Source organism: Falco punctatus (genome assembly GCF_963210335.1).
Source record: "Falco punctatus genome assembly, chromosome: 5".
Lineage (NCBI taxonomy): Eukaryota > Metazoa > Chordata > Aves > Falconiformes > Falconidae > Falco > Falco punctatus.
This window is the reverse complement of record NC_137584.1, coordinates 66,863,098-67,097,758: the sequence shown is the minus strand read 5'-3', so window position 1 is coordinate 67,097,758 and position 234,661 is coordinate 66,863,098. Positions and strand designations below refer to the sequence as shown.

The following is a 234,661-nucleotide window of genomic DNA, read 5'->3' as shown; positions in this document are numbered from 1 at the left end:
CTGTTACAGTTTACCTGTCCAATTAAATGACAGAGACTGGCTAAATTAAAAAAAATAATTTATTAAAGCATGCGACAAGTAAGCAAAACAGCGCTGGGCGGCCAGGGAGCCTCCTGCTCCACCAATGGCGTGCACTCATTTCCCGGAAGACACTGGATTTATACCCTTCGTCTTCCAGTATATGTGTCTTCTTTAGTGGTGCATTCTGCGTCTGTGCGGCTTGTTGCTAAGGGGGTCGTTCGCTGCCTTCCTCCTGGTAGTCGTGGGGATGAAGGCTCCTTGTCTTCATGAGTCCCCCACCCCTCTCTTTCTCAAGTTTCAGCCCCAACTCCCTCTCTTTCTCAAGTTTCAGACCCCAGCTACCTCTCTTTCTCAAGTCTCTTTAGCATTCCTGCATATCGTGTTTACATAGCTGGATGCTTGTGACTGACCTTGCATACTTCACGTAAATTTCCATTATTCTGCCAAAGTTTGATGAACAAACAGTTCACAATTTATCACAATGACAGTTGCAGAAATCATCTGCTGTCAGATGAAAAGATGTTACTATTAGGACACAGAGAGGTAGAACGTTTGTATCCATCACAAGCCTGTGTTAGATAGTGAGAAAACCAGGATGTGCCCTACGACCATGGCTTTCATCTGGTGGTTGGTGAGGTACTGGGGGACTGGCAGCTAGTTTTCAGGAGTTTGCCAGAAGTAGCTAAGAAAAGTGAGCCTACTGTCACTGCCAGGAGGCATTAGTTCACATCTCCATTCAAAAGCATTTTGAAAAAATACTGGGGAAAAAATCCTAACTGAAAGCCACTATTTTTGGTGATCAAGAACTGAAGATCAGCATTCAGAATTGGTAGCAAGAGGGGTGGGAAGTGCTTCAATTCGCAACCAAACCAACCATCGTTAGGCAGGAAAACTGGAGTGACAGATTTTATCCTGAAGGCATTCATTTTGGTGTACTCACTGTCACCTGCTGAAGACAGTTCACAACATTTGGGCTTGCAAATACACTCTCCAAAGCCTCTTTCCAATATTAAAGGAAGTTCTGTTTATGCTGGGAGTTCAGGATTATTTTTTTTGTCAGATTATCATCTCAATCTGTTAAATTTATGTAGCAAACCAGTGCTTTATTGCAATATATATGGTAAGTATTGGGAAGCAGTCTTCGGATGTTTCACTGAACGAGAACCATTTGAGGCAATACTCTCTTTAGTAGAAATTCTAAGGTTTTCATTAAAACTCTGCCATCAGCCCTACAGGGAGACTAGAGTTATGTCCCTAACACAAGAATTAATTTTGCCTTTTTCTTTACAACGACTTCAAGTGTCAGCAAGGTGGTGGCGGTTCAAAGCAGAATAGTTGTCTGAGGTCGGCTTGCTTTTTCCAGCTAAAGGTTTCAGAGCTCTGAGGCTACATGAGACTGTGTTTATAAACAGCTTCCCTCCCCTTGCACTATCTGTCTTGCCCCTACTGCGCGAGAGAACACATTGAGATTCTGGGAATATCTCCTGTACTTGATAAGAGCTCCACCGTACCGCTTTATTTATGCTAGAATACAGGGAACAAAACATAAAGAGGAGGTTGCTGGAGGTGGTGGGGCACAGGAGGAGGGAGGCTTCCCTGTTAAGCACCACCCTTTGGAGGTTACCTGTAGAGCCGCAAGTTAGTTTCCCCAAGTTTCAGAACTCACTGTACTTTAAAATATTACAGGCAAGAAAAAAATAAATCTTGGTTGCTTCTGATGCTCGCTGCTGGTGAGTCTGAGGCCAGACCTTGTGTTCCTGGGGTGCCGGAACAGACCGAGCCCACAGCACGACCCCCGCCATGGCTGGCTCCTGTGGCCCCTCGCCGCCGGCACAGCTTTCTTAAGTGTTTGTGTGAGGTCCTGCTGCTCTGAAAAACAACGGTCGGGATCTGTTTCCCCCCAATATCTGCTCGATTCTTTCAGGCAGCAGCAAGGGGAGTGGCAGCACCTTCGCATCACACCGGCCGTGACCTTACCGTGCTGTAGGATTTTACAGGCTGAGGTCTGGTTGCTGTCTCACCCCTGGATGCTTGCTGCCCTAACAGCTAAGGCTATGCAAAATCCCAGTTTCTCCCTATGCTTTCGATGCCACGGGGGAAAACGTGCTCCGTGTCTCTGATTGCTCTGCCACCTGAAGCAGCCAAGCAAGGCTCATTTTAGTCATGAAGTGAGCAGAGGAGTAGCGCTCAACTTTTCGTACTGAAAAATGTCAGTGATTTAGGCTTCAGAAACAGAGAATGCAAATTAGACATTGTTGCACGCGAAACGAACTTATCTTTGACAGGCTAAACAGAGATTTATATGGGGAGCCTACTCATACCCACGTGGAACGCAGTTTATCTTTTGACTGCGGGGTGGGTTTTTCTTTTCTTTTTTTTTCTTTTTTTTTTTTTTTTCTTCCCCCAATGTGTAATTTTAAGGTGTACCGCAGTCATAATGAGAACCCCCGTACAATTACCATTTTGACTAACGGAACAATGGACACCCCCGTAGCGTGCTGTATTGTCTCGGGTAATTGGGGACTGCCGGGGAGCGGGAAAGCACAACCAGGAATAATCAATGCGCATCCCCACGGCGCGCTGTAACCCGGCACCGCGCCGCCGTCCCACAGCCCGTCCGTCCGCGCCTGAGGGAACAACGGGAGTCAGGAAACCCCGGCGCGGCGGGGAGCCCCGTCTGACAGCGGCGGGGCCGGGCCGCGGCCGGGGGTCCGGGGGCAGGCCGGGCGGACCCCCCGCGTGTGCGTGGGGGCTCACGGCCCCCCTCCCCCATCCCGGCTGGGGGCGGGGGCGCGCCGCCCCCTCCCCTCCGCTCCGCTCCGCCCGGTGCTCGGCGCGGCCGCCCCCGCCCCCCCCACCCCCGGCTCCCATGGCGGCCAGCGGCGGCCGATTCGGTGCCGGCAAGCCCCGCCCGCCGGCGGGCCGAGGCCGGCCTCCCCCTTCCCTCCGCCGCCCCCTCCGCGGCAGCCCGCCAGCAGCGCCACAGCAGGCGCGGGGCCGGCTCGCTCCGCGCTGCCTCTCGCCCGCTCGCCCCGCCGCCCCGCCGCGCCGCGCCGCGCCGCTCCCATGCAGGCCGGCGGCGAGGCAGAAGATGGCTGACTCGCCGGGGCACCCGCGCCCCTGCCCGCCCGCGCCCCCCGCCCGCCCGCCGCCGCCGCCGCGCTCCCCCCGGGCCCTCCGCGGCGCCGCCTGCCACCACTGAGAGCCGCCGCCGCCGCCCCCCCGCGCCCCTCCCGGCCCCCCCAGAGCACCAGCAGCCATTTCATCTCCACCACCAAGTAGGCGCAAAAAATGGCAGAAATGGAGAAAGAAGGGAGACCTCCCGAAAATAAAAGGAGCAGGAAGCCGGCTCACCCGGTGAAACGGGAGATCAACGAGGAGATGAAGGTAGGTGCCTGTGATGGGGAAGGGAGCGGGGGTCCCCCCCGCCCCCCTGCGTGGAAATGAAATAAGAAAGGATCTCTTGTCATTTTTTTTTTTTTTGTAGGATGCACTGAATGTGTCTCAACTCCGCCTCCTGGGCTGAAAACAGAGACGAATTCACACAGGCTGCAAATCCTGTTCATTGACCAGCTTTATTTATTTTTTAAAAATAACTCTCCCTCGTTGGGCTTTTAAGCTCCTTGGGTGCCAGTGATGAGCCTCCCTGCCCCCCCCCCCCCGCCCCCCCCCCCCCCCCCCCCAGCCATCCCCTCAGGTGGCAGGGAAGCCCTTAAAGTTAGGAAAGAAGGGGACCCCTTTTAAACTATGTATTTCTCTCCTTTTCCAGTAGCCAGCTGCAACTGTGTAATTAAATTGTCAAAGTGAAATGTTACAGTCTGAGCCGCGCATCGCTCCCGCACTTGGGAGCACCGCGCATCCGCTCCGCTCCGCTCCGCCACCGGCGCCGCGAGCCGCCGCGAGCCGCCTTTGCTGGAAGCGCGTTTATCGCGCGGGCGGCTGTCCTGCATGACAAGAACCGGGGCCGGTCCAGCTGTGCGTAGCGCTTGAGGCAGCCGCTCCAGATGTTAGGATTGCTGTGACCGCACAAAAATTGTTATTTGGGGACTTTCTTTATCATTTGAGTCGCTGCTCCGGGCTCGACCGCTCCAATTTTTTTTTTTTTTTGCGCCTGTTTTCCACGTCTGTTCCATTATCCGTTTGTTTTACATCTCTGATTCCCCGAAGTTGGGAACAGCGTATTGTGAGACTTCAGCTGAACTTGTTGTTGTTTAATGCGCAGATAAAGTGACTAAAACGGCGTAGTCTGGTTATGAGATAAAGCTGCGGATGTTTCTTTTGAATATGTCATTTATTAAAAGGCTGATTGTAAGTGGAGGACTGCCTGGAAAATGTCACACATTCACATAGTATGTATACTACTACATAGGCGAATATAGGAGTATGTGTGATGCCTAGTGAAAACATCTTTGCTTTCCAGAGCATTGATCTCCCCGTGTAAAATTAAACAGGAATGCACAATCCCCTCCCCTCGCCCCTCTTTTGCACACCACTAATTTTGGTTAGGTGCCCTTTCCTGCCTAAGGCAGGCATTCTTGCTCCTGCTGCCTGCGTAATGAGTGTGTACACAGTTCTGCGTGCACATCGACTGGAAACGTGGACAAGAGTAGTATTAGGGAAACGGGCACAATAACGTGTTGGTGCATCTCTTTGGAAACAAACCATACTAGTTCAAAGTCCCGAGGAGCGGTATGGTTATTTGCGAGATATATATGGCACATCCTACCTTCAGAGAGGGCTCCGTGCAGGCACCAAAGGACAAGAGTCATGGCTCATTGAAATCCCACATAGTTTTGAGGACTGCAGGGGTCTGTGCTATAGGACATTGGCCCCGTAGAGCATCGCCTAATGCAATCTATATGGATTGCAGCTTTTAAGTTTCATAGGTTCTAGAATTACAAATTAGCTAATTTTAATCAAAACATGTGAAATGTTATCCTGGCTGGATATAAAGGCTGACTGTGCTGCATCCTCTGGGTTTGTTTTGTTTACTTTGGCTGCAGGCACACTCAGCGGTTTGGGAGATAGTTGTTCTTCTACAGTATAACAGATGTTTGTCTGAAAGGGTGAGGAAGAAACAAAAACAACATTGTGTGAAGGAGAAAAATTACACAATTTTAAACTAATGCTTTGGTACTGAGCATTGGTGTTAACCTTCATGTAGAGAGTTTCCCTTTTTTGATTATGAGTAGCTGCTGCTTAAGGTCAGAATCCTCAAGATTTCAGCTGACTTAAAAATTAAAGGGGGTTAGAAACGGCATTTTGAACCAATGTGATTTCTGGTCAAGAATGAGGTAGCTGATGGCAGAACCTTTCACAAAAGACAGGCCACCTTTCGGTGTAAACTATGCTATATATGCCATGTATTTTTAGTAGGACAGTTGGCTGCTATCACCCAAGAAGGGGAAGGAGAAGGGGGGGGGGGGGGGGAGTAAAAAACTGGCTTGAATTTTTGACCGTTGAGGAAAGTTTAAATCCTGTGGCAATCATTTACTCTTTTTTTCTTTACCGATGAATTAAGACCTCTGGTTGCTCTTCATAAACCCGAGGAATACAATAATGTAACAAATTGGTTACACTGTGCAAAATGTTTGCAGTGAAATGACAGAGGGAGCACAATGTGCCCTTGTGTAGGTTCATATCTGTAATGTTCAAACAGGCTGACTGTTTCCCTTCATCTGAACTGCTTTCATCTGGACCAGTGTAAAATAAGCTCTGGTAAGTAATCACGGCAGAGCAGAAAGAAAGGAATGTATACAGCAATAGACAGCCTAAGCTGTAAAAACTGTAACCCGAGTATCAGCAGAAGATCAGATATCAAGGCTTTAAGGTAGGGGAAATGAAAGAGATGAAGGGGAGGAAAAGACGAGAGAGGGAATGGAAAAGTCAGCTTGGAAAGTGAAGGAGAAGTAGGAGGGCCCCCTCAGGGAAATTTGGCTCAGGGATTAGGGAATTTTATCATGGTGTACAGTGACCTACTCAGGTTTCAGCCCACGTTGCATCGAATTGCCTCCCTTTGCTAGCAGAAAAGACTGGTGTATATGTGTTGGTTTTTTTGGTGGTTTTTTTTTTCCCTTTGGATAATAAAAAGGCCATTGGTACAAGTGTCTATTTTATGTACAGCAAATGCAGGGCACTATGAATGAGCAATAAAATTACCTCATCACAGAGACTTTCCTTCAAGACTTGCTGTTTGATACAGCCAGATATTTACTCAAGAAGAATCACAACACCTAAATACTTGGTTTGGTGTCTTCCAACAGTACTGTCACAGCTCAGTTTTAACATGACTGGATGGGTATTCAGGTAGCTTGCTCTTTCCCTATGCCAGATATTAAGTTACATTTTTGTTATCGCTAACCTAATGTACATGATGGTTATAACAAATTTTAATTTGATACAATGTTGTGTGCAAAAAGAACACGACTCTGCACAGTTTTCTGATATTACATTTCAATGAAAAATATATATGCAGGAGGAACTGTTTTGTTTCACCGTGACCTTTGCAGCCTCTCTTTCTTTTTCCTAGTTTTGTTTTTTTTTCTTCAGATGATACTTTCCATTTTTTTTCTTCCAGAGGTAGCATTGTTCACCTCACACTTTGGAAGAAGAGCGGTAGTTATTCCGAAATTCAGTTCAGTGCCATTTCTCACTCGCTGATGAATGACAGGACACCTGATAGATCCAAAGCTATCATAATCAGAGAACCCAGTACTATTTTAGGACCAAAATACTGTTTACAGTTTAATTGATGAAAGCACTCATCAAGGCGCGGTGGTGGCTTCCCCATCCCTCCCTCCTCAGCTTATTTCGCTTTGCCATCCTGCTGCCAGGCAGCAGTGCTGCTCAGGAGGAACAGTGAGCTGCTCCACACGGTTGTGAAATGGAGTTGCATCCAGTACTGGATTGCACTGGAAGTTCTCCTGAACAAACAAGACAATGTATCCGCATGTCTCTGTCAGTTGAAAGGCGAGCAATTAATTTGTGCTGTAATTTCACAGGGTTGCTCCATGTGCCCAGGGAGTTTACCATCTATAAATATTCTCAATAACTAATTTGTATCTAAAATTGGGCTTCGTTCCTGATGCCTAGAGCTTAAGACAGCCCCATCTGTTATAGTTTAATAGTAAACTCATCAGAAGATCTTTCAGTTTAGTGTTTTAATACTCCCTGTTTGGCATTGAAAAGTACTACTGTCAGAAGGAGGAAAGCAGTGAAGCAGGCGTAGCAGCCCCGTGCCTGGAGCGAGCCAGATTGCTCTGAGCATTCAGAAGATTCCAAGGAAACTCCTCCCTTCTCTCCTGAAAGGCAAAAAATGTCTTTGGGAAAGTGGAAAAGCAGACAGACTTTATCAGTTGTACTATTTCAGGAGCCTGAGGTGGAGGAGGTTTTCTTGCGGAGGCTGCGTGGACGGAGTTCTGTGGGATGGCTGCAAAGGGAGCTGTGTTGCCTGCACAGGGAGCCTACCTGCCTGTGCAGGGCAGAAGTAGTGCTTCCCCAAACACAGCGGGTGTTGCAGAACCAAACGCGTACATGAGAGGACAAAGGAAATTAAAGCATCAAGAAATGTTGCTTTCCGATGTCATAAAGGTCTAACTGTAAAATTCAATATGGCGACGATGTAAATAAGCAAAGAAAGCGAGGACCGGAAAAAAAAATAAATCTGAGTTTGCGTTGTGACTGTAGAAACATTTTTATTTCCTCGGTGCAGTGAAAGTGAAAAGTGAATTTGTGGGGCTGTGACCGAGTGGGTTGTGCAGGCAAGGAAATGGAATGGAGCCACTGTGCTTCCTCCCAGATCTGAAATAAACATTCAGCAGTAAAACCTAGAAGAAAATGAGTCTGACAGACTTATTCTCCCCTGCGTTTCCTGCCTCCGTGTTTGCCAGGCCTCGTTCAGTGAAGCCAGGCTTTGCCCCCTGTGAATAAGGTTCATAGAGAAGGAAAGGTAAGAGGTCTAAGATGGAAAGAGAAGCACGGCTTAGCTTCAGAATATATTAATTAGCAAAGATTTGGGAAAATGATGCATTGCATTGTAAAAAAATCAAGCTGTAGGTGTACCATTAGGATGAAATGAATCCTAAAGCGGGAGTAAATGTGATTATGTTTTTACTGCCTAGCATATAAGTCAGTCACAAAGGAGAGGAACCACAGTCTGGCGAGTCAACACACTCTTCTTCATCTTTCCCCTGAATAGGAAGCAAATTCAAGTCAAAATACCAATGAGCATAATAGTTAGTTAGTTTTCCTGGCCCTTCCAGGCAGGAGGATATTTCTGTATAGTACAAGAATAGAGAAATCATACAGTTAAAACATGCAAATTGCCCTGCAGTGGTGATAAGTGGTTTGGGACTTAGCAGGGGGCAAAAAAAGAATTGCTGTCGATTAGGAAGGGAGGGCTTTGGCAGTGTTGTGTGACTGGGGCCACTGGAGCATTTTTGGGCCAGTTTCTTTGGCAGGGATGTGGTGGTTGTGCTGCAGCCGTGGCAAATACCCTGGCAGTTGGGCAGCTGTGGTGGTGCGCTGGCAGCTAGAGGGGTGCGGGAGTTTTGGCTCCAGTGGGGTGTTAACTGGCTGCCTGAGTGTGCTGGCAGCTGAAGAGGTCATCAGTCTTTCCACCACAGCCTCGGGAGCCTGGCTGCTTTGTGCACGCACGGAGGGGAAGCGTGGCGTGGCAGTGTGATCACGGAAGTGTGCGGCTCAGGGTGTCTGTGCTGGTCTTCACAGCTCTGATGCTGGCTCACGCTGGGAGCTGCACCAGGGATCAGTCTCTTGGTTTCCCCCCAGGGGACTGAGTGTTGCCTCTCTGGTAGGGTGATGTTAGCTTCTGTCCTGTAATCCAGTGGGATTTGCTCTGGGCTCAAGGATCCCTGCTTAACAGTGTGATTGCTGACTTGGGATTTTACTGATAATGGACAAGGTTTTCCCTGATGTGCTGTTTTTTCACATCATCCCAGGCCTTCGGCAGGGCTGTGGGGTTAGGGTGGCAGCCTCCATCTTGAAGACCCTTCATAACCCTTTGGGGAATGAGTCTGAAAGTAGGCATGGACTAGCTCAGTGCCTCTGCTGTCCTGTTCCGGCAAAAGCATGGAATCACAGCTCCTTGCACATCCTCCATCTGGTCATCCACACTTGCCTTCACATCTCCCTGGGCTTTGGCAGGCCCATCATCTCTCAGTTCAGCTGGTTCCTCTCTAGCCTGCTTCATCACTGCTTCTTCTGCTCTCCTGCTCCAGCCTCGGGTCCCACATTCTTTCTTTTCTCAAGCACTGTTGTTAGAATTGTCACCCTTCCTTTCACTAAGCCTTTGGAGCTTGTACATCTTTCAGTGAGGTTCTGCTCTGCATATACAGGTTAGTATTGATTGACTTGCTTCCTTTCCTTAAGTTCATTGAGCACTGGGCTTTATTGCCTCTTCCCCCCCTCCCTCCTCCCCTTTTTATCCTCCCCTCTGCATTCAGACAGAGAAAAAATGTCTTGTCTCATCTCATCGTTTGTGTTTTGACTATTGCCACCATGCTTGGTCTTTATAAAGCCCGTTTTGTTACCGTATCTAGGACATAAGCTGTGTGACCATCATCTTGACTGAGAGTGTGTTGGATATCGCTGCAAATGGGTATTGTAGTCAGGAGTCTGAGGGAAGGTGACGCTGTAGTTCTGTGGATGCATGTCTATACAAGAGAGTTAGTGTGCAAGAAAACATTTCTCAGCTTTGACCTCAGCTTGCTAGGGATGTCCTCTTGGTTTGCTGTGTATATAAAGTGCTGTGTAATGAAGCCCCAGCTGTTAGCCTCAGAGAGAATAGTATTAAGAGTGATCAACGTCATTGTAATAGGTGAGACAAATTATGAAGGAGAATGGCTTAATTGTTTTGTTTTTTTTTTATCCAGGCATCCTTGTTGAGAAATCACAGTGTTAAAAAGGTGCTTGTTACTGATAATATGCAACCTCATCATACTCCCACTGAAGTTAGTTAGGAAAGACCTGGGTGATTATTTTTTTTTTAAGAGTCAAGTCTCTACGATGGGTAATTTAAAAATCAAATGTGTTCTTTGTCCTTATGAGTGTTCATTTTTGTGTGTCACTCATCATGGATAGTAAAAATGAGACTTGAAAGAAAGGCACTTAAAACTTTGTGCCATTACAAACCCAAGCATCACTTTGACTAGATTCTGGAGAGACACACACATATGAATTTTCAGGAAGAAAGAAACATATATACAGCCTTGCTTACTTATTCCTTGACAAGTAATTAGAAATTACTCATTGCCTGAGTTGATCAACAGTGCAAATAAAACACAAAGCATCCGCAGGAGGCAAATTTAGAGCTACTCAATTAATTTGGTTACATGGGGTTTAAGTCAGGAAGACTTTGTCAATTTGTCTCTACCTTGCTAGATTAGTCTCTAGGGCCACATCTCCATAGCTGAAATCTAGCAAAGCAAGGGAAGGTAGCAGAGCTTGCTTTTGGGCCTCCATGGACCCCTTTGGGTCATTCTGGGTGAGCTGCAGTGGCAAGGTTTCACTCCCCATTCCCACATAATTTCATTGTTGGATTCCCATGGGTTAGAGACAGGGTTAGTGCATTGGGAGTTTCAGTGCCAAAAACATGTTTTCTAAAAAGCTAAAAAAACCCTCACCCAACAACCAACTTCAGAAAGATTTCCCTTTTTTGCTACTATTTGAAACACTTGCAACACTGCATCATTCAAATGAGAGTTTAAATGTATATTGTAGAAATGAATGTAGGTGTTAGCCACACTACACTGTATTGTACTTGTTGCAAACTGTAGTAGTGGCATACCTCAGATGTAACAGGCTGTTGTGCTTTTAATGCTGACACTAGAGGTAAAGGTGGAACAATGTAGTGTTTTCTGGCAATTTGGGGCTGCACGGGACAGCCACGGCATCAAGAATTCCAGCAGGAGGCCAAGTGAAAATGAAAGAGGGGAAAAGACCAAGGGAAATTAATGCTCCAGGGTCCAGGGTCTGCTGTGGGTTTTTGTTTTGGTTTTTCTTTTCCTGAAATGTGTGTTCGTAGCACAGTTGCACAGATGATACTCCTGGAAGAGTATAAACTGCTTGCGTTTATTGCTTATAGCTGCTTTACAGTGCTCCTTGAGTGACAGGAACACCTATACAATCTGGTGTGATGAATGAGCCAGGAGCAGTGCAGTGCTGTGATGTTCTGGGGCAGAGTGCCTGCTGTAGCTTCGAATTCGGAAGCAATTATCATCTGATTAATTTTATTTATTTATTTAAATGACTGGAGAATTGCTGTGTTCCATCATTAGATTTGCTCCCACTCAAAAATTAAGCTAGAGCAGTTACTAGACAAAATCTAGCAACCTGCAAATTTGACACGTACCATTTGTTTTGAATTGGTGTGCTCTCTTCATTCCTTTACTGGTAGCCAGAGTCCCAGGAGACAGTCCTTATCAGGAGTGTTATTTTAGATGTCAGGATCTTACAGGAAAATGAAGTTTGGAATTTGTTTTAAAAGAGTGATAAAAAAAAATTATGCAGAGACCAAATAGAAAAGCTTTGTGTGTGGCTTTTTTTTTTCGTTTTATAGTTGTCATGCTACTTTAAATTGATCTTTGCCATCGCAGTAATTCATTAGCTGGTTTCATTTGGTGGTTTCTTAAACCCATAGCCTGTAGACCTCCATGGTACTGTTTGGTTTCAGAAAGCTTTGTTGCCTGGCTGTAGATTTCTTAACTTACTCCACTAAATCTCCTGGCCCAGTAATGAGAATTTTCTGCAGATTTTTTTTTTGCCACCTGACCTAGAGGACGTGTTTTTAATAGAATTTGAGAGTTATGACAGTCATGTTCCATATTTTGCATTTCCATACAAACATAACATGTAACCACATGGCTGCTTGGAAATTGGTTTGAAAATAAATATGGCAAAACTGAGAAAGGTTTTCTTAAACAAATATAGGGGATGTTTGTATGAAATGTTATGGTAAAAGGCTTTCACGGGGCAGAGTTTTTAAGTGGTTTGACTACGCAAGGGCTTATAACTGAGGAAGAACGTCTTCACTGTGATTTTATTTGATTTGGTTCATGGGCACCTCAAGGAACTGTAATTGTGTCAGTGACCTGCTCCAGCTGGAAAGACTGTAGCACAGTAAGATTGATTAACTGCTCGTTGAAAAAAGTCCTGATTTTCTGTTATTCTCTCGCTGCAGTCTTAAATATTTTATGGCAACACAGACAAGTTTGTGTGACGAATGTATGTTAAAATATTTCTGACATTGAATGCCAGAGCAAAAGTCATAAATAACTCTCCTTTTCATTTTCTTTAAATTACAGATGTATGAGTCTCTGTCATAATTACATGTGCCAGTCGAAGATTTAAATGCATTACACTTTATGCACTTGACTTATGAAACGAGCATTAGTCTTTGAGGAGGTGGGCTAAACCTGACACTTCCTCGTGTAGCACAGATATGGTTCGATTTATGCAGTCCTCCCTTCTTTCCAAATGGTTATTGATTACATAAATAAGTAGGTAATTTTTCTCTTTCAGAACTTTGCAGAAAACACTATGAATGAGCTCCTTGGCTGGTATGGTTATGATAAGGTTGAATTGAAAGATGGAGAAGATATTGAATTCAGGAACTACTCGGCAGATGGGGAAAGCCGCCAGCACATTTCTGTTCTCAAAGGTAATGAGACTTCATGTTTCTGTGTTCATGCAAAGAAGGATTAATATCTCAACCTGTCTGAATTGGCGTGGATTGGGAAGCGTGTTCTGCTGCTTGCTTCGTGGTTGCTTTACATAAGAACATCAGAGAGTGCCTTCTGGTACAAGGAAGCCAATACAGTATGAGGAAAATCACTTAACAGAATTGTTGTTAGTAGGCACTTACTAATATTTCTTCGCAAGTAATACCTTTTGTGAGTCAGTTGAAAGTCCTGTACCTGTGGTACCGATAAACTGCTCACAACTGGAAAAAAGAGGGAGCGTTTTCTTGGCAGTGTGGCCTTAAGGAACCCTTTTGCTTTCAAAGCTAAGGCATTCTGGCCTATGGCTTTTTTAAATGCTGAAAGATTTTGAGCTGGAATATTCACAATACCTGTAGGAATGAGCGTGAATGTTCTGTTCACAAAAAGCTCCTCATCCATGCTTGTACTATACTGCCTTCTGCAAGTGCTGTAGAAGTTCTCCGGGGATGGAATTTGTTTGGGACAGTGTTGCATCTTAGTGATTCCAAACGTGAAGGGTGGGAGCCCTTCTCTTTGTTCGGCTGTTCAGCCACTGCCTTCTGACTCCTCGGTCACAGGGGATGGGTAAGGACTTGTCATCAGAGCGAGGGGAAGAGCAGGAAACTGCTGCACCTTGACTTATCCAAAACAAGTTCGTCAAAGGTGAGGTAGAGAGAGGAAATTGCAGCAGCTTTTATGCTCTCGGCCTGCCACTTTTCACTGCATTTGTGGCCAGCAGCATTTGGGTTTTCTTTCTGATGGCCAGCAGCAGCACTGTATTCAGTGAGCACTGATAGCAGAGAGAGACCAGTTCTGAAGGAGAAATGGCTAGGAAAAAGGTGGAAAAATTAGAGGTAAGATGAAACAACCTGGTCATGTTAAAATTGGATGTTTGCAGCTGGTTAGTTCTATAGTGACATTGGTGATCAATATTTCTTTGTCATTGAAAATGCAATATCATTAAGCCACCTTTGAAGAAACTGTACCTGTGTTGCAATGCAATTAATTTATTTATGTTTTAGTAAATAGATCTGCTATTGAATGATTTGTGGCTCCAGTCTATGCCTGATGAAATTGTGATGTGCTTTTTTTTTGTAGAGACACGGTACAGGTCATACGTTTCATGTAGCAAACAAAGATGTCGAATACCTGTGACAGGAGTTTTTGGTGTGTGCAGTCTATGGGAGGGAAAAAAGTGTGTTTCTTTTTCTGAGAGATGGGAGGAGAGGGAATTATAAGAATTAAGTCCTGCCCCATAGCTAACTGAGATGCATTAGAGAAATTCCTACAAATAAGAATCCTGAGGTGATTTGGGATTAAAGAATTAGAATAATAACTATCATCATTTCATGTACACTTTGTTGTCATTTCAATATTTTGTCCCTTTCTTTAAATCCTTTCCATTACTACTACTCATATTATTGATAGAGAATTGGAAATTCTTTTATTTTTAAGTTTATGCTTCTTGCATTGGTGAAGTCACAGTACGCTGAGTGTAATCACCATGCAAACAGTAGAAGTAAAGGATGAGAACAGGGCATCATTGATTAAATCGGGTGTACTAAGGATGTGCATGACACAATAATCCCACCTTTTGAAAAAGAGGAAGTGTGAATTTGATTTAAAAAAATGGAGCAGTTCTGAAGAATACTGGAAACTATCCATTTTTTAAAAGGGAAAATATCTGGGGTTTTTTGTGCGCTCTTCTTGTATCAGGGTAAGTAATTTAATGAACAGATTGGTGAAAATATGTCAGGGAATTTAAGAAATATATTTGTCATACTGTACAATATGTTCGTTGTGTTTTACAGAAAATTCTTTGCCAAAACCAAAATTACCTGAGGACAGTGTTATTTCACCGTACAATATAAACCCAGGCTACCCAGGGCTTGCCACAGGAAATGGACTATCAGACTCACCAGCAGGGTCGAAGGATCACGGGAATGTACCTATTATTGTCCCATTAATTCCACCACCTTTCATAAAGCCACCAGCAGGTAAATCCTAATGAACATTTAAAAATGGTTACTGTCATTGACAGGTCCTGAAATTGCTAGATTGTGACATCTTAGTAAGAGGTCTGATTTCAAAATGTTTGAAAACCAGTTGCAGGGAACTTTAAAACGGAGTGGGAGAGCGACTTTATTTGTTAGTATTCTTGTAAAACTTCTACAAATGCAATGACAACAGACTGGTGCTGCTTGTGACACTCTGCATGCTGGATTATACTCTCAGCACTTCAAAAACATCTGCTTTTAGAAAGAAAAAAAAGGATTTTGTTCTGATGAATAAAGCCTTTAAAAAAATTAATGGAAGACAATTAAATTAAAAATAGGCTCCATGAAGGAAACAGCAAAAGAGACAAAGCCATCAAATCAATATCTTGTCTTTATATTGGGTTAACAAGCTCATCCTGGGAAAACTGTCTCTTGATTCTCATTGAAATCCCTGACCGTTGTCTCTTGAGGATTTAATATGATCTTGACTCTTCCCAGGAGACTGCACTGAGATGTTTTACATTTTCATTAGATTTTTATCAGGCGTGATTTTATAACATGCCATTCCTCAGAGTTTGCATGAAAAATGATTTATTCTACACTGCATGCTGCTTACCATAATCTGTGAAAGTAACTCTCACGGCTGCGCCGGGGTGATTAATTGCTCTGTTATTGTTTACTGCTGTACATGGTGCGATAATGGTGAATTTAGATAGGAGTAGGCTCAGTCCTGCTTCCGTGGACTTCCCTGGGTGTCGTTCTGGGTGCTCTTGGGTGACCGAGGCACTGAGTACAGGGTGACCTGCAATAACCTACCCAGGAACAGTAGCTCCCCGCACACAGGGAGGCAGCTTGGCTGAAGAGTCCCCACCAGGTGCGAGGAGGCTTCTGCAGAGTCAGAACAGCTTGTAGGATCAGGTCCCAGGTGTTAGATGGTCACCTCTGCCCTTTGTTGCATTGATTAAAGGTAGCTGTAAAATACTGATGGGTCCAAGAAAGTGTTTGCGGGTTGACAGGCATGTGATGGGCTACAGTTGCCCCTCGCAAATTATCTTTATGCCATTGAGTTTTATCTCTAAAGAGGTATAGTAATATGCCATGAATAGTTTTCAAATGTTACTCAATATGCATTCCCTGCCAAAGACTTTTCATCTATTTTATACGATATTTGCTAATTACCAAGGCTATTTGGGCCCATTCCTGCAGCCTTTACACAGCTAAAGATCTCGGGCCATATGGGCTGGATCCTCAGCTGTTGTTGATTTGGCCCTAAAGCTTTAATCAAGGGCTTGTGCCATCCCAAGCTATTTTCTCCTCCAATCTGAGTCATGAATGAATCTAGAATGCTGAATTTGTGGTACGTGAACACAAGGCTATAACATGCATTGTGCAAACTGCCACAGTTGCTGGATTTTTATGACATCAAACAAGCAGGAGGAGATGGAACTATGAAGTAGAAAAACAAATTACTGCAACAGTAGTTAAGTGGACACAGGGGAGCCTTGGCCAAGTCAACTGCCTTCTGTTCTTTGCCCATCCACCTACCACGTGTGATCCTGAGTTCAAATGTACCGCTAAGGACAACGTGCAGAGAAGGCTTTTCATAAGTATTTTCCAACTTCAGGTTTTTAATTCATTAATTCATAATGAATATTGTTGTTTTACTTGCATAATCTCTGCCTCCTCTGACTTTATCCCATTGTCAGTAATGGGTGCTAGATTAGCATGACTTCTGAGCAGATGAGCGTATTTATCTCACCTTTGTTTTAGAGAGCAAGGTTTGGGAGGACCGGAGGGGGAGGAGAACCACAGCCTTTGTGGGATTTGCAGTAAGCATTGGTAGTAATTGTTCTGTTTTATCTTAGGGCGTAGGTGCCCTAGTCATTATCACCCCAAAGAGCCTGGCAAGAAGCAACTGGTGAATGCAAGTAGAAAAGGGAGTACAAAGGAGCCAGGAGAGCCAGCATGTGAGGCAGTGGACTTGGCACTGCACTTTGACACCGTTTTGTGGGCACTACATCAAAGCAACAAACTTCAGAGTGATACGAAGCCAGACAAGAGTAACTCTGGGGATGTTTTCTTGTTGCCCCTCACAAGCACAGGGAAAGACTTCGGAAGCAGCACAAAGGTGCTTCTTTGAGTTGAGCAGGCAAATGGAAAAGACTCACATTATTAACTGCTAAAGCCGAAATTCACCATTTTCAGCATGGAAGAGGGACAGGCTATGGCTGACCTGCCGCAAGAACAGAAGCAGCTTACGTTTGCCCGAGTTAATAAATGAAGACGGGAGAAAGGAGGGAGCGGCAGAAAGAGTCTAGGAGAAAGCTTCAAGGTTAAAATGCTGGGCAGAGAAAGGAACCTTTGCAGCACATTTTGAGTGGGTGCACATAGGATGAGGTTACATTACAGGCCAGAGAAAACCAAGTAGTGATGCACTGTAGTGACTGAAAAGCTGAGAATCGGGATGAGTCCAGACTTTATGGATGGATGGGCAAAGCTTTTAGGTATTGCACAGAAGAAGAATCTACAAGATTTAAATATAGCTGAAAAGAGAGTGCCTGCAGATGGAAATGATATCTAAATCATGAACCTGAAGGACAGGAAAGATGATGGTGCGGTCCACTATTACTGAGCAAATAATATGGAGTGAGCACTCAGGGAGAAATTATTAAGACTTTAATTCTTGCCGTATTGATCTTGAACTGAAGGGTCAGCACCAGTAAAGAACTGTCAGGGAGACAGGCTGAAATATTCATTTGGACAGGAGAGCAATGGTCTGGAGAGGATAAGCAGATCCAAGAAACAGTCACAATGAATTATTAGTTGAATAATTTTTGCAGGTAAGATTCTATACAGATAGGAGGGAGAAGAAAAAGAGCAGAGCACAGGGGATGCTCACAGAAGCCTGAAGGGAGAAATAGGAAGGATGCTCTGCAATGTGCACTGATGTAGCAATGGCAGGGGTAGAAGAAGCACTGGGGGAAGGCAGTCAGGAAGCCAAGGGAAACAAGATTTCCAGGGAGGCAGATATAATTCTTGGTATCAGAAACAACTACCAGCTTGAAAAGGAGGAGAAGGAATACTAGTACTGAATTATGTCTAGGAAGCAGTCATTGAAGATTTCAGCAGGCTAAGGTCTTCCTTGAGCATGCTGGAAAACCTTGAACAGTGTCCTATCTGCATTCATATTTTGTATGAACAGGCTAAAACCTTGAACAGTTAACGAAGCTACCTTTTTGCCCTCATATTTATTTTATGGTAAAGTGGGTTTTTTTCTTTTGAAAACCAAGTAATTTTGAGCATTCAGACTAAAACTTTATCTCCAAGTGGTTCAGCTTTTCTGTTTTAGTCAAATGAAATATTAGGTAAGAATTTGCTTATAGAGTCTTGGAAAACATCAGGCTGCTACCTGACCAATTATAAACAGCTCCAATAATGGCACTCTGTCTTCACTGTACCCCAGAATTACACCCAAAAAAGGCCAGGTGGGCCCTATCTGGTGCACTGACCATCTACAGACTCAGGTTGCAGCATGTTAATGGAGGATACTAAATCTAGTCACGGGAAGCCTCCACAAGAAGTATGCCAGTTGCTCAGATCTGGAGACTGTCTGCAAGAGCACTCCACTGATCTGCACCACCAGGCAGATAAACCGCACTCCGTCAGTGCCCAAATCAAACAGGACTTTATCAGTCAACATCAGCCATCTGACCTGCATCTGGAAGCAAGTAAGAAGTCAGTGCAGCCTCCAAAGAGTTGATGTAATAGTCTCCTTTCGGCTGATAACCATCCTTCTTGCCCAGCAACAGATTCTGAGTGATCTTCAGGGTTAGTCTTGGGTACAACCCATTGCAACAAACCGATACTAAGATTAGTTCTACTTGGTATGAGAAGTTTCTTATTTTCTACACAGCAACGTAAAGAAAGTATTTTTTTCAATTAAAAAATTACATAGAAATAGCAGGGAACAAAGTGCAGTAGCCAGGAGTGATCTAAAAATAAAAATCCCACCACAGTTGTGCAGGGTAGACGTCCATAGTATGCAGCGTGCAGACGTCCTAACTGTTACTGTGCAGCCCTTAGCGATAGAGTAAATCTGAGAGGGCACTTCGGGTGACTCTGCCCTTTCACTTAGACAAGTTTGGACGGCTGCTGTTACATGGGATGAAGGAAGGCTAAAATCAAGACTAGTCAAAGAAGAATGCAAAAAATTCTTTCAATGCAGGTAAGAACATGCTGCCTCCTTCCCCTGGCACCTGCTGGAGGCTATGCTATCTCAGTTTCCCCATTTTTTTTAAGAGTGCTCTTTGGTTTACTTTCTCTTGTGAACCCCCATGGCAGTGCCTCGGTAGGGGAGGTACAACTGCTGGTTGGTCTAGCCTTTGAGCATGGGTGTCGGCAAAACCTTCCCTTTCCTGCCTCCTGTGTATAAGCGATGCACCCAGTGTGTCTACTGTTCTAAGTGTCCCAAAGAAGAACCGGCGCCCTGCCATGCTGTGCTGTGAGGGGAGGTCACTGTCAAGGGATGCGGTGGAAGGGGACGCAGAGGGTGATGCCGTGCAGTTGACTGAGCTTTCCACAGGGGAAAGAAGTACAAGGGAAAAATAATGCTCCTTCCCAGGGTTTCCACAAGATAATGAGTACATTTGGGAAAGGAAATTGAATTTAAATTCTGCAATCTGCAGATCAGTGTTTCTACATAACATTTGGTTCAGTGATTTCCAAGTGACAATGACTAGGATCGTACCAAAAGTTACTAGAAACTCGTGGAAGTGAAGGAAGAATGGGCTGGAGGAGCTGTTTCTGGTGAGGCAAAATGTCTTAAAGGAGGAGCAGAAGCATTTCCAGTGCTGACTACCTTGTAAAATAGGCTTGTGACCTAAGCTGGCAAGGAAATGTCACATGCAAATACTAAATAAAATAATTAGGTATTTTATAGATAAAGGATTGAAAGGAATGAGTGATTTTCTGTGTTACAGCTTAGCCTAACTTTATAATTAAAGTTTACAGGATTATTTTTTGTAAATACAAGTGCACACCAGTAATTTGGTGAAACACGTGAGGTTAAGCAAAGTCCCTGCCCTGTGAACACTTGGAACTGCACGTTGTAACCTCTCTCAACATTTAAATTGCATTGGAGGAATCTGGAAGCATAAAAGATGTTTTAAATGGTAGTTAGCAGGGCAGTAAAAATGAATTCTGAGATCATCTGTCTAAATTCACCAAGGAATTGGTTCTATGACTGCATTACCAAGAAGTCTGATTCCAAGCAAAACCCAGCGGCAGTTTTCCTTAAATAAAGACCATATTATCAGATCTAATTAAGTCTCTATATTGAGGAGACTTTCTTTTTACTACGCTTTCGATCCTTCTTCAGTATTTCCCAAATCTTATTCTAGCTGCTGAACCCCATTACAGCTTCTCTTAACTGCAGGTTTAGCTCTCTCATAAAGACCACTGCGACAAATCCTGTAGTCACTACTCTTCAAATTCTTTCTCTTGTTTTCAGTTTGAAACATCATCTAATTTACACTGATCGTAGGGTTATTAGTGCCTGGGTTTTAAAATGCCAATGGTTGCCAGGATGCCTGCCCCATCTAGCCCACTGTTGATGCCTTTTGCTCTCTGTGGAGGGCCAAGTGTTTCCTTTGTGCTAAAAAGAAAATCATAAAGTCTATGTATGCACTTTAATAGCATATATTCAAAATACACAGGGAGTTCCCCCCCTATTAGCTGAAATAGGTGCTTTTTTGTTTGCATGTTTAAAACCTGCCTAAATGCCAGCTTTTATTTGTGTTGTGCATTCAGTCCTTACTGAACTATGCATGAGAATGTGCCTCAACTCATGCATAGAAAACAGAGGCAAGCCGTGGTTCCCCAAAATGATTTTTAAAAAGGAGCTGGGACACTTTGCTTTATTGGCAGAGTAGTGAACTTCAAGAGGCTGGTCCTTAAAAGGAAATGCATTGTAGAGCCCCTGAGGTATTTCCATAGCAATGGTTGCAGCAAGCTTTCTATTGCCAGCCCTATTTTTTAATCTTCCTCTTGTAATTACTTTTTCTAAGGTACTTTTTGTACCTTAAGTTTGTACACACTCCGTCTGTTTAGAGGATCAGCACTTAAGTGCTATCACAAGGGTATCTGCAGCAATGTCTCAGGCATTTTGTTTGTTCATTTTGTAGTTCAAGATGAATCAGATAAAGCATCTCAGATTTAAGAAAAATGACTGTAATGGTCCTTCTGCCTTGCTTGGGATCATCAGCCTCAGGAACTGCTTTGGGATGAAAACTCTGAGTACGTGCTACTTGGTTTTCCTCAGAAACAGCAAGCTGGGGTTTCAGAAGTGGCAGGCGGGTAACTCAGAATGAACCATTCTGAAATCCTGGCATGTCCCAGTGGAAACAGTGAGCCCTTATTGTTCATGCTGCGAATGCTAGAATCAAGTTCAGATCTAATGCCTTTAAAAAGGAATTTTTGCAGCTTTTCATTAGAAAGTAGTAGTGAAAGCAGCTAAAATAGTTCAAGATGTATGCTAGTGTATTCAGTGCAGTTCCCAGGATGGGGTAAAAGGGCTATTCTAGCTCCCCTCAAAATAACCTGGGATTAAAAAACTGCCCACGTGAGGGGGTGGGATGCAGCAAAGAGAAAGGGAGGAAAACAGAAGCAAGCAGTACTGGGGAGACATGGCTTCTGATAGCTGTGGTGGAAGGAAACTCATGCCTGGAAGAGATGGGCTGTGAGGAGACACCAAGGAGGGATGGGGTGCCAAAATACTTTCTGTATCAGATCACAGATACAACCACAGCCAAGGTACAGGTTTCACACAGGCTTACTCAGTCCAAGGGACATACTCTTTGAGATTTCCATCCCAGACCCTCTGGTCTCCTGGTCTTCCTTCTGCACAACAGGACTTATTCGCTACTGCAGCTGGGCACTTTCAGGAGTGATATTTTCTTCTTGCCAGAAGAGTTGAGTATCTCCTACTGAATTTCTTGCAAGGAAATGTGGAAAGCAAGGTCTTGGAGTACTTGCCCATGAATCATTATAATCTGCAGGATTAGAGCTGTATTTAGTTTCACCCAAGTTCTTGAAACTGGAGTTAAAATTGAAAATACATATCAGTAAGTACTAAACGGAATTAGTAGAAAGTTACAGCCCAGAAGTTAGTAAACTGATCAGGATTTAACTCCAGAATTGTAGGGATTTTAAGATCATCCTGCTAAACACTGTAGGCCGTGCTGGTTTGCTTAGATAAAGGGACAGAGCTGTACGTGATGGATTTACTCTGCTGTACTCATTGCCTTTCTTCTCTTCCCCCCACCTCTCCAAATTATGGTTCCACATAAGATCGATTAGTGTAAACTGCTGCTCATTGGGTTTAAGCGGAACAATTTTCTGCAGCTCCTTCACACCGGTTTGAAAGGAAAAAAAAAGCCAAACATTCTGCTTAATTAAGACCTAAAGAGGCGGTGAAAACTTTTGATGATTAATTGAAGCATGCTTTAGACTGATGCATATTTAGTTATTATAATGTGATAATTTTATCTTGTTATACAAACTACTCCCTTTGGGAACATGATTTAACACTGCAAACGCTTCGCGTTTATTGCATTGTTCATTATGAAAAATACACAGGCTAAAAACCACAAGGAGATGTATCTGAACAGTATCTGTGCGGTGGGTGCAGGGAGTGCTTCTTCTACCTGTAATGACACAACCCAGGGGCAGAAAAACACAGTATTGGAACTCCCACAATAGCTTTCCCTGTGAAGAGTTGAGAACTCAAAAAAGCAGAGGCTGAAAATTCAGATCTTGTTCTGCATGTGGAAGGAATATGTCTTTCTATTACCCAGTGTAATTGTAGAAGACAGTGGTACAGATGTTCTGCTGAAATCTCTCCTGTTACTGTTCAGTTGTCTCTGTGCCAGCTACTCTCTGTCTCACCTGTATGAGTACCCGCGCTACCTGGCATAAGCGTGACAGATCTGAGAGCATGCTAAGCACATTGCAAGAGCAGGTCATAAAGTTACAAACCCAGATGGAGGAAAAAAAAATACAGCTGTTAAAAAATAACTTTCTTTCACTTCAAAATGAGCTGTACCAGGATTGCAAATGTTATTTTTGTACTTCACAAATGTGTCAGCCTAGCTGTGTGAGTCCTAAAAGTTATGGTGAATGATCTTCATCAGAAGAGCTGCTCCAGCGAGAGCTCACATGATGGACATAGGCATGCTGTCAGGATGAGCTCATGTTACTCAAGCGGATATGCTAAGCTAGACTACCAGTGAAAATTTGTCTGTGAGCAAAGGAGAACATTGCTGATGTACTATACTGATGTGATTGTTGTGGAGAAGCTTTCTTAGTGCAGACCTGATCAGGAAAAGATTAGAATAAAGATTCAAGACAAATAAGCAATCTCAGGTGACTGGATTTGAAATTCCCTGCTTCCCTGTGTTCTCATCGCATCAGGTTCCTCTGGCTGAGTGCTCTAGGGATGGGGATTTGATACGTTTTCCTGAAAGAGGGGCAAGAGTCTAGTAAAGTGATTTTTAAATGATTTGGTCTTATGAAACAAAGGTCTGTGAAGAAGTGAGAGGAATTTTATCTTGAATGGAAGAGACAAATTTCTGGTTTCTGATTATTCCAGTTTGTGTTTAGGAAAAGACAGCAATTAAATCATGTGACTTTGGCTTTTCTTATTTCACACAGTCTTAATGTTTTGTGTTTAAGCTATTGCTTCCCACATGGACTGTAATGTTAGAAATGCATGGACTATTACCTTTTCGTTAATACTGCAGTCCTCTTTTTTGGTCACTAAGCTTAATACACTGCAACAAAACGTCCCTGTTAGTTATTTTCACAGCATCTACTCAGACCTTTACTGCAACCAGTGTCAAGAAGGAAAGCACAGGATCAGGTTTGGACCTTTATCATTGTCCCCAGCTGTCATCCGCACCCATAGGCCATAGGGCATGGCTCCGTACCTATCCCCCAGGTACCAAGAACAGGTCCTTTTCTCTGCCGTTCTTAGCTTCACTTGAAGCTGAAAGAAAGGATTTTATTTTAGAGCAAGTCTTCCTGCCACAAGGCTGCGCAGGGCTCTTGTTGATGGTCCATAAGGAATTAGTCATGTGATACTGGATGTTTTCTTTCTTCACCTGATGACTGCATTGCAAGAAGTTAGAGTTGCATCAAAAATTGAGTTGGGCAAACCTACACCTGAGGGAGCAAAAATGACTTAAAAAGTGACATATTAGTGTACTGTTCCAGGAAGCACATGGTCCAAACTCCCTTCTGGATTACTGCTTTTTTCTGGCTGCTTTATGTGGCCATACTCAGCTAACCCTTTTGTAGCAGTGTTCCTGAGCCTATTCAATGGAAGAGGCATCTAGTTTTATTATTACTATTACTATTAAAAGGATTATATTGTATGCGACCATTCTTTGATGACTGGCTTGAGAAGGGAGTAGGCGAGAGAAATAATTGAAGTTCTTTGTATTTAGGCAGACTCTTTCCCTCCCTTTCTCCCTTCCTTCTTTCAAAATGATGAACATTTTGATTAATATTGATGGTGCCTCCTGCATATCAGCTGTCTCTTCCTGGAAGTGCAGACAGTGGCTGGAAGTAGTAGTTCGTAGACATTTTCTGCCGTTCTATTGATTGTCAGATCTGTGGACCACAAATGAAGCAATGCTGCTTCAAAGGATTCCCCATGAGGTGGTGGTGAAGTTCTGCTGCTCAGGGCAGGGGAAGACAACTTGACAGAGTAGGACCCTCTCCTCTCCTCAATCTATCTTAGAGGGTCTTTGGCAGAAAGAGGGAAATTGAGCCTTACTGTCCTGTATAACCTCCTGCAGAGAAGTGTGTAATGCAGCTTTTCCATGTAACAGCTTCTGCTGCTGCTGGGGTGTCGTGTAATTGTGAATGGACAATTGTGTGGTCACCCGTGGAAGGCAGTTCATGTCCGTCGGTGAACAGGAGCTGAATGATAGCTGAGGTGTTTCCCTTATCAAGTCATGCGTGAAAGACCCTGCGAATCCTGGTGGTGCAGCTTTGTGGTTCTCCTTAAAAACCGTGCCCCAGATGAGCCCACCTGCTTCAAAGAGCTTCTCCAGCACCTACTTTGCCAGTGAACTCTCTTTCAGCTCTGTAATTTTTTTTTTCCGTTTATGACAGTTGGTCTCACCAGAAGTGAAGGTTATTGGAAAGTATCACTGGTAGATGTCCTATTTTCAAGAGATAAAATATGTCTTATCAGTAGTAGAATATATGTTGCTGTTATCTGAAACAAGAGCTTGCTGTCTGTTTCGTTTGGTTCACAGGATCTTCTGTTGTCCTGATACATTCAAAGGGGCAAGTTCAGCCCGTAAGGGATTGGTTTATTATGGTGCAGAAGTAGCTGAATAAGGCACCTTTGTAAAAGCTCAGTACTTCAGATGGCTCAGGATAAAAACAGGGAAGAGCTCCTGAGCTGTGCTGGAGTAGTTAGCACCCTGACCCAGACTGCTCTGCAAGGAAAGCTGTGATGACGCCATGCAACGCCACTGTGATGGCACCCTGTGCTCCTAGCTGAGATTACAGCCAGCTCAGAGGCAGGCATCTTGACCCTATAGATGGGTAGAGATAATTTTGGGCAAATTGTTTTGATTTCCCTTGATGTTCAGTATGTGAAAGCATTTATAGTATTGGCAAATCCCACTCTAAAGGGTAAGTGATAAAATACGTTAAACACAAATCTGTGTTATAACTTAGCCTTAAATATAGGTTTAAAGGTAGACAGTCTGATTAAAACTAAAAGGTCATTATTTTACATTGTACAATTTTATTTGTAGCTATAAATCATAACACAATTTGTGGAAGGAAAAAAGTTATTAAACTGGCAATATTTATTCCGTTAAGGTGAATAAAATGTAGCACGTAGTTCTGAGTTATGATAGCTGGGGAAAGGAGCCAAATCACTCTGCTAAAAATTAGTTTGCCAATAATTTTACAGAATGATGACAGCGTAGCTTCAAAAACAAATCCTTTATAGGGAAATGGGATGGCTGCATGACAGACTCTCTGAGCTATGAATTCTCCACAGCTCATGGACCAGGAACTGCTTTAACAATTAGTCTTCAGGGATTTTTTTTTTTTTTTCCCAGAAGTTAGACAATGGCTGCTGCCTATAACTGAAAGGTCAAGCTGTATCACAGGCTGGACATAAGAACTGAAAGAATTCTCAGTTTTAGGTCAGAAAGATTCCTGCTAACGTATTGTCTTGATCTGTTCATGAGGCTTAACTATTTGCTGCCATCGTCTGTGAAGCTGAAGGGCGTGATGACTACACAAGGATATTGCTAGCACTTTAGTAATAAGCCCTGGGTTTTGTTACATGACAGAAGGCATACATGCCACATTTGTAACACGCATTAGATAAGAGCTCGAAAGGGCTCAGGAACTCTTCCTGAATTAAAATTTGACCAATGAACATAATGACTGGAAAGTAACCCGGCAGACTTTACCACAGTGCTGCATCTTCCTTCTTGCTCGAGTCTGTTTCTGTGATTGCTACATTCACATGAAAGCTCCCCATTTTGTACATGTCATTATTTCGAAACAACATGGAAAAGGGGTATCTTGTGTTCCTAGTTATTTAGAAGAGGGCTCTTGTTAGATACCTGCCTTGGTGCGGTACCTTCCCAGTGTGTTTTATCCCCAGCTTGCTGAGCAGAACATCTCAGGGGGTGACTACAACAGACTGTAAGCAGCAAGAACAAAGCATCAATACTCATTAAGCCTCTAGTCTTGGTTAGTTGTTCAATAAGGAGTTGTACACTCTTAAACATGCTAAAAAGCTCTCGAGATTTCCAGAGCTTTTCAGCAATGCATCATTTTTTAAGCTAATAATCTTTTCCAGCCATCTTAGAAGCTCTGCCAGTCTCCCCAGCCTGGCTGGCACAGGTCACTGGCTGCCTGAGGATGAAGCTGGTAATCACAGACATGCACAGTTCTGCTCTCAGACAGTGAGGAAGGCAGAAATAAGATAAGCTGGTGGTGGTTGTATCTAAGAGTAAGTGTGCAGATGTCTGAGGAAGGTGTTTGCATCTCATGTAAACATTGTTCTTATATTTTTGTTGTAGAAGATGATGTGTCAAATGTACAAATAATGTGTGCCTGGTGCCAGAAAGTTGGAATCAAGCGCTATTCCCTGAGTATGGGAAGTGAAGTGAAATGCTTCTGCAGCGAGAAGTGCTTTGCAGCCTGCCGAAGAGCATATTTCAAGAGAAACAAGGTAAGAGAAATAAGGAAAGATGTAACCTACATAGACATAGCTTTAATCAGGCCCAACATGGGTCTCATTTAGCATCTAACAGAAGCTCTTTTCTTTTGTTTTCTCTGTTTCATCTAGTCCCTCCACTTCCCATCTGTATTGTCTGTTGGACTGTCAGTCTTTTACTAACCCTGTTTCTTTCAGTTTCCTTCAGTTCAATGTTTGGGTTTTGTGAGAATCAGGGAATTCAAATACTAATAAGCATTAACATAAGAGTCCCAATTTGGCTTTAGAGTCTCAGGATACTTGCTACATACACACAACTAGGAGAGATATCATGGAAACAGTAGAGGAGGGTTGCATATGACAGTGTCACTAAGTCCTATGGTGCTGGGATCTTGGCCAGTGGGTAAATGCTTTTAGGGCCTGTGTCTGGATCCCATCACAGTAGCGGACGTCTTCCTACTGCTGCTAGTGAGCTCTATTTTCATCCTTTTAAAATGTATCATTACTAAATAAATTATCATTGCTGCAAAATTCAAACACTATACAGTTTTGGGGTTGGGGTATGCAATGTTAGAACATTTAGAGTAGCATGAAAACCCCTCCTACGCAATTTAAATTTAACTGTCTAAAATTAGAATGCAATCCTAATATTGAATGTCTGCAAAAATTGCTGTAATCACTGGAGTACAGTGCCTGAAAATGCCCTCTAGGTTACTTCAGCAGCTGTTTTTCTGTAGCAGAATGTGCGATATGTCATTTAAAGAAAAATAACGAAGGAATGCCCCAGCATTTTTAGTTGTTGAAAAAGTAGCTGTGTCCTTTTGGTGCTTAGTAGTGTGAATCTTTGGGTAGCTGCTATTGTCTTAGAAATGTTTATTATTCATAAAACCCTTTAAATTTTTGTTTTCTAAATAATGCCATTTTCACTCATGCTACAGAACATTCAAAGCTTCTCAAGATCAAACTGAATTCAGGTCTCTAAGTGGTCTTTTACATTTGTGGTAATAACAAATCAGTACATACAGATCCTAGATTCAAGATGCAATGTTATAGCAAATTACCCTCCTTTATAAATTTGGGTCACATCATCCTGGGAAAAAAAAAAAAAAGGAAAAAGAAAAAAAAAAAGGGAGGGAAAAAAAATGCCTGAAGAATTAGGTTGCAAAAATCAGTAGAGTGGAATTTTAGTGGCAGTCTTGGAGAATCAAGCTCATAATGTCTACTGGAGCAGACAGGCTGGTTAAAGTCATGTGAGTCTTCTGCGAGGAGTGGTGTTTACATCCTTTTTATCTAGAAAAACCATAGAGGAGGGAGATACATGCTCCTTAGATGTTCCTCATTTGAAAATAAGTTCATGTATGTGTATGTGCACTGTGCACACATGCATGTTTATGCCCTTGCAGTTCAATGGGCCTTACAATGTGTCAGACACTCTGGGGTGACGGGATCCAGATCACCATCAGCTGATGCTCCCATGGCTTTTCAGTCACAAATTTACATGGGTAAGATGGTTCATAGTACTGGAGGCTTTGTCAGTGATCCTAGTTAGGTGGTCCTGTGTGTCCAGTAGTGATGAGTACCAGATAATTCAGGAAACCCTGGGGATGTAGATGAAGGAACAACCAGTTCATGGTGGATTCTCAATTTCATCTGCATCTTAGATCCTGAAATAGGAGGTTTAGATCCCTACTAAATGAAAATAGATACATGTTAACATAATGCATAGGTGTACTTCAGCCTTCTACTAACCCATGAGTAGTAGGATTCATTAATGGTTTATGGCCATGAATTCAGTGAGTCAGGCAATATATGAAAAAGTTCCCTTTACCTGACTTAAAATTTATTACCTGTGTGCTTTGTTGGAGGCCTCCTTGTCCTTGTATTATGCAAAAGGATAAAATAGAACATCTCATTCCCCCTGCTACTCTTTCCTACACCTCTGTTAACTTCTGGAAGCTAAAAGATGCTGACTATTTCCTTCCAAAAGCTCTCTGTATTCATTATTTTGTATATATCTAAATAACAATAGATGTTCCTAATCTTTTCATATACCATCATACCCTAGTGAAATGTCCTATTCTTCTCTAAAGAGACTGCAAATTAACAAAATGTCGTATGGGAGGACTTGGCAAAATATGGCGAGATAACGTATAATTGATATCATGTTGGTTGCTGCATTGGCTCTGCTGCAAAGCTAAGCCAGTGAGTCAAATTTTCTTCCTCTTTGCACCTGTGGAATCTGCAATTGCAGAGGATCTGACCCAGCAGGGGAAATCTGGAACTGCTCCTTGCATGTGTATTTACAGCATTAGATGATCAGGGGACAGAACACTTAGGAAATGCTGCTGTTAAATTAAGACATGTACAGTAGAACTCAGCAGTCCCTCATGCTTCTTGTTTTGCACTTTACCTATTAGTAATAGAGCAGAGTCTTGAGGAACAAGATCAAAGGAACAAGGCTGCAATAGTTTCACATGTAACTGCTGACCTTTAGTCTGTTATTACTAGTCCAACAGCATACCTGTCTTCTCCATGAGTCTAATGCTTATTTATTTGAGAAGTTATGCCACTCTACACTTTCTCATTTTTCAAACAGAGGAGTAAAATAGTCATGTTTCACCTGCCTTATGTATGTTTTAAACAGCAGATCACCACCACAATATAGTGTTGTATTACATTAAATATGTACAGCTGCTACATTTCTAGGAGCTGATAGGACTTTGTGGTCACTTCATTTAAGGCTTGAATTTCCTAATGGATCGTGTTAAGCCGTCTTCCCTCCCTCCCCTAGAAAGAAGTGCTGTAATAAGCACTTGCTTAAAATGATAGAACTGTTTAAACAGTAAAGAATAAGTCGTCACTAATGTCTCAAAAGTGGCACTAAGTAATGCCGCAAATTATCCATCCCTGAACGCCAATTGCTGTGTTCAGAATTAGACTTCTGTCATCATCCTAATAACAAAATCTTCTCCCATACACAGGGCAAATGCACACTGAAGCAATGCATGCCCACAGATTTCCAGCTGGGAGAAGGCTTGGCATGAGACCACCTTGAAGGGCCCCTGGAGAGCAATGAAAGTGCTCCAAAGAGACCCAGGGTAGCTGGGCACTGACTGCTCCCTCTAACTCCTTCCCAGCCTGCTCTTGTAGTGGGTTTAGCAAGAGTAGCAACGCACCAGAATAAACTGGTACCTTGCTGGCCTCAGGAGTGTTTGAACCCAAGCAGTGTAGTCAGAAGCACACATCAGTCCTTCCTGCCTTTTGTCCCAGTGGAGCTGTGTGCATTTGTGCTCCATAAGCTGTGCCCCTGCACTCTGCATCTGTAAGCCAGGGCTTACAGCAAGCTTCATGGCTGGGGCGGGGAGTTTGTAAGGAAAAAGGCTCATGTACTTGTAAGTTGCTCTTCTCATAAGAAAGGCAAAGTTTGCCCCATGTATCCTTCAGTCATGACCATTAAAATTATCTATATTAGCAACCATGCCTTGCAAGAATAGAAATATGTATGTTTTGAATTATAATGGGTCTCCCCACAGAGTGTAATATTATCTCAATTACCAGAAATAAATGAAGAAAAATTTTGGGGTTTTACCCCATTAGGCAAAAAGCAAAGTATTTAGATTAGATCCAATTTAGAAAACACCTACAAATGCCACCACCACCAAAGAAAAATAATCCAGATCTGCATTCCCACTCCTGTTTGGTCTAGTGTGCATAGTTAAACACACATAACAAACTACTATATAGTAATAACCTGTTGTGGGTAACAAAACCAATTAAAAGGAAGTATTGCAGGGAAAGGGAGCATTTCATACTAATGTTTGTAATTGAAGATTTAAGATTTGGAGCTGTTCTGATGCTCCCTTCCTCAGAGATTTAATTTTGTAGGCCAACTGATATGAAGTTAAGTACCAAGGAGGCACATAAGGGCAAAAAGCATTGGAGCACCAAGTTTCAGAATATGAAATTTAAAGGGAACGATAGGATTCATAATTGGATCCAGTGAGTTTGAAGCCTGAAAAGATTAATTTTGAAATTAAGTTTATTGACTCAGTGGGTCAGAAAACAAATTTATTGTGACCAAATAGCCAAACGTAGAATGAGGACTGAACTCACAGAGGTTATAGACTCTGTTCACAGGTATATTAAAGGATAATTTATTTGATTTGACTAAGACATCAGAGGCAAAGTGATTGCAAGGTTGTCAAGCCAGCATTTTGTACTTGACCTTGTTCCTGTTTCACACTGCCTCCCAATCAGGAAAAATGATGATAGATGCTTTTGTTTACAGTGCAGTCAAATTTCATTTACACTAATAAACAAAAAGGCATAAGTAAAAAAGTAAAAGTAACCTGCTGTTTAGCAGCATGAAGATGTAAATGATAATGGCTCTTTTCTCCCCATACAGGATAGTGGTGGGCAGCACCATGTATGAGTCAGTATCACAGACAGGCATTGTGGTTTATGCTGTATATGCAGCATATATATATATATATGCATATGTATATGCAGTATGTTTTATCTCATCTGTATAGCAAGAATGAATGTGAACAATCAAATGGGGCTGTAAGAAGTAATATGCATTTATTTAGTCCTGGGTTCTGTTGCATTAGACAATTCCTTACATTTTCAAATTATGTTTAAAGATGATAAAATGCACACAACATCATAAAACCTCAGTATTCCTGAGTAGTTTTTTGGTTAATTAATGTATATTACTATATGATTAATATGGGCATGTATATACAAACACATACTAAAAACTAGGAGTAAACATAAGCTATTATTCCCCAAAATTATTACTGAGGGTTGTCAGAGAAACTTCTCTTGATTTCAAGCTTAATTGTGCAGCCTAACAGTGCGTAAGAAACATTTAACAATCTCCCTGTTAAGTCAATGAGTAACAGTAAAAAAAAAAAGTTACTTTCTTTTCTTTCTTATGCACCTGCAAAATTTAATTTGTAAAATGATCATAATTCATGGCAATTTGGAAAATTGCTTAAAGCAACTTATGCATCTAATGCCCCTGACAAAAAAAAAAAAAAAAAAAAAAGCCAATGAAAAAAAAGCTTAGGTGTTACATCTTCCTTTAGACTCCCTTTCCATAATAAGTTTTGGAACGTATGGGCCTCTGAATAGAAAACCTATTTCTCCTAGAGATTTAATGTGTATTAATTAGGTGTTCAGAAAGGTTGTGTAGAGCAGGTGTCCTACCTGGTTGGTGTGAAATTGCCCGTATTTGGTTCTGCAGAGGTGTAGAGAAGTGGGGTTTCATAAGTGGTTCACGAAGTTGCTTCTTCTGCTGTGGTTTTGTGTAGAATATGTGCATGTGTGTTTATGTGTGCTTGTGTGTGTGTATGTGCACATCAGCATACGTGTGGTTGTGTGTATTTGCCACAGCAGCCAATTTGATAAGGTTTCTTGCAAACGTTTGAAAGTAGGAAGGGAAAAGATGACACACATCTCTGTAGCTGTGACTGCTATGGTGGGATATAAATGAGTGCTGATGAGTGAATGCAGATGAAACGCTGAGTCTGCAGAGGAAATAGTTCAAACATGGGGGACAACGGCAAGCTCCTTGAGGAACCTATGGGAAGGAAAATATCCTTCCTCAAAGGATGTTTTTAAAGTTTGTGGAGGGTAGAATGACACAGACAGTGGCCAAGAATCTGAACAGACAGTGAAATAGCAAGGAAATCCTGAGCTGTGAGAGAAATGGGTGGCATCAGTCAGAAAGGAGAAGAGTTGGCATCATTGTGTAGCTGTCATCAGCTGGCCTTTCTACTTACTGGATACTAAACCCAGAAATCTCATAAAACTCCTTCCCTGAACCAGAGCTAGGATTTTTCATGATTAGAAGAGGCAAATGAAATTCCAAATTAACCTACTGAGACCATCAGTCAATATCTCACCACTCACCCACAGCAAAGCAAAACGTATTAGCATTGCTAACGATGAAATGCATCAGCACCTGACTGATGCCACCAGTGACTTAATGAAAGGATCTGGCAAACCCAGCATGCTTGTCAGTTTGCAAACTCAATGGACATTTTACTGTCCATCTGCTGCCATTTAATACTATAAATTTGAATCAAATTCCCATTGTCTGAATTACTAGCAGGTATCCAATTCAATTAAAAGGCGTGTTCACTTTTAATTCTAACCACCATGTCACATTACATCAGTTGTGTTGCATTCTGGCTACTTTGGTTATATCAAAATGAATATGCTAATTACAGCTTGAGAATCGGCTGCCTCTTGGACAGCAGCGTTTGATCCAAATGAAGCGACCAGTTTCTGCAAGGTGTCCTTGCATCAGTTCTGGACAGCTTCAGCGACTGCACAGCTCCTTCTTGCCAGCAGTAGGTTTTGTTTACATACAGATATCACAACACAACATCACTAATTAGATTAGGACATGACTAGAAATGCATTTAGGGTTTTCAGACACTAGGTGTATGCAGTTTAGAGCAATGATTTGGATTTAAATAGATGTTATGACACCTTGATGTTGGAGATGTGAGAGAAGTTGCTGCCTACCAGGGTGGCTGAGGAAGAAAGATGGCTGGTAGCGGTATTTCTGGAGATTACTAAGGTGCTTTACTGAAGTCTTAAATCACATAGGATGAATTTTTGGAAGGAAGAGGGAGACACGAAGGGAAAAACAGACCCTTTGCTCCGTTAAGAAGTTTGGCCAGATGGAGTTCATACTCTGCAGTATCCAGGACATTTTTGCATCACCAAGGGATTTTTGATTAAAGAGTTTAGGTGCATAACAATGATGGCTTCAGAAAATGAGGAGGTATATCACACACGGGTGCTTACTTTACCTCTGAACCCCTTTAGCTCCAACCTACGTGCGCTAGGCAATCACTCAAAAAAATCCTGCTCTCCCCTACATTCCATGTCTTGATTCTTGTTACCTTAGATCAGCCCACATTGCCTTGGCCTTGTATGAAATTAGGCACCTTCCAGCTTTGTTTCTATGTGATCAACACAGAATGAGCATCGAGGAGAGTCTTTATTCTGACAAAAACATAGGATAGATCTCCAAAGTGAATTTCATTTGCACAGATTATATTTGGTGCCACTTTGCCTAATGAACACATCAATCATTAATACGAGCTGGGCAAATAATGAAATGCATATTAAATAATATGTTTGTTCAAAAATACCATGACATTTGAATAAATTATTGCCTTAATGCATCTGTTCACTTATCAGTCAGCTCATTAACTTAGGGAAATATTGAAAAAGGAGCATGAGTATTTTTTTCACTCTATATATTTTTATTTTAAAACCAAAATTAAGCAAATATGGTTTTCAAAAATATGTTTGCATTAGGAGCAATGTTGTGAACAACACCCTCCGTATACTCTCCTGAAAGGACGTATGGAATGCTACAATTAACTGTGTAGTTTAACAGGGTGAAGTTCTGCCCGGGCAGGAGACCACGGTGGGCAGCAGTAGGAAACCTGAGGGGCCAGCTGAGGTTGGAAGGTCATTTCTAGTCCTGAAGGTTTTTGGGAGCACGCATTTCTTTAGTGGTGAAGGGATTTATGCAGGTGAGGCAGCAGTTCAGTGGAGTTGCGATTTCTTGTCAGCGGAGGGCCTGTGTTTAATTACTGTCTCATTTTCCTGAAATGGTGACTTCCCTCTCCATTACGCATAGAAATCTTGGGACAAATTCAAGGATGAAACTGAGTCCAACCAAGGGAGTAAATCCCATCATGTATCTTTTGGCCCCTCCTAGGTAGGAAAGTTTCATCCCTTTTAGATTTGTTTGCAAACATTTGCTGGTTGATGGGAAGACTGAAGAAACCCCTACACACGTTAGCCTTGAGTCTGGCCTCGTGAGTCTAAATGAAGCTAGGAGAGGCCAGATGGATATAACTTACAAGCTGCTGGATGAACAGGAAAATCTACTACTGGGAATTGTTAGTTAAAGTCAGCTTTACGCCGTATATCAAGCCATGCACGATGCACAAGTGTTAAACTTGCTGGAAGAACGAGGTGGGTTTTATTGGGCAAAAATCTGAAAATGTGAAATATCTTTCCTGTAGAAAGTCGTTTCGGCCAGCTGTTTGCTGGCCAGCGAGGTTCGGTGAGGGGCTGCATACTGTCAGAAACCCAAGCATTTACAACTCCGCCATTTGAATTTAAATTGGACTGAAAGTAAACGTATGTTGCAAGTTTAGCCTGGATACAATTTTGTATCTGAAGTAAATGTACTCATCTGTTTAAAAATTAGTCATAAAGTATCTGATGCTTTTGAGGGGGGTGGGTGTGGGGGTGTGTGGGGGTGTGTGGGGTGTGTGTCTGTGTTTGTCTGTGTGTGTGTGTGTGTGTGTGTGTCTGTGTCTCTCTGTGTGTGTCTGTGTCTGTGTCTGTGTGTCTGTCTGTCTTCAGGTGTTTTTTGTTTATTTAATCTCCTGCCTAAGGAGTAGGAGGCCAGGCTCTGCCTCCATTGCATGGAAGGGCTGGTGGATGCTCAGGCAGGAGCAGCTCTTCTGGCTGGCACACACGGGGCGGGCAGGGGCAGATGTGGCTGCCTTGCTGCCCATTTACTTTCAAAGCAGAGCAGAGCATCTCTCTGGCTCATATCTGGGCTTTGCAAGGGGAGGATCTTCAGTGGGGTATGGTAGCCTGGTGCGGCTTTACCGGACAGTGTGCGAGACCGTCGAGGACTTGGCTTCCCCCACTAGCACTGGCTGGATGCAGTAATTTCCCCTGTATCACATCGATGGACAGAGCTGCAGTGTCCCATGCATGCAGCACAGTGTCGCTTCCTTCCCCTGAGATTCGGACTGTTGAATGAAAAGGGGAAACCGAGTGAGTTAGAAATCAAGTAACAGCTCAGTCTCAATTACTCTTACTATTTTTAATTTAGTCCCCAGGCTTTCACAGTCGTGGTGCACAGTGCTACTAAATCAGGTGGAAGAGAGCTCCTAGAACTAAATATAAGTCTTCAAAGCCTGATCTAAAGATTTAAACAGAACACTGACATTTAGATATTTATGAGGAGGTAGGTTTGAATAATTTCATGATGTAGTAGTAATAATGGTCACTTTGGCCGTTGTGGAATGGTTCAGTCTCATGCCTTCATTTGCAGAAGTAATTGATCATTATCGATGCCTCGGTAAGGCAACTCCCCACTGCGTTTTGTCTAATGCACAGGTATGAAAAGAACAGGTAGCCATAGTCCTAACTCCCGTGTTGGAAGATGGTAACTTCATCCTAAAGAAAGGAAGGACGAGGAGCTCTGAAAGAGAAGGCTCTAAAATACTGAGGAAAAGGGTTAACAAAGATAAGGTTTAAAAAAAGGGGGAAAAAGAAGCATTGAATCACTCTGGAGGCTATTTAAGAACACCATATTAGATGCACAGATGGTATGTATACCTCTGAGCAAGGAAAAAGTAGAAAGGGGAGAGTAAATCTGGCATAGTTAAGTGAAGAAGTGCATAAGCTTAAAGGGACACTGTCAACTTAAAAATCACACGTTTATTGGAAAATTTGTTACCTACTACTGTTACAAATGACACCTATGATTACTGTAACTGAAAGACAAAACAAAAAACTCTCTCTGCTTTTAGGTGTGCTTCCATTTGGGCCTGATCCAGATCCCATCAGTGTCAGTGGGTGACGTCCCATTGCTTGCAGTAAGCTCTGGATCAGGCCCCCGTACATTGTGTACGAGGAGTTCTGTTATTTTGCATGCAGTCTGTTTTCTTATTGTTTCTGTGGTTTTTCACACAGCAAGAGAGGAAAAAACATTTTTTTCCAAATTGGACGTGCAGTTGTTAAGCTATGGCAATGCCAACGGGGTTCCAGGCACACTTGTACCAGAAATATGAAATGGTTTGCTTCTTTAAGACAAAACTCATCCATCAAAGAATTTGAAAACGCGACTAAGTCATTTATAACTGAAGGTCTCTGAGATAAAGTGTGGGAACAAAAGGACAAGGAAATTCTCTGAAAGGTGTATGTACAAGGCGCTGTAGAAAGTGTAGAAAAAGCGGCTCTGTAGAAATAAAAAGCCACCTGTGTACCTCCCCCCTGCCCCATGCCTGTAGGCCGCCCAGCAGTGACTCTGGCCCCTTCTGAAAAAGTGGAACAGCAGAAAAATCAAATTAAATTTTCTGCGTCCATCTTCACCGCAGAGGATAATGAGGAAATTCTTGTCCCAAGGACACTTTTCACAGGAAATCAGAGTGTGGCCTTATAACAGAAATTGAAGTCTCTTAGGAGGAAGTTATGGAGCAACTTCAGCAACTCGAGAGCAGTAAATCACCAGGAGCAGATGGTACTCAGCCGAGTGTTCCTGAGGAAATAAAAGTGTGAAGCAGCAGATATATTGACAAGGATCTGCAATATATCATTAAAACCAGCAACTGTTCCTGAAAATTTGGAAGCCATTTGTATGGTGCTTAAAAAAAAAAAAAAAAAAAAAAGACATAAGAAAGTTGGTTTCTTTTTCAGTATAGGAAATGAAGCTGAGAATTCCTAAATACTTTTTATTTAATTTGCTTAATGGCAGAATACAGTAACTTTAAGTTAGACCTGGCAGGCTGTAACATTGTAAAGAACAAATGCGATATAATTTTTTACGTAACAGCTTTTAGACAAAGATATTTAGGTGAGCATAGTTTATTTGGACTCAGGAGTATGTTTGCTGAATAAAGTTTGTTGGTTTTGGTGTGTTATTTGATGTCTGTGAGTAGTCTGATGCCCTCTATGGAAACAATGAACACATTTTGGTGCAGCAGTATATATCGGTCCATGTTTTTATATGAAGTTGAACATTTGAATAAGAAACTGATTGCATTCCACAGGACCTGAATTTACTGCCAAAACAAAAAATAGCTTTATAATGCTGAGGAATGTTTTTATATGTGCTACGAAGTTTTTAATTCAATTTGCTACAGGAAAAATAATTATTTTAAGAAAAAAGTTTAATTTTTCAACAAAAAGCAGATACTTCGGTGCACAAATCCACTCAACCAAATCCCTGTTTTCTGCAGTTATACCATATGGGCAAGGAGTAACAGAGGAGTACAGAGGTTTTGACAAGCAAACACAGCTAGTATGTATACACACACACGGAAATCAGCTGAGAGAGGCAAATTAGAAGTTCTAATGGATTTGGAATTTAGTAAAGCACTCGAAATAGCATCTCATGAAATCTTACCCTCAGATTAATTCAAATTGCTTTGGTTATGAACACTGTCAAGTGGCCTGAAAACAGGCTCAAGGAATAAAGTAAAGGGCGGTGATAAAAAGCAGCATATCAGGTTGTGGATAGAGAAGTGCCAGAGGGACTTTCGTGAGGTTGGTCTTGTTTCATATTTCATTAATGATGTCCTGGAGAGAACAGAGAGCAAGTTCACGAGCTCTGCAGAGGATACTAAGCCAGGAGGAGTTGAAGATACCAGACAGGACAGAAAATAGTTCTCTGGAGGAATTAGAAATAGTAAAAAATAACAACTAAATTACTTGTACTTTGACAAAATTGAGTTACTATGTCTAGGGAGAAAAAAAACAACCCCAGACAACCTGAAAAAAAATCTTAGTGCAATGAGTGAAGCTGGACAAGAGGCTGAAACTGAGGATAAGTATGGGCAATAAGCTGGGCTGTGTGGATGTAATGGTAGTTAAGTGGCGACAGCTAGGGTCTGGAGTGTGGGGGTGTTGAGGAGAATAGTTGTGTGGTTGCTGAAACACGGACAGAGCAAGGAGCCGCAAGATTTGGAGGGAGTTTGCACAGGCAGGTTAAAGGATGAGCAGAAGCAGAGGATGATTTAGGGAATATGAAAGCATTAAGCCCGTGGAGAAGGAGAAGGTGGCTGGGAAGATGTTTGTCTTTTGCAATTTTGATGTGTAATACATCAATGTAACTGTTAGCCCTTGGAACTGTGGCCTGAAATGAGCTGCTTTGCTTGGGACAGACTAAGCTGGGGTGAGCGAACGCTAGTAAATACCGAAGCTGGCACTGGCAGAGGGAATGCATACACTGTCTTCTGTGTATTTTCTGTCTCAGACTTCTGCAGAAATGAAAGGGTAGCACACTTGGATTCAGCAGGCAGTATTACTTCCCAAAATTACACTGCCCATTTTTAGACTGAACTATCACAAATAGTAGTTAAATGCCTGAGCCACAAGCCACTGAAATAAACAGGAGTGCTCTGACTGGAGTAGCAGTTGAACTGGGACTGAAATTAAATAGTATAGTTTTATACTTTTGATAAAACTGATGATTATTAGCAAAATATACAGCTAAGCCAAGTAAAAGAGCAATGGAAACCAAACCTTGTTTATCAGAGATATTACCTGCCAGTGTAAGCCCCAGATGCATCCTATAACTGCATAGATTATGGGATATTTTTCACTCCTTCCTTCAGGTATTGGCTGTTGTCAGCTGCAATTTGCCAGACAAGAGGAACAAATGGGCTGATCACTATGGCAAGACCCATCTTCCCAATCAAAGCGGTTGCACTGATGGCATAGCAAGCATGAAGGGTTCCGTGACATACAAATCTTAACTGACATGTCCCATTTGGGCAGCCAAATACATAGCTGGTATAAGCCAGTGTGGCTTTATTAAAATCAATGGGGCTACTTAAATCAAGTGTAATTTTGGCCCAGTATAGGAATTGTAATAGCTCCATTTAGTTCCTACTAGGTCTGAAGGAGCAATAGGTTCACTGTAGTGTCACTGCGAAGTTTTTTTTTATTATTATTATTGTTACTATCATTAAATTGAAAATATTTTGCCTCACTTTCAATCATCCTCAAATGTCTTGTAAAAATTTTCAACATTCATAATGCAGTTGTCAGTGTCACCACACTGTTCATTTGAAGTATTTCGAAAACGTTAGTGTTTTCTAGTATCTACTGTTGATGAAAATATGGGAAGTGTAGAGGACTTTTTATAAAAGGATTAAAGTGATATGTGAGGTTGCGTTCAATCTCATGTAGTAAGGGCTGTTTTTAAAGAAATGTCTTGTAGAACTCAAATTTACTATATCTGGACATTTCAGTATAAAATGTAATCTGTAGCACCTTCACTACGCCTAACTTTTCCAAAAACACAACTAGAGGTATTAGAGCATGTTGCATAGTTTGTAAGATATTTCCTAAAGACACCTAATTGCAAATGTTATTTTGAGCTTTTTGTTTCTTCAGCCTTTAACTTAGGTTTGAATAACTCCATATAAATTGCAGAACAGAATATGCAATAAGGTACTGACCGCCAGTTTTGAAACAAAGGAGGTATTTTTGACTTGCGGATGTCAAGGGCAGTATTTCCAGTGATGTCAGTAGGATGAGAACTGAATCCCAAGGTACAAGCTAGTGGTGGCATTTCAGCAGGAAAAATAAGGAAATAGATATTTACATGTGTACTTCATGACCCACAACTATCACTTTTTGCTGATAAAGCTGTATAAGATTTTTAAATGTAACCTAATTTATATTAAATAAAATAAAGCCCAGGTCTGCCATACTTAGGCTGGGTAGCTCTTTATTCTCCTTCCCAGGGCAGGGAGGTAATGCACATTTTTCTTCCTTCACTATTCTGCTTTAGCCTTTCCCTTGCTTTATTAAGTGGAACCTTTCTAGCCTTCGCAATGCAGCCACCAAACTTTTAACCTCTCTCTGGCTATGTCTTCCTACATTTCCTAACCCGTTTCTGCATTTTCCCTGGCAAGGTTAGGATAAGGTATGGCATTTAATGATCCGTGTTGTGTTATGTATTTGCAGCATGTCTTGTGTTGTCTTATGGATTTTTTTTTCTTAGGGTTTTGGTGTTTTTTTTTTAATTGAAAGGTACCAAGGAGATTCTCAGTTGTTTTTTCTCTGTGCCCTTAACGGGGTTTCACTTACCACCCCATTAAACAGTCATTTCTTATGTGCAATTGTGATTACTGGAATGTAGGTTGCTATTATTAATCATCTTTCCATTTGTACTGTTACATTAATCATGTGAGGAGACACGGGTGTAAGTTTGAATCCAGCAGAATGACAACTTCGTGTTCACAGTGATCTGAAATTCAACCCGTGAAGCAGAGAATGACTTTTACAAGTCATTTTCATGTTTGCCAATTTTGAAGGCAGCTCTGTGCCATTTTGCAGTACTCCATGCTAATTGCGACCCGTGTGGATTTAGGGATTTCATGAATAATACAAGAGATGCAGGAGCAGTTGGAAAAAAATGGTTTTGCACGTTGTTTGTGTCAGGGCTCAGTAATGGATTTACCCTCGAACGCAGCCACCGCTAAGAAGACATTCTGGTTTCCAGGGCCTCACACTGCGCATGCAGGAGTCATTTCAGTTTTGCACGCACAGCTCTCTAGCTGCTCTCCCTTTGTTTCCAAATAGCGTGTGCTCTGCTGCGTACATGTGCCTTCACATATTCCTACAGGAAATCTACTTTCACGCCCAAGAGGAAGAAAGTCTAGCACATTTTCTGCAAATAAGCGTGCTCCTTCAGGAAGCGTGCTTGCAGAGGAGCAAAGAGGACAGTACAGCTGTAAACATTCTGCTCAGAGATAATCAGTGCCCCAGCAGGAGCACCTTCCCCGCACAGCTGTACAATTCCCTTTGCTCTCTAGAAGGCACTGCACCCTACGTGCAGTTTCCAAGCTACATTTAACACAATTGCCCATCAGCACTTAGGAAGCAGTTACCACAGAAACCCAGCAGAGACCAATTAGTCACATGATTAAATTAATTAAAATAACCCAGGGTATCTGCCATCTTGCTTCTTTCTGTTACACATAGCGCGTGACCCAGGTGGAGCTGTAATTGGGCAGCATTATTGTGCCTTTTAACCCTAGAATCATCTTCATACTGTACTGGAGTGGTCTTTGATCTTTTCTTTTCCACCAGTCTTGTGTAAATCCCTTTCCAGAGATCTGTGTTATTCCCTTGCCACAGAGGTGCATTATTCCTTTTCTGGAGATCTGTGTTATTGCACAAAAAACATTCTCCAGCCCCCTCAATAAGCCAAGCAGTATCAAATTTACAAAACATCAGATTTAACAACAGTGAGATTTGTTATGTTTGGGATAAGAGGATTTGGAAACATTTTCAATTGCACAGCTAAGACTTTTGGAGGTCTTTAATGACAGCTCTAACAATACTTGCCAGAGAGAGCTCTGTAATATGTATTAGCACTTGACCTGAGAATTGTAAAGCACTAAGAAAAGACTGTATGTTGTGTCTTCATTTCCCAAGTAATACTGTTATTGCAGTGGGGCACGTTTAAGTGGAACAAGGTGTCTGCCTTGTAATACTGCTTCCTGGGAAAGGCAGGCAGTTTGGTTTCCTCGCTCATTTTTAAAACCTAGAAATGCACAGTCATATTCTAACTTAGTAATTCAGTTCTTTGTCCTTGGTCCTTTGGCTGCCCTGATAATTGGTATCCCCCAAATATCCATGTCAACTAGAGTTTTCTTCTATTACATTGGTGTCATACTTCTGCACGCACACAAATCATCTCTACCTGAAATGGCATAAAACATGGAACATTGCAATTTCCATCTCATCAAAGATTTGCTGGTGACTGCTCTGAAGTTACCTTGATCCATGGCACTAAAAGAGAAAAAATAAATTAATACTATTTCTGGCCCCAGAGTAGAGAGCAGCTTGCCTCTCCAAAGCAGATTCCATACAAACAGACTTGACAAAATAGCATGCATAAATTACACGGCTCTGATGCATTAATTCGTGCCTAACAGAGCAAGTGGCAACAACACTACATCTACAATGGATGGGTATAAGACGGAAGGAATGAAGTCTGTGGGTTAATGTATAAATAATCAACTGTTACGGAATTTGCAAATATTGTGGAAGAAAACTAGCAGGTTTTGCGCGTGCTGTATTGCTAAAGTGCTGTGCACAAACACATTTGCTAGGCTTAACTGGCTCTGACTAGCCCGTCAGGAAGGATGTACATGTTTGGCAGTGCTGAGGCACAGATGCTCCAATATGAGACAGGGTCTGGTTGTGAAATGAGGTCTCTGTCCACCAGAGTAATGTCAGTGACAAAAGTGAGCCTCCACGCTAAGTCATAGCACGTTTCCCAGGGTGAAGCAAGCCTTGTGCCAGGTATAATGTGAGTCTGTGATTTTATAGAAATTATCCCCAACTGGCCAACATCACCTGCATCCAGGACATACATGCACACACGATTTACCAGGCTTAAATGAAACCCGTGCTCTGAGTGTTTTCATTTTGCTTGTGTTTTACTTGTAAATTGTCATGGGCTGCTGTGGCCTGTATAATACCCACTGAAAAATTGCCTCTCATGTAATGTTTGATCTTGCTATTTTTGCAATAAGTGACAATAAGAACAAAGAAATTCTCCATGGGATCACCCAGTTTTATAATGTAGTCATCCCATAGAAATTGGCTGAATTATGTTTCTATAAAACTGAAGTAAACTAGTGGAAAATCTGGTCTGAAGATTGTAGATGCAGCGACCACATGCTGTTGTTCCCAGAATTAAAAAATGTCCCATAAATATACTCATGAAAAGGATCACGAGAAGGATGCTTTCTGTTTCGTATTTAAAGTACTTCATCAACAAACCTGCCTACTAAGTTCTCAAAGCTTTTCTTCCTTTACAATGCAGAACAAAAAGCATTTTTTTCAGACTAGAGCAATGAACAGTTTTGACTGTGTTTTCTTGTCACGCTACATAAAGTAGATGTGTCTGAAAGCAAAAGACAGGCTCTTCTGTACCAGCTAAAGTGACAGCAAAGGCTGAGGTGGCTGTTTTGAAGTTTTCAATGTGAATAGGAAGGGAGGGATTTTGCTGTGATGTACAGGGGCTCTATGTTCTTGGTACAAGTTTCTTGGTATGGGTTTCTGGCTTTTCCAGGGAACACAGAGTCACCCTTAGCCGAGTGTTACGAAGGAGTGAATGGCAATGGAAATATGGGTCCCTCTCCCAGCTGTCCTTGGAGTGGGATTCATAAATGGGAAAGCAGGGCCTGAAGTGGGTCAGTAGATATCTCTGTGCCATATCTGCATTTGAGAGAGAGATGTGCTGACCTCTTCCCAGAGCGGGAGATGGAGCAGTCCTGCAGGTGCTGTTCTCCTTGCCGAGTAGCCGGGGGGTTCATAGGGGCACTTCTGAAGTACGGTCTCTGAGCTGCTGCTGGGATGGTCACTCCAGGAGCACACAGATTAGAGGGTGGGATTGCAGAAAAAGAGAAGGTACTGGGGAGTAAAGAACATAATGTTTCAATTGTGGAGGTATTGGACAGGATCAGCGGGATTCCAGGCTTCCTTTATAAAAAGGTGAATAATTTATATTTGCCCTCCTTGGAATAAGAAAAAGGGAGAATATAAAAAGAAACGTGATGAAGTGCAAGCAATTTTGAAATAACTATTGTGAATGAATGTTATAAATGTGCAGTGTATTGCATGCCAGAATAAATGAAAGCAAATCAAGATAGCAGAAGAATTTTGGTGGAATATTTTCTGCTTACCGCCATAGCTGAAGCAAAGAGTAAAGAGTCATATCATAACGATTTGATTTTCCTAGGTGTTGTGAACACCTCATTTCTCAGGAACTGTGATGGGGCTTAGCTAGACATCCACATCTGGGAAAGTCAGGTCATCTTTAGCCCATTCATAGGCAGGCTGAAGTCAGTAGGAAGCCTGAGTTGAGCGGCAGTAAAGTGATTAGCATTTGGCTTACATGATTTTAAACAGGAGGAATGGATAAAACATGTACTTCTGAATCATTTATGTATGATGTTTTTGTGTGCTAGAGGACACGTAAGATAGTCTTCAGGCCTAAGTAAATACTCTGATACATCGTATGAGAAGGGGTGCCAATGAAAGAGAAATTCAGTGCCCTCTAAGTCAGGGAGATGGTAATATAGGTGAGAGGAGGATAATTTTGGGGGTTCCTTTTTGTAAGAAGTCACTACTGCTAGTTCAGAAAGAGCTGGTGAACCTACAGCAATCCAATATCCAGGATTCATCCATCCCTGATGTCTCCACTTATTTGTATTCCTAAAATGGCTCTGACATAGAAGTAGTTAGGGCAGAAATAACCTCCTGGAGGCCATCCAGGCATTTCCCTACATTGCAAGAGGGTTTGTTTAATTTAATCCTAGTCTATCCTCATGGCATTACTAGACAAAAGCATTTAATAAATAGTCTGAGAGACTGTAAAGGAGTACTCTCTCTTTGGTTGCATTTCAATAGCTCTCCTCAACTCCTTGAAGTTCAGAAAGTTTAGCAGAATAAGTAAAAGTTCACAACTAACTTTTCCAGCTTGTATGTAGTATTGACTGTAGGCTGTGGGGTTGAATTCTGGTCATTCTCAACAGTTGGTCTCAACTGATTTTAATAGATTAACTGTTTATTTTGGAACAGCTGTATTCACAAGTGGGCCATTGCTTTAGGCACGGACCTGTTAGTATGAAGGATGTTGCTGGTATTCTTGATTAGGAACAGTGTACAATTCTGGATAAACATCAGGTGAGAATTATCTGACTCAAAGGGGTGGGCATGTTTCCTTGTCAGCTGGGATAAAGGAAGGTCCAGGTGATTCCAGTTTAGACAGATACAGCTTGTTCTGAGGCCATTTGGATAGGACCCAGTTTCCAGAGCCATATCCGCTATGGCTTGTGTTATCATTCAGGCTTTATGTAAACTGGACAGGACTCATTTTGCTGTTGCCTTTTTCTCCAAAATTCCTTTGTCTGGAGGCTCAACACGTTCTACTTTTCCAGCAGCATTTTCATTAGTCTTGATTTCCTTTGCCCATCCTTCTCTCTCTCCCTCCTGCCATCAGCTGCTGCTTACTCCCTCGACTCTTGCCGTCTGTTGTACCTGCTCTCTGTAGCTGCCCTCATGGATCCTGGCACTTCCTATATGCCACTGACACTGTGAACTCCACAAGAAAGCAGACAAGAACTGTTTCTAAATTCCGTATAACTAAGGCTTTTCCCCAGAAGCACTATGTTGTCTTTTAACATACATTTATATATAAACCTTGTACTAGGGAAGTGATAGTAACCGTGTCCCTGTTATTCCACTGGCATTGCCAGCAGATTCTTAATGCGATGGCAAAATAATACAGCTCTGCCTCAGGAGCTCACTGCCACTGCAGGCGGCAAGGGGCAAACGCCAAATAGGTAATGCTTTTATTTATGTGCTTTCAACAGATTCTTAGTAGTTTTCCTCCACATTTCTGCAGCAAAAACTAGTCCCAATGAGGAACAAAGACTGACTCCAGGGAAAATTTTAATTTATAGATGTGGTCTGTGGCTTTCCATGCCACTCTGCTCTCCAGCTGTCCCCTCTGCTTCCCTCTAGGCACATGCTCTGGTTTTTCCCTTTCCACAGCTCTCTGGGGTCTAAAACCTGGCCCCTTTGAAAGCCAAAGGTAAAACTCAGCTGGTTTCAGAAGGGCAGGATTTTAGCCCAGCCGCTCTCACTGAGCAGATGCCTGTCCCATGTTGCAGGTGGCTGTGCGTGGCGCTGCTGGGACGAGGCAGCGGTGTAGCAGGCTTGGTCACGGGAGAGCATGACAGTGAGTGCCAGAGGAGAGGCTGAGGACACTAAACCAAGATATGTCAATGTTATTATCTCTGCCTTTCCAAGCTACTTACAGCACTGCATGCTCCTCTGTCAATTCCACTCAGATTAAAAACCACAGTGAAATGTTCCTTTTTTCTGCTTCTGAATGGGAAATCAGAGAGAACTTAGATACCTAATATGTATTTGAAAAGATAAGTGTGAGTTGTGTGGGTTTTTTCCCATCCGTTGAAGAATGTTGCAGAAAGAAATAGTTGTCCTGAACTATCTATAAGATGGTTCCCTTCTCTAGAGAGTTTATTACCCTTCATCTTTCATGACCCTAGGATATTTACAGGTAGCATATTCATTGCCTTAAACATTCCCGCATGCTTGTACGAGCACACAGTGTACAGATGCTAGGAGACAGGCTTCTTAGCGCCCAAAGACAGGGTATTCTCATTTAACGTTTTCATTTCACTGCACCAAACTGTGGAGCTGCAGCATAAGCAACTTCAGACTTATTTACTCAAGTGTGCGAGACTCAGAGACACGGAGTTTTTGACTGGTCACATTACGTGTCATGGTAAAGAGCCTTTTGTCTCCATTCAAGCTTTCTGAAACAAGACAAATTATGATATTTTCCTGTTAATTTCTGTTAATTTCTTTCCTTAATGAGTTTCATTAAAATCAAAGCTTCTGGAAGACTGAGCCATGACAGCTGTCTAAAGACTGTTTCGCTTGCTATGGGCTGTTTGGGCTGAATAATTATTTCGGCTTTGTGAGGATTATTTCTTTAAATAAGAACAATGATGCTCTGTTTGGGAAGAGAAACAAATGCTTGGAGTGGTGCAGCATAATTTCGTAGCGCTGACTTGTAGTACTCAATGGCTTTCAGGAATACCTGGGAAAAACACATCTCTCTCAGTCTGGCACATTTTTTAATGATTTCACTTAAGGATACAAAGGCAGCTATTTCAGCTGGCAAGAGAAAGAGGGCTTGGCTTTTAATGAAGCAAATCAATTCTTCGAAAGAGAGAGGAGCTTATTCTTTACTGTTGCAGTGCTGTGACTGTGACCCAAGAATGAAAAAGCAAGTCTTTCTGATTTACCATTCATAAAATATTCCTGTAAACTGCAGGCCTGATACTTTGGTAAGGTAATGGCAAATATTTCAGTTCTTTTACATTACCAGCATTGTAAAATCTTAAAGACGTATTGTGTCTTTTGCAGCTATTGTAGTTAAAAGGACAAGGCTTTTACAACATAGTTCAGTCTGTTTGCTGAGCTGACCATTTTCTTTTGACACAGAAATTCTTAAATCAAGGGGTGGGAAGATGGGAATTTTACAGTAGTACACTGCTTCCAAGTATGAACTGGACACTCACCACCTGTTTTCACGAGCTGTTGCACCGAATTCCTTGTCGGAGTTGCAGAAAACCACACTGGTTTGACGGAGTTTGTGTTCCTATTGTGAGTCTCAGTTTTCAAGACCCAAATGGTGGATTTTTATTTGGTGAAAGTGAGCATTTTCTGAGCCTTAGGGACACCCTCTCAACTTCCTAAATCCTTGCTCCCTGCCCCCTGTTTCTAATCCTGTGTCTTTTCTGGTGGTGATTTTATCACAGTACTCATTCCTTGGAGGACAGAGGCCGGTGACCTCTGCTTGAAACGAGATTGTAGTTAAGAAAGTGGTTATTTAGAAATGGCACCTACTTGTTTAACAAGACTCTGTGTGCTCTGTACACTTCCTGTGTTGACCCAGATGTATCTTGTCCCTGTCAGTGTGCCTGGAGCATGACTAGGTGACTTCCCACCTCAGTTAGCATCTTCAGGGTAATGGTCAAGGAAGCCTGACCAGATTTTTTACTACCAGGAGTGACAAAACACTGAAAGAGCACAGCTTAATTTTTAAACCACAGGTTGATTCTATAAGACAGAAAAGCACAACCCTATCCACGCTCAGAAAGCTACCACTATAATGAAAAACGAAGCCAAGCGTATCTGATGTAGTAACTGTCAAAAGGGAAGTCAGGCTCATGTCGGTACTGCAGGACTGGTCTCAGATGGCAGCCACTGCTTGATGGATACACGGGACATGGCATAGGTCAAGTGTTTAAGGTAATTGTTTGTGAACTGGCCAGCTGACAGCTGAAGATCTGCAGTGAATTTGCGGTTTGGCCAGAGTTTCGCAGGGAGCGGCCTCTCCCCCACCAAACGGCTACAGATCAGGAAAAGATGGGCTGCTGCTGTCTTATTTTCCTACCTGCTCAGTAGCTGTAGCAGTTGGAGAGGTGTATGCTCCCAGCAGGAGAGGAAAGGCGCCCACAAAGGCACAGGGAAAGCCAGATGGGTGCTTCTGCACCACATAAGCCCCTTCCTTCACAGAGCACCCATGATGGGAGCAGAAGAGTGTCCCACCACCCCATGGGGAGCACCACACCTGAGCAACCCTGATGCAGCTGGGCTTTTTTGGCCAGGCCTGTCATCGTTGCGGCTCTGGAATGGCGGAAAACATTTCCTTTGCTCCTTTCCCCAAGGCTGGGATTTCCAAAAGTATGGGACAAAATTAAGCAACTGATTTCCTTGCAGAAAAGCAAACAATGGGCTTTGTTTTCTTAAACTGCACTGGGTCTGCTGAGAATCCAAGCCCAAGTGGCCTTGTGAGAGAGAATTGCATGGGCTCTCAGCTCCACCACTGTTGTATAAATCTAGAACCCACCTTGTAAACTTCTGTCACGTCTTAATTACTGTTGTGACATACTTTTAATGGAAAGTTTCTGCAAGAAATCAGTCCCTCTTAAAACCTTCCTCAGATGAAAAATGAGAATGATAGATGCAGTTTTGGACTGGTTTGAGGAAGGCTGCTTATTCGTTGCTAGAAAGGACAGAAAAGCTGTTGAGATTTTCTCCTCACACTCATCTTTACATGATCTTCCTTTTACTTCTGGTTTGTTGTTTTTTTAAACAAAACAAAACAAAACAAACAAACAAAACCCTAGGAGGGCCACTTTTCAGTCGGTCACTTTATAGGCATCCAGTGTCGAAAAAGCAGGTGTATGTAAGCCTGTTTACAAAATACCCCACAATTGCTTTTTTTCTAGTTCTAGTTTGAAGAATCCTAGGTTTAGGTGTTGCTTAATCTCAAATATTAGCACCATAAGATCAGTTGCATTTAAACACTTTTCCTAAGAGACATGCTGTCTTTCCAGTCGGTTGTCGGCTTGTTTTGCTCCAGCAGTTCAGGACTTGCCTCTCCGCCTTTGCTGTTCCATGAAGTTTCACTGCAGAGACTTAATCTCCAACCATGAAAGCTATTTCAGATTTGCTAAGAGCCCCGCAGCTTCTGCACCCTGGGAGCCTGTGGAATGAAAGCCTCTGTGTGCATGGTGGGCTCGGCTCTGCTGCTTTCTGCTCCATGGCTAAAAGTAGCCAGCATAAAAATTTGCTGCCTTTCTTGTAGAGTGGTGGCTTTTAGAAATCAGCCCATGTCCTGCATGTCAGACATAACAAGTATAAAGGAGCCACATGCTTCATTATCATGGAATCACAGAATCATATAATTTGGGTTGGAAGGGACCTTAGTGATCACCTAATTCCAACACCCCTGCCACAGGCAGGGACATCTTTCACTAGACCAGGTTGCTCAAAGCTCCATCCAACCTGGCCTTGAACACGTCCAGGGGTGGGGCATCCACAACCTTTCTGGGCAACCAGAAAGTTCCAGTTCCTCACCACCCTCACAGTAAAGAAATTTTTTCCTTACATTAAATCTGCTCTCTTTCAGCTTAAAGCTATTCCCCCTTGTGTCCTATCATTACATGCCCTTGTAAGAAGTCCCTCTCCAGCTTTCTTGTAGGACCCCTTTAGGTACTTGCAGGCTGCTATGAGGTCTGCCTGAGCTGCCTTTTCTCCAGGCCAAACAAACCCAACTCTGTTAGCCTGTCTTCACAGAGGAGGTGCTCCAGCCCTCTGATCATCTTTATAGCCCTCCTCTGGATCCAGTCCATGTCCGTCCTTCTTATGTTGGTGGCCCCAGGGCTGGATGCAGTACCCCAGGTAGGGTCTCACAAGTGTGGGGTAGAGGGATGGAATCACCTCCTTTGACCTGCTGGTCATGCCTCTTGATGCAGCCCAGGATAATGGTCGGTTTTCTCGTTTACAAGTGCACACTGCTGGGTCATGTTGAGCTTTTCATCCACCAGCACCCCCAAGTCCTTCTCCTTAGGGCTGTTCTCAATCCATTCTCCACCCAGCCTGTATCTGTGCTTGGGATTGCCTCAACCTATGTGCAGGACCTTGCACTTGGCTTTGTTGAATTTCATGAGGTTTACACAGACCCACCTGTCAAGGTCTTTTTGGATGGCATCCCTTCCCTCCAGCATGTCAACCATACCACACATCTTGGTGTCATCAGCAAACTTGGTGAGGCTGTACTTGATCGCACTGTCCATGTCGCTGACAAAGATGTTAAACAGAGCCAGTCCCAACACTGACCCCTGAGGAACGCCCCTCGTTACTGGTTTCCACTTTGACATTGAGCAGTTGACGGCGACTCTTGAGTGTGACCATCCAGCCAATTCCCTATGCACTGAGTGGTCCATCCATCAAATCCATGTCTCTCCACTTTAGAGACAAGGCTGTCATGTGGGACAGCATCAAATGCTTTGCATATCAAGAGAGGATGCCTTTGGAGAGATGTTTAGATGTTACTCTCCTTCCGAAAGTGTTGGTTATTTTTTCATGTTAATCACCACCAGCCGATACCCAGTTTGGCAGACAAACTCTAGAAGTCTGCTTTGGGCCTTGGTGGGTAAACCTGGAACCAGTTATTTTTAGCATATATTGTGCATGTATGTCTAGCTGCCTCTCAATGATGTGAAAGCCCTTAACTGAATGTAATCTATGAAAGATTTATTTTCCCAATCAGCTTTCTCTCAGGAAGTGATTTTAAACTCATCAGATTCCAGCTGTTGCTTAAATCCATTCAGTCATCAAGACTATCAATTTTATTGTGAGTATTCCAGGTCAGTTCCCGGCTGAGGCCTAGATGTAGGCCTCCTGTTCTTCTGTTTTTCATTTAAGTCCATCTATAGAATAACACAGGTCTTCCCTGGTGTGTGGAGAGACGAGAAAGGATATGGAAAAAATGGGGAGTTGATCTGATCTAGCTGATCCCACAAGGGTGGTGTAAAAACCCCTTTTAAGCTTTGTTCTTAAGATCTTCTGCTTCCCACAGTGATCTTTCTACAGCAGCCAGTGCTTGATGCCCAGGAAAGATGAAAGATGATTCAAAAAGAAAATAAAAAACACAGACTTTTGTGTGCTGTCAGAACATTCAACCAGCCTCAGCTACATGAGACAGCTCCACCCTCTTGTGAAGCAGCTCAGTTGTAGTTTCAGGATATTAAGGGTTGACTTTAAAGTTTCCAATTGCTTCTCATGAGTGAAACTGAACATAGAGATTTGTGCTCATGCCAAGGCTGCTGTATCATTTCCTCTGGACCATCTAAAGAGAAATGGCGTATCTTGGCACAGCCAGTAGGTTTTACTTCTTTTCCATCACTACGTTCTCCTTTCCATGTCTCAGAGTTGCATAAATGTTCCTCATCCCACCTGTTATCACAGCGTGTGACTGAGAGTAGCAAGAGACTCTGGTTTTGGGGGTCTCTTAGAAACCAATGGAGCTATTGAAGGTGTTCTTGAAGGACCTGGGTAATATAGCTAGTAAAGCTGTAGTATCAAAGTTTGTTAGAAATGTGCCCAAGGCTAACATTTTCTTTTTTTTTTTTAATCCCAGTTTTAGTAAAGAAAATATTAAAGGTCCTGCTGAGGATCTAGACAAAATCATTTCCTGGCATGTATAATCACCCTTTCCCTTCCTGCTCATGTGTTACAGGAAAAGTGTCTCTGCAGCCAGTAATACTTTAGCAAGCTGTAGTGGTGTTTTCTAGGATGCTGGTCTGTAATTGTCAGAAATCCTTTGAGCAGCTCTGCATTCTTTAGATCAGGAGACAAAGATTTAAACTCCTGCTGAAAGGCATCACGAGAGTGATGACATTTCTGGTTACTTTGTGTATCTGTAGGAGTATAATCTAAGTTGGCTTCCTGGATAACCATGTAATTGAACTCAGAAATGCAGGAAAAATAGAAGAAAGAAAAACTAGGCATCAGAGTGAAATTTAGCTGTTGTACTCCTCATTATATTTGCATGTTTCCATGTGGATATTTACGTGTTTCAAGTCCAGTTGTCTCATTTTGGCCCAAGTCAGGATATTCAAAGTTTTGGGGTTTCAAGAGCGCTGTGCTTTCTTACAACAGGAGTAGACACCTGGAAATCTTTCTGTGGTGTGAGCAGACACCTGGAAGGCCAGAGAAGCTGTGACCTCCTGGCTTTCAAAAGCCCTTCAATGACAAACCTTTCCTAGAGCATGTATAAGAAGTAAAGCTAGTCCATGTCCAGTACTATCAGGAGATACACATACAAGTTTTGCCCTTCCATCTCTTAGCCAATGTGTAGTATAACCAGGTGTGCCTGCTGTGCATGTTAAATTCAACCCCTGTGCCTGAAGTCTCTTACCAGTTTCAGGAACAATTTATTTACCTTTTTCTGGAGGGAGAAATGATTGCCCAAACTAACTTCCATGGGTGACTTTCAAGATTTTAAAACAGATCCAGAGTTGTCACATCCAAAATCAGTTCCTATGACTTGGCTGCAGAGGCACGAATGTCCCAAAACTCCGCCTGCAGTCAGCACGCACGCTGCAGGCCAGGCTCATGGCTCATCACATCGAAGCCATCACTGTACTGGTTCTTTGAAACAACTCCAGTGTTGGAGCGCTTGTACCGTTGCTGTTAATAGCTGATGAATGTGTCCTTCCAGAATGCATTACACTCCTGGATGCATGTGTAGTTTTGACCTGCACACCACCCAGCCTGATGACTTTTTCTGCAAAGAGTTGCTTTCTTTCATTTGTTTTTGCGAATTTATTGAACTTCTAGCTTCTTGCAGTGTGAGAAACAATGGCTGGTGAATGGATAGTTAGCCACTTTTTGTAGGTAACATAAAAATATAGCAGCCTACATAGACTACTATCATACTTGTTCTCATCTTTTTTTTTTTTTTTTTTTTTTTAAGCGGATACGTCCTTGTTATTTAATATCTTATGTAAGAGCTGTTCCAAACCTCTGATTACCCTTCACTGCTACTATTTCCTTTAGTGCAGATCATGGCCAGATTTTAAGGAGGAACATTCCATGTATTTAAAATAATGTTTGGAAAAGAAGGTTTATCCAGTGTGGAGATGCAATTAAAGTTGGTTGTTGAAAATAAACTAGCATCAGCAGCAATTAGTGCTCAAGGCCAGAACTTGTTATTTTCCCCTTTCCTTGCTTCTCTCTTATTTTCATATCTTTGATAGGTCGGGTGACAAAATGTCTGGCTGAGCCTTAAATTGCTGTTTCTTGTCTATCTCCCCCCAAAAGTATACAGCCAGGTCCCCCTTCCCCTTTGCCATGGAGCAGGCAAGGAGGAGGCGGACATGGGGCAATGGCAGAGCCATGCGACTGTGCTCCCACGAGACTAGGCAGAAAGCTAAACTTAGCTGGGGGTTGTATTTCATCCTCCACGGTGACATGCTGTGCAACGCAGAGTCATCCTCCCAGGGGAGCCCTGGGGGCACAGGGCAGTGGGAGTGGGCTGGGAGCCAGTGCCCTGCTGCAGGACTCCTCTGATGCCTTTTGGGCAGCCCTTGGGAGCAGCTGGGTTTGGAGGTGCCATCGTCATGACTGTGTCAGAGGAGGGAAGCCCTCTCTCAGCAGAGGGATGTGTTGGAGGCTAGAAAAAAGCTTCCTCCTGGGATGCCTTTCTCCCTCAGCTTCTGTTGGCAGGACAATTAGGCTCTCCCTTCCCCTTGGGATCAAGTGGGCTCTTGCATGAGAGAAATACATTTGGGTAAGGAGCCGAAAAGAGTGCGATTCCTCTGGCTGAGTGCCTGTGGGATGATGTGATCTCTTCTACCATGCGGCTGTGCTCTCCACAACCTGTAGCCGTCAAGGAAGCTGCTGGAGCCAGAGGTTACCATCTCAGGCAGCACTGGGCCAGACAGGAGGGATTTTTAACCAGACAGTAGCTGAGGCTTCATCTGGCTGGGGAGCCCTCACAGCATGCGGGGGAAGCACACAGATCAGCCCTGACAGCTCCACTGCTCAGCTGCATGGGGTGTTCATTCCTCTGGGATAAGGGAGGAAATGTGATGTCTCCAGTCATGACTTTCTTATCGGGGAAGTTCCTCTGCATCCTAAGAAGTGCCATCCCACCTTGAGTTTCCCTTCCCTGTTTTGCTTACTCACCACACTTCTCTACCTACACATGCATGCATAGATGGAGTCCATCAGTAGGTAAGAAAGGAGATGTACTACAATCTCACACAGTTCAGTGCTGCACAGTGAGATATACGTAAAAAAATCCAGGAACAGTGAATATACAGGCCAAACTCACTTATCAGACCTCTCAGACACCCTCTCCCACTGCCCTTGTGGCAGGTCTGTACCCCTGGAAGGACAGGGTGGCCCGTTGATCCTCAGATTGTGCTCAAGAGCGTGACACTGGTCACTACTGGAGAGAAGTCTGGGCTAGGGTACCTTAGATCTGACCCAGTGTGGCCATTCTTGCTCAGATTAAAATAAAAGAGTCCCTGTTTCAACACTGTGGTGGAAAAAAAATTACCAGACATCTGGTCCAACCAGCACAGGAGAGTTGCCTACCATATGTTTCCCACTACCTTCAGCCCAAAGAGCTGGGGGAGTAGGAGACACAGGACCGATCACAGCTTGAAGGCTACAGTGCTGGGCGAGGAGGAGAGCCACGAGAGCTTTTTGGCTCTTGTCCACCCCTCCTTGAATCCCTTCCTAGCACAGGCTGCCTGCAAGTGCAGCGGGGCACTGGGGGGATGGTTTGCCTCTTTGTTTGCTGGTTGCTAGCTGGAAGCCACACGCTGGGGTTGGGAGTCATTGTCCTAGAACAAACCATCGCTATTTGTGACCCACAGCAGCAAAAGCCCAAAACGTGAAGTTAGGGCTGACACTCCCTCTTTACACTTGAGCCACTGTACTTTTCCTCACGATGCCAGGAGTTGTCAGCTTTAGTGCTGGCTTTTTTTGGCTTGTGTCACAACCTAATAAGTTATAGGCCAGCTTCTCCTGTCGATGTTTTTGCTGCACAGAAGGCTTCACATTTTGTAAGCTTTTACAGCACAGCTGTGCTCAGAGATAAAACAGAATGTGTATACAGTACAGTATGCATTAAACTGATGCACTAGATTCTTCCCACCATATGTATGGAGTGGTGTGCATTTCACTCTGATACCTCACTGCCAAAACTGCCAGAAGCAAATAAACAAATGGCAGAAGAGAGACACCATATGATGCAGTGCCAGGCACATGACCTAGACTTTCAGAAAGAGACCCTGGCTGCTTTTAAAGAATTACAGTGGTCCAATTTTTTAAACCTCACCTCCTACCATGTGAAGTGTTGTGCCAGTGTATGCTGTGAAGTGTGCCGGTTGTTGAAGAACACGCATAGATTTCCCCTTTCTGCTCAGCAGCTGATGTTGCAGCTCCTCGTGCTCGATAATCATGTCCCCTTTCTTTGATGCCAGTGATTCCCCATCAGATTTCTAAACCGACAGAGAGGAACAATGGAGATGTGTGAAGTAGTCTGATTCTGGAAGGAAAGCTACTGTAAAAAGATAGAACACATGTAATTAGGATAATGAGATTAATAATATTAGTAACAATTTAGCAATTAATATATAAACAATGCAAGTGAGACAAATGGTTGTTCCATCTCGTTCCCCACAAAAAAAAAGTCACTAAGTTGCATTTCACAGCACCGATGGTGAAGATGCCTGTAATAAACTGACACGAGTGTTAATTACATGGTTAGATGTAATTAATTTAAATTGTAATTCTATTCCTGGAACTCACACTCTGACTACAAAAAGGGGATTCCTTAGCTTCTTTTGTCTCTGACCAGCCTGTTGCTAAAGAGATGATGATGACGGCCACCACCACGGTGCTCCTCCTGCTAGTAGTACTGGGAAACACGGGTGGATTTTCCAGTCTGTTGGCCTTACTCTCATGTTAGGCTGAACATCTGGCACTAGCCCGGTGGTTATCTTGCTACCTCTGGCCTTTGCCTAGGCTTAGTTTTACTGGTGATTGTGTGAAAGGCAAGCAGGTGCTTTCTCCACTTTAGAGAAGCTTTAGGCCCAGAATGAAAAGTGCACTAAGAACAACAGAGTCAAGACCATTGCTGCACTTCACAAAGCTGATACCCAATGCAAAATGGTCAGGATACAGGTGGGAGAATTGGGTCTTGGATTTTGATGGAATTAGATATGGAACAGAAAGTTATGCCAAGTTTTTCAGATAGCAGCACTATTCAGTAGAATAAGAATGTGCTTAAAGTGTTTATATAGGGCTGGTTATTTGCTTGATGCTTTTGTACTTCTGTGTAGTGGAAGTAGTAAGAGCGTCAGATTCCTCCAAGCCTTGCTGCCTCCTACAGTAATGCACACTGTGACCAAGGTAAAGGCCTCTACATATTGGTCAAACAACAGGGAATCTGCAGAGCTGCGCATGGTGACTGAAAGGCTGAAGGCCTCATTTCTGCAGGTTTCTGCACACTCTGCTTAGACAGAGACATTGTTTTGACTGCACCCTAAAATGAGATAGGTAGGTGTCTGCACTGGCAACAGAAGAGGCAAGGACTTGATTCACAGCCTGGGAGTGGAGAAACACCAGGAGTTCTTCACTCTCTGAATATTGCAAAGCCCACCTGGCTGCTTCAAGCCCAGCCCTTGAATGGAGGAGCCAGGGGCACTCACCGTGCAGGGGATGTGATTTTGGCAGCTCCCAGCTCTGTAGGTGTAGTACTTGCTTTGCAGAGGAATGTCCTAGCTCCATCTCTTTTCTTCCCTCTGGAAGCACTGGCTCCACCTTTGAGGAAAATGGGACAGACTTATGGCAGCAGATTATTGCATAGGCCACCAGTGGGACTTCAGCGGGCTCAGCAGCACAGTGAGTGTACATTTGAGGTGATGCCAAATAGTCGATTGGACAGTGAGAAAACACTGAAGAAGGTGTCCTGGTTTCAGCTGGGACAGAGTTAATTTTCTTCTTACAAGCTGGGGCAGTGCTGTGCTTTGGATTTGGCGTGAGAACAATGGTGACAGCACACCGATGGGTTTGGTTGTTGCTGGGTGATGTTTATACCAAGCCAAGGGCTTTTCGGTTTCTCAGGCCCTGCCAGCGAGAGGGCTGGAGGGGCACGGGGAATTGGGAGGGGACACAGCCAGGACAGCTGACCTGAACTAACCAAAGGGATATTCCACACCATAGAATGTCATGCTCTGTGTACAAACAGGGGGGAGCTGGCCAGTGCCTACCCATCGCTGCTCAGGGACTGTCTGGGCATCGTGCAGCAGGTGGTGAGCAATTGTATTGTGCATCACTTGGGGGTTTTCCCTACCTTTTGGATTCTATTCCTCTCCCCTTCTCTCTCCTTTTCCTCTTCTTTTTCTTCTTCATCGTCATCATTATTTTTCTTCAATTATTACATTTTTCTTACCTCAATTTTTACCTTTTTTTCCCAATTCTCCTCCTTATCCTGTTGCAGGGCGGGGAGTGAGCGAGTGGCTGCATGGTACTTAGTTGCCTGCTGGGGTTAAACCACAACAGAAGGCTGAACTGTAAACAAGTTTATTGGCTAAGTATTTGTTGGAGGTGTTGGGCAAGTAGGAGTTATTTAAGAGGCCAGCACATGAGAGGCTGGAATAAACCCATGGAAGCTTTAAAAGTGCCACCCTGGAATGTTAGGGATGCCATGGACATACGCACACCCATGAGGAGACAGCAGTGCTAGCAGGGAGCGTGAATGAGTCTGGTGCAGCCTCAAGGGATGCTTTTCAAGACAGGAGCTGTCAGTGAGAAGTAGGAGAGAACAAATTAGCGTTACAGGAAAGGTGGCAAAACTCGCCAGCCTCTGCCGTGTGGTGAGGGGCCAGGCTGGGTTGGGTATAGAGATGGGGATGGCGAATGAGCCATTTGAGTCAATGCAAAAGACAAAAAGATGGTGAATGTGTTTGTGCCTGCTCCTTTTTCTAGTGGAGGCATCCCCGTTTTTATGCCTGTCTTTAAGAATTAGAGAAATATAATTTTCTTTTTTTCTTCTGTAATAACAGTGCACAGAGTGGAAAACAAAGGTGTGGTCTGATAAAGCCTGGGGCCTGAAGTAAACTGCTAGATATAGTTAGAAGTGGCTTCCTTTAGGCTCAGAAACCTGGCCAAGGATCTACTTGCACCTGCTCCCTGTGGTAAAGTACCACTGGGAAAGTGGTAGTGAAGAGAGCTGGGAAGACAGAGGTGTTTTTCAGTACATTTCATCTTACCGTGACAGAGAGGAGAAAACTCTGTATGGGACTTCTCAAACCCCAAGGCAAGTTGGGAAGATAAATTATCGTTTGTTGCCTCCCATTGCCTGAAAAGATCTGTGTGCTATGAAATTTCTTACGAGTTTAAACAGACAGTTTCCTGGTTTTAGACATGATATATGTTACTGGAATCCCTCCAGGTGACAGAGGGTTGCAATGGGCAGTGGAAAACACAGGCATGACACTGTGATTTAGAAGTAACTTTCTGCCAGTGTCGGGAGCAAGCTCAGAGGTGTTTCAGTTATGTCCCATTTGTCAGTGAGACTGTGGCATCTCCCCATGGTCATGACTTCTTTAAAGAAGAGTGGAAATCCTGGAAAAGGAGGGCTACTTTATTTGGACTATATCAGCCTATTACTCTGTGAAATGTCTCTGAAAGTAGAACTTTGAATAAAAGCCTCAAAAAAAGCTGGCGGGAGAGGAGGGAGAAGTGCAGTACCTGGTATTATACCCAAAGGCAGTGGCAATATCGTGACCTCAGTCCCTGACCTCCAGCTGGGCTATCGGGAATTACAACGAATGCTCCTCACCACCAGCCAGGTTTTGCTTTTGTCCTGCTTATAACTGCCACTATCCCACCTTTTATTGCAGCCATTCATCATCAGCAGAAAGACTGGGAGATGATATTAAGGTTGTAGAAGATGTTGTTTGTATCAAAGCTTCCCCTTCTTTCTTTTCACCCTCTCCTTGCCCGTTCTCCTGCATATGCTCTGTTCCTACCGGGTTTTGCCCCCCTCTCCAGACCAGTCATCCCTTCACCCAGCTCATAAATGATTGCTTTAATAATAGTACAGCCCCTCCATGTGTGAATGGCCCAAGTGGCATGTCACTCGTAACCAAAGCAGGGAGAGACTTCTATTTTCATCCTTTAAAAGGCCACAGGAAATATAGAGAACAGGATCCTGCCTGTCTTGCACTGCTCCCAAACAAGCATTTATTGCTGCGGAGTAGGTTGCAGACACAGCTCATTTGAGGGAACCAGACCTGGCCATTGTTTTTCCTTCTCTGCATTTATTTAAAGTGCAGAACTGTTTATATACCACAAAGAAGGGAATTAAAGAAAAACAGTAAGTGTAGAATTTACCAGCTGTTTAAGTCTTATTGTTACCTTCTGTATTGATCAAATCCGTTGCCTCTTAATTGGATATTGACTGTTGTGAGGCAAATAAGGCAAGCTGTCAGAGAGGGGAGGGATGGGGTGCGAGGTTTATCTTAATGGTATGTTGATCATGACTAGTCTATAAAAGCCAGTGGGAGAGGAGTTCATTAAACCAGCTGCAATTGCTTTAAAAAAATATGCTCTGAGTCAAGATGATTAATCATATATGTGACACTGCAATCAGAGAAAATCCGCATTGTTGCTCTGGTATTTACAATGCCAAAGCTTGGAATAAGCAGATGCATTGAAACAAATTCATTAGGGACAGTGATTTGTTTGGTCTGTGAGCCTTAGCTAACTGTAACCAACATTTGAGGATCTTTTTTTTCTATTATTTTTTTAAACTTGGTGGTGTGTTTTGTTTTTCTGCCTCTCTGCTTCTCTGGCAGGCTAATTGGAAATGTGTGCTTGCCCTGCACGGGAGTCTCTCATCTCTGCTTGGGAACCCTTGTAGAAATGGCAGCAGTGAGAACCTTGCGCCACTTGGTAGTGAACCACACAGAATACTTTGAAAAACACTTTTATCTCATAAATGATAATAAGCAGGGAGTACAAAGAGAGAGGGAAAGCTTATCAGCTACACTGGTGTGAGCTACCCATTACAAAAATGGAATCTGCTGGGAAGTCTACAGTATATTTTCATTTCTTTCCTAGCTGTATTTTAGGCTGTGTATTGAATACGTTGCAATAACTGTCAAGCACGGTCCATTAGTGTCTCTGGATCAGGCCTGTCATGAATCAGAAGGGAGATCAGTAGTGTAGGTACGCTTTTATGAAGGTCCCACGCAGCTGTGACTTGTCGAAGAAACGTTCAAAGGGACAATAAACAAAGTTTATTTCAAATTATCTCAATGTTACGTGTTTGTTATCGTATTTATTCTTCGACAATTCAGAACTGGCTATTAACAATTCATGATATGGGTAAAGGTTTGTGCAGTTTGAAAAATTAGCTTTTGAGGCAGCCACCTGAACACTTCTCATGTATCACCATGCCATGAACTGTCAGGGAAAGGGTAGTGCAGTCCCGTGGAAGCTGGTAAAGGTGCAGGAGCTGCCCGGTTATCGGCCAATAGAGGAAAGAAGAATGTGCCTAAGTCTGGAATGCAATGGGAAAATGAGGTTTAATGGGGAGCTTTCATTTGAAAGCATAAGGCAGTTCCCTGCCCGAGCAACTGGATGGAGGCTGGACCAACCTCGCTTACTTGTGGGCCTGAGTCATTTCATGTCTCAGTCCTTATGCTCCTCTTCCTATAAAAATTAGAAGAGTGGTCCAGGGCAGTAGACACCACTATTTTTGCTTCAGTTGCTCTTTCTGGATGTATTGTGCAGCTGAAGGCGATCATCAGTTTTTCCCAAGTATTTTATGACTGTGGTAGAAGGGTCTATAAACGTACAGCATTGCAAGCTGTATAAAAAGGAAATCCTGATTTTGCCTGGAAGGATGAGAAGTCCAGAAGGAAATCAGGGTTCTTCTATAAAGTATATGAAACAAAACTGGGGGAAGGAGAGAAAAAGGTGTATAGAATCCGGAAAGCTGAATCCCTTTTGTTTTTTGGTGTAAGTTTTGAGTGACTTTTAAATGCAGTAGGATGAAAGTTATGACTTTAGCAGGCACTAGGGTAGTAGTGTTACTAGTATTTCCTTTTGATTCACTTACAGTATTACTTACATTATAATAGAGTTTGCAGGATGCATTTTGTGAGATTCTGAGTGAAAAAATTAATACATAAAGCTGGACCATTCAGATCCATAGCCTGTGAAAGAGAAGCATTATTCAAAAAAAAGAAAAGATCCATAAATAACCTTTATCAGATTTTCAGGCACATTTGTTTGGATTTTTTAGTGTGCTTCAGTTATGCAAGAAAATGAACATGACATTCCACAGTTGCTTTGACAAGGATAATTTCAGAAACACTGCCCTGTCGTTCCACAGATTGGCACCTTCTCCTTTGTTGTAATGCATTTTTTCTGGGGTGACTTTTCTCAGCGAAACTGCCTGTTTCCCAGGAGTTCTAACACCTCTTCAGAAAGGGACAATAAGGAGGTGTGAGTTTGGTTTGGTTTGAATAGCAGATTTGACCTGGTGATCATTTATTTTTGAAATCAGGGAGTATTTCTTCTGTCAGCACAATGGAGAAGATCACAGGATGTTCTGAATTATGTATTTCCTCTGGCTTTAATCATGCTAGCCAGATCACTGGCTCCCGAAGGCATTTCCACACCAAACCTTCTCCTAAACACGTGGACTCGAGATGCTGATGGTTTTCTAATTCAGTCTGCCATTAGTGGTATTGCATTCAGATTTTGTATTTGCTTTTGAAATAGCAACTAAAATTTGAACGAAGGTTAGAGTCTGGGTCTAGATTCATCACTGTATATTATGGAAATATCACAGTAAAGCGTAAGCAGCTCTTGCCACGAGATACACCAGTGGTAGGGTCCCTTGTCTTGCTGAGGATGCCTGCAGGGAATGGAACCGCAGTCTCTACAGGGACTGCATCTTTGCAGGGATATCTGTGCTTCTTCTTGGTGACCATGTAACACAATCTGCAACTGTGGAGTCTGTATTATAATATATAGGAGCCAGGAGCAGCTGAGTGCCAGTGAGAGGTTTCAAGGAAGGCTGTGGATAGATCCCAGGCAACAAGATGGCACAAACCTGTCTCCAGCAGTACACTCTCTGCTGAAGACCTGGGAAGAGCTGCGTGCACAGTCCCCAGATTTTGCTTGTCGCGCTGATACTGTTCTGCTGGTTTCTGTCCACTGGTGACTTCTTCCAGTGTAGATCTCAATTCCTAGCTTAATTAATGGGTGGAGATGTGCGTGTGTGTGTTGGTATATGTGTTTGTATGCGCATTGGTGTGGGGAGAGGAGAGGAGGCAGCAAAAGAAGTCAGCAAAAGCCCTTCTGGTTTTCCTCTGCATGCTTAATAAAGAAGTTATAAGAGGGCATATTCCCAAATTTTTTTTCACTTTATAGATCACCTCCAGTAGACAGATTGTCTCGTGGACCACTTCCCCTCCCCTTGGCGATCAAATAACATTCCTGTGGTGACTGCAGCAGTTGCTTACATGGAAAAATAACATTAGGAAAGTATTTAATGTATTTTTAGCTGTCTTTAAATGCATTTTAGCAGCTGGAAATGAGGGGAGTTAGTAGCACATGACCTGCAAGCTCTCCATAGACCACCACCAAATCCATAGACCAAGTGTGCAGAGAGTCACTGCTGGCAGAGAGACCCTAAACTGGGAAACGTTGGATAGGGTGGTCACCTCTAACCTGGGGTGGTCACAGGAGGTCAGGCAGAAAGAATAACCTCGATTTTAGTGGGATGTAAATGATAATGGCGTGATAAACAACTAGTGTGATTTCAGGTCCTTGTTTTCACTGATCTGAGTTTTGGGAGATTTTATGAAACATTGTTTTGATGTGTTTCAAAATACCTGGGACTTTTTTGAAAAGCTGGAGAAGATTTTAGTATCTTGGAGTGGCAAAATATTACAACTGTAGAGATTAGTGAATAGAGTGCAGCTGAGAGAGACAATAAGCTAATAAATACCACTTATTCCATCACTCCGCGCATCAGGAAAATCCTGAAATCCTTGTGAAGTGCAAACATCTTGTCAAACATTAGTGGTGGCTTTCCCTGAGGGAAGACTTTCCCAGAGCCAAGGGCTCACTCACTCCTGTAACTGGCCGGTTGGTGAACCAGTGACATCCTCCCTGGACTGTCATCCTTGGCCCTGCCCTGCTCCCAGTGTGGGGTCACCCTGACATCGCCACCCCCCTGCTCCCCCGCCCCAGCCTACAGCAAGTACATTTGTATTTCTGGGAAGAATATACTCAGCAGATGGAAGTTTAGCGCTATTTTTACCATTGTTGGTACAGTGAATGTAGAGAGCATGATAATTGATTATCTGGGACAACAGAAATGCACAGGAACTAGAATTTCAAGGATTAGGGTTTCCCTGAGGATTTCCTTCAAGTTTCAGTGAAAGCAGAGATAACCTTTGTGGTGGAAACGGAAACACGGCTTTCAGTTCCCATCTGCGGCCAGCCTCCGGAGACAATAGCATTAAGGGTGATGTGAACTGCCTCTGTTCATCGCCACGGGATGGGAGCCTCGACACAGTTAACTGTGCTTCTATAGCAATGCTATTCAACTTCTCGCAGCTTTTTTTTGTCTTACCAGAGAGGTTCAACTAATGCCTGCAATTAATGTGTCTGGGGGTAACGGTCCCGTGTTTCATCCGCTTTAAAGGAAATTTATGGAAATTAGGTGGCAATTTTATCCCAAGTAAGCAGGCTAATTCTGTCACTCTGCATTACTGAAGTGGCCGTTGCTCACAGAAAATAGACGTTAGCTGTTTTCAGTTAAGTGGCATTAAACTTTTGTGGACTGAGCAGTAGGATTTCATTGCAAGTGCATTGTCTCATTTTAGTGGAAGCTGTGCAGTAACAAGTTCCATCTTAATAAATTATTCTGTTCAACCTGCCTTGTGACTTACACTATCATAAGATCCTGCCCTTAATATTAAAAAGTAAGCACAGATTTCCTCTCCCGAGGCCAAGGCTGCATGAAAAGACTTACACTGAAGCTATGTCTGGATCAAGATAATTTTTCTCTGAGAATAAGGAGAAAGAAGTGTTCATGCACTTCAGAGAGGAGGAAATTCTGCTGTAGATTGTTCTTCCTTCGTCTTGTTAAAAAAAGGAATCTTGACTTAATATATAGCCTGTTTTCAAACTGTTGGCATCTTTCACAAATATAGGCTGGCTGGCTTAAGAACAAATAGCACAGTTTGTGTAGCCAAAGATAGTTGTCATCATGCACTTATTAATGAGTACACATATCTCTGAACATCAAATGCTGTGCTATTTTAAGAGAGGTCCTTTCAGATCCTGTTTTCTGTTCTTTTTAAATTTTTTTTCCTTACCCTCCTGCCATTTTCCTTCAAAGCTCAGTGGTAGAAAGCAGAGAGGAAGGGGACCTGGGAAGGAAATGGTCTCATCTGTCCAGCTTCCCCATGTCAGGAGCTACTCTGTGCATGTCATTCCTGACAGATGTTTGTCTAATCTGCTCTTAAAAAACTCTGGTGACAGGGCTTTGACAGTCTCCTTAGGCAATATGCTCCAACTCTTTGCTGTACCTATCATTAAGAAGGGTTTCCTGATATCTAACCTGCAATTAAAGGCCACAATTTCCCGTGCAACCCGTCATCAGGCTGACCTTACAGCCAAGCCAGCTCCACCAAGTCGACTGCAGTTTCTTCACTAGATCTTCCTTACCAGCACTTCTCCTTGGTTAACACACTCTCTTCTGCCAGGAGTAGCCGGGGCAGTGTGTGTCCAGCCCGGCATCCCGCGGGCCAGCGACGGGCAGGTTTCCCTCTCGGATCCCATGCAGCTGACGGGAAGGCGGCTGCCTGCCAGTAGAGGCTATTGAATTAGGACATTCAGTAAATCCCAGGAGAGGCACTGCCACAGTGAAGTTGCAGCAGTTTTGCACTGATAAAACTAGCAGCACTCACCATGGTCCCAGGGCTCAGAACAGGAGCTGGAGCCTTTTTTGTCTTGGAACAAAATGAGCTGTGAGAGCAGTTGTACCATATACCGCATATATACAATCAATTGCATCTAGCATTTTGGACATACAGTTTTTGATGCAAGCATTTCTATAATGATTTTAGCAGTTTAAAAAGATTTTAAAAAGGTCAGAGAGATCACAGGTTTGGCTTGGGTTTTTTTCAGTTGCTTCCTTTTGAACAATAGCAGGCGAAATACATCCCACGGCAGCCAGGGATGGAGAAGCTGTAGGTGCCAGCCTCCTGTGAGTGAGGTCGAGGTGCTGGGGAGCTGAGGCAATCACTTACTGGTGTGCAGCAGCGACTGAGAGCGAGTCAGTGTAGATACAGGCATATCACAATATTACCATGGCAAGATAAACCCTGAGCCACTTTGTAATAGGCTTAGAACTGTGCTCAACATTGTGTTTCCCTCTGCAAGTTATTTAAAACTGTAAGATGGTGGTAATGAATTAGTGTAAAGCAACTGGAGAATTAACCCTGGCTGCTGAGAACAGGTATTTTTTACAACGGAAACCAGCTAGCTATACTAGGTATACTCTTGCTGCCAGAATGAATTATATCAGTATGTCGCTGAACTGGTTTTGAGACTAGGAAATTTTGGTGATAACCAAGGTTAAATAAAATGAGGTTTGGATCAGTAGGAGAGGGGACATGTTGCCATCAAGCAGGGGTGAATAACTGTTGTGTAACTGGCAATTTTGGTAAGCAGATCAAGGTCAGTGGAGTTTGTCTCTATATTTTGATACATGCACTACAAACACTCTGATATCCATTTCATTTTACAAGGTGTGTGCGTGCACCAAGATAAAGCTCCAAAGGGTCACTGGCAGGTTACAATGTGCCAGCCGTCATGTGCACAATGTCTAGAATAGTGCCAAGATAGAATTTCAGGAGTCTGGGGGCACCGATAGCATTCCAAGCCCTACATAACACCTGTGCCCAATGCAACATCTCACTAGGTCTCTGTCACTGAGCATCCCGTTGGCACTTGTGATCCTGAGCTGACAGGTCCATTCCCATTGTGCTAGGCATTTTTAAGACATTTGTCCCCTGGTTGTCTTCTAGATGACCTGGAAGAGCTTCAGTGGGTTGCCCATATTCTTCCATGGAGAAGAGGAAAGGACAAAGTTTGTTTTCAAAATGAAAATTGGTTTTGTTTTGTTTTTTTACAAAACACGGTCACATTTGGACTTTGTATTCCACTCAGCATGGGAGGTAGATTTATTGTGTGAGAGAGGTTTCAGTTTCAAACTAATAATTAGAAGAATACATTTAAACCTATGTCAATATAAAAGTGATTTCAGGTGCTCAGGAATGCTCTGCCTCTTCCTTGTGGTTTGAAGGAAAAATTCTAAACATTTTCCACCCTGCAGCTATTGAGGGCAGTGAAAGAAAATACCTATAAGCTGCTAGGAAACGTACAGAATAAACTCATTTCCCACTTCCCGCTTTGTGTAATAATCAATTGTAGGTATGACTCAAAACATACTTTTGGACAAACTTTGCACTTTTAAAAATGGTATTTTCTGTCGGGCAGGGTTTGTTCATTCCCCAGGGCCAGCATGCAGACACCCAGGCTGAAGCCCACTGGAGTCAACAGGCTTTCCATGAGGTGCAGCACCCTCCTGTTCTCCTGAAAATCCCTGCTGCTGTTAACCCACAGCTCCCCTTTCCCACCCCGTCTCCCTGGGGAGAGGCAGAAGCCTATTTGAAGGCAAACAAGCCGTAGAGCCTACAAGGTGTAAATATCTTTCATAAATGCCAACGCTGAAAAAGCCTGGGCGCCAGGAGTGTGACACACGACGACAGGCAGTTCACGCCGCGCGAGGGGAGAGCGATACGCCAGCGCTGATGCCGCCGGGATGTGTGTGCATTGCACACGGGCACCCCTGGGCCCCCCTGCCCGGGGAGGGGGGGGGGGCAGGGCGGCTGAAGGGATGGGGAGCTGGGCTACCTGCTCCTCGCCCAGCCGCCCCTGCCCGCTCCCCTCACCCAGCTCTGGTCGCCCCCCCACCCGCCCGCCCCTCCTCCTCTCCCCGGCTTCTTTGGGCAGGGGCTGATTTAAATAGGTTGGCAGGGAGCCAGGAGCTCATCATTTTAATGCAGTGTAAAATGGAATGTGCATAATTATATGCAAGCCATATGTGAGGGAGACAGCTCAGCTGTGAATTTCAGGAGGCTGCAAGAGGGAGAGAGCGAACAGTCAGGGATCAGATGAGATGGAGCGGAACGGAGTGCAAGTGTCACTCAAATGAACAGTGTAATGAGTGTATTGCTGACACTCCTCCTTTCACCTGCTTCTCCCTTTTGCTTTAGCTCAAAAGCAGAAAATGCTATAGATGAGAAGGGAAAAATACTATATGCAAGCAGGACTGCTAATGGGCTCTGGTAATGTCTCCATTTAAACTTCAGCTTTCTTAATTAACAGCGTAGTTCCAAGTAACCGGTAACTTCTAATGCATTTTTGTCATTAAATATTTTGACCGCATTTGACTGAAGGATCATTGTTCTGGCTAGATGATTGCTCCTTTCAAAGCTTCACTTAAACATGGAGGGGGAATCCATTTATCTGTAATAGTATTACATGTAAATTATGAGTATGAAAACTTATTTATTTTTTTTGGCCTTGCTGTTAAACTGAAAATACAAATACATTATCTAGGCATTGCTTAAGCATGTCAAAAAGTTTAAACAAGTACGTATGTGATGTAATCCTGAAAAATGCAATGGAGTAAATTGAAACCCTGAGTTACTCACAGTTTCCAGCTCAAATATTTCATTTTGGGTTTGTCTTTTGTTGTTCTAATTATTACACCACAATGAATTTGCATGTTCAACCTAAGCTATGTAAGAAAACAGCATCCCAAGTTCTCATATCTAAAGGTGTACTGCGTATTTAAAGAAACTTTTTAATAATGTTGTATTTTGGGATTCCCGTCTGTTTTAATGATCTGAGCTGTTATGCTTTTAGCTATTTTTTTTTCCTTCCATTATTTGTAAGTCCCTAAATAGGCCATTATATTTCCCTTCAGGCTAGAGATGAAGATGGACATGCTGAAAATTTTCCCCAGCAGCACTATGCTAAGGAAACTCCAAGACTTGCCTTCAAGAATAACTGCGAACTACTTGTAAGAATAACATACTTACAACAAGTCTAGATTGTTACTTTAGCACAGTGAAAACCGTTTTTTTTTTGAAAGGCTTTTGTTCATTATGACATACATTATGAAATATGATAGGTTTTTTTTTTCCTGTTTAGCGTTCTAATGCTAGTTCTGCTATCCGTGAACGATTTAAGATCTCAAATTGCTTGAAAAATCTCTTATATTTGATGACAGCACGTGAATGGCCTTGTCGTACTACCTTGTCTCGCACGGTAAATCAGGGAGAGCCATGCAAGCAGCAGCTGGTGATGCACGAAAAGCCCCCCCAGTCCCCAGCCCCCCGCCCTGAGGCTCCCCAAAACTCACTCTCCCATCCACCTTTTAGCTCTGCCTTGTTTTCGGGCAGCAGTGCCGTGTTTTGTTCTGCTGCCACACAGTGCTCCCTTTAGAGCTTGCTTGTTCCTCCCCTTCCTAGCTGCATGCAGGCGGGAGAATCCTCTCCTCTCCTCTCCACTCCTCTCCTCTGCTGCGGGGAAAGAGCAAAAGCCAGGAAAGCACGTCTAGGGAGCCTGGAGTGTTTACAGGCCGTAAGAGAGATGATATCAGCTGTGAAAGGATCTCTGTTCCAAGGCAGGGTTAATTTGCTGTTCATTTTAGCATTTGCAGCTAGGCAAGATTAAAAGCAAGCAGGAATGCCTATTATATTTCTATTAAATGAATCTGTTGGGACCTAATGTTCTTGATTAGCTTGCGAAAATGAGTGCTCCATGATGAGTTTTTCTGTTTGCCTAAAGTAAACAGAGAATGAATTGTAATACATTTAAGAGAGATTCATGCATGGCTTTCAAAAAAGGGAGTTTTAGATGAATTGGCAGATCTCTCCCTTGCATTCGCCTTTCTTCTCAGCCGTACTTAAGTAAAATGTATCATTTGGCTAAATGGAAATATTTGTGCAGAGTCAGAACACGGGGTTATGTTTTGAAACAGCAGCACTTTTTTTTCTCATAACGATAGAAGAGGCGGACAGTGGTGGAGGAGCAAGCTGTTTCCTCTGCATTAAAACCTGTGTCTGCCTCCCCTGCAGAGGATGCTAATCTTGGTGTCCCAGGTGCAACGTCCAGCAAAGTCGAGCCGATGAGCTGACGTAACCCAGTGCTGAAGCCGGCCCCCACACTCAGGCAGTTAATCAGAGAAGCCCAGACTGGAGGGCAGCAGCCCAAGGGTGCTGGCTATTCCCTGCTCCCAGCACTGGCCAGAGCATAGAGCATCTTGGCCACACCTGCACTAATGGGCCCACAGGCTTTCCTACTCCCCAGGCATCCCCTGTGCCGAGCCAACCCTTGGTTAGGCAATAACAATGCTTTTTAGAGCCACAGGTGTCACTCAGAAAGGTCAGTTTGTTCCCAATATAATTGTCCCCAGCCAAAAGCAACATGACCCATAAGACCTGATCTTGCTTCCTCTTAAACACCTTGCAAAGCTCCTGTTGGTTTTGGGGGCAGCAGGGTTATGTCCTAAGGGGAGGAAACTAGACAAACACAAAAAGCGATTCCCCTGTGCAGTCACAATTCTTGTGCCAAATAAGTGAAACCGTTTCTTCAAGGCCATGCTTAATTACTGTGCCGCTGGTCACATCAGGCCTGGCGAGCTACCACAGCACACCAAGATGCCCCCGAAGTCGTTAGGGCTTCTTGGTGTTGGAAGAGTTCAGGACTAGAGTTGGAAGAGAACACAATATAAAATAAGTTATATATTACTTTAATTGAAAATCTGCTTTATTTTTAGTGCAAGCAATCAGCAAACCAATTAACCCCCTTTGTGCTATTACCATAAAACATTCTTTTAATGCCCACTTAATTATTCCTCTATTAATATGCATTATAAGTTTTTGCTTTATTATATCATTCCTGTACCTGGCAAAAGCTCAAGTCATCCAAGTTAGTCTTTCATGTGCTTTTTTGGACAAGTTTCAGTTCTTGTTTAAGGAAGTAATAAAAGCAATTTGTCATAGTTTTATTTTTCCTATGCTGTTGGAAACAAAATTGGCAGGGCTGTAATCTGTACTCAATTTGTATGTGGAAAAAAAAAGTACACAAATAATTAATATGTACCTCTGCTATCTTTAAAGATGTATTTTAGGAACTTTCAGTGAAAATATGATGTTGAGCCTAGGCTTTGGTGGTAGTGGTGGAACTAGTGTTATTTGTCGAAGATGCCGTGTGTTTCACAGAGAGGTAGTGGTTTTCCTTCTATATTTCTGCTTTTTGGGAAACGATGCTATATTAAAGTGTACTTGAAAGTAGAGTGAATTTCACAGAAACTGGCCATAAAGACAGCATCTTTCTTCTAAAGGCTAGTCAGTATTCCTACAGTTGTGCTAGGAATTGTCTCCTTGGGAGGAGGGCAGAATATGAAAGAAAGGACTGGGGACAGCTGCTTCCTCTAAAAAAATCTTATCCCAATGGTAAAAACTTACCCAGAGTGTAAGAGTGCAAGTCAGATGCTGTCTGAGTGAAAAGCTTAGATTTTTAAATGAAAGAGAAACTGAAACTTGTTTATGCTTTCGAGAATCGGGAAGTCCTTGGAGTTTTCTCAGTGCAGTTGAGAGTCAGTACTGTAATAGCCTGTCAGGTGAAATTGGAAGCTTCGGCTCAGAAGTGCTTTCTTTGCTTTAGGGTTCAGCTGCCATTTTTCAGCGAGGTTTGTTCCGACAAGTGCAGGCTCCTCTGTTTGGGAAATGCTGGTGCTGGGAGAGTGCTGCCAGGCAGGACCCAGGGGCTGGGGCACTGCTGCTGGCGCTGTGTGCCAGGGCTCTCCCGCAAGAGCCAGCTACACCAGCTGAATCTTAACATCCCAGGTCACAGGCACACACAGCAAGCTTTAACTCCTCAGTACTTGGAGAGACTTGAAGGTGTAGTGACAGAGCATTACAAATGGTGTGCTGTCTTCATTGCGTAGTCCTCAGAAGAGGAGATAATTTGGGTGGTGAGGTACCACTCAGCTGTTGGGGGGGAGGGGGGCAAGGGCGAGCTTGACAGGAATTAGGAGGAAGAAAGAGGTATAATTTAGGCAAAAGAAACGCCTGAAGTGCTTTCAGTAGTTCTACACATTAAGGAAAGCAGTGCCAATTAAACATTTTGATTGGTATAGAAAGCTGTTGTGCAGTTACAGGATTAGGTTAGGGTATTCGTTTCCCACACTAAATCCTGATACGTTTTATCGTGCCGTTTGTTGTTGAGCACAGAAAGTGAAGTGGTTAAGATGCTCTAGTCGATGAGGACATCAAAATTTCCTTGTGAACTTTTCAGTAATTTTGAGAATCATGTTTTCTTAAGTTTAGCTACCCATGATAGATACTGGGAACTACATAAAAGAAATTTATTTTTAAAGAGCCCCGCCAGCATGCTGTCTTGGCCAACTATCCACTCTTCTCCCATAGGCACTGCCTCAGGATTTTAATTTCTTATTCCATAAGTGGCTGGAAGCTTTTCTTTCAGGCACATCTGTTTCCAGAAGGAAAAGGCAGAATTTAGTCCTCTGGAAGCTGATTGTCAAGGAGAGGTACAGGCCAGCTAATAGTGGATATGGCGAGAGGGATGGGATTAACTGTGGAGAAAGGGTAGGCTGGAGTGAAAAGGCCAGTGAGAAGCCCTCAGCCCCGGCTCTAGCTGACTGAAATTCCTGAGCCATTGCCTAGAGAAAAAAAAAATCCATCTGGCATGTACCCAGGTTAGTCAGGGTAGGAAGAGCCATGCTTGCATGCCTTTTAACAAAAGTGGGAAAGAAAAACCAACAGTTCATCCTTCCCCCTTCCCAGTTACCCAGAATATTGAGTCAAGGTTTCAGATTGGCATGCTGCTGTACGAGCAAAGGATGGTTTGACGGGTTAAAGAAATTAAACGCCAGGTTGCTTTCCAGACCATTTGTTTATGGAGATGATCTGGGTGCCACCCACCGCTATGGGATTATATGTAAAGCAAACAAATAACCAAACAAAACATAAATACCCTGGGAAAAAGAAAATAATTTCCAGCCCCACACCCAGCTGTGATCCATGGTTTTCCTGCAGTAAAATCATGATCTTTTTCTCTTTGAAATCAAAAGGTCTGCTCCTAGTAGTTCTGCTCTGGGAGGATAAATTTGTGAGTCCAGTATGTGATGATTTATATAAGATAGTCCTGGTGCTTGGAAGCTGTTATGTAAAAGACACAAAATAAAACATGTTTGTTATTTGATTTAATGCAAACTCACCTGTGGCCAGTTATCTTTAATTACTAACAAAAGGAGGCAGAGGAAGCTCTGAAAACACATCTACAACTGAAATGCAAATGTTCTACAGGCAAAAGGCATTTGGGGAGGCTATGGCAAGGCTGAGAGGAGCCAGAAATACAGCTAATGTTTGCTTGAAGTCATCTTGCTTTGCTCTGCTGTTCCAGCACTAGAGGCAGGGTCATGAAGGATGGCGCATGGCGGGCATCTGGACAGGACCGCAAGGATGCAGGCAGGTTAACCTCAGTGTTACGGTACTGGAATGCAGAAAAGATTTCATAGGTACAAGACTGATTTTAAAAAGCACTGAGAGTATTTGTGATCAGATGAGGCCTGTAGGTTTTGTAGTCATAGTCAGGTTAAATGTAAATGTGCATGTTGGTATCCTTTGGAGGCCATAAGATTTTTGGTTTCAGAAAGTGAGGTCTGAATTCTTTTTTTTAAGGTACCTGATCTGTTTCCTGTGCCTCAGTGTCAAGCAAAACCGCTCCCTGATAGTGTTTCAGCATTAAAAGAAAATACCTCTCAGTCCATTTTTAATCACAGTGCCTTCAAAGGAGGACTGAATTAGGGGGAGACAGCCTTGCTCATCCCCTCTCTTGCCTTTCCACCCTTTTTGTCTCCCATGCTGCCTCCTTATTTTTAGCAGAGAGGGGAGAGAGAAAGCAAAGGCTCTTCCCCTTGTAGCTCTCCCTGGTTCTTCCTTCACCCTGTTGGGTACAAACTGGCAGAGGGAGAGGGAGAGTGCTTCCTTCATCCTGGCCCAGGCTTTGGGATGCACAGAGCTTTTGGCCAGAAAGCTGGAGCGGCACAGCCACCCAGCAACTCCGAGGGATGCCGGGCCACATCTTGCCTTTAAGGTACAACCTTGCAGTCAGGAGGCGATTTTGCCACCCTGGAGAGGCAGAAAGGGAGAGGACGATAAGACCTACGACACCCTGTGGAGCTCCAGGTTGTAGAGCTACGGCTACCAAGCCTGCTGAGAGTTAAATCCTCCACAGCGGTGCCTACCAGTGTTTCAGCATCACGACATTTGCTGCATCTCACCACTGGTGCTATTTCTTGGTGGCTTACCAATGGATTTCATCAGTTTCTTGCTCAGTTCGCCACCGCAGTCTGAGAGCAACTGGTACTGCTTCATCAGCTGCATCGTGGTGTACGCAGTGATTCGAGCAAAGGGCTGTGGCAAAACCCGTAACAGCTAACAGAGAGCCCGCTGTTGGTTTCAGGGACTTTGGATCAGGCACAGAGAGTTGTCAGAATGGCAGTTACGGCTCTGGAACAAAAATACTGAGAAAAGCAGTTGTAGCAGTGAATTGATACTGATATTCTTAAAACCTCAGTAATTTTGGCCACATGAAATTCAAACTTTCTTGTGACTGAAGTAACAGTGAGGCTTAGGTGATATTGTAGACGAATTGCCTGTAACGTTTCATTTTCAAAAACTAAATTGTTCACGAGTTACAGCAGAATATTTTTAAAAGAACCTCCTCAAAACCCCACCAAAAAACTTGCATTCTGTTTCTTTTCAAGCAAGGGCAACAAACCAGGCAAAATTACTGTAGAGTTTTTCTGGTCCTTAATTGCTGCCAGGCTGAGTGACGGGCTGTATGGCGTTCACCTTACGCATGCTCCTAAAGACTGTTGAAGTCCACGGGCACTGGGTAAACATGCTGAAAAAAGGCAGCGCTGAGCCTACGGGTAGATTTGCAGCCCCAGGGAGAGAGGGGAGCCCTGACACCTGGCTGCAGCTGACCCTCCCTGCCCGCTGCCTGCCTGCGCAGGTAGGCACCGCGGGGCACTGGCTGCCTCGGCCGCTGCACCCTGATAGGCATCTCGTTGGGATAATGCAGGACCAAATACAGAGCTGCAGCCTGCCAGCCGCCCCGCGATATGCTGTCCCCAGGAAATGATAGGCTCTATGCCTGTCTACACGGATCTGTTTACTGTTTTAGAACAAATGCGGCCACTGTCTTGCCCGGCACACGGGCTGTGTCCTTGTCCTGCTTTTTAATTCATACGTTTTTCTACCCTGTAATGGAAGCGAATGCTGTTGCTCGCATTTATGTCAGCTTGAGCTGGACCTGGGAGGTTTGGGTCCTGCTCCTGGGGCTGCAGCAGACCTTCTCAGGGGTCCTGAGAGATTTCCTCAGTCTTTCAAGCCTTTTGTTCCCCTTCCTCCGTTCTGCACCACCAACCTTCTAAAGAAATATGCTTTTGAGTATATGAGTCTTGACTCATACCATGCTCAGGACTCCACAATCTTTGATCCAAAGCCCAGTGAAATCAATAGGATCCTTCCCATTAATTGTAAAGTGGGCTCTGAATGACACACTGTATTCTGTAGACAGGAAGAGATGAACAACTGCTTTGGGACGTCTTGCCCCTCTCTGACCAAGAAGTGCTGTAGGCCATTTAACAGCTGATGTGAAGTGTAGAAAGCATGATCTTTATTAATAATATTTAAGTTGAAGGCTGTAATCAGAGACCAGCTGTAGGAACTTACAGAAAATACAACCCTGTCATAGCAAGTTTGAGACAGCAGCCCTACTGGAAATAAGACCCAACCCTCACTCCTTTTATACTTGGGGTGAATGAGTGACCATGACCTACAGCATTAAGGAGGGCGAGGGGTTCCCCATGCCTCCTGCAGAGGTGGGCAGGGGAATGCCATAAACCCTTGAGAGCAAGCAAGGAGTGTAAGTCTCTGCGAGTTCCCAGTGACATGTAAAATACAAGGTATAAAATCCCCAGGAGCATGGGAAGCAGGGAGAAAGAAGGGAAGGAGATGGGAATAAAAGAAGCAAAGCTCTCCCATGGCCAGGGATGTAGCTTCCTGCACAAGCAGGCTGGTACCCTCAGTAGCTCTACACAATCCCCACCCTTTCAGTTCAGTGGAACGAATTGAGGAATATGATTCAGGGAGCTCAAGAGATGGAGTAAAAGGTGTGAGAGTGAGAAGGGTGGCCAGCATGGGAAGGTGGGCAATGGGGACAGGGCAGATGTGGGAAGGACCACAGCTACCGATGTGGGTGTTTGGCCTCTGAGAGCCAAGAGCAAGTCATATCCCCTTTCCCACAGCACTTGCCTTGGGCATGCTAGAAATAGCAAGCAACTTCACCCCAGTGTCTCTAGTTTAGCGTTTTCCTTCATACCAATACAGGAGCATTATTTTAGGATGTGACACTTGACACTTTGTGAGCAGAAGCCTGCCTTTCCTCAGAAGGAGGCATGTTTTCTAATTTTTAACATCACTGTTGTTATTATTGTTATTATTTCAAATGAGAGGCAAAATGCATTTTTAAAAAAGGAAAATAATTAAAATTCCATTACAGCTCCAATCCTGTCATCTTCCTTCCCAGAACAAGCATTAAAATTTTTATTAATAAATGTGCAATTACTGGTGACCTCTGAATAATTTCTGCAACCTTAATTTCTCCTCACTGCAATACTGTGCTGTATTACTCTATTTTTACTCTTTGCTTTCCTCATTTGTTGTGTTTACTGAAGTTATTATTTTCAAATTAAACATGTTCTCATTGAAAAATTGCTTTTTCAAAAATGATTTGAAAAAAATACCAATCTTTTTACTGAGTGAAAATTTAAACAAGTAAAAAGTTAAGAAACTGTTAGCTGAAAATGCATTTTTAGCAGGCTACTTCTTAATAATGGTTCAATAAATTTTAAAGAAGCCTGAAAAAAATTGTCAGCCATCCCCCCTGCCCCCCAAACCTCTGTAAAACTGGGGGGAAATAAAAGCAACTTTGTATCCCTTGGAAAGAAAACCAGTTGTGAATTGTGGTTTGCTTTATGAAACTGGCATTCATAACCAATTTAAATAAAATTCAGACAGTTTTTATAGAACATTAAAGAATAAAGATATGCCTTGTTCCAAAGGAAGTGAAGTGCGGTGAAATAAAATTCATCCGATTTCCTTCCACATAAATTGGAAATAAAATTTCCAGAGTCATCACCCAGAGCTATAAATATTTTCTCCTTGGGGTCTGTGCAGGAGATGCAGATGACTCAGTAGGGCCCGTGGGGCACGCTGGCAGCTACCTGGGAGGAGCATCCCTCGCACTGCACCGCGCCACAGCTGCACCTGCGGCACGGGGCCAGGCCATAAAGCTGGCATTTGTCCCTCGGTGCTCGAGTCCTTGTGCAGCCCAGACCCTGGCGCTCGCTCGTGCAGGCTGTTCAGGAGAACGGGTTTTGTCAGGTCTGGAAAGATGCCTACGTAGACCAATGTGACTTTCTATAACGGTGCTGTCGGCTTATGCCTCATCTTGCTGCATGCCTTGTACTCCTCCCCGTTAAAAAGGAAAGGAGTTTGAAGGCTTTGCCCACCTTAAGAGCCAATATAGGGCAGTAAGAGAGTTGGATTTTGAAAATCAGGAGCCCACGCTCTTTTTATTTCTCAGAGTTAAGATCGAGCCCGTGGGAAGGAGGGTTGGGAAGAGCCTGGCCCACCATTCAGCTGGCCTGAAGGGAGGCTTGGGGGTGCGCTGGAATGCTAAGCGTGTGGCCCCCTCTCTTTGGGAATCCCTAGGATTGTGCAGGGCTTCCAGGAATGATGTTCCAAGAGGGCAGATTAATACCACAGTTATCTGAAGGCACACTGAAGATCTGTCCGCAAGGACCATGTATCTCACTGCTCACTGCTGTCTGCAGCAGACACCTTTTTTACATTTCATCAGTGACGTGTATTACATTGCTTTCAGAATGGGAAAAAAAACCCCAAAATATAAATCCTGCATTTTATTATAGAAGTTAATACCAATAATTACTTAAAATCTAATGAATTTCAGTTCTCACTTAATTGCTTTTGAGTAGTTCACTTAACTTATTAAAAAGAAGCAAGGACATATTCATTTAATGAGCAGCAGCAGCCTTGGCCTAGCATCTGCCTACATTCTCTTTTCAATTAATCAATTATAGTCCAATGGTGTGTAATTACACATTAAGAAAGTTATTGGATATCGCAGCATGGCTGTCCCAGGGGGCTCATGAATACACTAATATAACACACCTGTAATGACCTGTTCTCAGATCTGCAAATTGCTCCCATTTCTCTCTCTCTTTCATTGCTAAATGAAGATGAGAGCAATTACCATTAACTTTTTGAGTCACATCTAGTCAATGAGAGAGAAAAAAGATCCCTACCAGCATTCATAATAAATCTGCCTGTTGGTGCTGAGTATTTTAACTGCACCAGGCATCAAGCTGGAAGGCTGTAAACGCACATCGGGATCACACAGGGTTGTGGGGATCCTGGGGCTGGTCTGGCCCGAGCACACACTTCACCTGCAGGTGAGAGAAGCAGACAAGCAGGAAGACCTCACAAGATCACATCCAGGCGTGAATTGCTTGGCTTGGTTCGAATCAAACCAAAGTCTGGAACTGATCCCTATGCAGTGGCTCTAAGGCTTCGCATAGCAACTAAGCCGTGTCGCTGTTATGTTGAGGGGGTTTTTTTGAACACTAGAAAGAACAAAATTTACTATGTAATGGCAGAAAGGCTTTGGTTGTGCGAGAGGCTGCAGTCACCAATGCTTTCTTATTAATGCATAGCAAATGAAACCAAGGAGAGACTCTTGATCTGCATAATGAAGTCTGACAGATTCTAAATTGGTGATTTAGTCAACTAAAGGGTCCAAAAATGCTCCATGGAAGTGAGCTTTTGATGGCTCCATAAGTTAAACAGGGGATGATAACTGTCAACATCTTTATAAATGTTGTCTTGCAGAGTCTGATATCGATGTGCTGTTGTTTCTCTCTCTGGGAAGAAGTGTCTGTTTCCTTACCCGAGTTTTCTTGTTCATGCTTTCATTTGCAGACAGGAGTCTTTCAGGTGGGTGTACGTGCAGATCAACATGCAGCAACATCTTGAGCGCAGCTATTCTTTACAAGCAGGGTCCGTTTTGCTCGTAGTAATATGAATTATTTCCATGTTGTACGCCTTGCACCACACTAGCATCAATTTCAGTGAAGCCTTCATTATGCTGGAGGTCACTTCACTTTTTAAGGACCACGCATGTCTCCTTGTGCTTGATATGCCACAGGATAACACTCCAGTGACATTCAGGTGGTCAAATGTTGCACTCACAGTGAGGCAATGGATGTTTCAGTCCGAGCTTCAGCTGGATCCACATTTCACTCTAGTTTTCACCTGTGCCATGTTTCTTCCCATTTCCACAGTACCCTTTGGTTTAGGACACAGTTCCGTTCATATACCCAGCTGTAGCATCTTGGTATTTGACATCTGGGCTGGACATCTCTAGGTCCCATAGTTAATGGAGGAAGGCAAGCACCTCTAGAGTGTGATTTACTCAAAATAATTTGGTGCTTATTTAGGATTGGTTAAACCACCTTTAGATGTGCCTGTATCTATTCATTAGCTAGATAAATAACTTTCCATATGACACCTACATTTTTGATAGCTACAGCCATCAGTTGAACTGCGTATTTCTCCATGTGTCTAACTTCAAGCTTGCATGTAGAGCCATTCAATTCAAGCAGAGGGACTGCTTGTATGCTTGAATTTAGGTATCTCCTAATTTTGTGTTTAGATGTCAGGTCTCCAGCTTTGAAATGGGGATGCTGTTACTTAATTGCCTTTGCATGTAATTGGAGATTGAGATTAAAATGTTAGAAATGCAAAGTGGTGTCTATTATTTAATGTTGTGTTATACTCCAAATAGCAAACAACAGCATCCTTGATATTTGCACAGAAGTTCATTTACTACGAATTAGAATCTAAGACAGAAAACAGGTTCCAGGGTTTAATTTCAGGTATTCAAAAACAATTTGACTGCCCAGGCAATGCATAATAACTGAAGCAAGCAGAGCAGTGAGTGTGGATCTCACAAAGTGATCAAGCTGTGCTTGTATACAGTGTTCTCAAATTCTGCTCAATGCACAGATTTGTTTATGCTCGGGACCAAAAATCAATTCTGTGCTTTTTTTTTTTTCTTTTTTAGAAATCAGTGCCTGAACAATCAATTAAAAATGTTTTAAGCAGAGAAAGGAACACAATAATAGTCTAGAGTTTTAATATACAATACAATACTCAGTTTTACAGGCTCGTTAAATATCGGGCCTAAAATACCTGTCAGCTAGCTCTTAAGTTGTGTTGGTTTTGTGTATCTGATGGGGGGGAGGGTGGTATTTCATTCATGCAAAAATTTGTTTCTTGCTGCAAAAATTCATTTCTAGCTGTATTCTCTGCAAGAGGCTGTAACTCTGCATGTCACTTTCCTAATTGAGCAATAAACTCTGTATTGTACTAATACTTTTTATTATGAGGAATAAACATGCTTCTTCTAGACAGGCAGAGGAATAATTGACCACCAGTGGCCAGTCCTGAATGAATATTACTGCACATGCCACTGAAATTAATATCTCCTTAGCCAAGATGGGAAACAGTCATTTTGTGAGAGATTTTTTTGTGGTTAGGAAGCTAACACACCTGATACATTTCCACTTTCTGACAGCGTGGATTCCTGACTGCCCAGGGAAGAAGCACTTGGTGCTCATGTGGTTACTGACCCTCTCTGTGCCTTTGGGATTCAAACAGTAGCTTGATTTGTTAAACACATTAAGTGAAGAGCCAGATTCTGGCTTGAGCCAGGGGTGTCTTTATGTCACTCTGACAACAGAAGTCTCAAAAGGTGATGTGCACATAATGTAGTCCCGTGGCCCCTTTCTGCTGCTGGAGTGGTGTGAAGGATAAGAATCTGTCCCAAACACCAGTTTCTGTAATGCCAGGAGGCAGCACTGGGACATTGTGCTGGTGTATTGTGTTACAGCTGGCCCAGCACCGAGTCATAAGGGCTGAAGGATGCTGGAAACTAAAATAACAAAGAGCTAAGAGATTAGCTCAGTAGAGAGAAATGGTAAATGCTTCTCTTATTAGTTATTTTACTTTGATTTAATAAAACTCCGGGACCATATCTCATGTAAATCACCAAATCCTTCACAATCCAGTCTCTTCTTTAAATCGGAAGCACAGAGTGCCCTGGGAAAAGCACGCAGGTTAGACTGCCAGGTGTGCACACACCCGCAGCGCATGGTGCCCATGCCAGAGCACGTGCCCAGGGAGGAACAGCATCCTTGGCAGGAGCACGCAGTCCCTTACAGGCACAGGGGTTGCGCAGAGCCTGGAAAATGTATTCGGTCTTATCTTGTGCATACCCTGTGCCTCCCTTTCTGAGAGATTGCACAGGGCTGTGTTGAGCAAGTGCTTTTCTCCACAGCGAGTGTGCTCGGTGTACGGCCACAGGGCTCTGTGCTGTCGTCCTTACCATGCCATGTTCATTTAGTGAGGGGTTATAGTTGATGCCCTTGCACAGTCCAGCAGCCTGGTTTTAGGTCCCTCTTTCTTCCGGCACAAACTAGGGCTGAAAGCCTCCCCGGCAGTGAGGCCTGGATGAGCTCAGGCTGTCCGAAGTTCAAATGAGATTAGCTTGAGGTCACTGCAGTCGGTGAAGGGAAATAGCCAGAGGGCCTGGCTGCTGACATACTCCCTGCAGAAATGGAGATATTTGTCTGTATTGGTTATCAAACTCCTTCTGTGGGGACCTCACTGAAATCTCAACAGCCCTAAGTCACCACACAGCTGCAATGACAGAAGTGGTGGTTTTTCTCTCCAAAGCTGCCCTGGTGAGATGTGTCCCTTTGGGTGTCCCTGAGCTGCTGTCCCTCTGTGGCCACATCTGCGCTCAGCCAGGAGGTGGGGGCTGAGCAGACCGCAGCGGCTGCGTGGGTGAGCTGCAGTCTTTTGCTCCCGTACTTGGAAAGCAGTCCGTGCTTGCCTCCGTCGAATTTACTATAATCCCACCGCTGTTTGCCTCCAGCTCAGCTGAGTCAGTGTGAGTGCTGGGAGGAGCCATGATGTAGAGGAGTTTGGCCCAGTTTCCGCCCCCCGCCCCCCACCCCCCCCAGGGCTTTTAGAAAAACCTGCTGAAAGCAAGTCTGATTAACACAGCGGGGCAAATAGCTCTGCTGTAAAATGCTGAGGATTGCCACTAGCGCAGGTGCACCGTGTGCAGGAGACAAAATGCCTTTTTGAACGTTTGTGGGCTGATGGGCGCTGCAGTTCGTGGTCTCTGTTGGCCGGCTGCAGGTTCCTAGGTGCTGAGCTTGCAAAATCTTGCATGGCATGGAGAATCTGCCTTTTATTTTCAGAGCACCTTTTTAAGTGGCGGAGTGGCAGCACATCGGTACCACGGTGCACTGCCACAGCAGGAGTGTCGTGGAGGTGCCGCATCCTTGGTATGCAAACCCCTGGTCCTGCACCAAAATCCATCCGGATGAATGCGGGTACTCATGCTGGAGGTACGAGCTGCTGTGGGCTGGGGACCTCTCAGTGCTTGCAGGGTTAGAAAGCTGCAAAGAGGGCAAATCCAAAATAGCTTGGACCGTGTTGATCCCCCAGGAACTCTACGTAGCTGTGTCGTAGAAGAGGCATTTGGAGAGTGCCTGGATTGCAGTACTTGGAGGGAACCAGAAGTGTTTAGATTTCATGATGTGTGTTTTCTCACTGCTGCTTGTTTCCTGGGTGGGATTTGCTCCTTCTCATAGCTGTAAACACAGTGCCTGGGTGAGCTCTGGGAGGAGCCTGACTCAAGGCAGGTCACCCTGAATTTGAGACAGATGCTTCATCTGAATATATATATATATATATATATATATATACAGTGAAAACCTGGAGATGGAAAAGATCTATTAGTTCCTCCAACCAATGCTTTGATTCTAAAGCGTATCTGTAACATGCTGTAGGCTGGGGTGTGGGAAGAGAAAATAGCTCACTTTTCTGTAAATGGAAAAGCAGTGAGTATCATGATCTGGCCTGAGAGAAACCACTCTGCAGTCTCAACAGTATATGCTCCCTTTTAGCCAACCTCACTCTTGAGTGAAGGCACTGGGGGCATTTCAAAGCTGTGCCTGGCACCCCTGCCTGTCAGTGTGATAGAGAGCAAGTGAGAGGAGAAGAGGGAGAAAAGGGCACACACAGACTTTTGGTGTGGACAGGGAAGTGGTTCCAGGTGTTTGTTACATCACATGAACCTTGCGTGGGGAGCATCTTCCTGAGCATGATATACCCTGGAGGGTGGAGGAAATGGTAATGGGTAGAGATGAGGTCAAGGGAGCAAGACTACCTGCAGATGTGGCATCTGAAAAAATCCAGAGACAATGCAACTATTTTTAGCAAAAGTACAAACAGTGATAGATGCCACAGGGCTGCTGTCACTAAAATTTGGCTATAAGCAACATATTCATATTTAAACAAGTCAGCTTTGCACATTGAAATGAGCAAACACTGTCTCTGTGCTTGTTTGTTTGTTGTGCAGAAGCCATCAGCTTTCGCTCCTTATCCCTTCACTGTGGTGGTGATGCGGAGTCATGATGATGGATAGGCTGTCTATCTAGCTTATCTGCAAGGCCACAAAACATTTATATCTTAGATGGCATGATAGGCTGTTCTTGTGCAACAGTGGGAAATAGGAACTTGGGACCGCCTTTGCAAAAGCGTACCATCTCCTGCACAACATTGCCATTCCGGTAAGCTCACTTGGCACAGTTTGTACAGCTAAGCACATCCACTGTGAAACCTAACACTGGGATGTACATGAATAAAATCACACAAAATCAGGAGAGGAGCGAGCTTCAGAGAGGCTTTTGAATGCAGGGGGCAAACCAGCAAGGATGGAGTTCCTGCAGTTTCTCTCCTGCTTAGAGGGGGCCTATGTCACCACTGGTAAAAAGCCTCCAGCTTACACCACCAGCATTATACTTGGCCAATTATCTTATTTAGGTATCTCATATATACTTAGGTCTTGAAAAGGTCAACAGCAGAGCATGGCTGGGCAGGGTTTTTTGAAGCTGCAGGACTGGAAGCTTTGCTTCTAGCATCATTAGAAAATAATTGCTTGTGAATGTCCAGGGATTTGAATCTACATGTTGGAGCTCTGAAAAGGAGGGCAGGAAGGTTTAAAACATTATTGAAACAGCTGCTGCTAACATTACACTTGCTGCAGACGCTGAGCAGGCAGCAAGTGGAGTGCACAGTGGGGGCACGGCTGCTGCACCTTACCTGCCTCAGTACCCTTGCACTGGGACCTGTCTCCTCGGGCTGCTCCTCTTGTGACTGTCCCCAGCACAAACACGGTCCTCCATCCAAGATTCATGCAAGCTGGTGCACGTTTATCAAAAGCTGCAGTAAGGCAGGGATCGTCCCTGTGGCGCTCCAGCTGAGCTGTTTTCACCTAAGTATATCTGCTATTCCTGCATTTTATTTTTGTCATTTGTTTTTGATTTTCTGCTCCTTGCAACTTTTTCCTTAGGTCTTTCTTCCCCTTCTGAATATCTCTTCCTCCACTACTATCTTTTCTTTCTTTCAGTTTAACTATCTTCTTCCCCAGGTCCATGGTAAATCACTTATTTTTTATACCCCCACTTGTTTTCAAAGTTCCTGTAGTCTTTGGCTCCTCGGTGCTGTTAGCTGTAGAAAGTCCCCTTCCCTGAATGTTGTAAGTCCCAGATGTTACTAAATATGATTTTTGCCACCTACAAACCTGCCAGTTACCTGCCGCTGCTCACAGTTTGATTTCTCAGTATGACCAAACTGGGTGTCTTGTGACTCTGAACGCAAGCCCTGAGTTTCTTGCAAGGAAGAATGCCTTGATGCCTGGTATTAGACTAGTCCTTAATGAGGCATCTGTTCGTTCCTCTGCCCTGTTACAGATATTCCCCCTGACCCTGGCCAAGTCACTTTATCTCTCTTTGTCTCTGCTCCCCATTCATAAAATGGGCATAATTGCACTTCTGAAGCTCATGTGGAATTGTGACGATGAATTCTTCCTGCTTGCATTGCCTTTACCTCATCCTTTTTGTCTGCACGATTGTCAGCTGGGATAAAACGCCACCAAATCAGAGTTAGCCGTGGTCAGCACAAAGCTTGTGCTCCAAGCGGCTGGCCCAGCCACTCGCCATATCCTATAACATTGACAGCGGAGAGTCAGCTTTATTGCCGTTTGCATAGCAGTCTTGTGTGCTTTGAGGAGCTTCCTATGCTATCTGTGAATAGCGAACAGAGACGTTTCCAAGGCAGGGTGCTCAGGAGTACACTGTGGTGACTGCAGGACAAAGGGATAAAATGGCTTCCTTTGAGGGCTTGCTTCACAGGGTTGTTCGCAGGAGATGTGGGGCCTTGGAAGTACCAGAAGGAGAGGGAGGGAGGCAAGGCAATTGCTCCATTTGTAAAACCCAGCTCTGGTTTTCATCCCCGTGGTCCATGCTCTTTTCCTCACCCTTCCCACTTTAGTTCTGTGACAATAAAGAAATAAAGAAATGCAAGGTAAAGGCATCCTTAAGGCTGTCATTGTTGCCAAGTAATGTTAATAGCACTTTCTCACATACCTGCTTCTGAACACTAATGTCACTTAATTATTGTGATGTTGCAAATGAAGGTGCCCACACACAAATTCAATATGGATGTAATTATTAGAGGTGGAATGCCAATTAAGCACACACCAAAAGCAAGTGGTGTATTTTTGATTTGTCGCCTGATTTATTATCATTTACCTCACATGCCTTAGACAGCACTGCCTGAGTCAGGAGCAGAGAAATAGCTCTTTGTACATAAAGCTTGCTCTTAAATCTACACTTCACAAGAAAGCGGTAACTGACATAAAACATTTGTTTTTAAAATACAGCTGGGAATGTTGTTTTGAAGCATTCTCTCCATCTTGGGTAAGGAACACAAGGGAGGTATGACTTTTGGTAGCGGGGTACACATCTCCAAAAGAAAGCAGTGCAGGCAATACCATTCACATACATAACATATGTCAAAAGGCCTTCAGTGAAAATCCACATTATGCAGGGAAGAAAACTCAGCCTGCAGACAGTTTAAATGTGTTGGCCAAGTCAGCTAAGAAGATCTGCAGGCTTGGGCTTCAGTAACTAGGGGCATATTGCCTACCAGATAATTACTGGGGCTTTCAATTTTTAGGTATCTCCTAGCGTTGCATTTTTCAATTCTAGTCAGTCAGCCTTACATTTCGGGGTGAGGAACAGAGTGCTGGTGGAGCATCCTGCCTGGACACATTTATAATGCTCTCCTACTCTACCAACCTCTAAAGAGTCTTCTTTGAATAGTGCACTGCTCACCATGCAAGCAGCTCATTATCCAAGGCATTTCGAGACTAATTTATAGGACATTTGGTTAATTTGCATAAGCCATCCAGTACACAGAACATGTCTCCACAATAAAGTAATATGCCAAAATCAGGATTTATGTGAAAACATGAATACTGGAAGGTGGGGGGGTGGGGGGATGGGGGGTAGACATGACATTTTTAAGGATCTGTCATTAGCATCAATCTCTAAACGAGTATCTCTGATAAAAAGTCACGGAATCCTGCCTCTCCACCTACTATATGCGAAGCTCCCATATAATTCTTTGCTTAGAATTTTGCTCGTCTTTTTATTAAGATGGGTTTTGATCCTTAAAACAGCCTGGAAATATGAATACTTGGCACTGTTGGCTTTGTCTAAAAAGGAAACAAAATCCCCCAAACTGAATCCAAATCGAGGGCTGCACGTTCGGCTATCGCTGCGAGAAGCCTCGTGTGTCCGCAGCTCTGATTATTACCTTGACACCAGGAACAGGAGGACCTGTAATCCTTGAAACAGCTGACATCTGAAGCGCTGATTCTTCCTGTGCTTTGAGTTAGTCGGTCCTTGATCTCCGTGCCTGGCATGCAAGCCTGGCTTTCACTGAAACCTGACCTCGTGGTCCCTTCTTCTGCAGCCCTGTTTGTCTTCTGCTGTTCAGAAATGCACAGCTTCTGTCCTCAGGACTCTAAATTAGAGCTGCATGGGTCAAAGGAGCAAACAGGAGAATTGTCATTATTGGATCCAATACCTGCCCTTGATTTGGTGGTGGTGGGTTTTTTTTAATAACAACTGCATAATAAAAATGTTGCAATATGTTTTTTAAGCGAACCTATTCCCTGCAAAGTGACACTGGCTTTCCATGATCTCTAACACATGACTGCTTCACCTACAGGTACAGATGGTTTTGCTCCCTTCCCTTGCAAAGCCAGCCTGGGATTTAAAAGTCAAGTTGGTTTCTTTCTTCTCTCCCTAATGCATCTTCTGCCATTACGAGGCCTCTGAAGAGCACATTAAGTCCATATTTACCCCTGTGCAATCTAATTAACTTTCAGAATAACTGTGCAGGTGTAACTGAGATCTCAGTTTGAAGGCAGCTTTGCTCCACTTATTATAATTGAAGGAACTGTTCAGCCAGCAGCATTTCTATTAGTAGTAATGCTGTTTGAAAAGGAAATAACTTAGTTGGACTCTTGGACTGAATTTGTAGAGATGCCAGCTAGAATTGCATAAGTGAATGCATATTTATTTGCTTACTTGTAAATAGAAGCTAACTTGAGCTGGAAATCACATGTACAATAAATATGTAATCCTGATGCCATTGCTACAAATTCATTTCCCAGGGCAGAGCTGTGGTTTCAAGAGCCCGTTTCAGGGCTTTATTGTTTTGAAGATTTGAACAGTGTTGGCTGTTTGCTTTGGTGCATCATGTGTAGTTCCAGTTAGGTAAAACCTGCTGGGTGTTTCACAGCTTGTTCAGCTTGAACCAGAAGCAAATTGAGGGAAATAACGTATAGTAGGAAGATAAGTACTCTAGATAAAGATTATTTTTTCTGCTGTTCTAGATTCTGTTACTCCATTACATCTGTTATTCTAGGCTTTGAGATTAGTATTTTCAACTGCAGAAATGCAGGAATTTGTGGGTTCTTTTAATCAAACCGTACTATGGATTAGATGGAACCGACAGCATTAGCTTGAACATAATGAATATGTTCAACAGGAACGAAACATGCAGTTTTTTGGTTTACTCTTTTCCAATTTGAATTACTTTTTACTATTCTAAGATGTTAGAAGCACATTTTTTTCCTCTGGGGATTTACAGTTTCTCTTAGTGTTTTGATTACTTGTGAATAATTTGATAGAAAACCCCTTACACATGTGCCTGTGATGTACAGCATCTAGCTTGGATTTGGTTTTTGACTGATCCCTAATGGCTGAAGTTACTGTATACAACAAAAAACATTTGTAATGCTGTCAGACGGGAAAAATCTCTCTTTTGCGACTCGACTCAAATTTGTTATGTGTATAGCTCCATGAAGTTCAATAGATGTAAATACAGATTAATTATTTAAAAAGTAATAGGAAGGAATGAGCTTCCAAACATGTAGTGTTTAATTATTTAAAACCTGTAATGGAATTTCAACCCTTGCGCATACTTCACATCTCTCGTTGTGCTTGGACAAGTGCCTGAGGTCAACTGGCATGTCCCCACCTCCCAGTCATCTCCCCTCGATATCACAGGGTGATAAATGTGCCTGATAGATGTGAAGAACAGTCAATATTGTCAGTCATGTCTACTAGTAAATATGCTATACTTCATCTTCCTTTCCTGCATTACTATATTGCATCCTGCAATAAGCCATTCCATGTAACATTTCATGCAACAAGATGTGTACAAGCGCGCAAGTGTGTGCATGTCTGTATCTCGCCACAGAGGACCAAATCCTAAGGTCAGGGCTTGGGCAAAGCCCCTTGTGATTCCTGATCCCACAGAGTGGAAAGAACCCCGTAGTAATGGTGCACTTTGGTCATTTGATGGTGGTGGTTCAAGGCACCCGCTGTATGTGGCTGATTGTACTGGATGTTGTGCACACATGTAGGACAACCTGATTCCCGTTTCAAAAAACTTCTGCTCCGAGTAGGCTACTCAGGTAGGGGGAAGCCTCCTCCCCGTTTTAAAAGGAGGATCAAAGATACAGACTGAAAATAAAGAACATGCAAGCCTCCCAGTTTTAGAGACCTGCCTGAGCTTTACCCTCCCTTTGCTCCCTCTGCAATGGATGCAGAGAGTTTGGCTGGGACTAGTTCAGAGCTTTAGTTAGGTTCCTGCTGTGATCCACCCTCCTGAGATGTCTGACTCTGTCCGCAGACCTGAGCTGGGCAATTAAAGTACATAGCTAATACTGAGCTGACTGGATTGTTTCACTGACTACTCTTCCCCTTCTCCGAAGTTACTCAGGAATTTTGTGTTTGCAGGGAATGACTCATGCCAATCCGGCAAGTCCCGTCTCAGCATCCAAGCTACATAACCTTCCTTCTTTTACTGCTGAAAGTCACTGGTTGAGGAGCACTTGACCCGGGATGGGTGTTAAAATAAATCTAAAGAAAAGCTCTTAAAAGAAAATCAAACACTTCAGTTGCATTGAACAAATACAGATAGGAGTCTTTGTACGCAATGGCTACTTGTCTTCATTGCCAGCCAGATCTCAGCTGGTTCAATGAGGAATATTTCCAGTGGCGCTCTAGCCTGTAGTCAGAAGGAGTTTTGTGAAAAGACCTAGGGAAGCAAAAAGGCTGGAGAAAGCAAGACAAGCTTAGTCCTCTTTGAGGAGGACTCTAAAGAGCATAGCACTCGAGAACGTTGCTTGCAATATGCTTGCAGGGTGAGGGTTTAAATATGTCGGTTTCTTTTGTCCTGGTGTGCAGCTTCCACATAGCTGCTTTGTTATGCATGTCATGCAATGAGAAAATCATCTGCATGATCTTATAAGTATGAAAGGGTTTACCGTGATGCATTTACATAATAAAATCTATGCAGTCACGGTGTGCATCATATGCACAGGCAAGGAATGAGTGCCATCTACAGTAACACAATGCATTACTAAAAGGTCCTCTGTAATTGTGTTCTTTACCAAATAGCGCATCTGATGCCTTCTGCTGTAATGTACCCTCCTTGGTGAGAAATTAATACTTTGTGCCAAATTCAGCTCTCACTTACGTGGTTCAAATTGAAAAAACAACACTGGCTTCGGTGGAGCTATCCCACATTCATCCCAGGGTTACTAAGAATAGATTTGATTTATGTAAATAGCTGGGTGTCAGGTATGCCCCAGTGCTAAATACTGTCTAAACAGAGGGATAAGTAAGACCTTTTCATTTGAATAGGAAAGACCTGCTCGCACTTATTTTTTCCACATCCATACTTCCTACTTAGAAAGAAGATGTAAACACCAAAAAGAACATGCATTTTCCATTCCTTGAGAATCAGCAGATGTTTTGGGCCTGACAAAAGCATCATAGTGGACAGTGGGATATGTGAGGGGCAGGTCCTCCCTCCCTTGGGTACCAGTCACAAGTAAAGTTATTGCTGCCTGCCACCCTCACAGACTGTCGGAGGATGCCCAGCTGCATAGCAGGAATTTCTTAGTAACAGAAGAGGGACATTAGCAGAAGAAGACAAGGAAGTTTTCACACACATTAGTTCACCATATGTTTGGCTCTAGGCTGCAGTTTTAGACCTTTATAGCTCCTCATTTATTATTTTTAAGGCTAAAAACCTAGAAAACAGTGGTTTAAGATAGCTAGGGACCATAGTAGTCGTGGTAAAGCCTACCTACCAGAGACAGAGTAATTTTTTTCTTTTTTCTTTTTTTTGGTTTTGCTTTTTCTTTTCTTTTTTTCTCTTCTGTTTTTCCCTTTCTTCTCTTCTGCTTTTCCTTTTCTGCTTTCTCCTCTCCTCTCCTCTCCCCTCCTCCCCTCCCCTCCCCTCCCCTCCCCTCCCCTCCCCTCCCCTCCCCTCCCCTCCCCTCCCCTCCCCTCCCCTCCCCTCCCCTCCCCTCCCCTCCCCTCCCCTCCCCTCCCCTTCCCTCACTATTTGGAGGATGTGCAGACTGTTGGGTTCCCCATCTTTCCTTTTCTCTGGCCCTTGTTTCAGTCTTACCTGCTCCATATGGGCATGTCCAAGAGCGAGCCTAACAGTTGCTCATAATAAGCCTCTCTCCACTGGTGTTTTTGTGCTAATAGAAGGGGGAAGGGGAGCTGGGTCTGTACCAACAGGGCCTGGGTTTCAGCCAGGATCAGTGCCTCACAGCAAGAGAAAGTAGAGGACACAGAATGCTTCCTCTGTGTGTGGCAGAGCTATTTCTCTCTCTTGGCTTCATCTTCTCCAGCCCCCAACTCCAGAGGAAATGGGAAAATGAATTCCACTCTCCATGCCCAATCTGCAAGAGATGTGACACGTCTCGGTCCTGGGCTGAAACTGATGTGACACAGTTTTCCTTGATCCAAGCAGATTTTGGGTCTGGCCCAGGGTTGTTCTAATCAAATGTGGTTTCCAGAGAGAGGGCTGCTCTTTAAACTGAATGTATTCTGGGACACAGCATGGTGCGTACCATTACCAGCAGCAAAACCAGCAATTCTCAAAGTGTGAATCACACGCATTCAAATCTGGAACAGTTTTGACTCCCTTCAAAGCTCTATAGACTAAAAACCAGCAACACTCCTCTTGGAAAACTTTAGGGGGGGTTTTCATCCATTTTTACTAACGGTCAACTCAATCTTTCCCTAATCAAGTCAATCTTTCCCCAACATTATTTTTCCAAGTAAGCAGCTGATGTAGTCCCTCAAGGTGTTTACATGTTTGGGAAAGGTGGGAAAATGTGTGCGGGGGGTCTGCCTCAGGTAGACTGAGAGACTCAGCCAGTTCTGCTGCAGCCCACACTATGGCCATGCGTAGGTTTGAGCACATAGCATGATGGGTCCTGTCCTCTAAATATTGTCGCATGATAGACATTTAATAATAAAGGCTGAAGATCCCTAACCTATATAGTTAGGTGGAAGAAACCTGTGTGTGTGTGTATATATTCCAAAGCACCTAGAGACTTCTATTCTGTAGCCTTCTTGCTTGTACAAGCATAAATCAGAAGAAACAACACACAAATCTGTGAGGGTTACACCACTGTAATAGTGGCATAGTTGATAGGAAGAATTGGACTTAGAACCCTTCCTTACAGGTAAATAAAGATTTCTCAAGGTTTCAGATTGCATTCCTATTCTACAGACTAATGATATTTCAAATCTGGATTACAGTAATATTCTCTAAACCCAGTAATATTACATTTAAGTCTGAGTAATTTAATGGCTGTTCAATGGTGATTTTGGTCCAGGTGAAGTGGTATTGGCCTCCAGCAATGCCTTAGGCTAAAAGCATCATGTGTTAGCAAAAAACATTAACCTGCCCCTCAAACCTCCTCATTATTACATTTACAGTCCTGTCAAACAACCTATGAGCCACTGGAATCATAATGGAGGGGGTTTTATTGGTATTTTTATATTCTCTTGAATATTAAAAAGAAAATATATTGGAGAAAAAAAACATATAAGATATTACTAGATATAAATTCTAGTCAGATGAGCCACATGGGTTATTTTCCATCTCACAATGTTACTTTGCTATATGACCAGAATAAAGTTTTGTTCAGAAAAAAAAAGGGTGAATATGTTTATTCAGATACTGAATAAAAAAGTGAATTAATTAGAGAATATAAATCTTCATCTGGCTTCTGAAGTCATCTGCAGACTTGGTAGCATGCGATTGTTAAGGGTGACGATTTCTCATTTGGAGACATTTTGGTCACTCCGTAAGCGAGATACTCTTTGAGGCATGCCCCTTTCTTCTTTCACCTTTAAGTTTGCGTGTGCTCGACAGCATCCATAATTCTCAAAAGAATTTGGCAGAAACATTAACAGTGTTGATTGCTCTCAGTTTCCCTTTCTTCTCCTGATCACTGGGGCTGGATGCAGGGAGCGCTGCAAAGCCCGGCACATACAGGCTCTCTTCCCTCAGTGCTCTGGTTGGCAGCTGCTCTGCAGAAGAATCCTTCTGTCTCATGTTCGGTCCCTGTTCTCGCAAGGAACAGGGTCTCTGCAGCCCCTGTGTAAGAGCGAAGAGCTCCTGGCATGGTAGCAATGCTGACCCTGGTGTCTGTCCCCTGAAGAGGGGCCAGCAGCAGTTCCCAGCCTGAGCAGTGTGGGGACCCCACAGCTTGGGCACCCCAGGGATGGGGTAGCTGATCTGCTGCCTCCCGTAGCTGAGCATGTGGGAGTGTAAACTGTGCAGAAGGTTCTCCAAGGACATGGAGGTAAACATCCTCCTGAGGAAAGAAATGCATTTCCACTCTCTGGAGGAGGGGAAGGAGGGGGATTTCCTAGTGTGACATTCACTTGCTGCCCCAAAAAGGCGGCAGGCCCTGGGTGCTGTGAGGAGGTATTTCTAAGCTCCACAAATGTTTTTCCAGCTGCTAGCGTTGATTTATTTCTTTTGCCTTCCTGAATATTCAAAGCCGACAGTTCCTGTCCTGTTCTCAAGGCGTTTACGACGCTTCTCACTGCTGGTACTTTGCACAGCTTTAGTGGCAGCAGTTTGAGGAAGTACGTTCATGTCATCTTTAGGAGGAAGCGAAGCTCTCACTGTGGCACTAACAGCTGAAGGATCTTAAAGCAAAACCGAGACTGCCAGCTTCACCTACTCAACGTAGTTCTTCCTTCTGGCTGCTCAGTTTTCCCCTAGATCATTTCAGGACCAGGGGAATTTGGGAATGCATGCTATGGGAAGTCTTGGCCCACAAATCAAGTGTCAGACATCAAGGTGACCAGTGCCCACACAACCCGAATCAAACTACTTGCCTGACCAGCAAGTATGTCTATGCCACTGGTCTGCCAAGCTGGCTTCTCCCACTGCCACCCACAAGTTAAGGGACTTGAGCATGCTGGAGACACTCAGCTGACTCCACAGATCCCTACCCTCTAATTAGGCTCACCAAGAAGGAGGCTACAGACACACTTGAATGATCTCCTGTCAGACCAGGTTAAGTCTGGAAGAGTAACTGCCTGTTGGCCTTGTGTGGGCACACCACCATGCAGGTGTTGGGCTACTGCTTGCAGATCTGAGGCAGCTGTCTGATGACCTTGAAGCTTGATGGGAGCTTAGGGGTTGAGCTTGGGACTCGATGGCTTGAGCTGGGGTTTGCTCTGCCCCGCAGTCTCTTGCATGACATAGTTATGGTCAAAGGCCAACGGACTCGCAGTGCAACAAGGTTTCTCAGGGCTTGTGTTATCCTTGGAAAGGCCATTCAGGCTTAGGTGTTCTTTAGGTATTTCTGAAATGTGCGTCTTGATGAGACAGGTTGTCAGACCTGATGAGGATGTTTAACCCTCCACCTCTCTCTCCTGCTCTTTCCCTCATATCTTCTGGATCATGATAATTTTATTTATGACTTCTGTCACTGCTGGACTGGTGGCCTTAGCCAGTACTGAAACAACAGCACAGATGTGCTCTGTAATCAGCTCTTGTATGGTACAAGTGTAAAACCCCCACATGAAGGATTTTAAGGTTTAAATGCTATTATTGTCCCACTCTGTGTTATTTCAGCTAGGAAGGTTTCTGGGGAGGACAACTTCCCTCTTAGCAAGCCCACCTCACACTACATTCATTTTCCCTGAAGTTTCGCCCACCATACTGTGGGCTTCACCAGTGGTTTCAGATCCAGAGTTCCTCCTGTGGTTTCAAAGCCTCAGACTGAAGTTGAAAACACGGAGCTCAGCTGTTTATATACAAAATCAAATATGTAGCGACTCTGATGAAACAAGACCCAACCAGGTCCACCGGGCATTAGCATAACTTATGTTCATTGCTTTTGGCTGGGAAAATTAGAAAGCCCCCCCAACACAAAGGAATGCAAGAGCTTTGAAAAGACTATGTTTTAAATACCACAGGTGAAAACTGCAGTGCTTCAAAAAAAGAAATAAAATTTATCATTAGCCATTGATTACCAAATAATTCTGTTTTCTCCTTATGCTTCATGTAGCTTAGACTTTTATGTAATTAGGGTGAAAAATGTAGGCAGAGTGGGTCTTGCATTTAAATGACATAAAGTCAGTATTCACTCCTTAGAAAACTATGGAAGGGCAGACAAGAAGTTTAGGAGGGTTACATCAGGGTAAGGAAAAGCAAGTGAGCAGGCCAGCTTTGGTCTCTTTTAAACAGAGAGAAACTTGTCACAGGACAGTTTTAAGTTACAGGCAACTGCAGTGTTCTGTTTTGTCAACTGTTTTTGCACAAAGCTCCAAACATTGTAAAAATCTGTTTTCCTTCACACCTAGCATCGCTACGAGCTATATTGTAACCACATTCACAGTGTGTTAGAGCCTGCCTCAGGGTTCCTTCGCAGCAGGTTTCAGCTGGAATGATTTTTCTTTTTTACTTTTTATAATAATCACTCCATTCAAATGGAACAATCATTATAAAAAATTATCATGAGCCATCTTGGACAGGAAAATCCTGCAACAATAAACAAGCTGAATGTCTTGCAATAAGCACATCAAAAAGCGATCGAGGCTGGATAACTGCTTCAGGCCACACTTTGGATTATGCTGTTATTAGTATTGTTTGACATTTGGTAGTGAAAGAGCATTAATTCCCAGTCACAACCGCTGAGGCAGGGACTTGGTTACAGTTGTCTTGCAGGTAGATGCTGTGAACTGCCCTCCCTCTTTGGGGACAGTCTAAATCCCTGCCAGGGACCCCGGGACCAAAGCCCCATGCCCCATGGGCTAGCATGCAGTGGCTACAGTGCTGGACACACAGGCCCCTGCGTACCCTGCTCATGTACCAGCTGTGCCCCTGGCTACCCAGTCCCGCTTGGGAGGAATCATAGAATTATTTAGGTTGGACAAGACCTTTGAAATTAAGACTAACCATTACCCAGGATGGCCAAGTCTATCACTAAACCACATCCCTAAGCACAACATCTACATGTTTTTTAAACACATCAGGGATGGTGACTCCACCACCTCCCTGGGCAGCCAGTTCCAATGCCTGGCCACCCTTTCAGTGAAGAAATTTTCCCTATTAGCCAATCTCAACTTCCCCTGGTTGAGGCCATTTTGTCTTGTTGCTTGTTACTTCAGAGAAGAGACAAACACCTACCTGCCTGCTACCTCCTTTCAGGTAGCTGTAGAGAGTGATAAAGTGTCCCCTGAGTGTCTTCTTCTCTGGGCTAAACAACCCCAGTTCCCTCAGCTGCTCCTCATAAGACTTTCTCTCTAGACCCTTCCCCAGCCCCGTTGCCCGTCTCTGGACACGCTCCAGCACCTCCACATCCCTCTTGCAGCGAGGGGCCCAAAACCGAACACGGGATTCGAGGTGCAGCCTCACCAGTGCCCAGTACAGGGGACGGTCACTGCCCCAGTCCTGCTGGCCACGCTGTCTCAGATACAAGCCGGGATGATGGTGGCCTCCTTGGCCACCTGGGCACACTGCTGGCTCACGTTCAGCTGGCTGCTGACCAGCACCCCCAGGTCCTTTCCCCCGGGCACTTCCCAGCCACCCTTCCCCCAGCCTGTAGCGCTGCGTGGGGCTGGTGTGACCCAAGGGCAGGACCCGGCACTGAGCCTGGTTGAACCTCATGCAACTGGCCTGGGCCCATCGGTCCAGCTTGCCCAGCTCCCTCTGCAGAGCCTGCCTGCCCTCAGCAGATCAACATCCCGCTCAACTCAGTGCTCTCTGCAAACCTACTGAGGGTGAACTTGGTCCCCTTGTCCAGATTGTCAATAAAGTTATTAAACAGGACTGGCCCTGATCCTGAGCCCTGGGGAACATCACTTGTGACCGGCTGCCAGCTGGATGCAACTCCATTTACCACCACTCTTTGGGTTCTGCCATCAAGGAAGCCTGAGCAGGTCCAGGGTGGGTTTTTTGGAGGACGATCAGGTAGGAAAACGTAGGATACCTTGGTGAGCAATGGGGGCTTGTGCAGCTTCTGGTGAGGCTGCACCCACTCCATTGTTTGCACAGGGTGCTGGCGCTGAATACCTCTTGTGATAACTCAGCTGGGAAAAAAGCACAGCAGCATTAGGATTAGCAATAAGCCTTGAAATTATGAATTTCAATTCCATTATCTGATTATCACTAACCTCTCAAAGGAGTCTATTATTTGCCATCATGTCTGCGTGGAACATATTCCCTTCCTCTTCCTCACTCTGAGCCCGGCACCTGAGTGGAGCATGGCTGTGCCCTGCAGATCTTCACCTGATCACCTTCCCAACTGGCACGACAGGGTGCCTACCTTGCAGTTGTTAATATTCATCCTTCTTCTGGGTCAGTAAATGCTAAAAGGGAACGCCAGTTCCTTGGAACGATTTTTACGTCAAACGTATCACCGTATGTTTGTGTGCTAACAGCTGGGCAGATCCTTCCCAGCCTGGCAGGAGCTTTTCTTCCCCAGGGGCAGTTCTGCAGGGGGACCCTCAGGAGGTGAGTGGGGCAGGGGATGAAGAGTCGGTACAGACCTCTGAGCTGATGTTTGCAGGGGTGGTCAGTCTGACCCAGAGCCCCACAGGGGCTGCAGCTTCTTTGTGCTCACAAGCATTGAATACATTAACACTCAAGGTACAGTTCTTGCCCCGAAGTTTCTCTGTGCTTCATCATGACACAGACCATAGAGATGGGGTCGTGTGCAGGATTTAGCACCACAGATGGGATCTACAAGGGGATTTGTTTAGAAATTACCATTGCTTTTTAGGTGACCTGCTCTAAAGAGAAACCTTGGTGGTAGATAAATGGTGGAAAGAAGGAAGGGAGCAGGTAGCCACATTGCCCGACAAGCTGGGGGAGCTAGTGAAGACAGCTGAGAGATTTCATGCTCCTTTGCATAGTTAGGCACATAGTCCTTCAGGACACAGGATCTAGGTTTCTTTCCTTCTGATGGACTGAATTTTTCCCTGGTGTCCTGCTGGGAGTGCTTCACAGCCTTGTTAGGGGGCTGGGGCGGCAAGGTGCCTTGGTGTCCATGCTGTGGCAGCTGCTGGGTGATCTGCAAAGGATCTGACTGAGCTGCGTGTAAGAGCACTAGTCATGACTCATTTGGCTGTTTACTAGAAACCTCCATATGTGCGTTTCAAGCCACTTCCTAATTTCTAGATTGCTGCTGTGTCCAATGTTTGGCAGGCTTCAAAAAACTTGAGCCTTTGCTGAAAAACATATGGCTGGCGTGTCGGGTTTTTGCTTGGCGGCAAGGCAGGAGTGTGTGCCGTGGGAGGGGGGTTGTCCTCTCATCTTGTGACTTTTGGGATGGGATGGGAGCCTCTGACTCCATGCCTCACACATCCTGGGTGGCTGGCAGGGTTGAAAACTGCAGGGAATGGCCGGGCACCCAGTCTGGGCTAAAAGGAAAGGGCCATAATGAGACACAGGAAATGTGCAGTGGTGTCCATGAAGCCAGAACATATGCCTGAGCGTATATGAAGAGATAGCAGTTGGATACCACGGTGGGAAAAGACAGTAGAAACTACTCAGCAAAGTTGAATACAAGGTTTTTATGCCAGGAAGTGAGGTTTTGATAATCTTCATTCCCATGTTTCAGCACCTTTGATAACAGCCCGATCCGCAGGATGCAATACAGCCCTCCCTTGTGCAAGATGTCCCTCAATGGCATTCTCCTGAGCAAGGAGAGAAGCTTTGTTAATCACTCCTTGGTTCTGGAGAAGCTGAAAATGGAATTTTTGCCCTTTCTGTCCTCTCACAAACTTTACCAGGGAGATGATACTAGTTCAAAGCACTGTGTACAAGGCACAGGCTCTCTTTCATCACAGTGGTGGTGTCTGCGTACTACTCATTCCTGGTTTCTCTTGGGCTGATGTAAACACCTCTGCAAACAGATTTTAGGAAATGTGTTTCTTAACGAAGTGGTGCCTGATACTAGATTATTGTTCAGAGGTTAGTGGTGACTGCACTAATGGATGAATTTTGTGCCGATTGAATAAAGTATGAATTACCCTATGCCTAAAGCCCAAGTGTGGCCCTTTCAAGTGCAGCAGGATGCCTGTGTTGTGCCCATGTGACAGCCTCATGGCCATGTCTGGACCCCACTTTGGACATTTCTATCAAAATAAAGACACAGATGCCAACAGGAATGGCTTTTTTCCCCTTGTTGTATTAGAGAAATCCGAGTGTTACAGGATCCCTTGGTCCTGGCTTCCTTGATGTTCCTGTATTGGGCACGAGTCATGTTTCTGCTGATGCAGTGTCTTCTGACTCGTCTCCTGGTGTAGACTGTTGCATGTTTCACAGGAAAGCGGATAAATGATATCAGGTCATTGAGCTTATAAGTAGCACACTGGCAACCCGCCACTAAAATATAAATACATTAAATGTACTGAAGGAAATGTTCATTCTGTTGTTTTGCGTTGGACATGCCCCAGCTAGGTAAATTGGATCTTCTTGAGGGTTGTTGCATTACGGCTGAATGAGATAGGCAGTTATCTTATTACTGATCTCTCTGTCATTCAGGGTTTGTGTTCTGGCATTTGTGGTGCGAAGTGTGCTTGCCCAAGAGCGTCCCTAGGAGTATTTTCTGAGGGAGATGGAGGCGTATAGGGGATCTGTTAGCACCTTGCAAGGTCTGACCCTTTATTTCAGACGTGTTCGTGCTCCTTTTCAGTCACACTGCTACTGGTCCCAGCTCCTTTTGAGTAGAAAAGTACAAAATGGTTACTTTGCCTACGTTTGTTAGGAAATGTCTGAAACTCAGCCTCATGGCATTTATTTTCTTTCTCTGTATTTCTGCCACAATTCTTTCCAAGATCCCCAGCTGTGCCTCTGCTCTTGGTGAGGTCCAGGGGCAAAGCTCCTACCAACTCCAGGGTGAGCAGGGGCTGGCATTAAGCATCAGACCCCAAGCCAACTGACTGCATTAAAGAGGAGTCTCTTCATTGTTTTCCATGGGTGCTGGGTCAGGACCTCCGAACGTGATCCTGCAGCATTAATTCTTACGACTAATCCTGCTGAAACCCAGGGAGCTACTCCCATGTGTAAGCACTACCAAATCCAATGCACAGCATTAAGAAGCGCTCTGCAATGGTTTAGCTCTCCTCTTGGTTGTATGGTGAAGGGAAAGGATGAGGCAGGAAAAGGGAAGCAAAAGGAATAAATGAACAGAGAGCTTTTGAGCTGGCTGTGAAGAACGACGATGTTCTGTATGGAATGGAAGTACTTGAAAAAATAAGACATTGGCTGTGTGTTTTACAGATAAGAAAATGTTATTTTATTGAACAGGAAGATATATATGTTTCACCTATCACATCTGAACTAATCAGTGTAGGCTTTTAGAAGAAGTCTGTAATTACTCTGAGCACATCATTAGTTAGATGTAAAATGAATGATATTGCTCCATTTTATTACCTCTAGTGATATAGCCATTTGTATCATAAATTCATTGACCTCATCTTAAATGATCAATCCTGTAAGACAGACTTGATTCATTAGTTCTTAAGTGATGTTTTTTCCTCTCCAGTAATTTCCTCCTCATTGTAGGGACTGTTTTTCTGCCTTTTAGTATGGTATTGTAAGGTGTTGTATTACTTGCATATGACATGCACACTTTATACTTGTTTCTTAAATAATCAGCATAGACTGATTGCTTATATAAGTAGGTAGGTAGGAAGAGAGAAAGACAGAAAGAAAGACAGAAAGAAAGAAAAGAAAAAGAAAGAAAGAAAGAAAGAAAGAAAGAAAAAGAAAAAGAAAGGAAATAATGAAATACATGGATGTAGTAGATTGACATTTCTCACTGATGTTAACTTCAACACTTTGAGATGTTGCCTACAATCAATGAGATATTTATTAGATATTTGGTCCATCTAGGAATTTCAGAGGAACAGAATCACTAGCTTTAATTAATTTTATCTAGTGATAAAATATACAGAATGGTGTGTGATCAATATGTGAGTGAGGCAGGCAGAATTCTGAGTTTCTTGTACCTCAGTGAATTATTGAAAACAGGAGAAATCAGTAGAGGATTTCTAGGCAGGATTTCTAAATATTTTACCAAGGAAGAGAAAATATTTGTTTAGCTAGGAGTGACATAGGAGCCCACCTGAGATAAACTAATCAATAGAGCAATAAAACAGTAAAGTATTTCGTAGAATTTTTCAACTGATAACTAATAAAATTAAATTATTAGAAAAGTTGCTACAAGTTTTTGGGGGGGCTATATTTTTCTTCAGTCTGTTAAATTAAAGTCACTGAGGGGGCTCTTCGTAGAGAGATAAAGGAGACTGGGCTTGCTCTCTCGTATTTCTTTGGCGCTTCTTTGGCGGCAGGCTTACAGTTGGTTTGCCTCCTTTTCTCTGAAGGAAGGGCAAGTCTCAGCTGCACCATCCAGGACTAAATCAGGGAAGCAGCTGCATCTGAAGTCCTGCCCCATCCCTTACAGCAGCCGCCTCTGGGGCTGGTCTCCTCCTCATCTTTCCCCTGCAAACAGACACTGGTGTTGTGGGTGATGGGCCAGGGTGGGCTTTATCCTGCCCCAGTCTGCCTCGGGAGCGAGCTGGCAGCTCCTGGTACCTCTTTGTGCAGCTCTTGCACTGGTAAACAAATCTTACTTGCAAAGCATAGTGTACAAACAAGCAAGTTTTAAAAATAATTTATTTTTTTATATGGTACCTGGGGAGACCTCGGGCCTCTCTGCACAGCCCTTGGGGCAAGAGCATGCCCTACAAGCAGCAGCAGGAGCACGGTGGTTCATATCCTGATTCCATGCATGCAAAATACATAGCATTTTGTGGCTAAGCAGTGAGCTGTCGATGAGAAATTACTTTAAGGTAAATTCAGCAGCTTTACTGAGTTGAATAGTATCTTATTAACTTGTGGCGTAGACTCACAAATTCCCCTTTTGTCTGCTTGGAAAACAGTGGCAAGCCAGAAAATTTCAGGAGGTCAACTATAAGATGTTTCCATCAGATGATCCTGTGCTGACTTGCCAGGTGGGTGGCAAAACCCATACCCGTGCCAAATACCCGGGATGGTTCAGTGCCCACTGCTGCATGTTTGCACTATTTGTGGTGAGGGGTTGCCCAGCTCTGGTGCTGTCTGCAATGGTCGCTGAGCCTTCCTGCAGCGAGCAGAGGGAGAGCCGATGGTAAAACCCGGGAGCCCTTGGAAATGGGGGTGCCCCTGCTTTGCCCTGCTCAGTGCACTCCCGCTACCCATCCGCTCTTTGCCTGGGGAGGGGGGGGATGCATGCGCAGTGGCAGCAGAGGCATTTACCTCAGCCCTTTTGTGCATTTGACAGCCTTTTCGTCCATGTTTTTTAGGGTGTTACATCATCAGCATGTGTTCAATGCAGGGCTGAACTTATTTGAAATGCACCAGGAAATTTTCTTCCTTGCATGGGGCATCGTGCTGGAAATACACCTGCCCTAATGCTGCACACGTTGAGCAGCACCAGCACTCACTCTGCTTTATCTCACATGACACTGTTTCTGTGTGCCCAAGCTAAAAATCTGGGCCCTCCATTCCCAAATTTCAGGGGTGACTACCTCTCAAATAATTATTTATGTTGATTTAAATGCTGGGATACAAACTTTGTGGTAGCGAAAGGGAGTGTGTGTGCATGAGTGTGTGAATGGGGCGGGGAGGCAAGAAAGGGAATCAAATAGCAACCTGACTGGATAACCAAAAGGTTGCAGAGTTAAAAAAAATGGGCTAATAGCCACAGCATATAATGTGTATGTGTGAATATATATATATATATAAAAGATACATTACTGAAAACTCAAAAATGTCACCACTGTTTACATTAAATGAAAGCTGAGAGTTAAATGAGATGGGTAATCAGATGCCCGACATATGTTGTTTTGAATTGTTTATATGGCCAATAGTTATTAAAATTAATTATCCTTTTAATGCAGTCATTTCACAATCATATTCTTCTTTTCTTTTTTTCTTTTTTTCTTTTTTTCTTTTTTCTTTTTGGTACAAAGGCTATAGCCATTTCAAAACAAGCTAATACAGGCTATTTGGAAAAGGCAGAACAAACAATACTAGGATGTATTCTGACATGGTCATAGGCTCAACATGCTGATAGAAAGCACCAAAAATCTCTGTCAGTGGAGTATTTTGAGAGCTAATGTAAATGACAAAAATGGGGTTTTTGTGTGTGTAAAATTCTGTCAGAAAAGTAAGGCACTGAAAAATCTGACATCTGTTTATCTGTTTATAGCTATGGCAAGATTACTCATATTAATTCTTGTTTAAAATGCCATATGAAGGAAAGGCATTTGTGCAAACAAGAGTCATATTTGAATTGTAGATCATGTCTTCACCATCTGTGAGAGCTGTTGGTGTTGCAAAATTAATGTGTTAATGAAATCACAATAATTTCTCTGAAGTAATGGATTCTGAAGCCTAGAATGACTATTTTTTAAACTTTGGTGTCTAGTGGTTTGCAACTGGGAAAACCTTTCACAGCTTAATTAGTTCTGCAGCCTTACTTTAAAAAAAAATTGGCTATGCCTTCACCACACCAATAGTAACACAGAAAAGGATTAAATGGAAAGCAGAGAAACAAAACAAAAATGAGCCTGCAATGCAAACTTTTTGCTGTAGTATTTGAAAAGTTGCTAAATAGGCCCTTGCTTGCCAGGAAGTTTTACTCAAAGTGACTTGTACACAAGAGTGGGCAAACAGCTCAGAAAATAATTCCAGCTTGCTGAAACATCACAAATTGGGACTATTCAAACCTTGCAGAAATGTCCTATTTCCAAGTTTCTCCTTGGAATGAAGGGCAAAGGATGATGGTATCTCAGATGGTAACCGGTGTGCTTAGATTACCACTGAGGAGTAATCACAGCCATACTCATATGGATTTTGTATACTTACACATGAGTGTTAAAACAGTTTATGCCAGCTGAGGATTCTTCCCTGTGGTATGGGTATAAGATATATAATGCACTGTATAAGGCAGAATTGAGATCATGGGAGTCAGAGAAGGGAGTGGCATTCAATTCACCAGTATTGTGGATCAAAAAAAGCATAGTTTTCACAAACGTATCTTTTCTTTTTTTTCTGCTAGAAAAGTAATGTACTTAGAAAGCAACTGAAATATGACTTTTTAAAATAACACTATGAAGAGAAGATTGCTTTTCTTACCTGATTTGATTTTATTACTGTGTTGTAGGTATGTGACTGGTGTAAGCACATAAGACACACAAAAGAGTATCTGGATTTTGGGGACGGGGAAAGAAGGCTTCAGTTCTGCAGTGCAAAATGTCTCAATCAGTACAAAATGGACATTTTCTACAAAGAGACACAGGCCAATCTTCCAGCTGGACTGTGCAGTACATTACATCCTCCAGTCGAAAATAAAGCAGAAGGCACTGGGGTGCAGCTGCTGACTCCAGATTCTTGGAATATACCGCTAGCAGATGCTCGGAGAAAAGCCCCATCCCCAGCGTCTGCAGCTGGCCAAATTCAAGGTCCTGGACCATCAGCGTCTACCACTGCCTCTCCGTCTGACACTGCCAACTGCTCTGTCACTAAAATCCCCACGCCAGTTCCCAAACCTATTCCCATCAGTGAGAATCCAAATATTCCACCAGTTTCTGTCCAGCCACCTGCTAGCATTGTGCCTCCCATTGGTGTCCCACCACGCAGTCCTCCCATGGTGATGACAAACCGTGGGCCAGTTCCTTTGCCCATATTCATGGAACAGCAAATCATGCAGCAAATCCGTCCACCATTTATCCGTGGGCCACCTCACCATGCCTCAAATCCTAACAGCCCTCTGTCAAATCCAATGATTCCTGGAATCGGTCCCCCACCAGGTGGTCCCAGAAATATGGGTCCCACCTCCAGCCCCATGCACAGGCCAATGCTTTCCCCTCATATCCATCCCCCCACAACACCTACCATGCCTGGGAATCCACCTGGCTTGTTGCCGCCTCCCCCTCCTGGAGCTCCTTTGCCCAGTCTTCCCTTTCCCCCTGTCAGCATGATGCCAAATGGTCCTATGCCTATGCCACAGATGATGAACTTTGGATTGCCATCCCTTGCCCCACTGGTGCCACCCCCGACTCTACTAGTGCCATATCCTGTCATTGTCCCTTTGCCTGTCCCCATCCCCATTCCTATCCCCATCCCTCACATCAATGACTCCAAACCCCCCAACGGCTTCTCCAGCAATGGTGAAAGCTTCATTCCGAGTACCTCCAGCGAGACACCTGGGGCAAAGCCAACCAATAGCTCTTCATCCCCTCGAGAGTCAAAGCAAGGATCATCTAAATCCTCTGACTCATCACCGAGCTGCTCAGGCCAGTCCCTAAATCAAGCTCAAGTGCTTCAGGAGCACAGTAAAAATGAAGTTGTTGACTTGACTATCAGACCTAGTAGTCCAGTGAACAGTAAATTTGGTTTCCCCAGTGTGCTACAGGGTCCACAGGATGGTGTGATAGACCTAACAGTAGGCCACCGGTCTAGGCTGCACAATGTTATCCACAGGGCTTTACATGCCCAAGTGAAAGTTGAACGTGAACCTAACAGTGTTGTAAATTTGGCTTTTAGTAGCTCAGACAAAAGGAACTGCAGTGACTGCAGGGACAACTGCAGCCCAGTTGATTCAAAAACATTATCGTGCAGTGATGGAGCTCACTGCTGTCCTGTGTCCTTGGCCTCTGGCACACCGGGCCTGGAAGCTGGTGCAGCGGTGTGCAATGTCATTGTGAATGGCACGAAGAGCACGGAGGGTTCCAAGAACCCGGAGCCGCCCCAGGAGCCAAAAAAGCCCCAACCCCCAGAGGAGCTGGTGGTGAGCGAGCTGGAGTCCGTTAAGGAGAACAACTGCGCATCAAACTGCCACCTCGAGGGAGATGCTGGCAAGAAGACCGGGGAAGAGCCCCTTGCTGGGGGAGACAAACAGGACCCAAACCTTAACAATCCAGCAGATGAGGACCATGCATATGCTTTGCGGATGCTGCCCAAGACAGGTTGCGTGATCCAGCCTGTGCCAAAACCAGCAGAAAAGACTGCTATCGCGCCATGCATTATCTCAACGCCAATACTCAGCGCAGGGCCAGAGGATCTGGAGCCACCATTGAAAAGGAGGTGTCTCCGAATTCGAAATCAGAATAAGTAAAGGTTTGTGTAATCACTACTGCCTTCTGTGTGAATAGAATGAGTATTTTCAGGTATGAGGTCAAACTCCTCCTGTGGATGTGGCCTTTGTGAAACAGAAAGATACCGATTCAAATTTATCAGCACTTTCAGAAAACTGTTGGTATTTGTGTTTTAATATTGTTCTTTGTGTTGTATTGCATCTGTACTTGTCAGTACTCCATCCATCAGCAGCCTCATTACCCTTTTGCTCACAGAACATTTTGTGATGATGCTGGCTGTGAAGTTATTGTGCTGTGTATGTCAGTCAGTGGTTTTCTGCCTAGGATATGGTTTAGGTCTGGGCCATTAATCTGGTTACTTACTCCAGCTGAGTTATGCAGCAACACAAGACTTCATGATGATTGAAATTGCCCTACAGCATAGCATAGAGCAGGATGACCGAGCTGCTTCCCACTAGCTCAGATCCAATTGACTTAATAAATGGTCATCTCCAACCATTTGTTGGTTGATCTCCAGTCTAATGGTCACCTCCAACTTACTTTGGTCTGCCTCCAGTCCACACCCTGGCTTTCAGTTGGACTGTCCTCTGGGAATTGAACCCCCTCTCCCCGAGCCTTCCTTCCTCAGGTATCAATGCTTAGGGACTGCCTGCTGTTTGGGACCTGCCTGCTGTAGTTTATCTCAGACCTGTGCTGTAGAGCTTTACTGTCTTACGTGAGGTATCTGCCTTTGGTGCAGGTCTCCCACCTTAGCAAAGCAGCTGAGGTTTCCCTCAGCCCTGTGGTTGGTATATGCGTGTGGTTCCTGGTAGGGCTGCAAAGGAAGGCAGAGATATGGATAAGTCCACCAACAACTGTGACTTGTCCAAGAACAATGCTCCAGAGGGAGACATGCACACACCTTCCCCCCAGCCCTTCATTCCCAGCCTACTGAGTCGCTCCGATAAAACAGTTTCTTTGTAAAACCATTAGTTTAATATATGTCTGTGCTTCAAACCCAAGAAACAAGCAAGAAACAAATGTAATTGCATTTGTTTAGATTCACAAGCATGAAGAGCTTCTTTCAGGAAAAGGGAAAATGGTGGGTGTTGCAAGAAATCTGTTCAGCAGTAAAATACTGACGGTTTGCCGGATGTGGCTTGGTGACATGCCAGATTTCATTACAATCCATGGAATATTCTGTAGTCTCCAGTAAATCCTTGTCCCTGGTAGCACTAATAGTGACTGCAGCGGTGCTTGGCACCTACAGCCATAGATAGCAGCTCACACCATGGAATCTGGGCCATTGCAATATCTCCCTGCTCCATCGGTGCAGGCTAATTGCACCATCAAAGATACAGCAGTATAGTCAAGATTCCCTTTTTCTTTGTTAATGCTGCATTCCCTGTGCTGGCTGCAGTGCCAGAAGCATTACTTCCCTTGATCACAAACAGTATTTATTTACTTTCTTTGGTGGAACAGAACCATTATTCTTTGCTCTCAGCATGTGCTGACACATTTAAAAGACACATTTCCAAGAACAGAGGACAACTGTAACATTCTTGGACTAATAACCAACATGCACAATAACTCAGAAGTCAAATGAATATTTAAAATCTTTATAGGTTGCTAGGTCCTGCTAGTGGGGATCCCCCAACCAACCCCTGAGGTATGGATGTACTGTACATCCATCCCTCTCAGCAGCAAGTTCTTTATTGCAAACGCCAGTGTGCCACCTTTGAAGCCTGCAAGATTGTCTTTTCATAAAGGCACCCATGCTTTCACCTAGAGGTAGTGATTTGATCTAGTGAGAAGGCCACTATTTGACTGCATACCTTTTATTTAATTTTAGGAGAGCCATGGTTACCCTTGTTTTCCCACCTTGTTCAAGCTCCCCGTAGCTGTGGTTTGTTTCAAGACAGTGCTAAAGACACTTGTACATTTGTGCGCCGACACTGTAGTCAAAAGACAGGCTGCTTCTTAGCATCTGTTTATGCTTGCTTGGACCATCCAGGCTGCAGTAATGCCACCTCTCCGAGGTCACAATCCCAAGAGGGGGTTAGCATCATTCAGAGCTAGTGCCTTAAAACCTCAGAGAGAGTTCTGGCTCCACCAAGTTGTGTATTTTGGCCTGTTGACATTATACATGACATCACTTTATGTATAGTATTTGACAAAGAAAGCAGACAAACTGAACAAGCTATGTTGAAATGACAAGAAGGATGCTTTATCACTCAGTTACTGTCCTCAACTCTTTGTATTCTCTAAATATCAGTAACTGCCACTGTGATTATCCTCAGGAATAACCGTTTTCTGATTCACCAAGAGTTTTATATTCCTTTGTCTCAGTGTAATGGTTGTCTTAGAGGAAAGTTTTCAGGTTGCCAGGCAAGATTAATCTGATCCAATATAGACATCTGGAATGAGGGCACAGCTGAGCTAATTGTCTAAACTCCCTTTAAAATCAACCTAGAGAAGCAGGCACTTCAAAGAGCCAGCTGAGCTCATCCTGAAGTCGAAAACTAAGACAGATCAGACAAATTGTGCCCTAGGAGTGCCTGTTTCTCCCTGCTGTGAAGTAAACTTAGGCTGATTGGCACAGACATAGATTTCCCTTAGACACTGAAGGTTAAGAAGCCCAGCCTAGGTGTCTGCTGTGCCGCTGGGGGTTGTGCAATAGCATAGTATGGCATGGTGTTGGTTATTAGTCAGTCTGTGTTCATCCCCTCCTTTCTCCACAAAAAGAAAAGAAGTAGCCTCTATACAGAAGGGATGTGAGACCAGGGTCCTTGTGTGCTTCAGGGGAAAGAGGATACCCAAAATACTCTGCAGAAATAAACAGCTTGATAACCATCTCATTCCAGTGGGTATCTCAGTGAAATGTGGGTGGGTTTTGAGCCTCTCAAGGCACGCACAAGTGATTTGCGCAGCTCTGATGATTGATTTGAGGTGAGGACTCTCTGGTTTCTTGCAGAGCCCTCCTTTCACTAGTGCTGGTCATAGGCAGTCCAGAGGAGCTAGGGGGGCTGCTTAAATTTCTGGCCTCCCAGCAGTCTATCTGTGAAGACTGTGTAGGGCTCAGAGCCTGCCCATGTCTGTACAGAGGTGATGATCACAGGGAGCAGAGCAACAGTGCAGCCTCTTGCTCCGCAGCCCTGACCTCCGCCATGCCCGTGTTTCCTCCTGCCTGGGGCTGGGGAAGGGCAGAGGTAAACCCCTGCTCCTTCAGCAGTCTGATTGTGGGGAGGATCCCTCATGAAAGACTCCCAACCTCGTAGAAATTCTAATAAAATGCAAAGAGGGTAAGAGCTGCACTAATAATTGTGTTGACTTGTGCCCTCAGAGGTTTGCATCGATTGCATTGGCCACGCTAACCCAGGAGAAGAAAAAGCCCAGAGAACTGTCTTTTTCTCTCTTGCTCCCTGCCTACCCTAATTGGAAAATCTGAACATATTGCCCTGATGTGCAACTTTTCCTGGATTTTATTCCTCATCAAATTGTATGAAAAGAAGGAAATCAGCTAAATGATTTTACGCTAGAATTCTGGACAGACAGATTGAATTCGTGTAATAACAACATGGACTCTCTTAAAAGGAGTCAATGCAAGCGTGACCTTTTCAGGCAAGTTGCCAAACTCTGGATTATTTAATGTACCAGTTACTTGATTATTGAAAGTGCTAATCAGCAACATAATCCTTGATGTTAAAGTTTAGTCTCTCCATCAGGGTGCAGACTGTCAAGCTGTTCAAGCTTGATGCAATTTGAAGAACCAGCAAAAGATGTCTCAGTGCCAAAGTCCTACCATGATAAAGGAATGAAGCTAAGAAGAATATTCTGTTGAGTCTTATTTTTTCAAGTTTGAGCAACGGGAGTTTCTAAAATTAGCAGTGTTAGCATTGTCTGCCTCCATGCTTTATGTCCAGGCGGGATCGGTTTTAACCCACCAGTTTTTGTGTCAAGGTTTCCTAAAGCAAATAAATGAAAACACTAAGGTCTGCTTGGATTTAACATGACAGTTATGGTAAATTAAATGAGAAAATTAAGTGGCACATGCTACCCTCACAACCAGCTTCTCTGTGTGTGTGTGTTGCCTAATCCTATTTGGGGGCAGAGAGGTAAGAAAAGGAAGGAGTTTTTCTGGTTGTGTCAGCAGAGTTTCTCCCAGAAATAATCGAAATAGTAGGAGTATGGCCACCTACAGAGCCAACCCGTATGTCCTGGGGTCAGCATCCACTGAGTTATAGGCCCAGACCTCCAGCTATCTAGTCCATACATTGTAGTCGTAAAAGTATACAACATGCAGAACGCTCCAGTTCAGAGCAGAAGTAATATATATCCCACTGTGAGCTCCCCTGCCCATTATGGTCCAGCACAAGTTTTCCTGCTCTGGTCAGGATTCCTGAGGCAAGGGGCATAGCTATTAACCTCCCTTTTTGCCTTAAGAGTTTTTATCACTCACCTGTCACTGTAGCATCTATCTACCAGCATTTTACCCTGCCCTGCATGCTATGATCAGGACAGATTTTGACCTTAAAAGTATACTTGAAAACAGATTTCTGTATTTAAACACATTTTTATGCTAGTCGTCTTCATTGACACAGTACTATGGGCCAGAGCCTTAGCTAATTTTAACTGGATTTAGTTCCATTGGTGCTAAACTAATTTAAATCAGCAGAGTAATGGGACTCATACACTTAACACCTACTCTTCTGGTTCAGAAGTTTTCCTTCACCTGGCTTCTTATGAGTCTACAGAAATTTTCCATTTATCCAAAGAGGGAGAGGACAGACTGTTAACAGAACAAAGCCTTAAACACATTTCCTTGGAACTGAAACTTCGCCCTTGAGAGCTGCCTGGCTCCAGCAGTGTGATCTTACGTTTCAAAATTGCCTGTGTAGCTTCTCAGATATATTAAATCAGAAAAAGGATTTCCCAGGGAAAAAGAAGGAAAAAAAGAAAGAAAAAAATAGGTCCTCAAAGTGGTGAAGTATGAAATGACATACTTCCAGGGTAGCTTTCAGCTCCCACATGTTGCTGCCGGGGTGTGGGAGCGCTAACTTCCGTCTCGGTGGCAGTAAATAGCAGGCTGGTGGTACGCTGCCGTAGATGACTGCACTCTCTTCGAATCAAAGAAACAAGTGTTGATTTCTGATGGGTTTCTCTTGCTTTCCTATAAAACCTCCTAGGGCATATGTTTCAAATATGAAGTCTGATTCTTGAGCCCAATTTAGAAAATAACTACACCTGGTCTGATTTGCAAAGGTAGTGAGCGTCTAGGGCTCTTGGCGAATGAAACAACAGCCAGACCTTCGGCCAGCAAAAACCACCGTAACTCAATTGACAGACCAACAGAAATCTGCAGAGCCTGCAGCTTCTGGAGACTGTAGCCTACCAGAAGCTGGGACCACTGACTTCAGAGATCATTTCAATGCTTATGTGCCCTTATTAGTTTTAATTGTCTTGTGAAATGAAAATTATTTGATCTGAAATAAGCATCTAATCCATGCCATTCTCTAAGGTGGTACAACCCACACTCATATTGAAATGACGAGTTACTTAAAATTCTTTGCCAGGCTTTAAAGACTGACCAGGCACTTTCATACATATAAGGGCTAACACTCCTCTTATATAAGGTGATGCAAAGCAGATTATGCTGCATTCGAAAGTTAAGCGTGAAATGGGCGTAGGGGGAGATTGTAGCTCTCCATCAGCCTGTTCTTGCACTGTCAAGTTACCAAAGTCAGTGGGCAGGGGAAGTTTATGGGGGAAAAAAGCACAACTCATGATTAAATACAGAGTCCCTAACAACGAAGACCATAGTAAAACAGACCGGCACGCTTGTAAAAACATCATCTGAGACAACAATTGCCTTTACATTCAGAGGCTGAGATGCTGGACAGTAAGTGTCTGATTGCCCCTGAAATCTGATAAGGAGCTAAGCACCTAATAGCCTTTGTGAAGCTTGACCCTGAAACAATCACGGCCAACTTCACTGCAGAGTGGTGAGCTCTGAACAACTGTGAGGAGCTTCTAAACTATTGCTCAGTATTATGAGCAGCACCTGAGAGTGGGTCAGAAAGAAGCAAAACACTTTTGAGGACTGTAGTTGTGAAAATGTTGGACATAATCAGCAGTGACCAATAGTTTTTAAGGTAAAATTAAATTCTTGTTAAAAAAGCAGTGGGAGATTCAGGCAAAACAGAAGCAAAGCTGTTTGAGCAAGAAATCACAAGGAAATTGGACTGTGGCAAACAAGCCTTTCTAAAACCCGTTTTGTTTCCAGATTACCGGCTGAGTCTCTCCTGACTATTTTTAGGTCCCATAGAGCAAAACAGGCAAGTTAAGCGCATTCCTGGGTGCTTCCATTAGTCAAGGCCTCACAGCTGAGACCTACTAATTGTTACCTCATTTACACTATTTTGATAATGAGCTGCATTTCACTCCTGGGACCAGAGGTTGTGTTTGGAAGCATGTGTGATTATCTCGTGAGAGCCGTGAATCGAAGTGACCTCTGACATTTTGCAGAACCCTCAACTATTCAACGTTTGCTTCTACCATGAAAATTACAGCTAATTAAATATCTGGGCTTGATCCTGTGCAGTACTGTGTGCACTCAGTGCTCAGTGCCTCTAATGCCAGTTGAATGCCCTCCGCACGTTACAGACCAAGGTCCTGCCTCTGACTCATTTGCATGGCTTTACTTCCCCAGACACGATTTTGGTATTTGAAAAGAATGGTATTTCTGTGCAACATGTGTCTCAATTTGTAATGATATCCTCCTTGCAGCTGGCTTGCTTTTCCAAGTGTTTCTGAAACATTACTGTCTTACATTTGAGCCAACCTACAATAACAAATTATCTACAGGCAAAGAGGCTGAACTGCGTTTGTCGAGAGGACACCCCACTCCCTGCTGCACTCCATCTTCCAGTCCCAGTTTCAGACTTTCAGGCTGTGTACTGTAATCATCTTCTGTGGAAGCACACATTTCCAAAAATGAAAAAAATAAAAAAAATAAAAAGAATAAGAGTTTTAGGGATTGGGTAGTGCAGAGTGAAATAAGTATTGAGTTCCGACCTCTCTGGAAAGATCTGCATCCCATCATTGGCCAATTGATATTGAAACCTATGGTTAGAGCAATTTTCAGCTATTTATTTGGAGCCCACGTGGTTAAATGTAAAACTTTGAGTTGCCTGCTTATGCTTCAAATATTTATAACCTTTCATAAACCACTTGTGCTGCCATTTCTAAGTTGCTTATCCAAAAAGAGGGGAAAAAAACCCTTTCCCACAGGAATTCCCTGATTGAGAGATGCTTGAACACAAGCAGCAAAATAAGATACATGATGAAACCACTGAAAATTTGAATTCTGACCATAAATTTCAAAGATCAATTAAAATGCCAATTCAGTTTTATTTGAAGCCATTTACCAATTATTGCTGAACTGGTTGTCTTGGTGGTAAAAATATTATTCCTGTTTTCTTGAAGTGGGAGGGGAGGCGGGAAATAGGGAAAATCTAAAACGAGGATTGGGTCCAATGCATGTTGCTGTGTCCAGCAGTGCTGGGGATAAGGGAGATCCCCAAGGTGCCTGGCACTGCACTGAGGTCTGTGCCAGGTCTCATCTGCTTGCTCCCTATGTGTTCTAGGTGGATTTTTCCTCTTCCTTCCCCCACAGTATAATCTACCTGACATTTTGGCCACCTGAGCACGCCTCCTTGCTTTTGCATGAGTCTACATCTGCTCTCGCTTAGGCTGAAACGAACCAGGATGGAGGCTGTGAAAACCAGGGAGAAACTCCGTGGGGACAGTGCCAGGCATGCAGCCCTGGATGGTCACAGACAGAGGGGTTGTTTGTGGGAAAATGGGAAAATGTTGATTGCTTCCTGATATGGGATGTTGAAACTTTTCACTAAAAAGATTCAGTGCTGCTTCTGCAAAAGAATATTATTGTTGTTGTTGTTATTGTTGCAGATTGTTGTTATTGTTATTTTGTGGTCCACAGTAGCATTTCAGATTAAAAAGCCAGGCCCGAGTGTAACCCAGGTGAGGATGAGGACTGTCACAGGGAGATATGGGCTGTTGCTCAGCAAGACCCCCATCCCCACCATTGGTCCTCCTCCACGCTGCTACCCACAGTTACCTGCCTTTTTCTGGCTATTTAGCTGGGTTTACTGGAGAGATCGGCTTGGGAAAGAAAATTGAGAAGCACCTCAGAATAGCCAAAAGACTCGTGGTTTGGGCCCACAGGAGGCTGCTGAAATTCAAGTTGAAGTTTCTATTCTATTCAGACAAAATCAGAGGCTTAAAGAAGGGTTATCACATCGCAGTGGTTGCCTGTTTTCAGGAAAGGAGAGCAGAAACTGTCTGGATTTGGGTTTCCTTCTGTTTGAGTTTTTATGTTTTGATTTTTTGTTTGTTATTTTTTTGCAAAAAGATCCTTGCAAAGTTTCAGCTTTATCCGAGTGCAGAATGGGAGAATTAGTTGACAATTTGGCAGGGGTTTTTTTCAAAAGGAAGATCATATCTGCTGTCACATCTGCACATGAAGCATCAGTGGGGCAAGGCAAATTATTTACAGGCCTGCCAAATACACTGGTGCTGCACTAACTGGAGGGCAATGCTGCCTTGTTGTGGAGATACACCCAGTTACCCCAGTATAAAGCAGGCTCTGCTTCAGGCAGGCTCTGTGGGCTGCTTCAGGGGACGTGGCCAGAGGCAGCGGGTGCTGCAGCTGAGAGTAGAAGTGCAGAACTGTGGCGGCATTTTCCTCTTTGCATGATTTGTGTACATACCTCAAAATGCCCCAAAATGAAAACTAGAGATCTCCCTGACAGTGGAAGCCTGAAGAGAGACGGTGCCATGGGGCTGGGCTGGAGGGCTGGCTGACATTGGGTTTGTCTTTAGTTCAGATTGAAAGTGAAGGGGATTTTTCATGAACTCACTGAGCAATTGCTCTGTAAAAGGTTAAACCACAAGAAACTTCTTTGAAATGGTGAAGAATTGTATAAAGAAAATATTTAGAGAGGTTCTGGGGAGACTGCTACATTGAAAAGTAGAAAGTGGTATAGGTGGGGAAGGAAGGATGACAGCAGTCGAGAAACTTGACAGCAGCACAGATGCTGGAGTCTAGGAAACAGCCCAAATGTTCAACATAGCCTACAAGACTGGTCTCCTCTGCCTATCTCCAAAGTTGGTGGATAGAGAGGCTCTTCCCAGGTGCATTTCAGAGCACCAAACACGGTGCCTGCTGTGGAGTACCCCTGGGTGTGGGAAGGAGAATGAGGGCACTGGTCCCCCTAGGTAAAAGTTGGTGACCCCCTGCCTCTCCTGTACAAGGAGAGGAAAGGAGAAAGCAGTGTGATTCGGTGGGGAGCTGCTTTCTCAAAAAGCTTGACGGTGGTGGACCATGAGGAAATGGAAATTTAAAATGCTGCAGCTTGGGTTCCTGGTGGCAGCTGTTTTGCCCAGGGGAAGCCAAACCTGAAGGGGAGAGAAGGTGCCGTGTCCCCTGGGTTTGTGCAGAGCAAAGTTGAGCGGTAAAGTTGCGTTGCTGCTTTGTGGTACCGGGGAGGGTCTGCAGCAGCCCAGGCCATTTCCCCAAGTATGTGGCTGCTGTCTGCTAAATTTAGGGAATGCTGTTCCCACTGGCTATGAAGATGAGCTGCATGCTTACCCAGACCAAGACTGTATTCTATTTTAGGGGGGGGGGGAGGGGGCACTGTCTTTATGGAAGTGTATAATGGAGGGAAGAGACTCCTTTTCCCTGTGCTTTATGCTGTATTCCTGCCATGGAGCCTGGGACTGGAACAAAACAGTCAAGAACAGACTATGCTGTTAGATAGCTGGGGTTTGAACAATTGTCAGCATTTTTGAAAGAGGTAGGAAGGGCTTCGTTTCTCTTCAGCAAATTGGCTGCCTGATAAATCCAGGAGTGCAGACCCCACATCTTCTTGCTGATTATGAGGATCTCTTCCACAGTGATGATTCCTTTTCTCCCTCTTTGTAGAGGTGCTTTTCCCTTGAGCCGTGCAGGACCACAAAGGAGAGTCTGGAACTGTATTTCCACCGTTTCCTTCCTACATGACAAGGGCATGGTGACATACATGCCTGTTCCTAAGTTCACTAGCTAGTTTCAGGGTTCAGTTTAACATACATGGAATTATTTTAGCGAGAGATGGTACTAAATGTACCAGCAAGGGGTTGAACATAGATGTAAACTGATGAAACTTCCCTAAAGGCTTTTCTAGCAATAGATGCAGAGAAGCAGGAGTCAGTCCACAACAGACCTCCTGCTTTCCAGTTCATGTTTCTTTGCCAAGGTCCTTCCCTCAGTACAAGGTGACTGGATGTGATTGCAAGCATGATCTCTGGTGCATCCTTGAAACAAGTCAGTCGCAGAGTTTGGGGTGACTAAGCTGTCCCTACCACTTCTTCTGCCTAGGCATAAAAGGAGAGCAAATCCCAAGCCTCTTCCCCAGTGCACTCCTTAAAGTCACAATGTCTGCTCACATAACAGCTCACGTTTCACTAGTTGGGAGAACCTGAGTTGCATATCTGACCCAAAGCTGAGAAGGATCCATAGCTTAGAAGATCAGAGCAGAAGGTAAACACCACCTTTGAAATCAAAGGTTAGTGCTTAAGGACCCTGCTTGTTATCCCATTCGTGCTAAAGGCCACCTCTGACTCTTGCAATGTGGCATCCTTTCAGTTAGCTCATGGAAAGATAAATCATCAAATATTCAAAGGGGAAGGTTTTAATGAAGAAGCCTGAACTGCTTTAAGAATTGCTAAAAAAAAAAAAATAATAATTTACAGAACTATTACAAGTAACAGATGATTCCAGAGAGTGTTTCCAGGGCTGAGCTTGCTCCCATGCTGACTTTAGCTGCACTCTTGTGGTTTAGCTTCAGAGCAGTTTCCCTGAGAAAATAATTGCAGTGCCTTTACTCTAGGGCCATGCATGTCCCAGATGAACTAGGCCTCTTTTAGCACATCAGCATTCATTGTCTGGGTGAATTAAGTGCTGTGCTAAATGATGGAAACTCTGCCATGCCAGCCCACATGAACGGTTCCTTCAGCCTTCCCCACCCAGTCTCCACTTTTTTCTGAACAATAAGATGTGAATCTGGAGACAAATGTTCAGTGGAGAGCAGAACTGGGGGGAAGCAACCATGGAAAAAACTAGGGGGGGTGGGGGTGTGTCCGTGTGCACGCATGTGTCCAAAAGCATGTCAATGCCATGGCCCCTCTGAGGAGGTGGGACATGACTGGGGAGGGCACTGGGTAGAAGCAGCTCTTTCTGGCGGCTGTCACTGCCAGCAGGAGCGTGCTGCCAGTGTGGCAACGCTTGGCCCGTGGGGCAGTGTGGGAGCGGGCACGCAGGTCTGGGTGCTTGGGTGTGCTGTAGGTCTGCAGCAGCGCTGGGGAAGGGTGGGCTAGCTGTAGGAGAGGAGGAGGGAAGCTCACTGGGGAGGCTTTGCCCCAGCTGCCAAACTGTCCTGCCAGGCTCTAACTGTGTTGTTCCAAGCAAGGATTTAAATCCTCACGTGTCAGGGCATAAACCAAAGAGGAAGCCCAGTGTCGGTGCAGGCTGTTTCATTGCTGCCCGTTGCTCAGGTTATGACTAACAGCCACAGAGGTGCAGCTCTCGCCTGCTGTCCAGGGGAGTGCTGCATCACTGTCTGAGCCCACGCAGACGAGCCTCCAAGTTACCTGCTTGAGCTGGGTCATCATCCAGTTACTCACATTTTCCTTCCCCACCCCTTGCACTGACAGTAGGGCAGAAATGAGCCTTCCTACTTGTCTTTCTGTCATCTTTTCCATGCTGCCTCCTGGGGTTGGAACTACAGCCTGCCTTTGACTTCTAGGTGGTCTTCCAACCCAGGATCAGCCCAGCCCTGCTTAGCTTTGGGAAGCAGGCAAAACACAGTGTGCTTACCTCAGTGCAAAAAAGCTCAACTCCATGGCTTTATGCTTACAAAAATTCTTCTTATGTGGCTCATTTATTTTTTTTTGCAATTTTTTAATCTGATAAGCAATATTTGATGTGTGTTGAAGGCAAGATCATCTGGGGTGAACAGCATATGTTGCTCTCCTAAAAGTGTTTTGTTTTGAGGGGGAGATATAAATAGATGACTTTATTGTACTGGCCATGCACGCTAGTGTTGGCATGAGGTGTATAACATCTAACTGTGAAGTGGTGATGACTAGTGTGCTCTCATTTCTTTATAAAACTTTGCATGCTATGCCTGATATGGATTTTTGTTCTGTCACTTGATCACTACAGAGATGCATTTATCAAACACAATTCCTGGCATATGAGCAAATCAACAAGGAAGGCCCTTCTCTCCCATCTGCACACCCTGTTGCACTGGGTCGGTCTGCAGTAGGGGAAAATAGGCAGGACTTAGAAAGCTAGCTGACTGCTTCATGCAGAAAACATCAAGAGCTAGTGAACTTCTTTATGTCCTCCCTCCCAAATCACTTATCACTCTATGCTATGCCATGCCATTTGAGACTGATTAGTGAGGGATGGAAATTCGTTTCCGTTGATGTATGGAAAGAGAGGAACAGGCAAAATACCTAAAGTGCGGAGTGAGGTTTCATGCAGACATTACAGGTTTTATTTTCTCTGCTTCCCTTTTTAGTTAAACTCAGAGCAAGATTTCAAGCCAAAAAGTGACAGAAAGCAGTTGTGTACTTTATGGGGAGTACTTTGTAGGTGGATACGTCCCAGTTCTCAGTCTAGTTCTTGTCCACAGCTCTCTGTACACACAAAGCTGCTCATCCTGCTGGGCACACTGCCTGAAAGCCCAAATGTTACTCCTTATTCTAGATACAGTGGTCTCTGTGCTCGGGGAGTTTATGCTGGTCAACATACTCAATGTGCCTTCCAGTCTCTGCCTTGGGAAGGGTGGAGCTTTGGCAGGAGGATACAAGCACAGTGATGAGAGGGATCACAGAGGAGCTGGCGTGAAGGGAAGACCATGGAGCAGACTGAGAAGGAACATGTGCCCCAGCACCAAAATTAAGGCTGATAAGTACTTCAGAGTTTCAGTCTGAATCTTTAGGGGACAGCAGATCCCATCCAAGGAGACGGAGTCCAAAGCACACCATGGAGAGGGAGAGGACAGTCCCTGCTGGACAGTCTACATGGTCAACTGATAAGGGAAGCAGAAGCCTGCGAGGCAAAGTAGCCCCTAGATTAACTCAAGCATCAGAAGCTTATCGCCACTGGGGTGGTGTTAGTTGCATTAGATAGATGAGAAAGTGATTTGGGGTTTCAAAAATGTAATTCCAAAGATTTTCATGAACTTGGCCTTCACCACTGGAAAAGCTCACCTTATTTTATGGGAGCTATCATGCAGCTTTCCGAAGGCCTCACATTAATAGAACTATGTTTGCTCCAGTATTGTTCACCAGTCAAGGCACCGGTGGACTTCAGAAGGGGCTTGCCTAAATAAGTCCTGTGGGATGCATCCCTTTTGTGTCCTAAAAAATGAGAAAAGAAAGAAAAGCAGTCAGAATGTCTGATCAGGTAACAGGACCTGGAAATGAGGACCAGGATAGAAAAAGGGAACAACTGGGAAGTTAAATTATTTGCCTGATTCTATGATTTGCTGTAGCAGGATCTGGAGGGGTTTGTTCTCATGTCACACATGGTCCAGGGAAAAGTATGTGTTCAACACTGAAGATATCAGCTCTTGGTAGCAGTTTCCCTCAGGGAGAGTAATGCCTAGTTCTGCTTTGGGTCCTAAAATGCCTTTATTTGAATTCTGTTTGTTGTGCTAGGCAGTGTCAGTCCCCATGCTCTGCTGGTTGTGACCGCCTGGCTCTGTAGCTGCTATGGTGCTGGTACAAGACTATTTGCAGGCCATCCCAAGAGAGTATCAAGGAGGTTGTGAGGGACTCCAGCCTGACCTCCCTCACTGCAGTTCAGTTTTGTTGTGTTGAGCATACATCTCTCTTTTGTATGACTACAAATCTGAGGAAAGACCAAGAGGGGCATCTTCATTTTGCATGTGTAGTACAGATAGTACCTACAGGCTTAGGTCTGTTAGTGGGAGAGGCGTATTTTCATGGGATTGGAGCTGTCTCTGGATACTGTCCCAGTTTTTCCGTGAGACCGATAAGCCCTGCGGAGCTGCACACCAGCCCATGCAGTGAGATGTCTCTGGGGAGCCCTGGCACATGCGCTACTCCCTGTCCTATCTCCATCCCACATGCTGGAGAATCTTGGCCCAAATGCTTCTCCTTCTCTGACTCCACTTTCCCACCTGTGCCATGCGGAGAGCAATACACCCCAGCTCTGTGAAGCACACTGAGATCAAGGGGTGAAGGGTGCTGTGTAATTGCAAGGTATTGTTATTCACCCGTGCTCTTGTAGGATGAAAGGCGCTCTATGGAACCCAGAGAATGAACTATTATTGTATTGATTTCCAGCTTTTTATCACAGGAATTCCTCCGTCTTCCTCCCCAGAAACCTCGGAGGGTGCATGTACCAACGGCCCTTGCGGCAGGAGGCCAAAGCGGTGTGCTCGTGTCTCATGCCCGCTGCCCACCCAGCATGAGGCTGTGCGTGATGCAAGCTCAGGCAGTGCCCAGCCCACCTGTGACGAGCCTCCCACCACTCGCCCTGACCACCTCTGCTTGTCTGCTTTGCAGGAACACGCGCCAACAGGGTACCTTGCATGGAGAAAGGGAGCAGAGCAAATCACGTCACTCCACCGAATGACACCAGCTGGTCCGCTCACCACACACTCTGGCTAAAAGTCCAGCAAAGAAAGCAGCTTCCCATCATGAAGCCCCTCCAAGGAAGCCTCGGTTCCATGGGTGCCTTTGACCCAGAAGACAGCACATCACGGACCCACACAGTGTGCTCAGCATTCCTGCGACCACCCCTCTTCTCCTCCAAGGAACACTTTTTCCTCTTGGTTTCTTGCTGGGGGGGATTTTTCGCCCTGGTTTCAAAAACCACACGGACCAACATAGGTACTTTTCCCTCTCTGACTTCAAAGTTCAGATATTTGAGACTGGACAATGATACGTTTTTGGGTTTTTTTTATTATTATTATTTTTTTCCTTTGAAAAACTGCTGTGGTTTTGCTGCTACACTAAGAATCGTGATTTGCATTGTATGGTTTTGGACCTATTCAAGTTTTGATGGGGGAAAGGGGTAATACTGGAGTAGCAACGCTTCAGAGTCATCTCTGTCCTACCCATGATGCACTTTTAAATGAAGAGTTAGAATATTTTATTGGCTAATATACTTTCCTTGTTATTTTTACAAAGGCCACCTTTATCCTTTCTAATGCCATATTTTCAGTGTTACACTTTTATGGCTTTTAATTTTTGATTTGACAGATGTAAGAAGCAGCATGAATAGTTTATACTGTGGTTTTTCAGAGACTGAATGCCAAGAGAACTCAGTAAATGTTTATTCTTCTCAGCTTTCTCTTTAAATTCCCCTAAATAGCGCCCCATTTGGGAACAGAGCAAGAGTGTTGAACTAAAGACCAAAATTCCCTCAAGGTGTAAAATAATCTGAGGGGAATATTTGCTGGGCGTCACAAAAGACTTGGATGAAATTTCAACCCTGATGGTTTTCAGTGATCCAGGAAGGCAGTGAGACAATCTCTCCATATGCATAGCCCTTTCATGATAATTAGAATGGTATGGACAAACCAATGAAAACAAGGGTAAAGTGAGAAAGATCCCCCATGATTCTGTTTCACTGTTTGCTTTCTCCTGTCATGGTTAAGAGAAATGTGCAATTCGATCCTCAATCAGTGGGTGGAGGATAACAGGGTAGAATTTACTTGTGTGCACTTGTACAGTTGTAGCCAAGAGTCCAAAAGTACACTAGAGCATGTTATACTGGCACTGAATTGGTAAGAGAGTCGTGGAGTATCCCATTCTGACAAATACACACAAAAAAAAAAAAAAAAAAAAAAAAAAAAAAAAAAAAAAAAAAAGAAAAGGAAAAACCCACAAAAACCCCACAAAAAAATAAAAAACTAAAAAAAAGTAAAAAAAAATTCAGATCACCTTGTGATTCAGTGTAACTGTTTACTAACTCGAATAAAGCAATTGTTCACTCTTGAGTGTTCAGAGTACACCTTTTCTATAAGGCTGCTGCGGGGAAGTGAGGAACAGTTTGCAGGAGCAGTGTCTCTGACTGTGTCAGCGGTGTTGGGAGCAGGGTAGCAGAGTCAGTTGAACCAGAGCCTTGTAGTGATGGTGCACTATGAGCACTATGTATATACTGTATTTCTATATTTTCCTTTGTACAGATTCACTTAAGTCAAGCTACTGTTTTACAGGTGCTCCTTATTTATTAGAGCTGTGAAAGCTTGGAAAACACACCGGGCGAGTAAGCTCGCTTTTTAAAAAAAAAACAAAAAAAAACCAAAAAAAAACCAACAAAAAAAAAAGGGGGGTGGGGTGGGGAATCCAACAACTCCTGAGTTTAGGGAGAGAGCTCAAAGAGATACTGATGAAACATCTTCAAGAGAGCAAGAATCTGAAGCACCCTCAGTGTGCTATGCTTTCCTTTTGGGCTTGCAACACTTTTCTCTCTCCCTGACTGGTGTCAGATTTATTAAAATAAATCTCCAAGAAAAAAAAATGCACTTAAATGTGCTGTTGTTTTATTATTATTTTTTCCTTTTTGTGCATGCGGTTATTCATTCCTCTACATGCCTGGTCACAGACCAAACAAAACTCAGTCTGAAGTCTCGGAAAAATATGTATAAGTGTTCTTGAAGGCTGTATCTATGTCCCTTCCATTTTCATGTCTCCCTTGCCACTTCTCACTTTCTGCAGTGTTTAAGGCATGGAAGGGGGGGGAACCCCACAGTTAGAACAGTGCAGAGTTAGGTCTTGGTCTTAGAGAAGAGCCCTGGATGGATGCACTGACTGCAGCAGCTTCATTCATTTCAAGGGGATCTGTGCAAGCTGTTTGCTCCCGCTGCATTTGGGGCTGTGTATGGAGCGTGCTCCGCCTGCTTTTTGTAAGGATGGGGTTTTTCTATGCATTAATTCTCCCCTTGAAATCAAGCCTAGGTTCTTCAAAGTACCAAACTCTTCCCAAATGCCCCCAAACTCTGCAACAGCAACAGATTTGCAGGCCCCGAGCTATCTCGCAAAATAGCATTTGCTTCCCAGCTCTTGGCCAGCACAGCCAGCACTGCTGATGGAGGGGTTTGAATGTCCGGTGAGCTCTGTAACTATTTGACTGATTTCATTAACCAGCCATGTAAGGCAAACAACAACAGGATAAGCATGCCTGCTTGGAAGGGCACATAGAGCAAAGCTTGTCTCCCTAGTAAACAGCTTGCTGCATCTCTATTTATTCATCTGAACTTGGCTGTAAAATGAAGGCCGTGTGTATTGATTTTTCTTTTGTCAGTGGTCCAGAATTGTTAGCACACATTTTCACTCTTCTGAAAAACAACAGACTCTTTAGAGAAATCTTTCTCTCTTGTGAACTGCTTTTTCCAGAAATGGAATCAGCTTGTCAAAAATCATCAGGACAGCAGAGGTAGAGAAAGCGATCTAGGCTGGAGCTGGCTTCACACATTTCCAATGATCAGAAACTTACCTTAGCTTTCCTGAAAATTTGCCCGCCTTACACTTTCTTAACAACTTACCCTAAAACTCAGAATCTGAACAACTGCTTTGGACAGTTGAATCAGTTCATTGTTTGCTATTTTAAAAATATCTCCAGCTGCATATCTGGGAAGAAATATCCAAGTACACATAAACCTTCAGTAAAATGTAGACCAAATGGTACGATACATTATGCAAAAGAAACCTGCTTTAATTTTGAAGCCAAATCTATCCCTTGTACGATGCCAACAAAATGAACGGAATTACACAAAGGATGTAAGAAGGTCCTTTGCAATTAATCGGAACCCAGCAAAGGCTTGCAGAATGGTGCTTGCTCACTGCTGACATTATTTATTATGCACTAAGACCTAATAGTCAAGCCAAGCTCTTTCCTGGATAACTCACCGTCAAGGAGACAGACAAAGAAAATCCTGATGCACTGGGAGATACAGGAGAAGGTTCTTGTATGCAACAGCAATTGCTTCAGCTCTTGCACACATACGGTTTTGAGATGCTGAGGCTGTCTTCACGAGCAGAGAGAGGCAGCTTTGCTTCAGGTCTCTAAGCAGCCATCCCTGCGTGCTCCCCTTCGCACTGCCAGGGCAAAGGGGGAGTTTGCTGTGATCAAGATGCATGGGTCCTTCTGCTGGCACTGAATTTTTGCTGTCAGCAAGAATTTTACCCCTGCAATAAGAGGGGGTCTGCCTGCTGCAAACGCTCTGCATTAATTTCCTCCTCTGTTGTCTTAGATGATTTTGAGGACTTCATTTTTTTCAGAACTACCACACACATCAGTATTTGAGTGGCCCAATTCTGTGAATAAGAAGGTCCCTCAAAATGAAAACATTTCGTGCTTTTTCTGTGCTAAATGATAGAAATAAATTTGCTTTGTTCAAATAAGCGCTGTGCGCCAAATTTGCAAGGATGCTTATCCAAGTGAGATATCCCATTCTGAGGTCCATATTTGGACACCCAAATCAACACTCAGCCAAACACATGCATGAGGCATTTCAGTGCCATTTGGAGTGTCCATATATAGAACTGGATGCCCTAACTTCATTGCCTTTGTTTTAAAAATAGGCCTGGAATATGTAAAGGCATCATTTAATAACAACTATGACAAACATTCTGTGCTCAAACTAAGAACAAATTTGCTGGTGCTGGTACAGGTTGATTCCCCTGGAATCGCTCTGGATTTGCAGAGGTATAACTCAGAAAAGAAATGGTCCCTTACGTTGCTTTGCCTTCCACTCCCACCCAAAGCTGACTTGTTGTTTGGGATGTGTGAGTTAGGGAAGGTGGTACTCGGGCGGTATCCACACGCATACAGCAGCCAGGAACTGAGCTGAACCTGTTTCGTATTGAACATAATTGCTCACATGTCTTGAAATGGGTAGAACAGCTTTACATAGGCTTGCACACATTTTACTTGTCGTTTATGTGGTACTGGGCAAAGAAATGCAATGTTACCCTGAGGAACACTAGGGTATTTTCCACAAAGCATAGGATGCACCAGCAAAGGACATAGGGCTGTGAAAAACACAGCTGAACAGCAGCTCCTGGCTGTTTTCTTCCATCAATGGCATGAGCACAGCCCCTCGGAGGCGCACGGGATACCGGCTGCAGGGCACTGCAGCACCTCCAAGGGAAATGGGCTCTCTGGCGCAGGGGTGCTCCTCAGCCCGTCACGTTGGCAGTCAAGAACTGTTGGGACCTGAACTTCTGTGACACAGTGAGGAACTGACCCAGCCCCAAGGCAAAAAAAAAAAAAAAAAAGAGTAATTTCGGCTGCTGACAGTCTCTTTTCTCAAAGATGTTCCCTGGTATCTAAAGCATCACCTGTCTTCTGCAGCAGGAGAGTGTCCCAGCCACCTCACCCGCTGCCCTGCTGAAACAGTTTTCCAAGGACATGTAAGGCACAGAGAGGCAGCCAGGTGCACTGACCAGGGCCTTTCCTTACAAATGATGCAAGCATCTAAAAGTTGCGTGTCCCTACACCAAATGCCCAGGCACCTGGCTGTCATGGGAGAAGGGTCAGCCTCGCCTGCACCTCCTGCGCGGGGTCGTTGGCATCCGGGCAGCCCACGCTGCAGGTGGGATGCTGCCCAGGCAGGGAAGGCAAGTTTGGTTATTATTAGCCGGTAAGATAGCTGAGGACAGAGATGTGTGGCGATTCCCACCTCTTGGCAGGCCTATTTTTCTCTGAAGGACTTTGCTGGACATATTTAGTAAAAGGAAAAGCTTTGAGGAAGAAGTAACACTGACGCCTTTTCCAGGAAAGCATTGTGGTCAGGGGGCTTGCTGGAGGGACTGGAGACTTGGCTTCGCTCCCCTTCTTCAGCTGAAGGCATCAAGTCCACACAGGCCCACACAAAACAAGTTGTAGAGAGAGTCTGTCATCCCTTCCCGTGTCCCAGGCCAGGATCAGTGAGGCATAGTCTCTCCTGGCCCGCCCACTGGGACACAAGCTACGCCAAGAAAGGCAGGAGAGGTGCTCTTCACTCCTCGTGGAAGAGACGTGAATGCAACATCGGCAGGGCTGGGAAGAGGGAGCACAGCCTTCCCATTCGTGCCTGAGGCTCTCTCCTGGAACCAGGAAGCCTGCTTCTGCTCCCAGAACTGCTTCAGTTGCTAGCGTGGTCTTTGGCGTGACAGGCGCTATGTGAAACGCAATGTTCGGGGGGGGGACATGATCGGGAGCAGCCTGCTACTCAGCTCGCAGGTATCTTTCTAAGCGTAAGTCCAAGCAGGCGCCCAGGCACTGAAGCACAGCTGGATGCTGGGGAAAGCTGGCTGCCTCCCGCGAGAGAGGTCGGGCAAGATGATTTACAGGCAGGGTCAGGTAGAGGAGCTGACACAAACGGGTCAGAGAGGACGGGTGCCAGCCCACAGGCTTATTGTCGGTTGACATCCAGGGAATGGGGCGGGAAGGGGCGGGGGGGAGCGTGAGTCGAATTCCTTAATAATGTGAATTATAAAATCATTTCCTGTGTTAGGGGTTAGGAAAGAGAGCGAAGGACCCGGAGATCTTCCAAACAGAAAACAGCTTTTGTTAAGGCTTTTGGCCTAAGGAGTTTGGGGGGGGGGGGGTGGGTGAGGGGGTGAGGGGGGAGGGAAAGTGCTGGCACATTTTTGGCTGGAAGCCTCAGACAACATATTTTTTATTCTAATCTTTATTTTTCAAAATAAAATCATGGCAAGGCAGCAACAAAGAGGGGGGAAGAGGGTCAAATTAGGGGGAACAGTACCCAAGTATTTCCCCCTTCTTTCTGTCCTTGCCATTAAACACACAGGGTCTCCTTTATTATATACAGTAGCGGGATTAAGCCAGCAGCCCAAAGGCTAGGAATGCAACGAGATACTTTTCATACTTATTGATCCCTTTTTTTTAGGGAGATTGTTTTCATGAAAGTTTAATTCACCTTTTTTAGCTTTTGAGTCTAACTGCCACACATTTTATCCCGTTTCTTTGTGAAATGCTAAATCCATCGGTAGGTTTTAGTTTTCCTGGTGTAACTTTTCAGAAACTGTATATCTACATAGCAACCCCACTGCAGGCAGCTTATGTCACGGTATCACATGTCAGAAAGATGAAAAGAACTCCAAATCTGAGCTGCTCCGCAAACTTATGTCCCCCGTTCTCGGACATATATCTTCTGTACTTAATATAAGTGTCAGGAAGGCAATTTCAAGGCCAGAGAAGTGCAAAGTTTTATCTGGGAGATGACTAAAAAAAAAAAAAAAAAAAAAAAAAAAGACATATGACCTCAGTTCAGCCTTGTGCGGACAATCAAATGAGAAACAAAGATTGTCTTTTTCCTCCTCTCCCAACTCCCCCCGCCCCCCGGCCCCCAGCTCCCCATGTCCCTGTTGTCTGCTTCCAACTGCAACTTGAGCCTGGATCCCCAGCCCGGTGTCCAGATTAGAGATTGTTGACTCAGATTTAGTGGTGAAACTTGAGCCAGGCCCTGTTGATGGCATAGCCTTGAAGGAGCAGGTTTACTTCAAGCCAAAAGAGAGATTACATGTCAGACGAGAGCCTGCCTTTTCTTTATCACAAACTTCCTGATCTCCCTGTGTTTTAATAGTGAGTGTGTGTGTGTCCCACCGTGTGCCCACTTGCAATTCCTTCTATAGGGTGTCATAAATCAGGAAATTAGCAAGTGTGTAGCTGCCCTTTGCCACAGGCAGAGACAATGAGCTTGCTGTGTTTTTTAACCAGTGGGTAGCACTTAACATAATCAATGGAGAGCTACGTGCAGAAAGGATGAAAAATTGGGTCTCGGTCTGACCACTTACAGGGTATTTCTCATCACCCAGGCAAGCTGCTTTTATGAGAATATGACATGCCCTGGAAGCTTGCTCTCCATTTTGCAGGAGAGTCATTAAAAGAAATCATTACATGTTTTTTTTTGTTCCTTGGCACACACACTGCTTTTCCTTGGCTTCTGATTTCATCCATCTTTCAGGCGCTTCGTGCCTTTAGTAATTTATGTGCAAGATTTTTCCAAACCTCCAAATGTTTTTCCATTTGGCAAACTGTGGAAGCCTCCACAGAATGTAACTGTAGAGTTTTCTTGTACTGCAAAACATGAGCCCTGTTAGCACAAAGATGCATCTAATGCTTGTAATCCTGTACATAAAAGCTATAAATTCATATAAGACAATCAAAGACATCGTTCCTTCTTGTAAGTCTTTACCAGTCTCATTGCTGTAACCCCTTACTTGATACACAAAAAGAGAATTTCTCCACAAGCATTGTTGTTTTCTTTAACTATAGTTTTTGGAAGCTTTACGGTACCATATGGAGAACTATTTTATTCTGCTGCTGGTAGCTTTCTCAATACTGGCTATAAATTAGATAATTTTCCTTGTGTCTGATAGCCACATGCTATCAGTCAGACACATTTGCTCTCACAGGAAAATCCAGGAGAATTTGATAGAAAGTGAAACCTTCCACTATATAGAATTTAATGGAAAAATTTATTCCCTACTCTAACACTTACAATGGCTGATTAAAAAAAAAAAAAAAAATCGTATCTTTCACTCTCTGTTAAGTTCACGGGTTTGTAGACTGTTTTTTACAGAAGTCTCCTCACCTTGCTCCTGTCCAGCCCCGGTTCTTCTGAGAGGGACACGTGCCAGCGGATACTCTGACTGGGTTTTCCAAGGGCTCCCAAAGGGTATCATCGGATGCTCATATGCATTTTGGGGAGACTTAAGGAGGTTGCCCAGCAGGATGAGCATGGGCTCAAGAAGCAGTTAGGTTGCTGTGAGTTGCAATCTGGGCTGCTGGGGCTTTTTTCATGAATGCAAACCCAAGAGGAGATTCATTAAATGCTTTTTATAATGCAGTCCAGTGAGTGACATCCCCGAAATGGCAGGGTACGTAACCATGAGAAAAGAGCTCTCTCTCTGGCCATCCGTGCTCATGGGAAATTACCAGGCATTGAGGAACAGCAACAGTATCTTTGCTTGTATTTGTTTATTTTCAAAACCCCTAAGTAGTTTACAAGGTTGTACTATAAAATACTTCCATTTGTTGGAAGTCCCAACTGGACTAAGTTCCTGAACAAAGAGTCTGTTTTGCAGCAGAAATGGGTCCAGATCAAGCCTAACGTATTATTTACACAGAGCTGTGCTCCATCGCTCCTTCTCAGCGTGTACTGCCCTGCTTGCCCTGGAAATAAATGCTCAGTGAGGCTATAGAATAACTGGTGGGCTAAGTCGCTTCGACAGTTCTTCACCCAAACTGCTGCATCTAAAGCAAGTTTACATGGAAAGAACTATGCATGTTTCACATAAGAAAGGCCAGATCTGTTGTCAGCTAGTGCAAATCCAATGATGCCTTCAGAACCAGACCCGATCTACCCTGACACAGGAGAGAGGTGAATCGGAGCAGTGGCAGGGACTTCATTTATAAATAAATGAGGACTAACACTGAGAGCTTTGACAGTCCGGTCCTGCCTTCATTTCCATCTGTGTCAATCCAAAGTAACTAGAGGGAAGGGTCGATGAAATTCTTCCAGCTGACACCGATGTGATGGAGAACAGAGTTAGTCTTTCATACTTTGCTCCTCAGCCTGCCGAACTATGGTGACATTTCTCTGAGACGCACATGACATCCGCATTAATAGCAGAGGACATCATTGTGATCTGGGCTATTATGGTGAATTTATTGCTATTGTATCACTTTAAAATAAACTATTTCCTGACTAAATCAAATTAAGGGTACTTCATCAGTGTAGGCGTGAGGCACATTTTCTTCTCATAATTTACTTCCTCTTAAGAGACTCTACATTTTTGTTTATCTTATTGGGTTGATACAGTAACACGCTCAATTGTCAACACGCATTAAAAAATAATATCTAGCCATCGAGGGAGAGAATGTGCGGGAAACGCCAAGGACACCGAGGCACAAGCGTGCGCTTTGCCTAAGCTATTAAGCTGCAGCAATTTGCCATTTCCACAGCTCTTTTTCTTTTTTTTACCTAGTTTTTATTTTTGACTGGCTGAGTGCTTTTCCTGCTCTCTCAAACTCCTCCGCATTGCATCCAGTTTGCTCTTCCAGAACTGATCGACTAGTACAGCAGGTCACCACCCCTGCTGAAATCAGCCAACAAGCCGACCATAACCCCAGCAGATGTTTGCCATTTATAGGCCAAATGAGAGCCCGCAGACCAGCGAAATACCAGCACCACAGATGTGGAACCTGGCCACCCGACGCAAGCAACACAAAGCCCTGTCCTGCCCAGCCGGGCTGGGACTTCCAGAGGAGCAGAAGGTCTGAGAGACTAATTAGCCTGCAGAGCCAACACGCTGGCCTATGCTCCATCATTTTGATGGGCGCAAAGTCCTGTAATGAAACGCTGCATGAGTGCAGTCAGATGAGGCCCCTCTAACTTCACCTCTGAGTCTGGCAATCACCTGAGTTCATAACGTCCCCGAGACGTGCCAGCCGGCTGCGCCAGCTCACCCCAGCTGGGCCAGGGGGCGGCCAGGCAGCCTCATCACCACCGCCCGCACCGCTCCTGCCTCCGAATGCAAAACCAGGAGCTATAAACATGACACCACGGAGAAAATTTTTTTATATATATATATATATATATATTTTTTTTTTTTTTGGTAATTACAGATGCTGCTCATAAATAACAAGGGAAAGAAAGACCAGCAGCTCTCAGCAGGACATCGGGGACACTGAGGACGGCGCAGACAGTCCTCAGCCGGGCCCTTTTGTTCAAAGCATGCGTTATTTCTCCATTGAAAATGCCACTCTGCGCTTTCTGACCCTGACACGATGGACACAAACGTTCTTTGTGGTTAACATCAGCTCTTGAAATCTCCACACCTTCCAGGAGGCCGTGCAGCATGGGTTGCCACCGGACCGTCAGGAAGGTGTGGTGCAGAGAGAAGCCGGGGGAAAACCAGCGTTTTGAAGGCACCAGCAGGCAGAGAGGCCTCAGGCCCGTGTCCGTGCCGCTGCGGACACGACGAGCGTTTTCTTACGTGCCACTTCTGATGCTGAATAATTTAAGCCAAAGCTGAGCCCCTTAGTGTGACAGCGTTGGGAACGAGGAGGGGGAGCTGCAGGGACGCCTGTTCAGGAATTCCTGCCGAGCGTGCTCCCCTCTGGCAGGGCTGAGCCCCTTCCCCGGCCGCCGCTGGGCTCGGCCCGGCCCGCCCGCTGCCCGCCCCGCCCGGCTCCGGGCGCCCCCGCCCGCGGCCCGCCCCGGCGGCAGGCGCCTGCCGCACTGCGGCGCCACCTGGCGGCGCCTCGCGGGAGGCCCGCGCCGGGGAGCGCGGCGGGGCGGGCAGGCGGCGGCGGGCCGGGCACAGCCCCGCGCCCAGCCCGCTGCCGCCCTCGCCCCACCCAGCCGAAAGCGAGGCGCCGCCGCCGCCTTTCGGTGCCCGCCGCCCGGGGCGGACGTGCGGTCTGGCAGCCACAAGGTGTCAGCCGCGGGCCAGGCAGGTGGCCGCCGCGGCGGCTGCGCGGGGTGCGCAGGCGGACGCCTGACGGCCGCGCTGGACCGGGCTTCCCGCGGCGGGGCGCGGGCAGTGCCGGCCGCCGCGGGGGGACGGGCCCCGGGCGCCTCTTCCTGCTGCCGAGGCCGCGGGGCGGGCGGGCAGGTCGCGGCCTCGGGGCCCGGGCGAGGAGAAAATGGCCGCCCCGGGGCTGCGGCATGGCTGCGGTCGGGGCTGCAGCCCACCGCCCCCGGGCCGCGGCTCCCGGCGGAGCAGCACCCCTCCGGCCCGCTGCCGGGGGTACTGTAAGCCCTGCCAGGCGCTGGCTGTGGGTGGTGCCCCGGGCCCTGCAGGGGCCTGCGGGTGTTGCGAGCTCTGGGCTCAGGTAGGTCCGTCCAGAGTTGCCCAGGAACCTGCTGGCTTCAAAGGCATTGAGGCTCTCGCCTTGCGCAGAGACCTTTCGTCCAGGTTTCAAGGGAGCTAAAGCACTTCAGCAGGGATTGGGGACCCGGGCACTGGCTGAGTGTGTGTGACTTAGGGGCAGAAACGCCACTGCAAACCTCTGGGGCCAGCGCTGCTATGTTTTGAAAATTGCAGCACAGGATCGCTGGCTCGGGTGGGCCGGTTCAGCGTAGTTACACCAGCGTCTGTGGGGCTGCAGGGTTTTGCAGCTGCTGTGAGCAGGTGTTTTCGCAGGGCTGCTCTGACGGCACACCTGATCTCCACATGAATGATTTCACCGAGGTCTCTGCCGTGTGCTGCCTTTCATTCCCGTGGGCAACCCTGCCGGCTTCTGTTCTCCAGGCCGTGATTCCCTGCTGGGAAGCCAGCACACAGGATCTGGCAGCTCCAACAAACCCGGAATCGGTGTGCTGGTGGACTTTGCTAACATGATCCGTTGGTTCTTTGTAAAAACTGAGTGACTGTGTTGTAGACCAGCATGCATCGTGCTTAAGTAAGTCCCCTTTTATTGGCAGGAGACAGGAAACAACAGAGTGATTAACTTATTCCTAAAGTATGTGCTTAACTCATGGAAATAAATTAAGAAGCTTTTTTTTCCTTCTGCTGTGTGTGTAGTTATTTATGATGTCTAGTGAGGAGCCAGGTCCCAAAGCAGTGTTCCTTTTTCCCCTAGGTAAAGAGCAGGAAACTGATTTCTCAACTGTTTTTCATTATGAACTTCAGAGTTTATTGTAGATTGACGTTCACCTCTACTGTGAGTAAACCTGTGGCTGTCCCTTTGCAGGACTGTGAACAGTTAAATGATGCCTCAAAAAATGCTTTGTCTGCACCTAGAAATGCAGACCATGGAAAGGGAAGTAAAACACGTTTTAATGAAAATGGTCCCAGTCGAGAATTTGTCTGATCCAAAGAAACCTTTGCATGTGATGATTTCTTAGATTAGCTCTGTTAATCCCACATAATGTCAAGATGATCTCTCTGCAGTTCCTCTTTCGCGTTATGCTTGTAGAGCAGAGGGTGAAGGCTGCTTCCCCTGTGTACGGTCTGTTACAGCTAGAGAGCAGAGATGGTATTTTTGGCAGAGGCGGCCCCATTGCTGTTAACAGTAAGATTTCCAGGAGTTTCAATTGACTCTGGATCACACTTCTTTGTAACTGCTTTTATAATCTGTTCTCTAAAGTATTTATGGGTAAAGAATGCCTAACTGAAGAAGTTTCCTTTTCTCAAATAAAAAGGCATATGCAGATTTCCTACAGATTATGTTCCATAGAAACAAAAACAAAACCAAAGAAGATGTACAAATACTCCTTCTTGTAGCGTGGTCCGAGTCAGGTAGGGTGTGCAAGGCACCACAACCTTAAAGAGAGAAATTAATAGAAGAAATTTCACTTTAGGATCTAAATTGGATGTAGGCAGCAACTTGAAAGATAAAAATAAACTCCAAACGAGTATTTCTTCATGTCCAAACAGTTATTATTTCAAATGTGAACAGAGAAAACCAGTTACTTCCACAGCTCCAGTAAAGTCACAAAAGGAGTGTAGATCTTTAAACAGTAGATCCTACATGCTTCTTTGGGACTTTAAGAACTGCTGGAAAGTTTCTGTATCTTTAGGTGTATTCCTGCTTTAAATATCTGTGACATGAAATTGACTTATATTGCAACTAATTAACTTTACTGTTAATTCACTTCATTAAAATTAATTAACCAAATACCAACAACCATTATCTTTGAGAGAAAATAAAAGTTAATTCATTAAATTGGATTCCCAGTAGGTCAAAGGGAACACTTTTCTGTGCCTTTTTTCTCCAGGAATCCTTTCCAGAAAAGTACAAGAAATATCTGGGGTGAGGAGCAGTTTCTTCAAAACAGTGTTGTCTTCCAGATCACACATGATCTCCTGTCCTGCTTGTGTCCTTGACTATCCTGTTAGCTTCATGGCTTTCCCCACCTTTTTCTGATTAAGGGGAGTAATGCATCTGATCTTACCCTCGGGGGAGACTGGGGAAAATAATGCTATGACCCATAAGCCACATACATAAAGGTGCATGCATCTTTATGGACATTTCTAGGGCAAGCTCTGTCCCATATAGAAGAAACCCTTCCTCAGCAGTTGTGAATAGCTTCAGAGTGCCGGAACAGAGCAGAGCTAATGAATTGCCTGTTAATGCCCCATCCATGCTTATGACAGTAAAGGCACCGGTGACAAGGTAATTTTTAATAGGATGGATGGTATGTCAGAATACTAATAGGGCACTTAAAAGAGTGGTTTCCAGGGGAGTCACCTCATTGCTTAAGTCAGAGGGGAGACTGTTCCCTCTGGCCCTTTCCTCAGAGCTCCCAAGGACTGTCACCCATAATGATCCAAATCTCACAGCCTCTTCTGAACTACAGCTTAATTGGGAAAGTACTTCAGAGAAAGAAAGAGTCAATCCTGCAAGCCACCGAGCTTCCCAAACCTCACTAAGCTGAACTTAAGCCTTGCTGAGTTCCGTTAGACCTGGAGGATTCAGCTGGTTAGTGGTTAATTATTAGTGTTGCCTAAATAGCCCTTATGAGTGACTAAGCCCCTCAGGGTCACAGACTGTCTAAAGAGTAGGAAAAAGCAATCCTAGTGCCAAAAAGCTCATTGGCGCGGTGGTAGGATGAATGACATCCCCTACATAGTAGGAGTAGACTCGCAAGGGAATACCAGGAAATGGTAGGTCCATGCTGTTGTTGAGCTAGACCTGCTTACCTGAACATAACTCTGGGGAAAATAAGTGGGCAACAAGGATGGGTAACAAAAATGGTTGGAAGTGTGAACAGGCTTCCGTGCAAAGGGAGAGGTAGAAGGATGTGACTATTCTTCACAAAGAAAGAAGCAGAGAATAATGGCACAGGAGGAGGTATGTGGGATATTGCTACTTATCCTTCACAATGCAGAAAAAAATTGAAAAATCACTATGAGGATTTTTTAGCATTACATATTAACCTGAGGATACCATTGCCACAGGACTTTGGAGGCAGAGGATTTTTTTAAAAGGATGATACATTTACAGAGGGGTGAACATTCAGAGTTATGTTTTCTAGAGCTGTTACAAGCCAGCTGTTAGCTGATAATAACTGGCAAAACATCTGGATGTATTTGTGGTCTGCACCTTCTTCTGATGTGCCCACTGAATGCCAGTCAGAGAGATGTTACAGTCTGAAATGGACTTGGAGCTTCTAGGTAATTCTGCCATGAGTAAGGCAACCACTTGCACAAGTGAAAAACAGATCAGTTCAGTCCTTTGCCTATACAGCGGTAAGCCCTGAAGGTGCTCAGGTTTTGGCATTTTGTGAGCCTTGTGCACTTATTTTTAGCCCATCAGTGTGGTAAATGCAGGACATGAAAAGGGTGGTACTGGTACAGTTGTTCCCTTGTGTGATAGTAAAACCATCGTATCTTACCTGCTGGCAGTAAATGTATCAAGTATTACTCCACAGAAAAATTCTGTCTGCTATAGATCACTGGTTTAATAATGAAAAAGAAACACACTGAACCTTCAGTTTGGAAAAGCTAGTAAGTTTTGCTGCAAATGTGCCTGAAATACATTGAAAAAAATTGTATCCCTGTCAGATTTCTTCCAAAGAAACCTTACAATCTCCACTTTTGCAAAGAACCTCACCAGAATCAATTGAACTATTCACTATTAAAGCTTACTAATGTAAGAGCGTGTTTACTTTATCGGAACCAGCTGCAAAAGTCCTCTCTTACCAACCAAAGATTTATCTACCTAGCAAAGATTTATTGTTCTTGAAGCTAAGGTTGAAACATGCATATCTGTATATCCCTGTAATCACAGTACGTGTCCTTTCAATTGCTTCATCTATCTTGGTACTCTGAGTGGCCTGATAGCTGTATGTCAGAGATGTTGTGAACTGGTCCTTTAAGAGCCTTTGTGCTAAATGTAATGTTTTCCAGGCACATGCCATCACTGATATCTCTTCTTTTAATATTAGTATCTTTCTGGTCACAGGTAGGGTTGTTAAACAGTAGCCAGTCAGCATTTTACAAATGATAACTGGTTTTTATTATTATTATTATTATTTTACTTTTCCCCCTAACCTCTGCCAGCAGCCCCAGCTGCTTGTTCCTAACCCCTCCTGGAAGCCCTTAGCCCTGACTTGGACTAGCTCTGCAAAAATTGTTGTTGATGTTTGGTTCATCCTGGGGGAGGAAGGGATTTGGAGGAGGAGGGGAGACAGAAATGAGCAGTGAAGCAAGGGAGGCAGCAGCCTTGTGTCAAGCAGCTTCTGACACAAAAGAAACTTTCTCTGCCCGTGGTGGATTTGCTGTTAGAGGATCCTTTATCTGTTGTTTTCCATGCCTCAGTTATGTTGGATGCGAAATCAACTGTTTGTCTGGCAGTCCTCTAGCTGTGGGGCCAGAAACCTCTCTCTTTTAAGGGAAGAGGAGGAACAACACACAAATGATCGTTGTTTCTTATTACTTTCTTCCAAATCAACGATCAGTTGCATTTACAGAGCAAAATTAGCAGCTGTCACCACAAGTCTGACTCACTCCTGATTAATAGACACCAAAAAATCTATGTGATCTATACAGATCAATACTCACCTGTTTATAGAGATGCAAGAATTATATGAATATACAGGTAATATGCAGTACATGCATGTATGAAAATATAACCAAACAGCTGCAGACCTCAGTGGTGCTCAGTGACCCAAGGGCCAAAAGGACAGTATTTCCTTCTGCTCTGCCTTTCATTAACAGGATCTGGGACTGCATATATGGTTACCAGTCCAGTGACAAGATGGTAGTTTGCCAGCTACCTGGTTTCAAAAAAACAGGCCTGCTATTGCTTTGGCCTCAATGACTGCCCCAAGGCTGTGATGTGTGTACAGATTGCTCTGTGCCTGCACTGCAGCCCTTTTGTCCTGGAAAGCTGGAACAAAATGTTATGTTTTGATGGCAGGGAGACCAGAAATTAGCAGTTGTGGCTGCTCAGCCCTCATTCAGCTCAGGACTGTGCCTACCTGCCCCATCTGTTTAATGGCATCCCCTCTAGCTGTTACACTGTGAGTCTCCTGCAGTGGTCCCTGAAGACTGGAAGCGAGTCCATATGCAATGCATGGGTAGAGAAAAGACCCCCAGAAGTGGAAGGGTACACAGCATATTCATGGGGCAGCTGCCTAAGCCCATCACTTGGGCATGTTGGCAGTGGAGGTCTTTCACCTCTCAGGCACTCTGGCAGCAGCAAAGTGTGCTATTTCTCTTCAGAATCAGCCCTCGGGCCTCTGTTGAAATTAGGCACATTATAAGACAATTAGGTACATAATAAGAAAGTAATCATAGAATCATAGAATAGTTTGGGTTGGAAGGGACCTTTAAAAGTCATCTAGTCCAACCCCCTGCAATGAGCAGGGACATCTTCAACCAGATCAGGTTGCTCAGAGCCCCATCCAGCCTGGCCCTGAATGTTTCCAGGGATGGGGCATCTACCACATCTCTGGGCAACCTGTTCCAGTGTTTCACCACCCTCATTGTAAAAAATTTCTTCTTTATATCTAGTCTAAGTCTACCCTCTTTTAGTTCAAAACCATTAGCCCTTGTCCTATTGCTACAGGCCCTGCTAAAAAGTTTGCCCCCGTCTTTCTTGTAAGTCCCCTTTAAGTACTGAAAGGCTGCAATAACATCTCCCTGGAGCCTTCTCTCCTCCAGGCTGAACAACCCCAATTCTCTCAGCCTTTCCTCACAGGAGAGCTGTTCCAGCCCTCTGAACCTTTTTGTGTCCCTCCTCTGGACCTGCCCCAAGGGGTCCATGTCTTCCTGTGCTGAGGGCTCCAGAGCTGAACGCAGTATTCCAGGTGTGGTCTCATGAGACCAGAGGGGCAGAATCACCTCCCTTGACCTGCTGGCCATGCTTCTTGCCATGCAGCCCAGGATTCGGTTGGCTTTCTGGGCTGCCAGCACACATTACCAGATCATGTCCAGATTTTTATCTATCAGTACCCCAAGCTCTTCTCTGCAGGGCTGTTATCAGTCCCTTCATTCCCAACTTGTATTGATACTGGGGGTTGCCCTGGCCCAGGTGCAGGGCCTTCTGAAGTAATAAGCAAGACCCTTTTATTTGAAACCTTGGAGTTGAGCAGCACTGAAATGCTGTATGGGCTCCAAATTAATGATTTTAAATGACAAATAGTAATGCAACATCTTGGTTTTATCTGAATGAGACTCTGGTAAAAGACTCACAAGTGATGGTGAGTAAAGCGCTGGTCAGGTTTTGCTCTCGCTGGAAGCCGCTAGGATAGTGTTGTGGAGTTTCAAGGCCATACAGTTGGTGTGGATTGCCAGTGGGGTATAATCTAAAGCTCATTTTGCTTCTATGTGTTGCAAACCAGCCAACAACACAGATAATACACCGTGAACCTTTCTCAGAAATGCTAGTTGGTCATCTAGAGCAAATGCAGAGCTTTTTGGAACCAAGGGTGCCCCAAAAGGCTGTGCAGGCGAGAGGGCTGGCCCAGACACGGTGCAGCTTTTTCTCCTTGGCTGGGGCTGCTGTGGACAGACCTGTGGTGGGGAGAGCCTTGGTGCACCCTTTCCTGCTTGGCTGGGGCGCTGCACTGAGGCTCATGCTCCTGACCTTTCAGGGCACAGGGCTGCCCCGCGAGAAAATGCGAGCCGAGAGCTGGGGACTGTTTGGGTCTCCTTCCCTGCTGGGAGTCCAGTGGTTTAGCATACAACGTCTCTGTCTTCTGTCAGGCAAGGCAGAGTGTCCTTTCCATGGAAACTTGGCGGGCAGTGGGATGGCAGGTCCAGGGAAGCTGTCCAGAGCTGCACTGCTGGTGCTTGGGGAACACCAGACAGGATTTTCTGCGAACAGGAATGGAGGAAGCTTTGTCCTGGGTGAATCATCGTGGCTTCTTCCCCCAGGCAGAAGGGATTAAACCCTGGGCAGAAATAACCTTCTGATTTACACATGCAAGCCCCTTCCAATATAGAGCAAGGCTGCCCAAGCAGCCCTCTACATCTCGGGGGGCTTGGCCTGCCTGCAAACCATGGTGAGGTCAGGAAAGGGCCTCTTTGGGTTAATGTATCTACCCCAGCCTTACTTCAGGAAAGTTTTCATTAGGGCTGGAGTGCTGGTGACAGCTACAGCTAAGGCTGCCAAAGTGTTTCCATTATGTTATATCTCTGTTTTCACTTGCTTGTGACTATCCAAAAGTTTCACCTAGAAGGCTGAAATTTTCCAGGCCTTCTCTATAGCTGGAGGTGAAGGGTTTTGTGGAAAGTTGGGAGGTGATGGGTGGGGCGGGGAAGAGAGAGAGAAAAAAAAAAATGGTTCTGCTGTTTTTGAAATGGCAGCATCCAGGCAGAGGTGATAATTCAAGAAAACAAAATTTAATAAAAGCAAACAGTGCTATTGCAACCTCAGAAATGACTGACACTTTGAATTTTGGATGAATCACCAAATTTTTTTTTTTATGTTAAGAGATCCAGCTAATTTGTACTTGGCCTTTTGCTGCATCCTTGCCTTCAGCCTAGGGTGTCTTCAGGCAGTACTGCCTGCCTTGGGCTCCCTCCTCCTGCTCCCTCTGCTCTCTGTCCGTGGCTCCAGACTTGACACTAGCTCTGTGAACTGAAACTCCTCACAAACCCTCTGAGCGAGGGCCTGGATGGTTCCTGTGATCAGCAGGGCTCTTGCCCCAGTACTCCTTTGCTGTCTGTGGCTGTTTTTTTTAGCTGAGCGTACGTCTGGTGAAATGTGGAAAACTCAGTTGTGCTGGACTCTTGTGTTGGAGTAGCTCTGGAGGTTACAATATCCACCATGTGGAGCTTTAATGCTAGTATCCATTCTGAACCTGTGTGGGCTGCAGACAGTAGACTGTTAAGCCATGTGGCCACACAGCATGAAACTCTAGGTAATAAATTTACTATATAAAAATCAATTAGCATTATTAGAGTTTTTATTAGCACCAAATATAAGTGCAGTGATTCCTCTGGTAAGCATGCAAAGCAGAGAAATCTGAAGCTAAATAAGCTGTAGCAATTAATCATGCTTTTAATTCAGTTTACTCCTTAAACTAGGGACTCTCTTCCCCAGATTGCTCACTTGAAATTGTTTCTGAGCTAAACAAAAGTTGCAGTTCTAGGTCTCTGCAACTGGTGTATGGAGCTATAGAGTTGGCTTAAAATGAACCAGTTCACATTTGAAAACCCATGTTTCACAGTTCTCTACAAAAGAAACAACTAGTCATCTCGTTAACATTTCCAGTAACCACTAAAGGAAACCCGGAGTAATCCATTTGCTGTAATTAAGGGGTTTTTTTCTTCTCATATAACACATTGGCTTGGAGGTTTGAATCCTCTTTTGGGTAGTTTTTCTCTGGAGAAGATAGAAGACCACTGCTGCCCATGGCTATTGGTGATGCTTCTTGCATGCAGGCAGTAATAGGACATGGTTTTGGCTGTGAAGGACCCCTTCTCAGACTCCACTGATGATGGATGGTGGAGCCAACAAAAATATGCAAGTCAATAAAATCAAGACCAAGTTGAAATACTTCAAACTGGATAATTAAAACACAGGAGACAAACATCTTTGTGTGTGGAAATGTAAAATCAATCAAGATATGGACATTTAGGAAAGAAAAAGACCAGAGAAATGGTATCCCCTTCCTGCCTCCCCCAATCATGCAGTCCGATGTGACTTTGTTGTTTTCAGATGAGGGCTTTATCCCTGCTCAGCCGGGCTTAGCTAACTGTTAACTGCTCAGGAGGAGATCTATAAACCACCCGTTTCATAACAGTACTCAAAACTGTAAGATCTGACTTTATGTTCCTGGTCTCTCCACAAGATGCCAGAGCCCCTTTTTTTGTGTCAAAAGGAGATAGAGAAGTACTGTCCCTTCCTCCAGAAGACAAGCTGGAAAGAACTGCAGCGGTGTGCATCCGATTGAAGCTCTATCAGTGCAACATATGGAGGCAGCAGTCTGGGAAAGCTGAACAGCTCGTTGATCACCTCCAGGGTGCTCAGGAGAGACTTCAAATACAAACCAGGTCCATCTCCCATCTCTGGGATGTGCAGTTTGCTGTAGGTAGTGATCACTTCTTGGGAGGTGTGCAGGCAAGTGCTCATATATGTGTGTATGTACATATATGTATGTGGGTCTATATATAAGACAATACGTACTACCTCACTCTGCCTAATTTTAAGCTTTTAGCAGCTGAGAGTTCAGGTGGATGTCTGAGAAATAATGTGTAAATTTAGTCATCAAGAGAAGAGTTTTTATTAACTCCCCTTTCCAGGCAGGTGGGCTGAAGCAAAGCCAAAGTAACATGACCGAGGGAACATCGAGCTTCCTTGGCAATAGGAAGAGAAAAACTGAGAACTGCAGTGGTCACTGGCCTGCTCTGAGGCCACACAGAACCTTTCATGTTGTACAGTTGTGACAGAAAATGAGTTCCCGGCTTTCTAGATGTGCTCCCTGGAACATGAATTTTGTGCCTGTCAACATTTCCCAGCTTGAGGCAGAAATCTCCCAGCTGTCATCCTGTTTTCTAGACACCGATCCTGAAAGAAGGATCCACCTGAAACTGGATTTTTCTGATGGAAAACACAAAGTCATAAGAGAAGAACCAAGCTCTTCTAAGTGGGGAGAGTCAGGGAGAGGGAAGCAATGATTAATACAAGGCTGATGGCTAAGTGAAGGAAGGACACAGAGGTGCAAGCAAAAGTGGGGAAATACGTGCAGAAAATGTAGAAAGTAGACCACGGCCAAAAAATACAGAGTTCCACCCAACAGGAAACTGTACATAGCTCTAAGACATACCAGAGAAAGGAGAAGATGTGTTAACAGAAAGGAAAGTGAAGAAGAAAACACAGACATCACCAGCCAGCATTATCTTGCCTGGGAAATTCACAGGCAAGTTTTTCAGTACCAAGAAAACACAGCGCCCGGGATTCAAAAGGCACTTTGGTGTCAGGCTCTGACTCTCTGATCCTGAGCCCTCCTTGACTTCTGACAGGCGCTGCTCACCACAGTGAGGATACCATGGAGTGCACGACATATTTTGTATTCTCTTGGGCCACATACACTTCTTCAAAACAAGTGTTGTATTTCAACTTTTTCTCTGTGCGGGAATAAGCTTCCTTTGGACCAAAGCACAGTATTTCCTGTCCGCCACCTGTACGCCATTACACCATCTCTCCTTCCCCAGGGGACCACGGGTCTGTGTATGCTCCAGAAAGGGGCTGCTATGCAGCATTGGAAAAAAAAGGGTTTTCAGTCCTGAGCACAATCCTAGCAGCACCAAAAGGAGAGCAGGGAAACACCCCCATCACCACTAAAATCGAGGGTTGCCTGCCGGCACCCACCCCAGCATGGAGTGCTGAACAGTGCGCTCTGCAGTCAAGCCAACATCCGCCAGCATTAAGTGGGACCCACGGTTGCCACTGTGGGGCTGGCATGTGTCTGCCTGCAACCGTTTCTATACAGAATTAAGACCGCAGGGCAAAATCCCGCTCTCACCGACAGCTAAGCAAGCCTGGAGGTGCTGCTGACGGTCCTGGAGGGGTGCCAACCATGTAGGTACTTTCATATGAACTGGTCAGTAGAAGCAATGCTGCTGTGTCCCTGCAGAGATCATTTGGCACTGGAAGGAGGAGCTGTGCCTAGAGCAGCTGACTTTTGTATAGCTATCTCTAGAAATGTAGATAAAGAACATTTAAAATTGGAAAAAAGCCCTGCTGCCCAGTTAGATATTGGTGCTTTTTATCTTCCATTTTCAAGCAACTGGCTGGATTCTGAATTGGCTGTGTCTGGGACAAGGAAAGGAGTACAAAAGGGACTGGTAATCAAGAGGCACCTCCAGCTTTCTAACCATAATAAAACACATTTTTGTACTCTTCTTTGGACAGTGATGGCAAAAATCCTGCTCTCTAGTAAGAGTTGAAATCAGGAGTCATGATTGCGTCAGTGGAAGGAAGCCAGATTTGTGATGCTGTAAGCGAGCAAAAGTTCTGGCTGACAATCGAGATGCAACATTGTAATGAAACTTTTGGGGTTGTTTCCTTTTTAGTTTTGTCCTAAGTGACTGAGCCACATTTTGCTTTCACTTACATCAGGCTATGTCTGACTTTAGGATGCCTCTCATGCAGCAGCAGTGTGCCTGAGATCAAACCTCAGCCCTCTAGGTTTTCCTTCCCTTCCTAAATATAAATTTCAAGTTAGTAATAAATACTGGAACAAAAAAGATATGTAATTTTAGTGACAGAGAAACAAATTGATGCTGAATGTATGTGACACTTTTTCAATTTTCCTCTTGTTTTTCCTGATTGTGTTTTGTGCTAAACATTACATTTGCAGATGCAAAATTTAAAGAACACTCTATCTTCAGCTCTAAGAAACATAACATGTAATTTGCGGCTTCAGCCAAGAGTGATGGCCTTATTAGTAATGGGAATTTACTGATTAACTGCTGTTAGCAAAACATCATCTTCAAACCCGTTACTCTGAGACTGGCAGCCGCTCTGTCGGCAGGAGCTTTTTAATTTCATCTCGGGGGAGTTCTGTAGAAATATTTCTCATTTAAACAGCTTTAGCCTCGGCCTTTCAGTAATTTTTATGGTCTCCACTAATAGGTTAACAATTAGTTAAGAGCAACTATCAGCTTAATGTCAAGTCATTCACAGGGAAAAGTTCAAGGAGAGAAGTAACACTATTTCAGAAGACGGCTTATTTTTGAACAAAGAGTTCCCATCAGTTTGAGAAGCCAGAAAGACAAAAATGAGCATGAGAGAAATGGAAAAATCAGCAACGGGGAGAAAAGGCCTGGGGTCTGAGCAGGGCCAGGAGAGGGGTGCCAGGGGGGCAGGGGGGCTGGGGGCACACCACGGTGCATGGGAGTTACTGGTGCTGCTGGCCCCCAGCCCGGCATGGCGCAGGGAGCAGGTGTTTGTGGGGTGTCAGGGCTTCCCCCCAGCTGCAGCTGCTCCTGAGGGGCTGGCGGGGGATCTGCGCCCCTGCGGCTGGTGCTGCTTCATGTCGCTGCAGTGACTCCCAGCCTCTGCTGGTTCAGAGGTTCAGAGAATTGCTTTACCCTCGCTGCTAGCTCCAACATTCTTGTCCTCTACAGACCACCACAGTCTCCTCTCTCTTTGTCCGTGGCTCTTTAACCAGTTTGTCCCACATTTTCTCCTTTTGCCCCCCACCCTCCACCCCCAGCATTTTCCCTTTTTGCTTACAATTCCTGTCTTTCCTATTCTCTCCCAGTCTCAAGCGAAATGATTAGCCTTCCACCAGCTCCCAGCCTCTCTTTTATCTCCAGGCCCGTCTATTCCTACCACCTTGTCCCTCAGACCCAGATCTCCACCCCTGCTTGGGATGCGTCTTTCTCCTTCATGCTCTCTAGGCACTAACAGGGCACTAGGCAAGTCTACAAGGGAGATGTATTTTCTTGCTCTTAGCCTCCATGCCAGATGTCACAGTGGTCTACACACAGCTGGGAAGGAAAGTCCTGCTCAGCCGTTTGTGGCATGTGTGCAATCAAGATAGCGTTGGCAGATAGATGTGTTAATTAGAATGAGTCTCATTGCCAGGGCATGAATGGAGGTTGATTTTTTCCCCAGGAGCTCTCACACAGTCAGATCTTGGAATTATTTACAGGGTTGGAAGAGTGCTGTGCATTGTTGCCTTCAGAGTAAATCTCTGCTAAACTGGAGCTCTCTGATCCTTCTACTGGATGTGTGGAATGAGTCAAGGGCATGGGAAATTACTCCTGTCTTCCAATAGCTTCTTCCACCTTAATAATTCATCTTGCCTGGACATAACTTTTAACCAGAAGTTTTCCTCAAAAGACAGGCAAATGAAAATCCTTCCCAGACCTGTTCAGTGTAAATAGTCATGGGCGGGCGTTCCTCGCAGAGGTCTGAGAAGGCTGAAATGCCCCTGGTATGTTACACTCACCCTCTGTCTGGTAATACCAGGTGAACAGCCTGTGCAGGGGGCTGCATAAAACTTCGTCACCTGCCATAGGTTCCTGACAGATGTGTGAGAGGTAGACAGCTGTATGAGCAAGTGACTGACTGGTATTATATATGGCGCGAGGCCTTAGATGGGGAAGGACGGTCAGGCCACTGTTGCCATCACAGCAAGTAATTAGGGGAAGAAAAGAGCCTGCTATATTTACCTAACGATTATAAAGTGTATCCAAATCTTGTGTTTGCTTTGCATTGCTGGTTTTGGCAAATGGTCTCTATGTCCCCCTTCTCCCCCCACCACCCCACCACCCCCCAGATATAGATATAGATAGATATAGATATAGATATAGATAGATATAGATATAGATATATAGATATTTATCCATTGCCTGAGATCTAAATCCTGGTCTGTGAGCTGTGCAAGGCAGGAATGCTGATGTGTTATCTCCTTGTGTGATTCCTCATGGAGCTGGGATGTGAGCCCCAACTGGGATCTTTAGACAGAATAGTAAATGAAACTGCTGCATGGCCCGTGTTATTCAGTGATCTTCAAGATCAATGCTGGCTTCCTGAAGTCCAGTCTACTCTATACACCTCTTATAATCAAAGGAAGTGCCTTTCTCCCTCCCCCCAGTGTTTATTACAGACAAAGTCTGAGCTTCAAACCAAGGAGACAGAGCACTTTGCAGGCAGATAAACCAACGACGGAGTTAAATTGCTTCACCTCAGACACCAGGCTCTAAATGACTTCAGACAGCTTCTAAATATATTCAGTCTGAAGGAAAACTTTCTTCTGGCTTTAAAGTCTGGAGATAAAAGAACTGTCTGGTGAAGAAAATGCAAATTTCTCCTAGCCAGAAGAGCCAAAATACTGCAGTTGATTGTTTAGGGGTGCAGGGGAAGTATATGGCTGAGGTCAGGCCTGTTGTATGAACTGGGTCCTAACACAGTGGCGTCCCAGGAATGTGAGCACCCATGCCAGGGGAGAGGACAGCTGGTGGCTGTTGGCAGGGGTTGGCCCAGTGCCTCCTGCCAACTCTGCCGAAGCCTTTGGCCACTCAGCACCGGGACGTGTACTCTCCTGCTCTTTCTCCTGTCCCCTGAATGGAGGCACAAGTGACAAGACACAGCTGGGAATGAACCACTTCTGGGTCGCTACATATCTCACAAGCCTTCATTTTTGGTCTTAATACAGGAAGGAATAGCATACGAAGAAACAACTTTACAACATTTTTAAAAGACTACCTTAAATTTGGGATTCATAAAGAGGGGCCAGAATCAATGAAATCAAGGGGTGACCTGAACCCACTTTTCTGTAGCAGAGTCCCTCGGATACGTTCATTTACCTTTTCTGTAACATTAGGTTTTGCAGCTGATCTCTATCTGATTACAGAGAGCAATAAGAAGATAGGACCCAAAGACTATTATCCGGGGGCTTATTCTCGCTTTCACTGATGTGGATGGCAAATTGACTTCAAGGGAAACTTCATCATGCTGTAGTATCGATAGTGTTATAGAGGAAAGTGTAATTAAAGGGGGGAAAAAGGAGGAATCATTCAATGCAGTGTATTTCTTGGATAGCTAGAGCTGACTCTACATAACAGGGAAAGCATTTCTTATTTTCTAGGAGAAGTTTTTTAATGCTAGTTGAACTGAGATTTTTTTGGCTCTTTTTCAGACTTTTTATTGAGACAATTGCTAGAGTATTCCACTAGCTGCCAGTGTGTAAAGTGGGCAGATCAGCCTTGAAATATTATGGTCTTGGGACAAATTTTGCTCTTGTTTGCTCCCCAGTGTAAATCCAGAATAACAGTAATGACTTCAGCTGAGCCACTTCAGATTTACATCAGCATAAATGAGAGCAGGGTCTGCCCATGCAGATGCAGCCTGAGGGATTAGGAGTCTGCCTGTGTGCTGTACCCTTGCTTCAAATTGACACCCTAGCCTTAATTCAGTGGAGAACCAAAGAAACTGCTTGCCCTGCAAATAAGCATCGATGCTAATGTATTGCAGTGGGGATTTATCAACAGGCTGACACCTCAGTATCCATCTCTTATTTGCATAGCAGAGAAATGTGAATAAAAATGTGAGATTAGCTCTGCACCAGTCAGGATAGGAGGTAATTTTGGCATTAGCAGAGCTGCAGGCTCAGCCACAGGGAATTTGGTAGGTAAAAATGCTTTGTGTGTCTATGAACACTGCAGCTGTGTAAAGACTGAGAGCAGGCCCGTATTTAAAAAATACAGTTTATTAGATAAAACATACATAGAACCAAGTAAATCCAATTCTTTATTAAAAATACAGAAATAATTTTGCAATAGTAAAAGAAAGTACTGTCTTTTTCTATGAAACATAAACCTGAAGGTTTGGGACCTTTTTACTTTACCACAGCTGATCCCCCTCCATACTACATTTTTAAACATACTGCCTCAAATTGTGAAACCCAAGCAAAAATCAGTTGTACAAAATTAAGAACATCTAGACCAGTAATAGTCAGCTTAATTGAGACGCAAACAGTAGCATACAGCACACAGAACAGTCAATATACAGCTATACATTAAAACATGCCTCTAAATAGTAACAGAGAATCCACTGGAAGGAGTAAGTTACAAGTAATAAAAAACAATGTTGGAAGAAATAAAAATCACAGTTTGACACTATATTTGTTAAACAGTTGCATATGTATTGAAACACTGTACATATTAAAAATTAATATCTTGGACCCACCCATACAGAACATGCTAAACTGACAGTTATTATTTCACTTGGATGCATGAATATGTATGAGGTGTACATATGGTGGGCAGGTGCATATCTGTGTACATACATCAGACCTGTGTGTACATACACATAGAAAGGCACACACCTCCACAGCTGAAGTCAAATCACTTCAATAAAACCCTTTGAGGCAGGGTGAGAGCAATACTAATATGCTGTTTGTTGTAATCGTGCTGCTTCTGGGACTCCAGGCTTTTATTCGCATGTTATTCTTATCCCTAAGTTCCGCATTCATTTTACCTCCGCTCTCCCTTGTTTGCATATTTGTAAAGCAAATACAAAACTATTTAATAGAATGCAGTGCTCACTGTTGGAGATGATTTATTAGGGAAGGTTTTGATAGCTGAGAAGCATCAAAGTATTAAAGGGTTTGCATTACTTTTCCAATAAGTGGAACTAAGGGGCAGATGTCTTTTCCTTGACTATTGTTAGCATCTTATGGTAATCCTGGCACAATTAATAATATATCCTGTATATCATCTTTAGTAAGAATGCTTGGTCAAAAATGGAGAAAGCTTGCATTAAGAAAAGTCATAAGCATCTAAGCCTATGTAGGCATCAAAGCAACCCAATTTGTTTATCATCTCCTGACAATAATAGAAAAATAAAATAATCCTAAAAAACAATGCTAAGTAAAACGAACGGACAGCAGGATGAACATTAAGTAAAAGAATTACTCAGGCTACACAGAATTAGAAATTACCTAGATTCAGAAAAACATGCTGAGCAGTCACATTGAAACAGAGCTCAGGACTCGTGGCAATGATACAAAGGTGCAGGATTGGCATCGAATGGCACAGAACTGCATTGCTGCATTGGAACCTTGATGTGGTCATAGGGTAAGATGCTTTTTTGTTCTTCTCTCATTGAAATAAAGGAAAACTAAACAGTGCTAAGGCAAAAACGTGTAAAAGATGAAGGCAGGAATCCAGACTGTTCTCTCACCAGCGAGTGTGACATCATTGCCTCACTGATGCTGGTGGGGATGGTCTATATCAGCATCAGCAAAGAAGTAGCCTAGGAAGGTTTACACAGCAGGACATGATCAAAACACCCTGGAAAGCTGGGTGGTGCTGTGCGCTGGGGATGGGGCAGGAGGCACTGTCAGAAGGCAGTGGTGGGTGCACTGGGGGAAGTTGAAACAGTTTTTTTCTTTCCAAGGGGGCACCCAGGCAGCGTCACTCTTGTTGCAGCCCATGGGGCTGCTGCTAACAATGTTATACTGCTAGTGAAAAAAACCCAGCTGCCTTATGCCATCAACAAAAGAGCAGGAGCATGGTGACTCCAGCATGGCAGCACCAGCTGGAGTAAAACCTGGCAGAATGATGAAAACAAGTGGGACAGTCTAAGCCAAGGACTTTCAAAATACATCAGCCTTATATACACCTCACATCAAGTCACAAGACCTAGGACTGAAGTCAGCATCGTTCAAGCCCATATTCTCACCATGACAGCACATTTTTATTAAAAAGGAAATCTCATTATTTACATTCTATTTTTAATGTAGAGGCTGGCAAGTGAAGGAAGCCTGGTGAGCTAGTGTACGTGAGCTGATTTCTCTGTTTTGAGACCAGTCACAGAGGAGGAACCTGTGCCACATGCTGGACAGGCTGCTGTTAGCTCCTGTGGGATTTGGATGAGAGCAGTCACAAATGCATTTTTCTAATGATGTGAGATGTGGAGATGTTGTGTATATCAGTATTAAGTGGTATAGTCTAATAAATTCGGGAATGCAAGGCAGTGTGAGTTTGAACTCTTGGTTGTAACCAAATTGTTTGTATATTCAGGGTATTTTATCTCTGGCAGATTTTGTATATGCTTGAAAAAATTAAAATAACTATATAGTCACTTGCAATCTGGTGTCCCTCACAAAATTCCATTTCTAAGGTTGTACAGTACTGCAAAAGACATGTCATTCACCTTTCAAGGAGGATGATATTAATATGTAGTAGATATGTAAGAAAGTTCAAGATTGCAAAATACCTGCAAGATGTGTTGAAAACAGCCCTGCTTATACGGCTGCTGCAGAAACTGAGGCTTATCTAGCAAATTACAGGACATTAAAAATCAAATCTAACACACTTCGAGCTCAGTTAGCAATACAAAACCTGATAGCTGCACATACATCAAAAGCCCCTGTATATGCTTCACTAGCCTTGGAAGCTAATGTTGAGTAGCTGGAAGAGAGCTCAGAGCAACATTTAAAAAAAATAAAAGTCTGAGCAGGACCTGCACTATTTTGTGGCCTGATTTAAGGCTACCACTTTCCAGCTGGATAGAAACTGTTCTGCTCTCATCCTTCATGCTGTTTGGAAACAGAGACCCAGAGCCAAAATCTGATCTCATTCCCACTGGTCGAAGTATGCAGTAGCCCTGCAGAAGCTACAGTCATTACTCTAAACTCACACTTGTGCATCCATGTGTGAATCTGCCCTGCGTTATTGCACGTATTTCAGTATGAAGGATGATGCTGTAAATATTGCAATGCCTGTTGCCACACAGGTTTTCTCACAATGCTTAATGTAGGCTTACAAGCATGGCCTTCCCTCACTGCCAAGTTTGTCTATCCCACCACCACCTCCCAGCTGGCCAACACCAGTTGTCTTCTTCTTCCAGCCGGATGGCGTTTTCCTACGTCCTGTTGTTCTTATCCCTGGTAATGGGCACCTCTTCTTTCCAACCAACTTTCTGATGCTGGCTGAAAGCAAGCTGGACCTTCTCCAGGTCTGGGAGAGACATGCTGGTGGCTCTGTGCTCAGCATACATTGATGCTCGCACCTGCCTAATGGTGTGCCATTCGCAGGGCCAAGCCTGGTCCACGTGGCCATCAGCAACAGAGCGAGAGCCAAGGATTCGTCCCAGTGAGCAGTGTAACTGGGACTGTTCAAACCAATAAGCATTTAGGCAGCTTGAATATCAAGAGGAGCACAGAAAAAGATGGTAGAGGGGAAAACTGCACTCGCCCTGCATAAAAGTGCTGAACCTTTCATGAGGTATTTATTGCAAATAGTCATTAGCCTATGAGTTAAAAACCATCCTTAAAAGGAACCTTTCATGCTGATGAATGAAAGCAGTGGAAAATTTTTTGTGCAAGATAAAGAGCATGTCAAAAAAAAAAAATACAGACAAGCTAATTCAAAGATGTCAGCGCGTGGTAGTCCTTGTTGCAGCAGAAATGGTACTAGACTCTCCTGTGAAGGGCACTTGATTGAAAGGAAAGAAAGGGTTGCGGAAAACCACAGAGAAAGAGAAAGGGGAAACAGAGAGAGAAGGAAGAGCAGAGAAGAGCCAAAAAGCAGAGAAGGTGTTGCAGCAGGCCTGAAGAGGACACATACACAGTTGCTGAAAGATGGAAAGGAAGGAAAAGAAGAGATGCTGCAAGAAAAAAGCAGAGGAGAAAAAATGGAAGTAGCTACAGCGGCAGGATAGGAATGGAAAGGGGTGGAAAGTTCCAGGGGGAAAAGACTAGACAGCAGAGGAGGACTAGATGGAGAAGAATGAGGGCAGGGTGAAGGACTAACTGACCTTTAAAGGCCATTTTGGGTGCTATTTTTTAGGTGCATAAGGAAGATATAGGCAAGGTCTGTGCAAGGCATCAGACATGGACAGCACAGGGAGAAAGGCTGGAATATGGTAAGAGCAGGTGATCTTGTGGGTAAGGCACTAGGTTCAGACCAGGAGGTCTGAGTTGAAATTCCTGGAAGTTTGGGAAGGAGGCAATACAGTTCACCTTCATGGAAGTTTTGCTTCATTTTTATCAGTGTTTTGCTATTTTCTGCACACATGGCTGTGGGAAATCCGTGCCATTGACTTCTGTCTGGTTTCAGCATTTATCTGCAACAAGGAAGGAAAACTGCCTCGAGAAAACCCTTCTTCTTAGATTGTCTCTTGTGCCTCATGAAGTTGTCAACTCTCTAGGGCAGCTCGAATGTCTCATAGTATGCCTGCACAGTGCCAGACACAATCTTTACGTGCCCTTGTGACACAAACACTGATAGTGACTTTTGATAACAGCAGCTGAACATGCTTGTGTTTGAACTGTTAGTATTCTCAGAGAGTAAATCAGATACTGATCTCATTTACATTGGTAAAAATGTGGAATAACTACTAAATTTACAGCAGGGACAGGAAGGTAGGTTGGCTTCTTGTAAGCATATAGACTGGGTCAGCAAGAAACTATTTTTCTACTAGGTTTCTGATAGGCATAAAATGAAAAGCTGGTGAATGTTGGCCTGCTACACAGCTATAGCTATAGCTTCTTTCTGAAGTCTTTGTGCCACAAGAAAAAGAAAAAGAAGTTTTTATTTAAAGACTGACTGTTACTGAACGGATCAGAAGCCTTCTGGATGCTAGAGCACGTTAGAAAAGCCATGAAGAAGACAGATAGGATTTAGAGACAGTCATTTTGTTCCAGTGGAACCTGGACACATGGATCAATTCACAATACTGCCACTGCAGCAAATACTCAGGGCCATAAACCATATTACAGATCAAGAAACCATCAAAATGAGGGGTGAAATTAATCACTAGTCTTTCACTGGCTTGGATTCACTGTAATTCAGAAGTCCTTTTTCTCCCCTTCTCCTCTTTCATCTGAAAGACACCAAAAGCTGTGAAACTGCCCCACTCTGAAATGTCCTCCTTTCTGTACCACTTGGACTTCAGGTTTTTCTCATTCCTTACTCTTTTAGAGATCTCAGACAATAAGAAATCGGTTGCCTGTATTTCCTGTTTAAAAAGAGAAGGGCAGCATGATCCCAGATTTATATAACACCAAGGGAAAACTCTGGGTAACAAAGACATACTGCTCTATGCAAGGAAAGTTCAATACAAACCTGGAGACAGGGCACAGACTCCAGGGGAACCCCAGCAAAGCCTGGGACTTGCCCGTTGTTGAAACCCGTCCTTCCTAGCTGCTCTGCCCTGCTCTTAACTGGCTTCACAGCCCCTCTGTGCAGCCAGGCAAGCGTCTCTGAGCAACACATGCTCACTCACACTCTCCCGTCCAGCCTCAAATGCTGCTTTTTGGCAGCTGCCTCTAGACCAAGAGGAACAAGACTCTGTAGTCAAAGATGGAGTCTCTTCTGAAGTCCTGTGAGCTATTCCTGTCCGATTATGGCACTACCAAGAGACTCAACCGTTTGAAGTATGATGAAGTGCCATGGATGCTGAAGGAGCCAAAAACTGTGGGTCACTGGGATGGATTTTGAAAAGTTTATTTTTAAATTCCACCTAGGGCTTCACCTCAGGAACATGTGGAAATGTCCCACTGAAGTCATGTTCAAATCAAGGCAAGTTTCTGCCTAGTGGCATGGCTGAAATCCTCAGCGCACAGGCTTTGGTTTGCTGCAAAGTGGAAAACCTACTTAACCCACCCTCCATGAAACTCGTAACTAAAACACAAAGCTAACGGAGAAGGTGTTGGGATCAGGTAGAGACACAGCTGGAAGAGCTCTCTACCAGGAAGCTAGCAGCTCTCCTGGGAGCAGGGGAGAGGGGGCTGGCCAGCAGCGGCTGTCTCCGTTCTTTGCAAGGGAGGATGAAATAACTTGTTAGGCTGTAGTTACTATGGGACGTGGCTGAAGCTTGACCTGGTTTATGAGCCAAGCCCCAGTCTTATGAATCAAATAGAAAAACCTAGGCGGACCTCAGTGGGACATGGGTTTGGCCTAATATGCTTTATTTAGCGTCTTGAGTGAGGGAAACATTTTTCTTTAGATTACAGCTGAAAGATTCTTGGGTTTCAGCTTAGGTCTTATGGTGGCAGTGTGTTGCATGCTCATATTTCTTTCTTTTTCTTTAATAAATCACTTTTCTCCTGCACTTAGCCCCTGACCAAAACCCGCTTGCTTGAACTGCAATAAACCTGACTGGTCAGTGATGTCTCTGCTGAAAGCAATCCCCTCCAAGCACACCGTGCATGCCCCAGCTGACCTCCGGGCTACCACATCGCCACCCACCCCTCTAGCTCCAGGCACCTGGTGTGGAGCAGAGGCTCTGGGAGCGAAGGGAGACAGAGACTGTAAATTCATGTTTGCGTAGCCATACTTCTGAGGCATGGGGATTTGCTGGAGCTGGGGCCAGAATGACTGAGTTGTGCTAGAGTGCTAGAGTCTATCAGATTTGTGAAGTACAGATGTGATAATACCACTGCAACCACAAAAGAATTTACAACAGGAAGTGTTGCAGCTGTTGCTTATTAGCATTAGTACAAATTACACAAAGCAAATTGTTAGCAGACATGTTTCCATAATACTTAACTCATGGCAGTGAATAAAAGCAATTCTCTTCAAGCAAAATTTTAGATTTCCAAGGGAATCCGTTTCCAATTGTCCATGAAGGGAGCATAGATTAGAAAGCAGCATGCAACGATTGCAAGGCATCAGAGGCAATGTGTGCAGCAACTTGCCTGCTTTCTCTGGTGAAGGTGTCTGAATTTGGGACCATATTTCTTGGTGAGAGAGGGAAAATCTGTACAGCTTCATATGACCCAGTCACCAGCAATGGGGAGCGATGGTGTGTGGGCCCCATTCTGGAGCTGTTGCAGTAAGGTTCTGCACAGAGGAGTGCTTGGAAAGGGAGGGAGGCTCTTGCTGACCTTCTATTTCCCTGAATTTTTGCCCCCAAAGTGCTTATTATGACTTATTTCCCTAGCAACCCCAAGCCTGTTGATATGGAAGCAGCCTGCACTAGCAGAGCAATCCCCTAACACAAGCTCAAGAGGGTGGATTTGGAGACAAAATCTGCACAGCAACAGGCTGAACGCGCAGACTGCAATGCTGGGATGTGATCCATGAACAACTGACAGCAAAATCCCCTGGACCAAAACCCTGGGCACAACACCTCTCTGCAGCCAAACCAGTTTCAAACCAGGGTAGGGGCTGGTTTTGGTCCTGCCGTACCTGCCACCCTGCTGGGCCAGCCAGCAGCCAGCGGCCAGTTTGGGCATCTCCTCTGCCTCCCTCCTTGCCACATGGGGGAGAGCCAAGTGACCGGCCCTGCAGAGGGAGGCTGCATTCAGAGAGGGCGAGTGCCAGAAAAGCATTTGATTTTATTAATAAAAAGGGAGCATGTAATTTTCGCCTCCCTTCCCTATGCCAAGGCGGGACCAGTTGCATCCTGGCAGATGTCTGCCCCCAAAGATGCTCCTCCACAGGGTAAGCTTTGGGGGTCACCCACAGGTTCCTGGAGGGTCCTGGGGGATCCCCCTCCTGATGTCTTTTTCTAAATAGAAGCCATTCAAAGGAAAAGAGGGAGAGAGGTAGGAAGAGGGGAAAAAAAAGAAGGCATGAATGACTTAACTGAAGATTCTGGGCTATGTTTTGGGGAGGTGAGAGCAGACAAATTCCTCCCTGAGCTTGCTCAGCCTCCAAACAGCGCAGCCAGGAAGGGAGGGCACTGCACCCGGTGGGCAGGAAGGGGCCATGGGGTGGCTGTGCCAGGGCGAGAGGAAGGTCCATCCCTGGCTGCCAGAGTTGGGGCCAGGCTTTGGAGCTGCTCCCTCTCCAAAACCGTACACCTGCTCCCATGTTCTCCTTTCATCCTGCCTTGCCTGTGCGGCACTGGGCAGTTTGTGCTCCCGCCACTAACCCAACAGAGGCATGTTTTCACACCAAAACTTCATTAGCTGTTTTCTTATTGTTTTGCTGATTATTGCTGGTTTTGCCAATAACATTCTAAAACTCTCACAGCTGTCCTTGCTTTAAGAAGCAAAGAAGTGTAACTCATGAAGGCTGCTGACAACCTACAGAAATTCAGCGTAAGGGCAATAACAGCCCAGAGTGATGCTTCACATGCCAGTCCCAAGAGTGCCTGCCTGCATTAATCACGTTGAGTGAAGCTGCTAACGCTGCAAAGGCCACCACGCTCCTCAGCTTGCCAAGCAAGACAGTGGGCTCAGAGAGGTGGAGGCATTCCCAGAGGCATTTCTTGAAACTCAGTTAGGTCTGGCTGGGGAAGGGGGCATTTGTTGGTGTGAGAAGAGAGGCTGTGACAGCAGGTGGTGGGAAGGCAGCGTGGCTGGCCTGTGTTGGCAGCAGAGGCTGGGCTGGTCAGCCACTCTAGGTGCAAGAAGATGGTCTGCCTGGGACCACCAGCTCTGTGCTCCTAATACCCTGCAAACAGCATTTGAGCAAGGGAAGAGCTGTCCCCAAATCCTTGGACTTTGCCTGCTTTCTTTTTTTTTTTTATGGTGAATCCTCACAAAACATTGAAACTGCCTGAAGCAACCAAAGTGCTTTTGATTTGCTATGAGTGCTTAGAAGTAGGAAAGAGGCACACGTATTGCTTTTAAGGGTATGCACATCCACCCACCTGTTGGGAACAGTTCAAACATACAGCTGGGTTGGCTGCAGTCTGAAGTGAGAGCTACGAACAGCATAGCAAGTGAAGTAATTTGTACAAGCAATGTCTAAAGCAGCAGCTAACGGAGAAGCAGCTGACGTGCATGTTCTGGCTCTTTAGAGCTTGTTCTGAGGAAATGGCCTGACACTTTCAGCACAGCAGAGCTGCTTAACTACCCTCACTGACAAGACTTCGAAGAGAAAAATTAGTTATAATTGCAATATTACTGCAGCAATGTTTGCCTCCTAATTGCCTTTCAGTGAAAAAAAATAATACATGCAGTGAGGAATTTTTGTTATATGCATTCCTTACATGTAAAATGAATCTATTAACTGCCTCCCCTGTAAAAAAGAGAATATTAAATATCATGGCTGGACAGTCCTGGTGTACCTACAGATGAGATAGCACCACTGACTGTATACGTCAGCTACATACATGAAAACTATTTCAGCATATTAAATGTATGAACATCACTGCCAATATGGAGTCTATACATACTGTGTTGGTATTATCAGCCGTCTCGGCTCTAATGTCCGGAGCAGGGAAGGTGGGGGGAAGGAGTGAGGTGTGGAGCTGAATGGGAAGATTTCTTGCTCAGGAAAGTCTATAGTTCTGGGGTTTTTTTTTCCCCATTCTCAGAGCAAAATGTGAGGCTACAGATTCTACAGGAAAATACAATAAAATGCAAAAATCTTCTTGGAACAAAAATGTTCCATTTCCAAAATGTCAAAACGATGTTTTGACGTTACTGAAAGCTGTAGTTGCAGTTAAATAGAATTTTACATTAGAAAGTGACATGCTTTTATAAAGAGTTTTGATTTTGACAAAGTGGGATTTTCCAGCATTGAAACCATCTGATAAAGTCTAACAAGTTCTGGCTACTGATATAGTATAGCAAGCTGGGGTTTTAAGTGGAGGAATTAAAACCAACTTTTGAAAAAAGAGAGGTTAACTATGTTCAAAATTAGGGGGGGGGGGAGAGAGAAAGACTGAATACTCTCTGAAGGTGGTATTACTAATACAGCAAAATTTTCATGTATTGTGGGGATCTTTGTTGGGGGAAAAAAAAATGTAAGAGTGAAAAATGAACTATACAGGTTTGATGTTGATGTGAAGTCACCTCTGCCTCAACCAGGCAGCCAGCTGAACAGGTTTCCATTCTTGACACCACAAACACAAAGTGATGTGGGTGGGTGTCACATTCCAAGCAACATCATGTTTAGGGTTCAGTAGATTACATCACTCAACAGTATATGACTTTTCATTTAATACACTTGTTCAGCTATTCCTATTAAAGGTGTTTCAGCGTGCAGACAGGATTTGCTGAAAGCTGGTCTGTCCTGTAAAGATCCAATCCTGCAAATGTATGCAGACATATGTTTTTTAATTTGGGGAGTAGTCCCCAAGAGTTTAGTGAAAGTCTTGCAGGGTATGGTTTTTCATATAGTTAAGGATTTCCAGCATTAGGCCTCGAACAGGTATCTTTTTTGTAGGAGTTCCAGTCTAGCAACATGCATCAAGTTGAATTTTATTCCATGAGGTATTTTTGGTAATATTCTGTTCTGTGTAAACAGGGTCAGACAGTATGATGTCTCACATATTATCAGGACCCTGTTTCTTGATTCAGTTGAGGCTAGCTCTAAAATAATCTGCATGACACGCAAACACTTGCTACCTCTCTTTGTCATGCACTAAGGGTTTAAACTCTATGGAAGTGTCCCTTAGTAGTCCTCCTTTGTGAAGGATGAAAACGAGGGCATACCCATGCCACGGATTACTTCCTCAGCCTGAGACCTGTCCTCTCCCCACTGGCTATGTGGAATACCAATGAGCACCTTTTGGTTTGAGTAAGAGGCAAAAGAGCATTATTTTTAATCCACTTGAGATGGAAAGCCTGCCACATCTGCATGTGTGCCAAAAGCCTCAGCGCCATCAGGAACCGACCCTACAGCATCAGCCCTGGACCTGACTGTTGTTGCAGAGTGCAGAGACGTGCCCTGCGTTGCCAGCTCCTCGTGGGGAGTGCTCCCATCCAGCTCACTCATTTTTTAAAAATGCAAAAAAAATCAACCCCCAAAATTCTGCTTTTTCTTAGAGTCCCACAAACTGTATACCAGAGAGAAATGGCTCAGGGAAGGGAGCTGACAGCTAAACATGCCAGACACCGTAGGAGCCATCCACCCCCTCTTCAGCGTAACAGGAAGCATCCTGTCAGTAACACTCTCCGCATTTGGACTTTTCTTGAATTAATTATCTGTAAACGGTGACGGCCTTATCCTGCTGGGAGCCTGTGATTCCTTTTCGGCATTTACGGCTGTGCTTGATAGGAGAGTTGTGATGGTCAAAGCTCATCAGACAAAAAGCACCACAGCATCAGAGCTCCAGCCTCAAGTCTATTAGGGCTGCTCCCTCTAGTGGGAAAAAAGTACTTTAGCTGCAAAAAGACCTTTTTTACCCTATTTTATTTTTCTTTTTAAAACTTTCTTTTTCTCCCCCCCCCCCTTTTTTTTTTTTCTTTTTAAGTGAAGAATTCAAGTTTTCCAGAAAGTGCAAGACGTGGGGCAGTTCCCATCAGACAACAGGTGACCAAATGCCACGCTTTTCCAGCCCTTGAGCGCTGGTGGTGGAGCTGGAGCCCAGCTGATGTGGGTCAGTGGTTACTCCTCCAAGGCAGACCCGTGGCAAGTGAGGGACTCTTGGTTAGTCTTCCAGCAGTCCTCAGCATATGCTGTAGCTGTGTTTGTTTTTGATTTCCCACTTCTGATTACAAAAATAGGACTTACTATAATCATAATAATATTAATGATACAAAATAATTATTGTAATTATATACTTTTTGGCAAATTATTAACACAAAGCAGCCCAAAAGACCCCATTGGATTAAAAAAAGGTGACAATGCACAAATGGCAAAAAAGACAAAGTCTTTGTTAAAAAAGAAGGAAAAGCAACCTGCAAATGAATGCATTTCTGTAAGGCAACATGTTACCTTTCGTTTTCCATCTGGATTTAGGTCAGATTCTGTTGGTGTTCATGAAATTGTTAGAACTTGGCTTGCTTGAGCTTATCAATGTGGTAACACAGTTTCAGCGCAGGTCCCAGTTTCAGCCCCAGGTATTTCATGATCATGTCACTTTTCAGCAGCAGCAAAGCATTGCCATCAATCTCCTGGTTTCAAAAGAGAGAAAAAGAATCAAAATCTTAACTACCTTCCAGTGCTGTGTCCTAAGACATTAAACAAGGTAAAGCAGAAGCAGCCTATCTTTTAGTACAGCTAGCTGAAATGTCATGCATTTTGAAATTTCATTTAAAAAATCGAAAACTGAGGTATGATAGGAAGAAGCTCTAAAGGAGGGTTTAATCAAATACTATTTTTTATTCTTAAAGGATCTATAATGTTTGTCTAGGTATTCAGTTATTTGAATATAATATATTCATTATCATATAATATATCGAATATAATATATTCAATAATTAAACACAAGGATTTTTTATAAAAATCAGAGTTGCTCTAAGCCCATTTCTGAGAAAAGCCAGTCATCCTTGAGAGAAAGGAGTGATGGAGGGAGAAAGGATGTGGCCTCATGAACTGCTAATAGTGCATCTCTGAATCTCAGTTCCAGCTTTGTCCGTGGCTATCTGCATGTTTCACGTATTTCCAGTACACTTACATCCAGTTATATATAGAGAGAGATATATATTTCTTGTTCTTAAATTGAAGTCAGTAGTAACTTGTTGATTTCCTTGCATTTATTAATAGCATTTGTCCAAATTTAATTTAATACTTGTGTAATTGGAGGAAATTGCCACCAAGTCTAGTTGTTTATCCCAGACCTGTTGGCTTGAAAACCTTTTGAAATTACAAAGTGCAGTACTGAGCACAAAGTAGCACGGGTGTACAGAGAAACAGATTCTGTTTTACTATGGACTGTAAACCACAGAAGCTTTCAGCTACATTGTCCTTCCCTGGATCCCGAGCTCGTCTGGTTTTTCCTGACTGTATTAGTGGATCTGCTAAAAAACCTACCCATCCCCACAGTCTCCACCACACTTACATACTTGGACCACCACAGCTAAAACATCACGAGTGCTATCTATGTGTGCGTACACATATATACACACATACACACACACACACACATACTAATGCTTTATATATTGTATTCTATGATTTTGATGGTCAGATCTTCCTCTGTGATCCATTACCTACTAATTAAGCAATACTATAGATCCTAATTTGCCCTGATCATTATTATTCCATTCAGTAGGTGATTTAGTTGATGAGCAGTTAAGGTCACTTTCTGATTAACTCAATCAATTAACGCTCATCATTTTGCAACCCCCACTCTATCCATAATAGAAACCCTCTTCACCTTCTCCCTCTCCTTCGCACTATTTTAAGGAATCTAAAGGAAAGCATTACATGTAAATAATATTTGCTTAAGAAAGAAAAGAAGCACCCTGTAACTCTGGTGCCGTAGGGTAAAAACACTGTCAAGGGTTTGGTGTGGAGGCAGCTGTTTCTAAATGTTGAGTTCAGCATTTTATTATTTCCTTTATTATTACTGTGTAGGGGTCAAAATTAGACTCCATGCCAAGAGTATGCCAGAGGGAGCATTCATATCCAATTAAATATCCCATATTAGCCATGTCCCTGTGGATACTGTTGGCTTGACTTCTATACAGTATTACTGTGTCAGCCCTTTAAAAAATAATTTTAAAAAGAAGGATTCTATAGTACGGTCCCCAAATTTGCAATAGCCCCGCCAAGAAGATCTTGAACCAGGTCTGGAGCTGGTAAAATTCAGTGTCATCAGTGCAATTAACTTGTTTCACATGGGTTGGGATATGGCCCACTGCAAGTTAGAATATTGCAGGAGATCATTGCCATCTTCCTGCAAGGGGATGGACACAGCAAATGTATGAGCTGCGAAGTCATGATACGATGGGTACAAACATACAGTTTCTACCTGCCAGAATAAATATCACTGTGTTTGTGCCAGCTTCTTGGAGCACTTGTTCTGAGGATACTGTTCAAAAAGCAGAGTAGCCCCTAAACAAGCCCTGTGCCACGCAAACAAGAATTGCATCTGGTGGTGGATGTCCCCCAGGATGAGGCTTTTAATGAGAAAGATGAAAGTCCCCATTTTCATGGGTGTTCACGCACTTAATTCTGAGTAAAATCAAAGACTTCAGGATCTATTTCTTGCTTGGGATAAATACAGAGATAGGTATATATACACACACGCGTGTGTGTCTGTCTGTCTGTCTGCCTGTGTGTGTCTGTCTGTGTGTGTGTGTGTCTCCCTTCTTTTGTATTCTGAAGTCTCATGAACAGAAAACAGCCGGGTAAGGCTGCAGCAGGACTGCAGCGAGTTGCAGCTCAGACTTTGAGGTCAGTGCTCAAACACTCGAGATGAAGGTCTAGAGAAAGATGCGTGCTCATAAGTCTGATGTCTAGCACTGGTGGAGACAGGTTGCTATTTGAATAAATTGGATTAATTATGTCAGACTCAAAGGTTTTTGTCTCCTTCATACATGCATTTGCCAATCACTGGCCATAATTAAACTGTCAGACCATAACACTGCTTCAATCCCTTCCAGCTTGAGCTTTCTACTTGCTAATTCCCTGTGTAACTCTTTCCCTTCCTCCATTTGCCTTCCTCCCAGTCTTTCTACCAAGTCTTTCTTGCTGAGAGAGCACAGCATGGGGCTGTCACGCAGTGCCGCTACGAGGTCCCTGCCGGGCTGATAGCTCCTTTACACGAAGCCAAAAGATCTATCAGCTACAGGCTGGCTTCTCCTTGGCACACAGCCCTGCCAAGGGAGCAGGGAACAGTGGAGGGGAGGCAGTAGGCAGTTTCACGGTCTTTGACGGACACTCTCAGGAGCTGCCTGTGACAGAGCTCCTTGGGTGTCTTGGCAAGAAGAAAAGCTTCTTCTCCTGGTGAGAAGAGCAGAGACAGAGCCAGGTCATCCTGCAACACCTGTTGCAGCAGTGGAGGACGCAGCTGTACCTCCTTACTGCACAATGGGAGAGCCCGCTCTGGGGACTGCGGTCAACGCCCAAATGGCTTAATATGGCAGCAGGAGAGCATGCTGCCTGCATGCAGTCCATCTCCCCCAGACCCTTCTTCCTGGTGGTCCCACCACCCTTTCCCTTCCAGTGTTACAGCTCAGATAAGATGATTGCCAAAGCAACAATTTCAGGTGATAGCTGGGTCTTGTCAATGACAGTAAGTGCTTCTAAGTATTCTAAGTAAATTATACACCTGCTTCACAGAAAGATTGAACATACAGGAAGATATGGCTAAGGTTAATGGACTAATCACTTGTCTTTCACCCCTGGGGTCTCCGTGCTAATCAGATGAGACTTGAAAGCTGAAAAATTGCAGGCACATATATAACTCAAAGGCATAATTGAATTGAGTTGTGTGGTAATCTTACCCAGGTTCTTACACCTATGGCATATTTTACAAGGAAACCAATGATAAGTAGAGCCCATGGGTGCTGGGTGTTCAACAAAGGATGACAGGGACAGTCTTTAGTAGCAATTTAGCTTGATCTTTTTGGTCACAGAGCAGCTGTAGTATCATGGTATGCTCCAGTGCAGCTGGCCCATGACTGCCTGAAGCATGTCACTGCCCCATTGCTAGATAAAAGCATGTTGTGTCATCCTTTGCTACAAGTGGAAACTAGATAAAACCGATGCTTTTGCACTGTCCGTATTTACAAGATTAACTTTACATATTTATTTTCTTTGGGAATTATCTATATGCCTTAGACCATGGCAATTCTCTCTCCCTCGCATGAAGAGATTTCTCTTGATGCATAGCCCTTTCTGATAGTCTCAAAAACTCATGCTGAAGCAAGTGCCTTTAAATCTGAAGGTGGCTTTCCTATCTGCCTGGTTACCCACATGGCCGATGTAGGCAATGTTTTCATTATCAGGTTATAAGGCAGATCTGACTTCTATGTAGAAGGCAGTGAAAGTAGGCTGGTCCTAGCAGTAGGTCCTAGCACCACTGTGCCTGCTCTGTTATTCTCATCCCACTGGCCTGTCTGTAGAACAGCAGATGGCCTCAATAGCTGCCTAGGGTAAGCAGACAGCAAGGCCAGTGTTCATCAGTGCTCCTCAGCCACCTCTTCTCCTCAGTATCTAGAAACTGCATCCAGGATATAGCTGGAAGTCCATCCGTTGTCTCCCTTAGCTCTTGTCGGCAGCCCCACATTCCCACCTGTCCCTGCTGGCACACTGGCAAGGAGTGGGACCTGGTGATCAAGCTCTCTCACCTGCTTTGCAACCTGAGGTGCTGTTCAGGAGTCAGGTCTGGGGAGCTCTTCTCCTTTAGACCTAGGTCCAGGCACTTACATCCAAAGCTATGACCTCCAGCTGAACACAAGCGAGTCACTTTTAGAGTAAAATCCATGTTCATAGCCAGACTGAATTGATCAAGTAGAGATGGAGGAGGAGGAGGAAGCTGAAGATGCTATTAGACGCATTGGTGCCAACTCCATATACAGCAGCAGAACAAGAAACTCCAAATCAGATGTGTGTTTACAGTCTTCCCCTTTACTAATCAAGGATAATATCATTTCCACCACTGGAGATTGCCTAGCAAAAACAGCTATCATATTCTCCAGTGAGTCAGCAGGTCTGTTAAATTTGGTTATGTAGTTACATAATACTGAGGGGAAAAAGATTAAAAGCCTGGCTGTTTGGGGTTTCTCCTGCTAAATATCCAGAGACACATGAAGTATGCTCTTCAGAGAAGAATCATAGGTATCTGGGGAAAAAATTGTCATTGAAATGAGGCTTTTTTGTGCCAATCTGACAATGAAAAATGAGCACCAGATCCTCAGTGCTCTTAGGCTTGGCATAGAAACAGTTTACACTGGTATAGTTGGAAACAAATAGTGAGCATTTTCTAAAGACTTTGTTAGGGCATCCCTGCTGAAGGATAAATTAGAATAGAATAGGATAGAATAGAATAGAATAGAATAGAATAGAATAGAATAGAATAGTATAGAATAGAATAGAATAGAATAGAATAGAATAGAATAGAATAGAATAGAATAGGAGTAGTACAGCACAGCATAGCATAAAATAGAATAGAAATTTCAGTTAGAAGGGAGCTACAATGATCATCTAGTCCATGACCACTTCAGGGCTGACCAGAAGTTAAAGCATGTTACTAAGCATGTTATCCAAATGCCTTTTAAATACTGAGAGGCTTGGGGCATTGACCACCTCTCCAGGAAGCCTGTTCCAGCGTTTGACCACCTTCTTGAGTGGTAAGTGAACGTTTCTTCAGCCAAACCCCCTCAGCAGAGCTGAACTCCTTGCAGGACCCTGTGTTCAGCCTGGCTGAGAACAAACACTGCCTAAAGCCTCTGAAGGCAGCTGAAGGGGTGTGTATGAGGTGTACTGTCTACCTCTTGCGACTGCCCATACACTTGGCTTAAATTACCCAGAAGTGGCAAGGGCAGCCTTCTACATACGTGTTTTCTGAAGAGCTCCACGTGGGGACCTAAAGCTTGAGGGTCAGCATCCTTGACAAACCAAACCACATCATCCACTGTCCAGGTCAAAGGATTCTTGCTTGATGGCCGAGCCGTGTCTTGTCGTTCTGGTGAAGGACTTGAGGCTATTGGTACAAAAAAAGCCCACAACAGCGCATTAAAATGGCACACAATAGTTTCCTTGGTTTGTGAGTGTGCATGGGTAGGGGGGACCTCACTGTGGTGTTGGATGTTTGACCTGTGTGTGCAAGTATCAGCCTGAGATGGTGGGGTGGGGAGAGAAGGGGACTTGGAGCAGTTTCTGATCTGACTGCTTATCGGGAGACATGATCCCAGCTGGCAAATTGCATTAAAAAACATGAAACCCTCAGGTTCCTGCTGGGGAAGGAAAAATGTGCCAGCTGCCAGGCTCTTAAACTGAGCTGCCTCTGCTGTCTGCTCTGCAAGCAGTGGGGATCTTGGCTCAAGAAGACACCACCCTCCCACCTGGAGAGAAAGTGCTTCAGCACTAAACAAAGGAGCTTGCCATTGAATGCAAAGGGTAGAAGATAAAATCAGGATTTAGCAAATAGGGTTTTTTTCTTCTCATTCAGATATTTAGACTTATCTTAGAGCTTAAAGGAAGGTTTCCAGTTCGTATCCTCCTAATCTTAGGCTCTCAGGAAAACGATGGTCCCCGATGAATGCCTATTTGGAAAGCTACTAAAACACGCAAAGATGAACATTACACATGCGACTTTTTAATGGTACAAGCCCTGGATGATTTAAGGTCACTTCAGCTTGCTGTAGCTTTAAATCAAGTGAATAAAGGCACATTGGAATGAAAGTGCATTTATGTTTTTATTCTTAGTCTCTGCAGAATTATAAATCTCAGCCTCCATGTGAATATAATTTGCACCCCCACTTATGCTGCTTCACTATTACAAGAACTATATTATGCTAGGTTATAGGAAAGCTGTTTAAGTTTGTTTATACCCACACCAAGCAAAGTTTTCATTAGCAGGTGGCAGCACACAGATGTATAAAATGTGACTTGTCCTGCTCATCTCTCTCTGTTAAGGCCCATTTTTTAATGAGAGAGGTGCAAATGGCAAGCAAGCAGACACTACAGAAGGCAAAAAAGGAAACAGAAGAGTGCAAGTAGAGAGGGAGCACAGATACCTAAACTGGAGCCTGGAGAAGCCCCAGGTAGACAAGAGGACAGTCAGAGTTGCTAAGGAGAGAAGGTCTGAACTCTCCGGAGAAATACCGAGCTTATAGAGACAGATTAAATGTGTGAGAATCCCTATGCATGACTTAAAACATGAACTTAATGCGTGTGAGCAAATGTAGTGGGCTGTGTTTGTGGCTTGTGTAGACTGTCGTTCCATTGACTTCAACAGAGCTGTGCTGATTTATATTAGCTGAGGCTCTGCCCCTATATGCCCAATAATGGCTTTATATGCACATTGGTCCTTTTTCCTTTGCCACCATGCTCATCTTACAGTATAATATAATGAGGTATATTTTGCAGTTACAAAAGATGAACTCCAGAAAGCAGCAGTGCTGTGAATGTGCAGATCTGGTCGATGGGCTTCATAATGGGATGTGATGTAAATATCATGATAATTAGACTCTCATTTGCTAAGTCACTGTTCTGGATATAAAGGACAAGGAATAGCCGCAGGTCCTCTTAATTAGACAGCAAGGATTGGTGTTCGTGTGGACTCAGGCGACCCTGGGCTCTGCTCACAGAATAAATGCAATACACAATGGTACAGACACCATCTGGAGCCTTTGGCACGAAACGATGAAGACAAAGAGTGCAAAACAAACAGGTCTTGGCCAACCCCTGGACCATCAGTAACATTGAGTAACTTTGTCACGGACAAGTGGGAGAACTGAGACTTGTCTTGGAGGCAGAGGGGCGAGTATTTCTCCCCTGCCTGATTTGCTGATGGTCTGGATGCCAGCTGGTGCGTGGAGATATTGGGCACCTTGGCACCTCAAACCCAAGGTCAGGGAGAAAACCCAGGCTTTTGCAAACCAACCAGAAAACAGAGGGGGGGGGGGGGGGAGGGATGGGGAGAGAAAGGTTTCGCTGTACCCAAGGGGTTGCAGAAGTTTCTGTGCTACGATCATAACATGGACAGGGGAGATTTGTACCACTACTGAGGATCACATTTTTTCCCTTAAATTGGTATGAATGTAAGGAAAGCCCAGGGGGCTTAGCCTGGGATTCACACTCAACACAGAGAGAGCAGCCCCCAGCCCAATGAATCCTGCCCGCAACCCACTGCTTCCAGAAATGCCAGGAAAGGGCAAAGGGGAACAGAGACCCCCGAGAGCAGTTGGGATCCTTCACAGGTATCAGAAATATCTGTGACGAAAGGAAGGGAGATGGGAAGAAAAGGTTGAAATGACAGGGGAATTCTATTCACTCCTTCACAATCTAGCAATCAATAGCATAAACCTGATTTTTTAAAGACAAATATATAAACGACCTTTCTAAAGAGACTACATGGCTAGAACTCTTCCAGGCCCTAGCAGCTGAAGATAACCCTTTCAAACCCCTACCTGAGGTATAATATAATAACATAAAAACAAGAATTGTGTGTAGATACTAAATCTTCAGAGATTGTTTCGTCTTTATTTACCTAGCTAGAGTTGAATCTTGGATTCTCTGCTGCTTTTTCATGAATTAAGATGTGTTATTTCACTTGTGTGTAATGAGCTACATTTAAATGTTGTTAGTAAAACTGGGATGCCATCAGCTTACAGAAAAATATCTGGAACATAGTTTGTTGCTGGTGAGTCTGGAAACAATCTGTTTTTCTATATCTTTTAAAATGTATTTTGTTGTTTAAATTACTTGGCTTTTTAACATCATAGTTTACACATTTAAGTGTAATCTCCCCATTTACAAAAGAGAATAAAATAATTTCATGTCCACACAAAGGCCTGGGGTTTGCTTCAATAGCATCACTTTGCTGAAAGATTATATTAAGCACAAAAGTGTTTGATGGCAGCAGGGCAAGTACTATACATTTTTTCTTATCTGAAGGTATTCACACTTAACCTAAGAATTAGATAAATGAGGAAGTCTCATGTCTCCCGGGTATCCTATGCCATCCTGTCATCAGAATTAATCAAGATGATAATGAATACTCAGATTACAAAGAGATGGGAGTGCTCGCGACCAATAATTATTTTTAGAGATCATAATCTAGGTCAAATCCAATTTCCTGTTTTTGACAGGTGGCAAAAATTTGTCAAATTAATGGAATGGGATATGGAAATTTAGGTAATCAGAGGGAAGCACTTCCCCCTCCTGCCTGAAGCGATGTCGGGGAAGGAGAGTGAAGAGGTTCTTCTGCAGGAAGAAGGTCTTGGAGCATCCCAGTAGAGACCACTGCCTGCACAGAAATGGCTGGAGATACCGGGTCAGTGGCCAAAACCCAGTGAATCTGATGGAAAGATGTGGCCTGGCTTGGTCTGAGCTCTCACCCCACACAGGCTTTTCTCTGCCCCCTGCCTCTGGCCTCAGGACCTTCCTGAGCAGGAGGACGGAGAGAGAGAAAGCCAACACCCAAACAGCTGCAGAGGCATGACAAGGAAATCTGATGCTAAAATGGAGTTAAACCTGTGAAGGAAGGAAAGATAAATAACAGACTCCCTAAATATGTTCTTGGCAAACAAACAGAGCCCAGAGGGAGTACGGTCATTGATAGATAAGAGTGGAAAGGGAGTGACAGATGAACTTTAATATTGCTGCAGGCCTAAATGATTTCTTTGCCTCAAGGGAAGGGGGTGGGAATGAAATTTTAAAAGGTTCTTTCTGATTGCACTGGAGCAGATAATAAGGAGCAGCAGATCTACTGAAACTAAGCAGAAGTAGCAGACCCTCAAAGGCGCAGAGAAATGGGAATTATTTTTAAAAAACAAACTATCTCCCACTATAAACAAGGACAAGAGGAAGGCTTTGTAGAAGACACTTTTCTAAATGTCTAAGGCATACCAAGCAGAAGAGGAGAGGAATCAGAAAAGTAGGTGTGTGGAAGAACACAATTACAGGATATTTATGGGTGGGAGGGGGTTTGATGAGCCACAGTCAGTGGAGAGCTCTGCAAAGATTAGGCTTAGCATGTCAGTTTGCACTGGCAAGTGCTTGCAGGAGATGCTGTGTACCACCTGGCTGGTGGCCTCAGCCCCACAGTGTGGCAGGGCAGAGTCCCTGCCCCCCCAGCATGGCAGCTGCTCCTGCTCCAGGCATGGCATACGCTGCGTAGGGGTGCAACATTGCAGGTGCTCCTTCGCCCAATGCAAGGGCAGCCCAGCATCCAGCTGCATGAGGTGTGGCGATGGGCTGGTGTTAAATATTTATTTGGGCTTTTCTTGCTTTGCCTCTCTTTTGCAGGGGGAAAAAGAAGGCAGCTCACTGAAAGCATCAAAACTTTCAGGCTGTAAATATCCTCAAAAATTAACAGACAGGCCGTGTTTGCCAAAGTAGTGGTACCCAGTGCTGAGCCCATGACACTGTCAGCAGCAACTTTGCCACTGCCTTGGGGAGGTGTTGGATCCAGCCCCCAGACAGTGCTTGCACCATTAATCTGGAAAAAGAGAAACTTCAGACCCTGCGCCCCTAAATGTTTTCAGGAAATAAATGCATTAGCAAGCAGGATTGCCTCTTTAACAAAGGCCCTCAGGTGATAATAATTAACTGCTAATACTGGATAATAAAATCTACATAAAAATAACAAGCTACAGGGCAAGGTTAAGGTTATTATATTGTGGTTGAACACGCAATTCTTCATACTTGGAATAAAGACTTTGTTATGTAAGCTGGCTTGGAAAGGTTTATGATGTCCTTGACTATTCCTTCCCTGATTTAAGAGCTTCAATTTGGCAAATGATGACAGGAAAGTGCATGTTTATCTGTTAGCAGCCCCAACTGGCTTTCTGAAATGAGTTGGTTTTTGGGTGGTTTTTTTTTTTTTTGTTTTTGGGGGGGGTTTGTTTGGAATTTTTTAGCATAATCATGGAGAATTAGGCATCAAGCTTCCGATTGCATTAATGAGAGCTTTGAGGTTTAATCTCATCCATTCCGCTTGAAAGACATGTTCTGCTATGCACTGAGATATGTTTTATGGTTATGGTTTTTTCCATGATATTTGCCCACCATGATAAATAATGCAAGCTATTTTTCAAAACTATCCATAAATAAAGAGGATTGGTTTGAGGTTTCAGAGATAAATTCTTCTTTTTAATGAGTCCTGCCCATCTCTGCCTTGTAAGTATGCAAACTGAGGACAATAAGAACAGAGACTGGCATGCACCACTTACTCATCTTTGCTCACTTATGATTCAGCAGCATATAAATTATCCCTAGAAAGGGGAAAAACACAGCCGGAAGCATCATAGTGAGAGTGCAGATTCCAAAGACCTTTGCAAGAGAGATTTTGCAAAGACAGTAATCAAGCTTTAATGTGGCTGCACTAAGGCAGTTGCAGAAAGATGTGTATTTTAGAAGTCTGGAATTTCCAGCAAAAGTAGAAGCAGCATGGTGGGTGAAAGTGTGATAGCTGTGAAGAAATACAGTCTCTAATTTTAAGGAGGAACAGACAATGCTTTCTAGGACTCTGGTGGGAATTCCAGTGTTACAGAGCTGATGCTATTGCAAACGGAGTAGGAGATGAAACCAGGCTGTGACTGGAAACAGCACAGTTTCTTTAATGCTAGAGGTGATATTGTAATGAATCTGTGGGCACCTTGACTTCATGGATGTCACTGTGTTGCCCATCATAGCTACTGAAAACTGCCTGGCCATGTCTGAGAATAAATGCCTCTCCGCTGCCTCAGAGGACCCAGCTCCTGCCATGGGCTGTGGAAGACTCTCTGCTGGAGTCTCCAGAAAGCATCTGAGTGGATCAGAGAAAATGTGATGGATGGTGGTGTCACTAGCTCTTAGTGCTGCCCTGCTTTGGTGGAGCACAGGGGATTGCTGTCCCCCCCATTAGAGACCTTGATTGCAAACCCATCTCTGTATGAGTTTGCCTGTACCTCTGTGGCAGACTCTAACCTACAATGGATGATACTGGGACTAATACATTGTCAATGATTATAAATAAGCAAATCAACCAATTCATAAGAATTTTCATGATGTTCCCTGTGTAACTGTCAGTTTGGGGGAGTCTTTACTGTGGAGCTGGCCAAATGACCCAGAGGTCCCAGAGGAGCTAGTCTATGCAAGTGTCAAATGCTTGTTACATAAAAAATACTAAGCAGTTTTGGGGTGAGTCCTGTTACCCAAAAGTATTTTACGTAGCAGCTTAAAGTCACTTGTAACTTCTTCAGAGACACCCACATGTCTTGGACACCTGGTTCAAAAGCAATCTCTTCCATTTTTCTCCTCAAAGTGCTTTAATATGTTTTAAGTTAGAGAGATATAGGAACCAGCAAAGCCTATTGCATGGCGACTCAATGACTTTTGTGTACGTTCCATTCTGGAAAAAAAGATGTGCCATCTTTTAGGCTTTCATTTTGTAAAGACTGCAGGTTTTGTGGGATGTCATGACAAGCAAGATGGAGCTGTCTCCTGAAGCTTAGCTTCCTGTTCAGGACCATGCTGAGCCATGCATTTTCACAACATGTTGGCGGAGACTGGGAAACAGTGACATTCACAGCCAGAAACAAGAAGGGAAAGTAATGCAGCTGAGTGAGCTTTAGGAGCTCTGATTTTAAGCTTCAGTCCCTTGAACATAGTTTCAAGCCCCTGACAGCAAGGCTTTTCTCCACACAACACATTCTTAAGCATGGGAATTTTGTGGATGGTGAAAATGCACAATGTATTCAATTAGCCACTGAGTGATGCACTGTGTGTGGCAGGGGGGGTCTTTATGAAGCATCTTTATGAAGGGTTACTACATATGAATCCAGGTTCAGGGAGTCCTTGAGCCACAAATTTCTGAAGGTGGAGAGGTTAGTGGGGAAGCATCACCACCTCTGCACCTATCTCTTTCCTGGATGTGTGCTGCTGTGTCATGTTGGAGAGAGGCTATGCCTTTGCTTTGAACTGCTCTGACCATTGATTCCAAAGAGATAATTGATCCCAAGGAGAATTATAAAGATTTTCAATGCTAGCAAGCAACAACATTGTTAAACCTTGGCTCCTCACAGCTGCCATCCCAAAAGCTTGATGACAGGGTCCCAGTTCTGCTAAGAGGCTCTAAGGAAGCGGTGGGAGAGGGGAAAATGAATCCTGTGCGCAGTGAGCCCCTTGTCCTCCCAGCACCTGACTGTGCTGACCTGGGAGGTGCTGGAGAAGGTCTGAAACAAAGTGGCTCTCATTTCTGTTTCTTTGTAACTGAGGCCCCCAAGTTCCTAGTGACAATCTTTTGCAAGTGGTTTGCTGTAGTGTATTTCTATACTATCCGCTTTTGAGTAAAGTTGACTCTGTAAGTAAAGCAAAAACAATTATGAGAACCAAATGCTTCTCTGTGATCTGTATGATAGAGTATCACAGGGGTAAACCAGGGAAACAAGTGCGTGCAAATAATAGCAGAGTGAGTGATGGTTTTGGGTAGGTATTGAACATTTAAGAAGGCAACCTTAGATAAACAAATAAAGACTAGGATAAATACTGGTAATACATATTTTGGAAGAAAATATTCTAAAATATTAAATGATGAAAGTTCAGGAACAAGAAATACTGCAGGTGATGGGGAGGTGAGGGGTGTGAAAGGATTATGCAAAGATCTGTGGCTGCTGTGAAGAGGCTCTGGAGTGGCTACCAAGCAAGAATCACTTGCAGTTTCCAGGTGAAATGCAAGGGCAGAAAGACAGTGTAATGAGCTAATGGTCAGCAAAGGGGCTAGGGGAACCAGCAAGGCTTCTGCAAATATATCCCGATTAAAAAAAAAAAAAAAATGCTACAGTGACAGTAGATTCCATTAATAAATGACGAGGGGAGAGAAATTAATGACTTAAAAATGGCAAAGACACTCAACTCCTTTGTTAGATCTATCTTCAAGATGAAAAATGCATACATGAAGTTTGAATAATTAGTAAGGGGTGAAGACACTGTTGGAATTACTACTGATAAAGACCTGTTAATAGAGAACTTGGACAATGCAAACAAAGACACAGTTACCCAAAGTTCAGGGAATTAGCTAACCTGTTTGATGAACGAAGGTAATTTCTAAAGAAAAGAAAATCATGGCTAATAGGGAATATAGCTAATGGGCGTAGTGACTGACCGAGCAAACGTAAATCCTAGCAGGGTAACTGGATGAAAATACAAAGAGAGGGAAGAAGAAGGGTTATTAAATGCAATAGTTCCCATGGCATCCCTTGAATTTGCAGATAAACTTCTTCTGACTTTACTTCCTGAAGGATAAAAAAGCCTTGATCAGTGAGCTTGATGATTTCTAAAAATATGTTTTGCTGGGCGGTCTCTTTCAAGCAAAATCTGGCTTGGTTCATGATTAAAGGGGCAGGATGGCCCACACAGCTGGGAAGCAAAACCTTTTGCTAAAATTCTTTGAAGTAGGCACTAATACCTGGGTTTGCTCTGCATCTTATCATGTACACAGCTAGTGTCACACATATAACGGGTACCTGCCTGTAGGCAGTATCAGTCTTTAGGAAAAATGACTTATATATTAATATTTATATTTGTCAGTCGATAATAACAGTTGTGATTGCCACACAATTATACATAATACATATGTTTACATAATTAATAACAGCATTAGAAAACATTCACCTTTTTACTTAATGATGAACAGATTGATTTTGTGTTTACATAGGTTGCTATTTCTCCTAAATGGAAACATGAGTGGTCTGGATGGATGTCAACTCACTAATTTTCTGGGGAATTTGGGAGTGAGTTAAGACTCCAGCGTGGCACCAGCATAGCAGCACACATTGCTAAATGGAAGATGTTATATTACCACTTCTGTTTCCTTCAAGATAGGTCCCATTCCTCGTTGGACTGGAGGTCTGATGCCGCAGGCTGGTAGATGAGGACCCCCCTGAAGACATCTGAGCAGGACGATGGCTACAGGAGGAAGAGGAGCCTCCAGCAGGACGTCCATCTGCAGGAGTCTGCCGCATGGCGTACATGGAGCCCATGCAACCGAAGGCAGAATCAGCAGGATCCACGCTGTACCGTTTCATGTTCGCGGGGTCAACCAAGTAGTCCTCAGGTATGGCCGTTTCTGCTCGGGAAGACAAGACACAAAAGAAACATCAGTAAAACAGAACCAATTTTAATTCAGCCCTTGAAAAAATTATATATATTCTTTTGCCAAAAATCCCTTTTTTTGGCAAAAATGTAAACTCCATTTTCAACTTTCTGTACAGACAGCTGGCTCCAGGAAGGATCCTTGCTGAGAATTAATAAATAAGGAAGGGAAGCACAACCACTCAGAAGTCAGTACAGTCACAACAGGGAAACTATGGCTTGATGTGACTCATCTGTGTCAGCTTATAGCAATATTCTTCATAAAGTCCTGGGCCACTGACCGGTAGGTCCCATTTGCCTTACTCCTCAGATACCACCAAGGCTGGAGGACCGTGCAATTACTGTTTGCTCTGTCTTTCATTTAAAAACATGAAAGTTGAAAGAAAGAAGGCAGAGGAATACAACTGGACAGGCAGTTTGTTGCATTTGTAATGCCTGGCAGCCAGTAGAAGGGAATGAAGGTAATAAACTAAAGTATTCTGGCTGCAATTACCAAAATTAATCAGAAAATATCCTCAGCTGCAGACATCCATCAGGCCCAGTATTCCACAAGGAGAAGAGGCTTGATGGCTGACAAGCATTCCCCAGGTTTATCATGGGCAGAGATGTGTGAGTCACTTAGACCCAGCTCAGGTTCAGGACACATGTGCCAGCATCATGGACCACTGCAAACCATTGCTCTGGTTCCTCTCCTCTGCATTGCATTTTATGCACTGTGTAGGAGCTAAATACCTTGCTTTTCAGACCCCTCCCAATAAACCAAATTTTGCACTTATAGACCTGTTTTAGACACCTATATTCCCCTTTGCTTGCGAGGTCTAACATACAGGCACGGAGCAGGTCTAGCCCCAGGTTTTGCAGTACACAGACTTGTTTTTCTAGTTCCCCTCAGACCTAGATCCAGGTCCACCAGTCCCAGTCTCCTCCCAACAGGCCTCAATATCCAAGCTCCTTCCTACTTGCCTTTTTGTCTTCACAAAATATAATCAAAACTCTTCCTCCTCTTCATCCCCACTGCTCCTCTCCCTGCAAAACCAGCCCTCCCCTCACACAGCCCCAGGACCCTCTCCTCCACCAGCACCACCACCACTGGGATACAAGCAGAGCCCCTGGAAACCTCTCCGAGATCCAAACCTTCACATAACCCCTACAAATACAGGCAACCTGCTCTTCAGAGGTTCCCACTCTCACTGGATGAGATGAGGTGTTAACATCTGCCCCCAGAGTAGGAAGGTGCCTCCCATTGCCCCACAACATTTCTTTGAGCTGTTGAAAATGCCACTTTGCTCATCATGTGTACTGTCCCTCCAGAGACACCTGAGCAGGTTGAAGTTACCCCCATGGTTTCACACATCTCCTTCCCTGCCTGAACAACACCCGCCTCCTGATGTATTGTGTAGCCTTATCGAGTAACAGAAAGAATTTATGCTGTAATTTATGCTACAAGACCCAAACCCATTGCTAATAGGTGTTGAGGCTGTATATAATAGAATTTTCCTTTTAATTTTCATTTTTACTCTTTTTCTTTGAAAGAAAAACCTTGGCAGCTCTGTACAGTAGTTGATGTTAAACAAACATGATTTAGTTTGACAACTCAAATACTCAAGAGTTCTGCCATGCCAGCATCCTGGCTCGTGTGTCAAGCCACAGGACAGATTTTTGTTAGATGATTGCCTGACTTCATTTTCTTGCTGCTGTCTTTTAAAACTCTGTCCCATCTTGGGCCAAGGCTGGACTCGCCATAAGGCAAATATCGGATCTGAAGGACAGCTGTAAATGTGAAGTTTCCTCGCTGTTGGGTACTTGCCTTTCCAACTGCAAGTAACTTGCCGTTAGCAAGGCTTTTTTCCCTTAGATAATTTGGATCCTGACAGTGTGCAGTCAGGTATCCTGCTGCTTTCTGCCAGAGATTTCTGAGATTGATTCTCACCCAAGTACAGACAGGGTACAATTCAATTGAATTCAATGGAGTTCAGCTAACGTGACACTAGCCTAAGAGAAATAAGAATCAGACATTCTGAACCTTTCTCCCTAACCTCCAACAGATGCCAAAATTGTATAGCAATTGAGCTAAATACCTTGCTTTTCAGACTCCTCCCAATAAACCAAAGAAAATCCAATCAAGCCTCCTCATTCAAAGGAATTTAATTACTGTGTAGAACACTTGCAATAAAAGGCTCTTACGCATAAAGAAGACAGCTCTTTCTGCAGCATTCTGCCTGCACCGCATGGAATAATTATGCTTCTTGTGAATCATTACCTCTTTATTCCAGGAAAAGAATTCTCTTTTAATATGATTACAATATGAAGAAGACACAGACTATCAAAACAACAAACAGCACATTAAAAGAGCCCTGCTAAATAAACAGCATACAGCTTTTATTACTACGGATATAAATTACTCCAAAATTTTTGAGTAGACACCAGGGATTTTTTGACTGATGTCAGACTCGCTCAGTAGTCTGTGTGAAATAAGACATGTGGGTGAAATCTCTCCGTGGAAGGACACCCATGAGTTGTGTACAAGACTAAGACGAGGAGTCAGACACTGTCAGTTCTGTTCGTAACCCTGCCTAAGACTGTTTTCTTCATCTACATCAATTTATTCCACACGTCTCTGCTTTGGGCTCCAAAATGGGAGTAACGATGCCTGTTGCCACAGACCAGGCAGGAGCCTCCTTTTATTAGTGTTTGAAACATGCCCCAGTGGAAGGCACTATGGGAATTTGAAAAGTCATATCCACGTCTTCATTGAACAGAGGGGAGCAGGGATCATCTCAAGCAGCCAGGTTTCTAAGCAAGCCTTTTCAGAGCTCCTGATCTTCAATTTGATCATCAGAGTCACCTCCTCCTGACCAAAAGAAGCTCTTGATGAAATGGAGGTTGCAGATTAGGAAAAAGGAGACTGTGCATTCAAGTATGTGTGGTTACAGGTTTTTAATCATACAGTTTTCAAAGATGCTGGTCAGCTGGTCAGCTTCTGTGCTCCCTGCTGAGTGTGGGCTGCTTTGTAAAACTGCGTGAGCTGGTGCACCTTGAGAAACCATGTCTCCATGAGCCCATGCCCTGCAACAGTCTGTCCACCCCCAGAAGAGACCCACATGTGGAAGGGAAGAGGCAGGCAGGCCCAGGGGACTTCCAGGGCACAGAGGCATTCATTATACCCAGTGACACTTCAGGGCAGGAGAAGACATCTGCATTTTCTGACCCCCTTCGCAGCAGCAAAGAAGGAGGTGAAGGTGACCAGGGACAGTCTGTATGGGTTCACCAAGGATCAGTCACACCTGACCAACCTGATTGCCTTCTATTGTAAAGCAACTGGATTTGTGAGCAAAGGGAGAGCGGTGGATGCCATTTGCCTTGACTTCATCAAGGCTTTCAGCACCATCTCCCACCATAGTCTTGCATCCAAGTTAGAACATTATGCCGGGGATGAGTGAGAAGCTGGTTTGATGATCAGGCTTAGTGGGTGGTAGTTAATATGTTGTATGGAGGCCAGTAAAAAGTGGGGAACTGCAGGGGTCTAACCTGGCATCCAGGTTTGGTCTCTGAGATACCAGACAGACATGGACAAATGGGGGAGTTTAGCAGAGGGCCATCAAGATGCCTGGGGCCTGGAGCACATGCCCTGTTAGGAGAGGCTGGGGGAAAAGGGCTTGTTCAGCCTGGGGGAGAGGCAGCTTGTGGGTAGGAACCAGCAGCCCCACAGGACCCGTGGGGAGGTCTCCAAGAAGATGGAGCCAGGCTATTCACAGTGGTGCACAGCAGGAGAACAAGACACAACAGGCAAAAACTAAAATGAAAACTTCAGACTGGAGATAAGGAGGAACCAGTTCCCCATGAGGGCAGTGGGGCAGTGGCAGAGGCTGCCGGGAGAGACCATACAGGCTCTGGCACTGGAGTTTTTCCAGACCCAGCTGGACAAAGCCCTGAGCAACCTGTTCTGACCCCATAGCTGACCCTGCTTTGGGCACGGGCTTGGGCCAGATCCCTCCTAGGGTCCCTTCACACCTGAATTGTCCTCTGATTCTATGACTGACATTGCCACTCCAAGAAGCAGCCACAGAGGGTGGGGGATGACTGTGGCAAGGGCTCATGTAAGGGGTCCAGGGCCCCCCACAGTGGCACAGGAGGCAGCAGGATGGATGGGCTCCACTGTCCAAAAACTATAAAAGGCTGTGGAAGCTCGTTGTGTTTATATTTCTCCAGCTCCTTGTTTAGTTTGTATCACAGAGAAGCTGCATCAGTTGGGGCTCCATCAATGACATGTATGAAAATATCTGCATTTTGTAAGCTCCCAGAAGGCCTTGTAAAGTGTACGGCTTTCACAGCTACTAATCCCACTTCGGCCAATTAGGGGAAAACATGTTTTCTAAGACAATAGAAGAAAATATAACTCTCTATTGAGGTTTAAAATGCAACAGTTTCATAAATCTGTAGCTTAGCCCTTCTGCATTCTGTCGCACTTCTGTATTTTATTTTCTAGGTAGTCAGCAGAAGGGCACACACTAGTAAGAAATTAGTACCCAATGTTTTAAAGCAGGATTTATGAGAAAGCTGCTTCAAGCCTTTGCTTTGAGCACAGTAGTCTCCGTAACAACTGTTCACCATCCTGAGATGCTCAAGCTGTCTTGGCATAGTTTTCCTTTTCATGAATGGTCCACAGGCAACTGGATTGAAAAGTCCAAGGCTGTTACATCCAGCACACCTTAAAATGCAGCAAAGGGAGGAAGGAAAAAAACAACTGCTTTCCTAATTTAAAAACATGCATTTCTTTAGATGAGTTTCTTTAAAGTAGCAGCTTGTATGGTTCCTAGCCAAATTCCTGAAGATGGGTCAGTTGAGAGTTAAAACAGCATGAGAACCTGCAGTTCATCGCAGCTCTGCTGGAGACCTCTGGAGTAACCTTAGTCTGGTTATTCATCATCTCTGGACCCCAGTTCTCCATTAGGATGAAAAAAAAACGCTTGTTTTTCTCTCACCTCTGTAAAAAGTCCTTTGCCTTAGTGATATCTGTGCCACTACCGTGTGCCACATTGAAGTATACTGCATGTGTGATGCAGAATACAGTGGACCTTTGGTAGCATCTGGGAATAGAGACACTCCAGAAAGACCAAAAAAAGTTGCCTCTGATTATGCATTAGGAAAGCAAATGAAAATCAATTTTAAGTTAAGCAGGAAATTAAGGAGAACATACACCCAGGAAAGATGATCCTTAGCTGACGTTTTCCTCAGCAGATCTAATCCCTCATTTTTTCTTCTTTATCTTAAAAAAACCACAAACATTCTGCTAAAATCTATCCTATAAGTAAAAGCTCTTTCTGCACTCCAAAGACACTCTAGTCTGCCTCCTCTCCTCCCAGGCCAAACACATCTTGTGCTGCTTTTCCCACCTGCTGGTACCCCCACATAATTTCTCACGTTAGATCCCTCTCTCCTTTTACCTGTTCCAGGGTCCCTTCCCTTATACAACCTACTTGCTCCTCCCCTTGTTCTTCACCATCATCTCTTCCTACTGCTCCTTCCATCACATTCCCACCATCCCAACCTTGCTGTAATGCTGCTTTACCACACCAGCAGAATCACCCTTTCCGTTTTGCCAGCTATTTTCCTGTCTCCTGTTTTCCCTCCTCCTGCATTGCTGACCTGCATAGCCATTTCTATCGCAGGCTGTTCCCCTTCCATCCATCTCACACTTTCATTCATCCAGCTTTCCCTTTCCTGATACCCCCATGGCTTTCTCTGGGTTTGTCCCCATGTTGTTGCTTGGACAGCAGAGCCCAGGGTCAGGGCAGTGAACTGGGACCAGGGTCCCCATATCCAGTCAACATGGCTTGTCCTGCACAGCCATGGAGTGGCTGCCTCCAGGTGAAGGTTGCATGGGGCACTGATGGAAACATGCACCCCTACATCTGAGCACACTGCACACTGATCCCCAAACCAGGGAGGTCCTCTTTTACACACCACTAGCTTCCTGGGACAACTGCCCTTCCTTCTAGGCCAATACTTCCATGTAATTTCATAACCTTTTACTCCACCACCTGCAATGCTCAATCATTTGTATTTGCTCTAATTAAATTCCCCATTAATTTCTTTTTGTCACAGTCAATACAGATTTTTCTTTCTTTCTTTCTTTCTTCCTTTCTTTCTTCCTTTCTTTCCTCCTTCCTTCCTTCCTTCCTTCTTTCCTTTCTTTCCTTCTTTCTTTCTTTCTTTCTTTCTTTCTTTCTTTCTTTCTTTTCTTTCTCTTTTCTCTGTTCCACTCTTTCTTTTTTCTGTCATCTCCTATTCCTTATATCATTTAGTGATGACTTTGCCCTCTGACCCTTCCCTGTACCTTTTTAAGTGCTACCATAAATTTTCTATAATGGGTTGACCAAATGTGAACTCCATATTTTAAGTGGCATGATATCATAGCTTCCTCAGACCTCTCCTCTCCCCAGCCAGGGCCAGACTTTTTCATCTCCCAGTCATTCTGAGAGGAGCCAGCCACAGTGTCGAAATCCTATTGAAAGACTGCTCGTACAGTTTTATCTTCCCTTGTGTTTTATAGTTCCTCAGCTTGGCTCCAGGTCCCCGCATCCAGGCGTTTGCCCTGTCTGGGAGGGAGTGGGAGGGGACAGTGTTAAGCAGCTGTGGAGTTTAGAAACCCTGCATCTCAGCCTTCATGGGAGGAAAAATGCAAGTGGGGAAACACAAAAAACAAATGCAGAAATGCAGAAGGAAATAGTTCAGGTGAGTTTAATCACCAGTTTGATCTAGAGTAAACTGGAGGGGGAGAAAGCAGAAATCTAAACAGTATTTAAGATGTGAAAGGTATTGCTTGGTTCTGAGCTGCTATCTTCTGTTTTAACATCAGCTCTTAAAAGATTAAAAAATAACTTTTTCTCTGTCTGCCAAACAGAAATGGACCATGGACCTTATCTTCCTTGTAGCTTGAGCCTGCATGCATCTACCTAAAGATAAGAGCTTCCTATGATGGATTAAGACTTTCCAGCTTTGCCTGCTGTGATTTACTCTGGGATTACAGCACCGGCCCATTCCTTTTAGGACCATTGCCCATCCAGACATGCAGCACAATGAAAATATGATGTCACCCCTTAGCAGGCATTTCTACATCATATTAACACCACCCTCTGGTGTACGCATCTGCACCCTGCACAGGTGGGCAAGGACTGAACCTTTTCCACACCAGCCTGTGGCTGCCATGGTTTGGCTGGATGACGAAAACATTACAGGGAGTGACAGCTGGTTCATGGCAGCATTTGCTGCTCACCAAGGCAGAGTGGCATGGAGATGTGTCCCCAGGGAGCCACAGCATCCCTGAGGCTGCTGCAGAGAGGCAGTGAGTGAGCAGGCAGCCCAGGGCATCTGCTGACAGCGGTTCAGAGCTGTCATGACTGCGTTCTTTCGTCTATGGGATAACTTCTGCATGGCTTATAGGAACACACAATTGCATCCATGGGAAGAAAAAGGGGGTGTACTACTCAGTCAGAACAGGAAAATGTAAATAAGCCTCATCCAGTTGTGAATGTAGATATTATGAACACTGAAGCCATGGTCACACTGTGGAGATAAAACCTGCAGTGAATTCTCCCGGGTTTAGTCTGGAGACTTTACTGCACCATGTATCATCTTGCTGTGTCCTAGCTGCTAAAAAATACTTTGCTGTAACCGAAATGCTGAATCCCCCAAGGAGAAGCTGCCAGTCAGTTAACATCAAGAATCCAAATTTTTTAGATAATTTTCTGAAATCCAGTGTTGTCCTGATTACAAGGACTTCAGCACAGGCAATTTTTTTTCATTATTTAAACGATTTCCCTTGAGTGTTTGCAGCCCAGACAACAGGCACATTGTGTTTAATGCAGTAGAACCAGGGAATGAAACCAGCTGGGAACAGATTAACACAGTTTTATTGCCCAAACTGAGTAAAAAGGTAGAGTAAATTCACAAGCTAGCTGCTGACAAATATATTAGATTTAATAATAAAAGGTGCTCGTCTGTATAAATAACCTATCGAGATTTTTTTTAAGTGCTTGGAGATGATTGAGTAAACGTCTTGTGTTGCAATGGGGAGGTTTTAGTCCTGTTTTACAGAATTGGCAAATTGTTTAGGCACTGCATACCCCTGAGTGAAGGCAAAGGGATTTCAATGACATAGGGATCTGGCCTTTAGACAAAGTCGTCCTTCGGTCTCTTCCTCCTAATTTCAGACCTGCTCCACCATCCTCTTCCTTTCTTCTTTGCCTTTATGTTACACCAAAGTGTACATGAAAAGGAGATTTATTGGGGTTGTATAGTTTTGTGTCTTAGCACAGCAATAGTTCTGCACTAGCAGAGAGAGACAGCAGAGGCTGTGATCGATCTTTTCTGTCTCCAGCTTCTAGCAGTACCTAGAGGGGCTTTTCTGTCCAGGTAGTTTATAATGCACTCCATATGCTTATAAATCAGCATTGATATAAGTCACAAAAAGCTGTATATAGAATAGACCAGTTAAAAATTACTCTGTTATTTGAGGATTTCAAGGTGTCATAGACTGGGATTCTCTGCAGCGGAAGAACATATTGTGTTGCTGTTCTGCTACAGCCATGATGAATCTCCCTGAATTATATTGCTTAGTACTGGCTTAAAATATTTAACAGCAATTTTTTGTTTGAAAAACAAGTAATTTGAGACACAAGAAGTGAGGTGTCTAGAGCAAAGTGCAGTAATTGGAAAATAAGCTGTGTTTGCCCATTAATAACTGATGATCTCATCCAGAAATTAGGCAGAGTACATATAAAGCATGAGCCTGTACATGTGTTTATATGTAGGTATAAGGTCATCTATAACGTCTTTGGTTCATTTCTACCTGCCCAGTGCTCCAGCTCAGCTGAACTTTCTGTTTCCTCTGGGGGTTCTTCTGCCATATAAATACAACATAGCTGGGCCCTTAGTTCCCCTTTACAAATCCTTTCTTTTCCTGCCTTCTCAGCTACTGCTTCTGATGTCACTGGCCAATCTCAGTCCCAGCAGCTAGGAGCTCACCAATTCCCCTTTCTTGGAGGGATTTTTTTTCTTTCCTCTCCCCACGATCCCAGAGAGCCAGTTTCCCTTCACACCAGTGTGCCGTGTCCCTGGGAAGCTGGGCTTGCTGCGGAACACCATCCCAGGACTCACCCCCAGCCTCGCTACATTTTCCTTAACTTTGGCTTCTCTGCTAAATCTAAGCAAGCCACTGCCACCTTTTTGTTTAAATTACTTCTGTAACCTTGCTTCTTCCATGAAGAAACCCACCATAAAGTACCTGGTTCCCCAAACCTCGACCTGCAGCTTATTTTCAGTGAGAGGTGGGGACATATTTCTCTTGCCCAGCTGCTGGTGGTGCAGCTCCTTGCCTTGCACCCTTACCTTTCTAATTGCTGCCCATGGCCAGCACCATCCTGGCACCAACACCAAACCGCACATCGCTGCCAACAGTTTGTTTCTGTTACTCTCTTAATTGCTTAAATCTCCTGCTCTGCACTCATTTTGCCAACAGATGAATGTTCTTCAGGCAGATGCTGTGTGATACTACTTTCCAAAAGGCACTTTGATGTACTCCATATAATTACCACAAACAAATAAATCCTAAGGAGCTGGGGAGCACTGTTGATTAAACAGAGGCCAAGACTTTAAAAAAAAAAAAAAAAAGAATGTTTTATTTCCATGGAACTGGAAGTGCCGTTGTGTGTGGGTTTCCGTTTGTTTTGTAGTGAATTGGAAAAGGATAGAGAGAAACAGAAGGTAAATAAACACAGATAAAGGAGGGGGAGCCTTTTCACCTTTTAAACTGAAAGACTAAAAAAGATAGCAACATGGGGGAGGAGAAAAACTCAGCTGAAAAACTGAAGAACATTGAAGCAAAAAACAGTAACGTCCCCTGAAAAAAATTCTGCATCAGCTTTGAAACCTGTCGAATGGGAACAGCTTAAACACAAGGCTCCCCTTCCCCCCTCCCAGCTGGCTCTGCTTCCTCCCATGGAGGTGCAAGCCCAGGCGCTGCCATGGGTCCCAGGCAGTCCCAGAAGCAAAGGCCCTCTCATCCACATTCACAAAACTTGAGCAAGTATTCATCTCTCTTCCAAAACATTTCTTGTTTTGTCGTTTACTTCGTAATGGCTGGCCTTGCTAAGTCCTACAACCCTGCCAAAACCGATCTTTCTGTTACCCTGGCTGCGACAGCAACCCAGCAGCAAGGAGCTACACATCTAATTGCCCATGGGTTTCACAAGCTATCAGAACTTACACCAATACATTGCCTGCCGCTCCCAAGCGATGTTACCTAACGTGGCTTGAACCAGCACAAGGCAAGGAACCTGGGGATCATCTTTTTCTCCCCTTGCATCTATGAAAAATCTGGTGGGTCATGCTAGCTACTCCATATGGCACTTGGATGGGGGTAGGTTTTTCATCATCAGTTCTGGCCTGTGGCCTGCTGATCTGACTGCTTGAAATAGGGGTATACTAGATCACAGGTATTTATATCAATACTTAAAAAGTTTAGGAATGGAAAATCCTGTTTCAACTTTAAGCTATTTAAAATCAAAGCCCAGACTCCTAACTTCAGACATCTCCTGAAGGAATCATATAGCTCTGTGGAAAAGTCTTAACCAGCTAAAACAAAGTTAAAAGTTAAAACAGAGTTACAATCACAGGATTTACCTGGCCAAGTCTCTAAAAGAATGTCCGTGCTTCCTCCACGTGACTACCCATGTGAAATTTGAATTGAATGCTTATAGCCAGGGTATTTTTTTCTGTAGTGAGTATGATCTCATCCATCATGCTTCAAGCATTTATGTCAATCATTTCATCCACATTCCTTACATGTACCCTTTGATATGGAGAAATAAAGCATCTTTTTTCCCTTCTTTACGCTCAGTTTCATAGCTTAGCTCTCTCTTCTAGCCTCCATGGCTGCAGCCCAGGCAAACTCCAGCACAGTGCCTCTGCCGTGGCTCTGAGCACATCCTGGGCTGAAGGGCAAAAGGCTCTTCTGGCTCCTCCTCAGCCACTACGGGGAGCGGGGTGCCTACCCCCCTGGAGGGTAGCTTTTCAAAAAGGATGGATTTTCTTGCACCCCCTCAAGGCCATGAAGGTAAAACAACCCGGCAGAAGGTGGGAAGGAGGACTTCCCTTGAGCTGACTGCTGGAGGGATGTCTGCCTATAGCTTCAGGGCTTGGCATCCACAAGGAGATACGATTTCATCAACTTCAAGGAACAGAAAGGGACTCTTTCTTCATTTGGGGGTTAGCAAACTAGTCACACAGTCAGAAGGGGCAATTTAGCCAGTTCTACCAATTCTGCAGATTTCAGGCAAATTCAAGTGACTTTCATCTTTCCCATCCATCTCTTATTTTTCCTCCTGCCAGGATTTGCCCCTTAGTACACATTTCGTTAGTTTCTCCCGGTCTGGGTTTAAAGGGCCCGAATGCTAAAGCCTCTACTAGCAGCCTTGTGAAACCCCTCCACATGAGCATTGCCTTTGGTCTCCTTTCTCTCACCCTCCTGCTTTTACTTCCTACCTTTTGTACCATCCTAAACTTTTCCTGCCTCTCCCCAGGTTTCTGGATGACAACACGCAACTCCAGCTGCAGTTACCTTTTTCTGCTCTGCCACAGTTACCACCCTGGACGCCTCATTTCAGGAAGCCAGTCCTGGGGATAGCACTCCAGCTGCAGGCAGGAGACCTCAGTGGTGTGGTCCCTAGTGGCTAGCCTGCTGATGGATGCACAGACTCATGCAAAGGAAAGAAGGAAGGAGGAAGGAAGAAAGGAATGCAACTATCCCATCCTTTCTCTGCTCTACTTCAGGCTCTGCCATCAATTCAAATGCCCCAAAGACCAGACAAACTTCTTACGACTTCGCTGTGGCTGGGTGGCTTGTGCAGTTCCTCTGCTCCCTCTTTAAAGAGTGACCTTAATATTTTATTTATTGTCTAAAGGATAATGTTCATGGTAGAGGAATATATGAGGCAATAAATGGCCTTTGCAGATAATTAAATGCTGAAGAGAACCAAAGCTATTGATAGCCATAAAAGCCATTTATTCTGAGTGTGCTGAGAAGCCAGGAGCGCTGTTTCTCATAGCATGCAACAAGACAAGATTAAACTCGCCACGGTACTAGAAAGAGGAAAGACAACATTTTTCCTGCCCTCTTAGGGCTTGAAATTTCTGAGCTGCTGTTTATTTGGTGCTTGGAACAGAAAATATTGATTGTAATAATATGTGGTTTTCTATCATGTTATTCTTTTTTTCCTAGCTGTTTTAAAGGTGCTTTGCATGCAGTGGCAAGAATTATAGCCCTCCTTGGACAGGTGCTCAAAAAAAGGCACAGCAGGGAAGGGTGATGTGGCCACAATATCAGTGGGAAAGTCTCTGACAAAATCCAGCTCCCAGCCTAGTGTCTTGCCTGCTAGTCACACTCTCATAGTGCATTGCTATGGTACTTCTCATACCAGCTTTTCAAGTGCTTGTAGACAGGAAGAGCCCATCTTCCTATATATAGAGGCATTGAATTAGCATAGGATACCTCTACCTTCTGCTGTGCTTCTGCTCCATATGGGACCCTACGTCCAGCCACTGCCAGAAAAAGAGATGCTGTTCTCCTATGGACAGTGGTAGGGTACACCGTATGGTATCTAAGCATACAAATTTTCTTTGTCCATGGTGAAAGGAGAAAGGCTGGGGACCTTATTTACAGACCTTCCTGTCTTCCCCCCACCCACAATGAGGACAAGGATACAGGGTGGTCACGGGAGTCCTTGCATAAAGAAAGATTTGTTGCTGATACATGCAGCCGTGCTTTTCTGCATGGAGCACAGAAATCATCGAACACCACAAAATGACCCAAACCCAAGATTCAAGACAGAAAGAGCAAGGAAAGAATTGCCTGAAAGGGAAAATGAGAAGATGATTATCAAGTTTGATGTTTCCCTCATAAGATAAATTACTTTGATTTCTGTGCCCACTATCATGCTGGCAAGTTTCATAGCAAACGTTTTCTTCTGAAAAAATAACAGTCTAACATAGCATAGGTGCATGTCAGCAGTATGTAGGTGTTCCAGAAATGTCCTTTTCCCATGCTCACATCTAAGCCTCCATGAGCTTAGCATAGTGAAGCATAATGAAAGCTGAACACAGAGGGTGTGGATGGAAGCACTTCACAGGATCTCTGTTGGCTTCTCGTCCATGTAGCCCCTGGCACACTTCACAGAATTTTCTGCAGAGGTCACCCAGATCATCCCATCATTTTAGTTCAAACTGCAGTACCACTGTCATGGAAAATTCTGGGGTGCACGTCCAGAGGTGCTTTGAACCCCAATGCTGTGGGGATGGGTAACATCTCAGGATTTGCTGTAATGCAGATCTGAAGCTGGGTAGGGAACTTCTTGGATGAAGTCCTGGGAGTCATCCCCACAGCTGCTTCCCACAAATTGCTCCTATAGGTCAGAAAGTCCCCTCACAGCTGAGCAAGGGCCATGGAGTATGTTCCCAGAAGTGCCAAGACCAGGCAGTGAAGCCACTGATGTTGGGAGAGGTCTGGAGGGGGACCCTTGCCCCATGTGTGGGGCTGCTGGGTGCTGGTGTAAGAGGCGCTGGCAGGGCAGGCAGAGCACAGGGGCTCAGGAGCAGGGAGGGCAATGCACAGCCAGCCAGGATCATTACAGAGGCTGGTGCTGGGTACAGACGGCTGAGCGCATACTTCTCAGACATGTAGAACATTGTTGTAAGTGATATATGCATATATCAACAAATCCCACCTGGCCTGTATGCAGCCATTAGCATCTGGCAGTTTACTGTGAGCACAGGTGAATAATGGCTTAGGGGCATGTGCTTTGGGGCAAGGTTGAAAGGTGACTCCTGTGTGGTGTAAGTGGATTAATATGACTGGACACGATGTTGGCTTCTGCTCTCACTTCTGTCAGTGTAAATCAAGAGTAACTACACCAAAGTCAATACATGTATTCAATTCATTGGTACATAGGGGCTGAAACACGCATGATTTTAAAAGAAAGAGCATCTCGATTACAAGCTGGAGAACAGAAACAATGAAGAATGTGGCTGCTTTGCATGGCTTCCTGCAGTGCTTTATTATGGTCCTGCTCCTTCCGTGCAAGCTCTATCCCAACAGGCGCTCTCATAGACCTGTCTGAGAGAAGAGCTCCTACTATCCTCATTATTGCCACCACAGGGAAACCCCATCTCTGTTCTGTGTGGCAGAGGTCCCCTCTGTGCTGGCCTTGCTGCAGAGAAACACTGGCTCCCAGGGAGATGGAAGGAGATTTAGGCAATGCAGTGTTAAACATAAACTCAGTGGCTTAAGCCCCAGTGCCTAAAACTGGAGTTATTCCACTGATGCCAGCAGAGCTCTTTAATACAGCCTGACATGATGAACAAGAATATTATGTACCTGCCTGACTCCGGCTGAGACCATCACTCCAGTTCCTCTGCCACACAACCACAGACAGAGAGCCCTGAGCTGGGCACAAGCTGCCGTGGGGAAGAGGCAGCTTTTCCCCTTTCCAAAATTCTCCATTTCAAGGACTTTATGTGTCAGAGTTAATTTCTCCTTCCATGCCTCCATGTGTGCTCTGGGGCCAAGCAGTAATCTTGTAGGTGGGTTTTCCAAACTACATGGCTGCACTGAAACCAGCCCCCAGCTCTCCAGCCTGCATCCTGGGGCCCACAGCGGCACAGACAGCAGGTTAGCTGGTGAAGCTGCTGAACTGTCCCCCAGCCACCCCCAGGCCCATGGACAGGCTTCAGCAGAGCAACGCAGGTTCACCAAATTTAGTACACCAGGTCGGTGGTTAGAGGAGTGCTTAAAGTGTCCTCAAACCCTGTCTCACTCTATTTCTGTTAATCTTTGGTAGAAGGAGAGTCCTCCTTTGGGGCTGCCAGCTCAGACAGCCACCTGAGAACCTGCCCACTCTGGAAATGGCACTGCTCATCACAGCCTCCCTCACTGTTGGACTCCCGCATCCTCACTTCAACAGGGTATCACCCAAATCTCTGCAGGTCATGCTGACCCACCCTGCGGCTCTTCGCCTATCAGGCCAGTGGTTATCAGACCCCAGGTGACCAAGCTGGAAGAGTTCTAACCACATGTATAACCGCTACACTCAGCTATTCAAAGCTCACATTCTCCACTGTACCATAGTGCTGCTGGTGATGGAGATATAAAAGCCCCAGGACTCACTGCCTCTTCCCTCAGGCAGCAGGGAGCAGAGCCCAGGCCAACGCTAGCCCTGACCAATACTGCCAAGCCCATGCTGCCTCCAGGGGGCTGTTAATTGCCTGCCCCCCCCCCCGCCCCCTGCTTCAGCAGTGGGAGACCCAGAGAACAGCAGCCTTCCCTACAGCCATGTCTCCGAGCTCGCGGCAATGGTGTCAGGGACATCTGCATTGAAATTACATAGGGAGGGAGATGCTCAGAGTGTAACAGCCACTGTAAAAACTCCAGTTGTGGAGTTGCCTTCCATCACATACAGCCTTGCCATGCAAAGGAAAATGCAAATGTACATGCAAATTAAAATGCAAATGCAAGGCCTCCTGGGCTGCATTCACTCAGTGCTACAGAAATCCCCTGACCTCTCAGAAACATTCAGGTTGCTGCAAATGTCCTAGTCCAGAGGAAAAAATAATGCTGCTTTTCAATCTGGGCTCCCGCTGATCCTCCCCTATGTGTAAGAGTGGCAGCTGGATTTCTTTGCACGATAAAACAAATTCTGCACTCTGTGCACAGCCCACTCTCAGCTTTGGTGGGCAAAGCATACACTTAGGGTCTTTCTGGAAAACAAGCAATGCATGGATCATAATTGTGGACACTAAAACACCTTTCTTTCAGCTGCCAGCATATATCTGCCATTAAACTGAATGCATGAGAGACAATGCGCTCCCCAAACACCCACAGCGTTGTTAATAAAAGAGAAGGAAAAATAATTTAAGTCAGGAGGAAGCCTGCAGGTGAAGCAGAGGTTCAGGGCCATAACTTGGCAATGTCGGTTTTCTGTAAACTAACTTTTGTGCTGTCCACAGTAGGGCCCCAGGGCAGCTTTCTGACCTCTGATTGCAGATGGGGGCTGCAGGCATAGTCCAGCTCCATGGGGGCTGCACTGGAGTGGGGACAAGAAGGAAGACCAGGCATGCCATCCGCCTGGGAGCCTGGTGCTGCTCAGGGCACGTGCCTCTCTGGACCACTCCTTGGATGCATCTGCCCCATGCCACAGCCCCTCCAGGCTTCGCCCCACACAGTCAAGCACTGAGGCAGGGACCTTACTGGTGGCCACAGGCATTTTAAGCTAGGAGAAACACTCCCACAAGTAGCAAAGCAAGCCCCTTAGCAGTCACAACTCATATTTAGGTTTACACTCATGGACAGAGGTGACAGATCGGGATCCAGGCTGAGTGTGCTACAGCTAATAATGTTACTTTAGATTTATGCTAATGGCACTGACTCAAAACTTCATTCTGTGGGTGGCTCTCTCCCCTCACCCGGTAAGAGGTCCCCTTGAGTGAAGGCAGACCATGCTGCTTTGCAGATGACCCTTAAAACAAGCGGCATGCAAGTGGGGAAGCACACAGGCAACAAAGTGCTGAGGCAGTGCCAGGTCAGAGCTTAGCCGTTACGGCGGTGATTCATGCTGCAGTGACACCAAAGTGTGGGCTGGGGTCCACATGCTCACCCCGTCGCCCACCTCTTGTTGCAGGCAATGGACTAAGGCAGTGCCTGAGGAGAGGGGTCTGGGGAGCAGGGACAGGCAATGCTCTGCAGCAGGTCTGCAAGCAGAGGAGGCTTGGTAGTCAGTGGGGAACCTGTAGTGTCTAATATGGTGGTTGAGCTGGATGGAGAGAGAAGTTTCCCCTCTACCTCCCCGCCTGCCTGAAGCTTGGAGGAACCTAATCCCTTCGAGGCTTCTACCCCTATTCTTGATGAGACCAAAAGTTACAACTGACAGAAACAAGGAAAATGGGATCATATGAGCCTTGTTGCCTTAGGAAAAGAGATAAAAGAAATAAAAAGGTAGGTAATAATTGAAAAAAAAAATATCCCTGTCTGTGCTGGGCCTCCTCAACACAATGATTCTCACCTGAAAGCCTCCTCTGTAGCCACTGGGAAAAATATTGCAAATCAGCCTGCTGACTCCCTCTGGAAAGGTCCCACACAGACCTGCGGTTCTCTAGCATATACAATACAGGACCAAAAAAAGACAGGCATTTCTTCAGCCCTGTTAAATCTTTATCCCAAGCTGATCAAGCAGCCTACCTGCCTCCATCCGTCTGTTTTCATACACCTCTGGGCTTTCTGACACGGCATCGTACTGCTGGAAAGGCTGGTTGCTGAAGAGATTGTCACATAAGAGGCTGCGACAGAGCTTCTTCAGGAAACGCAGGACATACCCGATGCTGTTCACTACCAGCAGGCTCAGGAGATGCTGCTTCCCCTCAAACGAAGCTGAAACTGGAAAGCAAGCAGGAGCAATTCAATACCTGAGGATGCACAGCAGGAGGAGGAATGACAGCAGGGGAAAAGATTTCACACAAGTATTTGTATGTCTTAAAATATTTTACATAATTACTCCACCTGAAGCAGAAAATAAACTGGAGGAGCTTAAGGAGCTGTTTGTGTGACCCAGATCACCTTCACCCTGGAGCTCTGAAAGGTGCCTATTGGCATGGCCAGCAGTGCAAGGATTTCTAATACATGCATCCAACTGAAAACTGTATTGTATGATTGGAAGGAGGAAATTATGATACCCTGGTCTAAGGAAGGGGAAAGAAAGTGATCTGCCAATGATGGGCTGGCTATTAGGCTGACTTCAGCAATACCCAAGGTTTTAAAAGATAATGGGGAGACAAGAATTAAAGACATGGCTGTGAATGAATAAAAGGTACCAGGGTTGTACTGATGAGACAGTTACTAGCTTCATCATGGGCCTTTATTTACTGATTTTGTTGCATTTATTGGCAAGGGAGGGCTGACAGTTGCGGTCTATCTGGAATTCAGTGAAATATGAGTAAACTTTGTTGAACTGGCAATTATTGCGTGTGAAAGGTGGGGCAGGAGATGGCAACAGGCTCTGCTGGCAGGAGACCCCAAGCACTGGAGAGGAACTGGCAGTGGTCCATGCTGGCACAAAAAGATTTTGCTGATGCTGTAAGTTAGGAGGCATTATTAACAGAGAAGAGGACTGGGAGACTGCACAGAAAGGACTGGCTGATCTTGAGCTCTGCAATAATAAAAATGGGTGGAAAAATACTAGAAAGTACGCAGCAATCCACAGGTTTTTGGGGAGGCTCAATATGAACTGATGGGAGGAGAAATTATGCGACAGGCTCACCAGATGCCCATAAGCCACCAAGGTGACATGGTGATGAAAAAGATGTATTTCAAGGAGGTATTGAACAAAGCATTTCTATGGGGGACAAAGGAGTGTCAATTCCACTACATAAAGTCCTGGTAAAGTCTGAGCTGGACTGGTGGACACCATTCTGGTCATCCAGGCTTGAGAAGGGTGAATTCGCATTTGCAGAGGTGCACAGCCAGGCCACAGTGATGTTCAGGGAACAGAAAGTTTCCCTGTGGCACTGCAGCCATCACCACCTCTGCTACACGGGGCTGTGGGAAGACACTTGCACTTTCACCAATCCAGCGATCTTCCTCACAATGCAGAGACGAACTGAAAGAAATTTCACTTCTGAATATACTGAAATATAGTTTCAGAAAGTATTTTGGCCTAGCAGAATGAGGACTGCCCTCTAGAAATACATCAAAGATTGAACTCAAAGATGAGAGCAGAGCATTAAACTCCTGAACAAAGACGTCAGGGAATATATTCAGCCAAGAATGAAAAAATGCATAGGTCCCAGCCATAAGAGGTGGAGGGGTCACAACAGACCCACCAAGATCAATTGTAGCAGGACACATTCAGGTGTCAACAGGTTTGCAGGGAGGACTACATAATATGGCTGCCTGAACTCCACCACCCAGAAGTTTTTTTCCAGTCCTACAGCCTCCAGTCGCTATTAGTGAGTATAAATCACATTGTTAGGGTTATAATCTTTGGGATAGCTTCAGAGATTTCCTGCTGACCTGAGCTGCTGTAAGAGATCCTGCTCCACAGCCATTTGGGCATCTGTAAGCCAAGCCATGGGAAGATTGTAAAGCCCATGACAAAGTCTGTCTGTGCTGCTGCTGGGCTGGGAGTGAGCTGCAATCTCAGAGCTACGCTATGACTATGAGGCCATTCACGCCTCCTCACTGATTAGAAGAGGCATGAAGCTGGGAACAATGTTGACCAGGTGCTTTTAGCTCAGGTAGCTGAAGCTGAGCCAGCTCAGAGGAACTGAAACCAAGGGGTCTGGCAGGCTTGGGGCACAATGTGACTTTCCTGCTTGTAATTAAAATCATATATGCAGGACAGAACTAGGCAAAAATGAAGTTTTGCACTAAATTGCTTCAGTCTTGTATTTCTGTGAACAAATCTGGATCATTCTTAGATGTCCCCTAGGGAAGGCACACCTGTGATAAGAGAGAACTAGAGGAGAGGGAAGAAGCAGGATTTATATGCTGCACAGAGGGCCAGAGCCTGGGCTCCCACACAAGAGCATCCCAATGGCACAGCTGAGCTGCTGTTGTTCCTGCAAAACTGATCGGACTTGTGGTCCTTGGCTTCGTGTTCATGCCTGACTCATCCCCGACAGCTCATTGGAGAGTGTTGTTCCTGTATTCCCATCATTGTTTCATTCCCACTGCATCACCATGTGCAAAAACAATGTTGTGACACAAAAGTCTTGCTGTGATTAAAAGAAAAGTTCGTGTTCAGTCTGAGAGCCAGACCAGGGGATTCAGCGTGGGGCATGGGAGACTCATCAGGATACAGCGAGAAGTGTCACTGTGGGAAGATGAGGAGCTCCTGGGAGGTTCCCTGTGATCTCCAATTCCTCTGATATATTTGTGTAGTCCTGCCATATGGGGAATTGCCACAGGACTTTTGCAATTCTTACAGCTGAGAACAGATTTGGCTTATGAACTGCATGCGGAAGACACACCAGCAGCTGAACTCTGTGTGAGTTTTCCTTTAGAGCAACATGTGTCGGCAACGTGAGGCATGGAGAGGGCTCGCAATGCTGCTCGTCCTTGTCTGGCCGACTGAAAGACTCAGCTCACAGGCCTGGCCTCAGCACTTTTGAAGAGTGGTAAACGTAGGGCTCTGGAGCTAGCCCTGTTCCTCCCCTGAATCACCACTTTACCGATATACTTTCATCTGACACTGAGGCAATTCCTGCAGCTGCTCATTTCACAAAGGTGCAAGTGATGCTCAAAGCTGGTTGCCAGCCCACTGATGTGAACGGGGCAGCTCGGACAGTCAGAACTGGGGATCAGGTTAAGATTCCAAGCACTTCCCAAGTGGCCAGCCACCCCTTACAAAAATGCTTTACCTGACACCATCTCGCCTCCATAGCCCTGCTTGATGAGTGAGAAGACTGCCTTTTGCTGGAGCGCGCAGTCGATGCATGCCTGCACAGCCTGCTGCAGCGCTGCGGCCGGCCTCTCGGGACCGAAGTGCTCCGGGAGCTGCTGCACTTTTTTTCTGTCAAGGTATGGCCCCACCTTCGCTTGTTTGTTGACATAAATGCAGACTGTAGGCACAAAATCCCAACAAGGTTATTACAAAATGGCCCTGAGAGCATCCTAGCAAATGCTAGCTTTATACATTTCTATTTCTTTCACAAGCTCTTACACTCACTGGTGGATTGCTGCCATTTGCACAGCCAGGCTTCCCTGCACTGATCACCCCTTGCCTAAGTGAGGTGAGCTGAGTCTTGCTCAGGTGAGGATAAGCCACATGCAACCAAAGCAGCTCCTGTATCTCCTGTATGTATGTGCCTGGGGGCTGCTCTCTTGCAGACTGCCTTGTCCATGCAGCTGGTGACCAGAAAAAACGCCCAAGGAGTGCAGGACAGTGACTAGCCAGGGTGACCTTACAGCAACAGGTAAACTCCATCCTGAGGTGTGTTTGGGGTTTGTTTGGTTTTTTTCTGTGTTTTTAGACCGGCTCACCGAGAGGCCCTCTAAGAAGCGCTGCTCTGAGATGGGTTTTGGGAGACTTTGGATCCTTGCTACTTCTGACCTTTATGCAGCTGTAATTTCTGGAGGGTTATGCTGCCCTGAGCTGCACAGCGCCGTGGCAGACACTGTGGTCTTTGGAAGCTTCCTGACCCTCCATGTCCACCCCAGCGCTCTGCAAACAGCATCACCTCGAGGGAGACTGTACATCATGTGCAGTGCTAAATCCCCATTTGGGACCACATCTGCACAGCCGGGCTCTGCAAGGGATGTCCCTGGCTCTCCGCAGCCAAGCCCTGGATGCCTCCTTTCATACGGCATCACCTGCAAAGGCAGATTTTCTACGTGCTACCAGGCTTGCTGGCAGTAGCCAAAAAATCAGTGTTCCCCTCTCACTAGCGTGAGCTTATTTTAAGCTTGGAACTGTGTCTTGGAGGAAGCAGAGATAATACTGTGGTAACTAAGGGCGACTGAGACACAGCCTAAAGTCAGGCTAAAGTGAGACATATTATAATAGCTGGCTGAGTGTGCTCGAGCTGTCATCTCTCAAACAATATAACATTATCCTCTGACAGAAATCAGATATGTGACAAAAAAAACCCATCAAGCAGAGTGGAGGACATGATGACAGCTGTGTAAAGTTGGAAATAATTTACAGTTTGCATCACCGTAATGAAAAACTAGTGTGACTGTCAACAGCACACTCTGCTACCCCATCTCTCACTGAACAGCAGACGAGGCTCAAGCAGTATATCCTGGGTAAACAGGAGGATAATAGCAATCATACTTATCATTACATAGCACTTTACACTTTGTAAGCACCAAACAAACAAAGGGATAATGGAAAGACAGCAGCAGCATGCATGAATTGCCGGGGGGTGGGGGGGTGGGGGGGGGGGGGTGGTGGGACACGACTGTCAGGGTGCAGCTTGCCTGGCACGCCACCATGCCAAACCTCACCAAATCTGCAAGATGTGGCTTCTGCTGTGACAAGCCACCGGTTTTGCCCAGGGCTCAGCTGCAGAAGGGACCCCGAAGCCTGCAGGCAGCATGCTAGGTCCCTCGCTGGGGAGCAAGGGCTCCTATAGTCCTTTTGGTGCAGACAGAGAGGTAAAGGTTGGCTTGAGCCTGCCTCCACCTCCTGCAGACCTTGATCTGGTGGGAGCCTACACACACCGTTGGGAAGGTGGTTGGAGAAAAGGTATTGGCGGCATGGGGTGGGCAGATGGAGGTACGGGCATCACATCCACAGAGCCTGAAATGCCCCATGGAGCCTCTGCCTCTGCAGCCACACCGGTGATCTAGTGGGGCTGGTGGACTGTGCCACCCTGTCCCCCTCCAAAAGTGGCACCAGGCGCACCACGCAGGGTAGCACTATGAAACACCACTTGGCTAATGTTTGCCATGTGCCTTGCAGTCTTCAGATGTGGAGGGATAAATGAGAATAAAATATATTATTATCGTCATCGTCACTACATTTAGTATCATTCTGCTACCAGAGCAGATGGAAAACTTCCTCTCTGTGCATCCCAGCTAAGAAATAATGGGATTTATGTGTTGTGTTTAGATTCTAATGTTATCTAATCCATTTCTCTGCTGAAATCTCAGGGTAAATCAACCATCTTGTTGATTTTCTTCTCATTTACATCAATTTAAAAGCATTGACCTATGGTACTTCTGGTAATAGAAGCAAAAAAAGAATCAGGTTGTGCTTTCCCTGGCTACAGTCAGAAATAACCAGGTCTGCTGCTGTGATAAGGCACTAGGGTTTATGTCCTGGTAACCCTGCCTACAGTCAGAACATGGCTTCTCCATCCTTCTCCCCAAAGCTGTAACAGATGCTTCATGTTCACACCGGGGTTTAGTCTGGTCATTGCAACCCATTTGGTGGGGTGAGTGTTCGGTATAAAATGGTAGCGTTCATGGGATGCTGATGTCTGCATTTCAAGAAGAATGGATCTGCAGTCTCCACTAAACTTGACGCATGGCAGTCAAAATATATTCTTGCAGGACATGTCTGTTCTTTTTCACTGGCCGCCAGTCTAATCTGCAAACATCCCATTTTCATGAGCTCCACCTGTTCTGGAAAGCACAGCCTCCGGCTGGCAGCCCATGGTTCCTGCTCACCCCTTGGCCAAGGAGCACTTGAGGCTGGGTACCTGTGAGAGCCTGTGGTGTGGCCGAGCTGGGTATCGTAGCTGCATCCTGGGGGATGGAACTAATATCTGGCTCCGGTGTGCTTCTCGGCGGAGAGATTGCTAAGGAAGTCATCAGGACACGAGATTTCAGCTGCAAAAAATAACCAGTTGGGTAATGAAAGTACACACAAGATATTCCAATTTTATTCCATGTATGTCACGCCCCATGAACTCCCACTCATTAGCAATCTGCTATTGCATCACTTTCTCCAGGCCAGGAGCATCCGTTCTGCTCCCGGTGGGATACTGGAGCCTGAAGCCTGACTGATTTGCAGCAGACAGCAACACCTTAAGTTATGGGATGCAAATATTATGCCACCCACCGGGTAGTTATTTACACCTGAGCAAATTGGTTCTAACACTCTAACAAATCAGTGCAATGGCATTTTACGACCCATTTCATGTGGGTGTAAACAATTCTCCGCAACTCAGAAAAATGGGGTCTTTAGCTACATCATAATTTAGGGCCAAATTCTGCTCTTGGTTACAGAGGTGTAAATCTTGTGTAAATCCAGTGGCACCAAGAGGCTACTTTGGGCTGACACCCATGTAAATAAGTTCAGACCATGGTCTGTAGTGTGTTATTACCAGGTAGTAAATACAAACTGCTGCACTGTTGCACCCAGTAATCTTCATGACCTGCAGCCTGGCTTGGAGAAGTGAAACACGATGGGAATTTACGGTGCAATATCACTACATCTTTATGCTGCCAGTACCTGGCAACATCTCACCAGTCAGGTGATGATCAGGTCCTCACAATTATAAAGAGCTGACGTGATGGATGTGACCTGAAGGTACCACTCTTGCTTTTCCTTTTGCTATGAAGGGAAGCTGGGAGAAAGCAGAAAGCCAAGCATGCAGCTGGCTGGTTTGTATATTTACATATACTACACCGAGCTGTTCTTCTGGCAGGTGATATTTTTGTTGTGGCTGTTTTTCAGTGGCCAAATGTAAAAATGCTATAAGTAACAAGCATAAGAATGAAAAGGAATTTTTAGCCCTATTAAATTAGCAGAATATTGCTTCTCTCAGAGCTTAAATCCAAGCTGGAAATAATGTACAAAGCATATTTTAGGTAGAAATAAAGCCAGACCACTACCTACTAAGAAAAAAACCTTGAGCAAGTCCCAGTGAAGAGCAGAAGTCATTTTGGATAAATATTCATGTTGTGCATGACTATGATTACAGCTGTGGAATAATGGTCACTGTTTCAGTGTAACTAAAAACAGAAAGCTGGGGGAGAGGGAAGGCTGTCAGGCTAGGTACCATCCAAGTGGGTTGTCTATCATTACATCTGTGGGAGTTTGGGTCATTCCCCAGTTACTGGTTTATCCCAGCAAGGGCTTCACTAAGAAAGAATTCAGGGTCTCCTTTGCTTTCAGTAGCACAGCAGCCTGTGCTGGGATGGTACCCATCAAAACAAACAAAAAGGCCATCTTTGTTGAGATGGGTGAAATTTTTGCCTGTCGGACCTCCACCAGGCCCTTCCTGAACTGGTTCCTTTATGCAACCTAGAGTTTCCCTCAGAGAAGTTCCTGTGGAAAGATGTGCCAAATAAGCTCAGACAGAAACAAAAGCTATCTCCATCACCCAGGCACCATCCCCTGCAGGGCACTGCTCAGCATCTGGGCAGAGACGGTATTCCACCTGCCTCAGAAGTGCCAGGCACCACCTCCACATCGTGTCACTGCCTTCCGTCCCCTGGGGCAGGCTAAATCCCTTTGGATTTAGCCTAAACAAGGGCAAAAAAGTTCAGTAAGTGAATCTAAGACAAACTATGGATTTGACCTCCTGCTGTATGGCGGCCATAGGGTACTGGGGACCATGAGCTGGCCTCTGGCTAGTGCCAGCAGCCCTCACGTGCCTGTGTTGTCCTGTTTTTGTGGGTTGTCTTGCCTTCAGATTGGGATCAGAAAAGAACAGGAAAGTGCTGTTGATTTGTTTTCTAAGCAATTAAAATAAATGGGAGGAAAACAGGGTTTCAAAAATCAAGGTACTCATCCAGTTTGGGGGTTATCCCATGTAGGAAGGTGAGAACCAGCATGATTTGTTATTTTCTTTAGCAACACGTCAATGACTCGCTTTTCTATGATTAAGTGGCTTGGCACTATGAAACTTTGGAGACCCCCTATGCTGGGCTTCCAGGCTTGCTTTTGATCATACACGTATATGCATATATAATAAATGCATATATACATGTGTGTTTGTGCATAGTATATACACCAATATAAAAGTATATACATTTGTATAGAGATGTACCTGTATACTTGTATATATATTTATATATACATATACATAAAAATAAATATATGCACTCACACATGCACACATCTATATAGACACTATTTTGGAAACAGCACACCTAATAACTTCTGTTTCGCTTGCATGTTGGCTCCTTAACATCCTTACTGGCTCACAGCCGTGTGGCCCCAAACACGGGCGCACAAGTACCCTCTCCAGCCCTTGAGCCTCGTGCACCGTCTGAGTGTGTGCTGCCCCAGCAGCACCACCAGCCCAGCAGAGGTGGGACAGTGCCCAGCAGACCTCTTTCTCCACCTGTTCCCTGGGTCTTGGAGGCCCAGGCAGACTTGTGTTCAAGAGCAATTAAACAGAGGGCAAGACTTGTGTAAACCCTGTAGCTTGGAAGCCCCTTCTTGGCAGATTGCCCTTTTAGCAAACAGTTTACTGCAAACTTAATAGCAATGGTATGTGCTCTACAGCCTCTGGATACAGATAAATGCCATTTTATTAGGGGTAGCAGAGGATGTGCCTTCATTAGATCAAAATAAAACAATGCCTGATTACAAGAGACGGTACACTAGCAAACATGGCTTAAATACCTCCCGGGCACTGAAACCCTGAGTAGTCCCTGAATATTGCCAAGTGTAAATCTGAAAGTATTTCATTTAAAGATGTCTTTTCTTGGACTGATTCTTCTCTATCAAAAAGCCAACCCAATCAACCAGCTGACTGAGAGCTTGGCAGTAGAGAGTACATATGCATGAAAGTGAAAAAAAGCAGTGAAGGAAAGAGAAAGAGAAAAAAAGAGACAGAAAGTCTGTCAGAGCACTTTGGGAAATCCTCACGGTAAGGCATTTGAATCAACTTTTGAATATCAACTGTCATAGGTTTTATTATGCACAGCATGAGATGTAAAAGGCAATGGTTGCTTTAAAACAAGATGTACAACCAATCCCTCCACTCTTATGGATCTTCTACCATGGAAAAGAGATCAGACAAAGCTGATCAGGGATTTAGGGTAGGAAATAAATGTGTCTACTTCACCAAAGACACAGTGCTTTAGATGCAGAGAAAGCACGGGCTTTTGTGCCATTGATGCCAGCTAGGGGCTTGTGTGAGTATGCAGTGGCCGAGGCAGGGAGGACCATGTTGAGTTCTGGAGTTTCTGTTACAACCTGCACACCTCTTCAGAACAGTCAGGACTCATCTAGGTGGTATTTCCGTCATCCCGCACCAAAAAAAAAAAAAAAAAAGTGAAAGAGGGGAAGAACATTTCCCGGATAACTTTTTTTTTTCCAATTCTGAACAAGTTCTCTGCCAGCTTATATAATAAAATGGACAGGAAAGAAACAAGATGAATCATGGTGCAAACTTTCCCTGTACTTTTCTTAAACGACTTGGATCGTAGGTCCTCATCTTTATGGCTCCTAGTTCTCCTGTACTGGTTATCCCTTGTCCTGACAAAAAATTTGCTAGAAAAGGCTGGGGTTCACCATGTCCCCATGGGCTTGTGTCCTTCCAGCCAGGAGGGCAGAGGCATCTCCTGGCCACAACAGCTTTTGCTGCTGGAGAGAAAACGACCTCCTGCCTCTGCAGATGTGCACACAGATGTGCACCAAGGTGAGTGCCTGGGCCAGCCTGTTCCTGCTGTGTAGGTTTCCAATGGCTGGGCAGAAAGGTGCCATTAAACTTGCACCAGGGAAGCACAGAGCTTCCGAGTACATGTTTTGGGGTCCTTGGCTGCACCCCGCGCTCTTTGTGCATTTGGCTGCCGGTGAGGAGGCTCAGCACGAGGCAAGTCAGGGCTTAGCTCAGTCACCAGGGGCAAAGAGGGGTCAGTGCTGTGCTGGCAAAGGCAAAACACAATCCAAGGTCTTCCCCATCTTTTCTTCTTGTGTCATGCAATACCTTTCTTCCACACAGCAAATGATGCAGGGGAGTCTGCACACAGCCTCCTGCATCCTCTAAGTGTTTTGCAGTGAACGAGGCACTCCCTGAGAGGAGCATATGCAACCTTCAACTCCAAGGCACTATCCTTGTCCTGTGAACTTTTACAGGACAGGTGAACAACCAGGGCACTTTAAGGTTGTCTGTGCAATCTCGGTCCTAGCATGTCCGAATCCTGACTGCTTGTTTGTCATCATTAATAGTGGCTCCCAGGGCAGCAGGGGAACCTGTGCCCTGTCATGGAAATTGTCACTCCACACGCTGCCCTGCACAGGGCAACTCTCACTGCCCACTCAGCCTGGCAGGAGCTTGCAAGGTCCGGGCCGACCACTGACCCCGGGGCTGGGGCCATCTCCCCAAGCAGGAGATGCTGCAGCACCATGGCCGGGGGACAAACTGCCCTCAGGCTGCTCGGATGGGGCCATCGCTTGGCTGCCTGCTGGGAGGGATGTGATGGTCTTTGCTGCAGCCTTGCCCCGTGCGCATCTCGCTCCGATGTCCTCCAGCACCGCGCATCGCCCACGGTGCTAACACAGACTGCCCTCACGCAGGTTTTCAAGGCAGCTCTTTGGGGCTGCCCCTCACTTACAGCCAGAGAAATAAAACTGATCCACCTACTAACCTCCCTGCTGCTGACAGAATAGACTTTTCCCTAGAGATTTAAACAGTCAGAAAGAATATTGTATTTAGGGAAAATACAGAATTTTATGGCAAATAGCTTGGCATTAGGTGCAAAACAGTTTTTTGAAAAACAACGGATGAAATTTTATACCAAAGGTGAAAAAATAAATGGGATGGTGAAGAAAAGGACTTTGCCTGGTGGTGAAGCGTGATAAAATATCATTTTAGGAAGACATAGGTATTTGCTTTGATGTTAATGAAAACAGGCAATGGGTCATCTGGCTATAAAAAGCATGTGATTAAAAATGCCTATTATTCACATCTTGGCCAAATAAATTTAAATCTAGACTGTAAATTCCTAGTTTTCTAAAAATTCAGAAGGTTTTTTTCATCTGTTCTGTAATGATTCATCTATGTGGTTGCTATAAAGAATTTGGTTGTCTGCCATTTGGGCAGGGAGTCATTTTTTAAAATGCGTTTAAGTCTCATGGTATCTGAAAGTCATACAATTAGCGAGCTAATTAAATCAAGCTAGAGTTCCCTATCAAAAGATGTAATCTTTGACTCGTGCTGGGGAAGCGTTTTTGATGGAGAGGGGTTCACTTCAGCTAAGCACACAGCGTACAAAAGCACCTCACAGAAAACGTCACTTCGGTGTATGAATCCTCTAGCGCAAATAAACAGCGCCAGGCCAGATGCCACGGGTGCTTCAGCTCCAGAAACTCAAGCCATCGGTTATAAAAGGGTGCCTTTATACTCACTGCCACTCACCAAGAAATAACACCATCCCAAATTCACTGCCAAAGGAGGGATGCTACCGCCTCCCCACTAAGTCCCTAGGGAGCAGAAGGAGACGTGTGGCACCCAGCTGGGGGAAAAGTTTCCCTTCAGAAGGAGAGGGGGCAACAGCAATCAGGTGCTCAGCCACCCAGGTCTGACATACAATGTTACTGCAGCATTTTAGGAAATTTAAGTCTCCCTTTTCACTTCTCCTACTTACAAATATGTGGTGGTTGGTGAAAGGCTTTTTCACAGGTGGGTGGGTATATTTGAGGTGCAAGAGAACATACTCCCTAGCAATATTTTTTGTCAAATGACAAATCAAGTATGAATGCAGGAGTAAGAAATGTGGGTCTGCAAGACAAGCAGGGGCAGAAGGGATGTGGTCTGCCAAAATTCTTCATTGTGGTATTTGGCAAATCACTTAATCGTCTCAGGGACTCAATTTCACCACATCTCCAAATCATTATCCCAAACTTGGATGGCTTTGATCTAAAGAGCCTACAAGTGACCCAGATTTACTGGTAATAATTTAAATTATTACTTGTAATAAATAAAGGGAAATAAATATAATAAATAATAAACTTGTAATAACAAGTACCTCAAGTAAAACAATTCAGATGTCTTTGTCCCAGAGTTTTAAGCTAGCACTGAAGTGAAAAATAGTTAAGTATTTCCATATCTCAGATTTTACAAAACACTACAGCATTTGCCCCAGTCTTAGCCTGGACAAGCAGCTCTGTTTTGGACTACCGCTACAGAATTCTGTGGTAACCCCAAGAGGGACACCTGAGCCTGCTGTCAGCTTGGCTCTGCTCGGCTGCTGCTGTGGTATCATTCACGTTACCAAAGCTAAGGCTTTTCAGAAGAAATGGGAAACTGCAGCTGGAACTGTTTCTTAGCTATGCAAGGTCTGTTTTCAGCACACACTGAAACACACTTCAAAATGTGCCCCCATAGCAGAGAGGGGTATAGATGAAGTAGGGAGAGACACAGGAGGAGGCAGAAGATGAGCAGAAGGCATTAAGGGCTGAGGTACTGATGTCTACTGCAGTAGGTGTTGCACAGGGGGATGCAGAGGAGCAGGGGATTCTGGAAATGGGATGCGGAGATGTGGTGGGGAGGGCTTGCCTGGAAATGAGAGAGGAGGGAGGAAGGAGGATGGAGGATGGGAGGAAGAAGAAGGTCTGGCAGGAGGCAAAAAGAAGGGAAGAGCAACAATAAAGGTAGCAGGCTCTAGATAAAGCCCAAACCCGAGGAGCTGAGACATTTGGTCCCTGTACATGGAACTCAGCCAGCAGCACTGTGCATGGAGTCTTGCTGCCTCCCACGAACTGAGGGAGACCCAGGGAACAGCCGGGCAACAACCGGGGCCAAGACCTTCTCCAGGGAAGGCTGGGGCAGGCCCTGTGCATGCACCGCTTCTGTTACTCTCTTTTCTGTTTAGATATCAGGAACTTAACCAGCTATTATTTTCTGACAGTCAGTAATTTGCCCTCCTTGTAACAGACTGCATGTCTGTACCCGTTCCCACTAAAAACAAGGAACGGGCACAGCAAACATGCATGGTGCCCCTAGCTGGCTGCAGGCAGAGATGGAGAGGATGACGGAGCAGTCTACTGACAAGATCTCTTACTACAATGCAGCTCTTTTTCACTCCCCAAAATAAATTCTCCTCCGCTCAGCATCACGGTCACATTTTTGCCTGGTCTGAGGCATGATGGTGCTGCCAGTGCTGAGCGCAAGGGGGGCACAGTGGGAGAGCCCCAGCCTGCTGGCACCGTGCTTAAGCAAGGGCAAATTGCTTGTTTTTTTCAAAGAAAGGGTTGCTTTCTTTACTCCTGCCTCCTCATCGGGGTCACATTAAGAGCTGGGCATGGTTTTCCCCCAAAGTGAGCAGACTAATATTCAAAACTACCTTTCCCTCAGTAAGAGAAATCTCATTACTTTCTAAAGTGTCCTTTTTTTTTTCCTCCTTTGGAAATTAGCTTTATTCCCTCCTTTTATTCCCACTTGCCTATATTCCTTTCCTTTTCCTTCTCTTTCTTGTTTCATTTCTAATCACCATTAGTGAGAAAGAAGAAAAAAAGTGAGAAGGAAGCAAAAAGTGACAAAAGAGAGAGAAACACTTCCCAGCAGGTGCGCAGCCATCTCACACAACACTGCACAAGGCAAGTTCTTTTCAGACACGCAAATTAAAACAACTGTAAACTTTAGAAAAATAGATTTCCTCCATTTTTCACTATCTCAGGTAGAAGACAAACCGGCTTCTCTTACTTTTTTTGTATTGCTCTGCCCCACGCTTGTGCAGCTTTGCCTCCATTCCTGCATTTCACCTGAAATTCTAGGAGAAAATGTATTAAAACCAGCAGGAGGTGGAGAAGGAGTGTGAAAATCACGTATCTACCTTGTACCCGGGTTTTCTCCCTCTCTTCTTTGGGATCTTCACGACCGGCAAAGCGCCAGCTGGTGCTGAGTAGAGGTTGTGAACAGTCATTTTGATGGGTGCCGGCTGGAGTGGGGGTCGCCCTCGCTTCCTCCCCACTCTGGGGGACTGCATCTCCCCGGGGGCCAGGCTGGGCGGCAGGCACGGCAGGCGGCTCATCTGCCCCGGGGCTGCCGATCAACCAGAAGGGAGAGAAAAAAAGGAGGGGGAAACAGAGCTTTTTATTCATTTTTCAGTTTAGGTTTTTCATCTGAAGGCAGCTTTCTCGTGCTGCCATTTTCCTATTGCCATCGGTTATAAAGCGGAGCAAGAAATATGCCACAGATGTGCACTCCTGGGTGGGATTCACCTAACCACAGCTGGATCAGTTCCTCCAAAGTGGGACAAAACCCTTGCCATGCCCGTTTCCCTCTGTTGACCATGAATACAGTACAGGGAGCTGGCTCAGGTGGAGATGTCTCTCTTGCAGATGTCTAATAGGTGAATCCCTCAACAGCCACCTTGACCCTGCATCCTGCAGATAAGCATGATGAAGGCATGAGCTTGTACCCACCAGTCAGTGCCTGCTTTCAGAGGTGATTTGGAGTAGATGACCTCCTGAGGTCCCTGCCAACCTGATTTTTTCCTGAATTGTGCGGTTCTGCAAATCCTCCCTCACCTCAGAAGTGCTACCCATACCAAAATGGACTTCCCTCCGCTTCATACGCAGCACTTCTGAGTGGGGAGGCTGAACTGGACCACAAGGTTGCTGGCACAAGGTAGCTGTGTTAAAGGAGAATTTCCAAACATTTACTCTCTGGAATTTTATAGCATCTGTTACCACGCATGTTAGTAGTGGGCTTTTGGATGTACTCCATCAAAAGCTGCTATTTCACCACAACTCCATGCAGCTGATGAAGTTGAGCAGGGGCAATGGAGTGGGATCTGGTCCATTTTCGTCTGTGCAGGTTTTAATAAAGGGAACAAATATATAACCATACACAGAGTATCAAGGGAATATACAGCATCCTTAGCAGCTTCTGGCAAGGGTCATGTGCTAACAAAGGTCAACAAAAAAAAAACAACTGCAGAAATACGTTTTCAAATGTTGGTTTGTCCAGGCATCTGCTTTCCTGTGCATGGGCAGAATACTAGTCCCAGTCCTGCCTGCATACGTTGCTAGACATAGGGGTCTAAGCAATTCTCATGCTTTTATGATAAGCCTTGCAATGGCTGACGTTTTCAATTTCATGCTCCCTCAGGCCAGTGATAACAGAAGACTCCCTGCTCTCCATTTTTACAGGGCAGACTCATAGCTCTCTCAGATACAGACAAAAGCCTAAAGATGTGGTCCAAGAGCATCCACTAAGCTCAAAAAACATAAAGGAAGTAAAGGTTTGTTTATTACTACAACTACAATTTTTTACAACATCTACAAACTGTAAAATCTACAGATTTCTCACTACACTTCAAATCTCACAATTTCAGAACCCAGTGTGATCAGATTGATCCGAGCTGACGTCGCTGGGAATGAAATCGGGGTTGCTTACCCACATAGTGGGGCAGGTACCACTTGATAGGGGTCTCTGGTGACAAGTGTCTGCAGCTGGGAGCTTCTCTGCTGCAAAGGCAAATACGTTTTGCCTAGTTAAAACTTCGTAAGCATGACTAACAAGCAACTCGCTTCTCTGGTCTTATCCAGTCAGTACTTTACACAGTCTGCTGTAGGATAAAAACAGAGGGCTTCTAGGTCTTCCCTCCAGTAAATGCATTTATTTGCAATATATTAAAAATTGGGGGGTGGGCGGTGGGTGTCAATAACTCTAGGGGTATCTGCTCAGTTCAGACAGATCCATTACATATGGCAGGACTTATAGACTGACTATAACATTTTCAGTCTTCAGCACTGGCTGCCTAAAACTTTCACGAAAACAGTGAATGTCTAACACCAGATCAGAGCACCTGCAGTGCCTAATTTACCATATTGCCCAGGGCCACCGTGGTTGCACTCTTCAGGAATGCTCAGTCAGCTCAGGAACCACCTGAAAACCTGCCATGGGGCTCTGATTTTTACCCACTGAAAGTCTCATATGTCTGCAGAGACTATACTTTCAGAGCTAAAAGCACCAGGCTTGCCACAGCAGGAGTCAAATGGAAAGGCTCTGTCTATCCTGAGCATCACTGCTTTCCTTCTGTCTTCAGCAGTGTGCATTTTCCTCCCTGTAGTGCTTTCTGAAGGACACCCTCGGTGTCTCTTCCAACTCCCAAAACAAAACATCCCCTCAGCGTTACATTACAGGCTGGCTGCAGGCAGGGAGTCCATCAGGAAAAGGAAATGCAAGGAGTTCACTGGATTGGGCACAAAAACCCGCTATGAAAGCCCGGTGCTTCAAGCTTTGCACTTTGTTCTGCTCTGAACAAAGCCTGGCACCACAAACATTCACAGGGGAGCTTGACAGGGGCCAAGGAAGACAAAACCCAGCCCAGGCTTGCCCCCGACCTGGGGAAGAGCAGTGGTTCCTGTGGTGGGGGCCACTGGTGGCCAGGAGGCTGTGAGACAGAGGATAGGATCTGCATTGAGCACCTCACTGCATTGCCGTTGCTGTATTCTCCTTCAATTGTAAATGTAGCTGGTGGCACCTCAGAAACTCAGAGTTAACAGTTCCTGAAGCAAAAGATCTGCTGACCTGGAGCACTTCTTTGACTGAAATGGGGTATTCTTTTGCAATTGGTGAAGTATAAAACACAGTGTGGTCAGGAAACACAGTTAATATTAGCAATCACAATTTTTTTGTCCTCTTTCTCTGCTCTCAATGCTTGTGACACTGTGCTTTGGCAAAACCTTGCAGAACTCCTTGCCACATGTGCTGACACACAAGACCCAACTGGGCTGCACACAAAATGTTCTCAGTGTAACATATTTGAATTGATATGGAAAAGGCAAGAAATCAGCTGCAGTATACAAGTTGTTGTTATTACACTTAATTACAAGCCCAACCGTGACTTCATTCTTCTTTCTTGTATGCCAAGGGAAATGGAGAGCACCTTTGGTGGCATTTACCGTGTTACGCTGCTGCAGATCCTGGAAGGCAAGTGTGCTCCCCAGCCATGGGGAAGGCAGCAAAGATGCAAAAATTGCCTCTGACGGTGCAGGGGTTACAGCACAACATCCTCTCACGCGCAGGAGAAAGCTCTTAGGCAGGCTGGCAAAACACGCAGTCAAATTGCAGGTTGGCCAGAGAGGCTAGAGGGACACATTTGTCTGACTGCCCCCCGATAAAGTCAGGGTGTTCCCTCAGAAGGACTTTAGTGGAGCAGCCCTGACTCTTGCCACAGCCGGGGCTCGACCCACAGCTCAGTGGCTGGAAAGCTTGGTGGCTTCAAGGCAAATTAAGAGAACCTGATGCAATTTAAGGGCTAATTCAAGGAAGCAAATTACAGGCTACTAACAGAGGCACCGCCTCAGTTCAGGGAATCACTGTAGTGCAGATAGCCTGGGGGAGTATTTTGGGAGGAAAATCAGTATTTGTTTGCCCTGTCCTTGTACTTTTCCTAAGGCACTAGCTTTGGATGGCCAAGGATGGTGCAGCTTCACTCTGACCTGGGTCTACCACTTTCCTATTCTTAGTTTAAAAATAACACCAGGAAATTGCTTTACATGTATGGCTTTTCATCACTTGCTAATGCAGGGCTACACACAGGGTAAGCTTTCCTTACTTGTCTTTCAAACATTGCCACCTGGAAATTTAATTTCCAACCTGCTTTCCACATTGCCCCATTATATCCCAGACAGGAGGCAGCAGAGGAACACCTCTCCCCACCTGATACCTGGCCAAGCACTGCAGGAAGGGTGACATCTTGCCTCCTCCAGGCAGAGGAGGTTCTGCCGTGGCTTCGGAGGATCCTGAGGAGCACCCTGTCCACAGCAGTCTGCCCCCATGGAATGCGGGAGTGGAGAGAAAAACATGCACCAACCGACACTGGAGACCTGCAGGATGTTTCTAACGGCCCGTGCTTTACACTGCACTTGCCCTGCATCACATGTTGGAGTACACACTGTATGATGAGCAGCACCGCTTACCATGGTAGAAACTATAGTTCAGGGGTCCTCAAACTTTTTAATCAGGGGGCCGGTGCACGGATGCAGTGGCAGGCAGTCATCTGCGGCTGCTTGGTTTCCCCCCCAACCCCGGAGTGGGGGGGGAGTGAGGGGGTCTGTAAATACCGGGGGCTGGACTGAGGACCCCGGGGGGCCGTATCCAGCCCGCGGGCTGTAGTTTGAGGACCCCTGCTACAGTTGATAGCAGATGGAGCTACAGTGCATTTCCTCCCAAGCTGAGCATTTTTGATGGACTGCAAAGATCCGTTCTTAATAAAAATAAATGCCTGCAATAAATGCAGCTTTTAACCTGCGCTCCAGTAACTGCAAGGGCTGAAGGTAAAAATATCACATTAAATTTTATATCGGTAATTCCAGAGGATGATCGTTTAAACTTGCTTTACACCAGGTCTCGTGCAAACCCATGCCTGGACTGGCACAGAGATGATGCATAAGGAAGGAACAAGCTATTCGTGCCTTAAGCCAAAGGAGTGGCAAAAGTACAGCCCAGTAGAAAATCTCACAGCAGCTGAAGGAGAATGCCCTTCACTCCCGATATCGCCACCAACCCCAGCTGCAGAAGGACTCTGGCCCAGGAGTCCCTGCCAGCACTTGCAGCCCTGCCTCCAACTCTTGACTCCTGCAGAGCTTCAGGTCTCCCAGATCTACATACCCAATAGCCATATGTAGAAAAGATACAAACTTCTTGTGATCTTGTCTGTCTTCCCTTCAGCTGTTGTTCAGGAAAGCACACTCTGCGGGGGAATATCACATTATTAAATGGGAGGGAGGCGATTCTTTTCAGCCAGTAACAGGACTGTTTTCCCCTCCTCCTCTGTGCACAGCAGGGCAGCCCTTCGGCTGTGACTGCTCGGAGGTGATGGCCTGTGGAGCAGGTGAGCAAAACAAGAAGCATTGCCTGATCTGGAAGCAAAGCTTTATACCTGCATGTTCCTCTCGGGTAGTATTCAGGGACATGAGGCGTTACACATCTCTTCATCATGAATACCAAAGCAGCACCACATAGTACATGAAAGCTAAGTGTTTAGTGAAGCAGACAGTAGGAATTTTTGCTAATATTCTCTGTATGTCTGGATGTGACTGCCTAATGATGTTGCATGGAGAGCACCCATCTCACCATTGCTCAGAGAAAGGTCAGGATAATTTTCAGCCGTGGCATTAAGTTCTTCTACAGCGATTTGCAAAGCTCTTCTTTCCTGCTTATTGCCTTGGGGACTGAATTGAGAAGCAGCTGCTTCTCTGAGGGACTCTCTTGCCCATTTTGACTCCAGGAGGATAATTTCTACATAAAGCCCTTGAGACTTTCCAGCCAATGGGATCTGAGTAGAAGGGCCCATTTTCCCAAACCTGCCATTAAAGAAACAACACAAATACCTGTGCTAGCTGTGGGAACTGAGAATGGGATTGACCCCCTTCCTTCAAACCTCAGTTCGTCCATCACCTCAGTATAGGTTCCTCCTGGTCATTTCAGATGTGATCTCTCTTACGCCCTGTGTCACATCTGCCAAAATGTCTTGGGCACCTCAGGTCATTTCAGGTGGCACTAGATGACTATTTTAGGCAACCAGACTTAGCTGTAGGGAATAATTCAATAACAGATTAAGACACCTAAATAGCTACATTCAGACCCTCATACAGAGGTGTCTCTGTGTGGGCTTGATGTCTGACCTCCCGTGGTATCAGTGGAGATCTTCAATATGGTTGAAGGTGTGCAGTCATTCAGCTGGTGGGATACAGATGTAGTTTGTGGTGGGCTCAGTGGCTCTAGGGTCCACTGACCAGGTACAATTTGATGATCGTGGGAGCTCTGTCACTTCCTCGTAGACATCTGTATCTAGGTATCTTAATTCAGAACTAATCCCACTTCTAAATGTGAGGTTTGATTTGTCTTTTTTATACCCAACATTAGGGTGAAGTTAATCATGTCCTGTGTATACATGTTTCTTCTGTCACTCATGCGTACCCACAATGGCCAGTTTTGTCTTATCCTGTGTTCAGGATATTTCTGGTTAATAGCACATTACATTGCAGAAGAAAGCATTTCCTTTTTGGAAGTGAAAACTCAAGCTTCATAGGTAAGGAAGCCTTGAGATTCCTGGGCTCGTCTCAGCCTTCCCAGTGAGGAACTTCCTACACTTCCAGTGTCTCACTTCTCCCATATGTCCCACTGTATCCCCTCCAGGAGGCAGGAAGGCAACCAGACATGTGAAGCAGCCTGCTCAGGGCAAGGCCAGCTGATGACAGGGTCCAGGCTCCTCACGCTCCCATTACCCATATCCCACCCACTGCCGCATGTTGTTTCTCAAGGAAAAGTGGACAAAATATTTCAATACCTCTCATTTGGACAAAATAATATGCTTCCCCTCTTAGTTCCTTGAGTAGTTGAATTTTACCAGCTGCCTTGTATTTTAAACATTCTCACAATGTTTGAAGTTTAGAAAAGGCTGGATAAAATACAAACACCATTTCTTCTGCTTGGAGCCACTCTGGAGGAGATAGATCCTTAGGTATTCAGAGGAGGTATTTGTGAGTTTTCTCTACACGGAGCAGTGCTACAGCAAAGCCTGTAAGCAGATACAAGGAGGAGTGAATGCGGTTTTGTTCTGGGCTGTAAAAACATGGATTTCTAATGAGCTGTAATCTTCTGTTAGAGCTGGTAGCCACATATCATTCTCTCTCTGCAGCACAACAAAGATTTAACTCTCCTTAATAGAAGCAGAAGTAGTAGGAACATCCAAAACAACATATACCAGCATCTGTCACTGCATAGACTGCCTACCTTATCCTGCAGCCATTGCATCAGCCAGAGAGACTGTGGGACGTGGCAGCACTAGTGAGGGTGGGATGGGCAAGTTTTCCTTCAATGCCATCGATTTGTGCCTGAGACATGCATGGCAAAAAGGTGGTGCATCTCTTTAGTCTGCTTTCCTGCAGAGTAAGAGTTCGTGTATTCACAAGCTCGTGCACTTCTTCACTCCTCATATGACTTTTGGACTTGTTGACTCATTTCAAACAGACCTGACGGGGCACCACAGCAAGGGGTGCAAAGGTTTTCAGGTATCGTGGAAATGTGTAAAAGACAGAGGTGCGAGACCCCAGTTGTGCTCTCCCAGTTTTGGCCACCTGTGTTATGAGGCAGTGAGACCAGAAGAGAGAATATGAAAGCTTCAATGTTTTTATCAGACCTGACACCCTCTCTTACACCCACCAGAATCAGGCGGTTACAGGACACAAATCTATGGAAACCAACCATCCTTCTTTCCTCTGCTCAGTAAACTACTTGGGGCTGTTCTTTTAATTGCTCTGTGATTTTGTGCCCTGTTTCGTGGGTACTGAAGGAGGTGCAGCAGCTGGTCTGGACATGGCTGGCACACTGCTGCTTGGCTATTCGCATCTTGGGAAATAGCACATTTATCTTTGCAGCTAGTTGCTGCCATTTTTACCTGAACGTCTGCAGCTGCAATGGGCTGAAGGTTACACTGCAATAGAATTGCACGGTCCGTTGTTAAATAATTTGCCAGAGGATCTAAATCAAACTGAGTTCAAACAAGAAAACATCTTTTTACTCTTGCAAACATGACCCAGTGCAGCAGAAACCCAGCAATGTTTCTGCCACAGATGCCTTACTGGCTGCTCCAGGCTTGCGAGTGGCAGAGCCCTTTCAGAAGGGGTCCGGCAGCAGGCTTGCTCTTCAGCTGCAGAGCGCAGGTTCTGCAGAGCTGCCACTGGCATTTTCAGTTGCTGCATTGGAGCGGGAAAGGAGCAGGCAGCACGCAAGCCATGTCTCCTGCTGTACCCTGCCCTCTTCTCCCTCTCACCTTCTGGGTGCCTTAATGAAGGGCCAGGGAGCTAGTAAGAAATAGCACAGGATTCTTCAAAATCCAGACAAAAAGTATTGATGGCATCTGCTCCTTTCCTTGTTACTGAGGGCAAAAGAAAGGAAAAATTGTTCCTGGTGTCATCTTACAGCCTGAATACTTTTTTTTTTTTTTTTTTTTTTTAAGTTAAATTCAGCAGCAGTGACAGTGCTGTCCTTGAGGAGGTGTTCTTTTGAAGGATAGCACCCTGGTGACAGCAGGTAGAAAAGTAGCTGCGTGCCCCCTCTCACTCAGGTTTGCTTAATGAGCCAGAAGAGCTTGAAAACCCTGGCGAGAATAGGACCCCCAGGAGCAGCTGAGGCCAGCCTCGCCTCCTGATCTTACCTTTCTTCATTTGGCCTGACGTTTTTGTTGCAGACGAGTAGCCTGTGGCAGGGAATTGAGGAAATGAGCAAGTGAGCACGGGCAAAGCACCAAAGGAAAGATGTGAAAAATGGACATGACGAGGCCATGTGAGTGGCAAGGGTCACTCTGCTAAGGTAGTCAAGCCAAATGTGCACAAAAAAGGGAGAAAACAAAGGCAATGCCTTCCTTCTCCCTCTCTTATGTGAAGCTGGTAGCACCGCTTCTGATATTGCAGAGAAACAAGAAGAAAGTGTCTGGAGTCACTCTCACACCTCGCCAAGCTGCAGGAGAGGGTGGAGCTCCTCTTGCAGGTCTTTGCCTCAGACTGTGGTTTCCCATTTGCGAGCAAATGGGTCCCAGCAAAACACTTGAGTCCTTCCCCTCAGCACCCCAAGGCCTCCTGCTTCAGCATCTATGTATGCAGAGGTGCCACTTCAGTTTGCTAGAAAGAGCCTGTTAAAATACCCTGTTCTGAAGTGGTCAGGGTGGTAAAACGTAGTGGGCTGCTGGAGGAGCGGTCCCGGCGCTGTGCAAAACTCCCTCTTGCAAGCTTGGAGAGGCAGGCTGGAGAGCTGAGGCTGAAAACTGAGCACTATAAGTTTGGTATTTATTGTGTGAGTAGTTACTCCTGCAGACCTGCAATCTCTGCTTGCCAAGCCTTCCTGTCAGCCTACCTCCACTTATCTTCTCACCTGCCCCACCTCACCTAAGAGGCCTCCCCTCGGCGCCGACAGGCTGCCCGGTTTTGGAAGGAGGCAGGTCCTCTCCCAGATTGCCTCCACAGGCTCCACACTCCTGCTCAGGAGGCTGATGGGACACGTGCTTCACCAGCATGCTTCGGGGTGCAGCGAAGTGTAATGGAGGACCGTTACCTTCCCAGGCTGCAATCAACTGAAGATATGTTCTATGGGCTCTCCACTTGCTTCCCTGCCGCCCTGCCTCTGGCCGTCTGCAGCCCAGGACCAAGTGACTTTTCCAGTGACTGGATGCAGAGCACATCACTCTTTTCTCCCTAAACTACCAGATGTGATTTCCAGCACCAAGATCCTCAGTGTTCCCAGCTCAAAGCTCGAATGCTGGAGATGCAAAGATGTCCAGGATGTCTGTTATTAATTAATTAGATAATCAGATGACACTGGAACAAATTTTTCGGTAAATACATGAATGTTTGTAGCTCTGATAGGGCTTCAACCTGTAAAACTGAGGCTGTGATTCAGAACCAGCAATTAAATTTAAATTGGGCTTTCTGTTGTAGCAGGTCCTGTTTCATGTATTCAGCCAAGCAATTGCTAGCTGAAATGCCCGTGTTTCTGACCACACACTTTGCCGGTGTGCCCGCCATTAGCTTTGTCAGTGGGGAACTTGTGTGGTTAACGAGCTAACCCTCCTTGAACTACAGGCACACAAAGCTGTATCTTATTTATCTACAACCTTCAGACCAGCAAAGAAAGCACCAGTTTCTCTTCTGAACACAGTTACTTTCTTTCTCATCTTCTGTGCATTGCACAGAAGCCGGATCACTCATAAGCCATGGATCCTTTCTGCTGTCTATTAAATTTTCAGGGGCAAACATTTGGAACAAATGAATGTGAAATGAGCAACATTTATATTACAGCCATTTGAGTTCTCCAGCTGAGTCTGTAATTGGCTGAGACTCTATTCTTTTCCTTCTCACTTGTCTGGCAATGCTCTGGCCTCTTCTTTTATAATTGTTTGCCTTCCCCACCCCCTCACCCCCCCAGCCCAGTGTTTAGTAGTTTTTACATTTATGGAATATCTTCAACCAGTGTCTGCCGTAAAGCTGCTAGCTTACTTCAAAGAAGGACCCCCCATCCCTGGAAACATTCAGGGCCAGGCTGGATGGGGCTCTGAGCAACCTGATCTGGTTGAAGATGCCCTTGCTCATTGCAGGGGGGTTGGCCTAGATGACCTTTAAAGGTCCCTACCAACCCCAACTGTTCTATGATTCCAAGGATCCAAATATGCAGATAATTTCCCTAATGCTTCCAGTGTTTTCTTGAACCAGCTATGCATTGCCCTTCCTGCGGGAAAAAATAAAAGTGTTTGACATTTATATCTAACAGGAAGAAGGAGCAGGTACCTAACTCAGAGAAGGTCAATGTATTCATGTCAGATGGTGGGAGATGGGGGGGAAGAGGCAATGACCCCACACTTCTCATTTCTCTAGATCCTATGTGCCCTGTCACCACACAGAATCCCTCTGGGGTGCGTTTGGGACAGGACAAGTTGAAAAGTGATTTTGTACACATTTCTGTGGAGGCGATGGAGGAGAGCAAACAGGAAAAGACAGCGGAGAGAAAGTCTCACCAGTGTGATACAAACAAGCACATGTGCAAGGATTTGTGATGCTTATCCGACTTGCCTGGTGCATACTGCAATGAGAGCTGGCTGGGACTTTTTGGAAAACACAGTGTATAAAAATAAATTTTTGAGGTGAACATTTTGCAGTAAAGAGCAAGGTGTAACAGAACTTCTGTTGGAAAACAGCAAAATAAGCTGTGTCAGGATGGAACAGCTGGAAAGCAGCAAAAGAGGCAGACTCACCCCAGCCCTGCTCACCACCTGCCTGGGCACACATCGCACATGGGCCAATGAAACTCTAGTCCCTGTCACACTCAGAGCCAAGCAGGATTCTTTCTAATTACAGCTATACTACTCAATAAAGGAGGAGCAGGACTAATGCCTGTCTCCAGGGCTCAAGGGTGCAGCATAGCTTGCATCCGTGTGGCTAATGTTGGCCCCTGAACTGCAGATTTGTCTTCGGTGCGTTGGATGGAGCAGCCTGGATGAGAGCCAGGGAGGATGCTAATATTAGGCAGAGCAGAGAAAGCTGAGAGCTGTCCGTCTTTTCTGTTTGTAAAAGGGGGTGCTCTGTTATGATGAGGTGGTCCCTTGATGGCAAACTGTTACCCAGTGTGAGGTCCTAGCCTCTCATCATCTGCTGTCATGGAACATCTCCCTTGTTGTGTGTGTTCATCACAGGGCAACTCTATCCTCACCTCACGTGCTGCATACAAGGGCATCGGCTCAGTGACTTTCTCCCACGCGCAATGAAATGGCTGTGGTTTGAACCCCGAATGGGATTGGAAAGAACTTTCCACCCTCAGAACACTGGCAGGACAGCAAGGTGCAAGGTGCTTCCCCCCCTGCCCCAGCCTTTCGCCAGAACCTGCTGTGCTGGGGGCCAGCCTGGGCTGCACAACCTGGGCTGATCCCTGAAACCAGCTGGAATTAGCGGAGTCGTTAGCACAGAAACTGGAGTCAAATTGAAAAACTCCTTGTCTTTCCCAGATCTGGTGGGCCTCCAGTAGCTTAATAAGAAATACGAGCAAATGTTATAGTGGAAAAGAGAAAACTGGCATGGTGAGCAGCTTGAGGTGGTCTGCTGGCATTTATTGCCTCCTGTGCTACTCTAGGTATTTCATTATGACTTACATACTACCATCCTCAATTACTTTGCCAAGTAAATACATTTTTAACAGAGACAGCCCCTGTGCTGGGTACAACTGCCATCATTCCCTACCTTTCCCGAGTCCATAGTATGGAATAAAGCTTCTGTGCTTCCCTCCTTGCCAAATTACGCCTACTGCATGAAATCACCAGGGCTAATGTGCCCATTTTGCAAAAAGAAGTGGGGCATCCCCCCCTTCCCAATAAAATGTGCTCTCTAGGCAGTCTGAGCACTGAAGAAGCAGTCCACTACTTCTCCTGCCCAAAGGATACCCCAGCAGCGCACCGGTGACTCCCGGGGGGGCTCAGCAGCCATGCCCGGTCGTCCTGCTCCCGCATTGCCCCATGGCTCTGCCTCCCTTTCAGTCACCAGTTATAGTCAACCACTGACTCCAGAATGATTTCTATCCAACATCAACACACTTGGCTGGATCGCACATACCAGCTGATACTGCTACCACAGATATCTGTCCCAGGAAATAAATTAACCCCCTAAATCTGAAGAAGTTATATTAAGAAAGTCAGTAGGGAAATATATTTTCTTGGAGGGCAGGAATTTCACACATTTCTCACATAAAGTTATCCTTATTCCTTAGAGACCTGCTGCACTTTTTATATTACATTTTGAGAAATAATACTTATAAAAGATTCATCCTTTTCTGGCATGAACTGGAGTGGCTCTTATGTTTCTGTCTTTGGAGATTTCAGGGACCACAGCTTCTGAAGGTGCTCAAAGCTTTCATTTCCATGCACGGGAGATAAGTTTATATTCAAACCAATTTTTAACATTGTAATTGGACAGCATAAATAAAAGGATATTCATTTAATCCTTAAGTTCAGGAACAAGAAAGGCACATGCACCACTTGCTAGAGTCTGCTGCATTACCCAGGACTGCTTGGGAACTAGACAGGCACCCCATGGCTACCGCTTCCCACTTCAGGAGAAAAAACTCTGGTGCCCAGGTGACCACTGGGCAGGCTGGCAGAGGTTGTCTGTGCTGTATCAGGCCACCAACTGTGATTTCACCCTGGCACACCCCTTTTTGGGAAGGCAAGTTCTGGCCGCTCGCAGGCTTGCTGGCTGCCTGGACACTGGATCTGTCTTTGGAGGGGGCTGCAGGTGGCTCTCAAAATGCAGGGTGGACACATTTGGAATAAAAACAGGCTGGGAAACCACAAAATATCCCAGACCTAAGACTGAACTGTGGGAACACCACAGTCAGCAAGGTGTGACTCACTGTGACTGGGGAGCAAAGCTTTGCTAGTGGGCTGGTTACTAAAGCATGCAGCACCCAAGAGTAAAGTTTGCTGCTTTTTGATTATATCTGTAATTCATTTTCTAAACAAATATATAACCTTCACTTCCCAGAGCTGTTTTGATCCATTTCCCCCTCCAATGAAGGACCATTTCCTGTTTTCTAGATATTTTTTTCATTGTGTTTGGCAACAACCCTGTTTTTATCACCTAGAAACTCAATACTCAGAACAAAACTGCTCCAGCTGGCTTGTCTGTCATCATCTGCATACCTTGGTCATACGATAGATTTTGCGAAATTTTACTGATTAAATGTCTGCTTTTAGTGTTCTTTAAAAAAAAACCAACACACCCCAGATGAAAGGTTCCGTTGAATGAATTTCCAGTTCATTTGTGCTTGCAAGTGCCTGTCAGTAGAAGGCACACTTCCAAACCAGCTGCGAGAGCAAGTAACAGAAAGCTTTCAGGTATATTATGGAAACCAGTCACAGGGTTTGGCCCCTGTGTAATTCCTCTCACACTAATCGGTGACAGCAACTAGCAGAGGGCATATACACTCTGGCAGTCCAGCTTAAGCCTCCAAAACAGTGCTCTCTGGGACCAGAGAGGAGCTCGTATTGCATACTCACTCCCTGCACGCGGTGATTTTTTTCCCCAAATGCATTGAATTGTTTACTGGTTCTCGAGATGTCATTATTGTTATATTTTCTATGTCTGCATCACAAAATTGGCAAGAGATTTCTAGCAGAGAATGGCAATGTCTTCCATTCCTGGCTACATTTCTTCTAACTAAGTGGGACAACAATTTGAGTAGCAAAGACAACTCATCACAGCTCTGTGGAAATACCCGGGGCTGCTAAGGAAGAAATGTCTCCATGCACAGACTGCAGCACACAGCAGCCTGAGCCTGACAACAGCCACCCACTGTGTCAAATTCTGATTTAGCACAGAGGTTGTTTTCACACTCGGTGGCAGCGGGGGCTCTGGGAGCCGCTTGGTGTCTGAGGACTGCCCCAGTACATGAATCACTAGAGAAGCAACTCACAGTCATGGTGGCATCTGCCTTTCCCTGAGAAGGGAGACCACCACCACCTGCCAAGTGCAGTGGGCGCTTGGTGAGAAGTGTGCCTGCACGAGCCCTGGTCGGGAGGGTGGTCTCTCTGCTCCCCCATCCCACAAATCTCCATAACCCAGAAGCCTTCATAAGCACCTCCAGGTCCCAGGCACATTTCTCCCCTGCAGAATCATTTCAAAATTGTTCAATAAAATGTGTTGGCTTTTAATCTATTTCTTCTGCCAGTGAGAAAGCGCAAGTGGTTACGAGACAGATAAAGTATCTGCAAGTCGCAGTTCACTGCCTGCCCCTGCACAGGGGATGGGACATTGGATAGAGGTAAGTCATCTTTTTTTTGGTTTGTGTGTGTGACCACATCACTCAGGGACATGTTATAAGCAATTTGGGGCAGTACAGTGTTTGAGACTATTAGTATGTATCTCTTCATGAAATCTTTGTGAAATTGCAAAGGAAAGAAAATGGCAGATTGAAATGCTTCTTGTGTCTCCCTTGGAAATCCAAGGCACTTTCTAAATGTCAGTGGATCAGGTGTGTTTCAGACACCCACAGTACAACAGGCAAAATGTCCTACTGCAAACTCCTCCCTCTGCACGTTAAAGCCCAAAGTCAGATTTACTCTTTTGCATCGTAATTCATACAGGATCCAACACCATCAATGTCATCATTATGACTAAATTCTTTGTCTGAAGCCATTTTCTCCACTCAGTTTTTATCCTATTTTTCCCCACAAGCTTTCTTAGCTCCTTTATCATCTCTGAGAACAAATGATTTTAACATACTTCATTCAGAGAGATCTTCCGTGCTTGCAAGGAGCCTGCAAGGGGCTGTGGCACAGTGCCATGCAAAGCGCATGATGCCTCCTGAATACCTGGAGGGATTTCAGACTTTATTTATTTCATTTTCCTTCCACTTGCCTCTAATTTTGTGTCTCCTTATGGAGCACACTCTCCTGGCCTTCCCAGCACATCATTTCTCTCCTGATGCTTTAACACCCCTATATTGACCAGCCTGAGCTGCCCTTTCTAGCAATCACCAGGCAGCAGGACCATAGTGTCAAGTTTTTCACTGTCCCAAAATTAGCATAAGAAACTGGCACATTGACTGTAACTGTAAGCAAATGTGACCTTTTCAGAGGCTGACTTTATTTATTTATTCTGTTGCCACTTATTTCCCTGTTGCCAAAAAAAACACCATAAAAAAAGCAGTGCACTGGCTCCCAGACTTACTAACAATAATCATTAAAATATCTCTGACTAGCAACACTTCTTAATTGAACAGCAATTAAGGCTGCAGTCAAAGCCTGCAACACAGGCTGAGCACACGGCAAGACTACCATTTCCAATTTCAGTTCATCTGCACTTTTGCTTAGCCGTTAAGTGCCAGACACAAGTGTCCTCATGGTTACACACGTACCCACGTGCTGGCACTGATGGTAGAAATAACTCAGGGGCAAGCACAGCCCTGTTCGCCATCGGACCTACATCTCACGTGTTTCTGTAACCTCACATGATGTTGGGGGAAACAGGCTCATGCGATGTCCTAAAGCACACAGATGCGCATGCACAGCAGTTTTTGTCTGCTCTGGCAAGCTCTCCCCTTCTTTGGCCCTGGGGACCATTTTCCTCAGCACAACCTCTGGCAGGGCTCACTTGCAGCTGCACTCACCAAGCCATGCCCCGAGTCCCTGAGGGCACGTGAGAGGGGCTGGAACCTCACAATTTTCACCTCCCAGCTCCCTGCCTGTTCTGAAGCTTTCACCCAGGCAGGGCGATGGGTTCCTGTGAGCTCATCACTCCCTCCTGTATGTCCCTATGCATGAGACTTCTGTATCTGCAGAGCTAAATATTAATGAGTTTGGAGAACTCCCCAGCTTCCAAATTAATTAGAATAGATCACCCACCAGAAGCCTTAATCAGTCCTGCACTCAACATTTCACCGAGGAGGATGTGCCTGTGTGCCTCCCTCCAGACCGCACAGCCCGACCGCTCACTGTTTTCTCCTCAGCGTGGGGCAGCCTCCTGCCTACCCAGGTCAATAAATACCCTCATCATAGAATCACAGAATCATTTAAGTTGCAAGTCCAGCCGTTAACCTAACACTGCCAGGTCCACCGTTAAACATTCAGCCCTTCCCTGGACAGACCCTCTTGCTCCATGTGACCTAAGCTGACAGACAATAGCCCTGGCACAAGGTTAATAGTAGCTCACCTGAGCAGATCTTTCTTTTCGGCAATGACAAGAAGTTGGGTTTCTCTGCCAGCTCAGCACTGGTCCCTGTTGTCAACAGAGACTGCCACTGCTAAGTGTGTAAAAATAATGGGTAAGGATAAAAGATCATAATTTTTGCAGTATTGTCTCCCAGTTTAATAACCTCATTTAATTAGAAATCATAGGTAGCAACCATGGCAGTAAATTGAATATAAGTTCTGAAACACCCGAGATTGCACGAATACTACCATCTCTAAAATTCCTGTTAATAAAAATGTCTCTGAAGTCGAAGGTTTCTCCCAGGAGTCTCCCCCCATACCAAAGAGCTCAAAACCAAACATCCCAGAGGACCAGCACAGGCCACCAACGCTTCTTCATGCCTGCTGCAGGGTGCCCTGGCACACAGGAGCTCCTGAGTGTTCATGTAACAAACACACAAATCTGTGGCCATGCAGGGATGGGGGCAACACACAGCTACCCACTAGACTGAGCTGCACAGAGCAAACCCCCTGGCACCTAAGTGTCTTGCAGCAGAAAAACTGCATTTTTGCTGGCGTAGGTTTTTTTAGCTGACTCTGGGATGCTGGACAATTTTGCTGACCAGCCCTGAGTCCAGGGTGTGGAGTGCTGGGTATCCCACCAGGCTGGTGAGGATGTGAGGCTGCCTAATGTAATGCCAGGGATTGAGGCCATCTCCAGCATCAGGTGGGAATTTGGAGAGGCAGCTGTGGCTGCCAACGTTGTGATCAGTCCATTAGCCATTTATTATTTTTTTTTAGTAAATTTACCTTCATCTAGTCAACCATAAAGAGAAGACGAGCTATGTTTTCTGTTTTTTCTTTAGCATCACCCAAAAAGCCCATGTTCTGAGAGGGAAGGATATTTGCACAGGCTTAGCTTCAGAGGATTAATGCAACTACAGCAATCCTGGGAGGAAAAAACCACATGAATGTGTGTCCAGCAAATACCATCAAGGGAAAAGCAACAACTGATAAATATCTCTGATCTATTAGACCTGTGAGGTGCCTCCTGAGCAACGGGGCAGCAGTGCCATGTGCACCCATGTGAACGTCAGGATGCCCATGGAGCTTGTCCTCTTATCATGATGTTTTCCTTGTCCACCTGCCTGGCTTCTGTCTCCTCTGGCTGGCAGGGAAAAAAAAAATGCTCAGCACTGCGCAGGGCTTTGTGGCTGACCAGGGAGGGCTGGTGAGGAGGACAGCATGGCCAGAAAGCTGGGAGCATCTTTTTCACCTCAGTGCTCTCCCACAGCTGAGACAGCTGAGGGGACAGCACTGCAGCTGAGGTTTGGCCACCCAGCCCCAGCTCCAGCCCTCACCAGCAAGCCAAGAGCAGGTTCTCATCCTGGCTTCAGGGCAATACATGCACCCATGCTGACGGAGCAGAGGTCCACAAGAGGCAAGCTGGGCCAGGGAGCAGTAGAAAGGGCAAGTTCAGATTAAAACGCACCTCTGAGAAACAGCATGGCTCCACCTCACCAGGGCTTGCAGATTTTCAGTATCAGCACCATGGGCAATCTCTAACATTCACTGTGAAACTCGGTCAAAGCTGTCGTGCTTCACCTTGGCATTGCTGGGAAGCCAGAGAGAAGCCCCGGTTCTCAGCCCAAAATCAGATAAATGACTGCAAATAAGTAAGGTACATAGCTGCTCCACTCATCTCAGCCACCCCGGGGAGCAGGCAGGGCTGAGCGGCAGGTCAGTAAGAAAAAAGGCTCTGGCCCCAAGGCAGGCTGAGGGAGAGCACCTGGCTTCAGCCATCACTGCGCACCCTTCCTGCCCTGGTTGCACAAAGGGGTTTGAGCTGAGCTGAGGGTGCAGCAGGGCTTGCATCCCCCAGGCACACCGCTGCCTTTCACCCAGACAAGAAAGGCAAAAAACAGACATGCAAAGGGAGAGCAAAGCTGGTTTCTCCCCTGAGCACACCTTGCCCATGTCTGCAGCCTCCACAGCCAGGCAGGACCAATACAGCAACCCCTGGGGGCTCCAGGCAGGCATCCCGAAGCTCCCAGTGTTGCAGAGGACATGGACAACCTTTTGGCATGTGTGGGTAGAGCCCAGCCGCACTGATCACTGACCTGCACCAATGTGGCCTCCAGGGCAAGAGAGTAAATGGCAGTCTGACCAAACCAGAAGGGTCACTGCAAGGCCTCCTGAAAGGCAGTGGCATCGGAGCGTGCATCAAGAACTTCAGGTGGGAAACAGGGAATGCCTTACCCAGCCACATCAAAAGCTTATGAGGGACAAAGAGGGATCATCTTCTCCCAGATCTCGCAACCCACCCAGCAGAGCTGCCCCTGCTCCCACATGGGACACTGGTTCAGTAAGGACTCAGCCCTGCAAAACTTTTCTGCCCCATGTCCCACTGAAGCCTGAAGGACTGCCGCCACCTCCCAGCGTGTGCCGGCTCAGATGTGACACAACACCCTATGGGAGCAGCACCCTTCCTTCCCGCCTTTTAAGGAAAACTGATTGAGTATCAGCACCAGAGCGGTGGTTTAGATTGCTAAGCATCCTCTTGAATGACTAAACGGCAGTGAGTAATATGTGTTTACATACATTATGGCCTATTCCCCCATTGGAAGGCGATTTGTGTAGATAACTTCCATTAATGTTAAAGGCAGCCATTCACATAAATCCTCAGCACATTAATGGCCGACTAGCCTCCTCTGTGTGGCATTTTGTGTTGCTGCATTTAGCGAGCACAATATAAACGTGGCTGACTTAATATGCAAATAAATTCAAGTATTTACTGAGCCATAAGAGACAGTTACTAGGCACATCTCATTCATCGTTTATAGGGAAATAGATGGAGGCTGCCAGATGAAATTGGGAGATAAATGTTATAAACCTTTTTTTAAGGCAATAGGGGAAAGGGTACTGAGTTTCCACGTATACATAAATAATGATCATAAACAGTTTCTCGAAGACATCCTCTCTTCTATTTATTTTTACTCTGTGTGTGTGTTTACTACACACGCGCACTGAAGCTCTATTTGTTGCGTTGTTGTTCGTGCTGGTGGCAGTGGAGTCCCTGCCATCCCACAGGGACAGAGCAGGGCCACGCACCTTTCCTGCTCGCTTGCTCACTGCCTCCTCAGCAGCTGCTCAAGCTGCAGCAAGGGAACACGCTCACCTGGAAAAGCTGGGCCACCTGCTGCAACTCCCTCTTTTCATGGCACCAAAAGGTGAGCCCTTGCTTTAATGGCAGCTAGTGCAGGAAAGGGGAGAGAGACCTTTTGTGCCATTTCTTTTCATGGATGCTCTCTTAGGAAGTTGCACTGAGCATTTGCAAAACAAGGGCCCTCACCAGGCTGACGCTTTTCTGAGTCAGAGGAAAGACATCTTCAGTGGTAAACATATCTTAAAAATGTGTCAAATACAGTATTACTGAAGTCCTCCTTCAGTTCCCTGTGTAAGATTTTTAAGATGCCATGCCAAAGACATGTTGTCCACAAGACATGTCCTCCACAAGACATTTCTTCCTAGTGGCAATAAGTAATACTGATTCACTTGTTTATTCTTTCAGATGGAAAACAAGGAAAAATTCTCTGTCTCTATTGCACAGTTCAATGGGATGGTTCCTATGCACGTACATGCTCATGGAAATATGCAGATACATATTGAAAAGGCCTTATCTACTATTTGACTCCATAGCACTCTGCTGGGTTATGTCCCTATTGAATGCTGGGGGGCTTTTCCAGAGGAGTCACCAAGAAACCCCCGAGGTCTTTCCAGCATCCCTGTGTCAGCTCTGGGCTGCTGCATCTGTCCAAGCTTGAGGAAGAAGCAGTGAGAGCATGCAGGCATCTCCCCACAGAGCCGGGTGCCAGCCGAGATGGACCAGCCAGCACCACCACCCTGCTTGCATGGCAGGACAGCCCAGGATGGCCAGGCATGGCGGCAGCTCAGCCCCAAATAAAAATGACAGCAGAAACAAAAAATACCAAGCAATCTCTGTCCTTAACAGGGATTCCCCTCTTGCAATGTTCCCCTTTGGGTTTGCCCTCAGCTAAGGCCCCAGAGCTTCCCCTTCCCCTGTTCAGGGACCGCCTCTCCTTTCAAAATCTCTTCTGTCCCTGGCCAGGTGTGAAGCTCCCTCCCAAATCTTTGCTCTCTCCTCTGAGACATGTTTCTCTCCCCACAGTGCCCACGGGTGCATATGGCTGCAGACCTCTGATGTATACTCTGGAAATAATTTTACACACTGACTGTAAAACGGAGCCCCCCCTCCAAACCTGCTTGTGCCCACCTTGGTGTTGCCATGCCCCTCCACTGCCCCCCAGCAGAGCCTCGCTGGCCCTTGGGTGCAGTGCCAACCCCACGGCTCAGGTGTGCCAGCTCTGCCCCAAACCCAGGCTGCATCCCGCAGCCAGGGAGAAGGGGAAGGCACTCGGGGAGCAGGAGGGTACCTGAGAAACTGATTTCATGGCAAGGGGACAGCAGGCTGCAACAGGATGCCCAGCAAACGGGACCAGTTGCAGCCCCTTGCTCCCACCTCTCCTCTCTCCTGATAGACTGGCAGCGTTTGAGTGACACATTCCCTCTGACTGTGAGTTTACAGAGTGCCTAAACATTCGCTGGGTCCTCTCGGGATGACAACGACCATAATTCTCAATAAATCTGCCTGTGTCACAAGGCAAGGTCTTGGGTTAAAAACTTACCTGTCTGTGGTGTCCTCCCTGGCAGGCAGGCAGGAAGAACTCATCGGGGGCCAATGATGCTTAGAGGCTTTCGGGTCTTCAAGGATTTCCCGTGCACCCCAGGGACATGGCAGCTTCCTCCTGCCAGTGCGAAGGGGCTAAGGCACACTGCCACCGAGACCCCCTCACCCAGACAGCCGCCTGCGAGCCAGCATCCTCAGCCCAGAGACATCTCAGGGCAGCATCTTCCTCCGGGGAGCTGTCTTGTGTAGATGTGGCACTTAGGGACATGGTTGAGCAGTGGACTTGGCTGTGTTAGGTTAACGGTTGGACTTGACGACCTTAAAGACCTTTTGCAACCTAAATGATTCTATGACTTTCCTTGTAGGAAATGCTCACTGCAGCCCTCAGGTAGCCTTGTCAGCTGTGGGGAAACTGGCTCTCGGGAGTCTGCCCTGCCAGGGTTGGTGTGTGGGGACAGTATGTCCATACCTGACATTAAATCTAAATCAGTTTTGAAACCAAAAGCACTCACAGTTAGCTTCTGCATTGGAATCTCAGGTGCATGACACCTGCAGGAAGATGGGGTGAATGAAGAAAGCATCTCATACCTTCCCTTCACCTCCCACCGAGTAAAACACACCACATTTTGTGATACCTTCTTCACACCGTTGACACACAAGTAGAAGCATGGAGAGATGGAGGCAAGCATCAGGAAAAGGTATTTACACAGCAGAGAGGTAGGGCAGCTCTCTGAGTCCGGTCCCTCAGCAAAGAGCACATGCACACCTGTTGCTCGCGTCCAGGGAGCACGTCAAAGAGAAATATAACTGATTTTTTACAAATTACTTCTGCTGCTTGAGATCTTGGAGGATATTATGAGGAATCGCCTATTGCTACGCGTGCTGTGGGATTAACACTTTGCAGCTCTTGTTGGGAAAACAAGGCTGGCACAGGTGCTAGCAGAGGTCCCGCAGCTGAGCTGCTGCTGCTCCCTGGCACGCTGCACCCAGGTGGGAGCCACAACAGAGTTGCGTGGGCACCCAGGGTGCATGTGTACCACGATGCAGGCAGGAGCAGACCCCCTGCAAGAACTATGGTAACGAAAGCACTGAGAGCAATTTAGGGCCCAACCCTGAATGCTCCATTTCAGTCACACCTGTCATAAATCAAGAAAATGCTGGGGAATACTCCTGGGAGCTCCACCTATATAAACACTCAAAGCAGCAAGAGCAACAGCTGGCTCCTCTGAAAGCTTTTGTCAGTCTGGCATTTTGAATGCCAAGGATGCTGGTGTCAGCACACATGCCAGGTAAGTGGAGCAGGAAAATAGAGGCGTATTCCTGGCCCCACAGCTGGCCAGGGATGGAAAGGAGCCCCCATCGTTTGCATCCCACACCCAAACTAAACAGACAGAGAGCAGAAGTCTAGCATTTATAGCACCGTTCCCCTGTACAATGAGAATCACCTTTAAAGATGGGGTCAGGATAAACTGCAGGGCAACAGCAAACTGTTTGGTTCAAGAGGAATTATTCATCCTTCAGCAGAAGATAATTACACATCCAGAATCTCTCTGGACAATTTTGTATTTGGGCCAAATTTACACTAGTTCCTAAAGGGAGCGGTCAATATTAATGAATTGCTTACAATTTTATCATCTTTATAAGGCTTTATTTGAAAAAAGAACATCAGAAGTTTAGATCTTTAATTAGCAAATTTTAACCACACCTTCACTGCACATCATCCTTTCTTTTGTCAGTCCTTTCATTCTCATCAATAGGAAGATTTGGTGCAAAGATGCTAGCATAGGTTATAAATTATTTTCAAATTTATTAGTCAATAGCAAATTTAGCTAGCACATTTAATGCATGCATATATCATGATTCTGTTTGGCAGAGCAGCATGTAATCCCCTGACACACAATTTTGAATGAGTATTTTTTTAATACACAGCAAAATAAAGAGAAAATTTTGCATTTTCTGACAGGAAACCAATTCCTCACGAGGCGACTTGTTACAACAGAAATAGTACATGTAATTAATTTTTCCCTTTAAGGTAAGCCTGGAATATTTTTCATTGCCTAAGTAAACCAATTATTGTTCATTCTCACTACAGTGAGCCTAGTGGTGACCCTCACCTGTTAAATACTGTAGTTGCTTTTAATGGTCAGCTGAAGAACTCAGCTGGGAGTGTTTTATGTAAATAAAGCTGACTCCTCCTTTGCACCATTTTAAAGCTGTATGGAGAGAAGTAGTGCAGGATTTTAGGGAATTGAGGCTTTTTTTTCTCATTGTTACGTTTTTCTTTTAAAAAACACCATGATGCCGTTGAGTACGCTTTATGAAAGTGAACTAAAACCCCCTGAAGGTAACAGGGCTTTGCTGACTTCAGTGTTATCAAACATAGACATTTTTCTTCCTTCAACATTTAACAGAAATCATTGGTGTCTTACTCTCACCAACTATTTCCTGAAGGTCTTCCCTACCCAAACCATGCTTTTTCACTGTGTATTTATTTGCCAGGCTGGCATGGATTCCCCACTGTTTGCAGGAGAGCGGGCCTCGGTCTCTGAAGTACCCTGGATGTTTTCAAGCTAATACTAGGAGTATTGGCTAGTGTTAGTGACATGCGTTCAGTCCACAGCAGGAAAGGAGCCTCTGAGTACCTCTGGTCAGAGCCCAGTGAGAAGTGGTGATGTTGGGGGAGTTGGTTAAATCTTCCTTTTTTCTACTGTGGGGTTCAGGTCAGCTCCCACCAGCGCTGGATGCTGGGGGAGCCTGTGAGGGTGCCAACAGGTCCCAGCATGACCAGGGACAAGGCGGATGGATGCGTCCCCATGAGGGAAGCCCATAGCCCAGCAGCGAGCCCCTTGCTCCTCTGCCTTGTCCCAGCAGGTCTGGGCGAGGGAGCAGGCAGGAGCCCAGCTGGCAGGACCTGCCTGTCTCTTGTTCCCAGGCTGTTAAAGGACAATCATCCCACACCCTGCTCCATTGCTTCACCCTATGACCTGTGCCCTCTTTTGCATTTTTCCTTTTTTATGTTATCTTAAATTCAAGGGAGGGAGGGTGCTAGGGAGACATTTGTGTAAGGTCACATCTCAGCCTTGGGAAGGTGAGGGTGTCACTCATGTACCATGATGAGGTGCTCTACGGTGTTTCTCTTTTAAACTTATTTTCTGTTATATGTATCAAAAAAGCCAAATTTTTGTGTCAAGCACAGAGATAAGAGAATGGCTGAGGGAAAAGCAGGTTACTGTAAATTCTTCTTTCTAGGTACCAAAGCCACCATCAAGCACCTGTACGGTCATGTGTTCCCAGCAGGTGAGAAACCTCAGGGCAAGGTACTGATTGCCAAGAAAGAAAATTGTGTCTTTCTACCCACTCTTCTCCACAAAACATAGGAAAATACTCGAGTTAAATATTTCCGCTAAAAATATAACAAATATCAGAGTTACTGTGCTACAACAGCAAAGCATTTCTCAAGGTATACCTTCTGCAGTTTCTGATCTAATTCAGCACGCGTACTTTTTCTGTTCATAGATTTTTTTTTCCATTCCTTTCCCACACTCCATCATTAAACAGCTTGTGCCACTGCCAGCCTTTCTAATCTGAGGAACATGTGCATCAGCTAAATAACTTTTATGACGGGGCAGAGGGGCTCTGCCTTATCAGGCAAATCAGTGCAACATCTGGATTAAAATTAAAAGTCACCCGCAGTCAGAGAGGATTAGGAAACACCTCATCTAAATAAAATCACAAACCCTGAACTTGGAAATCTCCAAGCCATATCCTCAGCTGGTGTCAAATGAGGCTGGAGCCAAGGAAGTTATGCTGATTTACACCACCATCTGATTGAGCCTGGTGTGCTTAGCTTTACAGTGTGCTGGAGGAGGTTGTAAGTACTCTTGTAGCACAAAGACACTCTTGAGACTCCAGCCCTCTCCCACAAATAACAGCATCCCCATACTTTCCAAGTATTTGCTGCTTAACCCCCCTTTACGTGCTTCACATTTTCCATTGTGCTTTTATTCAATTTGAAAAGCCCTTGGTCTATCCTTGAGCAAAATGTCTTCAGAAGCCTCTTGAAATCAACCCAGAATTAAACAGAAATCCCCCTCCAAGCAGAGAATTCAAACAACTTTCCTTCTGCAGCTCGCCAGACTAACTTTATATTCTTGCCACAAGCCTCACATGCACCAAAACCAAAAGCAACTTCTTTCTGCCAGACTGCTCCTGTTAGTTGAACCTGAGGCAAAGACACCAATGCTCACAGTCATTCACCAGCTATGGAAAGGGAAACGGCACCCAGACCTCGCAGGCGGAATTACTCACTGAACCACACCGGGCTTCACCCTCCGTCGGCGAGCAGTGGGCTGCGGGCTGGGGCGGCAGCGGAGGCTTGGGGAGCTAAGGGGGGACGGGCAGGGCTAGCCGGGCACGCGCATATGTTTCACCCCCATGCTCTGTCCTCTCTCAAAGTTACCTTTCCAACACCTGAAAAGACAGACATAAACAACTCTGCTAAAGTATGCTGCTCAGCGTCTCTCGTAAGCTAGATGCCTGGTAGTCTCGAAGGAAAACCCCAGCATATAAAAAGTATCACTGCCTTCAGTTTTCAGTTAAGGACAAAAATTCAACTTAGCATCTGGTATGAAGGTATAAAGAGATTATAACTAAACTCATCGCTCTATGAACTATACTAAACCCCCAAATCTGTGGTATGAATACTGCCCACTACGTATCTTGCAGACTAAGTTGCTTTTTAAATGGAAGAGGCATTTACCTGGTAGCAAAAATACCCCCACTTAGATTCAGGTTCGGAAAAGCCCGAAGCCGCTCTGCATGCAGAGTGCTCTGTAGTCAGAAGTCTTCACCAACTAGTGCACACACCCCCACCCCCATGCACGCTCCCACTGCCGCGCAGCACGAGCCGGCGGTGCACACGGACCTGCTGCCCCTCTCCTCACACAAAGTGCTCCCGGGGCTAAGGAAGGGTGTGCTTTGGTGAAGAGAGGCTCCAACCGAGGAGCTGTAAAGTTACCGTACAGACAGGCAGAATGAGAACTGCTCCGACAAGGCTCAATGACAAACATCAGGCAGAGAAGAAGAAGCATGCTTTCCCCTTACCTATTGCTTAGGTTAAAAGACTGAGCAGTGTCTTTAGACAGCCCAGGCATTGGGACCCAAAGGGCAGAGGACTTTCAGCACAGTCACACAGACCCCGGCAAAAGCCATCTTCTCCCTGTCTTTTAGCACAGTGTAAGTCTCCAGCAGCTCAGCTCTCCAGCTGCAAACATCTCATTAGACTAATGCATTCAGCACAGGCAGAAAACTCGATTTACCATAGCTACAGCAATGAATTTCCATTACGATGACAGCTTCAACCACATCATGTCCGGAAAAGCAGCCAACCACTGCCTTTTAAAGAACACACACATTTTACCCGCAGAAAACGAGGCCTGCGCGTCAGGTTTCCTTTCTCTTCGCAGCTACACTGAGAAAAAAAATTGCCATTTCTTTTTATTTCAGGAACTCCACAAGCTGAAAGGTAAAGACATTTGGACTCTTCTCCCCACCCCCCCAAAAGCAGTATCTTTCGCAATACCGTTCATTGGGCTGCAACAAGAAGAAGGGGTGTTCGCAACATTTCTGGATTCACTACCCCTCCTCTGTTTCCATGGAAACCGGACTGTAGCATCAGCCCTTTGTCCCGCTCCTGCAGCAGCCTGGCCGATGCTGAGCTTACGTGATGCCACAGATGGGAAGGACCAGTCACTTTGTTTTGGATAATTTACATGGAAATCAGGGGAATAGCGCTTGGGATGTTTTTGCCGGCAACACTAGCTGTGCATGTACAGCATTGCTCACACGCGCACACACACACCCCTGCACACAAACACACAGAGTCAGCTGCGTGGGTAATTTTACAGGTATGGCCAGGCAATGATATCCATAACATGTAGAAATACCAGCTTTCTCAGCCATACCAAGGCATTTGGGCAGGATGCGGGAGCGACTTTTCACCTCATTTCCAGTCACTCATCACCAAAGGCATCAGGTCTTCCCTTATTTAGCACAGCACTAGCAGCTCATACCTCCAAAAAAAAAAAAATCTGCAATGCTTATAATAAACAACAATCATAATAATTCTGCCATGCTCCATTGACTGTGCTAGATCAAATTATCCCAGCAAAGGGGGCTGTCACAGTTGTTTGTGTGTGTTGCACAGCTCCCCACTGCCCACTTCACATGCTCACATATATTGTTACTCAGTATTTATTGCACGCCAAAAGGTGCTCCTCGCCTATCTTTCTTTCCAGTCCTGTGAATGTCTCATCAGATGGGCAGTCTGAGAGTTCTGCCCATTTTGTGGTCTCTGCACACTGGTTTTATGCTAGCTTGTCTTGACGGGCTTCAGGGGAGTTACTTTCGACTTGTCACCACAGAAGATGAGATGAGCATTAAGCCTGTTTCCCACTTACTGAGGAAGAAAAGGAAAAGCAAGAGACCCCAGATCCTGGACCATTCATACCAGGAGCGGGGTCTTTGTGGGTGCCCTTCCATGGCAACAGGGAGGAGGTGAGATCCTCAAGCTCACACCATCAGTCCCTTGCAAGCACAATAAGGTCAGGAGGATGGTCAGGTTGTTTAATTCTTTCTTACAATCATGGCTAGAGAAGAACTTCATACATTTAAAGAAAAAAAAATTGAAGTTTGGTAGATCCAGGAGAAACAAGGTGGCATTTTTTTCATCCTTTTTTTGCTTGCATTGCTATAAGCTTGACAGACGTTGCAGGTGTGAACAACTCTTTTCTGTCTTCTGTGGTACTTGCGGACACGCTGGGTAAGGAAGTACAAGTGCTCTTCAGCCCAGCCTTCATCCTGGCAAAGACCTGTAATCCTCGTTTTTCCTTCTTCTCTCTCTCTTTCTGGGTTTGGGTTTGGGTTTTTTTTGATAAAATCAAGGTTAGTGGGCCAGCAGTCATGGATTCCCATACTGGCGTAAAATGGAGGGAACTGGAGCACTGTGCAAATTCCTGTTTTAAGTTCCCTAATAGGATAAACAGGGAAAAGTGTTAATGATTAAGAAAAATCATGACAGAATCTTTTAAAAAGCCTCGCTTCCCTTTTAAGCTGTTTAAAATTTTGAGCATGAGTCTTAGCCACCCCTGTCATTTCACATTGCCTCAGCAGCAAAATGCATTGCTGCTGTGGCTTGTCACACCCGGTGCCGTTGGTTGTGTCACACCACGTTACCGATGTCATCTAGCATGGGCGGGCTGGCACAACAGCACAGCACGAAAGCATCAGCTGTGGTTCCTTGCAAAAAAATATGATATTAATACAATGCAACACAAGAGCAAAGTGTTGGGAGGGGACTGGAAATTATTCTCTTTTGTTGCCGTTGTTGTTAATGCCATGCATAATTTTGCAGGCCCCAAAGCAGCCAAATCCCCACTGCTTTGGGAGCAAGCTAAGGATTGCTTGATTTGATTTGATCTGTTAAGGACTGCAGACCTCTTTGGACTATGCTCTTTGCAGGGCTTAATTCACAGCCTTGAATTTAGAGTCTTGAATTTTTATTTAAAACTTACAGCTGGTCTGGAGGGCAGCTTAACTTACGGCCAAAAGCAAGGGAGAACGAGATAGTGACAGGTAATGGTTCGAAGCATTTGCATCTGCTATGAAGTCAAATGCAAGGCTCATTTCCAGACCCTGGGCTCCACAAGAGAGGGGCAAGGGGCAAAGGGGTGTGAACCAGAGGTGAAGTCGAAGGGAAGGTTTTGCCCAGGACAGTTCAGGGAAACAGCGTGTTTGCATGCCCGTGGCACTCTCGCACAAGCATCAGGATCCGGGTAGGCAGCTGCGGTTGCCTGTTAGTGGCTTCAACCCAAGGCTGGCCCTTCCAGCCCAAGGCTTGCCCACACCACTGTCCCACCTGCAGAGAGATGTACCTGACTGCACGGCAGCGGGGCGGGTGGAAGGAGGAGGTCGAGGAGCTTTAAATTACTGTCCTGGTAAATCTGCCCACCGAACAATAGAAAAATGGTTGAACAATGTAATCACTCATTTCACTTTGAAATAGAAATTAAAAAGGTGATAATGTTGGGAGGAAAAAAGCAAAGGTCTTGTTTACTTGAGGCCCTGGGTGCCAGCTAGCCTCAAAAATGCTAGAACATTTTCCTCTGTAGGCATAGGATTTGCAAATGAAGAAACTGCAGAGAAATAGTAAGGATCATTGCATAGAGAGGCAGGTGGCATCAGAGCAAGGAGCACAACTGACATCTCCTGCCTCCTGTTGCTGCTTCCCTGACTATTTGAGCCATGGGCCACCATCAGCCTCCAAATTATTTTTTTTAAATACAAATCTTCTTCGTTTTGTCCTCCATCCCCCTCTGCTCTTTTCATCAGTGTCCTGATATTTGTCTGTCACCTATTTTGTACTGATTCTTTTTCAACCCTTCCCTCTGTTGCTTGTCCTCAGCTCCCTCTGAGCAGGAACAGACCCCAACATG

At 44.9% G+C, this 234,661-nt stretch overlaps 2 protein-coding genes across 10 annotated transcripts; one reads left to right on the top strand and one right to left on the bottom strand.

The window, feature by feature from the left end:
- Positions 1–2,958: 2,958 nt before the first annotated feature.
- SOBP (sine oculis binding protein homolog) lies at positions 2,959–140,857 on the top strand. Of its 9 annotated transcripts, none has more exons than XR_013928528.1 (9): positions 2,960–3,408; positions 12,559–12,697; positions 14,549–14,734; positions 26,857–27,008; positions 68,803–68,898; positions 101,788–101,859; positions 104,055–106,009; positions 120,631–131,523; positions 132,235–140,857. XR_013928528.1 is itself a non-coding variant. In XM_080389815.1 (8 exons), the coding sequence occupies exons 2-7, from the start codon at positions 12,577–12,579 to the stop codon at positions 106,005–106,007; spliced, it is 2,580 nt and encodes an 859-aa protein (XP_080245941.1). In that variant the 5' UTR covers positions 2,959–3,408; positions 3,509–12,576; the 3' UTR covers positions 106,008–106,009; positions 120,631–140,857. The 9 variants fall into 9 exon arrangements, 7 of the variants coding, with proteins under 7 accessions (XP_080245941.1, XP_080245939.1, XP_080245938.1 ...); XR_013928529.1 differs by having other exon boundaries at positions 120,631–131,923; XM_080389815.1 differs by having other exon boundaries at positions 2,959–3,408; positions 3,509–12,697; positions 120,631–140,857.
- Positions 140,858–147,240: 6,383 nt separating this feature from the next.
- SCML4 (Scm polycomb group protein like 4) lies at positions 147,241–232,942 on the bottom strand. The gene is made up of 9 exons (XM_080390351.1): positions 231,273–232,942; positions 230,478–230,639; positions 205,115–205,323; positions 197,080–197,209; positions 194,293–194,493; positions 191,117–191,311; positions 173,537–173,803; positions 164,586–164,731; positions 147,241–159,251 (listed from the first exon to the last, which is right to left on the bottom strand). The coding sequence occupies exons 3-9, from the start codon at positions 205,310–205,312 to the stop codon at positions 159,126–159,128; spliced, it is 1,263 nt and encodes a 420-aa protein (XP_080246477.1). The 5' UTR covers positions 205,313–205,323; positions 230,478–230,639; positions 231,273–232,942; the 3' UTR covers positions 147,241–159,125.
- Positions 232,943–234,661: the final 1,719 nt, after the last annotated feature.

Bases quoted from the DNA above. Each gene is read 5' to 3' on its own strand.
- SOBP (XM_080389810.1), top strand. From the start codon at position 3,313: ATGGCAGAAATGGAGAAAGAAGGGAGACCTCCCGAAAATAAAAGGAGC. The intron at 12,698-14,548 runs GTAATGAGACTT...TGTGTTTTACAG, and splicing joins GCACATTTCTGTTCTCAAAG to AAAATTCTTTGCCAAAACCA. The intron at 68,899-101,787 runs GTAAGAATAACA...CTTGGAAAACAG, and splicing joins AGAATAACTGCGAACTACTT to TGGCAAGCCAGAAAATTTCA.
- SCML4 (XM_080390351.1), bottom strand. From the start codon at position 205,312: ATGAGCCGCCTGCCGTGCCTGCCGCCCAGCCTGGCCCCCGGGGAGATG. The intron at 197,210-205,114 runs GTAGATACGTGA...TATTTTTTGCAG, and splicing joins GGAGAAAACCCGGGTACAAG to CTGAAATCTCGTGTCCTGAT. The intron at 194,494-197,079 runs GTACCCAGCCTC...TTGTGCCTACAG, and splicing joins CACACCACAGGCTCTCACAG to TCTGCATTTATGTCAACAAA.